Source organism: Pipistrellus kuhlii, unplaced genomic scaffold (assembly GCF_014108245.1).
Source record: "Pipistrellus kuhlii isolate mPipKuh1 unplaced genomic scaffold, mPipKuh1.p scaffold_m20_p_4, whole genome shotgun sequence".
In the NCBI taxonomy this organism is placed as follows: domain Eukaryota; kingdom Metazoa; phylum Chordata; class Mammalia; order Chiroptera; family Vespertilionidae; genus Pipistrellus; species Pipistrellus kuhlii.
In genome coordinates, this window is record NW_023425540.1 from 78,356,250 (window position 1) to 78,627,361 (window position 271,112).

The 271,112-nt window shown below is 46.9% G+C and overlaps 4 protein-coding genes and 2 pseudogenes across 19 annotated transcripts; all 6 read left to right on the plus strand.

The window, feature by feature from the left end:
• Window positions 1-5,146: 5,146 nt before the first annotated feature.
• Window positions 5,147-57,486, plus strand: TMC7 (transmembrane channel like 7). Of its 4 annotated transcripts, XM_036410331.2 has the most exons (16): window positions 5,147-5,276; window positions 19,945-20,185; window positions 21,733-21,881; window positions 26,384-26,551; window positions 29,767-29,849; window positions 34,704-34,849; window positions 36,588-36,735; window positions 37,666-37,839; window positions 39,570-39,727; window positions 42,770-42,887; window positions 43,202-43,299; window positions 45,635-45,821; window positions 48,978-49,108; window positions 51,405-51,560; window positions 54,536-54,614; window positions 55,419-57,486. In XM_036410331.2, the coding sequence occupies exons 1-16, from the start codon at window positions 5,210-5,212 to the stop codon at window positions 55,482-55,484; spliced, it is 2,169 nt and encodes a 722-aa protein (XP_036266224.1). In that variant the 5' UTR covers window positions 5,147-5,209; the 3' UTR covers window positions 55,485-57,486. The 4 variants fall into 4 exon arrangements, with proteins under 4 accessions (XP_036266224.1, XP_036266225.1, XP_036266226.1 ...); XM_036410332.2 differs by lacking the exon at window positions 54,536-54,614; XM_036410333.2 differs by lacking the exon at window positions 26,384-26,551.
• On the plus strand, window positions 52,035-52,132 carry LOC118703977 (annotated as a pseudogene).
• A 6,408-nt stretch (window positions 57,487-63,894) lies between the features above and the next one.
• Window positions 63,895-139,489, plus strand: COQ7 (coenzyme Q7, hydroxylase). 4 transcript variants are annotated; one of them, XM_036409253.1, is made up of 7 exons: window positions 63,895-64,055; window positions 68,253-68,431; window positions 70,408-70,522; window positions 71,188-71,327; window positions 72,494-72,562; window positions 73,143-73,221; window positions 138,852-139,489. In XM_036409253.1, the coding sequence occupies exons 1-6, from the start codon at window positions 63,983-63,985 to the stop codon at window positions 73,218-73,220; spliced, it is 654 nt and encodes a 217-aa protein (XP_036265146.1). In that variant the 5' UTR covers window positions 63,895-63,982; the 3' UTR covers window position 73,221; window positions 138,852-139,489. The 4 variants fall into 4 exon arrangements, with proteins under 4 accessions (XP_036265146.1, XP_036265142.1, XP_036265143.1 ...); XM_036409249.1 differs by lacking the exon at window positions 138,852-139,489 and adding an exon at window positions 88,225-88,506; XM_036409250.1 differs by lacking the exon at window positions 138,852-139,489 and adding an exon at window positions 88,262-88,506.
• Window positions 101,110-107,726, plus strand: ITPRIPL2 (ITPRIP like 2). Its single transcript, XM_036409248.2, has one exon. It carries the CDS (start codon window positions 101,677-101,679, stop codon window positions 103,282-103,284), a length of 1,608 nt encoding a protein of 535 aa, XP_036265141.1. The 5' UTR covers window positions 101,110-101,676; the 3' UTR covers window positions 103,285-107,726.
• Window positions 125,434-126,294, plus strand: LOC118702822 (annotated as a pseudogene). The gene is made up of 2 exons (XR_004982854.1): window positions 125,434-125,957; window positions 126,199-126,294. The product of XR_004982854.1 is annotated as a 60S ribosomal protein L13a-like (transcript).
• Window positions 139,490-148,608: 9,119 nt separating the features above from the next.
• SYT17 (synaptotagmin 17) lies at window positions 148,609-219,462 on the plus strand. Of its 9 annotated transcripts, none has more exons than XM_036410432.2 (8): window positions 148,609-148,988; window positions 152,729-152,751; window positions 153,406-153,554; window positions 160,571-160,719; window positions 162,135-162,754; window positions 188,732-188,852; window positions 190,638-190,793; window positions 218,135-219,462. In XM_036410432.2, exons 4-8 carry the CDS (start codon window positions 160,572-160,574, stop codon window positions 218,329-218,331), a joined length of 1,242 nt encoding a protein of 413 aa, XP_036266325.1. In that variant the 5' UTR covers window positions 148,609-148,988; window positions 152,729-152,751; window positions 153,406-153,554; window position 160,571; the 3' UTR covers window positions 218,332-219,462. The 9 variants fall into 9 exon arrangements, with proteins under 9 accessions (XP_036266325.1, XP_036266322.1, XP_036266324.1 ...); XM_036410429.2 differs by having other exon boundaries at window positions 148,830-148,988; window positions 152,734-152,751; XM_045571257.1 differs by having other exon boundaries at window positions 148,867-148,988; window positions 152,734-152,751; window positions 153,444-153,554.
• Window positions 219,463-271,112: the final 51,650 nt, after the last annotated feature.

Consider the following 271,112-nt stretch of genomic DNA (forward strand, 5'->3'; position numbering starts at 1 on the left):
GAGATCTTGGATATCACAATTAGCTCGTTTAAATTTTTTAATGCAATCATGTTTCTGTGTATTCAATCACTTTTTTGAATGGACTCCTAACTCTGCCAAAATTTCTTCAGCTACCGGTAGGGACTGGAAAGTGTGAAGCCGTTTACTTTAAAGATGTTGAAACCAAGGCTTTGGTCACAAAAGAATTTTAGTCAACACTTTTGGGAAGAAAGTGGCTGTGGAACACCCATAGCAACCGGAAGGCAAGGCTCCCCAGAGGCAGAGCGGAGCGGCTGTCACCCCCTGGAGCGCTCATTATGTCCAAGACGCAATTTTATCCTGCCATCCCCCCGAGAGGATGGTGTTTACATGCTGGGATGTATGTAGCCGCTCAGTCTCTGCTGATTGGGTCTGTGCTCAGTCCCAAGCCTGCAATAGACTCACACGCGCTCACCTGCGCCCCCTTGTGGGAAGTCCCGAAGTCTGTTCAGAAGGTGAGGTTGCAGGAAAGGGAGTCCACCTAGGTCCTAAGCTAAGTACCTGAGACTAGGAGCCTAAGGATGTTACCTTCTATTCTTATTTCTGTGTTATTGGAAACAAGCATATGTTACCCATATTCCTGTAAAGTTGAACAAGCATTATTATTTTCATAAATTCAAAAGCCATTTAAAATAGTTTTAAGGTACCGCAGGAGTGGCTCAGTTGGCTGAGCATCAACCCATGCACCAAAAGATTGCAGGTTTGATTCCTGGTCGGGGAACATGCCCGAGTTGGGGGCTCGATCCCCTGTAGGGGGCATGCAGGAAGCAGTTGATGGATGTTTCTCTCTCCCTTCCTCTCTTGCAAAAAAAAAAAAAAAAATCTATAAAGAAACATATTGTAAAAAGGTAATATTGATCTGAAAACTCTATAGGTGATTCTGAGGGGCATCCTAGATTAAAGATTGAGATACTCTTATCTTATAAATTGTGACAGTGGTATGTAGCTGAAGAAAGTGAACTTGTTGCCCTGTGGGCCAATAATCACAAAAGCTAACATTTGTGAGCACTTCCTGTAAATGCATTTAATTCTCACAACATCCCTGTGAGGTAGGTACTGTGGGAGCCAGCCTCCAAGATGGTCATCCACAATTTTCGCCCCGTGGTGTTCCAGCCCCTATGCATTGTCCTCACAAACTAGGAAGGGCTGATCTGTGAGACCAATGGGGATATTGTAGAAATTACAGTATGTTCCAAGACCAGTTTGGCTCAATGGATAGAGCGTCAGCTTGGGGACTGAAGGGTCCTGGGTTCGATTCTGGTCAAGGGCATGTACCTTGGTTGTGGGCATATCCCCAATAGGGGGTGTGCAAGAGGCAGCTGATCGATGACTCTCTCTCATCGATGTTTAATTCTCTATCTTTCTCCTTTCCTCTCTGTACAAAATCAGTAAAATATATTTTAAAAAAATAAAATAAAATATATTAAAAAAAAAAGAAATTACAGTATGTGATCTCCGTGGTTAGGTCATAAAAGACACTGCTGCTACTACCTTTTACTCTCTCTCTTGAAGCACGTGCTGGGAGAAACCAAGTGCCATGTTGGGAGGACACTCAAGAAGCCCTGTGGAAAGACCCACATGGGCAGGAACGAAGGCCAGAATCCAATCCAGGATCATGAATTGCATTTAGTTTCATGCCTCTTTATTCTCCCCTTTTTTGTTAATCCTCACCTGAGGATATTTTCCCACTGAGATTTAGGGAGAGTGGAAGAGAGAGAGAAAGAGAGAGAAGCATCGATGTGAGAGAAACACATTGATAGGTTGCCTTCTGCATGAACCCTGACCAGGGCCTGGTCTGGGGAGGAACCTGCAGCCCAGGAATCAAACTCAGGGCCCTTTGGTCTGCAGGCTGACACTCTATCCACTGAACCAAACTGGCTAAGACTCTTTATTCTTCTTTAATCATTTAATCTTTAATTTGTTCCTGTTTTGGTTTTGTCATTCAAATCATTGGCATTTTTGAACCATCCAGGCCAGCTGCCTTGAAGGAAGTTCCATAGTCAGGATTTGCCTTTTTCCTCTTGAATCCATTCAGTTACTAGCTGAGTTTGTGTCACATTAAAAGTTTATCTCAGTGGTGTTGCTTACAAGTTTCTCTAATGTACAGATACTGTTTACTTCATGATGATGATCACAAGTCACTGTGATATTTAATTTTTTTTTATTGCAAAGATTCAGTAGACCCAAATGTTGACCCTGAGAAAGGATCCTAAAGAAGAATCATAAATGTTAACAAAAAGGAACATCTTTTACAGATATAACTGGAATGTTAACAAGTCAGAATGTTCCAAACTTGGTGCTTTAAACTTCTCAAATTCACCACCCCAGCAAGGGAAACAAACTTAATGTCACCCACAGAGGGGTCATCTGACAACTTGTGCCTCCTGATGATGGAATATGAAGTACATAAAGCAATCAAATTTCTGCCATAAACTTCAGGAACTAATTTAGGGTCATCATTTTTTTTTTTTTTTTTTTTTTTTTTTTTTTTTTTACCATGGCCAACACCAGGTACAGTTACATAAAAAGAAGAAAAAACATTACCATTTACTAACACAAACATTTAATGAAAAAATGTAGTGTATTTAACAAACATTTTTTTATACCACTTACTATGGGCGAGGCACTAAGTGCTTTACAAAGATAACCTAATTATGTCATCTTCCAACAACTTTAAGAGCTGGGCTGGGGTGCGGAGTGGGGGGGGGGGTGGCTGGAAGGGAGGGCCAGAGACACTAGCGCAGGTACCAACACTACCTTTGCAAAACCCTGAGTATCTCCTTAAGTGTTGTCCAGACTCCCTGCCTATCTGACTCTAGTCCCGGGCCTGTGCTGGTGGTGGGTAGTGTTATTGGAATCATTTGGTAGATGAGAAAACGGGAGTCCAGAGAAGGTTAGCAACTCGCCCCAGATCGCACAGCTAGTGAGCCGCAGAGCTAGCTGTGAAACCCAGGCTGTGTAGCTCCAGAATCCATGCTTTTAACCTCTCTCTTTCTCAATATCTCCCTCTCTCTCTCTCTCTCTCTCTCTCTCTCTCTCTCTCTCTCTCTCTCTCTCTCTCTCTCTCTCTCTCTCCCCCTCCTCCCCCCAGTAGGACATTTCAATGTGCAAAAGGAGGATTACAGACCAGAACACAACAGTCTTTCCCAAAGAGAGGGCTTTGCAACTTGACACATTCAGACACACAGATAAATGTGCTTGCAGGGGATTGCAATAAACATTTAATGCTGCCATGTTCTGTGTGCCACCGCTTGGTGGTAAGTGCAGAATAGAGCTGATGGAGAGTTTCCCTGGCTGGTCGCAGATGGGGGCCTTGGTTTTAGGCTGTGAGCAGCCCCCTGGGAATCCTATCTGGGTTTTTGTTAGGATTCGGCCTTGGAGAGAAGGGGATTAAAACTAGCTTGTCCCTGAAGAGGGCGCATGCTCTGTGCTTGGTGAGAAGAGGGTGTGGGTTAGGGCTGTGGTAGATGCAGGGACTGGGAAGCAGGAAGGAAGTGCCTCCCAGGTGGACCCCCTGGGAAAGGACAGGCCTGTGAGGGAGCCTGGCCATCAGCACTGAGGTCCTACAGGGCTAGCTGAGCTCTCTCCAGCAGCAAGAGCACCTCTCTGTGGACGGGCCCTTTGCTGGCAGCCAAGAGCCTGGACAACGAAAAGTGGACCGGCCTCTCCTGACCTCAGAGGTGCCTCACCTTTTCTGAATTCCTCTGCAGTTTGCCTTAAGATTGCCTCTCCTGACCCCAAATAAAGAGATGATGCATTTAAACATATAATATTATTATTATTATTATCCCTCCTTTGATAAAAGAGAGCCCTCACCAAGCTTATTTATACTCTTAGTGTAGCAAATAATGCAGACAAAAGTTGTACCAAAAAAGTGTTAGAAATGAGAATGCTCCAAAGGGTGCTGTGGCAAGATGTGGCTCCCCTTGGCACTTGCCATCCTCGGTCGGAGTATGTCTGGCATTTGGCCTTCTTCTTCCTCTTCTAGATCCCTCACACAAGAGGTTTTTGTGGCATTTTCCCAAAGAGTGAGCCCGTTTCTATGGGTGAGAAAAACCTCCCTCGGTAAAGGGCCATTCTCATGACTTCGCATTCAGAGTGCCTCCCATCCACATGACTCAGGACCGCTGATGCTGGGCCGGTGTCATCCTGGCACAGTTACTCGTGTGTCCCACCCTCCCCTTCCCACACTGTCCTCTTCGGAAGGAAGTCACCTTCGGAAGGAAGCTCACACTTACAGGGTGGGGAGTTGTGCTCCGCCTCCTTGAACTATCCATGTACCCATTCGTCTTATTTGGAATTCTTCAGCAGAGGGCACTTCCCCGTTGCTTATCTAACTTGGCAATTCCTTGTAATTCCATGTTTTAAACTGCCCGTGAGTAGAGGCATACAGGCAGAAATGAAACGTGGATGCGGTGTAAAATTTAACAGACACACACGGCATGGAGGGAAAACCCTCTCGGACACCTTTCTCACCCAGCCATCCAACTCCCCGCTCCAGAGGCATCTTATGCCCTTACAAACATATCCAAATAGATTCTTAAATAAAATAAAATAAAATAAAATATATATATATATATATATATATATATATATATAAAATTGATTTTTTACAGAGAGGAAGGGAGAGGGATAGAGAGCTAGAAACATTGACCAGCTGCCTCCAGCACACCCCCCACCGGGGATGTGCCCGCAACCAATGTACATGCCCTTGACCGGAATCGAACCTGGGACCCTTCAGCCCGAAGACCGACGCTCTATCCACTGAGCCAAACCGGTTTCGACCCAAATAGATTCTTAACCCTCCACCCCCTTTTGCACTCAAATGGTAACTTATACGAACACTAGTTTTACAGTTTGGTTATTTTTATTATCCTGTAACATTTGGAGTGAGACCTCCGGGAGGTCGCCCCTTATCGGGCCGCTGGATGGAGCGGTCTCGGATGGATCCCCAGCCCAGGCCCCCGTCCCTGAGCGGGGCTCCCATCACACGGCCCCCGCGGGCACAGCCCGGCGCCCCCGCCCCAGTGGTCCCCGCGGCGGGCGTGGGAGCGGGCTCCGCGCCCCGCCCCGGCCTCTGTGACGTCCCGGAACCTGGAATCCCGCTGCGGAGGGAGGCCCGGCGGCCCCGGAGGGAGGGCTCGGAGGCGCGGCGGGCGGCCGGAGCGGGGCGCGCGGAGCCGGCGCAGCCATGAGCGAGGCCAGTGCCAGCGCGCTCCCGCCCGGCAGGCCCCGGAGGCAGCCCTTCGCCCACCCAGGTAGGAGCTCCCCGCGGCGGGACGGGCTCCCAGCGGGGGAGGCTCCCGGCGAGGTGCCTGGGACTTGTGGAGAGCCCAGGTTCCGCCCTCCCTCCCTTCCTCTCAAGTATTTGTGGGGTCGGAGCGGGGAGAAGGGGAGGGCAGCGGTCTTTCTTACTCCCCTTCTCCTTCCTCTACCCATCCTCACCCGGTTAAGAGGGCGCCTGCCTCACCAGAGGAAGCGTGAGATAGGGAGTCCAGAGCGAGGGGGCTTTGTCTTCCAGTTGCTGGCGGAGGGATCCTGGGCTGGTCTCCAAATAGCCTTATCGGTTAAATGAAAAGATGTGTTAAATGAAAAGATTGTGTTAAATGAAAAGATTTTGAGATTCCCCACCAGTTCTAACATTCTGGTAGGAGGCGCCCGCCCCCAAACGTTTCAGGGTTTACAATGTGATGAACTTGGAACCGAATTCTGCCTCAGCTTGTTTATGGCTGTGTGATCTTTGGTAAGTGGCTTGCCTTCTCTGAGCCTTAGATTTTTATTTAAGCAATAAAGTGGGAATAGGATGTTGGTGGGACTAGGATGTTGGTGGGTTTAGAGCTGAGAGAAAAGCGTGCGAAATGCCTGGTACAGGGAAAGCACAATAAATGGTAACCAAGCAAGCATTATAATGGGGTGGTTGTTTTTCCCCCCTTGGGTGAAAGTTGTGTCTTGCTCTGTGAACTTTTACAAAATTATGGACAACCACCACCCAGTCAAGATAGAAAAGTTGCCAGCACCCAGGCAGGCGTCCTTGTAGCATTTGTATCTTATATTTTCCCTTAACAAAACACAAGCCTGTTAGACTTTGAGTTTTATCTGCAGAGCTTTATCTAATTCAGTTTGAGAAGAGTATGTTTGTTACAAGGATTTACAGTAAAATGTGAGTGTAGATCTGGGCATTAGACCCTTAGGACTGGCTTGTCCTCAACGCGTAGAAGGAAAAGAAAAGGCACCCAGGAGGGACCCAAACCCGGGGAACCTGCTCAGGAACCAGAACCCAGACGGGGCTTGATGGTAATTCTTTTTTAGCTCCTTATTCATCCTGTGGCATCAGCTTTAACCTCTCAATAATGGCCACTCAAGGATTATTTTAGTCGGTTTCTATTTATCTTCCTCTTATTTTAGCACAACCAATCACATCTAAGATGCCATGGTTTCCTATACAGAAAAGGCATGAGATTCATCTTTTTTGGATCTTTCCTGGGTGTTTAAGGGGACGCTAAGCATTTTTTTGTGAGTATGACCGGCCCTTTTAAAGTCTTCCCATCCCTTGGACAGATGGTATTTTTGACCTTTTACCCACTAGTGTGGGTGGAAGGCTCAGAAGGGACATGTTTATAACTTTGTAGCACTTTGTAAACGGTTATCGTTATTTGGGCGTCATGGGAGGACAGTTGGAGGTGGGCAGGAAACAGAGGGGATCTGGTTTATGGAATGGAGCTTGTGCCTCCTTCCATCAGGGGTGGGGAGTGTCTGGCCCCCGGGGTGTATAAGGCCAGAGAAATCATTTGGTCTGGCCCTGCCAAGGCATTAGGGGTGAGTTAATTAAATGTTTGGACAAATATAGCAGGCTAATTTTTAGGTTGCTAATTTCGTATGGCCCATGAATGATGTTATAAATATCCAAATGGTCCTTGGCAGAAAAAAAGGTTCCCCACCCCTGTATCTAAGTGATAAAACAGATCACACCACTCCCCTTGGTAATTAAACTTTCAGGTGGCTTCCCACTGCTCTGACTATAAAATCCAGATTTTCTCTGGTGGCCAACAAGGCCTGGTGATTTGACCCCAGCCTCCTCTCCAGGCCTTCATCACCCTTATTTCGCTCTGCTACACTGGCTGCCTTCCAGTTCCTCCAACATACCAAGGTGGTTTCTGCCTCAGGGCCTTTGCATCTGCTGTTCCCTTTGCCTCAACTACATTTCCCTTTGCTCTTCTTCTCCCTCCTTCTGTCAGGTCTGCTCAAATATCATTCCAGAGAGCCAGACCGCTAGAGTCATCTTGTCTGAAGAAGTCACAGAGTAGATGCTAAATTGTGACAAATAAAGGAAAAGAAGGGAGGGAAGGAGGGAAAAGGAGAGAGGAAGGGAGGAGACCACAGCTATACCGAAGTGATTGTAAGTCTAGACTCCCAGATACAAACCCTCATTTTCCCATTTACTGGATTTGTCTCTGGACAAGGCACTTAACTGCTTGGTGCCTTAGTTTCCTTATGTATTAAGTGGAGATAAGAATAGTACCTACTTCAAGGTGTCATTAGAATTAAGAGAGTTGATTTATATAAAGAACTTAATGTTTGTATTAGTTATCTGTGCTGTTACATGTCACCCCAAAACTTAGTGGCTTAGAACAGTGATACTCACTATCTTACAATTTCTGATGGTCAGGACTTGAGGAATGCCTTGTCTAGGTGGTCTGGCTCATGGTTGCTCATGGGGTTTCAGTCATGGTGTCATCTGAAGGCTTGCCTGTGGCTGGAAGATCCCTCCGGAGATTACATACTTGCTCACACAGATGGCGAACTCACACTGGCTGTTGGCAGGAGGCCTCAGTTCCTTTCCACAGGATCTCCCAGAGGGCTGCTGAGTGTCCTCATGACCTGGCGGCTGGCTTCCCCAGAGCAGATGATCTGAGAGAGCAAAGCGAAAGCTGTAATGCCTTTATGATCTGGTGTCAGAAATCACTGTGGTATTTCTGCAATATTTTTTAAAAATGTATTTTAACTGATTTCAGAGCGGAAGGGAGAGGGAGAGAGAATAATGATGAGAGAGAATCATTGATTGGCTGCCTCCTGCATTCCCCACACTGGGGATTGGGCCCACAATCCAGGCATGTGTCCTGACTGGGAATCAAACCGTGACCTCCTGTTTCATAGGTCGATGTTCAACCACTGAGCCACACTGGCTTGGCTCTGCAATATTTTATTGGCCCCGTGCAGTGTGGAAGGAGCCTATATAAAGTTATGAGGGTCAGGATATTGGGGGAGAAGATGCATCCTTGGGGTCCATCCTGGAGACTGGCTGCTATGGGAGTGTTAACTGTTGTTAATATCTGCCTCCTCTACTAGTGATAAACTCCAGGAGGGCAGGGGCTGGGCCTGTTTGGCTCACCATTGCATTCTCATGCTTAGCGCAGTGTTTGGTGCACAGTGGGCCTTTGGTAAATGTTAGTTGAGGGATGCCCTTTGTGGTTTGGGCCCTGTCTTAGCTCCCATATCCTTCCCACACCTGCTGTGTGCTTGTTGCTTCTTGAGCTGAGAAGCTCCTTCTGTTCCCTCACCCCTGGGGGTCATTACCATGCTTCTTTATAAGTCATACTGCTCTTCTCTTCTTTCAGTCTGCTATCACTTCCCTATGGAGGTCTTCCCTGATCACCTCTTCTCCCACAGGCTGGACTCCGTGTCCCTTCTCTGTAATCTACACTGACCCTGGCCTCGCCCTTTCAGAGTATCCACTGAACTGTATTCTCAATTATCTTGAGTTGTATTGTTCTTAAGAGTAGGGTTGGGATTAAGACACTGACTTAGCCTCTTATAAGCTCTGTCTGTGGCCAAGTGGAATTGTGGCCAGTGACACAAAGTTTTCTGTGGCCAACCTTGCAGCTCTGGTTGTCTTGGAGACTGCCCCCTGATACCTATATTATATGGAATTCCAAATCATGAAAACAGTCAAGATTCTACAATATATAATGTCCAGAATAGGTAAATCCATAGGGACAGAAAGCAGATGTTTCATATAAATGGAATCATAGAATACGTGACCTTTTATGGTGATTGTTTTTTTCACTTAAAATAAGTTTTGTTTTTTTTTTAATTGATCTTAGATGGAGAAGGAGAGGGGGAAAGAGAGAAAGAAGCATCTATGTGAGAGAGAAACATTGGTCGGTTGTCACTTGGATGCACCCCCACCGGGGACCGAACCCACAACCTTTTGGCATATGGGACAACACTTCACCCCACTGAACAATACTGTCCAAGGCAATAAGGATGTTTTTGAGCTTCATCCCTGTGGTAGCGTGTATCAGTACTGGATTCCACTTCTGGCCGGATATCATTCCATTGTGTGGCTATAGCACAGTTTATCCTGCACCCATTGATGTGCATTTGGATTGTTTCCATATTTGGGCTGTTGGGGAAAATGCCGCTGTGAACATTTATGTCCAAGTTTCTGCTTTAACACCTGTTTCCAGTTGTTTGGAGCGTACACCTAGGAGTAGAATTGCTGGATAATATGGTAATTCTGTTTTTAACTTTTAAAAAATATTTTAAATTGACTTTTAGAGAGAAAAGAAGGGAGAGGAATATAGAGAGAGAAACATCAGAAAGAAGCATCATTGATTGACTGCCTCCTGAATGCCCCCTATTAGGGATCAAGCCCAAAACGCAGGCATGTGCCTTGACCGGGAATTGAACCAGTGACCTCTTGGTTTATGGGTTGACACTCACCCACTGCACCACAAAGGCCTGACTCTGTAACTTTTGTGAGGAAGGGCCAAGCTCAGAGACTCCTCACACTTCTGTGGGGAGTGACTATGACCATTATCTCAGTGTTTAGTGGGGAACCAAAGTGACTCACCCAAGATGACCAGATCCCCAAGACGTGGTGGCTGGATGGAAATAAAACCTGTGTAATGGCTCCGGGGCCACGGACCACTCCTCTCTCCTCCTCAAGGGCACCGCTCTCAGGAGGGCCCTGGAGGGCCCTGCTGGCACTGTTTGGATGGACCCCACCTGTCTGGGCCTCTGAAGCAGGGAACCCAAGGGATAAAACTGAATAGGCCCTTTAGACGCCTCCTGTGAGGGGAGGTGGAACTTGTTTGTTTTTTGTGTGTGTGTTTTTTAATTAATTTTCCACAGAGAGGAAGGGAGAGGGACAGAGAGCTAGAAACATTGATGAGAGAGAAACATCGATCAGCTGTCTCCTGCACACCCACCACTGGGGATGTGCCCGCAACCAAGGTACATACCCTTGATCGGAATTGAACTTGGGACCTTTCAGTCCGCAGGCCGACGCTCTATCCTCTAAGCAAAACCGGTTTTGGCACTTGTTTGTTTTTTTAAGATAAATAAGAGAACCTCTGGTGGTAGTTTTTATGGAACCGCTTGGCTTAGATGTGAACCCTAACTTGGCCAGTTACCAGCCGTGTGACCTCGAGCAAGTCCTGCTGCCTCCCTGAGCCTCAGTTTTCTTATCTGTGAAGCAGAGATCATCATCCCCCTCTGCGAGGGTCACCGGGAGGCTATAACAGAGACAAACAGGCATGTCAGGAACCCAGCACCACACCGATTCTGTGCACTTGAATGGCCGCTGTTGGCATTATTATTATTATTATTATTATTATTATTATTCTGGCCTTCTTAGCTCTCACGCTATAAGATTTATGACTGCGTGTGCTGTGTGTCTGTACCTTCTGGAGACACACTATTAGATATTTATGGAATTAAACCACTATTCTTTGGGCTGTTTTATTCCAACAGAGTGTATGAAAGTGGAAGTAACCATGCAACCTGCAGTGTTTAGTGTTCTCCCTCCCTCCCTCCCCCATTTATCTGCTAAGCCCATTCATCGGGTCACTCATCACCCCTACAGGTGTCCCAGGGGGAGGGATCTTCTGCCGGCCTGGGACAGCTGGAGGCTGCACGGCCATCTCCAGGCTGCAGGGGTTCTCTGGTGAGCCAGCCATCTGGCTTATTCTCTCCCCCTCTGTCTGCAACAGTCTGCATTCTGCCCAGCAACTCAGGCCCAGATTAGGCCCAGAGCCCCCCCAGTGGCTTTGGTGTGTGTTTGTTTCTTTTAGGAAGTGAAGAATTTAGAGGGATAAAAGGGGGAAATGGCTTTGCAGTGTCGTAACCTTTGTTGTAGTCTGGTTGCTTTTTACAGCAGCATTGTTTGGGTGTGGGACCCACCCAGAGCTCCCGTGGGCCTTCCCCTCCCCCTGCAGGAGGAGGAGGAGGGAGGGAACGGACCTTGAGCCTGAAGCGTGCTCCAGGCGTGGGCCTAGTGGTGAAAGAGGCAGGCCTGGGACATGCTTTCAAGAAGCAGGAAAAACACTGACCAGATAGAGGCAAAAATCGGGTAGTGACAGTTCACCAGAACGGCTGAGAAGGAAATAAACAGGTGATGGCCTAGGGAGGAGGGAGGACCTGCCTGGATGGGTGGTCGGGAAGGCTCACTGAGGAGGGGACTTGGGAGCTGAGGCTGAGGGTGTCCAGGAGTCGGTGCAGGTGGCTCTCTGAAATGCAGGTGAAAGAGTGTGCGGAGGGAGGCACAGCAAGAGCAAAAGCTTGGAGTGGCAATGACCCTGGTGTGTTGGAGGAGGCTCCCAGCTGGAACTGAGAGGAGGGGATGGCGTGAGGTCAGGCACACAGGGACCAGTTCCCGAGGCGCTGCTAAGCCGGGTCATCTGCTTGATTTTGGTTTCTAAGATGTAGCTTTCCTGAATTCCTCACAGCAGCCCAGTGAAGTAGGTGCTATTTGTCCTTGTTACCCTGAGAAGTTACGTGACAAGCTCCTGAAACAGAAGGACATTATGGTGTGAACCGAGAGCCAGCATGCCCATGTTTCCACTTGACACATGTTTATTTGAGCATCTGCTGGGTGCCAGGCCCCATGCTGATCACCCGGGGTGTCAGGGGGAGGAAGACTTGCTGGCCTCTTTGCCCTGAGGGTTCAGTCAGACCTTTGCTCAACCTGCGCCAAGTTCTTGTCTTCTCTGAACTTTCCATATTGCAGGACCAGTGACACAGGAGGTCATTGTGGGAATCACAGGAGGTAAGCATGTAGCGTTTGGTGTACTCATGGCACATGATAAATACTAGCTGTCATGCATGTCACCGCCGGGAAAATCTCTTTTGGGGAAATCCTGGCCAAGGAGGATAAACCAGCCATCCAAGGGGTAGCGTGGTCCATAGCAAGAAGATCTCCTGCTTCAGATATAATTCTTCCTGTTCTTTAAGTTCATCAGTACATATGTCAGCCCATGGTCTTTGGCACCAGTTCCACACTAACAGGAATCCTCTCTGTGGGGTGCGGTGAAGAGGGAAACGTTATCCCGTGGAAAATAGCTCGATTGTGATACGGTGCAGCTGTGAAAACAGCACGGCTGGGAGGCAGTCCGAGGGCCAGGTGGGCCCGAGGCCAGGCCCTTATCTGCTCTGCTCCTTGCTGGTCTGCTCTGCACTGAGCTGGTCTGCTCCGCTGTGCTGCGGTCTGTTCTGGCCTGTGCCGGTCCTCCCAGCTCTGCTCCAGTGAGGTATCTTCAGTGCTTTCACTCAGCCAGGGAAACCCACTCTTTTGTCTTCAACGGAAAGGGAAAATGTGCTCTCAGAGCCAGAGGGGAGGCTGGCTTATAGGGACAGAAGTCCCCACCCCTGTCCTCTTGCAAATTAGTCTGTCCTATTGCAAATGAGGACTCCAAATCCTTGAAGTTTGATTGGCCCAAAAGGCCCTGTCCTGATTGGTCAGAATAGAGGCTCTCTGGTTGGCTAGAGCCACATATCTCCAATTGGATGGGGAAAGCGTTAGGCCTTTTGGTTGAAATAAGATTCAAGTAAGGGCTGGCTCAGAGGGCACACACACAGTACAGGTGGGCAGTTCAGTGCAGAGGCAGGTAGTTCAGAGCAGGCTTCTCCTTGAGGTGCAGCTTGCGTGAGAGATCCCTGTGTAGAGATGGCTGCTAGGCTCTGTTTTGTTGTTGTTGTTGTTGTTGTTGTTGTATTATTATTTTTTAATTTGAGCCGAGTTAGCCACCAGGAGTCACCTTCAGTAAGTATCTTCTTTCTCAAGGCTCATAATAACTGTGTCAGCTCCTCAGTAAGTAACTGCCCGCGTATAGCACGATTTTCCAGGCACTGCGCAAAGCCAGAGGTCTGCAAGCACAACCTGCAGGCCGAATCCAGGCCGCTGCCTATATTTATGATTTAAATTTTCCTAGGACACAGTTGTGCCCATTTATTTATGGCTTCTGTAGCTTTCCTGCTACAGCATCAGTGCTGAGTAGTTTTTACCATCTGGCCCTTCACAAAAAAGGGCCTGTTTTCTAACTACTTTATACAGCCTAGCTGTTCAGCCCTTAGGATGGCTGTGCGAGGTGGAAACCTCTCTCCCTATTTAACACGTGGGAAATAGGGATCAGATTGGTTAAGAAACTTGCCAGGGTGCATGGGTGTCAAGCGGAGCCGGATCTGAATCCAGGCAGCGGACTTCGGAGGCTACCAGTGTGCCCGTAACCACCAGGGGATGTGACCTCCTCCAACAGATGGAATCCAAGCAACTGCTCCACGGACAGCCCACGGGGTGCTCCACTGGCTTGAAAACCGGGAGACCTGGGTCCTGGGCCCAGCCTGGCTCTGATTACCCCGTTAGTCACAGCTCCCGTAGGCCGTTTGCTCATCGTTTATAAAGCCTTGGACCCAGCCTGCCCCAGGCCCCACCCTGGTGCCCGGCGCCAGGTGCCATGATTCATGCAGGTCCGCCCAGCCCCCGAGTTCTGAAGTCAGGCAGGTATGGGAGGGTCCCAGCGCTCCTGGCTCTCAGGTTAGGCTCTGGGATCCTGTGAATGAGGCCCCTCTACATTCTTCAATACACGTGTGGCTGTGGAGAAGGAAATGTAATGAACTCTGATCAAATTAAAAACTCACATAGCCGTTTCCTCAGTCTCACCAGCCACGTTTCTGTCGCTCAGGAGCCACGCGTGGCTAATACTCACCCTATTTAGACAGCGCAGATATAGAACATGTCTGCCATTGCGGAGGGACAGTGCAGCCTGACCCACGATGCCCTGGCGTGACTCACAGCCATGCCAAACTGCGCAGCCCAAGGACAGACCTGGCCACGGGACTGGCTGGGAGATCCTGTTAAGTCTGGGTTAGATCATGTCTTTCCTCTGCCATAGTCTCATCATGGCCCTTAGGCCCTGGTGGCCTTGACTCCTACCCTAAAACCGTCCTCCGTGCTAACTCTTCTCCAGTCCTGTTCCTCAACCTGGCTGCACATGGTCCTGCCTCAGGGCCTTTGCACCTGCTCTTCCACCTAGCTCTGTGGTTCTTTCTCTCCCTTTAAGCTGTGCTCAAAGCCACCCTTGCCTTATTTTTCTCCACATATTACCTGACATATATTGTTCTTGCTTGTTTACTGTCTGTCTCCTCTAGCTAGAATGTAAGTCCCATAAAGGTCGGGGAATGTGTGAGTCATATTCAGGGCTGTGTTCCAGGCCTAGGACAGTGCATGGCGCATAGCAGTTGCTCAGTAAATGCTTTCGTGTACGTGAGTGAATGAACAGGTGGATGAGTGGGTGGCCTTTCCAGGGGTAGAGCAGTGGTGAGTCTCTGGCCTTGGAGGTTTTTGAGCACTTGGTGGAGATTCCAGAAACTTTAACTAGATTCCCTGAACTGCGAGCCCCTGGTTAAGACCCTTTGGTGGCTGTGAGCACAAATTAGTCAGGGACCCCCACCTCTGGTTAGCATTCCAAATAAAAACAATGTCAAACCATAGGATCCTATCTAAAAAAGAGGGAATATGCAAACTGACTGTCACACCATCACAAAGATGGTGGCGCCCAGTCCCTCAGCCCCATCAGAGTCCCCAGTCCTTTCAGCCAGGGGAATGAGGGAGGGCAGCAGGGGAATGAGGGAGGGCAGCAGGCACAAGGTGCAGCCAGACCTGCCCTCAGCCTCCCAGCTGCCCAGGGCCAGCCTGAGGCACAGGCAAGCCTTGGATGGCAGCTGCCCAGCCGCCCAGGGCCGCCTGAGGCTCAGGTAACCAGGGCCGACAAGACTTGTGCTGCTGGCAGTGGCAGCAGCAGAGGTGGGATGGGGGCGTTGCCTTCCCTTGGTCACTGGGTCACCTCCCGTCCCTGAGGACTCTTGGACTGTGAGAGGCGGCAGGCTGGGCTGAGGGACCCCCCTCCAGTGCATGAATTTTCATCCACTGGGCCTCTAGTATAAGTATAAAGAAATCCAGAAAGTTCTGAAATTGATGTCCACATTCCTTTAGTAGTAATACCAAACTGGGTGAGCATGTGTAATTTGATTATTTCTGAGCGGTAATGGCAAAGCATGTTCCTAACTGGGTTGGTTTGTGTCAAGTACCTAAAATAGGAAAAATGTAATATATGGTCAACATCTCAATATTTTTTTGCCAGCTCCCCCCGCCCCCCAACTTAAAATTTTTTTTTAAAATTGTGAAAAATACCATCCATATAGAAAAGAATAATGTTAAAAGCTTAAGTTCTTTAAATACTTATCTTATGTTTTGGTGCCTCTACTTTGTCTGTTTGATGGGTGATCCAATGTTGCCTGTATCCCCAACCCTAAATTAATTCACTCATGATTCATTCGTTCAGTGGTGAAGGAGAGAGATGGGGTCTCTGGCCTCTTAGAGGTTACAGAATAATGGGGGAGGGAGAAGACCAGAGACAACACACAAGTAAACAGTTAGAGCGGGGGTGGAATAATGGCAGGGGTGTGTGCACTGGGCTGGGGGGTGGAATAATGGCAGGGCTGTGTGCGATGGGCCGGGCGCTTTGGGAGGCAGGAAGCAGGTGTGCAAACCTTCATCCTCTCAGATCACAGCGCCCAGCTCAGAGTCCCTGCCCCGAGGGGCTCGGTGCAGCCAGACGAATTCCCTCAGCAGCTGGCGAGGGGCCAGGACTAGGTGACCCTGAAGGCCCCATCTTATTCGGAGTTTCCATGATTCTGCGAGTGGGAAGAAAACCCCTGAAGTGAACCCAGCGCCAAATATGGTTGGGCTCAGTTCTTGGCAAGCACTGGAGGGAGGCTGGTGGCGATTTCGGTACCATTCAGCTCACCGCCGGCCTGTGCCCACGTCCTGGGAGTGATGGTGCCCGTTGGTGGGATTTGGTGTCTTGTGGAAAGAGCTGTGAAGAAAAGCTGGGACCAAAAGATGCTCTCCCGATGCGCCTGCACCTGTCCATTCATTCATTTATTCGTTCTTCAGATGGAGGCCTTTCTATGAGCAAGACTGTGCTCTAAGCCTCGGACAGACTAACTTTGTCCTTAACCTGACACCACAGAAAGTACTAATGCTGCCTCTGTCCACAACTCTCCTGTAATTGTCACCCACTCACCCGCCTACCCCGTCACCATCTAATTGCTGAAATCTGGCTTTGATGACAAACAGATTCTATATATTCCTCAACATCTGAAATACATCCCTTCCCTCATCCCTTTGCAAATGGTCAACAAACAGCCCACACACTGATCCTAGGACTTGAGTGGCCACACGGATGACACGATCAGCTGGACCAACTCAGGAGAACATCGGGCAGTGACTGTGAAGAGACATTCTTCTGATTTCCGGGGATGAGAAAACAGAGGCTTGGAGAGGGGACGTGCCTGTCTCTGCAAGAAGCGGTGGAGCCAGGAGTCTGCTGGGCCTCAGAGCCTGGGGCGGCTGCCAGCGCTCTGGCATCAGCCTCCCTGCCACAAAGCCAGGGCCCTTCGCTGCCTGCCCCTGCAGGTTGGCGTGAGGGGCCAGGTGCTGTCATGCTCTGAAGAGTGCGGCCCTGTGTGAGAACGAGAGGAGGCCGACATAGTTATAAAAATAACCATGCCTGTGCTCAAAGGTATGGCTGTGATTTTTTTTTTGAAGATCAAGAACTTCCCAAGAATGTCCGAAAAGGAAAAATCATTCCTCTTCAATGAAGGCCATGTCGAAAATAATGGTTTTCCACCAGCAACGGTCATCATGAAATGTAAATAGGATGTATCTTTCCTGTGGAACATTTGCAAGAGCAATCAAGCCATTGATCAGTATGGCATTGTAGTGATTAAGAAACACTTTCAAATCCAGGGCCCATTGAATCATTCCATGGAGAGGACCCCAGCTTTGGCATCTGACAAACCTGTGATTGGGTCCCGGTTCCAATAGTAACAGCTGTGTGAATGGGAAAGGCCACTTGACCTCTCCCAGCCTCAGTTTCTCCATCTGCAAAATGGGATCATTCCATTCAAAGGCAGCTCAGAGTATCAAATGTGGTGACTTGTACTGAGTACCGCGAATAGCCTATTGCAGTCGGGGCTCGATGTATCCTAGCCAGTAACTCTGTCCTCACGATCACGCCGATGAGGTCCGATGAGGTCACATCCCCAGTTCCGGGGATGAGAAACGTATGAGTCAGAGACGCTCATTTTCTTGCCTGGGTTGGCCTGGCCAGTGGCTGACAAGCCAGCTCCGGCTCCAGCTCCAGCGCTCGGCCCCTGACCCACAGCTGCTGAATAGCCAGTAGGTCGGTGCTGCTCCACATTGAAAGACCTTTGTTTGTGCTTCATAACCGCTCTTTGTTGCTGTCCAGAGGGAGGAGTAGCCTCCAGCCTGGATGTGGACCCTCTCGCCTCTAGGACCCACCCGCCACGCCCTGGTTTGCTTTAGGAAGCCAGCGTTGCCAACTGGAAGGGTGACAGATGCCCGCGTGTGCGGGGCAGGGAAGTGGGAGGTTGAGGGAGACCGGCAGGCTTGCCCTTGGTGACTGGCCGTGCTCCAGACACGTGGCTGTGTGTCATCGGCTGTGGGACAGCTGCTCCATTGTGTCTCACGGGCCCGTCAGCGAGGCACAGATCACAGCCCTGCCCCGTCAGACTCCCACTCAGAGCGAGGCCTTGGCTGTGTCCCCGTCCCTCCCCCGCAGCTCTCCCTCGGTCCCTTGTCCTGCTATCTACATGGACGTTTATGGAGTCCACTGCCTGCCGGGCACTGGACTGAGCGCGTCTGTCTATATGATCACCTTTAATGCTTGTAAGTGGGCCCTGGTGCTGGGTCCTGTCTTGAGCTTTGCAGCCTCCAAAGTGATCCTTTTTTATTTATTTTTATTGACTTAGAGGAAGGGAGAGGGAGAGAGAGAAACATCAATGATGAGTGAGAATCATTGATTGGCTGCCTCCTGCGCGCCTACTGGGGATGGAGCCTGCAACCCCCGGGCATGTGGTCTTGATCAGAATCGAATCCGAGGACCCTTCAGTTTGCAGGCCAATGCTCTATCCACTGAGCCAAACTGGCTAGGGCCCGAAGTGATCCTTCAAAATCAGTCAGATGATGACATGCTTCTGCCCAGAGCCCTCAGTGGCTTCCCGTCGGTCACATCCCAGGATCACAGCATGACTAGGTTTGGCCCCACCACCTCTCTGACCCCCGCTTTCCCCACCTCCCTGCCCCAGTTACCGGCTGTTGCTAATAAACTGCTCCAAACATGACGGCTAAAGCTTTTTTATTGTTCCTGGTGATGTTGTGCATCAGGAATCAGCAGAGTGTGGCTTGCTCTGCTGCATGTCATGTCTGCTGGGGCCGCGTCCAGGTGGCCTCTTCACACGCCTGGTGGTGCCTGGCGAGGGTGACTCTGGGCCTGGGGGCTGGTTGTAGTGGCTGCTGCTTGGTTCTCCTCCTTTCTTTTTCTTTTTCTGTCTTTTTTTTTTTTTTTTTTTAATATATTTTATTGATTTTTTACAGAGAGGAAGGAAGAGGGTTAGAGAGTATCTGTGGTCTGCTGGGCATCAGCTGGCTGAAGGCTGGTCTGGGTTGTCTCAGCAGGGTGATCATCTGTGATCCACATGGCCTCATCCTCTAGCAGGTTAGCTCAGCTAGTTCATATGGCAGTAGCTGGGGTCCGGAGAGCAGCAGAAATTCACAAGCTTAGAATTGGCACTGCATCGTTTCCACTCTTGGTCCAGATCAGAGGGCCAGTCCCGACCCCATGAGTGTATGGGAAGCTCTTAACACAGTGCCTGGTTCATAGGAATTGTTCTGGAAACATTATTGTCATTACTCTGCAAGGCACTGTATCCTTTTCACGTTTTACTCCATACGTCATTCTACCCTACCCTGTGTGAGGATAATTGGGGCAAAGGTTACGAGCCCCAATAACTGCCCAAGTTCACCCATTTAGCTAGTGGCCACAGCCAAACTCTAGCTCTCAGATATCATGTAATCCCGTGGTTGGCAAACTGCAGCTCTCAAGCCACATGCGGCTCTTGGCCCGTAGAGTGTGGCTCTTCCACAAAATATCATGGCCTGGGCGAGTCTATGCTGAAGAAGTGGCGTTAGAAAAAGTTTAAGTTTAAAAATTTTGACTCTCTGCCGAAACCGGTTTGGCTCAGAGGATAGAGCGTCGGCTTGCGGACTGAAAGGTCCCAGGTTCGATTCTGGTCAAGGGCATGTACGCTGGTTGCAGGCCCATCTCCAGTAGGGGGTGTGCAGGAGGCAGCTGGTCGGTGTTTCTCTTTCATCGATGTTTCTAGCTCTCTATCTCTCTCCCTTCCTCTCTGTAAAAAATCAATAAAATATATTTAATAAAATAAAATAAAATAAAAAATTAGGCTCTCCAAAGAAATTTCAGTCGTTGTACTGATGACATTTGGCTCTGCTGGCTAGAGTTTGCCGAGCACTGAGGTAACCTAAAGCGTATTTGCAAACGCATCTGTTGAAAGGGAACCCGTTTGCAGATGATCCCATTGTCCTGGTGAAGAAGCTAATTAAGAGACAGACGCTTTTGTCAGTGGCCCAGGCCAGTGGCTGTCGGCAAGGTTTCGCTATGGTCTCTGAGGTCCAGGTCTCCGACACGACTTCTGTTTGTTGGCTCCCAACAAGAGTGGTTGGCTCACCGGAAGTGAGTGATGCTTTTCTTCTTTCCTCCCCAGAGAGCCTCTCTTTGGAATCCGATTTCTGTTCTTCGCCTGTGAATTTCCTCCAAGAACTGCCGAGCTACCGGTCCATTGCACGCAAGAGGACGAACATCCCTTCCCGAGACAAGCAGAGTGGCACTTTGCTGAAGCCGACAGACTCTTACACCTCCCAGCGGGAGGGAGAAATCGCGGAAAACCTCAACAGCCAGTCCATTCGGAAGTATGCGCTGAACATCTCTGAGAAGCGGAGACTAAGGTGCGTTCCGTAGCCACCTGGAAGGCATCTGGTGTAGGTTTTGGGCAGAGGTGCGTTGTATGCATGGCATGCATTTCTTTCCTCAAGAGCTCACATAATCAAAATTATTTGTTAGGGTAAGCTAAGCTGCTGTGACAAAGATACCCAAACACGTCAAAGGTCAGCCTATTAGAAATGTAATACTTTTTTCTTTAAAAAATATATATATTTTATTAATGTTTTTACAGAGCGGGAGGGAGAAGGATAGAGGGTTAGAAACATCGATGAGAGAGAAACATCGACCAGCTGCCTCTTGCACATCCCTTGCTGGGGATGTGCTCACAACCAAGGTACATGCCCCTGACCGGAATCGAACCTGGGACCTTTCAGCCCGCAGGCCAACGCTCTAGCCACTGAGCCAAACCAGTTTCGGCTAGAAATGTATTTCTTGCTCACTTAAAAGTCTTGGGTCAGGGCAGTGGAGGACTTTGCAGACATTTAGGGACCAGGCTCTTTCCATCTTGTGGCTCTGCAGCCCGCCCAAAGCTTAACTATTGTCTGCATCTACCCTGTTTCCCCGAAAATAAGACAGTGTCTTATATTAGTTTTTTCTCCCAAAGTTGCGCTAGGTCTTATTTTCAGGGGATGTCTTATCTTTCCATGCGCTAGGTCTTATTTTCGGAGGATGTCTTATTTTCGGAAAAGCACGGTAGCCAATGCAAAGGGAAAGAGTGTGGCGTAAGAGTGCACCAGTTAGCTGTGCTGTGTAGTACGTCACCGCACAACTTTGTAGTTAAAACAACAACTTTCTCGAGTCTAACAAGTCGGCGCTGGGCAATTCTTCTAGTTCCATTTAGGATCACTGTGTATGTATCTGTGGCCGGCTGTGGTCAGAGAGGTGGCTCTGCTCATCGAGGCTCAGGCTCAGCTGGCCGTAGGCCGGACTGGAACGGCCTCACCCTGCAGCAGGTTAGCTCACGAGGCTTGTTTGCATGGCAGCAGCTGGTATCCAAGAGAAGAGCAGAATCCTGCAAGTCTTCTGGGAGCCGGGGCTCAGAACTGGCACAGCATCACTTCTGCTGCATCCTGTGATCTGAACAGGTCACAAGGCCAGTCCAGAATATAATGTTTTGGAGAGTCATCCATGTTGTAGCAGGCACCAGTACTTCCTCCTTTTTTTATGGCTACGTAATACTCCACTGTGTAGAAATAGCTCATTTTGTTTATATAGTCATCTGTTGATAGACATTTGGTTTGTCTCCACCTTTTGACTATTGTGAATAGTGCTGCTAGGAACATCCAGGTACAAGTTTTGGGTTGAGACCCTGCTTTCCGTTCTTTTGGGATATCTATCTCCCTAGGAGTAGAATTACCGGGTCATACGTTATTTTTCGGTTTAACTTTTCAAGGAATGGCCACTCTGCTTTCCCTAGGGGCCACGCCATTTTACATTCCCACCAGCAATGTATGAGGGCTCCAGGTTTCCACAGCCTCTCTGCTGGGGTTTTATTTGATGCTAAGGCTTGGCAGCGGTGCCATAGTTATTGTCATGCTCGTTTTTAATGCAGGGAAATTCAGGAGACCCAAATGAAGTATTTATCCGAGTGGGACCAGTGGAAACGGTATAGCAGCAAGTCCTGGACGAGGTTCCTGGAGAAAGCTCGTGAGATGACGACCCACCTGGAGCTGTGGCGGGAGGACATTCGCAGCATAGGAGGTACCACCCCTGCACTCTGCACGTGCTCCTTCGCAGTGGTGCCCGCGGGGAAAATCAGCCTCGTTTTCATGGGCTTTCAGCTGAACTCTGGCATTTCCTTCCGTGATGAATGTGAGCAATACCACCGTGAGGATTAGCAGAACCTGTGTCTTTGTCACCAGGAAAAATCACAGATCGCTCTCTATTCCTTCCAGTTGTAGTTATCTTGGGAAACCATTTATGCTCATCACTACTGTGGAGTCATAGCAGTTTTCAGATCTACCACTAGGTCTTATTATTTAGTGTGCTAATGAAGATGCTCATGTGCTATTCCATCACAAATTTGGTTGTTTGTATTTTGTGCATTTAAAACATTATTCCGAGATGAAGTTCATTAGGCTTCTCTACCCAGCCACAGATACCCATGACCCTGAAGATACTTGGAATCCTTTCTTTCCCATAATAGTGACAGTGGAGTGCAGTATTGCACTAGGCAGGTTGGGCTGCCATGACAAAGTAACATAGACTAGGGAACTTAGGCTACAGACATTCATTTTTTTTATAGTTCTGAGACTGCAAGTTCAAGATCAGGTCACCTTCTCACTATGTCCTCACATGATCTCTTTTTGTGCACACTCCAGGAGAGAGTTTTAAGAAGAGGGAGGAAGAGAAGACTCGAACTGGCATCTCTTATATGGGCACTGATCCCATCATGAGGGCCTGACCTTCATGACCTCATCGAAACCTCATTATTTCCCAGAGGCCCCACCTCCAAATACCATCACCTTGGCTCCAACATGTGAATTGGAGGGGGACACACAATTCATTCTATACAAAAATTGGAAGTTGTGCCAAAGTATAAAATTAGAAGGAAAAAAAACATTTCAATATTTGGTTGATATAGCAGAGCAAGAGGGGAAAATACCTTCTAAGATTACATAGTTTCTACCATAAAGCAAAATTATTTATTTATTTATTTATTTATTTTTTAAATATATTTTATTGATTTTGTACAGAGAGGAATGGAGAGAGATAGAGTTAGAAACATTGATGAGAGAGAGTCATCGATCAGCTGCCTCTTGCACACCCCCTACTGGGGATATGCCCGCAACCAAGGTACATGCCCTTGACCAGAATCGAACCTGGGACCCTTCAGTCCCCAAGCCGACGCTCTATCCATTGAGCCAAACCGGTCTTGGCTAAAGCAAAATTATTTACAAGCATCTCCTCAAAACTACTAGAAGGGAAATTTTGTTACATTTGTAAGGGACGATGTAGGAGAAATGGAAGAAATTATTGTTCCCATTATTACTATTACAAGACTTCTAAAATACCATTGGTAATCTATTTAAAGAACTATCTCTTTTGGTTTTATTGAGAGAATGTAAACATATTTCTAAGGAGTTTCACTTGAACCATTCATTTTTGAAAGCTAAGTGAACATCATGTTTGGAGTAACATCCTAGCTAATAAAGAGGGAATATGTAAATTGACCATCATTCCATCACAAAAGATGGTGGCACCCATAGCCACAAGGTGGCAGCACCCAGTCCCCTTAGCCCTGCCGGAGTCCCCCAGTCCTGGGGGGTGGCAAGCAGGCCCTGCAGAGAGCAGACGGCAAGCCCTGCTTGCCCTTTGCCACGGTGTGGAGCAGGCAGGCCCCGCAGACAGCAGTGAGCCATGGGGAGCGGGCCTGGGCCATCAGTAGGACATCCCCTGAGGGCTCCCGGATTGGAGAGGGTACAGGTCGGGTTGAGGGACCCTCCTGTGTATGAATTTTGTGTACCAGGCCTCTAGTTTAGTGATAAAAGTTAACCTTTGTTGAGCTTTTCCTATGAATCAGGCCTTGTGTAAACGTTTACTCAAATTATTTCACTTTAGCTCTCACAAGATCCTCCCATACAGATATTTATCACTTACATGGCTCAGAGATGTTAAAACACTTGCACAAGTTCACTGGCTAGGACAAGGCAGATACAGGGTTTGAACCCAGGCAGTCAGCTTTAGAGGCTAAGGTTTTATCCACCACCTCTCTCTTGTTAAATGGTGGCTTTTCCGGAGATTTTCATTCAAAAAGTGGCTTGTGGATTGGAGGGTAGTTTTTTCCTGGGGAGCTGGGGCTTTGATTTTCTCTTCAGTGCTTCACTCCTATGACTTCTTTGCTTGCTAGGTACTCATCTGGCAGGAAATAAAGGTGTGATAGTCAAGCTCCTCGCCCTGGCAGGGTTGCTGGGTTTAAAGAGAAGCAAAGATTATGGGTCTTTTATATCTTCTGTCTCAAAGATAAATTCTTTGCCCTCACAAAGAACAAACAGACACTCTCACTCTTCAAGTGCTTTCTGACTGTCCTTAATAATTTGATCATTATGTGGTGGAAACTTTATTTTCTTAAAAAAACAAACAAACCAATGAATATAATTCTTAACAGAATAAGGAGAAAATTATATGCTTATCCCATCAATTCTCATTCTTAGCAAATAAGAAATAGATGAGAATTTTCTTAATCTGCAAGTATAACTACAGAAATTCTGCAGCAAGCATCATACTTAATGGTAAAATATTGAAAGCTTCCCCCAAGATTGAGAATGAGAAAAGGGTGTTAATTATTATTGATTCAAACCTGCATCATCCTGGAAATTCTGGCCCATGTACAACCATGGAGGGAAAGGCATAGGGAGTGGAAAGGCAGAAACAAAATGCCTTTTAAAAAACATAATTTTAGCTCTGACCGGTTTGGCTCAGTGGATAGACGTAGGGGTGTCGAACTCAATCAGAGGAGGGGCCAAAATCTAAAATCCAGCCTAAATCGCGGGCCGAATGGTTTACTGAACAGTCATAAACTGTCATTGTGATGGCAACGCAACGGAGTGCAGTGATGACAGCGCGGTTCGGGCCACATTGCAAGGCCTGGCGGGACGGATTTGGCCCGCGGGCCTTGTGTTTGACACATGTGGGATAGAGCATTGGCTTGTGGATTGAAGGGTCCCAGGTTCGATTCTGGTCCAGGGCATGTACCTTGGTTGCAGGCACATTCCCAGTGGGGGGTGCAGGAGGCAGCTGACCGATGTTTCTCTCTCATTGATATTTCTAACTCTTTAACCCTCTCCCTTCCTCTCTGTAAAAAATCAATAAAATATATTTAAAAACAAACAAACATAATTTTAAGTTTATTTCAAAAGAATGGAGAGGGAGAGACAGAAACATCAATGAAGAGAGAGAATCATTGATTGGCTGTCTCCTGCACATCCCTTACTGGGGATCGAGCCTGCAACCTGGTATGTGCCCTAACTGGGAATCCAACTGTGGCCTCTTGGTTCAGAGGTTGATGCTCAACCACTGGGCCACACCGCCTGAGCAGAGGCCTTTTTAAAAAAAAATGAAAGTTGCTACATACAAGATCTCTATATAAAGCCAATTGTATTTCTATATACCAGCAACAAACACTTGGAAAATGAATATTTAAAAAAGATCCAATTTACAGTAGCATAAAAAAATTAAATACCTAGGAATATAGATATATATAAAAAAAAGATATGAATCATCCTGCACATAAAAATGTACAACATTGAAATTAAAGAACCTAAATATCTCATGTTCATGGACCAGAGATTCAATATTATAATCACATCACTTGTCCTCAAATTGACCTATGCATATTCCATGTAATCCTAATCAGAATCTCAGCAGATTCTGTGTATATGTGTGTATATGTATCCATGTGAAAATTAACACGCTGATTCTAAAATTTACTATATAGAAATGCAGAGGATCAAGCAGACCTGAGGAAGAAAAAAGCTGAGACTTATAGCATTCTATATCAAGTATTATCATACATCTAAGATAATTAACCTGGTATTGGTGCAAGGATAGATAAATAGACCATTAGAATACAATAGAGAATTCAGAAACAGCTTCATATATTATGGTCCATTACAGACGCACTACTGCAATTCATTGGGGAAAAGTTTACTCTTTCAATAAATGGTGCTGAAGTTAAATTGATTTTTATGTGAGAAAAGGAACTATTGAGTCCTCCCATATACCATTCTCAAATAGTTAGTTCAAGACCCAGAGACAAGGAGCCATGGGTCAGACTGTTGGACCTCAGAGGGAGGGTGGGGATAAAAGGGAGAGATCAACCAAAGGACTTGTGTGCATACATATGAACCTAACCAGTGGTCAAGGACAATAAGGGGGTGGGGGCATGAGTGGGGAGAGGCAGGGGATTGGAATGGGGGGATGAGGACAAATATGTGATACCTTAATCAATAAAGAAATTTTAAAAACAAGAAAAGATTGAATGTACATTTACAAGTCAAAGTTTAAACCATTAGAAGTAGAACCTTAAAGTCAACAATAGAAAAAATAAAATGTGTGTGTGTGTGTGTGTGTGTGTGTGTGTGTGTGTGTTTTATCCTTCCCCTCCACCAAGATTCCTCCAACTTCAGCCCAATGTGGCTGATTAAATCTATAACGGTTAGTGGACCAATACTCCTGCTCAATGATATCTTTTTTTTTTCCAGGGAAATTTGGCACTGGGATTCAGTCCTATTTCTCTTTCCTGCGATTTCTGGTATTGCTGAATTTGGTCATATTTCTGATCATCTTCATGTTGGTTTTGCTCCCAAAATTGCTCACGGAATACAAGGTCACCAACAGCAGCTTCGTGCTCATTCCAGCCAAAGACATAGGTGAGTCCATGGCCCAGTTTTCCCTGAAGAGTGTTGTCTGATTACAATGCTTCCTTCTTTAGAAATCTTTATATTCGTAATCTCGGTTACTGTATTCAAGGTGGGCTAAGTCAGTGGTCAGCAAACTCATTCGCCAACAGAGCTGCAAACAGAGGCTCGCGAGCTGCATGTGGCTTGCAAGCCAGTTTGCCAAACTGGGCTAGGTTATGCCATGGAAACAAATGAACCTGTAACTCTCTGCACCTGATATCCATAAAGGTTTCTATCTTGCTCACAGACATGTCCATCACTGTTTGGTGGTGGCTTTTTTCCGTGTTGTCTTCCGTGTTGGAGCCATGACAGATGTGCTGACTCCTAAAGCGTATGTCTGAAGACGACGCGTGTCATTTCTGCCACATCTCATTAACCAAAGCAAGCCGCTCAGCCACTCCTGAGTTCATCAAGGCATTAGGGAGGAGAATCTCAGGGTCAGAAAGTGGAATATTTAGTAAGCATAATACAATTAAGGCTTTCGTCTCTGACAATGGCGATGCTCGGGGCTACCATTTATTAAACACCAATCATGTGCCAATGGCAAGCGCTGGACCTGTGGTTTTTTTTTGTTTTTTTGTTGTTTGTTTTTTTAATTCTTAACGTAGTCAGATCTTCTGGACACTTTGTTTATTCAAATGGGGAGAGTTTTAGTCAATCTGCAGACATTTGATTGGGTTCTGTGACCAGGTTTTGTGTTGGGGCTAGAATTGGATCCTCATGCTTCTCAGATCATAGAACTCCTTTCCCCAGTCCCGTGGTCGGCAAACTGTGGCTCGTGAGCCACGTGCAGCTCTTCGGCTCCTAGAGTGTGGCTCTTCCACAAAATACCACGGCCTGGGCGAGTCTATTTTGAAAAAGTAGCGTTAGAAGAAGTTTAAGTTTAAAAATGTGGCTCTCAAAAGAAATTTCAATCATTGTACTGTTGGTATTTGGCTCTGTTGACTAATGAGTTTGCCAATCACTGCCCTAGAAGAACCCTTCTCTAAAATCACTTCTGTGGCCCTAACATTCCTCCTCATGTTTGTTTCTGTCTTAATTCTATTACACTTCAAAATAAAATGAGGATAATGTGGAAACTCAAACTTAATTCAGGACTTTGGCACTCATATTGAGTACCTACTGTATGCCAGATATTACACTCTCATTTTCGCATAAGTCCATTTTACAGAAAATATTACTGCTGCTATGTGAGAGCCCTGGGCTCTGTTTCAAGGCCTTGCTCTGCTAGCTGATTAGACTTTCTGAACCTCAGTTTCCTTATCCACACAATGGTGGTGATAATTTAAATAATGAGATGGTTACTTTCATTATTCAAATAACACCTCACTATTTCATACTTTGCTCATTAAAAAATAATAAGTACTTATCCTATATAATAAAAGGCTGATATGCAAATTGTCCCCTTGGGAGTTCGACCAACCAGGAGTTTGACTGCTTGCTATGATGTGCACTGACCATCAGGGGGCAGTGCAGAACAAAGGAAGGCCCCAGCCAGCTGCTGGGGGAAGGAAGGCCCAGGCCGGCAGCCAGAGGTCCTGATCAGCTCTGATCACTGGCCAGTCCTAGGGACCATACCTGTGCACGAATTTCATGCACCAGGTCTCTAGTTTAAGTTAGAAATAATTGAAAGCAATAATATAAATTCTATATTACTTTTTAAAGAAAATAAAAATGTTTAAATCATTAAGCAATACTCATAATTTAAAAATGAGTATTAAATAAGATAGTACAACACTCAGCACCTTCCTTCCCCTATTCATTCCTTCCAAAAGTGTTTACTGGGCACCTACGGCGTGCTGGGCCCTGAGCCCGGCACTGAGGCTACAACAGGGAACAGCACACCTGCATCCACAGGGTTAACACGTTCTAGTGGAAGGTGGGCTTTGAGGAGTGAGCCACACGAAGTATACAAGGTATGGATTGGGCCCTTTGAAAGGAAAGGGATAAAGTCCTGAGCACCAAAGACACTGGAGGCTGAGAGGTTTCCAAAGCCCTCTGTGAAGGCAGGGTGTTTAATCCAAATCCAGGAGGGATAGGAGAGGGCAGTGGGAAGAGAGAGCTCAGGGAAGCATCTTCATGCAGAGGAACAGCATCTGTGAAGGTCCAGAGCTGGCAAGTAACTAATAAAGAAACTGAGGATCAGTTGGTGTGTTAGAGAAATGAAAAGCCTGGCTTGGCTTTTCCTATAAAAGGCCAGGTAGTAAATACGTTGGGCTTTGCACATCATATAGTCTCAATTGCCCTATGTAACATTACCATTACGGCACAAACGTGGCCACACACAGATACCGTGAATGGGCGTGGCTGTGTTCCCATAGCTCGTGTTAACTAAAACAAGGCAGCTGGCCTGATTTGGCCCATGGGCCATAGCTTGCCGACCTCTAGGCTGGAGCACAGTGAGGGAGGAGCAGAATGGCAGTGCATCTCCTTCCATCTTCCTGACTCCTCTCCAAATAGAATGGTTGTCTCCTTTGTCTGCTTATAATGGGGAGCAGTCCTGAGCCCAAGTGGAAGCCTGGAGTCCATCCTGGTTTAGCATAAATCACCTGAATTAACCCCAACTGCAGACCCATAAATGAGAAAATAAATGGTTGGCATGTAAAGTCACTGAAACTTTGAGGTTATTTGTTACACAGTAATAGCTGACTGATACAGAGGAAGTGAATTAATTCAAGGATAAGGTAGTGCTACTAAGATTATTATTCAAATTATTTCTTGGTTAATTAAATGTATGTAAATATATGTATTTTTTCAAATAAAACTGCATATTTATTCCCACATACATAGATAGCTTTTACAATTGGATGTGGTTAAAATGGAATAACAATTATATCAATCACAAATTCTAAAACATGTTTAAATATGAACCCCAAAACACAAAATACCAATACAATTAAAAAACATTACTATAAGTGGACCCTCATGCAAAATTTACAGAAAAAAAACACACAACACATCCCAAAATGTTTAGGAAAACGAAAGGGGAAATGCTACTGTACCTGGTGCATTGAGGTTTGGTTTGCAAATAGAAAGTCACACACATATCCCTACACAAATATATAATGCCATCTATTAAATGTGTATACATATTCGTATGTGCATTTCTATACAGAGTGTGATAGACAAGGTATAGAGACTGTAAAGCTATTTCCACTGACCTTGATTCTGTTTTTTTTTTACAGATATTCAATGCACAGTATATCCAATAAGTAGTTCTGGACTCATCTATTTTTACAGTTATATCATAGACCTGCTCTCTGGCACTGTAAGTATTTAACATAATTCTGTATTTCAAGCTCCTGAAAAATAGGTTAATTTAAACATCAGTTTCCTGAGTGTCATCAATGTTGACACAAGTACCAGTAACAGGAACTGGATTTGCAGTGACCTTGTGCGCAAGGATAATGTTCCCCCACCCTCTGCTAGAATGTACAGAAACCCCCTGATAGAATGTTCAGGAACTATGCTTTGTCACTTTCAGCCAGTGTCCTTTTCCATCGCCCCTGCCTCCTGCAGATGGAACTGCAGCAAAACGCTGAGTTCCTCCGCAGAAAAGTCAGTGACATTGAACCCCTGTAAGATTTGGGGATTCTAGACCCCCTGGATGAAAGCTGTGGCTCTTCTCTGCAGAAATTACACACGCGCGCACGCACGTGTTGCACAAGTGCCCACACATGCCCAGATGTGTGTGCCTACATACACATTTCCTGAAATCCCATCAAAGTCTACCAATCCCAGATTAACACCCCCTTTTCTAAAGTGGAATTAATCTCATCCTTACTAATGTTCAAAAGGGTTTTTTAACATTCCTCTAAAATATGAGTTATTGTGAGCTTTCCTTTTTTGTTTTTTGTGAGCTATTGTCAAGTGGCCATCTGCCCTCTAGACCAGGGTTTCTCAACTCAGCGCTGTTGACCTCTCAGGCCCGATAATGCTTTGCCTCGGGGGCCTGTCCTGTGCATGCTAGGCTGTTAGCAGCTTCCCTGGTCCCCACCCACCAGATGCCAGTAGCAGTTCTGCAAGTTGTACAACCCAAAATGTCTCCAGCCACTGCTGGCTGTTTCCTGGGGGACAAATGGCCCCTCATCTTAATGCCCACTTCATTCTATATTTGTAAAAATACATTTTTGAAAGTAATTGGTATTAAAATACTGCATTGAACTGCCAGTTTTTGGAATAGATAAATAGGAAGTATTGAATTTGTCCATTGTGCTTAGTTCTGAAAAAGTGTTTTTTCCGTCTCTGATGTGTTTCTCAAAATAGCTGAGAGGAGTTACCAGGCGCGTGTTGAAATGCCCACTGTGCAAGGAGAAAAGAAGTTCAGTGATTCACCCAAGTTCACCCAGCTAGTGAGAGCAAAGGAGAACCAAATCCCAGAACTGCTGTTAACCCCGTTTCTTTAGATTACAACCCAAAAGAGAAAGCTGTCGATTTCCACACATCATCATCTTCTTCCTTATAGGAAATTGTTTTTTTAAATCTGTGCCCGAAGATAAGTTTTCATTGCTTTTGAGAGAGAGAACCATGGATGTGAGTGAGAAATATTGATTGCTAAGTAGCCTGTATGCACCCTGACCTGGATTCAAACCTGCAACCTTTTTGTGTGTGTGTGTGTGTGTGTGTGTGTGTGTGTGTGTGTGTACATTTGACGCTCCAACCAACTGAGCCACCTGGCCAGGGCCTTTTAGGAAATATTCTGTAGGAAACTTAGATGCCCCTGATTATCAGTATTCAATAAAGTGTGCATGACGAAGAACAGGCATGTCCAAAATAAGAATGTTCTGGAACTGTGCTGTAAAATCTGATAGCCACTAACTCTTGAGCCCTTGAGATGTGGCTAGTGTGACCGAGAGACTGAATTTTAATTTTATTAAAAATTTAAGTTTAAATTGCCCTTAAGAGCTAGAGAGATCCAAGAGTGGTTTGTCTTTGCTGAAAACAATTAAGCCAAGCTCATTATGAAATCAAATTATTTTCCTGGCCCAGTGAACCTTTACCCTGTAATGTTACATAATTCTGAGGGAGGATTAATGATAACCCCGATATCAACCTCAGGGAATATAAACAAGTCTCCTGCCGTTGGGCAAGTTTTTCCGGCCTGTGTGCCCTGCCTTTGGGAGAATTACTAAGAAGATGGAATCTTCTGTTTCTACAATTTTTTTTTTCTGTTAAAAATTTTACTTAATATAAGAAGACATGGTTGTCATAAAAAAACAAACATAGAATGTATAGAGTAAAGCATGACAGGACCCCTCCCTGTAGGTCACCGAACCTTGAACACCGTGGTTCATAGCCTTTTTGCCTTTTCTCGGGCACTTACAAGGTCTTACTGTTTTAGAACACGGGTTTCCCACAGTCTAGCCGGACCCCTGCTGCTGGACATTCAGATCGCCTCCTTTTCCTTCTTTACAAACAGCGCTGTGGCGAATGTCACTGTGTTATCTGTACTGCTGCTTCCGTGTATGTCCTCTTCTCACTCTCCTGGAATCTTCTTGCCATCCAAGGAGGAATTTGAGGTGGTCATAAGAAGTCAGGGACTGTTCTGTGCTATAGTTTCACAGAGGTCACTTCATTATTATTGTTTTTTTGTTCATAGTTTTATTGAGGTGTAATTGACTGATCATGCAATTCCCCCATTGATAGTGCTCGATTCAGTGGTTTTTAGTATATTCACTGCATTATGCAGTCATTACTACAATCAATTTTAGGATATTTTTATCACCTAAAAAAGGAATTTTATACCCACTAGCTATCACTTCCCAATCTCCGTTATTGGCCCTAAGCAATTGTTAATCTGTTTTATTAATGATTTATGTCTCTGAAATACTTAGTATATTCCAGATGAATAGAGTCATATGATATGTGGTCTTCTGTCTCTGGCTTCTTTTATTAGACGTGTTTTTAAGGTTCACCTGTGTTGTAGCAGCTATCAATTTTTCATCCCATGTTATGGCCAAATAAGATTCCATTGCATGGAAATACCACATTTTGTTTATTCACTCATGATGGGCATTTGGGTTGTTCCCACCTTTTGGCTATTATGAATAATGCTGCGAGGAACATTCACGTGAGAGTTTTTGTGTGGAGATACGTTTTCACTTCTGTGGGAGTATATACTTAAGAGGGGAATCACTGGGTCAAATGGTAACCCTAGCTTTAACTTTTTGAGGAAATGCCAGACTTTTCCAAAGTGGCTGCAACATTTTATATTCTCACCAGCTCTTTAGGAGTGTTCTGATGTCTCCAAACCTGGTCAACACTTGCTATTACCTGACTTTTTTATATAGCCACACTGGTTTGTGTGCAGTGGTCTGTCTTTGTGTGTGTTTTTAATTAAACTTTTAGAGAGAGAAAGGGAGATAGAGAAACATCAATTTGTTGTTCCACTTATTTATGCATTCGTTGGTTGATTCTTACGTGGACCTTGACCTGGAACCAAAACCACGACCTTTTGGTGAATGCGATGATGCTCCAACTAACTGAGCCACCTAGGCAGGACCTCTTTCCATTTTTAGTTGGATTCTATGTCTTTTTATTGTTGAGTTATCAGAGTTCTTTATATATATTCTAGATACAGTACTGTATCAGATATATCATTTGCAAGTACTTTTTCCTATTCTCTGAATTGTCTTTTCACTTTTTTGATAGTGTCCTTTGAAGCACAAAAGTTTAAATTCTGATAAAGTCCAATTTATTTTTTTCTTTATTGCTATTATTTCTTTTGGTGTCATAGCTAAGAATCCATTGCCAAAAATCAAGGTCATGAAGATTTAGCCCTCTATTTCCGCCCCCTTATTTTTAAAAATATTTTTTGTTGGTTTCAGAGAGAAAAGGAGAGGGAGAGAGAGATAGAAACATCAATGATGAGAGAATCATTGATCTGCTGCCTCTTGCACATCCTCTATTTGGGATTGAGTCTGCAACCCAGGCATGTGATCTGACCAGGGATTGAACTGTGACCTCCTGGTTTCATAGTTTAACCATGGAGCCACACTGGCTGGGTTAGCCCTGTATTTTCTTTCTTTAGAGTTTTATAGTTTTGACTCTTCCTTTTAGGTCATTTATTCATTTTAAGTTAGTTTTATATATGGTTTATATATATTTTCTTGCATGTGGCTATCCAGTTGTCTCAGCATCATTTCTTCACAAGACTGTTCTTTTCCCATATCAAAAACCAATGAGCCGCTGGGACTGGTTTGGCTCAATGGATAGAGCGTCGGCTTGGGGACTGAAGGATCCCGGGTTTGATTCCCGTCAAGGGCATGTACCTCAGTTGCGGGCACATCCCCAGTAGGGGGTGTGCAAGAGGCAGCTGATCGATGACTCTCTCTCATCGATGTTTCTAGTTCTCTATCTCTCTCCCTTCCTCTCTGTACAAAATCAATAAAATATATTTAAAACAAAAACAAAAACAAAAAAACACAATGAGCCAGAACTGTATAGGCTTAATTTTGAACTCAATTCTTTGTCATTGATCTATATTCTATTCTTATGTTACTATCTCACTGTCTTGATTACTATTGTTTTTTCAACAAATTTTGAAATTGGGATGTGTGAGTCCTCCAACTTTGTTCTTATTTTTTCTTTTCAATATTGTTTTGGCTGTTCTGGGTTACTTTCAATTCTATATGAACTTTAGGATTACTTTGTAATTTTCTACAAAGAAGCCGGCTGGGTTTCTGATAGGGATGTGTTGAATATATAGATCAGTTGGGGCATATTACCAGGGATTTCCTGATCCATAAACATGGGATGTTTTCCCATCTATTTAGGTCTTTTTTAATTTTTAAACAATGTTTTATAGCTTTAAGAATATACATTTCCAGTGTTAAATCTATTCCTAAGTTTTTTGTTTTTTGCTGTTACTGTACATGGAATTGTTTTTTTTTTTTAATTTTTTTTAATTTCATTTTTGGATCCCAGACCTGTGTATTTTTAATGTTCACGTTTTATCCATGCTCTACCCCAAACATTAAGGGACCTTTATACCTTTAAGATGGTTTCAGAACCTGGGAATTCAGGGATGAGCAATGGCATTGGAATGTGAATTCTTGAGATAGAGACTGGCTTCTTGCAGTGAACTTACTAGTCTGACCTCATGTCTGTGACTTTGTTTTAGGGCTTCTTGGAAGAGACCTGCCTCTTTTATGGACATTACACTATTGACGGGGTGAAATTTCAGAATTTCACCTATGATTTGCCTCTGGCCTATTTGTTAAGCACAATTGCCTACCTGGCCCTGAGCCTTCTTTGGATAGTGAAAAGGTAAAGTTTACGTATCATTGTGTTCTCTTTGTATTACCCTGATGGCTGGAGTCTTTTGGAGGCCATGGACTCTGGGAGCCATTGCCCGGAGGATGAGCAGAGTCCAGGGGTGGGCTTAGCGGGGGAAAGATGTATGTGTTCTGGAGGCTGTGAAGATGTGAAGGCAGTGGAGGAGGATTTGAGAGCTGGAGGAGCAGCCTGGAGATCTTCACTCAATCATTATTGCACACATGTCAGTGCCATGTCCCCAACCTTATCTTCAGTCCGGTGTGTCTATTAACCAGGTCTCTCATAGATTTCAAATGGCAGAAACCCAGATATGACTAACTGGGGGCAAAGGACAGTTGAGTGGCTCAGAGAACCAAGGAAGGGAGGAAAGTAATTACAGAACGGACAACGATAAAGATGTGACTTTGAAATATCCCAAAGCAAGAGCTCCTTCATATCTGATTCTCCTGGTGGCTGTTTCCTCACGTGGGCCTCTCTGGGTCACGGGTGCAGAAATCCTTTAAGGTGATTTGTCGGCTCTGCTTCGCTCAGGTACCCAGCCTTGACCCTCAGCTGTGGCCAGTGGATTAGGATCACAGGAGAACCTGGCATTTCCCCAGTGGGCACGCGGCTTAGTGTCAATTTCCAGGAAAAGGAAAGTGAGGAATATTAATTACTTTAATATTAATGAATAACTTCCCCCCAAAAGTACAATGTAGACGTTGTATACCTTTCTTACATAAAGTTCTGAGTGGGACACAGGTTAGTGTGGTAGGGGCATCTTCTTAGTCACTGTGGGACTCAGGTGGGCCGAAGTTCAGCCTTCTTCAGCACGCAGCTTTGACGTTCCCTTTGAGAGCTGGAAGGGAGAACCAGCCGTGGGGGAGTATCCCGTGGAAGGTGTTTCCATAAAAACTAGGCCTGAGTGATACTCCTCACTCACTCTCCATCGACTCTAGCTGCAAGGGAGGCTAGGAAATGTTATCCCTGGCTGGCAACCACTTCCCAGCACTGACACTATACTATGGAAGGGGAACCACAAATTTCTGACGAACGGCTTTCTGTCTCTGCCCCAAGGAGGGCAGACAGGATCATGATGGTCACCTCTCTTACTCACATCATTGTCCATGTGAGAGTGGGAGCAGTGCTGTAAGCCAGGGGGCTGTGAAGCTCCTTGTCACAGGAGTAGAAGAGACCAAGATGCTGGGAGTGAGTTTCCCTCCCTGAAGCCTCGAGTTCACCACCACACAGCCCCAGAGCCCAGCGGGCACTCCTGACCTGAGGCGGAAGCTAGCAGATGAAAATTGCCTGCGGTGTGTCCATTCCCCAACCCAAATGGGCAGCGTATGGACAAGAGGGAGCGGTGGCTCCCTTGGAGGGACAGAGAGATTCTTGTAAAGAAATATTGGTTGGCTCGGGTTCTGGCTTTGTTGCTTGGTGATGGTGGCAGGGAAGATCGAGTTTTACAGACCTGCAGTTTAGACCCGTGGTCGGCAAACTGCGGCTCGCGAGCCACATGCGGCTCTTTGGCCCCTTGAGTGTGGCTCTTCCACAAAATACCATGGCATGGGCGAGTCTGTTTTGAGGAAGTGGCGTTAGAAGAAGTTTAAGTTTAAAAATTTGGCTCTCAAAAGAAATTTTGGTTCTGTTGACAAATGAGTTTGCCGACCACTGTTCTAGGCAAAGTCAGTCCATGGGCTTGTCTTTTGCTGCTGTTCTTATAAGAAGCATAACCGTGTTTTGGGGTCAGGTCGGTGGAAGGGTTCAAAATCAACCTGATCCGGAGTGAGGAGCACTTCCAGAGTTACTGCAACAAGATCTTTGCCGGCTGGGACTTCTGCATCACCAGCCAGAGCATGGCGGACCTCAAGCACGGCAGCCTGCGGTACGAGCTCCGAGTGAGTGCCGCGGGTTTTCTCTTGGTGGCTGCTTTGCCAGCAAGGTGGCGCCTTGGGCGGCGGCCCTGCAGCTTGCAGAGGAGCTGGGAGGGGTCCAGGCTTTCCCAGTGCTCAGCAAGTACTTTGTCATTCTCGAGAGCTTTTAGCAGAGAACAGCGTCCTGGGGTCGATCTCCTTCTACCCCTGTCCCTCCTCGAAGTGAGCTTGTAAACAAGGGCTGGGAGGGAAGTGGGGACTGGGCAGTGAGTGGAAGGAAGTGGTCCCTTTCCTCCTCCCCCTGCCACCCTGTTATCTTTCAACTTCGTGAGGAGGCATCATAAACATCACTTACACCAGGAAAAACAGGACAAAAGACAGAATGCTACAATGATACGGTAGAGTGGAGTGATATGAAAAAGTATGAGAATTTCTCAATAAGGAGAGAAGGAGTAAAAAATAGCATTGTGATCAAACCTACTCCCCCTCTTTTCCCCCGACGGAGGGGGAGCCAATTGTATCAAATTTTAATCAAGTAAGATGGAAGAAATAAAATTAAATGTGTTATTTGTTATACTAAACATAAACAGACTGAAATTTATTTTAAAAGCAGAGGCCAAGCTGAATTAAAAACAAAACACAAAAATATGCCCACCTTACATACTGTTCCAAGAAATAATGCATGTAACATGTAAGTAATATCATAAATAGGTTAATAGTTCTGTTTTCCCATTTATTGCAGTCTTAATTGCTATCATAAATAGCGGGTTCTAGCTTGGCTTTGGTCCTTAAACACAAACACTAGTTGGGCTCTATCTGGGACGGTATCTTGGGAAAGGTGAATATTTAAGGAAAGTCTTGAAGAGGGATGGGGTCTGAAGATAAAGTCAGACGTTCCACCCCTGAGGGCCCTTCACCCCCCATGCTCACAGATGAGTCTTCTTTGCTCCTCAGGCAGACCTGGAGGAAGAAAGAATCCGGCAGAAAATAGCGGAAAGGACCTCTCAAGAAACGATACGGATTTACTCTCTGAGACTGTTCTTGAACTGTATTGTTCTGGCTGTGTTAGCGGCATGCTTTTATGCAATCTATAGAGCAACTATATTCTCACAAGAACACATGAAAAAAGTAAGGACTCCTTGAATGTTCTTAACTTATACCCTGGTTGGGACATTAGGCTAAATGCCTCGTAAACCTATGAGGCAGATACCATTATCATCTGTTTTACATGTCAGTCATTCGGCTGACATGACAGAGAACCAGAGATCAGTGTGACCAATTTCCACTTCTAATAGAAAGAAAAAGCATCCAAGATAGGATATTTGCAATACTGCTCTCCCTGGAACTCACAATATTTAAATCCAGCTGGATTGCCTGATTTAACCCCCAGCTCCTCTACTTATTAGTAGGGGCTCAATGTACCTAAAATAACAGTGCTTTTAAAAACTCAATTTGGGCCCAAACCGGTTTGGCTCAGTGGTAGAGCATCGGTCTACGGACTGAAAGGTCCCGGGTTCGATTCCGGTCAAGGGCATGTACATTGGTTGTGGGCACATCTCCGGTAGGGAGGTGTGCAAGAGGCAGCTGGTCGATGTGTCTCTCTCCCTTCCTCTCTGTGAAAAATCAATAAAATATATTTAAAAAAATAAATAAATAAAAACTCAGTTTGGTCTAGTGGCTCTGCTTCATGAAATCAATCATCAGGGCATCCTGTGTCTCTGCCACCCTTAAAGTGTGGCCCTCTTCTGTATGTACTTGATAGCCTACCATATAGCCAATGGGAAGGAGATGAGAAGGGCACACCCCTTCCCTTTAAGGTTGTGACCTGAGGTTGCACTTAAAAGTTCCACTTATATCCTTTTGGTCAGATAGCTGGACCTAACTACAGGGAGGCTGGGAAATGTAGTTTTATCCCATATATCCCTATATGTGGTTCAATAGTTTATTATTATTAAAGAAGGAAAAAATGGCTTTTATAAGTAACTAGAGGCCTTCTGTGCACGAAGATTTATGCAAGAATGGGCCTGCCTTCCCCTGGCTGCCAGCACTGCCGTTGCTCCGGCCTGGATCACTTTTCTGACTTCCCACGCTGCCCAGAGGCTGAAGTAGCTGGGGTGGTGCAGAATGCCTGTGTTGTCCGCATGGCAATGACTCAAGTGCCTCACTCCAGACTGCTTGGTGCCTGTATATGCAAATTAACCCAACATCTTTGTTGGGTTAATTTGCATATCCACTCCTGATTGGCTGGTGGGTGATGTGAAGGTATGGTCAATTAGCATGTTACTCTTTTATTAGGTAGATTATTACAACCTTGAAAATACATTGCCCACTGATACAGAAACATGGATTGTTTTTCTTATATCTCACCTAAACAAATCCAGTAGAGCTCATTTTCCTTCTAGTATGTTCGGGAAGAATTTGGTGGGGGTACATGTTGCACCGGAGTTTGGTGGGGATATGCACTGCACCATGCTTAGCTGCGCCTAATTCTACATTCTCATAAGTACGAGGGGTACTCAGCATTACGAAAATTGTAGAAGGGGTACACATATGTCAAAAGTTTGGGAAACACTGGCTAGATCATGTTTGTTTGTTTTTTATTTGAACACCCAAGGAAGGAGAATGGCTTATGTTTAAAGGCCTTGTTGAATGACATGTATGTTTTATTTTGTTTTGTTTGCTAATAAACATGTACAGTATAGGTTTTCCCCCAGTTTTATTGAAGTATAATCAATATACAACACTGTGTAAGGTGAAAGTGTACAGCCTAAAACATATAGTTGAGTTCTTTTAAGATCAATTCATGTGTGATGCAACTTTCCTTATTATTCTCCTGATCAGTTTTGTTATCTTCACAGGAAATTGACAAGATGATTTTCGGAGAGAACCTCTTGATATTGTACCTGCCTTCTATTGTGATCACTCTGGCCAATTTTATCACCCCAGTGATCTTCGCCAGGATCATCCACTATGAAGATTACTCCCCAGGCTTCGAGATCAGGCTGACAATCCTTAGGTAATGTCTAGACACGCCAATCAGATCACCACTTGCCCCATCCCTTGCCTCTAGCAGACATTGCTAATCAATTGTGGCACATTTTCCTGTTAAGCCAGTAATCCTCCTCAATGTTCATACAGCTCCCACGAATGAATCAGAGTATGCACATTCAGTGAAATCTCTGACTCAAGAATCTACTCATCAATTTTATATTTTTGGTTCATGTTTTAGTGCATTCACATCCAAGGGCTTAGGGTGGGGCCCTGTGAGGAGATGTTGCTCTGAAGATGTTAGAAATGACAAGGGGGGTAAGGAAGTGAGAGGGAAGGAAAGGCAGCTGATAAATGGTGTGCTATTGGGCAAGTTACTGCTGTTGGTTACGGGGGCTCAGTCCTCCTGGGTAACTACAGAGTGCGTGTGGGAAACAGCTTGGCCTTTCCAACCAGACCAGATATTCTGCCTCTGCTGCCTAAGAGTGGCTGGCTCCCAGAGGCCTCGACTCACCACACTTCCACCCACCACTTCATGGGTGGGCCTTGGGTAGAGAGTTGCAAGTCCTTGCAGGAGGAACTTGAAGCATTTGTTGGAATGGTGAGTGCTGAGAAAAGGTGGCCAGGTCACCCACAGTGTGTGCTACAGTTGACTTTCTGTAAGTTGTTGGAATACCTCTTCTCATTTTAAATAAATACTCAGTCTCGTTTTAAAAAGTGGCAGGTATGAAGCAGGGCGCAGGAACTTAACACAAATGATTTAGAGAGGACCAGGTGGGGATCATGTGATGTGAACATTTTTTGCTGCTTCTCAAATGCCTCAGATTACATTTGCATCTTTTTTACCTCGCCCAAGAATATGTTTTTATTGATTTGAGTGTGTGTGTGTGTGTGTGTGTGTGTGTATGAGAGAAAGAGAGAGAGAGAGAGAGAGAGAGAGAGAGAGAGAGAGAGAGAAAAACAGAGAGAGAGAGAGAGAGAGAGAGAGAGAGAGATTGATGAGAGAAAGAAAAACAGAGAGAGAGAGAGAGAGAGAGAGAGAGAGAGAGAGAGAGAGAGAGGAGAGAAAAAAACATCTATCGGCTGCCTTCTATACCTGGGGATTGAACCTGAGAAATCTAGGTATGTGCTCCTGACTGGGAGGCAAACCTGCAACCTTTTGGTATACAGGAACGATGCTTCAACCAACCAAACCACCCAACCAGGACCATTTGCATATTTTTAAAAAATATTTTTATTTTGAAAAATTTTAAGCAGAACGAATGGTATAATGAACACCCCATGCACCTGTCACTTAGTTTCCTTTACCAACGTATTGTCAGTCTCGTTTCATCTCCCTCTACCCCACCCTCCCCTCTGTCTCTTCACTTCTTTTGTTTGATTGTTTAAAGCAGATCTCAGGCGACATGTCATTTCACCTGTGAACACTTCGGTATATCTCTTTTTCTTTAAAAAAAAAAAAAAATATATATATATATATATATTTTATTGATTTTCCACAGAGAGGAAGGGAGAGGGATAGAGAGCTAGAAACGTCGATGAGAGAGAAACATCGACCAGCTGCCTCCTGCACACCCCCTACTGGGGATGTGTCCGCAACCAATGTACATGCCCTTGACTGGAATCGAACCTGGGACCTTTCAATCCGCAGACCAACGCTCTATCCACTGAGCCAAACCGGTTTCGGCTGGTATATCTCTTAAGTGACAAGGATCATGACTCCTAATAAAATTGTCAGTTCCCTGAAGGAATTGCAGATGGCTCTGTATGATTGATTTGTTCAAACCAGGGCGTAGGGTGGGGCCCTGGTTTGAACAACATGGTGATTACTAAAGGGAAAGGAAGGTGTGGGAGGTAGGCGAGGGCATGAGGGAGATAAGTGGTGATGGAAGGGGACTTGACTTGGGTGATGAACACACACTACAATATACAGGTGATGTAGCATAGAATTGTATGCCCCTTTTATTCTTTAGAGAATCCTTCTGGGGGAAACTAGAGCATTTGTCCTGTAGAATGTCCTATAGACAGCATTTAGTTCATTGTTTTTTCACAGTGTATTTTTTTTTCCTGTGCCATAGTCATGGTAAACTACTGGGTAGGTTCACACTTTTTATTATCTTCTGCTTTAGTTTTTCGTTATAGAAACCTCCTCGGTGATTCTGGTTCTCATCTCACCACCAGGCACGTAGTGTCAGGCGGCACACTGTCCACTGCGAAGAGTGAGCCAATGGTGTGGATGTGATTTTTCCTACCGCCCACCTTTTAATGTCTGTTAAAAAAAATTACAAATCACGTAATAGAAAGCATCTTTAAAAAAAACGATAGTACTCTCTGCACTCCTTTATTGAATCCAGCTACCCCAGGCAGCCCTCATCTGCTTATGCCAACATCCACATTAAAAAAATAAATAAATAAATAAAAAGAAGTAGATTTGTATCTATACGAAACTCTGCAATGTGCTTTTTTCACTTCTCAATATATTACATATCTCTCAAAGTTGATGTTTATAAGATTCAATTAGTATTTCTCCCCCTCCCCCCCAGAAATGTACAGTGTTCTCTACTATGGCTAAAACATCATAGATTAAGAGGTCTTAGTTTTCTTATCCTTTTTTTTTCTGCCATTTAAAAAATTGTGGTATCATATTAGCATAAAATCTGCCGTTTTAAAACATGATTTTATTTATTTCAGAGAGGAAGGGAGAGGGAGAGATAGAAACATCAGTGGGAGAGAATCATTGATTCCTGCACACCCCCTATTGGGGATGGAGCCACAATCTGGGCCTGTGCTCTGACCAGGAATCTAACCGTGACCTGGTTCATGGGTCAAGGCTCAGCCTCTTAGCCACACCGGATGAACAAAATTTGCCATTTTTAAGTGTACAACTCGGTGGCATTAAGTGTTGAGCCACCATCACCACTACCTACTTCCAAAGCTTGCTCATCGTCCGTCCCAAACAGAAAGTCTCCCCATTTGTGAGTTTGCTTTTAAGAAAGGCGGCTTCTCTGCGCACTAGCTCTTGTGCAAGGGCCCAGCCTGCCACAGGCCTCCTCTTCCTCTCTTCCTGCAGGTGTGTCTTCATGCGGCTGGCGACCATCTGTGTGCTGGTGTTCACCCTGGGCTCCAAGATTACATCCTGTGATAACAACTCCTGTGAGCTCTGTGGCTACAACCAGAAACTCTACCCGGTGAGGCTGTGGGGCGGGAGCGTCCTGCGGAGTGGGTCCTTTCGGAGAAACAGTCTCAGGGCTGAGAGAAGAATCTTGAAGGCATGGGTTTGAATTCCCGTTGATCCGCTTTCTCGCTGTGTAGCAGAGTCTGGCACACCAGGCCCTTCTAAGGGCTTGGAAACCGGTGTGTGCCGGAGCTCAGGGGAGCATCAGCTGACAGCCTCCAGAGGCGACAGGGTTTGGGAAGAGGATGGGCACTGGGCGGAGTCTGAGAAGCTGGCTTTCTCTGCCCTGAGTCGTGTCTCATTGTCTCTCCCCTTGTCTGGTTTTAGTGCTGGGAAACCCAAGTTGGGCAGGAAATGTACAAGCTGATGATCTTCGACTTCATCATCATCTTGGCTGGGACACTTTTTGTGGATTTTCCCAGAAAGTAAGTGTGAGGGATACTCCCCCCGCCCCCCCTTACTACCCCACTCCTGCCGCCCCTACCCCTACTGGAGGATCCTCTCACAGCTGCTCTCCAGAAAGTGCTGGGTGAGTTCACAGTGCCTGGAAACCACTGACATCCATCCGGTGACTTTCAAACAGCTCCAGGCCATCAATCCCTTAGTCCCGTGGTCCGCAAACTGCGGCTTGCGAGCCCCATGTGGCTCTTTGGCCCCTTGAGTGTGGCTCTTCCACGAAATACCACGGCCTGGGAGAGAGTATTTTGAAGAAGTGGTGTTAGAAGAAGTTTAAGTTTAAAAAATTTGGCTCTCGAAAGAAATTCCAATCGTCGTACTGTTGGTATTTGGCTCTGTTGACAATGAGTTTGCCGACCACTGCCTTAGTCCATTAAGTTCCCCCGAAAGGCGGTGTGAGGAGTGGAAATGTTGTTTTTCATGAGGTTTCCATGGGGATGACTTCCTGCCATCAGCATAGCCACAGCCCTGTCAGGGAAGGCCCTCCAACCTCAGTGGACACCCCATTTCCTGACCCAGTTCAAGCACCAGCATTGCCACTTGCTAGTCATGTGACCTTGGGCAGGCACTTTAAGGAAGGTCTGAGCTTATTTTCCCACCTGTGAAATGGGGCAGTAGCAGTGCCCACCTCACAGCACCATGGTGAGGATGAAATGAGAAAACGCAGAGAAAAGTACTAAGAACACTCCATGCTTCGAAGCTCAGCAAAATATTAACTCATTATTATGATTATCATTACTATTCTGTCACCTTTTAAATTATTCTCGGCATCTCCCTGAGTCTTAAGTGAAACACTGCTCACTTAATAAGACTTTTTACCCAGAAGTACAACTTCTGTGAGCATGTCAGAAAGTCCAGTAAGACCTTAAAATAAACATTAAAAAAGAAACTGTCCTTGACCACCATTGTATAATAGCTCAGGGGTTGAGTGTCTGTCTACCCATGCACCAGAGGTCACCTGTTCGATTCCTGGCCAGGGCACATGCCCGTGTTGTGGGCTCAAATCTCTAGCACGGGGTGTGCATGAGGCAGCCGATCAATGTTGATGTTTCTCTCAACAGTGTTTCTGTCTCTTCCTCTCTCTCTCAAAATCAATAAGAACATACTTTAATAAGTTACAAAAAAGAAACTGCCCTTTAAAAATTATACAGCTCAGCCAGCATGGCTCAATGGTTGAGTGTCAACCTATGAACTAAGAGATCATGGTTCAATTCCCGATCAGAGCACAAGCCCAGGTTGCAGGTGTGGTCCGTGGTGGGGAGCATGCAGGAGGCAGCCAATCACCAATTCTCTCTCATCATTGACGTTTCTGTCTTTCTCTCCCTCTCCCTTCCTCTCTGAAATCAAGAAAAATATTTTTAAAAATAAACATCATACAAATATGACATGAATATGTCCTTGTTAAAATTTTGTGAATATTTAGAATTTAAATAAATACAGGAATCTGAAGAATATTGAGAGTTCTTATTTGTTACCAAACCTCTAACTCCCCAAACCCATCCCACTCCTCAGAGATGGCCATTGTTAATAATTTGGGGAAGACCCAGCAGTCCTTCAAAGTAAAAAGTCATTTGCATAAATACATGTGTACATAGACTTAGTTCTTACTAGAAGTGTGCATTTCCCCCCTTAAATGGGATCACGGTGCATTGATTGGTTGGCAGCTTGCTTTTTTCCTCGCATACAAACAAAGCATCAAGAATTTTCCATGGGAGGACACATGGATTTCCCTCATTTAAGGACTGTATAATATACTACTGTATCCATGGCTTATAATTTGTCAACCCAGGCCCAAATTGTGGGCACGTAGGTTGTCCGGAGTATCTTTGGGAATACATGGCAATGCTATAGTGAACGATGGTGTGTGTTTGTCTCAGGCCCCTGGCCTGAGGGTGTCTGTAGGAAGCTCTAGGACTTCAGCATGCGAGGTGGTAGGGTCTCCATAAGCCATTTGCTGCGTGGATGCACATGACTTTGTGGGCTGAGTGGCAAGCCAGAGCACAGGTCCTGCCCATGCTGTTTATCGTCACCTCAACCCCGTGAACTAAGTTGTGTCATAAACCCACACCATGTTCCAGATGAGAAAAACGAGCCTTCTCTAAATTTATTCGGCTGGTCAGTTGTAGATCTGAGACTCAGACCCTGGTTTTATGGTTCCAGAATTCACTGTCCTTTGCATCTTCTAGACTTGTGACTAACGGGTTCCCAGATCTGTGAGGAAATGGCCCTCGTTTTGTGGACGTGGTTCTGTGGCTTTGGCGGACGCTGGTGGTGCGAATGAGAAATTGTCCCCTTTGTCTCCAGGCTCCTGGGGACGTACTGCTCCTCCTGGAAGCTGATGCAGTGCTGGGGGCAGCAGGAGTTTGCCATTCCGGATAATGTTCTGGGCATCGTGTATGGGCAAACCATTTGCTGGATCGGAGCCTTTTTCTCGCCCCTCCTCCCTGCCATTGCAACTGTGAAATTCATCATCATCTTCTACGTGAAAGAGGTGAGGAGAAGGTGGGGATGGCAGACTGATACCCGGCATCATTCTTGACCTTGCACGGCATTCGGTACCCGTGTTTGGAGCTCACCCACATTCTGTCAGATACCTCGAAATTACATCCCTTATTTGATACATGCTTCTATTCTGGAAAAAAAGATGTTCACATTTTATAATTTTGAGAGTTCTGGTAAATGTTGTTTTGCTTCTGTAATTTAACTGTCATTTTTACATGCAGCTGTCTAAGTGTTGAGTTGCGATTATTGACCAGTTGACAGTGGGACACTTTGGCAATGTTTAATGCAGTGGTTTTTAATTTAAATTGTGTAATTTTCTGTTTGGATTTTGGAGCCCGTGAATTGATGTTCAGGCCTCAGTTATTTGTGTGGGTTCTCCAATAGCTGGCAGGCCCAAGGCACTGTGTCTGAAATAAGTGCTGAATGGGTAATGTGGCCTGCAGATGACTAGCCTACCTGGGCTTAGTAACCAAACTTCTTTTTCTTTGTTATAGAGGCAGGGTATGCTCAATATTAAACATTTAAACAGTAGAGATATGTATACAGTGACTCTCATCCCTTCTTCCAGAGGTATCCTTTGTTAACAAGCCAAACATTCATCGATTACCTCTAATACCAAGGCCTGAGGATTCAGAAACGGAAATAATAATAGTATTAATAGTAATAGCAGATGATTGTAATGCCATGTGCTCCTCCTCTGCTGAACACTTAGGAAGCTGAAGTTCAGAGAGGTTAAGTAACTGGTCCATGGTCACACTGCTTATAAGTGACTCCTCAGATTTGAATCTGGATTTCTCTCACTCCAGAGCCACTTAACCTGGTGAGCAGGACCTTGAATTAGGCCAAACATTCTACCTGGATGTTTTGGCCTTTGAAGAATGTTCTGATGCTTTCTTTGGGAATCTTCATTTGGCTGAAGTCGCCAAAGAAGAAATAGAGCCCTAGCTGGTTTGGCTCGGTGGATAGAGCATCGGCTTGCGGACTGAAGGGTCCCAGGTTCGATTCCGGTCAAGGGCACATGTCCGGGTTGTGGGCTAGATCCCCAGTGGGGGGTGTGCAGGAGGCAGCCGATCAATGATTCTTTCTCATCATTTGGTGTTTCTATCTTTCCCTCCCTGTTCCTTCCTCTCTGAAATAAATAAAAATATACTTTTTTTAAAAAAGAAGAGAGAAGAAAAAGCTCATAGGAACTTTTTCCCTTTCCCGAAAATATTGGTTGGCCAGTGACTTTTCAGCCTGCAGCTCAGTGCAGACAGCGTGGGATGGCCTGGGTCAGGGGCACTGGGCTAAGTCCTGACACTCAGTCCAGGCCTGACTGACCGACTGCCCCACACAGGGTACCAAGTGTCCTTGGAACTCAGTGTGCTCTGCTCACAAGATGTTCTGGCTGCTGCTGAAATGAGAAGAGCTCAGAGTCTACTCCCAATAATAGCATTTAAAAATATTAAAGAGAAATATTATGCCTGTTAGTGTACCTCTTTCCCCCTCCCCATTTGATATGTCTTTCAAGTCTTTTCTCCCCTCAATGGAAATACTTACTTTAAAATATAGGGAAAATTTCCCTGGCCAGTTAGGCTCAGGGATTACAGCATTGGCCTGCAGACCAAATTCCCTGCCCCCCCCAATGGGAGTTCAAGTGGGAGGCAATCAATCAATCTGTTGCTCTCACATTGATGTTTCTCTTTCTCTCTCTCTTCCCCCATTCCTCACCCTTCCTTCCACTCTCTTTAAAAGAAATCAATGGAAAAAATATCTCATGTGAGAATTAAAAGCAAATAAATAAAATATAGGAAAAGTAAATATGCTTATAAGAATTCAAATAAAATACATTTTTATAGAGTATTATAGATCAATTTATTTTATTTATTGGTAAGAGAGAGAGAGAGAGATTTGTTGTTCCACTTATTTATGGGTTCATTGGTTAGTTCTTGTATGTTTTCTGACTGGGGATCAAATCTGACAACATTCTCACCAACTGAGCTGCCTGGCCAGGGCTATAGATCCATTTAATACATATTTAAACCCCTATCTGAAAAAATAAAAGTGTAATATGCTAATTAGACTGGACAGCCAAACGACCTTCCGGATGTCATTCTGGATGTCCTCTCTGATGAAGCCGTGGTGGCGGGGAGGAGGCAGGCAGTTAGGGGCGATCAAGCAGGCAGGCAGAGTGGTTACAGCAAGCAGGCAGGCGAGTGGTTGGGGCGACCAGGCAGGCAGACAAGTGGTTAGGGGTGGTCAGACAGGCAGGAAGGCAGTTGAGTGGTTAGGAGCCAGTGGTCCCAGATTGCGAGAGGGATATCTGACTGATTTAGGCTCGATACCGAACTGCCAGTTTAGGCCCATCCCTTGGGGACATCCCCCGAGGGGTCCCAGATTGCGAGAGTATACAGGCCAGGCTGAGGGACACCCCCCTTACCCCGTGCATGAATTTCATGCACCAGGCCTCTGGTTAAAGAATACTAAAAAAACAAAGCAAAACCTAAAACAAACTTAAATGAAGTCATACAGGACAGAGTGGTGAAATCTATCCTTTTCATTTCATAGCACCACATAGGATGTAAAGCTCGCTTTCTCCTCCTTTCTGGGGGCTACATGGTATTCTGTTGTGTGGGTGTAACTTTTTGTTAAAAAAAAGCAACATATTTTTCTTAATTTCATAGAGAAAGGGCGAGGGGAGGGAGATAGAAACATCTACGAGGAGAGGGAATCATTGATCAGTTGCTTCCTGCACGTTCCCTACTGGGAATTGAGCCTGTAACCAGGGCAGATGCTCTTGACTGGAATCGAACCTGAGACCCTTCAGTCCACAGGCCGATGCTCTATCCACTGAGCCAAACCTAGCTAGGGCTAGGTGTAACTTTTTAACCTTTAAGGACTATCCCCACCTCCTTGATAGCTATTTTGGTTGTTCTGGTTTAGTTGTTCCTTGATAACAACAACAATAGCAGTAAACATCCACATACATGTATTTTGGCCCAGTGTTGGGGTCTGGATTAAACATTTTTCATTTTGATTTAGATTGCTCACTGCCCTGTAGAAAGATTAGACCAATTTACATTTCCACTGCAATGCTTGACCTTGCTCACTTATCCTCAAGGAAGCTGTACTCTGAATGCTTCCTCTCTTTTTTCTCTCCCCGTAGGTGAGCCTTCTTCACACCTGCAGACCGTCCCCAAGGCAGTTCAGAGCATCCAATTCTAATTTCTTCTTCCTGCTGGTGTTGTTGATCGGCCTGTGCTTGGCAGTAATACCGCTGACAATCAGCATGGCACAGTAAGTACCACTCGGTTTTCTAAAACAGTTCCCTGCCTCCTGACAGGATCCCCTTTTGCTGAAGGGTCCCTAGCGTTTCCTATGGGCTTTGCTCACAGGGTGCCACCCTCAGAGCTCTGGTCAGGAAGTTGCTCCAGGTTTAGCCAGGCCCGTCCTTGCTTTGGAAGCTCCCTCTGGTGGCTGGATTGTCCGGGTCCACTTCCAGAACTTGAGCTTGCTGGGTGGCCATCACTTTTGAGAGTGCCAGTTGGGGGTCTGTCCTATCCAGTTCCCTTCTCCTGAGACTTCTCTTCCAGTCCCCATTTGGATTGTGTCTGATTATAAAAAAGAGCAGGAAGTCACCTATATTCCTGCCACTTCAGTGGAGGATTTGCACTTAGCAAACATTTATTTAACACTTTCTATGTGCCATAGAAGACATTTAACATATGAATATAGAGTCTGGTTTAGAATTTGGAAAAGAGCAGAGATGCTCTGTTCTGGACTGAGGAGCAGAAGTTGAGGTTTCAAACCCCGGTCATGCCACTCCCTCGGTGTGTAATCACTCATACCAGAGGCCAGCAAACTTTCTCTGTAAAGGTAAGATAGTAAATAATTTAGGCTCTGAGGGTCATGTGGTGTCCATAGGCAGCCACAGACAATATATAAACTAATGACATGACTGTGTTCCAATAAAACTTTACTTATAAAAAACAGGTGGGGGGCCAGATTTGGTCCATGGTCTCTAGTTTGCTGACTTACACTCTCATAGAATTTAATTTCTTTAAGTTAAAATACTTCAATTTGGAATCTGTCTCTTATACTTTATTTTTTAACTAACTTGAATATATATTTTATTGTTTGTTACAGTAATATATTATACATAAAATTTTCAAATAGTACAGAAGGGTGTAAATTAAAGAGGAAAAATTACTCTTTTTCTTCACCTCATAATCCCACTCTTAGGTAACCACTGTTAACATTTTGTGAATACTTATAGAAATTCATAAACAATATATTTCTTTTAAAATATTACCTGTGGAATAATGCTATAATACTGTTTGGCAGCTTATCTCCCCCCCCCCCTTAATTTTATATTGTGCCATTGTCCATGACAGTACATAAAGAATTCTCTTTTAAAATATTTTTAGCTTTGATTTTTAAAATATAATACATATATTGACATGGCACATAATCCATATTTATACATTTATTTCTCCCTTCATCTATCTCCCTAATCAATCAATAAATTAAAAATAAGTAAATTGTGAATCCATTTCCTTAGACAACACTTAGGTGGTTTTTAGGAATTTATTTTTACCCATAAAAATAGGGCTGCAGTGGAAAACTTTCTACACAGAACTTTTTGATGTGAATGTGGGCAGTTCTTTGCAGAATTTCCTTTTTTCCAATCAGAGTTTTACTTTTTCCCTACTTTGTACTTTGAACAATTTCAAACCTATGGAAAAGTTGGAGAAATAGCCACAATAAAAGCTTATATACCCTTCAACTGGATGCCCCAATTATTGACATTTTGATATAGTTATTTCCTCTCTATGGGTACCTTTTTGTGTGTGTGATGAACCATTTGAAATTAAGTTGTAGGCACCATGAGTTTATCCCTAAATACTTGAGGATGCAGCTCCTAAAAATAAGGCCATTCTCCTTCCTGTGCATCCACAATAACATTGTCACACCTAAGAAAATGAATACTAACATCACAGTCCTGCCATTTTCAAATTTCTCCAGTTGTCCCCAAATAGCCTTTCATAGCTTTATTTTAGAATTAGAGGCCCAGTGCACAAATTCGTGCACTGGAGGGGTCCAGCCAGCCTGCCCAGTGAGGGCCATCAGGGGTGGGCTAGCTGGGGCAAGGGGCTGCGGGTGTTCTGGTCATTCCGCCATTCGGTCAATTTGCATATTACCCTTTTATTATATAGGATGAGGATCTTTCCAGCTTTACCCATTGCTTTCGGGTATGTCTCTTTTAACCTTTGCTTTTTGGAAGAGTCCAGACCAGTTTCCTCACCCCTAAATCAGAGCCTGGAGAACGGAATCCTCACGTTGTGCATTTGTCTGATTATTTTCTCATGGTGTCATTAAACTTGTTCTGCCCTGAATTTCCTGTAAATTGGAAGTCAGGTCTCGTGATTTGATGAAATTCCAGGGTAAGCACTTTTGACCAGAACATTCCAGAAGGCCGTGAGGTCAGGCAGTTGTTCGAAGGTTACCGGTAACAAAGCCTGGTAGGCGTGTGGAGGAGGAGCACTCAGCCTGGGAGCCCGCCTCACCTGAGCTCCGTGGTCTGTGTCTGCAGCATCCCTTCCTCCAAAGCCTGTGGGCCGTTCACCAACTCCAACACCACCTGGGAGGTGGTCCCCAAGACGGTGAGCACCTTCCCCAGCTCGCTCCAGTCCCTGGTCTACGGCGTCACGTCGGAAGCCTTTGCGGTGCCTTTCTTCATGATCATCTGGTGAGTGGGGACCTCCTGGACCGCTGTGAGTCACTCCCAGGGAAGCACGTGGGCCTCTCGCCAGGGGGAAGTGGGAACTCGCCTGCTACACGTTAGATGTGCCTGAGCCTCGCTTTCCCATCTCTAATGTGGGCATAAGAATAGTAACTCTTTCAGAGGGCCGTTGAGCAAGTTCAGTAAGATCCTACACATAAGGCACTTAACCCGATGCCTGACTTATAAACAACCTAATAAATACTGCCTCTGATTATTACTGATTATTTATAAAACCACTGCTTTTTGAAAAGGAAACTGATTATCGAGCAGGGAAAAGAGCACAAACTTGGACCTTGGCTCTACCAGTTATAAGCCGTGTGGCCTAGGGTCATTATATATATATATATATATATATATATATATATATATATATATATATATATATATATAGAAGGAGATGTGGTAACACATGTAAAGTGCTTAGCAGAGTGCTCGCTTCTGTGGCACGTATCGATATACTAAAATTGGAACAATACAAAGATTAGCATGGCCCCTGAGCAAGGATGACAGAAATTCGTGAAGCATTCTATATTAAAAAAAAAAAAAAATGCTCAGCAGAGGACCTGGCCGTTAAAGGCTCAGTAAATGACAGGTGTTATATGCAAGGGTTACGAGGATCTTGCTACACAGTGATTCATATTGAGTGTTAACATAATTCTAATCCCAAATGTGTACTGAGAGTTTACTGCGTGCTACGCATTGTTCTAATCACAGTGGGTCCTCATTATTCATGGAGTCTGTATGTTTTATTCCTGTGATGTCCCTGTGTCCACTCACTAAAAGCTTTTTGAAATCTCAGAATTGGTATTCGCAGCAGTCTTCTCGGTCATTTGAGTCTCTTGCCGTGCACTGCCTTGTTTGTTCAAGCTGCTATAATAAAATGGCACACAGACGAGGTGGCTTATAAACAATAGGAATTTCTCACAGTTCTGGAGCCTGGGAGCCCCAAATCAGGGTGCCAGATGGCTGCATGAGGACCTTCTTCCAGTTCACAGACTTCTCCCTGTGTCCTCCCAGGACAGAAGGGGCCACTGGGCTTTTAGTCCCTTTTATCAGGGCACTAATCCAGATCCTGAGGGCTCCACCCTCATGACATAATCACCTCCCAAAGGCCCCACCTGCTAACACTGTCGCATTGGGCATTAGGATTCCAACATGTAAATTTAGGGGGGACACAAATATTCAGACCATTGCATGCACCTTCCCAGCTGAGGTGAAACAAGACCTTACGTACACTGTCGTCTGATTCCAGTTCTCACACCATAAGCAAGTGCCCTTTCTGCAATCTAGTTAGTGCTGTGTTTCTATCATTTTAAAAAAAAATATATTTTATTGATTTTGTACAGAGAGGAAAGGAGAGAGATAGAGAGTTAGAAACATCGATGAGAGAGTCATCAATCAGCTGCCTCTTGCACACCCCCTACTAGGGATATGCCCGCAACCAAGGTACATGCCCTTGATCGGAATCAAACCGGGACCTTTCAGTCCCCAAGCCGACGCTCTATCCATTGAGCCAAACCGGTTTTGGCTGTGTTTCTATCATTTTATGCTTTTGGTTGGTGATTTCACTGTTTGAAGACCCCAACTGTAATGCTGACGTGCCGTCTAGTGTTCCTACGTGCAAGAAGCTGTGATGTGCTTTGCAGAGATAATCCGTATATTAGATAAGCTTCGTTCAGTCATGAGTTACAGTGCTGTTGGCTGTAAGTTCAGTGCTAATGAATATTAAATGTCTTTAAACAGAAACAAGGTTATGTATGGATAACCTTTCTCAACAAACAAAAAACATAAGACAAAGTGGTTTGTTTTTAATGTATTTCTTTATTGATTTCAGAGAGGAAGAGAGAGGGAGAAATAGAAACATCAATGATAAGAATCATTGATTGGCTCGCCCCTTACTGGGGATGGAGCCTACAACCCCGGCATATGCCCTTAGCCAGAATGGAATCTGGGACCCTTCAGTCCGCAGGCCAAAGCTCTATCTACTGAGCCAAACCAGCTAAAGTATTGATCAGTTGAGAAAAATCTTGTGACCATCAAAACCTAAGCCTATAGTTCCTCTAAGGGCATTGGTCCAGAATTCACTAATTCAGTGTTCCTGGAGACTCTAGAGATGGCCAGATAACTGGAATTGATTGTAGCTTACGTGTATTAACACATGAAAGCATCACAGTTACCCTGTGATGTGAACATTGTACAGTAAAACCCCACCACGATGCAAGAAGTGGCCCCAAAGTTATCTGTGAAAGGCAGGATCCTTTGATGAGATGAATAAAATGGCCTGGGGAGCTGGGCAGCCATCCAGCCTGCATCCGAGGATCCTGGGATGGAGCTCCTCCATCCTAATTCGTTCACCCCAGCTGGGGTTTGGCTGGCACCGTCTGGTGGTGGTTACCTGATCTGGCTTCAACATCTTTGGGACTTTTCCTGTCCTTGGCCGTGGGGACTTCCAGGAGAGGATCGATCATAACAGTGATTCCAGTGGCCCTCATTTCCTCAGCAGTATCTGGGGAGAATGGACAGGAAACCACCCTCCCTTCATGTAATGAGTTTGCCTGCTGCTTTCCTCCACACCCCTTGCCCCACTCCCCAAAGATACTAACTTCAATGACTGCCCCCTCTCCCCCTCATTTGAGATTTAGGGCTGCACAGAAAACAGGAGCCTGTTGCCAGTTGCTTTTATTCAAAATTGTATTATCTTAGGCTTGATATCCCTGGGTTTTACTGTATTATCCCCATTTTACAGATGAAAAAACTGAGGCCAGAGGGATCGCACAGTGATCCTTCACCCCTCCGACTGTTTCTGTGCCCCGTTTGGAAGAGGTGTGGGTTGTCTTTTCTTTTTCTAATGAGTAAATCTACTGCAGGTGAAAGTTGTTTTTCTAAGTGGCCTTTAAATGGTACAGACACCCTAGTGACCACTTCCCCTTGTGTTGCAGCCTCGTTATGTTTTACTTCATTGCCCTGGCCGGAGCGCATAAGCGGGTGGTCGTCCAGCTCCGAGAGCAGCTGTCCCTGGTAAGGAAACATGCAGGCCCAGGGGGCCACGGCTGGGGGACATTTCCCCGGGACATCTAGTGGAAAATAGCCCTTTTCCCAGGAATGCTGCTGTCCCTCCCTCCCCACCACTCCCCCAAACTCTGCCTTCAAGCCAGCCCTCCGCCAGCTTCATTCATTCACCGACACATTCATTCCATCAGCATATACAGTAAGCACTATCTGTGCCTCATGGTATTCAGTGGTGAAGAAGAAAAGATTGCTAAGTAGTTAAAGAAAAAATAAATTTTGATAGCAGTAACTGCTGAGAAGAAAATACGAGCGAGGCAAAGTGACAAGTGGGCCATTTGCTGCTGAAGCTGGTAATGACTTTGTATCAATAGTTCAGACCTGAGTGAGGAGGAGCTGATTGTGGGAGGCCTCAGGGATGAGAGGAGCAGGCAGAGGCCACAGTGCGGAAATGAGCTGGGAACTCCTGGGGGCGGGGAGGGAGGTGGTGGGTCTGGGAGGCGAGATGAGGGTGATTTGCAGCTGGGTCACAGCATAGCCTGATGGCTCTGGTCGGTCGGAAGCTTAGGTAGAATTGACTGTGATAGGAAGCCACTGGGGGGTGTGAAGTAGAAGTCTGATGGACATTTCTTAAAGGTCACTGTCCATTCTTTGGACAAGGGGCTGTGGTGGGGGCCAGAGTGAAAGAGACAGACCCGCCTGGAGGCCATTACAATCGTCCAGTGTTTAGCATCTTTGGCCTCGTGTCTGGTAGGACATTTAGTAGGTTGAAGTCATGATATTGAATGGACTCTGGCACCGATTTCTTTTTCTCAGGAAAGTCGTGACAAGCGTTACCTCATCCAGAAACTAACCGAAGCCCAGAGGGACATGAGGAACTGACTAGCCTGTTGAGAAGATGCTGCTGCGAGTTGATAAGCTGGCGTGGCGACCTGCCGAGCCTGCAGCGTGCAGCTGGCTTTTTCGGCGGATGTTTTAAGGCGTGTTTTCCTGGAGTCCAGGCCTTTCCTGAAGGTGGCTTCACGTGTGCGGCTGTGGTGGCCGAGTGTACGTGGCCCGGCTCCTGCGGAGGGCTTTAGGGACTTAGAAAAGCAGGTTCCAGCCACTCGGTGACTGCCAAAACCTGATGTATGACGCCTCTAAGCTTTTATACAAAAAACGGGGAGGAGAGACCTTCTATATTTCTAAGGGCTTCTTTGCTTTGTCCTTTAAAGATAACGGTAGGGGTCACCTGTTCGCGAGGCTGGGGTCATTCTTGTGAACCGGGTCCTAGGGGTTGACACTGAGAAGCGTTCCTTAGGAAGCAGTGACCCTTTTGGACAGTTCTGTGGACTTAAAATGAAACCTGATTTTTTAAAAATTATTATTATTATTATTTTAATGAAGAGAAAGCCTTGAATCATGATTTGGGAACACGCGGTGGGAACATGGAGAGGACAGCTATGTCATTTCGGCCACACAGGGTGGTCCGGTGAGAAAAGCCGGGCCAGCTGTGCGAGTCACGGCCTCTGGATGGACCGAGGAAGCCTTCCGAGGGGATCGCTGCAGGCGGCAGTGATTTCTTAGCTGCAGCCTTATTACTCAGGGGACAGTGCCTTTACGGGGCTCGATACCCACAAGCCCTCGGCTCCCTTCCAGTCCTGAGTTTGGAGGCTTGGGAGAGGGCCCCGTGCCACCAACATGAAAAGGGATAGTCCTCCAGATGCCACTTCCTTTCCTGCACGGAGGTCGCTGTTTCTGAAGGACACTGTCCACCTCAGAGCCAGGCTAGAAAGACTGTTGAGTGTTTGAGTTGTGGGTTTATGGGCATACGTGTCTTTGGGGATATGGGTTATAGCTCTGCCTGTTAATCAGACCAGCCTGTGCCAGTGTAGCAAATCAGACAATATCCAAATCGTTCAGGGCTCCTGTTGGTTTTCTTGTGCTTAGAATTTCAAACACAAGTGCCTTTGTGTTACAGCACAGGCAGCGTACCTCTGAAGGTAATTTCAATTACAGTAAAAACTGTATGCCATCGATATCTCAGCATAAGCTTTCTGAAATGGATAGGTCTGAACTTTTTTTAGCGTAAGTCTAAGTTATTGGTTGATGTGACAATGGCTTTGTTTTTACATCTTCAGATCATTTGTTTTGTCATGTACTGTTTGCGGCAGCCTGCCTGTCACGGACTGAACCTTTCCTGGGGGTAGCTGGAATTTCACTTGGATGCAGGTTTCAGAACGCTGCTGCCGTTAAGAATATTTCCCCCTCCCCCCGCCATTAGAAAAAGATGACTGCTCCGAGAAGCCAGCCAGCTGACAGGCCTGCCCGTTGCTGTAGGCTTGTCCCTTTCCTCCAGGTCAGTTACTTTCCTTCCACACAGTGAGGGCGAACATGGGATATTTTTGTACCCGTGAGACCAGTGAGCCTCTCAAGCCTTTTCTCTCTCTTTAAGGTTTATGTTTTCTATGTCTATAAACTAGGATCATGGAATTTTGAGTAAACAAAAGTTCATGCAACCCTCACTTTTAAAAAATTCCAATTTGGGGCATTTCTATCTAATATATATATATATATATATATATATATATATATATATATATATTCTCGCCTTTACCATACTTCTGAGGATAGCCAAGTTTTCTGTGTGTGTGTGTGTGTGTGTATGTGTGTGTGTGATAGAGATAGAGAGAAAAGAGAAATGAAAGCTCTGTTTTCTTTCCCTATTATAAAAATGATACTGAAATATGCTAATATATTTGTTTTAAATGCTAATTTACATACCTCTTGAATGTTTTGATATATGTATTTTGATAACTTGAAGTGATGTCTGTATAATCATTCAAAGTGCAGCTCCCACTAACAAATGTGCATGAAAACTACTGATTAAACCATCTTGAAGGTTTTTCAATGTGATGGTGTATATTTGAATTCACAGAGGTTTCTTGTCAGTAATCAAGTGAGCACGGTCAATTATAAATTCATAAAGTCATTCGTTGTCTTTCCCTAGAATCAGAGAGAAAAAAAGAAGTGCTTAATTGTAGATTATCCGATGAGTGTTTTGATGACTCCTTGGCTCTGCTGATGCTGTGTGTGGCAGGGTGTATGTGTATGGTTTAAACCTAAAAGATAAAATTATTTCAAGTGCTCTCCCTGATAGTGGACACTAAACAGGTCTGAGACTGCCTGTCACTACTTGAGCCAAATTCAGCAGAGACAGAGTTGAATCATATATGGACGTTTATTCCAATAATGCCCACAGTATGGGGAGAGCAGCAGGTCATCCTGGAGATTCTGCTCTAACCCCACCCTCACCCCTTTGCCAGCTGGCTGATTATACCCCAGTGAGGAAGAAAGGTCGACCTGCGGCTAACAGTGTAACAGGGAAAAGGGGAGGGTCACGTCTGCAGTCTAGCTTTCGGGACCTTGAAGTCCAACAAGCTGACTAATCTCTGATGTTACAAACAGCTCAGCCCATTCCTGGGACTGGAGAATGGTCAGCATTCCTGAGGCAAAGCCCCGGAGGGGGTCATGGTCTAGGCAGAGCAACCAAGTCAAAGCGTGTCCTGTCTTTAATCGGCTTTTATTTCTTATTTTATAAATATATTTTATTGATTTCAGAGAAGAAGGGAGAGATAGAAACATCAATGATGAGAGAGAATCACTGATTGGCTGCCTCCTGCACGCCCCACACTGGGGATTGAGCCTGCAACCCTGACATGTGCCCTGACCAGGAATTAAACTGTGACCTCCTGGTTCATAGGTTGATGCTCATCCACTGAGCCATGCCAGCCAGGCCTTGATCTGCTTTTAAAAATGTGTTTTCTTTTTGCAACATGTCCTTCAGTTTCTCAGGGTTTGTAAGAAAACCTCATTTTATCTATAGTTAATGCTAGGTCTCATCGAAGAATTGAATTGATACCCATCCCCCGTAAAACAGACCCTTAGACCATTTCACAACGGACATTCCACTTGCTAAGATGGTTATCTTTCCCCGCCGGACTCTCCTAGGATCTGGGTCTGCCCAGAGTCCTGCCAGGAAAGCCTGCCTAGAGCCCCTTAAAACTTCTGATTCCATGTCCCTGGGTGCTGGCACCATTTCGGGGCTCCATGCAACTGGTTTCCAGATGACCTAATAAATTTATTATTCTTTACCACTTTTGGCCTTGTGCTTTTCTCCTTCGGCACCCCTAAGGGTTGGTAAGGTAAATAATCATTAAACAACTGTGGTACAATCTTTTTTTTTTTTTTAATAATATATTTTATTGATTTTTTACAGAGAGGGAGAGGGATAGTTAGAAACATCGATGAGAGAGAATCATCAATCAGCTGCCTCCTGCACACCCCCCCCCACTGGGCATGTGCCCGCAACCACGGTACATGCCCTTGACCGGAATTGAACCTGGGACCTTTCAGTCTTCAGGCTGACGCTCTATCCACTGAGCCAAACCAGTTTTGGCTGTGGTACAATTCTTATTACGTGTCCTTCCCCCTGTCACCCTACCCCTCTGCTCCCCACAGAGGTAATCACCATTAATGATGTTTATTTTATTCTCCCAGAAAAATTATAATACATATTCAGGCAGATATATTATGTGAATGTATGAAATACAAATTTCTGAGCTTCTCCCTTTTTTCTCAATAACATCTTAAAGATCTTTTCATATAAGCAACGGCCACATTCTTTTTAAAGGCATCCCATTATATATGTGCTACCGAACTCAAGGACTACACTACTTGGGTGTTCTATTGTGGCCCTGGCTGAGTAGCTCAGTTGCTTAGAGCATCCTCCTGATAGGCCAAGAGGAAGGGTTAAAGAGAATAAAACAGGGCAGAGAAAGACTTATTGTGCTTAGCAGATATCTTGCAGAAAGCTTGCAGCCTTGAGCACAGCACAGCTCAGATAACCAGAAGACACCTAGCATAAGAGGAACCAAGGACTTACCAGATCCTTACGTCAGCAGAGTGGCTTACAGCCAGCAAGGATTAACAAAAAAATATCTCCCCCTGCTCTTTTTGCTGATGCCTTTCCCGGTCTCAGCCCACCTGCACCCAGGTGGTCGGAATATTTTTTACGTTATGGCCTCATGTCATAGGTGCGTGACCCTGGCCCACTGAACCTGTCACCGAGGTTTCAGGCTTGATCCCTCCCTGGTCAGAGCGCATATTAAGACTCAACCAATGAATGCATAAATAAGTGGAAAAACAAATCAATATTTCTATCTCCCTTTTCCTTTCTATCTCAAAATATCAATTAAAAAAAATTAAAGATTAACAACAACATGTGGTGGTCAGGTGTGGTTGTTTTATTTACTTGCAGCAAGTTTAGGGCACAGGAGATTCACATTCAAAGCTCTGTCTCCCCAGGGGAGCCTTAGCCATTCCTTACACATACACTGGTTAATTACTCATTGATTTTTCCTTTTGGCTACATGTACCCATTGAGTGCCTGTCAGGCTCATCCTGTTTACAGCTGTATCTGCAAAATACTGGACTATATTTTAATGTTAACAAGAACATTTATTAAGAACCACCCTAACTTTAATCCTAATTTCGGGACCCTTGTACTATCTAACAAATGACTACTTCCATAAGGATTTGCTCTCTTCTGGACAATTAGATTGTTTTTAGCTCTCAACCCACACTCCTTAAAACACTAGGAGCTGGAATTTTAAAAGTGCCCCCCCCCCCCAACATTTCTCTTATTTCTTTGTTCTGCTTCATTCTGCTACAGACTCTTTTGGAAGGATGCTTTGCACGTTCTCACAATCACAAGATATTCTCTTTTTAAAAAATATATTTTATTGATTTTTTACAGAGAGGGAAGTTTAGCCTGGGGGGGGGGGGCTTATTTTCGGAGGATGCCTTATATTTCACTCAGAAGGAAACCTGTAAGTAGGTCTTATTTTCGGAGGATGTCTTATTTTCGGGGAAACACGGTAGGTGACAAGAAAGGGAGGAGGATTTGGGGGGCTGAAATTAAACAGACATTGGGCAGGTGTTGCAGTTTAGTTTTTTTGAGGAGATAGGGCATATGTCCTAGGGGGTGTTTTATCAGTATTTTCCCCAAGCCTATAAAACATGCTTAGAATAAAAGTTATGAAGAGTTCCAAAGAGACTTGTTTGAAGGGGAGAGGGAAAGGGAACTTTCTACTAACTAGAGCAGGGGTGGGGAAAATCTAGCCCTTGGGGCCATTATAAGGCCCGAGAAATCATTTGGTCTGGTCTGCCAAGGCATTAGGGCTGAATTATTAAATGTTTGGCCAAATCAGACTAATTTTTTGAAAAAAAATATATTTTATCGATTTTTTACAGAGAGGAAGAGAGAGGGATAGATTGTCTGAAACATGGATGAGAATCATCCATCAGCTGCCTCTTGCACACCCCCTACTGGGGATGTGCCCACAACCAAGGTGCATGCCCTTGACCGGAATCGAACCCGGAACCTTTCAGTGTGCAGGCCGACGCTCTATTATTGAGCCAAACTGGTTTCAGCCAAATCAGACTAATATTTAAGTTGATAATTTTGAATGGCCCTCTAATGATGTTATAAATATCCAAATGGCCCTTGGCAGAAAAAAGTTTCCCTGTCCCTGAACTAGAGATGCCTTGGTGAGAATTATCTCTGAGTTATAAAAACAGTAGGGAGTATGGGTATGCAAGAATGTTGCCATGAGAGTAGCTTATCTTGTCCAGCCATTTGAACAGAGAGGCTGTTTGAATCAGAGCAGCTAACAATCTTGAGTTTTACTTACCAGGTACTTCTCATAAATTGTGGAAGGCTACAGCAAGGAAAAAAAGAGGCCTTTTTCTTGTTCTAACACTTATCTTTAAATAGAAAAATAAGATACAATCATTTTTGTTTTTGAGGATTGAATTAGGGATAAATATGCCTTTTCTTTTTGAAATTTTGTACCTTGTTATAAAAATATTTGTTTATTATAGAAAATATAGAGACCATTGAAAGCTGCAGAGGGGGGGGGGAAGGAAAAATCATGCATAAGCAATATTTATGGATAGCCACTGTTAAACTTGACAAAATTCCTTTTAAGATAAAGTACAAAGGGATGGAAGGAAGATGAGAAGGAAAAAAAATGTTATTTCTTTTTCACTTAACGTGTTTTCTTTTATCAAAAGTTCTTTATAAACATTTCAGTGGACTGCATAATATTAACATCATACAGATAATTCTTTAAAACATTCTCTTGCTACTTAACATTTTGTTTCCAAATTTTTCTGATAATAAGTAACTGGGTCATCCATAAATCTTTGTCAACATTTTTCCTTCTTAGAGATAGAAACCTAGAAATGGGATTACAACAAACGTCAGAACATTTTAATGCTTTTGAGAGCCAGATTTACACTCTTAGGAGCTCTAGATGAAAATGTTATATCACTCTCACTATCATTAAGTATTTGGGTTTAAAAACTATTCATCATAAGTTTAAATGACTGCAATGTATTAAAGTGATTTGAAAACAACTAGCAACTTCAATTATTTTACAAGAGCAGTGTTCCTTACATGTTTTATAGTTATTTGGATAAAAGATTATATATATTATCCTTTTACTATATACATATATAGTAAAAGCATATATATTGGATACTTATAATATATAGTAAAAGCATAATATGCTAATTAGACGGGATGTCCTTTTGGACATCCTTCTGGACAAAGCCAGGATTTCGAGGGAAGCCTGGGTTGCAGGCTCAATTCCTAGTGTAGAGCGTGCAGGAGGCAGCTGATAAATGATTCTCATCATTGATGTTTCTTTCTCTCTCTCACCTCCTTCCTTCTCTCAAATCAATGAAAACACATCTTTTAAAAAAAGAAAAATGTAATTTATTTAAGGAAAGGGGATAGAGGATGGGATAGCCAAAGGGAGGGGCTGCACAGCACTGAGCCAAAAGGACATTGGGTTGATGATGGTAGCACCCAGGAGCTGGAGTTTCATCCTTACAGGCAGTCACTGGCAGGAAACTTTTGTCATCAGTGGGTTTGGGGGCCGAGGTGGTGGGCATGGAACGCAGGTGTGCGGTCAGGTGTCTTTAGAATAGTTTCGATTCCCTATATGGTCTGACTCGCGGTGTCCAGCAAGTTTCCCTGGTCTTTTGTTCTCCTGTGGTGGGAAGCTTACAATGGCCGTTAAGGATCATATTGCACTACAATCCTAACAGGATTACTTTATCAGTGGATATGCATTTTTAAACATTTCCAACTGTTTTTTTTTCCTAAACACTTAATTTCTTAGAGCAGTTTTAGATTCAAAGCAAAATGGGGAGCAAGGTACAAAGATTTCCCGTATACCCCCTTCCCCCACACATGCATAGCCTCCCCATTATCAACATCTCCTACCAGAGTGGTACATTGCTTACCGGTCCATCCCCTTCCTTAAATTAATTTTTCTTTATTTAAAAGACATGTTTTCATTGATTTCAGAGAGGAAGGGAGGAGAGAAACATGAATGCACTTTGGGATGCACTTTTAAAAGTATTTGTTGCTAAATCTCCTCTCCCCATCCCAAACCCCAGTAAACCAACTGGCACTCATTTGTTTACCAACAGGAAACTGGACATAAAAATAATATGTGCTCTCTACAAAAAATCTAAAGTTGAGAAAATAAATAGAACTTTTAAATAGCCCCAATACCTACAGAGAACACTTTTGGCCATGTGGTAAAGTTAATTTCAGCATATAATTTCTACTATTTTGAAGTGGATGTAGGATAAAAATAGAGAAAATTATTTTTCCCTGTTAGTGAAGCACAAAATACAATGCTATGCCAATAAATTAATTCACTCATAGTTCTCTTTTCCAGGAGTTTAGTTGAGAAATCTTTACCCTGTCAGAGATGGGAACGGGATTGGGGGTGAAAAAGGTGAAGGGACTTATAAGTACAAATTGGTAGTTATATAATAGGGGGATATAAAGTACAACATGACAAAATACAGTCAGTATTGTAATAACTTCATATGGTATCAGATGAGTACTAGATTTATCAAGGTGATCACTTCAGAAGTCAAATATCTAATCACGGGGTTTTACACCTGAAATTAATATAATGTTGTATTCAACTGTAATTTAAAAAATTTAAAAAAATATGTAATTTAAAGAATGTACCCTGTCAGATCTTTGGAGGAGCAATTTAGCCTTCTCACCTCCACGGCAACCCAAGGTTCCTTCGCCACGCCCCCCTAAGTGATTGATAGCGACTGCATCCAATAGGATATTTTAATGTGCGATTTCCAACCAATCGAATGGAAGCAGCGGCCTTGGGGCGTTACCACCGATGCAGATGCGGACAGCGTCCTCCCTACGTCGGTCTTGCGTCATCCGCCTGCGCCAAGGGCACGCTTGGCCCGCTTCGCCCCAGGGAGTCGTTGCTTTGTTGTCGCCGACAATGAGCTGCGCCGCGTTGATGGCGTCTGGCTCCCTGTGGCGGCTGTGCTTCGGTGCCCCACGACCCCTCTCAGGTAAAGGGGGAGCGCGGCCGCGGCCCCGCGCTGGGCGGGACTCCCGCCCGGGAGTGTTCGCCTGGGGTTTGGACCGGCGAGGTCACGGGGGAGACGTTTACGGTAACGTCACAGGACTGCGACGGAGCGCCACTGCGAGGCTTGAACCTCGGGGTGCCGACGGCTAGGGGGCGCTGTTGTGCGCCGCGGGGATGCGGGCGTGGTTTTCCACGAGGACTCCCAGGGGCGGCCTCTCGGGGGTTCCGGGCCGACAACAGTTGCGGGTTTTGAAAGTTCAGGGCCCCGGGGTGTCCTCGTTGCCTCCGCTCAGGGCCTTGTCACGCGACCGGCGTCTGCTGCCCCCACCCCCACCCCGAGATTGTTAGAAATGCAGATTCCCAGGTCACTCCACTGACCTGCTGGGTGCTCTACCAGTCTGTGGTATTTTTTTTTATTAATTTTATTATTTTTAAAATATATTTTATTGATTTTTTACAGAGAGGAAGGGAGAGGGAAAGAGAAACATCGATGAGAGAGAATCATCCGTCAGCTGCCTCTTGCATACCCCCTACTGGGGATGTGCCAGCAACCAATGTATTGTACATGCCCTTGACCGGAATCGAACCGGGACCTTTCGGTCCGCTGGCTGACTATCCACGGAGCCAAACCGGTTTCGGCAGTCTGTGGTATTTTAACACGCTCTTGGAATGGTCTGTGTACATTAGAAAGTTTGAGAAGCACCAGGGTAGTTGAAGGAGCATCGAATTTGCAGAAGGGAGACTTGGGTTTGTGTCCTGGCTTCTTTTCTTGGTTCATTTGAGCGGCTTCAGAAAATGGTGAGGACGTTTTCTGCAAGTGAAGTTGTTCGTGTACCACCTTTAGGATTTTGCCTAATAGCAATATCACTTGTACTTTTGATTATTAAATATATTTTATAACCGAATTCCATTTTTTAAATTAAATAATTTCAGGGAAAGTAAATCCTTATGATAAACAGAAGACCTATATTGCCTGCTCCAAATCAAGTAATCATCAAATAATCAAACCAAAAAGTGAAACCAAAAAGTTATTAAATGTATACGATGCTGTGGCCTGCTATTTCCTGGTAAAATAGGGAGATTAGCCTTAGCCAGTTTTGCTCATGGGTAGAGCATAGGCTTGCAGACCAAAGGGTCCTGGGTTCAATTCTGGTCAAAGACATGAACTTCAGATGCATGAAGCAACCAATCGATGTGTTTCTCTTACATTGATATTTCAGTCTTTTCAACTCTAAAAATGAATAAAAAAATATCCCCAGGTGAGGATTTAAAAATTTGTTTTGAAAGGGAGATTACCAAGTGTTAGGATTTGTCAGCCATAAATAGACCATTGCCCTTGGTTAAATCAAAAGGGCTGGAAGAGAATTTAACAGAGAATAATAACTTACCACACGGACAATATTTAATGTACAGATTATAAGCCATGTAAGATCTTCCTATATACCACTTACAATCTTCTGGGTAACATTGGTATATGTTTCACACTTTGGAAAACACAAATATAAAAACGATGCATTTGAGAGCTTCTACAACAGGCCCTCAAGTTTGTTTGTTTGTTTTTTAAGTGTGTGACCATACAGGCAAAACTCAGGATTGTTAAACATGAATTGTAACGTTTCTTTGTTGAGCCAGTGGGCATAACAGAATAAAAACCTTTTTTCATTTATAAAGTTATCTTGCTTTCTATAACTCATTTTATCTTCATGGTAACTCAGTAAGAAAGGTTTTGTTATTGTATGTTTCCCTTAAAAGGGAAATAACCTGATTATTACCAATTTGTATGTAAGAAATGGTAATTCTGATTTGTCCAAAGTTAGTGATCGAGACAAAACATATTTTCTGGCCCTACCTCTGTGCCTTTTCTAAGGTCCCTTCATGCTTACTAAAGACACCTTGCAGAGGTTGTGAAAAGATAGAAATGGCAAATGTTATGATACTCAATTCTCCACGTTACCTCTCACTATGGATCATTTATTAGCTCCCTGAATCTGGAAATATAGTACAGGCCTAGGGAACAATCTAGTATGTTTAAAAAACAAAACAAAACATTTTATTGATTTTTTTACAGAGAGGAAGGGAAAGAGATAGAGAGCTAGAAACATTGATGAGAGAGAAACATCGATCAGCTGCCTCCTGCACACCCGCGACTGGTGATGTGCCTGCAACCAAGGTACATGCCCTTGACCGGAATCAAACCTGGGATCTTTCAGTCCGAAGGCCGATGCTCTATCCACTGAGCCAAACCGGTTTCGACGATCTAGTATGTTTTTAGTCTAAATATAATGCTCCTCAGAAAAAATCAGCTGTGTGTTGGAATTCATCCTATGTATTTTTTAAAAAGTGTGTTGGTTTGTGTTTTTTTAAATGAGTTGTCTGTAAACTTCTTTCCCATTGACATGTTATGGGGGGGGGGGGTGGGGAGGTAACAAAAGAAAGAACAAGCAAACAACATTAATTTGAGAAGTAGAGCCAGCTCATCATTTTCAGTGTCGATTCCTGGATAAATATTTTGTCCCATCTTCTATAATAAAGAGCTAATGTTCTAATTAGACCAGACAGCAGAATGACCTTCCCCAAGGAGCAGTGGGCAGGCAGTGGGGCTGTGAGGCAGCGGGGCTGCGAGGGCTGCGCCCTTTGCACGAATCCCGTGCGTGGGCCTCTAATCTTTCTAGAAGAAGGCCAGCTTGATGAGAGCGCCAGTCTTTGGACTAGGAGGCAGAAACTTGCAAGAGGCTAACCTTGACTTTATCAAATGTCTCAAATTGTTCTCCACATAAAAATATGGCCACAGTTAACATTGACCCATTGTCAGAAGGCACAGAACTGGGCAGTACATTATACCTGGCAGAATTTGGAGTGCAGGAACTAGAGTCTAGTTTCTTGAGTCAAATATGCTCAGTGAGGTGGAGCGAGTTGTGCAGTGGAGTAGACCAAAGCTGGGTCACCATGCTTCAGACCTCCATGCCCTCCCTCACTTGTGTTTAGTGAGGCATTTAAAACTCCACCTGGCCAAAAAGTTCAAATGCAGAATAGTTCAAATTGACCCTAAATCCCACCAGGCCTACCCCATCACCTTATGTCCAAAGCACTCAAGCTTTTTAATGAAAAAACTACTAATGTACCCCAAATGGAAAATTTTTTTTTTCCAACACATTTTCTGGGTGTTGAAGTTAAACTAAATGAAAAAACTAAAAGAAAAATATCTGTTAAAGACAGAAAGACATGGTTGACATACATAAGGCTTGGAATACATCTCAAGGTGATTCCAATGCCGGTTAAAGTTCACTTTACAAACTAAATATTTTCTCTGGGTCTCCATTTCCATGTCTGCAAAATGGACTGATGACAACGTACATACCTAAACACATTACAAAACTGTTCCCTCAGGGGAAAGCCTTTTGGGATACCACCATATGAGGCTGAGAATACAAACCCAGGTGTCACTATTAGCAAATTTTTAAACACAATATCTAATCTGTCCTGAAGAATTTACATTTTGAAGGCAAGAATAATTCAGTTGAGTTGGATCTATACCATAATGAGATGAAACCTAAGTTCTAAAGCTTATTTATCAAAATCAGATGCTCATGGGTATAGGTATTTTAAGAGAATTTAAATCTATGGTTCTCAACCTTAGCTGCAGAGAAGATTCCTGTACAGAGCTTTTTTAAAATACTAGTGTCCCCTTCCAGAAGTCAATTGGGGAGGAGCATTCATGGTTTTGAAAGCTCCCTAGAAGGTTCTGTGTAGCCAGGGTTGGGAACGAAGTGGGCCCTGAGGGGTGAGTGAACTAGAGTGGTGGTCGCCAACCTTCCGGACCTCACGGATCAACAGTGGTCCTCAGACCACCGGTTTGAGACCAATGAACTAGGTCACCATGCCTATCTAGAGCCAGCTGCCACATTGACTGCCTTAGGAGAAGTTAGACTCAGCATTTCCATATCTTCATACACTTAAACCAGAAATCCAGATGTTTAGGTGAAGTCTTTTGATTTAAGTGTAGGTAACAGTCACTTCTTTTAAAAACCAATACTGCAGGATAAACAATACACTTAAGGGCATGTCAACTAAGGGGAACTCATTTGTTACCTTTGTTCTAAGGTACTGCTTCCTTCCGTCTGTAAAAAGAAACATCTCAATTTTACTTGAGAGTAATGAAGAATAAACACTTGCATTGCAGCTTATGGAAGAAGAATTAGTGTCAGATTTTGCAGCTCAAGAATGACTTTAGACAATATCAATCGGGCAGCTGTGGATCGAATTATCCGTGTGGATCATGCAGGTGAATATGGAGCAAACCGCATCTATGCAGGGCAGATGGCCGTCCTGGGTCGCACAAGTGTCGGGCCAGTCATTCAGGTAAGTGCTGCTTTATGTCTCTCAGCCTGGTCCACTGAACAGGGCTTACTGGGGTGGGGACCCAAAGGCCTTCAAGTAGTGAATCATATCAGGTCATGTATTCCTAGGGGACGTACTCTTTATCCCCAAATGAGTAAAAATTGGATATTGGGGAGAGAAGAGTGGAAAGAATATTATTCTTTCTACGTATAGATTACAGATGGACATCCTATATAATAAAAGCCTAATATTGCTAAGTGTCTGACCGTTTGTTTGACTGTTTGACCAGTCGCTATGATGTGCACTGACCACAAGGGGGCAGACACTCTGACTGGTAGGTTAGCTTGCTGCTGGATTGGAACTGGGGGAGACGGACCATACATGCCCTGGATGAATCTGTGCACCAGGCTTCTAGCTTAGTACATAAACAGATAATACAGTATATCTGTAGTAGTAAATTTTTATAGTGGGGGTGGGTGATAATGAAAAAGGGGTCAAGCCCTAGCCTGTTTGACTCAATGGATAGAGCATTGGCCTGCAGACTGGAGGGTCTCAGGGGTTTTTTTGTGTGTGTGTTTTTAAAAAATATATTTTATTGATTTTTTTTTTTTTTTTTTTTACAGAGAAGAGGGAGAGGGAGAGAGAGTTAGAAACACTGATGAGAGAGAATTTGATCAGCTGCCTTCTGCACACCCTCTATTGGGGATGTGCCTGCAACCAAGGTACATGCCCTTGGCTGGAATCGAACCTGGGACCCTTGAGTCCGCAGGCCGATGCTCTATCCATTGAGCCAAATCGGTTTAGGGCAAGGGATTCTCGAGTTTGATTCCAGTCAAGGACACATGCCCAGGTTTTGGGCTCAATTCCTAGTAGGGGCCATGCAGGAGGCAGCTGATCAACGATTCTCTCTCATCAATGATGTTTCTATCTCTCCCTCTCTCTTCCTGTCTGAAATCAATAAAAAAAATATTAAAAAAAAAAAAAGAAAGAAAGAAAGAAAAAGGATCGATTCCGATCAAGGGCATATACATTGGTTGCAGGCACATCCCCGGTGGGGGGTGTGCAGGAAGCAGCTGGTCGATGTTTCTCTCTCATCGACGTTTCTAGCTCTCTCTCTCTCTCCCTTCCTCTCTGTAAAAAAATCAATAAAATATATTAAAAAAAAAAAAAAAGAAGAAAGAAAGAAAGGAAGGAAGAAAGAAAAGAAAAAGGGGTTGAGAAACAGCTTTAGGTAAAAGTACCAGTTGTGAGAGGTTGCACTCCTGCCCCCAGTGGAGAGCTGCGGAGATATTAAATATTTTATATTGAGAAGCAGAAGGAGAGACCTCACTTTGTACTCACACAGACCCAGCTTCACAGTCAACTCTCCCACCCGCTACTGTGTGTCCTTGGGGAAGTCACATAACCTCTAGGTCTTCAGTTCCATATTTGCAAAATGGGCTGATGACACCTACCTCATTGGGTTTTGGTGAGGACTATATGGCTGGTATGGAGCAGCTTGATACCATGCCTGGCATGTAACAGACACTCAGCATGAGTTAAATTGCCTTTTCTGAATCCTCAGGCAAGTTTCTTCACCTCTCTGTGCCTCACTTTCCTCGTCTGTATAATGGGAATAATAATGGTTTGTCCTTCACAAAGTGGTTGTGCAGCTTAAATGAGTTGCCTACATTAAACTATTTGACCGTGCCCGGCAGTTAGGAAGTGCTGTGTGTTAGCTGTTATTATCATCCACCCTTTCTTCTCTGATGTACGTGATACTTTTATGCTAGCAATCTGGAAGGAAATTATGTGATACCCGATATTCTGCCCTCCTAATTTTAAATGAGCTAATAAACAGCTCATGTAAGTATGGCTCCACCTTTTCTAATAGGCACTTTGTGGGTCTGAGGGCTTCTGCTAGAATCGTGGTCATGGATAGGACATGTAGCTTCCTTGGGATGCAGCGGAGGCCTGCATGGGAGGCCTACATGTTCTTATTGTTATGTTTCTTACAGAAAATGTGGGATCAAGAAAAGGAACACTTGAAAAAGTTCAGCGAACTGATGGTTGCATTCAGGGTCCGGCCGACGGTTCTGATGCCCTTCTGGAACGTGGTGGGGTTTGCGCTAGGTGCGTGCCTGTCCAGAGAGCTTATGGGAGCTGGAAGGTCTGGGATGAACATATCCTTTAAGTGCCGCTTCACAGTTCTTGCTGTGTTCTTTTATGGTCTTTTTTTAACTTAATTTTTTTCTGAAGTTAAATTGGCTGACTTTTTTTCCTCTTAAATTTATTTAAGATAAAACCTTAAAATCAGCAGTTTTATAAATAAGAGATACAGTAAAAATAGATACAACACAGGGGAAAACAAAACTTGTAGCCAGATAATGTTTCCTGACAAAGTTGCTCGCTCTTAAAAAGGGAGAAAAGTAAATGGTATAGGAGGATCAAAGGCATATCCCAAAGGACAACTTTCTCCTTGCCACAGTCAGTTAGGGAGAACATTGAAAAGAGAATAGCCTTCTTATCGCACTGTGACCTGGTACCACCTAAAACAGTGGTTTTCATGGGGTCACATTGCTCTTGAGGACACTTGGCAATATCTAAAGACATTTGGGTGTCATATCTGGGAATGCCACCAGCATCTCATGGGTAGAGGCCAGGGATGGTGCTAAACATACTACGATGCATGGGACAGCCCTCACAACAAGGGACTGATTATCCAGCCCCAACGTTTGTACTGCTCTACTTTAACGGTGTCAGTCCCCTCCTTTACTGCCTGGCTTTGACAATTCCAGGCGCAGGAACTGCCCTGCTTGGGAGGGAAGGAGCGATGGCCTGCACTGTGGCCGTGGAAGAGTCCATAGCACATCACTACAACAACCAGATCAGGACACTGATGGACGAGGATCCTGAAAAATACAAGGAGCTTCTTCAGGTATTTGACTACACTCTGAAAAGGGCTGATAAAGGGGGAAAGGGGCAGACATGCAATTTAGTAAGAAGGAGGAAAAATAGAACATTAGGAAATTGTGGGACCTTACAATCTAGGTCAGCACCTCATTTTAAAGGCAAGCAAACCAAGTACTGAGAGCTGAAGCTGTGTGCCCTGGTCACATGCTGGGCAGATATCAGAACCCCATCTCTTCTGAGCCTGGACCTGTATTCTCTCCACTTCTGGATTATTGGTAGGTCCTGAGCAATGCTGTTAGCACAAACCCTTCAGATTAAATGACCTAAAAGATACCCTCAGATTGTGAAAAACAAATAAATAATCCTTTAAAATTTTTACAAAAAATAAAAGATACTCTCAGATAATTTCCCACAGCATGTAAGGGAGCAGATTCAGATCTGGCTTTTTAAATTTATTTTCTTTTTTAAAATATTTTTATTGATTTCAGTGAGGAAGGAGAGGGAGAGAGAAATATCAGTGATGAGAGAGAATCATTGATCAGCTGCCTCCTGCATGCCCCCTACTGGGGATTGAGCCTGCAACCCAGGCATGTACCTTTGACCGGAATCGAACCTGGGACCCTTTAGTCCACAGGCCAACACTATCCATTTAGCCAAACTAACTAGGGCAGGCCTGGCCTTTTTTTTTTTTTTTTTTTAACTATATTTTATTGATTTTTTACAGAGAGAAAGGGAGAGGGATAGAGAGTTAGAAACATCGATCAGCTGCCTCCTGTACACTCCCTACTGGGTATGAGCCTGCAAGCAAGGTACTTGCCCTTGACTGGAATCGAACCTGGGACCCTTGAGTCCACAGGCTGACGCTCTATCCACTGAGCCAAACCGATTAAGGCATGGCCTGGCTTTTTTTAAAGCCTGGGTTGGTAAACTATGGCCTGTGACTGACCACCTGTTTATGTAAATAAAGTTTTGTTGGAACACAGCTATACCCACTTGTTCAAATGTCCATGGCTGCTGTCCCCTCTACAATGGCAGAGTTGAGTAGATATGGTAGGGACCATACAAAGCTAAATATTGCTTCTGTCTCTTTATAGGAAAAGTTTACTTACCCCTATCTTAGATGATAATATGAGTTTTTAGTCTCTCTCGGAGAGTTGGAATGCTGACTTCTATTTCTTTTTATTTAACCAGGTGATAAAGAAATTTAGGGATGAAGAGCTGGAGCACCATGACATAGGCCTTGAACATGATGCAGAACTGGTGAGGACCTACCTTTACTGTTGCTTGTGGTGCTTTGGGTACCTTATTTGGAAGGCTGCGGGGTGGGAAGGTATCTGTTCCCACAAAAATGGATTTCAAAGTGACCGCCAAAGAAAGAAAACCAATGCACTGCTTTGACAAAGAGCAAGCTCCCAATTGGGAAACTTCTTACTTCCTCCTTATTTTCCCTGGCAGCTCCTTTTCCCTTTCCAGTGAGAAACTAGATGACTCAATGCTTTGGCAGCAGCGGAGGCATTCTAATCTTTTGACTAGTTCACCCCCCCAAATTAAAGCATATTATCTCTTAGATCTTCTTTCTTCTCCAGAGAAGACCCAGTCCTGCCAGGCACATCTCACAAGTAAAAATGAACATAGTCTGGCCGGTGTGGTGCAGTGGTTGAACATCGACCTGTAAACCAGGAGTTCACAGTTCGATTTCCAGTCAGGGCACTTGCCTGGGCTATGGACTCAGTCCCCAGTATGGGGCAGGCACTTCCTCTCTGAAACTGATTAATATATATATATTTTTAAAAAGTGAACATAGAACGTGTTTCTTTTGCTTGCTTATGGTCTTTAACAGGCTCCAGCATATGCTGTTTTGAAGAAGGCTATCCAGGCTGGGTGCAGTGCAGCGATATATTTATCAGAAAGATTTTAAGGTATGTCCACTTTTCCCTGTCTGTAAAAGATGATAGTAATTTAACAAGTGATGGTGGCGGAAAAGTAAATGCAGTTATTGTTACTGAGCAAGAGCTTACTGTCCCACACGCATGGGAGCCAATGCTGTGACGTCATCGTTTGAGAAAAGAAAAGGCTTTAATTGTGAGGTCCACTGGCAATGAGACTGGAGGCGAGGCTCAAATCTGTCTCCCTGGTGAGGGTTTCGGGCTACGGTTAAAGGAAGGAGCAGTGGATTTTTGTGTATTTATAGGGTTACATTGACTCCACATAATAAGAGCCTAGTATGCAGATGCTTGGGAATCACAGCTTTTCATTCATTGAATGTTTGAATTTAGAGGGAGGGGTTTGTAGTCCACAGTGGATTTTGACCTGGTGTCTTTGAAAAGTTATTTTAGGGTAAATTTTTTCTCTAGTGTGTTGTCCTACTATTCCAGTACATAGTTTGCAGTCTTATTCTGCTAACTCTGAAAAACAAGTTAGTATTTCTTTTTTTTAAATATATATATTTTATTGATTTTTCACAGAGAGGAAGGGAGAGAGATAGAGAGCTAGAAAGGTCGATGAGAGAGAAGCATCGACCAGCTACCTCTTGCACAGCCCCTACTGGGGATGTGCCCGCAACCAAGGTACATGCCTTGACCAGAATCAAACTCGAGACCCTTCAGTCCGCAGACCGACGCTCTGCCACTGAGCCAAACCGGTTTCGGCAGAGGTTTGTTTTTTAATAAAACTCCGGTGGTGATTTTTGTGTATGCCATAAGGCTGACAGTTCAGGTGCATTCAAATTTTAGCAAACAAAGCTGGTCAATGTTTGGGCCATAGCTAATTTTTCCCTAAAGCATCAAGAATAAATTATTAAGAAAGTTATAGGAGCCGAAGCCGGTTTGGCTCAGTGGTAGAGCATCGGTCTGCGGACTGAAAGGTCCCAGGTTCGATTCCGGTCAAGGGCATGTACATTGGTTGCGGGCACATCCCCGGTAGGGGGTGTGCAAGAGGCAGCTGGTTGATGTTTCTAACTCTATCTCTCTCTCCTTTCCTCTCTGTAAAAAAAAAAAAAAAAAAAAAAAAGAAAGTTATAGGAATATAAAGGAAAAATTGTAGCTTATTGGTAATAAAAGGAAATTGAAAACACAAGGGTATTTATGTTTGACACAAAGCAAGACTGTCAAGTTCATCAGGTAAGTGGAAGACTCATTGTTTCTTTTTTAAATTGTGGATTCTTCTTTTGGAGAATATATTAAATTTTGGATTATTTGCGAATTTGCGTTATAATAATTTTCTTTAGGGCTGTTACCAAAATATGGACCAAAATGGACTAAACTTTTCATACTGTGTCTTTTGTGATTTGCACATTTTTAAGTAATTGTGAAAAACCTAGATCAGTGATTCTCCTCTCAATTCGAATGTCCTGAGGAGCTTTTTCCAGATGGCAAACCAAAGATTCAGGATTAGAGAGGGGCCCAGGATCAGAATGGTTTCCAAAGCTCCTAGGTGATTCTAATGTGAGTCAGGACTAGGGACTCCTGGCCTGGCCTCTTAAGCTTCTTGTGGAGAAGAATTACAGCATTAAGGCTTTTGCCTTTCTGGGTTTAATCAGCACTGCCTGATGGGGGATGACTTGCCTCCTAGGGGTCCAGTTTTGAAGAATAGTGGACACTGGGATAGTTTGGTTTAGTCAACTTCTCTTTTCCTAAAGCAAGAGTGAGTTTAATTTATGTGATAAGTAAATCAGTCTTCTGATGATAATTGCAATAAGTTAAACATGGGAGAGAAAGGTTAAAGATAATTTAGATCTTCAGCTCTTCAGTGCTAGGTTACAAACAGACACCTGCAGTGTAGTTTAGTATAATTATTTAACAACTGAAAAGCCAAATTTCTACACAGTGACTGCTTCATGCCTACATTGTTTTATAAATGTTCATTTTATGTCTTTTCTATATAAGACAAAGAGGGCAAATAATCTTTTCCACTCCCTGACACATTGTAGGTGCCCATTTAAAGGAAGGAAGACAGGAAGGAATGAAGGAGAAGGAAAAAGGAAAAGAGGAGAAAGGAGTAGGTGAGGGAAGGGTCAGGATGTTACTAAGGCCCGGCCAGTGTTGCTCAGTAATTGAGCTCAGTCAGGGCACATGCCCAGGTTGCAGGCAGCTATGGATCATTCTCTCATCTTTGATGTTTCCATCCCCCTCTCCTTTCCTCTCTGAATTCAATAAAAACATATTTTAAGAAAAAGATCTTAAGCAGTTGCAAAACTGCTATGAAAATGGCCTCCTATGCTGTTCCCCCTCTCCTTTGGATCTCGATGCTGGTGGTATTTGTTCTTTAATCTTTGAAGTGCTGGTAGTATTTGTTGCCCTCATGTCAAGGCTAATTTTGTAAGGATTGCAGTCAGGAATCTTAGGCATATGAAGGCATTTTGCACAATCCTTATTAAAAGCCCAGATTTGTTGCTGTTTGTTTAACATCCCCTTCAGAATTGATGGCTGATGCTTTATGCTTGAGAGCTTCCAAAACAAGACCAGAGAGATTTTATGGATTTCCCTTTGGTTGTTTTTTATTTCATTACAGCTTGTCCTCATGTATTAACAGGGTAATCTTGTCTTTCCCTTACTTTACTGCTCTGACCTTTCAGGGAAAATGAGATTTTAAAATTGGACATCATCCAAAGGATGGCAACATGACAAAGGATGTTATTCTTGCCAGCAGTATTGTTCCAAAGACATGATCTGAGCTATCATTCTTTGCATAGGTGATTTTCTCTCGACTCAAAGTGTGGTCCAAGACCAACAGCAGTGCTATCAACTGTGAGCATGTTCGAAATGCCAAACTTTGGGCTCCTCCCCAGACGTACTCAATCAGAATGTGCATTTTAATATTGTGTACTCCAAACCCAGTGGTGGTTTTAAAGTATGTCCACAAATTCCTCAAAACTCCTCTGCTCATCCGAACCTAATTCCCCTTGCCTTGAGATGGGCTGTCCTTAGTGGCTTGTTTCTAGCAAACAGAATATAGTGGAAATGATGAAGTATGACTTCAGGGCTGGTAGGTCATAAAAGACACTGCAGCGTCTACTTTTCTCTCCAGGATCACTCACCCTGGGGGAACCAGAGGCCATGTGATGAGGACATTCAGGCAGGTACTCTGTGAGAGGGCCACATGTCCAAGGACTGAGGCCCTCTGCCAACAGTCATATTTGTGCAATATCTTGTGGTGAGCCCCTCAGCCCCATTGAGAGGGGGCAGGCTGCAACCAACATCTTGACTGCAACCTCAGGAGAGACCCAGAGCCAGAATCACCTGGTTAAGTCAGTTTTGAATTCCTGACTCAGCAACCATATTAGATAATAACTTTGTTTTCAGCTGCAGAGTTCTGGGCTGATTTGCTAAACAGTAGATAACCAATATGTAACATTTGCAGGTGATTGGAAGCACAATAAAGTTTGAGAAGCACTGAACTAGACCATGAACTAGCAGGCAGAGACTGTCTTAGTCCTTTCCATGTCTCCAGAACTTAGCACGATGTCTGACGCTCAGTAAATCTTTCTTAGACTAAATACAAAGCTAAATTGCCTCTGGGTGTTTTGTGTTGTTTTTTATTTATTGATTGATTTTAGAGGAAGGGAGGGAGAAACATCAGTTTGTTTTCACTTATTTATTCATTCATCGGTTGTTTCTTTGTATGTGCCCTGAGCAGAGATCGAACCCACAACCTTGGTGTATGGGGACGATGTTCTAACCTGAGCTACCGGACCAGGGCTAAATTGCCCTGTTTTAAAAGATTAAAACTTTTTTTGTAATAATGCATGTGTGAACATGGTAAAATTCTCCATATGTGCAGTGACAGGTAAATCTCCATGTAGATTGCTTGTTGGCAGGTAACCGACCACTTGCCTTACTTTGTAGTTAACTATTAGCAATCTGCCATATAGGACAGCACATTTTTTTCTTTCTTTTTTTCCCTTCCAAAAGTAATGCTTGCCGCAAAATCAAACAGTGTAAACTACATATAACTAAAAAGAAAGCACCCCTTAGAAGAAACCACTGTTGATAATTCATTGTGTGCCTTTCCAGATGAAAAACCCCAACACGACCTTCTATCCACACATGGACATGTTTGGGTTTGTGTTGTTCCTCAAATGAAGTGATACTGTGCATCTAGATCTGCAATTTGCCTTTTTCATTCAGTGACCTACTTGGCCATCTTTCCAAGTCAATATGTATAGATCTACCTCATTCTTTTAATTGGCAGCAGTACTTTTCTTCCCTTTTACAGCTGAGCCACTGTGGCATCGTGCCAGCTCCTTACCTGCTCAGACTATGTACTGTTTTAACTGCTTTACCCCTGAACTCTCAGGACCACCCTATGGGACCCGCACTCTCCTGGTCCCCCTATTTACAGAGTGTGCTAGGGGCTGAAGAGCTTGCACTTAACCCGGAAGCTATCCGGCCTCTTCCTGTTCCCTCTCTTACCCTATCCGTGGACCTTGTGGTTATTAAAAACAAACTTTGGGGACCTCTAATGTCAAGGGGACCACATTTGAACATAGCTTCCATGAAATTTCAGGAGGAGGGACCCCTGTAGTTCTTAATCCTTTTGGAGATCCCATACTTCCTTGAGAATATAATAAAATCTCTGGACCCCCCCACCCAGACTCCTAAAGGCCCTCCTTAGGACCCTGGGATCTGAGTGATTTGTGGAGAAGAAAACATGACCTTTCCCTACAGGAGGGAGAACAAAAAACCTTTTCTCAAAACCACCTTTTTTGGCTCTGCCAGAGCACAAAGCACTTTTCTATTGAATATGTTTTCAACTGTTTAAAAGGCCCCTCTTGCCTTTGGGATGTATTTCCTTCCACTCCTGCCTCCTGAAATGGCAGCCCTACAGGACTGTGACTGAACAGGAGGGGCCCTTTGATCCTGGTTCAAGAAGAAAGATCTGCTGCTGGGCACGCCAAGGGCAAGGAAGGTCTAGGGCTTCCCAGCGCCCCTCTATGGCCACCAGAGGGCGCCATTGTCCCTAATTTCCGAGTCCAGTGGCCCGTAACAGCTCTGTCATTTCCAGAATGTCAAAGGGATGATAATCCCTGAAGAGCATAGACAGGCAATTGCTACATGTGATATTCTGGCCCCAATAATCCCACCTCCTGATTTTTGCCATTAGGTGAGAGTGGACTGTCACATTTGCACACTGCAAGGTACGGAGGACTTGCTCAGCTGGGCAACTAACTTGAAAGTCCTTATCAGGGAGAAGACATTTTCCTTTTCAGAAAAGGGAGAGAGAAAAACACAGAGGAGGTCGATTAGTCTCTGTCTGGAGGGTACCACATGTGGAGATACCCACATTAAACACCATGTAGTGTCCAAGGGGCTGCACTGAATGAGTATCCATTAGTTGGCACTGCTCCCTGGACCCACTTTGCTCACCCCCACCTTCCTGCAATCTGCATGCTCTGCCCTTCTATTGATTAAGGTGAAATCTCCAGTACCCTCTCTCCTATCCCTGCATATTCTAGCTTCTGTGTTGGTATTGCATTCTATAATTGTGTGGTTGTCACCTGCTTTCCTAGCATTTCTCCAGCCTGGCAGCAAGCTTCTCAAAGGCAAGGGCTGTGGCCAGTTCCTGGAGCTTAGCAGGCCCTCAGCCAACTTTTGGTAAACGAATCTAAGCTGAAAACAAATCACGTGGGCTCATGGAATGGAACAAAAGTAATTGAAACAAGTAATGACTATCACCTGATCTCGATATGAGCCCACCTAAAACTTCTGGGTCAGAGTATGATGTGGGGAAGGAGGCTGAGACTTCTGGGTGCCCTTCAGTCCTCTGTCCATCTGTACTCCAAACCCAGCGGAAGCCTGACAAACATTCACCCGCCACTGTGTCTCAACTCCTCCCTCCATGCTTTTTATTTATAGCTGCTGTGCGTGTGTTTTGAGAATTTCTCCTCATGATACTTTAGTTCCATTTTTAAAAAATCTCAATTACATTTCCAGTTATATAGAATTTTCTAATGTTTAATTTTAGAATTCTTAATTAGGCCTGCAAATCAAACTAAACTCTTGAGATTAAAAAAATTGACTGATGCCCCTGCTTCCCCCAGTCCTCCTGAAGCAGGTGCTGCAGAGCTGGCCGAAGGGATGGATCTAGTTTAAGAGCTCACACAAGGACTCGATGTGCACCCTGGTTAAGAATCGGTGGTTTAATTCTGCAGGGCTTTATTTTAAATCTGCCCCAAAATTGATGCTTTTCCCTGACGGCTGATTCAAGATTTTCATTCTGTCCCACTGAGATGTGACTTTCCACTGAGATGTGACTTGCTGTTCCAATTTTCTCCAGTCCACTTGGTGCTGTGACAGCTGGAAATATGTCCCAGATCAAGTTGTCTTCTTCAGGGGTAAACAGTGGTGACAGCAGTGCTCCTCGTTCCACGGAGGGTGGATGAGGGGGGTGCCTTTGTGTAGTATTTTCCATGCCTAGCTTCCAAGCGGCTTTATTGAAACAATAAAAAATTGCATGGAGATGCCACCTGTTGCACTCACTTGCTGATGCTCTTTGTGTTTAAGACAGCATGAGATTAATTATCTCAGTTGTTTATTTGACTGCTTCAAGGGACCATATTCTAAGTGCTGTATAAGAAAAAATTAAAACATGAAATTATTTCATATCATTTAGAAGAGTCACAAAACATTTCTCATTTCTTCTAATAAGAAGAATGAAAAATTCAAAGGTCATTTTCTTCAGGTATGGCTTGACCCAGGAGCTCAAACCAAACACTTGGCTTCTCTTTCTCCTCTTTCTGCTTTTCATAGTGTTGAAATTGGGCTCACAATGGCTCCCAGTGGCCCTCCTCATACATGGCAGCAGAATTGCTGAGCCCCTTCATCACCTCTTACTACTCCTTCAGCCACATAGAGGGCCTCTTCCTCTAGCTTCTACAGAAGCAAGAGAAAACTTCGCTTTCCCAGAGCCCACAACAATGCCTTGCCCCACACCCAGGACCCAGGAGTCCCTCCTCCAACTGGTCGCAGGCACCTGGGACCTGGGCTTCCCTCCCTCTGGCCAGGTGCAGGTACTGGGACCAAGGGGCAGGTGGCTTGTCCCCCCCACCCCAGTCTCATTTTTCTCCAATCAGGTCACATTTCTTTCCCTCAACCAATCACTGTGGCCTAGGGAATTGTGATGCTTTCATTGGCCAGGCCTGGTCACATGGTTGCTCCTGAACCTGGTGGAGTGAAACAACTCCACTCCAGCTACATGGCCTAGAGTTGGTAGGGAAGGTTCCCACAAAGGAAGCCAGAGTCCCCTCACCAGGAGAAGGGAGAACAGACATTGGAAAGGTAAAAAGGCCTGATGTCCCCTGAGCCCAGGAAGTCATGGTGGAGACAGAACTTGAGTTGATATAAATGGGGCAGTAGGTTCAGGATGGACTGGGTCGGGGAGGAAGCGATCAGGGGGATATTACATAGTGCTCCCCTTGATGGTGGGTGAGGACTCTTGTGACAGCCTAGCATAATGATTTAAAATACCTAGATGTGAATTCTTGCTCTACCACTTATCAGGTGTTACCTATCTTTCCATGCCTTAATTTATCCACTTGTAAAATGGTTACACCTGGGTTGTCATGGATGAACCTGAAAAAGTATGCTACGTGGAAGAAACCAGTCACAAAGGACCATGTATTATATGACCCCACTTACATGAAATGTCCACAACAGGGAAATCCATAGAGACAGAAAGATTAGTGGTTATCTAGGGCTGGGAGGGAATGGGGTGTTGGAGGGTGATAGCTAAGGAGTTCAGGGTTTATTTTCAGAATAATGTTCTAAATTTGACTGTGGTGATGGTTACAGGATGCCTTGCATATACTAAAAGCCATTGAAGTGTACATCTTAAATCAGTGACTTGTCTGGTATGTGAGTTATCCTATATAATAAAGAGCTAATATGCAAATGGTTGTAATGCCCTCACGCCATCACACCATAACAGCTCAGACACTCAACACTGGGGAGAGAGGAATTGGGGCCTGCCAAGCTGCAGCCCAGGAGAGGGACAAGCCACCTGCCCCTTGGTCCCTGTACCTGCACCTGGCCAGAGGGAGGGAAGCCCAGGTCCCAGGTGCCTGCGACCAGTTGGAGGAGGGACTCCTGGGTCCTGGGTGTGGGGCAAGGCAGAGACGGTTAGGGTGATAAGGCCAGCAGGGAAGCAGTTAGGGGCCACCAGGCAGGCAGGCAGGCAGAGGTGGTTAGGGGCAATCAGGCAGGTGAGCAGTTAGGAGCCAGTGGTCCCAGATTGCAAGAGGCAGTTGGACATCCCCTGAGGGGTCCCGGATTGGAGAGGGTGCAGACTGGGCTGAGGGACATCCCCTACCACATGCACAAATTTTGTGCACTGAGCTTTTAGTGTGTCAAAACTTTTTTTAAAGGTAATCTGTGTAGCCTTGGCTGGTATGACTCAGTTTGTTGAGCACCATCCCATCCATAGAGAGGTCCCAGTTCCATTCCTGGTCAAGGCACATGCCTGGATTGTGGCTCAATCCCCAGTAGGGATGTGCAGGAGGCAGCTGATCAATGTTTCTCTCTCTAAGGTCAATAAAAAAAAGTGTATTTTTAAAGGTAATATGAGTCAAGTGCTTTGAACATGGTTGGCACATTCCCTCTATCTGCCCCATCAGACCCGGGAGTCATAAAAGCTTCCAGCTGTCTCAGGACCTTGGAGGTTTCACCATCCCTCAACTTTAAGTTCCCTTCATCCTGCCCTCACCTTTCTGAATAAGTCTCATCCATAAACTTCACTCAGTTCTCCCTTTTGAGTGCCTCTCATTTCTGTCAAGACCCTGACTGCATAGAAAACCCTTCTCCAGAAGAAGAGCAGGACTTGTTGGCTAATCAGTCAGGTGCATTCATAAAATTAACTAGTGATGGTTAGTTTTCTGTGTCCACTTGACTGGATTATGGATTTTCCAGACACGATTTTGGGTGTTTTGGGGGGTGTTTTTGATTGAGATTAACAGTTGAAATTGGTAGACTGAGTAAGCAGATTGCCCTCCCTTATGCGAGTGGGCCTCATCTAATCAGTTGAAAATCTAATATAATAAAAAGGCTGACCTTCCTGAAAATAAAGGAAATCCCTCCTGCCTGGCTGCGGAGCTGGGGTATTGGTCCTTCTCTGCCTTCAGGCTTGAACTGAAACATTGGCTCTTCTTGGGTCTGGAACTCACCCACCATCTGCTCTGCTGAGTCTCCAGCTTGCCGAAGGATTATCTTGAGACTTGTCAGCCTCTGTAATCACATGAGCCAATTCCTTTTACATACACCACCTCCAACCCCCATTGGTTCTGTTTTTCTCGAGAATCCTGACTAATACAGGACATAGAGGAAACATGAATCAGTGGTAAGTTTTAGGCTGAATAGGAAAATAATAAAAATATAGGACAGAAATAAGGAAATAATGTCAAGGGAAGTGACTAGTTTTGAAAGGTGTTTTTTTTTATTTTTTATTTTTATGTGTGTGTTTTTCATTCACAAAATTTATTTAGCATCAGCCCTATGCCAGATAAAGGGCCAGCCACTGGGGATTAAAAGATCTACCCAGCTGTGTAAACTAGAGCCCAAAATCCAGCCTTCTGACTCCCTTCAGCCTCATCATCCACATCGAATTAATCTTAAAATCTGTAATTTTTCCTCCTCAAACTGATTTCACTAGGATTCAGGAGGAGCCAGGAACCTGTTTGAGCTGTTGGAAGAGTTACTGGATGTGGAATTGGGAAATGGAAAGGCAGGGGTATTGGCTAAAGTATATATGCACAAAGTATATTTCCCTTTCACTATTACTTACGGTGATAAGGAAGGGTGCTGCTAACAGTGTTAAGAGTTTATTAGGGGAAGAGATTGTGTCTGAAGAAAAATTATCTGCAGTTTTTCTATGAGATGCCATTAGTTAAAACAGACTAAAGTAGAGGAAAGATAGGAGGAGAGGGCATCTCCGGATAGGGAGAAAAAGATACCCACGGTGACGGCGAAGGCTGAAAGTCTGGCCTCCTGACTTTATCTCCATACTTTATCCCCATCTGAGGAGAGGGAACCTTAAGAAAGCCACAGTAAGATGGGACAGCTTGGACCACGCTCACCGCCTTGGAGTCCTGTGGACATGATGCTTATCCATCCATTTCCACGAGAGCCCAGGGGAGGCCCTCGACTTCTCTCTCCACCCTGCAGCTGGAGGTGCCCCTGGGTCTGTGTTTGGGTCAGGGATACATACACAGAAGCTCTTAGGTGGGATTTCCAGGGAAGGGTCAGACAACTAGAAGCTGCTTTTCTTGCCTTCTCCAAACTGTTCCACGCAGCCTGCAATATGGAGATCAAGGCCGGAACTCCAGCAGCCATTCTGAAAATACACTACAGTTCAAGATGCGCAAAATGCCGTGTGTGCAGGTAATTGCTGCAGCATTATTTATGATAGCAAACTATTGTAGCTGACTTCAGTACCAGCTAAGGAAGTCACCGTTCAGCTACAACAGGGATGACTCTGTAGCCATTAAGAAAAACGAGGTGTCTCTGTGGTGATATGGAAAAATCTCTGACAATGACTGCAGCGAGGGGTAAACCCGGACACAGAACTGTGTGCGGAGGTGTAGCTCAGATCCCAGCTAAGCCACTTCACTCGCCTGCGGAGCTTGAGTTCGGCTTCACCCCTCTAGGCCAGGAGTCAGCAGACAGTGCTGGAGCCAAATCCAGCTGTTGTAAGTCAAGTTTCATTGAAACTCACCCTTCATTTACCTATTTTGGCTGCTTTCCTGCTTCATGCTACCTTCAAAAACTTGAAAAGTTGAAACAATATGCTTGTGGCCTGCAAAACCTAAAATACTTACTGGCCCTTACAGAGAACATTTGCTGATCTAGGCCTTATTCTCATCTTTAAAATGGGTTGTAAAACATTACTTGATTTGTAGAGATTGTAGGAACACAGTTAATGTAAAAAGCTTCTTAGCACTTATAGTAAACTCAATAATATAGTAATGATTATGATTTTTTCATTGGTTTTATTCTGCTATTGCAGTAGAAACTTTTCCTATAACTATTTAACCAATATAAGTTTATTTGCTAATCTAGTAGATTGCTTTAGATATTAAAGGGTAGTTTCCAAATCTAGTAAGTGTGTGTGTGGGGGGTGGGGGGGGGTGGGAGGGGGTCAGGGTGTTGACATTGAGTTGGGGGATGAGAAACCAATGGTTGTTAAACCTCTACAGCAGGTCCTTGAATGGCATCGTTTTGTTATAACATTGATAAGATGCTGTAGGAGCTTAACTCTTGTTTATATCAGTTGGCCTATAGTAAAATTGGTTTCATTATATGTCACTTTGCTTAAAGTCACAGAACCTGTCTACAGTGTTAAGTGCCATGTGTGGTCTTCCCAGGTGTTACTTCATGTAATCCATACTGCTAGGAAACCTGAACATCAGAGAAGGGATGAGTAGTTGATGCCACTCAGTAAGTCTTTGATTTGAGACTCAAACCCAGCACTGCTTACCTCCAAAGCACATTGCTCTTTCTGCTCTAGAAGCACCTGATTACTGAGCAGTGTCCACTACCAGCAAAGCCTTGGGCTGCTGCACACCTCCCCTGTGGTTTGCCCAGGATGGTTCTGGTCTGTGCCTGTCTTCCAACTTAATAGTCCTCGGCAATCAGTTTCCTTCTCCAGTGTCTGAGTTTGGGCAGTAAATTCTATGGCCCCACTATAATGGACAAGGCTTTCAATGCCAGCTCAGTGAGGGCTGAGATCTTGTTTTGTTCACTGAATATATTCCAAACACCTAGAACAGTATGGCACGGAGTAGGTGTTGAGTAAGTATGAGTTGAATCAATCAATGCTGAGTGAATTATCGATAATCCACACAGGTGCCTTTCAGGTGAACAAAAGTCACTCAGAGGGATGAGGATGAGGATTGTTCTATTAAAATAGCTCTGAACATATAGATGGATGCCTGGCTCTTGGTCCCTCCCTGTGGTTACAGCAAGCTGTGCCTAGTTTGAGTCTTGTGTTTTTACTCGTGCAAATCGAACACTGCTTCATTCCGGATAGTCCAGGTTGGTTATCGAAGGTGAGGAAGGAAGTGAGCATTATTCAAGGCCTCCTGCAGGATAGACTGTTTGGGTGGATCCCTCATGCAGGGCCAGAAATAAAACACATCAAACTGAGCCCCGGGTGGCTTTGTGGAAGAAAAGGGAGGTGAATTATGTGCTTAGCACAGCCCTGATGTACAGCTGAGGCTGATAATCTGTCCCTTTTATACACACAGTGTGTCGAGGGCCACTTGCAGCCGCAGGAGAAAGCCTGACCTTTGGAGAGGCAATAAAAGGTCACGTCTGTCTTCCCAGTGTGCCTTTCTCAAAGGGGAAAGTGAAGGGTACACACAGGCAACTCAGCATCCTGTCAAGCTGATGGCCAGATGCTGCGTAGGTCCTGGGCAGCCTGATGTGGCCGGAGAGCCCGGCAGTGTGGCAGTCAGCACACTGCCCTCGGGAGCCTTCAGGACGGGGGCAGGGAGGCAGCTTGGGGAGATTGCCAGTTTAAAGAAAAAAATATTTCTTTGTCAATGCGCGCCTTCCATCCTGACCGACTTTGGAACCTCCTCTATCTCATTTCCACACTGGAACAAGTCAGTTTACTGGCAGTGCTGGCTTTTGGAGTCTTAGAAATCACATCTGCATTAGTGATTGGCTCAAGTGGTCCAATGTAGGGTGTCACATCCTCCAGTGAAAGGCTCCAAAGCTACAATCGACAAAGACATTACAAAGGATGAGTGGCAGGCTTCAGAGAATGTGGGTGACTTGTTCCAGTGTGGAAATGAGATAGAGGAGGTTCCAAAGTCGGTCAGGATGGAAGGCGCGCATTGACAAAGAAATATTTTTTTCTTTCTATGAAATAATTTTTTTTCTTTTTAAAATCGTTATTGTTGAAAGTATTACATATGTGTGTAGTCCCCTCCCCATCGACCCCCTGCTTACCCCCACCCCAGGCCCTTACCACCCCATTGTCTGCCTCCACTGGTTATGCATATATGCATACAAGGACTTTGGTTGATCCCCTCCCACCCACCAACTGTCCCCCACTCTGAGATTCTGCACTCCAAGATTCTGTTTCATGCTTCCATGTCTCTGGAGCCACTCCGTTCATCAGTTTGTTTTGTTAATTAGATTCCACATATGAGTGAGATCATGTGATACTTGTCTTTTTCTGACTGACTGATTTCACTTAGCATGATACTCTCCAGGTGAAACCATCTCTTAAACTCCCTAGACAACACAGCATTGTGCTGTCTCCCAGAAACTTCCTACACCTAGTAGATTTTTTCCCAGGGCTGGAACCCATCACTGTGTTTTGCTAGTTGAGCACTATAGAAGGTGTTTCTTAGGACCTTGTTGAAGGGAAATAGCCATTTTTAAATACTACTTGCACCCAGCAGGTGGGAACTGGGATGGAGTGAAAGAACAAGAGCAGATATACAGTTTCTATCTGCCCACCAAAAGGTGTGCTCATAGACAAAAACAGGAGGTAGATGGGTAGGTCCCCCACAACGTTTACATGGTGATCCCTCTCCCTCTCCCTCCCCCTCTCCCCCTCTCCTCCTCTCCCCCTCTCCCCCTCTCCCCCTCTCCCCCTTTTCCCCTTCCCCCTCCCCTCCCCCCTCCCCTCCCCTCCCCTCCCCTCTCCCTCTCCCTCTCCTTCTCCATTTTTATTCCTACCTCTTCCTGCCACATACTATGATTGAATTCACATAAACTAGAAAGGATGGTTTCTCTATTTGACCCTAACAGGAAAACCATAAATGGTAGAGGTTTGAATGCTGTGGATAGATTCAGATACCACCAAAAAGTGACCAGTGTCCAAAACCAGGCACCTTTTCCAGGTGCCTGTTCGTCATTAAATTAGTATGTTACCGTATTCCTGACATCTTTTCTGAAAAATCCTTGCAGACTTACCCTGTCTCTGTTTAAATCAAAGCAGACACTTCTGTGAAACTCACCACACCTGTCTTCCTTACCAGCCTGTCCCTCCCATTTCCATGGAAATCATTTATTTCAGTAGAAGGATACCAAAAGTTAGGCCATGAGCTCAAGTGGAATTCAAAGCTGAATGTCTGTGTACCCCCAAATTTATATGTTGAAATCCAGACTCGAAGTGATGGTATTAGGAGATGGGGCTTTGAGAGGTGATTAAGGAGGGTGGGCCCTCACATTTGGAATGTGTCTTTATAAAAGGGACCCCAGAGAGCTCCCTTGCCCCTCTGCCATGTGAGGACACAGTGAAAAGACAACTGTCTGAACCAGGAAGTGGGATCTCACCAGACACTGAATCTGCTGGTGTCTTGACCTGGCATTTTCCAGTTTCCAGAACTGTGAGAGAAATTTTTGTTGTTTATAAGCCCCCAGTCTATGATACTCTGTTATAGCATCTCACACTGACTGAGAATGACAGCATTCGATTATGGAGGACAGCTGTTGCCACCACTTAAGAAGTGGGCTATGAGATGCTTTGGGAATCTGAGGGAGGTACTCAGAAGGAAAGAAACCCTCTTTTCTCTCACTTCCAACCTCAGAGGAGAGACTCAAATCAACTTAAATATAGGCATGAGTGGAGCTCAAATGAAACCATCAGTAGTTTCTATCTCTAGTCTTGGTAGTCGTTTCCTCTCCAACAAGCCTTTCCCCCGTGTTGGCAAAGCTGCCCGCCAGCATCTCGGGGCTTACAGCCTAATGGATCAGCAATTCTGATAGAAAAAAGGACTTCTCTTTCTCAATCTCCCAGTGAAAATGGACTCTAGAGTAAATTGCAAATGGCCTCAATTCTTTGCAGCTTCTTTCACCAAGAGGTGGAATTTATTGCACCATTTATTGCTGGATGATCTTATACTTGTGTTGACCAATGGAGTGTAATAAAAGTGACAGTATATGAGTTCCACACCTAAGTCTCAATCTGCTTTTCAGTCTTTGCTCTGGATTTCTTTGAATGCTGCTCCCACAGCAACAAGCCTGGAATAGCCTACCAGAGGATGAGGAATTACACGGAGCAGAAGCATGCTGTTTCACATGTCCTTAGACAAACCAGTCTACCAACCACGGGACACTGAGAAGGCCATCCTAGACCATTCAGCTCCAGGCAAGCCACCAAGAGACCACTGCAATCAACTGTGCTGGCCTAGAGCAGATGAACCACCCTGCCTACCCACAGAATTGTGAAAAATAATAAAAGTTTGCTATTTAAGTCTTTAAGGTTTGGGATGTTTGTTATGTAGCAAAAGCTAACTAAAACTTATGGATCAACTTGGGTCACCTCTTCACTCTGAATCACATAGTGAGCAAGGGAATACTGTACTCTCAACAGACTGGCCTCGGTCATGTGTCTATTCCTCGAGCTGGGGGTTGTGACCAGTGACATCCAAATCAAACAAACAGAGCTGAGGGAGGGGAAGTTACCAAGAAAAATCAAGCTGTTACCACCAGGTGGATACCAAGAAAGCAGAAACAAGAGATAGCTACTGGAATGATCTAACCCAGACTGATAATCTAGGGAGCCTGCATTAATGGTCTTAGTTCTAGTTCTCATTTACAGCATAGCCCTAAGGACAACACTGCCTTTTTGGCATTCAATTCAAAGAGCTGTCATGGTAAGGGCATTGGGGTGGAAGTTCAATGGAATTGAGTTTGATCGTTGGTTTTATCTGCTCTTGGCTGGATGGTTTTGTAATCCCTTTGAATTTTAGTTTCCTCCCCAGTAAAGTAGGAGATGACATTAATACCCACCTGTTACATACAAGTTGGCTATGAGCATTAGTGATTACACATATGAAAGCACAGTGCTTGACACATAGCAGGGGCGTAGGAACAGTTGTGAGTTTGTAGATGCACTCAGGTGCTGAGAAGCCAGTCTCATGAGTAAGTGGCAGAACTCCCAGAGTGCAGGGAAATATGGTCCCCCATGGTGGTCATGGGTTCTTTTCTGCTGTGCCTCCTCCTCTGAAAGAGATGCAAATCCCAAGTGATCAAAAAACAAGGATCCTCTGGGCTTTTGAGGCACATAAAAGAGTAATATTTTCCCTCCTTGAGAGAAAGTCGTCCCAAGTGGAAGGTGTGGAGTATGAGTTACGCTGGGAGGATCCTGGACAGGCTGTGGTTCTTTCTGTTCTTGCTGGTTGGAATGCCTTGACAACTGTGTCCTTAGATGATCACAGGATGTCTGTATCTGTCTATCTGTCCGGAGGTTTAGTAATGACTTCCTGCATCCAGGTGCAGGCTATTTTTCTCCCCAACCCTTTCAATTTCACAGGCTGGTGAAATAAATTCAACAAATATTTATTTATGGAATGACACTTGTGCCAAGCCCTGGTGAGATAAGGGGCCACAAAGCAGGTAGACAGAGCCCTGCCCACATACAAGTGGCGGATGAAGTGATTTATTGACCTAGGATTGCAACTTTTCTTTTTGCTGTTAGGACTCAAGGAGAAAAACCAATTTCCCATGATTGTTATTATCATTTTTTTTTCTTAGAAGAAAATGGCTTGTTTGTTTGTTTTTGTTAATCCTCACCCTAGGATATTTTTCCATTAATTTTTAACAAGAGTGGAGCTGAGGAGGGAAGACTGAGAGAAACATCAGTGTAAGAGAGACACATCGATTGCCTCTCACACATGCCCTGATTGGGCTGGGGATTGAGCCTGCAACCTAGATATATGCCCTTATATGGAATGGAACCCAGGACCTTCAGGCTGATGCTCTGTCCATTAAGCCAAAATGGCCAGGGCAGAAATGGTTATTTATTTATTTTTAAATATATATTTTATTGATTTTTTTACAGAGAGGAAGGGAGAGGGATAGAGAGCTAGAAACATCAATGAGAGAGAAACACTGACTGGCTGCCTCCTGCACACGCCCTACCGGGGATGTGCCGGCAACCAAGGTACATGCCCTTGAATCGAACCCGGGACCTTTCAGTCTGCAGGCTGATGCTCTATCCACTGAGCCAAACCGGTTTCAGCAGAAAATGGTTATTTTAACCTTCAACAAAGTGGAAGGGCATGCTCTGGATTGATTTTTTAAATGACTGTATTAGAACCAAATCATTTGCAAATTTAAATTGTTATGGCTTAGCTACATAAACAAAAATGCTTCGGGCCAAAACCGGTTTGGCTCAGTTAGAGCGTCAGTCTGCAGACTGAAAGGTCCTGGGTTCGATTCCGGTCAAGGGTATGTACGTTGGTTGCGGGCACATCCCCAGTGGAGGGTGTGCAGGAGGCGGCTGGTCGATGTTTCTCTCTCATCGACGTTTCTGGTTCCCTGTCTTTCTCTCTTCCTCTCTGTAAAAAATCAATAAAATATATATATTTTTAAAAATGCTTCGGGTGTGTGAGAAAGCACTTTAAATAGTATGGACAATACTGACTACTTAAAGAGCTAATCTCGTCTCCCATTGTCCATTTCTTACAATGGCTCATTCACCATGCTGAGTGGTTAAAGATACATATTAATTCACATAACTTGGCCCATGAACTCAAACCTGTTCCTTCATTGGGTGCTCAACTGATGAAACTGATTTTGATGCTGGAAAAACATCTGACTGTGATGGCTAATAAGAGACAGGATATCAGCTTCCAAACTAGCAACATCTTAACAGATTTTAAATGTTTGTTTTTTTCCTTCTCAATATTATATTAAAACTAGTGGCCTGGTGCATGAAATTCATACACGGTTTGGGGGGGTGGCCCTCAGCTGGCCTGTACCCTCTCCAATATGGAACCCTGTGGAATCGGGTCTAAACCAGCAGTCAGTCGGATATCCCTCTCACAATCTGGGACCGCTGGCTCCTAACCACTCACCTGCCTGCCTGCCTGATAGCCCCTAACCACTCTGCCTGCTGGCCTGATCAATCCCAGCTGTCCCCCCTTCTGTGGCCAGATCACCCCTAACTGCCCACCACCGCTGGCCTGCTCACCCCCAACTTCGTGTGTCTTCCCTCCTCCCCCACCCCCCACTGGCCTGCCTGCCCCCAAATGCCACCCTGCAGCCTGCTCATCCTCAACTGTGTCCCCTGTCGGCCTGATCACCCCCACCTGCCCTCCTGTGCTAACCTTTGCCCCCACCTACCCCCCTGCAAGCCTGCTTGCCCCTGCTGGCCTGCTCACCCCAAACTTCCCTCCCCTGCCGGCCTGATTGCCCCTAACCAGATCTGCCTCAGCCCTACCACCATGGCTTTGTCCGGAAGGACATCCAGAAGGTCTCCTGGTCTAATTAGCCTGTTACCCTTTTATTAGTATAGATATTTTTTCAAGCAAACAGGGAATTCAAAAGACCTGTAACAGAGAACATTCATACATCAACCACTGAGATTCTACCATTAATGTTTAACTTTACTGCCTGTATCACATGTCTTTCTACTTATCCATCCCTCTCTCCACCTGTCAGTTCCTCTGATTTTCTTATATATTTCAAAGGCAATTGCTGAGACCAGTTCACTTCACCCCTAAACACTTCTGCATGCATTTTACTCACTAGAATCCAATATGTGTTTGTGGTATTTTTGAGATGAAATTTAGATACAGTGAAATGTGTAAGTTGGAAGTGGACCATTAAATGTTATGACAAATGTGTAATCCTAGCCCCTATGCCAATCTGGCAAGGGAAGTTTGAACTAAATGCAATTTTATTTTGCTACATGCTGATTTTGAAGTGTCCCTACCCTGTAAGAGGAGACTCGACTGTAAATTGGGCATTATGAAAAATTCCCTTTATATGTCTTACTCTGGTCTTTTCCCCCACGTCCTGGAAAACATTATCTGATGTCCATTTGGAAAATGACTGACTCAAGATAGTGTGTAGGATTGTTAAAGGTATCATCATGGGAGGCATGGGTTCAAATCCCAGCTTTTCCACTTTCTGGCTATATGACCTGGGACAAAGTGTGTATTCTGCCTATGCCTCAGTTTTTGCATCTACAGAATGGAGATAAAATAGAACCCACCTCATAAGGTTGTTCTGTGTGGTGAGGGCTGAATGAGTGAAAACCATGTAAATTGCTTAATTAGGACATTGCTTGTGGAACAGGAAACACTCAGGAATTGCTGATTCTTACCTCCATGCTGGTAGCCGGAGGCAGGGAAGAAGGGGCCTTGTATGTGACTCTTAACTTTGCAGAGAGTGGTTTTCTGAACTCAGCGATTCTGTGTTCCACTCAGATCTGAGTCTCTTTTGGCCCCATTGGTCCTACAACCAGAAACTAAATGACTGTCAAAATTCTCATCGTGATATCACCAGACAATGGCAGTGGGAAATCTATGTCCATAAAATGACTCAAACTAGAAGAACTGGAGCAGGTGGGGAAGTGGGTTCTTACTCTCTAATTGTGTTGGGTTTACAGTGTAAATCTCATGGCCTTGAATTTAATATCGCACCATTTTATTGGCAAAAAATTGCATTACAGACTTATTAGCTCTCTCTTGGCCCTTCATCTCTGCTGGACCAAAGCTTCCCTTTGACTGATGCTGGTTTCATTATTCATGACTCATAAACAGTGGTTTTCTAAATACAGATCAGGGAAGAATATTCTCTAATGAAAAGCTCTTTATGGGACTACTTTGCTGGACTTCTGAAATAAGGATTCGTTCATTCTTTCATTTAGTTGGTCATTCAACAGTTAGTGATTAAATGTATAAAGGACAGATAAGGTCACTATTCATAAGAAGAGATTACAGTATATTTAGAAATACAAACATTTAATTAGTAATCACACAAGTAATGAATCACATTTAGGATAGAACTGATCCCATAGCAGCCCCTGGAATAGATACTGTTGGTTGACAACCGTTAGCAAAGGCTAGTTGTCCCCTAATATTCATTCTCTTTCTTTCCCATAATAATAAAACACATTTTTTAGCAGAATACATGCTCTAAGATAATGACTACATTTCTCAGTGTTCTTTGATTTTACATGTGGTTGTATATGTTACTGGAACCAATTCCAGTGTGTGGAAGGACATATTCCCACATCACCAAGCAATTCTTGGATGCCAGCTGGGTGCCCTACAATTGAACTCAATTTTTACACTGTCTACTTAGGTAGCATTAGGTAGCACTGTCTACTTAGGTAGCATCTACTTAGATCCCACAGATTAAGGGCTCAGGCTTGTAAGACTGCCCCTACCCCCCATTTCAAACGCCAATTGCAAGTCCAGCTTGTCCCCTGTGCTTCTGACAGGCAATGAACCCTCTTCCCCTTGGATTTGATTAATTTGCTATAATGGCTCACAGAACTCAGAGAAACATTTTACTTACTAGATCCCTGGTTTATTATGAAAGGATAGGACTCGGGAACAGCCGGATGGAAGGATGCATAGGGGAAGGGCACCCAGCATTGTGCCCACTCCAGGCACACCACTCTCCCCCCATCTCCACGTGATCACCAACCCAGAAGCTCTCCAAACTCATCCTTTTGGGGTTTTATGGAGATTTCATTATTAATTAAGTCACTGGATATTGGTGTTGGAGATCAATCTCTAGCCATTTTCTCCTCGCTGGAGATGAAGGTGGAAGGGGGAGTGGGGAGGAGGAACTGGAGAGGTCTGAAAGTTCCAACCTCCTAATCACCTGGTTGGTTCTCCTGGAAAACAGTGCCCATCCTCAGATGCTGGTGAAAAATGTCACCTCAGTAACATAACAAAAAACACCTTGACACTCTGGTCACTTAGGAAATCCCAAAGGTTTTAGGAGATCTGTACCAAAAATAGGGACAAAGACCAAATTTATGTTTCTTATTAAAGATCACAGTACCAAACCATGTGCCTAAGTTCTGGTCAATGTAATGTGCAGTGTGCAGTTAATTCCACGTCACGCCCTTCCTTTGTCCTTTACTCCTTCCCATGGGCTGGAATGCCATCTCGCACTATAGATGTCAGGGCAGCACCTAGGCAGGTGGAGCAAGAAGATGGAAGGAGCCCGAGTTCCCAACACCATAATTGTTTCATGAGAGACAAGAAAAGCATCTCTGTAACAACAGAACTTATGTTTTAATTAATATTTTCATTGATATTGTAATCCTTCCTTACTAAGAGAACCCCAAATTTATTCGGGTACCTACTCTTAACGAAGGTGACTATAGCCCTAGCTCAGGGGTAAGTCCTCATTAATGTAAGCCAATCAGGGCAACTCCCTTCCTCTGGCCAGTGATCGGTTTGGGCCTGGACATGATGCAGCTGTAGTCCATGAAACTTGCAGGCAGTTCTGCGGGGGAATTCCTGTGAAATATTTCCTTGCTCTAAAACAGAGATCCATAGAAGACAGCCACCTCTATAAAGTACCAGACATGGTGCTAGTCCATCTTCTGATGGATGTTTGTGTGTGTGGATGCGATGTTGGACCCATGGCAGCCATAGTGGAACCAGAAGGAGAGCTAGTCTGGAAGGTAGAGCAGAAAGATGGAAGGAACCTGGTGATGTGGGTGCGTGGAGCCACTTCACCTCCAGACTTCCGTTTGGTGAGGTGGTAACGTGTTACTGTTATTTAAATCAACTGAGTTGGGGTCTTTTATTACTAGTAACCAAGAGTTTCCTAACCAAACAATATGGTACACAGGTTGTGACCAGATCTCCATTCTCATCTCGCAACATTTCTCCCTCCAGCCTCAAACGTCAGACCTACTGAAATCCAGACCATGCTCTCTCATCTGTCCAGGGTTCCATACACAAAGGGACTTCTGCACGTTCTATCCTTCTCTGTCTCCTTTGTCTGGCAATGACCAGTTCATCTTCCAGAATCAATTCAGCAGACATCTCCCCAGGAAGCATTCTGCACCAGACCCAGTTGATGGGCCACCATTTGGCATTGTCTACTGGCCTTGCTTCTTGCCCAGGGCAGCTCTAGTGACAACTTGCTCCATTATCAGTCACAATTGGAAAGAGCACTGCCATCACTGTCACCAAGCAAGGTCTTCCTTTGCATGGAGCCAACCAAGGAAGTAGAGACTGACCGCATGTGTACAGATTAAGCTAGACCTGCAGAGACTCTGGCTTCTCCATCGACCTGGAGACACAGCCAGGAAGTGCTGGCATTTCATGCCTAGTGGGCATACTTTGACAGATGAGGGAGAGGAAATGGCTGCCCACTGAATTGGCTGCCCTTTTTTTCCAATAGCTGATTAGAGATAAAGGGGCTCTGTGCAGCATCTATGGTGATGGTGGAGCCAGCTGTGTTTGCCGCAGAGCTGTGGCCAGCTTGGTAATGCACCACATGTATACACCCTTCTTCTCCCTGCTTTACTTCCCCTCTGGTTTTGGCTTTGTACTCCCCAGAACACATTCACATGCAAGCTGTCTCCTTAGGTCCTGTTTTCTAGAGGACTGAGCGAAAATGCCTCCCAACTCATGCCACAACCACCCCTGAGTCTAGCAGGGGTTGTTATAAGGATCCACAGGGAACCGAGGCAGCAGCTGCTTGCTCTGATGGGACAGTCTAGCTTGTCACACAGGCGCACAGCAGCCCTTGTTCCCAAACACCAGCTCTGATGCCCACCATTCTCAGATCAGCTGCTTGCTGTCCTCGCTCCTTCCTCCCCTCCCCTCATCTGCTATGGTTTTTACTTTCTCAAAGCCTTTGTCTGTTCCATGCCTGCTGCTTAATTCTGAGTTCCGCTTCCTCGTGGTTTCTGTGTCCCATTCAAACCAGGGAGCCAGCTATGTCTGCTGCAAAGCTGTGGCCAGCTTCGTAAGGCACCGGAATATATGCACCCTCCTTCCTCCCGTCTCTGCCCACACTCTTGCTTAGATAGGTTTAGGTCACTTGGTCACCATCCAGTACTGGGTGGCATTGTTGGCAGAGCTGTGTGTCAGGCCCCCTTGTTACTGGCTGCTCTGCTCCTGTCACTTTAGAGTAAGTGTTGAGAGACATCTGCATCAACTTAGTATTGCTCTGACAACCACAAAAGCGTGATTGATGGTCTCGTCTCTCTGAACAGAGGGTAGGCCATGTGGGTGTTCTGAGTAGCATGTGCCATGTGCTGTGTAATAGTCATGCATAGTAGAACCAACTGGACATTTTTAAGAAACAGCGACAGATCGTTTATTACAGTTAGTTTGAGAAGCTGTGGGAAAGCTGCAGGAAAGGACTCTGGGACTTCCAGAAAGGATTCCTAAGTTACACAGCAGACTGGGCCACTGAGGGAGCTGCTGCCTCCACCCACCAGGGAGCTGCCTGTGGACTCAGGGCCCAGCTGTGGGCTTCAAAACCACCCACCTCTGCTGCCAGCTGCACTAGCAAAGCAGGTGTCCCGGGCAGCTCCTGTCCCCGTGCCAGGGAATGTGGGAATGCGTTTCGCTTTCCAGCCCCGGCTTGCAGAAGTTGGCTGGAATGGATGGTCACTGAATGCCACAGTATCCACTCACCAACTCCAGACTTCTACAACAATAGGACCGATGCCCTGTCTCCCCCAGTCCACAACTATCACATGCTCCTGGACCTGAGCACTTACACATTTTGTTCCCATTACCTGGAATGGCCATTCTGAATTTCTGCTGGTAGAAGCATCATTCATTCATTCATTATTTCAGAAAATCCCCATAATGTTCCAGGCCCGGTATTGGGTGCTTCTGATACCAAGATGACTATAGCAAAGTTCCAAGAACCTAATCCGCTGGTTAATGAGATAGATACAAACATACATTAACCCGCCTTCCCAGAATGCTCTCTTTCTGTGCAATAAGACCCTTTACAATGTAAAAGGGAAAAAAGCACCAGGAATAAGAGCCCAGCTCTGAAGTAGCCTTGCCAGCTATGTGATTCATCCTCTCTTAGCCTCACTTTCCCCTTGAAAAGGCATTGATGACAGCACCTCTCTCACTGGGCTTGTTCTGAGCATTTTAAGAGAAACTGCACAGGAAGGGCTGTGTCCAGGAGGCACATGGTACATGTGATACACAGGGTTGTCTTTTCCCATCCTTCACAGCCTAGTCATGTGTCTCCTCCCGAGAGCCTTCCGGGCCTCCATGGGAAATGAGTCACCTCCTCTTTCACTTTTCCTCTCGTCAGTGTTGGGAGACACACCTCTGGGATATCAGAAATGTTGGGAGGGCTGTGTGTATATATTTGCTAAGCTGTTAAAAAAAACAACAGGAGTGGCCTTTGTCAAGTATTACACATTAAAGGAAATTTTTAATGAAATAATTATCAAAAGTCTACAAAACCATTTTCCGAATCCACCCATATTGTGCGGTGTTTTAATCTGTCAGCTGGGAGCGCCCTGTTTTCCTTCAGGTTCCCCTCTGCCTGGCATACAGTAAGAACCCACAAAAGGGGGTTTGTATTTGCTCTGACACATAGAGTAGATTTTCCGAGGCCTGTACCTGGCTCTTTGGAGGAAGTAAGCTATGGGAACCAATTACAGCTGGGAAAGCAGTACCAGAAACACTGACTCAGTGCGGTGGGGTGAAGTGTCCCGTGGGAATTTAAAGACACAGGAGGGAAAAGTGAGCTTTCTCAGTATGCCTCCAAAAAGCTATGTCCACATCCCAACACTTGGAACCTGTGAATGTTACCTTATTGGAAAAAGGGTCTTTGCAGAAATAATCACGTTAAGGATCTCTGCATGAGACCACTGGGATTACCCAGGTGGGCTCTAAATTCCCTATATGAAAGAAAAGAAAAAAATACAGACACAGGTCCTGTCTGGGTAGTTCAGTTGGTCCAATACACCATAGTTGCAGGTTCAAACCCTGGTCACATACAAGAATCAACTAATGAATATAGAAATAAATGGAACACAAATCAATGTTTCTCTCTCTCACTTTTCCTCCCTTTCTCTCTCTCTCAAACCCAATTTTAAAAAAAGATACAGACACATGTGAAGATGAAGGCAGAGGTTAATGTGATGCAGCCACAAGCCAAGGAATGCCTGGAGTCATCAGAAACTGGACAAGGCTGCCGGCCGGTGTGGCTCAGTGGTTGAACATCGACCTATGAACCAGGAGTTCATGGTTCAAGTCCCAGTCAGGGCACATGCTTGGGTTGTACGCTCAGTCCCTAGTGTGGGGTGTGCAGGAGACAGCCGATCAATGATTCTCTCTCATCATGGATGTTTCTATCTCTCTCCCTCTCCCTCTGAAGTTAATAAAAAATATATTTTAAAAAAGAAAAAGGAAAAAAAAAAAGCTGGTCAAGGCAAGGAAGGATCCTCCCCTACAAACTTCAGAAGTAGTACAGCACTGTTGCCCTTAAGAACTGTGAGAGAGCCCTAACCGGTTTGGCTCAGTGAATAGAGCATCGGCCTTCAGACTGAAAGGTCCCCGGTTCGATTCCGGTCAAGGGCATGTAACTTGGTTGCAGGCACATCCCCAGTAGGGGGTGTGCAGGAGGCAGTTGATTGATGTTTCTAACTCTCTATTCCTCTCCTTTCCTCTCTGTAAAAAAAAAAAAAAAAAAAAAAAAAAAAAAAAATATATATATATATATATATATATATATATATATATATATATATATATTTTTTTTTTTTTTTTTTTTTTTCTTTAAGAACTATGAGAGGATAAATTCCAGTTCTAAGCCACCCAGTTTCTGGTGCTTTGTTACAGCAGCCCCAGAAAATAAATGTAGCTGCTTTCAACTACAGCAGCCCATCCCGGTAGTTGTAGCAGAGATTGTTTGGCCCACAAGCCTAATGTATTTACATAGAATGTTTACTGACCTCTGATCTAGAGCATCGCCCTTTTTGAATGGTTGATGACAGCATGCCACCAAATCTACTCAGGGAAAAACAAGTCACTCTGTTAGTATTACTCCTGATTTATAGAGGGGGAAATTAAAGCAAAGTGAGATTAAGGGGTTTATCAAAATATGGTGGCCTCCTGTTGCTTTTGAATGCCAAAACACCCCCTCCCTCTTCTCCAGCAAAACATACTGACTTCTTTGGGGAACACCCCACCATAGTCCCCATGGTCTGGGCAAGGCTCACCTCATCTCCTGGTTTCAGGGTTGGGTATCCAACTGCCTTGGTCAGCTGGGGCTGGATATACAACAAATGCCACAGACTGGGTGGCTTAAATTTATTTTCTCACAGTTCTGGAGGCTGGAAGTCCAAGGTCAAGGTTCAGCAAGGTCAGGCTTCTGGTGGAGGCTCTCCTGGCCAGCAGACAGTCACCTACCTGTGTCCTCGCAAGGCCTTTCCTTGGTGTGAGGGAACGAGAGACCTTTCTCTCTCTTCTTATAATGATATGGGTCCTATTGGATTAGGGCTCATCATTCTGACCTTATGTAACCTTAACTACCTCCTAAAGTCCTTGTTTCCAAATACGGTTATGTTGGGGATAAGGGTTCCAACCTATGAATTTTGAAAGGACACAATTCAGTCCATACCACCACCACAGGCCAGGCTAATCAGTGCATTCTCTAACTTGGATGCTGGTAGCATATGACCCCAGGGTATCCCTAGGCATAGCATTTGCTGCAACTTTCAGGCAAGCAAAACTTTTTCTTCGCAGTGAGGATAAATGAGGCTAAAGTGAAGCTAGAGCAGCCAGGGCATATGGAGAGGACCTGGGCTGTGGGCTCGGTCCCCAGTGTGGGGTGTGCAGCCAACTTGGAAGAAAACAGAGCTAAGAAGCGTATGGAGAGGAATTAAATCCAGCCTTTCTGAAGTAGGATCCCCTAAATGTCTGTTAACATGATACCATCAATTCTGTTTGAGCTGTGTTTCTCTCACAACCCAAAGCATCCTGACTGACAGACTGCTGTCTAATAGCTAATAGTAGTGGAGATGGGATCTGAAAAAGCAGGTTTGCTTAGCTCTACCAGGCTTAGCTTAGGATTTCCTTGGAGTAATCTTGGTGTTTAACCCAGGAGCCATCCTCAGTCTTGATTCCCAGGTGGCAGCTGGATTCTGGACATTTTTATTGCCTTCATCCTGCTGTCCTTAATTGATAGTGAGAACAGGGAAGATGGAATGAGTGTTAACTAAATAAAGATGATTATTTAAATTTAGATAAATTCAGGGAGTGCTCCTTGATTATACAATAATCAAAGCTCCCCTGACTGAGGTCTTAGTGTAGTTGTGACAACAGATACAAATTCCCAGCAGTTGAGGAAGGGGAATTCTGGTCCCCTCCCTGAGTCCTGAACCTGGTTTCCCTGAGCAGCACCCTAGTAGGGACCCTGGTGCCTGTGTTCACATAGCTCTGCTAAAGCTGTGTGACCTTGGGCAAGCAGCTGCCGCTGCCTGTGCCCCTGGTTCCTCATCTGAAAAATGGGAATAATGCCCACTTCATAGGATTAACATGAGAAGTGAGTGAATATAGCACACAGTAAGTTCTTTGTAATGGCTGTTATTGTTCTGGAGGCTGGCTGCTCCTCATGCAGTTCTCAGACCAAATGTCACCTCCAGCTGCCATGCAACAACCCATCCCACTCCCTCCTACAATTTTGTTTCATCCAGAGCATTTTCTTCTATGAGACCCCTTCTCTTTTGATTCTTTCTTTCTTTTAATCTTTCTTTTAATCTCTCTCTCTCTCTCTCTCTCTCTCTCTCTCTCTCTCTCTCTCTCTCTCTCTGCTGCAGGCTTTATGAAGGACAGAAACTATATTTTGTCAGCTGCTATTTTCCCAGCACCTACCCTCCTACTTGGCACATAGTAGGTGCTCAGTAAATACTGGTTTGAATAAAGACAGCGCCACTCTGGAAGGGACTGCTTTCTTTGGGGGCCACGCCAAATACCACGCCATCACGACTTGCTGCGCTTGAGCTCTTTTCTCCTTTTAACTTCCCAGTGTAACTTCATGTGAGCGCACCCCAGAAGTTCCCCTGGACCAGGCCACCGCCCCGGAATCTGGGCCTTCCCAGTTCTGCCTTAGGGGAGGGAGAATGGGGGTGGCCCGCCAAGACCAGTTCCCAGCGCGTCCTTAAGTTCCGCGTCGCTTTAAGGCGGAGGCCCGGGAGGGGGCCGACCCCGCCCGCCGGCCGGGCGCACTGGTCCAGACTCCGGCATTTCCTCCCCGCTCGCTGGCGCGGCCTCGCCTCCCCTCGGAAGAGGAAACTCCCGGCCCGAGTAACGGAACGAGCGCGGAGGAGAGCGGCGGGGAGCCCGGCGTCCGGAGGGCTGCCCGGGTAGGCGGCGAGCCGGGCGGGCAGAAGCTGGCCGCGGGCAGCGCGCCGGGGCGCTGGGAGGGGAGGGCCGCCCGGCCGGACGCGGAGCGCCGCCGGCGCAGGGCGCGGCCCGGAGCCTGGGAGCCGAGGGCGGGCCGCAGCTGGAAGGAGAACTTGAGCTGGGAGAGGAGGCCGAGCCGGGAGACGGCTTCCCCCGGCCCTGCGTGGGGGGAGCCGCCGCCGCGAAGGCGAAGGAGCCCGGGACCGCGGAGCTGCTGGGGTGCTGCGCGCATGCTGGGACCGGGGCACCGCCGGGGCTGGCGCCCGGCATGTCGGTGCATTATACCCTCAACCTGCGCGTCTTCTGGCCCCTGGTGACCGGCCTGTGCACCGCCTTCGTGTGCCTATACCATGTCCTGCGAGGGAGCGGGGGCGCCCGGGCCGAGCCCCCCGACGGCGCGGACGGCGGCTTTCCGCTGCTCAAGATCTCCGTCCTGCTCCTCCTTGGCTACGTCCTCCTCCGCTGTCGCCACGCCATCCGGCAGCGCTTCCTGCCCGGCTCTCCCCGCCTGGGGGGTCACTCCACCTTCTCCCCGAGACACTTCCAGGAGCCCAGCCTCGACATCTTGCTGGAGAGTTACTACGAGCACGAGGTGCGCCTGTCACCGCACGTGCTGGGCCACAGCAAAGCGCACGTGAGCCGGATCGTGGGCGAACTGGTGCGGGCTGGCCGCGCTCGGGGGTCCCCAGGCCCTATTCCCGGGGGCACGCTGGCCTTGGCCTTCCGCGGAGACTTCATCCAGGTGGGCAGCGCCTACGAGCAGCATAAAATCCGCCGGCCAGACGCCTTCGACGTGCTGGTGCCACTGCGCCTGCCGCCGCTGGTGGCGCTGGAGCCGCGGGGCCTGGGCGCGCAGCCCGCGGTGGGCCCGGCCTTGCACGGCTGCTTCGTGTGCGCGCTCAGGGCGCCGCCGGGGGCCTCGGGAGGCCACTGGCTCCGGGACTGCAAACCCTTCGCTGAAGGCTTCTGCGTGGACGTGCGCGGGCGGCGCCTCCTCTCGGCCGCCCTGGTGCTGCGCTGGTTCCAGGCGCATCTGCAGCGGTCCCTGGCCACCGTGCGCTACAGCCTGGAGGAGCGCTGCCGGGTCACCCTGACTCCGGGCGGCCTGGAGCAGCCCCCCACCCTGCACATCCTGCCCTGCCGCACCGACTACGGCTGCTGCAGACTTTCCATGGCCGTGCGGCTCATTCCCGCCGTCCACGTGGGCGATGGTGTCTTCCTCGTGGCTCCACCGCCGCTCTCCTTACCCGCTGGGCCCCCGTCCGAGCTCCCGGAAGGCCTGCGTGCAGATGCGCTTTGGGGCGTGAACACAGCCCGGCAGGAGCAGAAGCTGCTGGGCTGGCTGCAGGAACGGGCCCCTCCAGGTGCCTGCTACCTCAAGTGCCTGCAGCTGCTGAAAGCCCTCCGAGACCTGGGCGCCCGCGGGCTGGACCCAAAGGCGGCCGCCCAGTGGGGACGCGTCCTGTCCTCGTACGTGCTCAAGACGGTGCTGCTGGCGGTGCTGCTGTACGAGAGGGCGCCGGAGCAAGGCTGGGAGGAGGCCCACCTGGGCAAGCGCATGGACCAGCTGGTTCGCTTTCTTAGGGACTGCCTGTTGGGACGCCAGACACTCTTCCACTGTGTCCTGGGCCCCGGCGGGGCAGCAGCTGAAGTGGGCCCGCTGCCCAAGGTACTTCGTGAAGCCGCCCCTGTTGACCTCCTGGCTGCTTTCGACGGTCACGCCCGGGAACTCGTGGCTGCACGGTTGCTGTCCACATGGCGAAGGCTGCCCCAGCTTCTGCGGGCCTATGGGGGTCCCCGCTACCTTGCCAGGTGCTCTCCACCCCGGAGTCAGCGCCCCCAGCACACCCAGGGCTTCCCCAAAGATGAACCGTAGACCCTGATGGCCCAATGCTTTTAACGCCTCTCCCACCAGGAGGGGGTGGGGATGGCCATGAAGCCAGTTCAACTCCAGAAAGATGAGCTGCAGAAGGTGTTGGAAAATTCGGAAGATGACATTTGGTGGCTTCAATGACACCCTTGGGTCCACAGTCCACTATAGTTACTGCAACTTCTTCACACCCACCAGAGTGTCCTAGGCAGGCTCCAGAAAAACATCCTGCAGCAGCAGCTCAGAGTTGTTCCAAATGTTGGTTTGTGTGGGATGATTCTGAGGAAGAATCTGCGGATTTTAGGAAGGTCCCGGGAAGGAAGAGAGAAAGAGAGAACGAGCAGCAGGGAGACTTCTCTCTCTTGGTTGTCACAGATCTCTCTGGCCCTCACATTTAAAGAAGTTATTATTATTACTATTATTTTTTGGCATGACTACTTGCTAGGTCTTGGGTTTCTGATTGATTGTTTAAAAAAAAAAATATCTACACCTGGAATTGGAGTTCTAGTCTAGGGGCTACTGTTCTGAGGAACATAGTTTCCACTCTTCAAATGAAAGTTAATGTATTTTTTTTAAATGGTGCAATTATTCGTGTTTGCTGGGATTGTGAAGAAGTGAGTCACACAGGTTGAGAGGCAGTCAGGAATTGATTAGAGAAACTTCCAGAGCAAATAGCACTTTATTTTAATCCATCATTTTGTGGTTATCGCTAGTGCCAAGTGTTGCATCTGAAAGGGAGACTAGGTGCGTTGACTGTTAAGGAAGGTGCGGTCTTGAAAAGCTGGCTGCTTTATTTACATCCCTCCAGGCACGTGCCCAAATGTGGAGCAGTCATCACCCAGTCATTGAGCCCATGCTGTGATCCAGGCAAAACAGTAGCAAAGTGGCGAGGGTGGAAAACATGTTGGGTCTTGAGAAAGATGTATTTTAGGCTTTGCTTATCCAGGAGTCTCATTGGAACTTGCTGCTGGCTGGAGACAAACACCTTTTTTTAAGGCTTTTAAGCAAACTCCTTTGCATGAGATTTCTTTCGGAGTTTAACGAGACAACGAGGAGGAAATGCCTGCCTTGTAGTTAGTGCTCTCGATGCTCAGTAATGGTAAGTGGTTGAAAGTTATTCTCCCATTGCCCAAGTTGCCTGTACGGGGTCCTAAGAGCAGTTGTCAGCACAGGTCTTGCAAAGCATTTCATTATACATAGTTCAGTATCTGGGGTTCTTTATTTGAAGATCCACGACTCCCTAGTCCATCAGCAGAGGAGAAATACAGAAGAGAGCCTGAAGAGATGGGTGAAGGGAGATAGCCCTTGTCAGCTTATTCCCCCCAACCCCGTCTTTGGACAGAAATATCACCAGGTTGGGTGTGTCTTGCTCCTGAAATCCCTCTTTGTCCTCCCAAATTTCTAACAGCCCACAATTCCAAGTTTAAAATGGTCCAGCCTATGCTCTCCTATTAGAAGCTGCAGCCAGTCCCAGTGTTATACTTTGGGATTTTTTTTTTTTAAACAAAGACATGTACTCTCTTAGGCTCTTAAAGGGTGAAACTTGGAAGACAGAAATAGCCACCTGAATAGGGCCATTGTTTAATTCCTGAGTTATTTTGAGGGAACTCTAAACTTTCTTTAAGGGACCTAGCTGGCCACTGCAGGAAATCATTGTGAATAAATGATTTATAGGAAATCCTCATCAGAACTGCAAGAGAAACAGTTGCGGATGCTCTGCTTTCCTTTGAGGTTGTTTTGAGGAGAGTTCCCCTCAAAACCTTTTGAGGTCAGTGTTAGGTTATAAGGTACTGCTTTTAGCAAAGGGATCAGTCTATCGACTTTCTGCAAAGATGTAAACTGTCCAGGGTGCAGTGGCCCCTGTAGTCATTGAAGTCTACCGGAGTGGGGGACATTGGCTCTGGAGGGATTTATAAAGCTTTAAAAGCTGAATTTTCCAAATATTTCTAGCTAAGTTGATAGGTTCTTTTTTTTTTTTTTATCTTAGTAGTGTTTTGAAGTTTAAGTCTGGTAATATACTGTTCTTATAGTTGTAATTTTTTTTTCAGGTTAATTACCCAAAGCCTCATCCATCCTCAAGATTTTAAATTTTTATTATTTTTTTAAATTAATGGGCATTGTGTTTGTTAATTTTTTTAAATATTAATGTTTTATTTAAATGCCATGCTGAGCAATTGTTCTCTGGACATGGTAACCAAAACTTGAGAATTTTCGATCGATTTTGATCAATGTTTAGTAATCCCAAACATGTACTATGTACAAATGAAATAATATGGCATATTAGCCAGGCATGATGGCTGCCCGAGGCACTTAAATAAAGCTCAGTTCTGAGCCTTAAATTAGGGCTCCATCATGATCTTGATCAGAAAAGTACACATTTTTGGTGTACACCTGGTACTGGAGACTCATATTTGCAAATATTCTTATACAGGAAGGCTCAGAATTGCTCATGTTAAAAAAAAAAAATTAATTGTCCAGCCAGTGCCCAAAGCAAATGGAGTTTGGAGAAAATGACTCAGCCATTTTGCCACGAGACACCCTTCAGTAACTCTGCTGAGCGGTCTGGGAGCCATCCTGGAACGCTCCAGGGCTGAGAGTAGGAGGAGGGGTTGGCAAAATGAAACTGAAGTGAAAGAAGGGAGAATGTGAGTGAACCAAGAGAAATCTGAAGGACTCGGGAAGTAGGATCTAAGATGGAAGTGAAAGGAAGGAGAGCTGGGGTGGAAATCGTGAGCATGGGAGAGAGGTTTGGGTTAGGTAACATAATTTTAGGTATGTGCTATATCAAAATCAGGGGTCACAAACTCAGCAGCCTGCAGAAGCAAGGTAGAGAAGGGGTGGGTGGGCAGTGGGGACCCCCTGTCTTAAGGGGAAACAGCTATTACTCTGCCCCATGCAGGGGAACGGGGTAGAGAGGGTCTGGAAATCGGGATTTTTTTTAAAGTGAAATTTTCAGATTTTTAAACTAAGTCATTTTAAAATTTCCAAAGCACCGTGTGGGCCAAACAAAACTTGGTTAAGTCTGCAGGCCACCAGTTTGCGACCCCTGACTTACACAGTTAACCCCCCAAGTATGTATAAGGTTATATTTATTGTTATGGATATGATGTTGTTATACTTAGTTGGGGGAGTGATAGTTCAGTATTCTTTATCTCTCAGAGCTAAGCTTTATTGTAGAAACAAACCAAAAATATTAACATGGCCACATATGACACTTAACTTACAATTCCCAGAAGGACCCTCTCTCCTGGAGCTGTTCTTTGTAGCCAGATTCTCCAGCAAACCACGGGGCCGTTCTTGGCATTTCCTTCCTGGTGAGTCCAGGCTAAATGCCTAGGCTGTGTTGGAGTTTGAAGATGAGTCATCAGGAAGGATTGCAGAATAACTTGTTTCTTTTTATTTGCATTTTATTCTTATTTTAAAATTTATTATTATTATTATTATTATTATTATTATTGTTATTTTTTATTTTTTTATTTTTAGTAGCATCCTTGCCTGTGCCTTAGCAAGGATAGCTGGTGGCCTTGAACACCAGAAAAACAGTGCTGGCTTTTTGGGCCAAGCTTGTTACCATTCCCATTGCCAAGAACACTGTCCTGATCAGATGTGTCCATCCCTTTCTGACTCAGTGGCTCCCACCAAAATTAACCTCCCAAAGGAATGAACCTAACAGCTTCCAGAGCGTCTCTTTTATCCTCATGGAATAAGTCACCTTTTCTCTAAAATGTGGCTTTTGCTTGAGGCTGAAGGTTTAATTTTCCCCACCCACCTATGAAGAGGAAAAAATTGTGTCCCAGTGGTGGAAAAAATGAATCTCATGAACATTTCCAGTGTCCCTTGAGAGGGAAGGAAGTTCAGTGTTATCATGTGGCATTTGTTAATTTCTTTAAATTCTCATGTCTGTTACTAAGACACTACTGTTTATTTTTCTATGCCTATACAGCACATGATTTGGTGGGGATAAAGCAAGTATAAATTGGGAGCAGGTGAAGATACATGTGATCATATGTACAGAGAGAACTGACTAAAATGTGCAGCTAAATTATATGTAATATGGGTTTTGAAGTATTAGATATTCAGGAATATTTTGAGCATCTTTTGCCTTTAAAAAAAAAAGTGCCTTGATTTAGTCACTTGACTTTAAACATTCCTCTTATTTTATTGTGATTTTTAATGTGTGTTCTGACCCCAAACTGTGTATTATGATGCAGCGTGTCAGCTGCAGTCAGAGCATATGTTTTGTTCCAGTAACAGAGACTAAAGAGTTAATAAATATGGTTCAGCTGCTACACTTGTGTGATTAAAAGGCGTTTTAATCACACCAAGTTTCTGTGGCCCCAATAGCTGAGGCCTGCCATTTGTGCTGGAGTAAATTTGCACTTTTAACCACATGGATCGTTTGGGGGCCTTGTCCTTTTATACTTTGCTTTGTTAATAAAGGAACTTGTGGAAACCTCTGGCCTGGACGTCGGATTTGGGGAGGGGTCTCCTGTTCCCTGTGGCTGTTCCCTGCGGCTGCCCTGGCCTATGACTCCTTCCTGGAGCCTTACCTGCCCTCAGCGTCTGGGCGCATGGGAGGCTTTCCCACGCAGCAAAGCTGGGATTGTCATTTGTACAGAACGGGCTCCGTCCACAGGCGGGAAAGGCCAGTTCATAGCTCTGCAGGCTTACAGGCCGGAGTCCTGCCTTCCAGGCTTCGTTTTCCTTGCCTAGTACCTTCTGCCCATGCCCTTCTCCTACCCTCCTCTCCCCCCACTTCCACACACACTCCTAAATGCAGTTCAAGTCTTGGCCTGTGGCTAATTCACAGCTCAAGAATTTTACCCAGAAACCTCTCAGGCCCTCAGGCTCTCTGCAAATGGTAAACATTTACTAATAGGAAAAACCACCGGTTTAGTGAGAGATGGCAGCTGGGAGGCCAGGTTGGACTCTTCAGAGCCTTGGAGCCAGTGGGAGTTCGGGAAAACTTGGTTATTTAGTAGCTATTGCCCGGGGCATGGGGGACACACACAGTGATGACCAGGACAGACGAGGTCTCTTTCTCAGGAGCACACAGACAGTTACGAGAGGCGGGCAGGTAAGATGTCCGCACACAGTGGTGGGTGGTGGGTGGGGGGAGGTTTATGGAAGCGCGGAAGAGGGCACCTCGTGCAGTTCCGGTTCAGGGAGGGCTTCTTGGAACAAGTGATGTCTAAGTCTAGATCCAAAGGTTAGTAGCTCGGCTGGAGGAGAATGCATCTAGCACAGAGGTGAAAGGAGCATTTGGCTGGAAAGTGGGGATGGGGTGTGAGCATGCTTCAGAGACCAAGGATGAGGTGGGAGAGTTAGTGAGGCATCGGGACACCAGGGGTAATGAGGCCAGAGCTGTTCAAACTGGAGTGTGCAAATCACCCGGGAGTCTGTTAGGATGCAAGTTCTGATTTATCCATGGTGAGAGAGAATCATTGATCAGCTGCCTCCTGCACACCCCTTACTTGGGGATTGAGCCTGAAACACAAGTATGTGCCCTGACCGGGAATTGAACTGTGACCTCCTGAGTCATGGGTCAGCCTTCAACCACTGAGACACACTGGCCGGGCGAGATTGCTTTTCTAACAAACTTCCGGCTGAGAGTGCTACTGCTGGTTCAGGAGCCGTGCTTTGATTGCAAGGCTGTAAACCACACTGCAAGTTGGGACTAATCAGAAGGTACTGGATAGGCAAGAAATGGCAGGGTCAACATTTGAGTTTGGCTCACTCTGGCTGAGAGGAGGAGACCGGATTAAGCAGGGGTTGGCAAATGACTTATTTATTTTATTGATTTTTGTGTGTGTAAGTAAAAGTTTTATGGGAACACAGCCACACCCATTCAGTTACATACTGTCTCTGGTTGCTCTCACCCTGTGGGTAGAGTTGAGTAATTAGGACCCAACACTGAAAATACTTAACTCTCTGGCTCCCTACAGAAAAAGATTGCTAGGAGTAATCAAACTTGAAGTCGTCAGAGGCTGCAGTGGGCTGGGCCTGGATGGGGCGGGTTGAGTGGGATTGAAATAGGAACAGGGAGACCAGTTACCGAAGAGACAGAACAGTGTCAGAAGGAGGGCCAGAGCTTTAATACCAAGAGACCAGTCATCAAGTCTTGCTTCCTGCACTTACGTGTCTCTCTCTCTCTGCAAATTACCGAATCCTCTCTGAATCTCAAGTCCCTCCTCTGTAAATGGGATTCATAATAGAACCTCCCTCATAGGAGTAGGGGATTAGGTGAGCTCGTGCCTGCCATATATTAAGCACCCAGTGCAAATCAGTGTAGAAATAATGATCAGAATGGGATTGTCCTTTAGTCTGTGTCTCCAGCCTCTTCCTCTGCTCCCTTTCCAACTCATTGTTTCTCCACGGCAGGATTGTTTCCATTTTGTCCATCCAGCCATCTCTCTGCTACCTAGATTTTGTTTCCCTCTTTCCTTGATGCCCATGATGAGAAGCTCTATGAGAAGCTCTCACTCGGAGTACTGTAGTGGGATGATTATAAAAACAGTCCCTGTTCCCCAACCCTTCCTATACCCATGCCCTTTGCAAGTGACTTTGCAGTCTCGCCCATCAAAAAGGGGAGGGGCCTTCTGCATACCACTTGAAACTACAATAGAATGGCTTTGTGACTTATCCTTAGTCAATAGAGTGTGGTGCTGCACATTCCTTTAGAGCACGATTTAATATGATATCACAATAGGCATTGTGCTAGTTCCGGGCCTAGGCCTCAAGACATCTTGCCTGCTTCTCACAGTTTTCTTGGAAGCCTGCCGCCGCCACCAAGTTAGGATGAGAGACCCTGTGACCCAGCCAGCCCTCTCATCAGAGCTGATAGCCAGCACCTGTGAGACAGGTGGTGAGGCCATCCCAGACCAGCCCCACGGCCCGCTTTTCCCCAGCTGACATGACCACAGACTGACTGAAACACTTGCCCAGGTCAGCAGAACCACTCAGCTGGCCCGTAGCAGTAATCGACATTGTTTTAAGCCACTGAGTTAGTGGTTGATTCTTGCTCTGCAGCAGCCAACTGATATGGACGCTAACTGATATAGATGCTAGCTAGGGCTGCACTGGAGTAAATACAGGCTGTCCTTGACTTCTGTGCTTCTGGCTTTCAAACAGCCAGACTGATACCAGCACTGAAATGACAGTGACCCACCTTCCCCACAGCGAACCCAGGCTCCCTCATCAGCTGGAGCCCAGAGGGCGGCTGGCCTCCCATCCAGTGGTCAGGAGTGGCAGCACTGCCACCTCTGAGCAGTGTGTTTACACAGCTGTCGCACTACGTTCCTGTATTTGCCCTTATCTTGTAAAAACAAACGGACGCTGGGAAAACTAAGGGCTGACTCAGGTGACAAAATGCCACAGGTCTCAAAGGTAATGCAGTTATGACACTGATTCCCTACCCCCAACATGGCTCAGCTTTGGCTTCCATCAGATGCTGGCTGGTGGTAAGCTGGTGGGCATCGCGTTCAATTGTAAAGGACTGAAATAGCAGTGGTGAAGGGCATTTAGGAAACAATGTCATTTGGGAATACATTTGGCCACAATTTATAAAAACCCAACCTACAGTGATAAACAAATAGAGGCTCATATTTTCTCATCAGCCAGAAGCCTACAGGTAGGCAGCTAGCAGTACAGGGGTGAAGCTGGGATCCAGGCATCGTTTTGCTCTGCCATTTTCATTTTTATTCTTATGCTTGTCGTGTCAAGATCCCACAGTGGCTAGGACAGGCATGGAGAAGAGAAAATGGATTAGAGAACACCGTAGGCTTCCTCTTACATCTCATTGGCCAGAATGGTGGCACATGATAATTCTTAGCAGCAAGGGAAGCTGGGAAAGAGAGCCTGGTACCTGTCACACAGCAGCTCTGCACAAAATAAGCAGGAAGAATGGTGTTTGTGGATAAATAAGATTCTGCCTCATAAGTGCCAGAAACAAATAGAAGATTATGTCAAAGTAGTGAGAAGTAATTAGAGAATTTATAATTCCATAATTATATAATGTATCCTTGCCTAAATCCTAGAATATGATAAATGCTTCAAAAATGTTAGGGTTGACATCTCAGCTCTGCCATTCACTGGCCATAATATTTTGGGCAAGTCAGTTAATTTGTCTGGGCATCAGTTTTCTGATTTGCAAAATGGGAGTGATAGCATTTCCTTTTATATAGGTTTGTTGTTTGAATCAAAGAGTAATGCATGTGAAATTGAGAAGTGCTATCCAAATTCTATCAATAGTTGTGGTCTCTCAGGATTGTGTCCCAGCAGCTTTGGGACAACAGAAAGGGGAATCCATTTCTTAAGAGGGAGTCACCCTCAGGCACTCTGCCCCATGCCTCCCCGTCCCCAAGCCTCCCTTCCTACAGGACTGCGAGTGAGCCTGCAGTTGTGAATATTTGTTGCGCGTGTCCCCAGAAGGGAAGGACATTCACTGAGAGGACTGACTGCCCCCATATCTCCTTTTAAATTGTGTCATCTTCTTATAAGCTCTCTCCCCATTTCATTTCTCAAATGAAATTTGATTTGCATTGCTTGAGTCCCGGCGAAAAGCTCGAGCTAGAGGTTCTCAGTTCTGGAGCTATAATAATAACCTGGGGCTTTATAAGATTATCCATGCTCAGAGCTCCACCCTGGCCCCAGGAGGTCAGAAGCTCAGGAGGTGCAGCCAGGCATGGGCACTGCCCACAGGTCCCCAGGTCATTCTCCTAGTAGAATGGAGCCAGGGTTGAGAACCACCGACTTCGGTGAGATGGCCCTTCTGGCGCCTGTCAGTGGAGAACCTGCGATTTCCCCACCAGGTGTTGTGGAAACACCAGCTGGCGGGCGTGAAGTCTGCTTGGTGGTAGAGACAGACGGCTGAACGGGGGTGGTGCTGGAATAAAGTCCGAGGACGGAACTCTTTAGCTGAGAGACACAAGGCAACATATCACTGCTAAGCAGGCACAGGGTTTGCTCCCATTGGCAGTTCCCCTTTTCTTCAACCCCAGGGAGATGGAAACGATGAAAAATATTTGGGGGGGGGGGAAAAAAGTCATTAGAGTCATCCTGATATTTCTCAGCTAAGAAAGGCCGCTATATTTAAAGGGACAGTGACCTCAATCTAGTGTGGAGGGAACATATATCCGATCCAGCCTGTCTTCACAAAATGCTGGCTCTTTTCACGAAAATTCAGTGGTTTTGCCCATATTTTGTCCCAGTCTCCGCCCCCAAGGTCCTCAGATGCTGGGACTTAGAGCTAGCACTTAAAAAAATGAAAGTCCATCAATACAAGAGGCCTTCCACTGAAGTTGGAGTGAGGGAAAGGCCGGGGGCGGGTTAGGAATCCCACTGTGTGCCAGACTCAAGCGAAAAGCTTTTAGGGACCTTGTCTCATGAAAAGATTTTTATCTTCATGGTTTATTTAATCATTGGTCTCCCAGAATTAGGGGCCGTGTCTCTGACGAGCAACTGTGGCTCCTTGCCGAAAGGAAAGGATGAAAACATTTCAACCTCGTAGGAAAACGGTGTGGCATTTGGAGATGAGGGCCCCTCAGGTTCTTGATTTTCTCAGGGAAATCACTTCACTGCTGAAAGGTTCCAGAGGCCGCACCGACAACACTGCTGCATATTTTAAGCAGAGGGTTTGTGAGGATTATTTTTCTTCTGATAAATACCAGGTTTTTCAAAAGCAGTCTCGTTACTAGGAGTCTCACTCGCCAAGTCTTCAAAACGCATCTGCATATCTTCTCACTAAACCTGGCCCCCTGAGACCAGCTGAGAAGTCCGAGCCCTTCCCACACGTGGCACAGCTTGCTTCGTATTCCTGAGGAACCCCAAACTGCCCAGCCCCCCTACAGGTAGGAGGGCCAGGTGGCTGGTTCTGACCAATGGGCAGGGAACAGGAGGGACTTCTGTGTGACCTTGGAGGTGATAAAGGCCAAGTATGAAGATGGCAGCATCACCAGATGGAACCGAGTCACTACGAAGAAACAGCTGCCCTTGGCAGTCACGTGATTCATACTGGACTTCCCATGAGTGACAGACAAACCTTTGTGATGTTAGGCCTGTGAAACATTGGGGCTCTTTGTTACTGCAGCCTAGCCCCACCTAACCTAACTAATACGACAGGAGGCTGAAGAGGGCTCCTATTGTCACCGTATTCTGGAAGACCCCATTGGAAGGTCCTCAAGGGGATGTGTTGATTAAAAAACGGGAGAAGATGCTCTTCTCTAGGGCCCCAGAGAATTCCAAATTATGAAGCGCTCCATCTCCATTCACTCACTCAGCAAATAATCATTGCATGCCTACTATGTGCCAGGCCCTGTGCTGGCACCTGGGATGGAGTGGTTAGCAAAATGCATTTGTCTGCAGTGTCCAGTCTGCTGGAGGAGACAGATGCTTGTCAAACAAGCATGCCAGTGATTGCTGAGTCACACAGGTGAATGCTCTGAAGGAAAGAAACAGGTTTCTGTGACACTAAATCAGAAGAGACCTTGCGGAAGCCCAGAGGCATTAAGACAGGCTGCCCTGAAACCTGGAAGCCCAGCACACTGCCCCATGCGGGTTTGTCTCAGAGGGTCACCTCGCAGGGCACTTACTCCATGCCAGATGCTGGGCACATATCATCTTCAGTTAATCACTGCGATATTCCTAGAAAGTGGTACTAACATCATCCCCATTTTGCAGGTGAGGAAACTGAGGCCCAGCAAAAGGAAGCCACCTGCCCCAAGGCCACTGAGCAAAGCAAGTGCAGATAGGGATTTGAATCTGCCACCCTCCGCTGCTCCCTAAAGGAGCCCTTGCTGCCCTACTGGCCCTTGCAAACCCAGCCAGGAAGTTAGTCATTCAGGAAGTAGTCTCTCATGAGTCCCGCAGCGGGAGATCAAAATGAAACCAGCAGGCAGATGTTTATAAGTTGCCTAAAAAAGCCACCCACCCAAGAAAGGGATGGGGGCTAGCTTTCTCCCCTCCCCCACCCCAAGCCCTTCCTTAAAAGCTCCAGAGTTCCTTTTTCAGTTTTACAGGGTCCCCTCCCCCTCTCCCTTCCCTTCCCCCCCAAGAGAGGTGACCTCATCCTCCTTTCTGCAGAAGGAAAGGCTGGGCCGCTGACTCTGCAGTAGCCCAGCCACCAGCGATGGCTTCCCTCCAAACTTAACCCAGATGGACAGGGGCATAGCAGCTCTTTCTTCTCTCGGCTTTCTAAGATGCTTCCCTTTCTCCCCAGAATAGAAGCAGGAAGGCCTGGGGTAGCTGCCTTGATATGTGGGCTGGTACAGCTAATTGCTTTGTTTTTACAGGACTGAACAGATTAGGCACATAGACACATTTACACTTATTCAGACACATGCTCCCCACACAGATATGCATGCACATATATGCATGCATACACATCAGTGCTCTTGAACTCACACATACACATGGATAGCTAACACTAGGCAACACTTTTACAGCACTGGGTTCCAGGCAGTTTTCCAGGTGTGGGCAAATGCCTGCCGGAGGGCCAACATCTAGCCTGCCTCCTGTTTGCGTAAATAAAGTTTTGCTGGAATGCAATCGTGCATTTTTATCGACTCAAACCATGAGTCATTGCAACAGTCCTAGTCATTATCTGTAACTGCTTTTGCAAAACCTGAAATATTTACCACCTGGCCTTTTTAAGGAAAAGTTTACCAACTCCTAAGTGCTTAAAAACTCCACAAAGCATTATATATTTTGACTCTAAGGAGGAATATACCTGTCAAAAAGGACTCCTGTGGTTAACGAGGCCCAAATTTATGATCAGTCTAGCAGTGCTGTTTATAGGGGACCTCTTATGGCGATGCATTTCAGGGGAGAGCCACAGACTGAACTGCCAAGTCTCCTGCACTGTGTTCCTACCAGCTCTGCTGACCCTTATAAAGGAATTCCTTGTATATATTTCAATCAGTGGGCTGAGGCAAGTCCCATCAAATTGGAGCTGCAGAGTTCTATCCTTATTTGCATCTTTATTTGGTGCCATAATGGCCAACCAATTAGGACATGTTATTCTGACTAATCCAGTGCAATTTGGACCAATCAAACTCTGCAAATTTAGATCCTATATAAAAACGGACCAATCAAGGACCAGAGTGCCCCTTCTTGGTATAAATAGGCCTCCTCTTTGTCTGGAGGAATGTACTCTTGGTACTTTTTTTTTTTTACCCATTTTATTATATAAACTATTTACCTGAATAAAGTCTCGCCTTTTACTGTACCCCAGATTGGGGCAGAGGATTGGTGGCAGTGCCCTTTTGATGGCAATTTGCTGCATAACTAACCATCTGAAAATGGCTTTAAACCAACCACCACCATTCTCCCACAATTCTGTGTGTTAACTGAGATCTGCTGAGGATTTTGCTCAGCTGGGACCACAGTCTTCTGAGGATCCACTGAGATGGATTATCCTGTCCAAGAGGGCTCGCTTGATGGCAGGCAGTTGGTACTGTGGTGGGTTGTGAGCTCAGCTGCCACTGAGGACCAGCATGCCTCAGTTTCCCTCCCTGTGGCCTCACCTTTTGACTCTAGCTTCTCATCGCTTGGTCCGTGGGTTCTGAGAGGGAGCGTTTCGAGTGTGCAAATGCAGAACTGCGATCTTTCAAGGCCCAGATTCTACTGGTCAGAATGAGTCACAAGTCCAGCCCAGATTCAAGGGGAACTGACATGGACTCCCCCCCACACACCTATCACTCCATGGGGAGAATGGCAAAGAATTTGTGATCTCCTTTAATCCACCATGGTAAATACTTGCCTTCATTTTAGACAGGGAAACTGAGGCACAGAAATGTTAATTAATTTGCCCACCAATATCCAGCTAGTAACAAACACCCTCGTACACACACAAATATGCACATGCTTACATGGTGACACATTATACATATATCCCTCGCATACACATCCACAATTTACATACCTATGTACACATACTTAGTCATTTGTTCACATTCTCATATAGACAGATCCTCATGCAAAGTCACATACACATGCATTTATATTTGCACATAAGCATTCACAGACTCACTCCACTGCGGTAACACACACATACACACACACACACACACACACACACACACACACACGTTTTTGACATTCACACACTCAGAGACACCCCGTCCAATCTCACATACATAATCACATGAATACTATTATGAGTACATGAATACACATATGTCCACACTGTTTCCTCCCTCTCCACTGACCACAGTAATTTGCTGCATGGATGCAGGAGACCTTTTTCTTTCCCTATTACACAAGGTGTTCTCTTGGTGCCAGAAAACCCTCCTGCCTTCCCACTAAGTGCAGCTTCCCTCTACCACAGAGAGGCCCATAGGCTCAGGACCCTGAATCCCCAGCCCTACTTGCAATGGCCATGGCACTTAAAGCCCAGGCACCTCAGTCCATTTGGATGTGGAGGAAAATAAAGCACAAAGTTAAGTTGCCATGTTCCCCAGCAGGAGCTGAGAGCGCGCACTGGCCTCCCAGTGTTCAGCTGGGCCAGGTCTAATGAATGAACAAATGATTTGAAGCCCTTGTTCAAAATAGAGTTTAAAAAAAACAACTTTATTTTAGGAGCAGTTTTAGGTTCACAGCAAAATTGAGAAGAAGGCACAGAGATTTCCCATATCCCCTCTGCCCCCCACACATGCACAGCCTCCCTCATTATCACCGTCGCCCACCAGAATGGTACACTTGTTACAATCGCTAAACCTACATAGACACATCATAATCACCCAAAGTTCACAGCTTACATTAGGGTTCACTCTGGCCTCGTACATTCTATGGATTCGGACAAATGTGTAATGACGTGTATCCATTATTATAGTATCATACAGAGTAATTTCACTGCCCTAAAAACCCGCTATGCTCCATCTATTCATTCCCCCCAACTCCTGATCCTTTTAATGTCTCCATAGTTTAGCGTTTTCTAGAATGTCGTATAGTTGGAATCATACAGTGTGTAGCCTTTCTAGAGCAGTTCCTTCCACTGAGTCATATGCATTTAAGGTTCTTCTGTGTCTTGTCGTAGCTTCTTCCTTTTCGGTTCTGAATAATATTCCACCATCTGGAAGTTCCACAGTTCATTTATCCATTCATGTACTGAAAGACATATTGGTTGCTTCAGGATTGCTTTTTTGTTAGTAGTTGTAGAGCTCAGGTGGGACAGAAATGCTCCCCAAGCCTTATGAGCCAGACACCAGGGATGTCAGAAAGAGACACAAGATGTAGAGAAGAAACATCCACCTGTACTCCTTCATTGGGGGACCATCTATCACAGCCATCTTTAGCCCTAGCCAGTCATTATGGTGACCTAAAAATTTAAAAATACCAGCACCTGGGCCTCACTACAGAGACTGTGATTCACTTGGGTGCAGCCGGGGAACAGGACTTTTGAAAGCTCCCCAGATCATTCTCATGGGAAGGCAGGGTCAAAGGGCCCAAAGCAAGGCCAGAGCAACTCGGCTAATGGCGGGACCCCTCAGGGAAGTGACATCAGACTGAATTCAGACTTGGGAAAAGGACTTGCCAGGCAGAAGATGCAATGTGGTTTGATTTCAGAACTTTGGGAAATCTTTTTGTAACCGGACAATCAGTGGGTCCAGGCTGCCTGTCACTACTTGAGCCAATTCAGCAGAGACAGGTGTTGAATCATATATGAGCGTTTATTCCAACACTGCCGACAATATGGGAGAGCAGCAGGTCATCCACAAACATCTGCTCTGCCCCCTATCAAAAGCTAGCTGCTTATATTGGAACAAGGATTACAGGGGGAAGTAGGCAAAAGGGTATGCTAGATGGGCAGTTTACAGGTGATGCGGGCTGGGGGTTTGCAAAGGCCTGTGGGTATGCAAAGGACTGGGGGTCTTCAAAGGGGTGGCACTCTGGTTTCTGCAACAGGTTGTTAATCTTTCTATGATAATAGGCAGCTCCCTGATGTGGAGGATGGATGCCTTTCCAGGTCCCACATGCAATTCCCAGCCAGGTTAGAATGTGCATTCTTTAATCAGAACACCTCAGTCAAGGTTAATAGAGCTTGATTAATATTTCATACAATTATAGCTGATCCCCGATATTCTATTTCTGCCCCTATCATGTTTGCCTCTCTGACTCACAGTTTCCTCAACTGTAAAATGGGAACCAGCCTCTTGGGCCCTGTGCAGATTAAATAAAATAAAGCATGCAAGATATTTGGCATAGAACATAATGAACACTCATGAATAATTTTAAAAAAGGTGCCATTTGTTGATTGCTCGTTATGTGCTTGGCACCTTGCTAAAAAGTGAGTGGCTCCTTTGGGCCTGGGCTGTGCCTGCAGAAGCAAGTGAGAAAAACGGAAAGGTCTTTGGACACCCCTAGATCTTCTGGGCCAAGCTTCCTGGGGGAGCAAGCTGGAAAGAAAAGGGCTGCCCTCACAAGGCCCCTCCCACTTGCCTTGCCCATCCTTTCAGGACAAAAGCAGGTTCCCCTGACATCATGTTTCTGCCTGGAGGCTATGGTGTTAGGGACAATGTCAGGATGTGGGCTTCTAACTTCAAATTCTGACATCAGCCTGATTGGAAAGGGCCTGGCCTGGAGCTGGGACTTCCCTAGCCAGGGCCTCCAGGAGGACTGTTCATCTTGCCTCCAGTTCTGTTCCCAGAGTGACTCTCACAATACACCCGGCATCACTCAAAAGGTGAATTAACTCCTTGGATCCTCTGAGGCGACCACCCTAGCAGCCAGATACTGTGGACAAAAAAGGGCCACAGACTAAACCCGACAAGCTCCGGGGAAGCCTTACAAACTCAGAGACCAAAAGTAACCACATAGGATGAACTGAAATGAAAACTTCCTAACTAAGTGATTCATGACAGGCAGTCACATCCTAAGCCAGCGTCTTCCTTAACAAAGGTCAGCCTTTACCTTAGCTGAGCTTGGCTATGGTCATTTTGTGTCTATGATAACATACCTTTGAAATGTCAGAGTAATCTCCTTTTCCCGACCCCTCAGGGCCCCCATGGCACCAGAGCGCAGACCACACAACCCTTATTGTTATCTTGTTTCCCAAATGCCATATCTCTATGCGCTGTAAATGTTAACTATTAATTATCCTGTACCCACCAATATAAAATATCTTCTCCGTTTCACTTTAGCCAGCCCCAGATATTTTCCCACTTTGCTTTCTTCTGCCCCTTAATATACCAGCAATGGATTTCATATAACTCTCCTTATGCCTGTCTCCTCCTCTGATTCTAATGTATAGAATAACCTGGAAAACTGCCATTCTCCACAGCATTTTCTCAACCTGTTGAGATTTTGCTTCCTAGCAATTGCCATCCATTTGGGTCAAATAAACTCATAAAAATTCTCTGCGGGTTTAGACATTTCTTAAGTCAGCAGTGCCATTGTGCCCTTCTTGTAGAACAGTGTTTCCCAAACTTTTGACATATGTGTACCCCTTCTATAATTTCCATAACACTGAGTACCCCTCGTACTCATGTAGAATTAGGCGCAGCTAAGCACTGTGCAGTGCATATCCCCACCAAACTCTTCCCGTACCCCTGGGGGTACGCGTACCACACTTTGGGAAACACTGTTGTAGAAGAAGCAAGCTCAGAGAGGTAAAGATATTTCCCCAAGGTCACACAGCTGTTGAGCATCAGAGCCAGGATTGGTGCTGGTTCCCAGCTTTGAGCTCTTCCTCACAAGCCTTGTGTAACGTTCAGAAGAGCCAGATGTGGGCTCCTGTATTTAGAATCCTCATTAGCTACATTAGGAAATCAGGGCTTTGAATGGCTGAATGGCTTGCCAAGGAGAGAGCCAAAAAAGAAGTTTAAGTTCTTGGTATGGAGAGCCAGCTCTTGGTACTGAGTTTCCCCAGCTCCAGTCCTTCAGGTACCACCTTCATAGTCTTTGCTACATCAGCGTACCTTATGTAGTTATTTTTTTCTTTTTCTAAAAATATATTTTTTTAATTGATTTCAGAGAGAAAGAGAGAGGGAGAGAGAGATAGAAGCATCAATGACAAGAGAGAATCATTGATCGGCTGCCTCCTGCATGCCTCACATTGAGGATTGAGCTCACAACCCGGTTATGTGCCCTGACTGGGAATCGAACCGTGACCTCCTGGTTCATAGGTCGACACTCAACTACTGAGCTATGCTGGCCGAGCAATCTTTTTTCTTAATGTTGCTGTTTTTCTTCTGGTCTCATTCCAAACAATATCTGTAAAATATTGACTGCACTCTCACAATACACCCGGCATCAGGGAGAGGGAGAGGGGAGCTATGACGGGGGGGTGGGGAGGAGAAAAGAAACAACTGTAATAATCTGAACAATGAAGGTTTAATTAAAAAAAGAATATATGCACCCCTATGTTTATTACAGCATTATTTACAATAGCCCATTAGTAGATGAATGGATAAAAAAGCTGTGGTACATTTACATGTGGAATACTACTTGGCCATAAAAAGAAGGAGGAAATTCTACCTTTGCAACATCATGGATGGACCTGGAGAGTATTATGCTAAGTGAGAGAAAGACAAGTACCCTAGGATTTTATTTATATGTGGAATCTAATGAACAAAATAAACTAACAAACAAAATAGAAACAGACTCATAGATACAGAGAACAGACTGACAGATGTCAGAGAAGAGAGGGTAGGGGGATTAGGTGAAAAAGGTGAAGAGGTTAAGAAAAACAAAACAGACACAGGCTGTATGGTGATTGCCAGAGGGAAAGGGGAGTGGGGGAGGTGGAAGAGGACAAAGGGAGAAATGGTAGCAGAAATAGACTTGACTTTGGGTAGTGAGCACACAGTGCAGTATGCGGATGATGGGTTATAGAGTTGCACACTTGATACCTGTATGGTTTTATTAACCAACTAAAGGCTCAGTGCACAAAATTTGTGCACTTGGGGGTGGGGAGGTCCCTCAGCCTGGCCTGAGCCCTCTCACAGTGCGGGAGCCCTCGGAGGGATGTCTGACTGATGGCTTAGGCCCACTCCGGGAGGGGAGCCAGCAGTTAGACATCCTTAGTGCTGCCACGGAGGCGGGAGAGGCTCCTGCCACTGCCACTACACTCGCCAGCCACGAGCCTGTGGGAATGCACTGACCACCAGGGGCAGCTCCTGTGTTGAATGTCTGCCCCCCTGGTGGTCAATGTGCATCATAGTGACCAGTCATCCCGTCATCTGGTCAATTTGCATATTAGCCTTTTATATATAGGATGTCACCCCAATAAATTAAAGAAACCTCAAGAGTTTCTCTGACTAGACATGAATTCCACCTTTACTGAGCTTGTAGTTGAGTTAGATTGTTTCTCCTCACCCCCCCCACCCCCCAATTCATGTGTTGAAATTATAACTCCCAGTGCTCAGAATGGACCTGTGTTTGGAATGTTGATTTTCCAACTCCTTTTTTTTTTTTTATGTGAGAGAGAAATAAACTTTTATCTCAGCCTTGTTATTTTCAATTTTTTGTTATAGGAAAGGGAATCTAATCCTAACTGATTTAGCTGCTTACAAAAATAAAAAGATGTTACATTCAAATCCAAATTTCTGTCTTCACTTGAAAAATAAGCTCACTTGAAAAATAAACTCTGGCCACTCTGGGCCCACATTTCTCTGTGGCTCATTGGGGTTGGGGGTGAGGAGAGCCCCTTTATTCTGGGCGTGAACTCCCGCCTCCAGTTCATAGGGTTCTCGCTGATCTCAATTGATATCTTACATCTCCCAACTTCCACATTTATACTGCCTGCCTGCCTCTGCAGGCATTTCCGTTTGTGACCTCTGACCCATCTCCTCTGAGCCTCAGTTTCCTCCATGGTGAAACGGGGCTAATAGGACCTCCCTTTTAGGCTACTGGAAAGTGGGAAGATTAAATGAGTTACTATTGGGGATAGATGTAAAATACCGAAGTGACATTCACAAGTCTCACTGTTATTGTTACCATCATCGTCTTCATCTATATGGGAAAGAATGTGACTTTTTTGGTGGATGATCTAAAATCAGACGCAAAAGCAGGGGAACAGCTCAGACTCTGGTAAGCGTTTCCAGCATGTGATCACGCCTGGAACAACTTCTCTTTTCAGCCCAGGGACAGTTTCCCTCCCAATGTTTATGTCATCTCTCCCTTTAAAAGTGTTAGCAGCTTCTTGCATCTGTAAAGGATGGAGCTGCTTTTGATCTTTCCATCAGCTCCCAGCTTCTCCCTTCCGAAAGGCAGGGGCCACCCTTGGCTTCTGTCCTCAGCCCCAGATCTGTCCAGCCCAGGCCCGTCTGCCATCACTCCTCTGTGGGGCTGGAGCTGAGGGCAGAGCCCACTGAGGAGGGGGCTTCCGGGTGAATCCACAGAATGAGGGAGAGGAGGCTTTTCCTTTGTGTCTCATTTCCCTGAGGCCGGGACCTCCCGAGGGAGAGGCAGTAAAAGGAGGACATTGTGTGGCCTAACTCAAGGTGGAAGGAGGCAGACACACATAGTATAGGGAGGTCTGGGGTTATGCTGTAGAAGTCACCCTCAGCGTGTGCAGTCTTGCTGTGCTGACCTCCTCTCTGCGAAGGCTGCCTTCTGTGAGCACCTGCACCTCCAGACTTGGGGGTGGGGGGTTCTTAACTGGCTGCAGCAGGTCGCTCCATTGTGTGCAGGACCAGAGGCGTGCTGGAGAGTCAGGCCCTGGAGCAGCCGTCAACTGATGACGCTGGGACTGGTGGAGAGACACCCAGCTCCCTCGCCTTGCAAATAAGAGAGCTCGGGATGCGAGGGGTGTGGGAGAAAGGGTCTGGTAGAGACCAGGAAGGAGGCCCATGCTAAGAGAGTGAGCTGACTGGACGAGGGAAGCCCCTCCCGCCTCGCCCATGCACTTCCTGTTGAAGTGGAGAACTCGTGGGCCTGTCCTCGGGCTGCAATCCGAGCCTGCTTGGTAGGCCGACAACCAGGTCATGCTGTCCCTGATGCACCGGGGTGCCATGGGGACCGGGGGGAGGACAGCGGTCAGGAGCTCAAGCTCTGGGATCAGATCTTGTTTTTCTGACTCACAAGCTGTGTTGATCGTCAGCAAGTCTTTTAAGCCCTCTGAGCCTCAGTCTGCCCTCCCGGTATCCCTGTGGTGAGCATCCCTGCCCCCATCTCCGTGGACAATGGACAGGAGTTTCTCCAGAGCACATCCCTGCGGTCCGGAGAAGCTGGGTGGTAGGAAGTGGGCGCCTTCAGTGTAATTAATGAAGGCCAGGGGCGCTCTGCAGCGATGAGCGGTTACACTCCCACCCGGGTGTGTGCTTCCTCTGCTCCTGGGCGTCTTTATGCAGCACAAGATGCACGTTCCTCAGCTTGCTTTGTTTTCCCCTTACTATGTGCGCTGCAGATATTTTTATACTGTATCAGCCATCTAAATATGCCTCGTTTTTAAAACAACAACAACAAAGTTTTATTGAGTTTTAACATAATTATAGAAAAGTGCACAGTGGGATGAATTTCCAGTGAAAACCACATGAGTAATCAATGACTACATAATGCTCCCCTCACCCCAAAAGCCCCCTGCCTTCCCCTTCGCGCTCCCTGCCAAAACGCCTTTGTAAACAATTTGTAGTGTGTGTGTGTGTGTGTGTGTGTGTGTGTGTGTGTGTTTCCTTTGGATAAACAGTATGTGTCAGACTATCTGTGTTGTTGCCTGTAGCGACATTTGGCAATGTCTGGAGACGTTTGTGGTTGTCACAGCTTGCAGAGGGGATGCTGCTGGTATGTAGTGGGTGGGGTCCAGGGATCTGGCTACACAGCCTGCAACTCCCAGGACAACCTCACGGCAGAGAACACCAAACCCCAGTGTCAGCGGTGCCAACACTGAGAAAGCTGTTGTAGACCAGGCTGAGAACTTTGGATTAGATGTATGTTCAGATTAACTAGATCCCGCCAAACTATTTTCCAAAGTGGTGCACCTTCCTTCTTGATTAATGCTTGCATCCTTTTCCATTCCATGGGCATCATTTTACCAGTTCCCATTGATTAACTTTATAGAGTTTACCACAATCTTTCGACCTTTTCACCAGTGTCAAAATGCGAACCCTGGTCACAGTGTATTTAGAGAGAATATCGTGTGTATATATAAACACACAAACTCTCTCTCACACACACAGTCTCTCTCTGGAGACGCCCGACAATGCAAACAGGACCAGAATTAATGTAAGCGGAATTTCCTTCACCCCAGCATGTCGAACATGGAACTGACTTACAGAAATAGCTCCTGTCATCTTGGCTTCTGCTGCGGGTCCTCATCGAGTGCAAGCGGACACACGATCTGGAAAGATAAACAGGAAATGCCTGGCTGCCTGGGAAGATGGGGCAGGCCTCTGTTCCACCCAGAGCTGGGACCCGAAAACGCGCCGTGTCAGCCCAGTGGCCCCAGAAGACCCGAGCTGACCTGCCTCCGCCCACAGGCAGGACTGACCAGCTCCGAGGATGATTTACAGGCTTTGCTCTGACTGCTTCATGTGAGCTAACTCCGCTTTGAAACGACTCTCTGGCCTACAGGCATCTCCATGCCTTTTATCTTTATCTAAAATGCAAACAATGAGCAATGCTTTGATTTCAACTGCACTGCTTTAAACTATAACGACATAATATGTCCTTATCGTTTTATCAGGCCTAGTTTTTCAAGCAGCTGGCATAACAATTTAAAAGAATAAACTCTAAACAAATATTACAGGAACAATAAAGTCAATAGAACAGAAATTTTAAAATTTGCATCATATAAAGGAAGACAAAGCCCAGACTCATCCAGTTACTTTAAAATTTTTTAAAAATATGTTTTATTGATTTTTAGAGTGAAAGGAAGGGAGAGGGCGAGAGAGAGAGAGAGAGAGAGAGAGAGAGAGAGAGAAGAGAGACAGAGAAAGAGAGAGAGAGAAACATTGATCAGTTGCTTCCCCTTTACACCCTGGCTGGAGACCAAACCTGAAAGCTGGGTATATGCCCTCACCAGGAATTGAACCAGCAACCTTTCAGTGCATGGGATAATGCCTAAGCCACACCAGCCAGGGCAGATGCAACAGGGACCAGAGCATTCTGAGTCCATAAAGATGTCAAAAAATAAAAAGATAAATACTGGTAAGTGATTGTCTTACTCTGTAAATTTAAACTGAATGTAATCAGCCATATAAAAGAGCATGGACCTTTTTTTTTCCCAGGCGGCTGCCGAAGATGGCAGAGGGGCAGGTCCTGGTGCTAGATGGTGGAGGCCATCTCCTGGGCCGCCTGGCTGGTGGTTGTGCGTTGTGAGGGCATCAGCATTTCTGGCAATTTCTACAGAAACAGGTTGAAGTACCTGGCCTTTCTCCGCCAACGAATGAACACCAGCCCATCCCGCGGCCCTTACCACTTCTGAGCCCCCAGCCGCACCTTCTGGCGGCCGGTGCGAGGCAAGCTGCCCACAGACTGAGCGCAGCAGGCCGCCTTGGGCCGCCTCAAGGTGTTTGACGGGATCCCGCCGCCCTACGACAAGAAAAAGCGAATGGTGGTTCCCGCCGCCCTCAAGATTGTGCGTCTGAAGCCTGCCGGGAAGTTTGCCTACCTCAGGAGCCTGGCTCATGAGGTTGGCTGGAAGTACCAGGCCGTCACAGCCACGCTGGAGGAGAAGAGGAAGGAGAAGGCCCAGATCCACTACTGCAAGAAAAAGCAGCTCATGAGGCTACGGAAACAGGCCGAAAAGAACGTCGAGCCAAAACCGGTTTAGCTCAGTGGATAGAGCGTCAGCCTGTGGACTGAAAGGTTCTAGGTTTGATTCCGGTCAAGGGCATGTACCTTGGTTGCGGGCACATCCTCAGTAGGGGGTGTGCAAAGAGGCAGCTAATTGATGATTCTCTCTCATCAATGTTTCTAACTATCCCTCTCTCTTCCTCTCTGTAAAAAAATAAAATAAAATATATATATATATATTTTTTTTTAAAAAGAACGTCGAGAAGAAAATTGACAAATTCACAGAGGTCCTCAAGACCCATGGACTCCTGGTCTGAGCCCAATAAAATTGACTGTTATTCCTCATGCTTGGCCTGGCCTGCCCTTCCTCATCGCTGCCCTAGGATGTGGGGAGCCCCAGGGGTTGTTCCGGGGCCACGGGCACCTTACCCTGGGCCTTAGAAGGCTGGGGACACAGAAGGCTCCTTAGTCACTGCTATTTAAAGAAAGGCCTTTCGAAAGTTTTACGTGGCCCTGTCAGTTGGGCATACTTTGCCTGTGACCTACTCAGAGTTTTAGGAAATCAGCAGCTGGAACAGCTACCGTATTTTTCGGACCATAAGATGCTCCGGACCATAAGACGCACCAGTTTTTAGAGAAGGGAAATGAAGAAAAAAAGATTCTGAAACAAATAGTGTCCTAAAATATTTTATGTTCATTAAAACCCAACATCACAGTCATAAACACATGTAATCAACCCTGTAAAGTAAACAGCAGCATTTAGAACCATTTTAGAGCCGGGCAAGCACACAGAGACCACACAGAGTCGGGCAAGTAAAAAAACTTTTTTTAAAAAGTATATGTGTAGGCTATATTTGGACCATAAGACGCAGGGACTTTTCCCCCCCACTTCTGGGGGGGAAAAAGTGCGTCTTATGGTCTGAAAAATACGGTAGTTGCCTTCAGCGTTTCTAAGCTGGAAAACTAAACTTCCCACAAGATACTAGCTGTTAGGATGTAGCAAATGCTCGGGGGCAGGATGGACCTGGGATTGTGCAGAGGGATTGACAGATGCACCAGCAGGATGGCGATCACAGTCTCCGGCATCGCACTTGCACGTTCCTTTACCTTGTGATCAGAAAATGAATAAATTATTTTTAAAGGAAAAAAAAAAAGCATGGAAATAGAGCTGCAGAGAGACAATTTCGATCTCCTCCCACTGAGTGTAGGATCAGACAGTAGAGAAAACAGGACAAACAATTCCTTCCTCAAGATGCCATAAAAAGAAGGATGCCTTAAGAGGAAAACCAGAAAAATGTTTAAAATACGAATTTCTTAATTTTTGGGTTGGAAAAGTGGGGCGTCTTATGCATGGGGGTGTCTTATAACAGAGAAATATGGTACTTATTTATTTTTAATATATTTTTATTGATTTTAGAAAGGAAGGGAGAGGGAGACAGAAACATCAATGATGAGAGAGAATCATTGATTGGCTGCCTCCCACACATCCCTCACTAGGGATTGAGTCTGAAACCCGGCATGTGCCCTTGAATCAAACCCAGAGCCCTTCAGTCTGCAGGCCTACACTGCCCACTGAGCCAAACTAGCTAGGGCGGACACCTTAAATTTCTTTAGCAACTACCAAGTGCCAGGCTCATCGTAGGGCATTTTGCGTAATTGTGAGGGGGTCTAGGTTGAAGTTAAGAGAGTGGCTGATTTGAGCTCGCCCTGCTTCTTACTAGTCATATGACTTTAGGCAATTATTTAACTCCTTTGAGCCTCAGTTTCCTCACCTGGAAAAATGGGCAGATAATGGTGCCAACCTCAGGGGGTGCTGTGGGGGACTCAGCAAATTGATGCCTGGGGAGGACTTAGCACAGAATCTGGCCAGGAGGGTGCCCATTGATGTGTTCTTAGTATCAAGAACCCTTGGTGATAAAAAATATGTAGTATAGCCTGGCCAGCATGATTCAGTAGTTAAGTGTTGACTTATGAACCAGAGGATCATGATTTGATTCCAGGTCTGGGCACATGGCCACTCTCAGTTCCTAGTAGGGGACATGCAGGAGGCAGCCAATCAATGATTCTCATCATTGATGTTTCTATCTCTCTCTCTCCCTCTCCCTTCCTCTCTGAAATCAATCAATCAATCAATCTATCTATCTATCTATCTATCTATCAATCATCTATCTATATATTTTAAACAATATGTGGTATATACATAGGAGGAAAGCTTATTCATCCTTTTTTAAAAAAATATATTTTTATTGATTTTGTCCAGAGAGGAAGGGAGAGAGATAGAGAGTTAGAAACATCAATGAGAGAGAGTCATCGATCAGCTGCCTCTTGCATACCCTCCACTGGGGATATGCCCACAACCAAGGTACATGCCCTTGACCGGAATCGAACCTGGGACCCTTCAGTCCCCAAGCCGACGCTCTATCCATTGAGCCAAACCAGTCTCGGCCTTATTCATCCTTGATAAAGAAGAAAATCCTGCCATTTGTAACAACAAGAATGGAACTAGAGGACATTAAACTAAGTGAAATAAGCCAGACACAGAAGTCAAAAATTACATGATCTCATTTATGGTGGAAGCTGACATAGCCAGATCCGTGGAACAGTGGTTGCCAGGGGGCTGGAGGGAAGGACAAAGGGGAGATGTTGGTCAAAGGGTACAGAATTTCAGTTGTGCACAGTATGTTCTGGAGCTTTTCTGTATAGAACAACATAAGGCCTGTGCCTAAAAATACTGTATTATTACTTAAAATTTTGCTAAGAAGGTAGATCTCATGTTAAGTGCTCTTATCACAAAAGAGAAAAAACGCAAAGAGGGTAGAAGGAAATGAGGTGATGGATAACGTTATGGCATTGATAGTGATAGTTTCATGGGTGTATATTTGTCTCCCGATGCATCATATTGTGTACATTAAATCTCCATATAGATATAGATTTAAAAATCCTCAGTGAGACCAGAATGGCTAGCTCTGAGCCTCAGGTGGGACCACTCTCTCTTCCCCCCTTTATAAGCCTTTCTTCTCCCCAGCCCTGCACTTCCCCAGATCTCTAGTTGCCCTGTGGTGATGTGTGTGTGTGTGTGTGTGCGTGTGTGTGTGTGTGTGTGTGCGTGTGTGTGTGCGTGTGTGTGTGTGTGTGTGTGGTGGGAGCAGGGGGTGGGAAGAGGAAGGTAAGAGGAAATAACCAGGACAGTGGCTGGAGTTCAGTAAACAAGCTTCTGTGAAGTGGGCAGAAGGGCCCCGCTATGAGCTGTCTACTTGGTTTTCACTGCAAGCTTCATAATAATCCTTCCATTTTTATTTATAACATGTTCCCCTGTCCACGAAGCTCACATCTGCCTGCTAATTGCCACACTCCACTCCTCTAGCAATTCTGTGAAGGGACAGGATTCTCATCGCCATTTTATAAATTAAGCAAAAGAGGCTAAAGGTCACCCAGCAGAGCAGACACAGAACCCAGCTCGTCTGGCACAAGTTCAGGGCTTTCCTCTCCCACATCCTGCTGCAGACCAGCAGCTGATAAAGCTGTTTCTGAAATAGTTTAAGACCTAGAGCTGGAAGCAAACAAACAAACAAACAAACAAACATTTTTGGCCAAGAGAGGTTTTGAAAAATAACATGTCAAATCCTTGGCTTTTCTCCTGATGTGGCTGCTTGTCCCTCATCCACTATTATCTTCACCCTGCTATCCAGAAACAAAGCAGTGGACTAGTTAACTCATTCATTCATTCATTCATTCATTCATTCATATAGTTCCTATTATAGATGGAACTAGAGGCCTCATGCATGAAATTCATGCACTGGAAGGGGGTCCTCAGCCTGGCCTACGTTCTCTAGCAATCGGGGACCCCTCAGGGAATGTTGGGCCTAAGCCTGCAGTCAGAAATCCCTCTCCCAATCCAGGACGCTGCAAGCACCAGTGACCATACTTTTCATACAGGTGAAAGGCTTCTTGCTGCTGTATGGGCAGTTACATTTTTTTTGCCCTGATTATAAAAAGTAATACATAACATGATCCCTCTGAGGCAGTCGTACCATTTTCCCCATCTTATGGATGGAAAAATTGAAGCAGAGAGAAGTTAATTGGCTTTGTTACACACTTATATGTCAGAATCAGGGCTGACCACATGCCAGAGTCCATGCATGTCATTGCTGCATCATCCTGTTTTTCCAGTGTTTGAGTAGCCTTGCCAGGTTTTAATTTTTAAATCTAAGAGACTGTTCCCAATATATAAGGTAGAGACCCTAGGCCTGGTTGGTGATTAGGGCCGATCTGTGGGGTGACTAGCAGGTAGGGGTTTGGGAGGTGGGGGGTACCCCTGCTGGCACCCGCTTTGGTTGGTGACCTGGTGCTGCCTGCTGGGGTGGCGCACTCAATGCAACTCCTGCATTGAGTGTCTGCCTCCTGGTGGTCAGTGCATGTCATAGCAACCGGTTGTTCAGCCAGTTGTTCCACCGTTTGGTCGATTTGCATATTAGGGTTTTATTATAAAGAATCGTATCTGCCCTTCTCTCCCCAGTTCATATGCTGGAAGTCCTAATCCCCAATACTCCGGAATGTGACTGTATAGGGAGGGACAAAAGTAGGTTTCTAGTGGTTTGCATGGAAAACAATAAAATAATTATTAAATAATAATATAAGAACCAACTCTGTATTTTTCGTACTCACAACTATAAACCTACTTTTCTCCCCGTATTTGGAGATAGGGCCTTTAAAAAGAGATATTTAAGGTAAAATGAGGTCATATTGGTGAGACCTAAACCAATATAATGGGTGTCCTCACAACGAGAGGAGAGTAGGACACAGACACATAAATGGAGAGGCAACCATGTGAGGAAAGAGCAAGAAGGTGGCCATCTGCAAACTAAGGAGAGAGGCCTCAGGAGAAACCAGACCTGCTGACACCTTGACCTTGGACTTTCAGCACTTTGAGAAAGAAATTTTGTGTTTAAGATTCCCAGGCTATGGTATTTTGCTGTGGCAGCCCCAGGTGACTAATCCACTCAGACATTCCTTCATTCCCACTTTTATATACACCTTTCTTCCTGCAGGCCTTTACTTAACTGTCACCCAGCAAGGCTTCCGTAGCACCCCTAGTCCCTTCTCTGCTTCATTTTTCTCTAGCATTTATCACTATCTGGAAATCCATATATTTGCATGTTTATTGCCACACAACAAGGGGAGGGATGTTTGTCTGTTTTGTTCACTGCTGCATTTTCAATGCCAAGGGCACAGTAGATGTTCAGTAAGTGTATATTGAATGAATGAGGTCATGCACCCACTCTACCAATCAACAGCATCTAAGCTATGCTTTAGCAGCAGTACTATGTCAGGGGCTGGGATATACCCGGGGGCCTAAGAATCTGTTTCCTATACTGGATGAGAGATACCACGTAGTATTCATTTCTGTAACCTCCACATCCACCGTGGGGTTGGCCTGGAGGCAGAGCTGGACCAATGGTTGTGGAATGACTGTGTGTTGGGAGAAGGACCTGACATACCCTCACACCTTGCTCATGAGGGTGAATGGCCTCACTGTGGGGTCATGATGTGGTAGGTAATTTATTACTTATTTCTAATGAAGTGCCAAAGTCGGCAAACAGGAATAGAGGATGTAGCCTCCTCCTCCATTACTTGATTCAACTGCATGCTCCTGAGCATGAGTGATGCTTTGCAAGGAGAGACATGCCCAGAATTCCTAGAGTGATCCACACTGCCCACCCTCCTGGCTTCCTTCCATCCAGGGCTTGGGGGACGTTGAGCTGTTGTTTTAGAACTACATACATTTGCCTTTAATTTTACCCACGGAGATACGTTTACTGAGGTGGAAGACCAGCAGGGATGGAAAAAGCATGAGCACGAGGACACTTTCTGGGGTGATGATGATGACCCGTGTCTTCATAGGGGTTTGGATGGCACAGCTGTGTGCCTTTGGATAGGGTGCTTAAGATTTGTGCAAAGCACTCTATGTAATTTTACTTGTAAACAAATACGTACTCTAGGGAGTGATAACCTTGGTGAAGTGTTTTTTTGTAAATATGTTTTTATTGATTTCAGGGAGGAAGGGTGAGGGAGGGAGAGATAGAAACATCAATGATAAGAGAGAATCATTGATCAGCTGCCTCCTGCACGCCCAACCCTGGTGAAGTATTTAGAAGGAAGCCAACAATATCTGCAACTTCCTTTGGAATGCATCAAAACTTAGATGGATTAACAGATGGAAATTGGGATGGGCAGATTCGTGATAAAGGATGAAGTAAAATATTAGTGATAGAGCCTACGTAGTCACCGTAAAATTCTTTAAACTCTTTGGCATGTCTGGAAATTTTTATGACCAGACATTGGGGGTGGAAAGCATGAGCAGAGCACTCCTTTCTGGGAGGGGGGGACACACAGGTCTGTTGGACACGGTAGTAAGGGAGCCGGACAGGGAGTGAGACTGAAGTGCCATTTTCAGAGTAGGTTCCACCTGCTCCTGATTTGCTGCTCCTTGATTAGAGAGTTGCAATGGTGATGGCGTCTTAAACAGACAGACCTGTGATACCCAATTTATTCCAATGCGTCTCAATTTATACAGTGGGTTGCAGGTACTTTAGCAAGCCTTACAGTATTTCTAATATTTAATAGAATCATTATCAATATTAATAGAAATTAACAGTCTTTCTTGGAATTCGGGAACACTTATTCACTTATTCATTTTTCACCCACTCATCTCCTCTTTCCTTCTTTCTTCCTTCTCAATCTTTCTTTCATTAACTCCTTTAAGCGCTCATTCATGTAGAAGCAATTCTATGATTGACATCATAGAATTAGTATCAGACAAGTGAAATGTGCAGTAGTGTTTTTATATTAATAATGTGTTAAAATCCACACAGCCTATGTGCTGTCCTTTAAAATAATAAAGTTTATTTATGCTTCTTAATCAGTGACACATCTGGACAGGGTTGCCAGATATAGGAAATACAAATACAGAACCCTAGGTACATTTGAATTTCAGATGAACAGTAAATACTTTTTAGTTTAAATATACTCATGAAATATTTGGGATATATTTATACTAAACATAATCATCATTTTTCAGAAATTCTATTGTAAATGGACTTCCTGAATTTTTATTTGGCAACCCTACATGCAGACTCATCTCATGTATATTCCTTGTAAAGTAGTAACCTGGAAAACATTAACATTGATTTTTTTAAAATCTTTTTACTTTGCAATAATTTTGTATTTACAGAAAAGTTGCAGTGATAGGCCAGGCAGTTCCAGCAGGCCCTTCACCTCGTTCTCCAACGTTAACATTTGACAAAACCCTGGTGCATTTCACAAGACTGAGAAATCCATCGGTTACAGGAGGATTCACCAAGATCCACACTTTATTCGGACTTATCCTACTCCTCCACTGGTGTCCTTTTTCTGTCCCAGGGTCCAATCCACACCGCATTTAATAACTGACTTTCTTTTAAAGTGCCATAATTTTGGAAGTGAGGTCGGGTATGTTTATTCGCCTTTCCTTTAAAAAAGGCAACTTTTTGAGATTTTTTTAAATGACTGTTGTAAATTTTCATAGGCTAGCAAATGTTAGTAGGAGAACCATCGCGAAAAGAATTCAATCTTGAAGCACTGATTACTTCCTAAAAGGTTTTTGGTTTTGTTACAGCCTGGATGTGCTATGGGAGTGAATTGTATGCGTGAATGTCTCATGTAGCTGAGCCGCAATTATAGCAGCATTATTTATTGAGCAATTACGATGTGCCAAACATTGTGATGTTATTATTATCAGATCAAGAGCCCAGTGAGGGCAGAGACAATCCTTTACTCGTGTTGGCAACCCCCGCATAGTGTAAACATTTACCAAATAAATGAGGTATATAATTGTTTGCCCCAAGTCCATCACAACCAGTTTAACTGGTTTAGACGTTTAGATTTTTCATTAGTCAGATGAAGCTAAGTTATACTGTGGTAATAAATGAATTCCTGAATCTCCTTGGCTTACCAAATGTTTGTTTCTCATTTCTGCTACCTGTCTAACTTAGGATAGTGGGGGCAGAGACTCAGGCTGACAAATGCCCATATACCCCAACCTCTGCATTCTTGGTCCCCAAAATAGAGTAGGAAAGAACTGAAGGCTGCACCCTACTTTTTTTTTTTTTTTAATCCTCACCCGAGGATATGGAGAGAGAGAGAGAGAGAGAGAGAGAGAGAGAGAGAGAGAGAGAGAGAGAGAGAGAAAGAAAGAGAAAGAAAGAAAGAAAGAAAGAAAGAAAGAAAGAAAGAAAGAAAGAAAGAAAGAAAGAAAGACTGATCACCTGCCCTCCCATAGTCGCCCCAACTGGGGATTGAAGCTGCACCCTAAGCATGTGCCCTAACCGGGAAATGAACCAGCGACCCTTTGGTGCACAGGACAATGCTCAACCAACTGAGCCACTCCGGCCGGGCTGCACCCTTCCTCCTAAAGACATTGGTCGCTTGTGCCACAGCCCTTTGGTTAGATAGAGTTAAATGGCCTCAGCTAGCTGCAAGGGGGCTGCGACTCCACGAAAGGGAGAAACGAAAGGGGCTGGCTTGGTGCTCACATGGCATCGTGTGCCATGTGTTAATTACTCTGGTTTAAGTGGAGCATACCGGTGATGTGCGATAACCTTCTCCAAGGCGGAGAGAAATCCATTTCTGTCCACTTGCCAGCAGGGGTTGGCACCAAAAAGGTGCGCTGTCAGGACCTGTGGACTGAATAAATCAGACGAACGATCGCCTAGCTTTGGGAGGCACACGCTCTGAGTCACGTTTAATTCCCTTACTCCCAGGCAGAACCCTTTCAAAGACCCTAATTAGATTCTTAGAAGAAATAATACCCATCAGGCAAACAAATGACAGGAGGTTGCCTGTGGAGCAAAACTCGGGCTGGGAAAATGCAATAGGAGGGTCCATTCCCCGGGGGACTAGACAGATATGAGGGGGAAAGGTCATCCACTCACAGCGGGCACAATGCCCACAGACAGTGCCCTTCAAGGACCAGCGCCCTGCTCGCTGTTCGTCTGACAGGGAAGAGAGGACATGCTTATGGAACTGCAAGGACACTCTGTTTCTGATCAATTAAGCCTCAGAGATAAATTAAGTTCTGATCAATGAAGCTCCACATTGTTGGCAAGGGCTGTGTTATGCGAAATACGGGGAATTCCAGAACCATCTCTATGCTGCACTTTGGCAAAGCACCAGCCGTTCACCTTGGTGCTCTGGCCCGTTCATCATCCCCTTGTGTGGATGCACACGGGTTGTCACAGTATCACAGGGTGTCACCTGGGACCTCAGAATCATTTGAGAACAGCCAGCTCAATTTGCAGACGAGGACAATGGAGACCAGACAGGTTACACCCAGCACAGTTTAATGTCTGTCGATAAGCAGGCTGTGCACGCGGAACTGAGAGGGTACCGTTAACACAGGCTCCGTGTGAGTGACGCCTCCGGGGATAGTCCTGTTTCTTCCTCGGTGAACACAGAATGACCTCTTGTTGATTTGAATGAAGAATGTGTGTACATTTCAAGTATCATTCAACTGAGATGATTTGAAGAAGGTTAGCATAGTTTTGTAAATTGTAATTCTCAGAATCCTGACGAGTCCCATATTTTTATTTCCTTTTTAAAAAGTCAGGATTTTATTGCAGCTACAAGTAAGAGCTCCGACTCTGGAATCAGACAGAAATGTGATCTGACTCCTAATTAGCTACGACCTTAGGCAAATCACTTTAGCTCTCTAACATCAGGCTCTTCGTTTGTAATATGAACATAGTATTATGCCTGGGTGGGACAATGTTACCTACAAATTACCCATTTTCCCCACTCCAACCTGGCTTCTTTACCTACTCTGGATTTGTTGTAGGCAGGAATGGGCTTGCCTTAGACTATGGATCATGATTGGGTACAGGGCAATCAATCTTGCAATCCCATTCCCTGCTTTCTGAGACTCCTTTGCAGCTAGGGATAGCCATGTGATCTGTTCTGACCAATGGGAGTATTGCTTTCACTTTCAGGAGATTCAATTACACTTGGGTTCCATTTCATTCTTTAAAGAATTAGATAGGTCTTGAAGGTGGAGTCCAGTTGGTAAGAGAATCCATCTGTGCCAGTGGCTCTCTTATATGACCTGGGGCTAGACACTTGCCTTTGGGATCTTGGTTTTCTCATGTAAAGTGAGGAGGGTTGGATAGTGCCTGGCAGATTATTTATTTATTCGTATGTAGTATAGGCAGAGAGTACTCTTCAGACCTCAAGCCTGGCCACTCACTGCCCAACACCCTTTTAGCTTCTCTCCAAGGGGAAGGTACTAATGGGCTCCCTCAGAGTCTGGGACACTCCTAGGGCCATGTGTCTTAGTGTGAGGGGGCCACTGTGTGGCAATGGCTGTAGCTCTGCTCTGCCTCCTCCCCCACTTCTCAAGGCAGGGTAGGACCATGGTCTAACACCTGCATGAAATTTTGTACATTCCTTTAAACATTGGCTACAGGATTGGGTTATATATTAAAGTTGATAAGACTCTAAGACTAAGTTCATGGTTGGGTTGGGGGATTAGGAAAACTGCTTGAGTCTGGAGTTTAAACCAAGTGCTCTAATTTAATATTTTTCTAGAGAGTTCTGCATTTGGTGATTATTAGGCCCAGGGTCAACTTTTAATAAGCGTCCAACCTACTATTCCTTTAATATGGTTCCCTGAGGAGTGGGGTGAATGGGAGGGAAAGTATAAGGAGATTGACAGGGGCAAGATACAGGCATCCCTGGATCCTAGTTTCAATAGCATCAACAATATTAGCAAAATCTCAATGCAAACTAATTCCTATTAAACTTTTAACAAATATTTCACAAACAGCCATTTTATGCTATGCCAGCCATCTCTGATGTTCTAAGATGCTAAAATTTTCTACCCCATTGATCAGGATCGACATTGAACCCCAAATTCCCATCTTCCCAGTGGTTTGTGATTTCTACTCCTGAGACTGAATACCAGTGGTGACTCCAATGAACAGTGTTTTAGGAGGGCTGGGAAATCCCCATATGTCAGCACAGCCTCCTCTCCAGTGCTCAAAGCCATCTCCAGCCCTTCCTTTCTCTGCAGAATAGTTTGCACTTTCAGACCTCCCATTTGGTTTATTTAGGAAAATTTGTGTCTTGAGCTTCAGATCTTAACTCTGAACCCACTAATATCTAGAACAATGGGTAGTTACATCCATTTGACATTGGTCCTCACTGAAACCACTTAGGTTGGTGTATCTTTGATTACCCTCCCCATGATAATCTTCAAGTTGATTAATTTTAATGGAATTTGAGCCTGCAAAAGGCATTAAAATGCACTTTAAGATAAGAATGCTTTCATTCACTCTATGTCCAGCATCCAAGACTCTGTGGGGTCGGAAATGGGATGATCAAACTTTATTTGGTGTAGCAGAAAGGGCAGGAACTGTGCTCACTGTTACACCTGGATTCAGATCCCAGCTCTGCCACTTATGAGCTGTCTGATCTGGGACAATATCTCTTGGCCTCAATTTTTTCTTGAAAAGTGGGTATTGTATTAAAGGGCAGTGTTTGGGCACAGAGTACGTACTCATAAAATGAAAATGTTATTATTAAACACTATCAAGTGGCAGCAGCCATGGTGATTGGGGCTCCATTCAGAAAGCCACTCATCATCTTCAACAAAAACTGCTGGACAAAGATTAAGGTATACATTACAAGACATACTTTAAGAATAACACTCTTAAATTGTATATCTCCTTTTCCTCACAGAGCCTCTAGACTCAGAGATATTCGGATTTCAGCTTGCAGGAGGAGGTGCTTTTTAAAGTTTCTAATAATGGATAAGAGTGGGGCTGGGGTGAAGGGAGAAGGGTGCAGGAGTGACTCAGGGAAGGAGATGAAGTACTGGAGTCCTCTAGGTGGGATAAGGAAGAATAATTTATATCATGAAGACAATGCCCATTTAATAGCCATGACACAGAAACCTCTTTTCAGAAAGATCTCATGCTTGGTTCGATGTGCTGTCATTATCATCTTGAAATTATTAATAATTTTAATTAAGGGCCCTGAATTTTCATTTTGCACTGAGCTCTGAAAATGTGTTTATGAGGCCAGTCCTGCATAAGGATAAGGGTGAGGAATGGAAGGGGCTAGAGGTATCCCAGAATCAGCACTTTTTGATCCTCTTGAGAGGAAGGAGGACTTGGATATGTATGGGAGTCTAAGAATGGGGAATCTTGTTGCCCCTGACTGAGGTGGATCTGATATGACCAGGAAGGCTGTTGGGGAGTACATGAGATTTGGTTGGAAAGTTTGTGAGGAGAACATTCTGAGAAAAGGGAAGTGTGTGGAAAGCTGCCTGCCCTGTTTATTGGAATTACAACTTAGGGGAGTGTTGAAGGTGGCACCTCTAATTATGCCTTGACTTTTCCAAACAGTCCTGTGCATATGCAGACCCGCAGGTGCCTATTGGAATCTTTATGCCTCATCTTTGGGTGCTCTTGCCTAGAGAACAATGCAAACACATGTTCCCCCAAGATTACTCATCCCACTGATTGTATCTAAAGATAATAACTTCAATGAAAGCCTAAGGAGGCAGGCAATGGGGGCTGTCTGGTTGCTATAGCCAGGCAGTCCCTTAGCTTCTGTTTCACAGAAAACGTTCTTTCAGAGTAATCCATTCATCTGTGGCTCAGGGTCTGCTAGTCAACCCTGGAAGAAGGCATTTCCCTATGAGCAACTGTTAGACTGGCACCTATGGCAGATTTATGCCATCAGAAGTCTGCACTGGCTGCCCTCACTCATAGGACATTTTGCTCTATTATGATTTTTTCCTGCACATTGGAATAATATAATAACTATATACTGCTTCTGCCTTCTCAGCATCCTTATTTCCTTTGCAGGAACTCTCCTTCTCTTTTCCATGTGTTTCCAGGGGAATTGTTATTCATGGTGTGCCGTCCTCAGCCCATGGACAGGTGACCCATGCTGGGCCAATCACAGGGCTACATCCCCCCTCAGGTCTGTGAGGGAAGCAGGGTGGCAGTTTAGGGGCTAGCAAAGTTGAAATCATCTCCATCCTCTGATTGCATTGATATGGAAATTGTAGGTCACTGAAAGACAGACTAATCAGAGTAGTTCATTCTTCCTTAATTCTCCGTGATCACAATGCAACTGTTCCTGTTGCTGCCTGAATGTGGGAATCATCAATTGCTCTGATGGGCACAGATCCCTGCAGCTGTGCAGCTCACTCAGGGAGGGGGTCAGACAACACAGAGCCTGAAAACATAACCAAGAAACCACTGCAAAAGTCCAGGATAGCATCACCCCTTTTACTGCTATAGGAAAGAAATAGGCCTATTTGTTTTGTTTATATAGTTAGTTAGTTCATTGATATTATTTGGGAACCAATAGGTGCTTTTCTTTGGACTTCCATGGAAACAGCTATCTAAAAAGTAAGGAAGCATAATTCTTAGAGAATTTAAGAGAAGATCCTTAAGACATGGAACCATGCAAGGGCTTTTAATTTAATTTTATTTTATTTAAAAAATCAGCTTTGTAGACATATAACTTGCATACCTTAAAAGCCACTCATTTTAGGTGTACTATTTAATGATTTACCATCACAATTTTAGAACATTTTCATCTCCCTCCCTCAAATTTCTTGTGCCTATCTGCATACATGCCCCATCCCCACTCCCAGCCCCTGGCAACGACTAATCTACTTTTTCTCTCTATAGATTTGCCTTTTTTGGATATATCTTATAAGCAGAATAATATAATACGTGTTTGGTTTTTGTCTGGCTTCTTTCATTTAGTAAAATGTGTTTGAGGTTCATCTATGTTGTGGTTATATGAGTAGTTGATAGTTCCTTTCTTTTTATTGCTGTAAATTACCCCATTGTATGCCAACACCACATTTTGTTTTATCCATTCATCCATGTGAGCATTTGGGTTGTTTCCACTTTGGGGCAATTATGAAAAATGCAACTCTGAATGTTCCCATACAAATCCTCACATAGAGCGATGGCTCTTTAGACAATGCTGGATTCTTCTTTCTCATCACAGTGAGGCAAGCTCTTTCTTAGGAGAACTTTTGTGAACCTTGCTTGAGAATAATGGATGAGTAACACTCATCTGCTACTCTTGAGAAGCCACAATTGTTATAGAGAGTGTCAGAAGGTCTTAGTCCCCAAATAAGGGATTTTCCCATATTTCCCTTAGCAAGGCAGGACTAACACCCAAAATGAGCCAATGAGTCCTTTGATTGATCCGTATATGGATATATGGAAAGATCTCTTTTCTCATCGGGGTTGCTGTGCTGAGAAAATGTAAATTTGGTGTTCACTAGTGCCACTTGTTCTCTATGTGGAAGGAGACTGTCAGCAGAATTTATTCAATAATATAATACTTCTAGGTGCGAGGCACTGTCTATGTATAATAATAATAGCTGTGCAAGAATTGGGCAAAAATACCTAGAGCTTATCTCTGGTTGGGGAGACCAGGAAAAATATAAGATGTGTTTGTTACATGGTGATACATATATTATGGAGAAAAATGGAGCAGGGGAGGGAAGCAGGGAGTTCCTGGGACATTGTAGAGGCTGCTATTTTGAAGAGGGGAGAGCTGGGGAAGATCAGATTGAGAAGGTGATGTTTCGGCAAACCCTAAGGAAGCTACCTAACAAATTACCACAGATTTAGCTGCTTAAAACAACACACATTTATTGTCTCACAGCTTATGAGGGTTAGGAGTCTGGGTGTGGCTTAGCTGGATACTCTGTCTCCCACAGTCAGCTTTAATTCGGTCAGCTTGGGTTGGGGTCCTACCCAAAGGCTCAACTGGGATAGGATCTGCTTCCAAGCTATCCTATCTAATAAAGATGGAATATGCAAATTGACTGTAACCCCATGACAAAGATGGCAGCGCCCACAGCCAATAAGGAGGGAATATGCAAATTGACATGATAAGGCGAGAGGCGGAAAGGTGGCTCCAGCCGGAGTGAAGGAAGTGCCGGCAGCCAGGGGAAGGAAGGCCTATCCTTGCACAAATCTTCGTGCATCGGGCCTCTAGTACGTTATAAGAGTCTCAGTTCCTCAAGGGCTTTTGGCCTGAGGGTCTCAATTCCCAGCTAAGCATTCTCATTTCCTTGCTGCATGTGTCTCTCCACAGTAACTTGTATCATCAAAGCCAGCAAGGGAAAGAGTTTGCCACCAATAAAGAAAACCACAAAAGTGACATTCCAACAACAGCTGTGATAGGTCTTGCCTAGACTCAGTGGGAGGAGATTTTTCAGGGGTGTCAGTACCAGGAAGCAGGGTCATTATGGGCCTTCTTAGAAGCCGCCTGTTAGTGAGTCATGGGGGACCTCGGGAAGGGAGGTGTAAGAGGCAGAAGGAACAAGTGCAGAGACCCTGGGGTTGGTAGGGAGGGTGGAGAACTTGTCTGAGTGTTCAAGGAATAGAGAGGAGGCAAGTGTGGCTGGTGTGCACTGAGCAAGGGGTAAGGGAGTGGAGACAGGGACAGAGGGATAGATAACGGGGCCCAGGTTATGTGGGACCCTTTTGACTTTTACTTTATTGAGATGGGAATCACTGGAGGGCTTTGAGCAGAGGAGTGACATGAGCTGACATTATTCTAGATCCTTGATACTCAAACTGGTCTGTGGACCCGCAGCATTGCCATCACTTAAAGCTGGTTAGAAATGCAGCATCTCAGGCCCCACCCAGACCTACAGAATCCAAATCTGCATTTAATGAGATTCCCCAGGTAAGTGACTGCACAGGCAGGTCGGAACCTTAGTGGCATCGGAATCATCTGGAGGGGTTGTTGAAACACAGCCTTCCCAAGGCTGGTAAAAGGTAAGGCAGATTAGAAAAATGCATGTGAAGCACTAGTGCATCACAGTTCCGAACCCCGGGTTTCTGAGTCAGCAGGTGCATTTCTAGCAAGGTCCCAGATGAGCCTGATGCTGCTGGTCCAGGGACCATACTTTGAGAACCACTGGTCTACAGTGTGCCTGGTGCCGGGGCTGAGGCCTGAGAAAGACAAAACCCTGTCTTCAAGGTCCTCACCGTATCGGGCCTTTCTTCCAGCCTCTGAGGAAGAACAACCTGTCAGAGCCAAAGCTCTTCCCTTGTCATAAATCCTAGGAAGGCAGGTTTCGTATGCTGCCCCTGGAATCCCATCAGTGCCCTCACGCTCAGGCCCACGCTGGTGTTGCTCTCTTTCTGCAGTCAGTCCCAACTCTGTGTCTCCCAGCCGCGCAGAGAGCGGGAACAGGTGGTCACCAGCTCCCTGCTGTTCACTCTTCATATGTGTGCAGCCCGTTATTAAATCGCCCTCAAATTTTCCTTCTCGAAGACTAAATAATTAGCTACCCTTTTCTGAATCATGGGGTGGAGAGGGATTGGCTGACTGTAGCTACCAGCCTCTGATAGGATCATATGTGGTGGAAATTCGTGAACCAGTGTGGGGGCTGGGGGTAAGATGAGGTGGAGGCTTCCAAGGTTAGACCACTAGACTCCTTCATCTAAGCAAGATCCTTAGAAGAGATGCTGGCAGACAGCATGCAAAACCAGGAGATGTCCGGTGGGACGCAGGAATCAGCTGGAGGTCAGCCGTCACGGGTGAGTCAGACATCTTCAGGGACTACGGGCACCATCAGGCTTACCCCCGCTTCAGGGTGGTCTCCCACCCTGACCCATTCTAATTGATGGGGCAGCCCGGCTGGTGGTGATCAGCCTCCTAGGAGGAAGTGTCTGAACATCACAAAGATGATGTCCATCCTGGCATGCCCAAGGTCAAGGTCAAACTTTGGACTACCTGTGTCAGCATCTTCTGGGAGGCTTGTTGGGAAGCAGATCTTCAGACCCTACTCCTAAACCTACTGCATCAGAGTCTTCTGGTGAGGAGTCTGACGATAGGGAGTTTAACAAGGCAGGCCCCGCCCCACTCCCCCTACTCCTACTTAGACGCACAATCAAGTTTGAGAAGGGCTGTCCTAGTGTGATATGGCTCTTTCAATTCTCAATCTTGGCCACCAACAAAAAAGGAAAACTGTTCAGAGTAAATAAAGTGCCGAGTACAGCTACTAGTAAAATATGGACTTGTCTGTGTGGTGTGTTTATATTTTGAAAATAAAAATTAGTAATAGCGAGCATTTCTTGAGTGCCTCCTTGGTGGCAGGCCCTGTGCTAAGGGAAGAATGCAGACTGGCCTCTGGAATCCTCACCTCCATGGAATTTGTAGATGTTAATATCCCACTCACTTGAGGAGGGACTGAGTCGCACAGAGGCATGCCCAAAGTCATACAGTTGGTAAGTGGCAGGCAACATGACTTAGACCCACGCCTGGCTGACACTGGCCAAGATTTTAATCTCCACATTATCCCTTCTCCTCCCTCACACACATTTCCTTTCCAATTATGAGACAGGATAAGAGGCACCGTGGCCACAGATCAAATATATGCTGGGGAAAGAGAGGGACGGCCACTAATTCTGAACTAGGCACTACTGCTTCACATGCATTTTCCAACTTGCCTTATCTAACGTCAGCCTTGGGAAGGGATATTATACCCATTCTGCAGGTGAGGAAAACTGAGGTTACCAGGGATTAAGTGGCTTGCCTGAGGCCACACAGCTGTTCTGGAGGTGAAGCTGGCATAGAAGCCAGATCTCTTCCTCCAGAATCACACAGCCCCTGGAAAGGATGGAGATGGAAGGGTCAGTCCGGAGGGTTATACTTAGCAGGTAGCCGCCCTTCCTACTTAAACCAGCGGTTTGGTTAGCCTGGAGACTTCTTACTTCCTGACTGTTCCGACACACTGCCCAGGTTTGCAGCTAAAACAGGCTCTAAATGGCATGTTTGGGAAGCTGTATACTTAAAATGGACCTGCATGGCAGAAATAGTCACTTAACCAAACGTGTGCTGCCCAGATGGATGTCAGTGACTGCTTTCGCCAGTCTGGCGCTTTTTAACTATAATGGGTATCCTGGGATTTGTGGTTTGCTTTGCCACCTTAAGAGGCCTGCAGAGAAAACCATTATTATGTGCCTGCGTCTGCTTATCCCGAGCGGGGCTTGGAGGGGAGAAGGTGAGAGGCGAGGTTTCGCATAGCCGCTTAGCCGCTGAGGACTGATGAGCCCAGGAGTGCCACCAGGATGTAACTGCATCCTTGTCTCCTGGTCATCAGCGCTGTCATTCTGCGTTAGGGGGGGCTGAACTCCAGAGCTCTCTAATCTGCCCATCAGCATGGATGTGTCATTTTTGTCTGCCAGAATCTCTCTCTCTCTCTTTTTTTTTTTTTTAGAGAACCTGCACCTCCCCCTCTCTATGTGGTCCTTGTGGGATCATGGCTCATGACGCCCACATATCTGTGGTCACCTGGTCCAGGCAGACCCAAGCAGAGTGCCCAGTCCTCAGAGCTTGGTCCCAGGACAAATGAGAGTTGTTCCTTAAGATTTCATAAAAGGTCTCTTTTATTTTTGGAGCATAACGTGTTCAAATATAAGCTGAAGGCCATTGGTGGCCATTTTTCTAATGTTCACAGAGAAGCTGTGAGAAGGTGAGACACAGAGAGAGAGCGAGCTTGAGTCCTCATGACGTCAGCAGCACCCCTAATTGGCTGTGCCTATAGGATTTGCCCTGGAACTCCCAGGTAATGAGTCCCACACGTTCTTCTTTGCTTGAGCTGGATTGAACTGGGTTTTTGCAGGAACCCTGCATAATATATACCTGAGATTCACAGTATCCAAACACAAAACCCCGACTCCTCTCCCAGCAAACTGCTTTCTTCTAGCTTCCCCTGCCTTCCACAGCCTCGTTACTGCTCATTCAGTTACAGCCACTATTCACTGCCGTGGCCTTAGTTCAGATGCACATCACTTCTTACCTGGGTTGTGGCAATGGCCTCCTGCCTCCAAGTATGTCTACTCCTAGCCCACAAACAAACTCCCTGCCCCAGCCAAGATCTTTCTTTCTGAGCCTGATCCTTCCTGCTGTTGTGTGGGGTCATTCATGAGGCTGTTGGACTTCGGGCCCCTCCCACCTGTAAACCTCACCTGGCACCAGCCTCTCCTGGCTCCAGCAGAACTGCTTGTAGTTCCCTCACTCACTTCTAAGCTAACATACATGCTACTTTCAGTGGTTCTCAGTCCTTTCTGTGCCAAGGACCCCTTGCCAGTCCGTTGAAGCCTATAGAGCCTCTCAAAATAATGTTTTTAAAATCATAGACTAGGATACACAAGGTTATAATGAAATTATAATTATATTAGTATCTAGTTATCAAAATATTCAAATTAATTTATATGGTAATGTAGGTGCTTCATCATTAATGCATTGAATAGAAAAGCTAGTGGTGGCCTAATAACTGTTTTACTTTTCAAGCAGTAAAGAGTATAAAAGAAATTTCAATGTATTTGCAACAACTATAATGTGATATGAATAAATATGACTTCTATTGGTGACACAGTCCCATATTGCTGCCTACATTCACAATGAAAGGAAATACTGAATTTCAGGTAGAGGTTAGGGACAAATGGAGATGTAACTTCCATGGACTCTCCAGAATTCTATCCATGGACACCACTGCTGGGGTTTTTGTCCCAACATTACAAAGGGTTCAGCAATCTGGAGGAAGGTTGTGCATAAATGATTAAGTAGGAATCCAAAGATGAAAGATAGTTTGAAAGGCATTGGGGGACACAGGAGCTTCAGCTAAAGGAGCTAAAGACTACCCCTTGACTCAGGACCCAGTGCTTTTTATTAACACAATTTGTCCTAAGTCAAGATGGAGACATACAATTCAAAATGTAGATTTCAAAGGGTAGGGTTTATAGAAGCATTGTCAGATTGGGGAATAGCCTACAGCTGTCCAGGTGTTTGGCCAACAGGAGGCAATAACATGTAGATGAAGATGCCCTGAGCTGTCTGGCAGCAAATGATTATTCTATTCAGGTTTGCAGGAGATGTTTTTAGCCATTCCAACAGATGATTACATAGGTGGCTCAGCCCTTGTTGAGCATCCAAGCTTCATCAACCTTTTGATGAAATTCTTGTAATTATGACATGCTTGGAATTGGTTCCTGGCACACCACCACCCTCCCTAGACAAGCAACACTGGGCTCTACAGGTGGCAAGTAATCGCCCCATTTTTTGTTCTTTGGGACTCAGCTTAATGTCAACCCCTCCAGAAAGCCTTCTCGACCTTAAATACACTAGGTTGGATTCCCTCCTATGCATTCCTAAACAAGCCCTCTTTATCATACCACAGGCCCCATGCAATTCCACACATTTGTCAGTCCCCTGGTCTGGGGGCTTCTCCTCCGAGGCCTGTGAAAGTGCCAGCTGCCTTGTCCAGACAGGTACAGCCTTGGTCTGAGTCCAGGTTACAACTCAAAGCCAGACTGCGGGTCCCTGAGAGGGGCAGGGAGAGGATCGACGAGCTGGAGGTGCTGAAATCGTCTTGGAATGACAGCTGACACTTTTGATGAATGGCTTAGGGCTGACATCACATTCATTCTTACATCTGAGGCAGATGGTGCAGCTGTGAAGAGCTGGTCCTTTAGAGCTAAACCTATCTGCACTTTCACCCTGTCCCTGTCTCTTTTCCCTGGGGACTCACTTCCTCTCAGAGCTTCCTCGCCTGTAAAATGGATTAGACAGTAATTGTGCCCACCTTGTAGGCTATGGTGAGGCTTTAACAAGAATGCACATGTAGTGCACAGTCCTAATAATGACCTGAGTTAGACGCACCCATATAAGCTACTATTGCCATCCATTTGCTCTTTCAGCAAACATTTATTAAACCTCTATTGCATGCCAGGTGCTTTACAGACATGAAAGCATTTGATACCCTCAGAAATAGGTTCTCTTATCCCCATTTTAAATAACCTCCCCATAGGTAGAGGGGAGCTTGGTATTCTCAGACACTTATAAGTCATTAGGGAGTAAGATCCCAAACTAACCCTAAAGGTATCATCCCACTCCTTCCCTCAAAGATTCTGCGCTGTGAGGCAGCCAAGTGCAATAGTTAGGGGAAGGTTCCAGCTTAGGGTATCTTTGAACCCTAACTCTTGGATGGTGCTTAACGGCACCATCCAAGCTCATCTGAGGAGTGGGATAGTATTAATACCCAACTCATGGTTATCAGAGAATGAAAGATGGAATTTTTGTAAAAGGTTTAAAACATTCTTTCAGACACGCAGTCTCCACAACGTTAGCTCTCTTCATGGGAACACCTGGCAGATTCCTCCACCTCTGGCCAGTCCCCTTGAGGAGCACCCACCCCAGCAGGCACCCGTCCTGTGTGAGGCCCACTTCCCACAATCAAATCCCCGCTTCCCATCGGTGCTGAAGAACCACTGTGGATAAATGCCACACGCTGGGGAGGTGTTTGAACCTTGTGGGCTCAAACGCCAGCGGGGCCAGCTGTCACACCTGGGTAGAGTGGCTTTCCCTCTCTGCACCTCAGTTTCCTCATCTGTAAATTGGGGATAATTGCCGCCCCTCCCTCATAACATTGAGAATAATCAAGTCAACAGCAACAACAAAAACACTGAACGAGTGTCTACTAGTACTCTGGTTAGGGACTGTGCCAGCTGAATAGGAGTGAGCAAGTAGGATGAAATGAAATAATGCTTGTGAAGTGTTGAGCACAGTGCCCGCTGAATTATACACGTTCAAAACGTGTTCCATGCCAGGTGCTCCAAATGATGTAGTATATCACACTCAAAATGTGTACGCATGCTAGATTTTAACACAAAATATATAAACACGTGTAGCACATCTTTCATTACTTCCACATTCATTTTCTTATTCATTCCCACAAAGCAGCCCTGAAAGATAGGCAGGGTAGAGATTTTATCGATATGCCATTTTTTACCATGAAAAAACAGAGGCGCTGGGAGGTGAAAAGGCTGATGAACTGGTGGTGACTGGCAACTGGAGAGAGAAGGCTGGCCCTTTAGAAAGAGAGCCGGCGAGGGGCCATGTTCCACCTCACATCCCTCCGTGGAGAGCCAGGCCCCAGCTCTGCGGCCTTGGGGTGGGAGGACCAGCTTGGAGGAGGATTCCAGGCCCAGGGCGCCCCGACCACATGGGGGAGCTGCGGGTGGACACGCCCTGGGGCGCAGGACCAGCGGCGCGGAGCTTCCCGCGGGCAGAGGCGCTCACCACTCCGGGCCCGACGCTGGGTGGCGCTGCCGGCCGCCCCGCGCCAGACCTGTTGCGCGGAGGGCGCTTCTCCGCCAGGTTAGGGTGAAGGGGTGCTCCCCTCTCTCCCCGAGCCCCCCCCCCCCCCCGCGTCCTCAGCCGCATCTCCCTTGGGGGGCCAACGCCCCATCTTAACGTGAGACTCTGCTTCATCTGCCTCTGTACCCCTCACTGCAACAGTGCTAGGCGCGGCGGGAGCGGTGGGAATAAAGTTTGTCCAAGCTGGTGTGAGAGAGGGCTGGGCTGGGGAGGACCCTCCCAGCCACAGGCTCCGTGGCTGGACCGTGCCCTCTGCCACCGCGGCGGCTCCGCTCTGGGCAGGTGCCAGCCCCGGCGCCGACCGCTGGCTGACCCTGCGCGCCCTCTCCCACCCGCTCCCCATCCCCATCCCCGTCCGCATCCCCGTCCCCTCCCTCCCCCGCCTCCCGCGCTCCGGCCGGCGTCTCCGCCCTCCCGCGCCGGGGTCGCCGCAGTCCCCGCTGCCCCCGGCTCCCTCCTCGGGCGCCCCGGCCTCACTCCCGCCTCGGAGCGCTTCGGGGGGGCCGCGGGGGGCCGAGGTGGGGGCCCCGGGCACCTCAGCCCTCCGGACCCGCAGGCGGCCCCGACTCCGGAGCCGGAGCGCAGGGGAAGGCGAGGACCGACCGGGCGGCCGGCGGAGGGGCGGGCGCCGCTCATCAGCCACGCCAGGCACGTCTGGGCCGCCCGGCCGCCTTTTCCTCCTCTCCCCCTCTGCTTCCCCCCTCTCCCCTCGGCGAGGGCAGAGTGGCCGCGGCGGCGCCATGCCCGGGCCGGAGTGAGTGGCGCGGGCGAAGATGGCGTACATCCAGGTAGGGCTGAGCTGGGGGCCGGGGCCGCGGGGTGGGTGGGTGGGAGGGGAGGCCGGGCCCCCTCCGGCCGGGAGCGCGCGGGAGGGAGGGAGGGCCGGCGGCTGCGCTCCCGCAAACTTGCCCGGGGAAAAGGGGTGTCCGAGCGCAGCAACCTGTGCGCCCCGGGAGCAGAGGCTGGGCACCCCCACACCCCCTAACACAGGGCCCCGTGCGGACTCTGCACGCGCGCCTTCGCCTCCTGGGGAAGGAAGGGGGGCGGTGGTGAGGCAGACTTTTCTTCCCGCGCCCCCCTCCCCCTCCCTGGGCACCCCACCCCAGGGAGGGGCCGCGGCGGGCGGCCCAGGGCACCCCGCCACCCGGCCCGCCAGCTGTGGTTGCCGTGGTGACGGCCGGCTAATTGGCAGGCGGAGTGCGCCGGAGGCAGCTGTTCTGGCCGAGAGGGACAAGGACGTGGTCTCTCCCGGGCGCTGGGTGCCAGGGGTGGGGGACACACCGGGGGCGAGCTGGTGCTGGTGCTGGTGGTGGTGATGGAGGTGCTGCTGGTGGGGCAGCCGATTCCTTAGGCCATTGTCTTGGGGCTGGGAGTTGTCCCGTGTCATTTTGGGGGAACTCCCCTAAGAATTCTCGCCGAAATAATTTCCAAGCGTGATTTTTTTGGAGGGGGATGGAAAGTGGGGGTGAACTGCTTGACTAAGAGACCTTTCTCCTTAATACAAGGCTGGAAGCGGAGACAGGTCAGCGCCAAGGTCATGCAGTCAGACCCTTTGCTTGCTTCTGGGACTGGCTCCTCTGAGCCGGGCAGAGAAGCCCACAGGCTCCCACATCCAGGGTGCATCTGGGCTTCCTTCTCATCTCCTCCGCCACAGATGGGGGGCTGCTGGTCCCTGAGTTTCTCCTCTGGCTCACACATGCCCTCAGTTTGTCCTTAGACATGTCATTTGACCTGGAACTCTGTTCTGTCATCTGGCTAGCTACCCTCCTCGTCTCTCTCCTGGTTCAGGTGAGCTCCATTGGCTCCCCTTTCATGAAATCCCTAGGTCATCTTTTCAAGTTCATTGTAGGTCACGCCTACACCCACTGTGTGCTGGATGTTGTTAGGAGGACTATTCAATAGTTGCTCAACAAACAGTTGGGTGACCGCCTATTATGTGTGTGCACTGGAGCACAGCTGTGAATGCAGCATGGTCCCTGCCTCTCAGAATGCAAATCTAGGGAGACATGAAGAACATCTGAACAGGCTTCTACGTTCTTAGTGGCCACCTTCAGCACCGAGGCGACACAGCTGCTTCGGGGGTCATGGTGAGGTCTAAACGTGGGGATGGATCAGTGAGGATGGCCTGGTGACGCTGGCTTAACTTCCAGAAGGAGTTGTTAAACTTTTTCTGTAAAGGGCCACATAGTAAATATTTGTTTCTTTGAAGGCTGCAAGGTCTGTGTCTCAACTATTCTGCTCTGAAATGTGGTGCTGAATGGCAATAGACAATAGTCCGTGAATGGGCGTGGCTGTGTTCCAATAAAACTTTATTTGTGAACACTGACATTTGAATTTCATATATTTTGCATGAGTCAAGGAGTATTAATCTCCTTCTGACTTTTTTTTTTCTCCCCAAACATTTGAAAGTGTACAAACCGTTCTTAGCTGAAGTGCCACACGGAAATAGACTGGCTGCAGGCTGGATTTCTCACCCCTGTTATAGAATGTCTGCCTTTCCTTTCATCCTGTTTCTTTCTGGCTTGAATCAGTTCTCCTTCATTGGATCAAACACGTGAACCCAGGAGACCCAGGGTGAGGAAAGGCTCACAAAGCATGCTGATCGCATCAGAGCACCTTCTCTTTCCTCCTTCTTCATCTTCCTTGGTTTTGCTTTGCTCCCTGACACCTTGCACCTGGGACTTGAGAAGGCTGGATGGTTGTTCCTCAGCAGAGACCCTGGGGTGGCCTTATCTCTGCTCATCACGGTTTTATTATAAAGGACTCTCTGAACACCAGGTACCGAGGAAAGGCTTCCCCCAATGAAGATAATGGGCATGGATTGTGAAAAAGCAGCCCTTTGTCCTTGTACTTCGTTGGAAGCTTTTTAAAGCACTTGCTCTTGTAAGCCCAGCAAGGACATCGCTTTTTGCTGATTTGCTCACCAAGGTAGTCAGTTCCTGGTGCCCGGCTGGTTCCAGCTGGTCTTGAGAAGCCACCCTGTTCTCATGAACCACAGAGAGGGGGCAGGTACATTGCAGCTGGGCCACACACAAGCATTTTCACAGCGTCCTAGGTTAGTCTTCCCACAGAGGAAAGAGGTCACTGAGGCTCAGAGTGGCCCCTTCACTTGCCCAAGTCACATGATTGGCGAGTGGGAAGGACAGGACTAGCACTTCTCTATTCGGCTCTTTGCGTGCCCACGTTCCCCCCCCTCCGCCCCTCATGTACTCCCCCACCCCCCCATCCCCTCCCGCCCGCCGCCACCCAGCAGGTCTTGTTCTGGTTTGAGCTTTGCTTTTGGAAGAGTTTGTGATTAGTGCCCAGACTTTGTTTTCCAAGCTGCAGCCATAGCCTTACCACTTCAAGGATTTTGAATTGTTCACGAGCTATGTACCACCTGTACCGTTATTTACTTAATATTTTTTTTCTATAATGGATTCACACTTTCTTTAGTTTAAAAACTCGTATGAAAGGGAAACTTTATGTCAAAACCATAATAGAAAACCAGGATGACTTGATATAAGCAGAAGGCAATTGGACCAAAGAAACACGATTAGAATAATGCCACATTCTTAGATGCTGGCTGGCAAGGGCTCCCTGCCAGGCTCTGAGAGGGGGTGGGGGGTGGAGGCTTCTATCTGTTGAAAAAGGAAGGGGTGGGGAAGATTTGCACGTGTTAGGAAGATGTTATTGAATCTTTCTCCTCCTTGCAAGAGAATTGAAAAGAATAATAATAACTTTCTCCCTCTTGGTTCCAAGTTCTGAGTTCGAGTCTTGCCTCAGTTCACCTCTGGGACACGTCCCAGGCAGGCTAGGATATGGGACTCCTCCTAACCTACCTTCTTTTCTTGGCCACATAGTAAATTTTGGAAACCCATCAAGAGGGAGGGAGCTTGTGTCTTAGGAACCTGTGAGAAGAAGATGGGATGTGGCGGGGGTGCGGGGGGAGGGAAGGGGGGTTGGGGGGGCGCGGCACAGGAGGGGGGCAGCCGGTCCCTCCTCCAAGGACCAGATTCTGGCGTCCTTTTTGGCTCCCTCTATTTGTGGGTGGTCTTACGAAGCTTCCCACCATCTCCATTGGAGCAGAATGAGAAGGTAGGGCCTCCAGGAGGGCTGGGGAGCCGAGTCACAGCCACTCAGCGCCTGCCTGCATGTGGGCAAATCATGTCTTTTGGGGTTGGCTTCGCGGTTATTTCTGTATAGGAAGGTTTGCTCTTCTGAAGTGTGGCTGCATTGGCTAGCATGACTATCTATCCACCCGCACTGATTCATAACAGCATATGGTGCAAATCAGACCGAAATGCTGAAGTTTCCCATTTATTATTCGGTGTTGGCTAGCCAGGAGGCTACCCGCAGCCCTGAAGATAGCAACACCTAGGTAGGAAGTCAGCTTCCTTCCCAGGATGGTAAGTGGAAAGATCCAGGGCTTTTTCTTTCTCTTTTCTGAGTTGCTGAAATATTGCTAAACTGGTCTTGTCTCTCTCTCTCTCTCTTTTTGTCGCCCCCACCCCCTCCACCCCGTGGCTTCGTCTTGGATCTCTAAAAGGGCAGTTGGAACCTTTGAACGAGGTGGGTTAATTCAATGATTCGCTTGGTCTGGCTTCTCATCAGGAAACGCTTGCTTTTCGTTTTGGAGTCTTCTGTGAGGCTGTGGGGAATATTGAATATTAAACAGTCACCGGATGTCGATAAGGGCACTGTTTCCATGCCTCTCTGTGGCAGGGAGATCCCAGTGAACAGACACGAGATGACAAGATAGGTCTCCCTCCCCCTCCCCCCCCCTACTTATTCCATTTGATTATCTCTGTTTGCTTTCATGTCACTGAGATTATCTTTTCTAAAAAGACCATTTTTTGCTCTGCTCTCAAAATGACAGACTAATATTCATTGTGTCTCGGAACATATTGTGTAACCCTCACCACGGTGGGTAGGCCGCCCACACATCAAGGAAGACATTCCCATAAACTACAAAAGAAACTACCTGCAAATGTCTCGCCGGCTATTAATGGCTCCAGCGAGGTGGTGTTTGCCATCTTTGCGCCTGCGATTGGTAAACAGAAACGGAAAACATTTTGTTCCAAGTGTTGACAGACCTCCTGCATGTCGTTATGTCTCACCAGGGATGGGCTGCTTGTAATTCGGGTGTTTTTCCTCTTCCTCCTTTCCACCCTTTCCCGCGCCTCCTCTCACCCCCTCCCCGCCCCCCTCTCCCAATGGCCTCAGGGTTTTCTTTCTAGAATCTCTGATCTGCTGCTGTGCAGATGGACCTGCCGGCACTGCTGTCAGAAGTGTTACGAGTCCAGCTGTTGCCAGTCGAGTGAGGATGAAGTTGAAATTCTGGGACCTTTTCCTGCCCAGACTCCTCCCTGGCTGTAAGTAACACTGCTCCCAACTCCCTTGAAAGCAATCTCAAGATCTCTTTTCATCCTGTCTCTGAGAGTGGGTGGGGCCAGGGGAAGGAGGATTTGAGGGATGAAAGCAGGGAAGAAAGGCAGGGTGCCCACTGACCTCTTCGCTCTCATTTTTTTTTTTTTTTTGGCAAGCTGGTGAGACCAGCTGGTGGTGGGACTTCTGTTCAGCTAGTTTCACATCTTCTGAGATGTGAACTGTGTAATGCTAAACACGTGGGCACTTTTAATCACGTTGGGTGTCATTCCAAGCGGAAAAAAGGTCTGTGAGCATCGATGGCCTTCAAGGCATGTTGGTTCTAACGGTGTCCGTCCAAGTCAGTGCTTGGCAATTGGCCAGGCATCTGACCCAGGGCCTTGGCACATGGTAGATGCTTATAAATGTCTGTTGCCTGGTGGGATAGATGGCATGAACAAACAAGTGTATCTTCGCTAATCTGACCGAGAGCTTCAGAAATAGGGAAGCCGAAAAGCACCTCCGAGCTTCATCCTGTCCTCCAACGCTGTTTATGTTCTCCCTGGCGTCTTTCATTTTATTTCCAATTCGTTCTCCTCCCGCGCCTGCATGCAACATCTCCATCTGCCAGTCCCTCAGATATTTTGGGAACGCAGTTTTGAAGCTTTTGAGCCACGTGGCTGGTCCATCTCTCTGTGGCTGGGAGAGGGACGTGGCCAGAGAGTCTGGGTTGAGTCTAGAGGGTCTGGGAATCATCGAATACAACTTCTTATGATACAGACGGGGAGGCCCAGAGAGGAGAGAGACAGTGCAGGTGCCCACAGTTGGAGCCTCTGTGGGGAGCCAGTGCTATCTCAGCTAAATCCTTGGACTGAAGTTACAGAAGCTTCTGGTGCCCCAGCTTTCCCTCCATACTGGGGGGAGGGCAGGGGGCAGGGTGTGTGATGGGTCATGCCTCAGTTCTTCCTCTCATTTTCTGTTTTTAGAGGCAAGTATTGCATATTTCCATAACCAAGTGATTCTATGTCAGGCTCTGTGAGTTAATATCCTATTTTTTCTACTTTTTCCTAGTTCTGTGACCTTGAGCAAATTGCTTGATCTCTCTCTCTCTGCCTTGATTTCCCCATCTGTAAAATGGGGATGATAAAAATAATAGTACCTATATCATAGGGTTGTTGTGGTGATTGCATGAATTAGTGTATGGAAAAGGACTTAAAAACACTTGACCCCTGGTTGGCAATCCTAGATGAGAGTCTTTTTTACCCTGTTTTTGTCTCAGTTTTCTCATCTGTAAAGTGTGAACAGTAATATGACTTATTTTATACTAGAGGCCCAATGCACGAATTTGTGCACAGGTGGGTCCCTTGGCCTGGCTCATGATAGAGGCCTATTGGAGGGGACGGGAGAGAGGGGGCGGGTGGGGAGAGAGACCGGGAGCGATCAAGAGAAGTTGGCCGGATGGAAGGAGGGGCAGTGGAAGGTTGGCTATGGGAGTGCACTGACCACCAGAGGGCAGCTCCTGCATTGAGTGTCTGACCCCTGGTGGTCAGTGTGTGCCATAGGGACTGGTCATTCTGGTTGTTCAGTTGTAATGGTCGCTTATGCATTTACATATATATTGATGGCTGTTATTCAGAGTAATGAGATATGCACATACTATGCTTATCACGTAGTAAGTATTCATTTCTATCGTTATTTTGATAGGGATTCTTTAAACTGATTTAAAGGCGATGTTAAGGCACTCTTCCATTATTCATAGGTAGTGACCTGAATCCCGCAGATGTGTGTAGAGTTGGAATGTTTGGTGAAATCAACTCATTGATCAGGAGCTCAGTCCCATTTTCCAGTGCCTGTGTGACAGAGATTGGCTTAACCCTATGGACGGCAAACTGTGGCTTTCAAGCCACATGTGGCTCTTTGGCCTCTTGAGTGTGGCTCTTCCACAAAATACCACAGCCTGGGCAAGTCTGTGAAGAAGAGGCATTAGAAGAAGTTTAAGTTTAAAAAAATTTGGCCAGGACCGGTTTGGCTCAGTGGATAGAGCTTCGGCCTGCGGACTGGGGGGTCCCGGGTTCGATTCCGGTCAAGGGCATGTATTATACCTTGGTTGCAGGCACGTCCCCAGTAGGGGGTGTGCAAGAGGCGGCTGATCGATGATTCTCTCTCATCGATGTTTCTAACTCTCTGTCCCTCTCAATTCCTCTCTGTGTAAAATCAATAAAATATATATTAAAAAAAAATTTGGCTCTCAAATTTCAGTCGTTGTTCTGTTGATATTTGGCTCTTTTGACTGGCTTAGCCCATCTGGTATCTTTTCTTTAAAGAATGCCAGCTCTGTGAGGGCAGGGTTTCTATCTGTCTAACTCAAAAAAAATAGTTGTTGACCAACTGACTAACGTACAGGCAGAAATTGAATCCTGAAAGCATCAGCCATCCAATTGAGCCCAGCCGATGGCTCAGTGGTTGAATGTCGACCCGTGAACTAATAGGTCGCTGGTTCTATTCCTGGTCAGGCACATGCCCTGGTGTGCAGGAGGCAGCCGACCGATGTTTCTATCTCTCTATCCCTCTATTTTCCTCTTTAAAAAAAAAATGTTAATCTCCATTTCTTTGGTAATTATTTCTTGAGTATACCCTGCAGACACTCTATAGAGTCCTATTACTGTACTCAGGGGATTTAAAATCTAGTATAGGGACCCCAGTTGGGTGGCTTAGTTGGTTGGAGCGTTGTGCTGTTCACTGAAAGGTTGTGGGTTCAATTCTCAGTCAGGGCACCATGCCTAGGTTTTGGGTTCGATCCCCTGTTGGTGTGAGTACGGGAGACAACCAATTGATATTTCTCTCTATCTCCTTTCCTGTCTCTAGAAAATCAATTTAAAAAAAACATATCCTAGGGTGAAGATTAAAACAAAAACAACTGGTATAGGAGATGAGGCAAGTACATAAGTATGCATTCACACCCTGCCCACCCTGCATAGAGTTGTCAATGGAAAAATCCAGGAAGAATGGCTTCATTCAGGCATAGCTGGATCCAGAGGCTTAAAAAAAGGGTGTGCATGTGTGTGCTCTCTTTGTCTTTGTTTCGTTTGTATTGGCCTCATTCTTAAGCTTGCCTCTTCTTTGCCCCATTCTTAACAGCAGCAAAGCACCAGGAAGGGCTGTCTTTGCCCTGGTTTGGTGTAAATGTGCCCAATCACTTTTGCTTGGAGGAGATGGTGCTGGGGTCATCCCTGGGTTGCCATCCTGGACCCAGGGGCATTCCACTTGAAACACTTGAACTAAGCTAGTAGAGGAGGGTTGGCACACTTTTCCTGTAAAGGGCCCGATAGTAAACATTTCAGCCTCATGGGCTTATTCTGTGTTGTAACTAGTCAACTCTGTCATTGCCGTGCGGAAGCAACCAGACTCAGTACATTAATGAATGGCATGGCTGTGTTCCAGCAACACTTCGTTTACAAAATCAGGCTGTGGATTTGGCCCTGTGGTTCGCTGACCTTTGTCATAGACAGTTTGGATGCTGTGACTGGACCCAGGGCAGGCAAACACGAGACATGGACTCTATCTCTTGGAAGAGTTGTGAGGATTGTAAGAAAATGAGCCTGCAAACTCTGATGGTGCAGGGTCATGAATGCCAGATGAAGGAATTTGGATTTTCTTTTGAACCAGTAGAGAACCTGATAGACATTGAAAATCACAATCTGTTAGCCCCCAGATACCCGGCTGGAGCGTGACAGATGTCCTGCCTCTGAGTTGGATGACAGTTGCGCTTTGACCAGGCTACTGGCCCTCTGGGCATGCCGAGGATTCTTTTGGGGGTAGGGGGTGGGATCCCCTGGGAAGACAGTTCTTTTGGTTTTGCCGCCAGCAGGGAAGTGGGCTGGGAACTTCCCATAAGAGCCAGCACACCACAGCTTCTGAACGCTCCGCTCACTGGTGGTTATTATGAATGGCACCACATAGAGTCCTGCAGCCTGCAGCCCGGACACTGTACGTGACCTCCAAGCTTCCCGGGATGAACCAGGTCTTCCTGGAGTCCTGGCATCACTGAGTGCACTTTTGGCGCCAACACAGGGCAAAACGTTAAGAGAAATGTAGAAAGGGGAAGCGGGTTCAGTCATTCAGAGGGCGAGTTTACAGCTTGTGCTTTCCACAGCTTTATTTACCAAGTAGGCCGTTGCATGTTATCAAACAGGCAGGGAATAGAAATGTCAAGTGCACAGGCTTTGCGGTGCTGTTCCTGCTGTGATATTTGAGCCCAGAACCACAGGGCTGGCAGAGGAGCTGGCTCTGTGTGTGGGGGACACATCATTCACTGTCTCATGTGCTCCTGTCATGTGGGCCCCCCGCTTTCCTTGGCTGGGCTGGCCCAGTGAGGGTCAGGAAACTGTACCGTCCAGCTGGCTCCTTGGGGCAGTGCCAGAAAGACCCTCCTTGAAGAGTGAATTAAAGTCAGGTTATTTGTTGAGTACCTACTGTGTTGAGTACCTACTGTGTATGTGTTGAGTACCTATTCCAGAGGCCTTGCAAGGGGTGCCCAGCTCAGAAGTGTGACCCCGAGCCTGGCATTGCATGACTCAGTTGAGCTTCTACCATTTAACAGTGATGCCAATTACTTATGCATCCCTCTCCCTACCCTACCCTGATGCCTACCTTTCCTCACCTGTAAAAGGGGCATGGTTATTAATAACAACTAACTCCCAGGTTTTTTTAAGGGTGAAATCAGATGGTTCATACAGAGCATTTAGCCCAGGGCCCAGCACATGGTGGGCATTCAGCACCTGGTACCTTTGAGCATAGTAGGTACATGTCTCACCACTAAGCAGTGTGTCCTGTTACAGGAGGGTTGACAAGACATGGACTCGGATCATTGGGACACAAGATAAATGGGATAAGAACCACAGGAAGGGTGTATTCACTCACTCGCTGAGAAAATAAATGTGGAACACCCCAGATGCGCCAGGTTGTAAGGCATGGTTGGCAGTGGTGACAGGTTAAGACAGATACTATCGCTGCCCATATGGAGCTGAAGCTTGGTGTCAGATGCAGAGGAGAAACAAGCACGCAAGCCACAACCAAAGATAAATGATGTGCAATGTCAAAGAGACAAAAGCAGGTGCAGGGGTAAGGGTTGAAAGGGGTGGGAAGAGGAGACGGGGACAGGACGGGGCCTCTCTGAGGAGATGCTGTCGAAGCTGAGACCTGAGTGAAGATAAGGAGCCAAACAGATGATGGGGCCTGGAAGAGCATTGGGGGCAGAGGGAACAGTTGGCACTGGGTGTGGGAGGAAGGCAGGGAGGCCTGGCGGTTGCAGAGGAGGCAGGAGTGGCTCAGCATACACTGGTACTGTGTCAGAGGACTCAGCCGAGGCCCTGAGAGGCTGAGTCCTGGGAGGCTGGACGGGACTTCACAGGTGGAGTGACCGCCGCAGAGGTGTGGCCACGGGGACACAGGCTGTGCAGGTGGAGGTGCCCCAGTGACTCCTTCTGTGGGAGATGCTGCAGCTTTCATTTAAGGGAGAGCAAGAAGAATGATGGGTACAGTGTGACCCATCTCTGTGACCTCCCCTGCTCTGCACCCCCCACATTTCATCTGCTATCTTCTCCTAGAGACCAGGAGCCGGGGCAGGCGAGGCCAGTGCACGTCCCGGCCTTATCACAGCCCCGGCCTTGTCCTCGCCGTGACCCTTATATCACTTTGGAAGAACATCAGATCCATCTCATTTCATGCACAGGATGCATCGGAAGACCTTGGAGAATTGGAAACTTGCATCTTTCAGGACTAGTTTCCCTGCAGGCTTAAATGTCAAGCTGGGGGATGCGGGCTTAAACATATCAATCCGCAGCTGGGAGCTTGGGGCGTGTTATTAGCAGCATCCATCTCGCGGCCACTTTGCCAGCTTTTGTCCCCCCCATTTCCCTTCCCGCAGCATCCTAACCTCGCAGCCTTGTGAATATTGGGGGGATCTTAAAGACACCAGTAATACTAGCTGAAATGGACTGAGCATCTTCCTGCAGCATGCCAAGCACTGTTCTAGACATTTTTTGTGTGTGAATGCGCTCAGTGTTGACAGCAGCCAGGCAAGGTGGGCACCGTTATTCTCGTTTTACGGATAGGGAGATGGAGACACAGAGAGAGGAGGGGACTCGCCCAAAGTCACCCAGCCAGGGTTCAAACCGAGAGGTCCTGCTCTTTAATTACTACTCTGTATTGCCCCACCCTCCGACCCAAGGCTCTTCATCATTCCATTGGGAGCGCGTTGAGTCCCACCTGCTACTAATTCATAGCTGTTTCTTTACATCAAACTGTTGTTCTTCAGTCACTGATTCTCAGGGCTGTTTTGTAGCCATAGCCCTACCCCTCAAAGAACCCTTGAGTGACATGGTTATGGGTGTTTTTTATTTATTTTTTTATTAAATATATTTTTATTGATTTTTTACAGAGAGGAAGGGAGAGAGAAAGAGTTAGAAACATCAATGAGAGAGAATCATCGATCAGCTGCCAACCAAGGTACATGCCCTTGACCGGAATCGAACCTGGGACCTTTCAGTCCGCAGACTGAAGCTCTACCACTGAGCCAAACCAGCTTCGGCCGGGTGTTTTTAAAAGATGTTAAACTGTAGGCCGAGGGGCTGTTGGAAAAGCAGAGTGTTTCTCACCAAGAGCCACCTGCAAAAGTTGGGGTGCACACGGACAGCCACACGGTTCCTTCCTGACTGAAGATTGACAGGTCTCGTGACCAGTCACAGTGGGGCCGCATCCCGAGTAAGTTCCCCTATCTCTCCCTTCGGCCCCAGCTTTGACTGATGGCTCTAAATTGGGGAAATATGCATTCATATCATTTCACATTTTGTGCAGAAAGCAAGACGTTACTGAGAGTTTAGGGCCACCACGCTATTTCAAATTTGCATTATCCCCAGCTGCATAAACGGCAGGAGAGCTGTCTCCTGGTGGTCTGCTCTCCAAGGGCAGAGATGCCTGTCCTGGGGATTCTCTGACGACCATCGAGACCTCTCCCCTCCCACAGGATGGCCAGCAGGAGCAGCGACAAGGACGGGGGCTCCGTCCACACAGCCAGTGACGTCCCGCTGGCCCCGCGCACCAACTCCCCAGATCGAAGATGCTCGTCCTCAGACACGTCCAAGTCTACATACAGCCTGACCCGGAGGATTTCAAGTAAGCGTCTGCCGCGGCAGAGCGTCCGGCCCGGGCAGTCTTGTGCCGCTCACCTCCCTTCCGAGTCCATGAACGAATCCCAGCAGCTGGGTCCCAGGACAGAGGAGGGGGCTGGCTTTCCCACACACTCAGCAGCAGCCCCAGGGAAAGATGTGCAGGACACGGGGGACCCTGGGGAGGGGCAGAGTGGGGTGATGGGAGACAGGATGAGGTAGCGATAATGACAACGTGACAGAAGTGCATTGCCGTGATCATTTTGACTGATTTTTGTTTTTGCTGATGGCTTTTCATCGAATTGGCTCCGCTGATTGACATTGTCAACATATGTCATTTCAGCCCCCAAAGGCAAGTGTCGCCATGTTACACTGCAGGGCTTGCATATTCTAGCGACTCCAGGGTCCAGGAGGGTTGTGTCAGCAACTGAGTGAAGAGGGTTGGATGGAGATAAATATCACCCTAATGCAATGACACATCTCCCGACTCTCAGCCTTGGGAGGTGCGAGGGCAGGCCGGGGACTGTGGCCAGTTGGGAAGCTGATGCCCTGCTGCAAAGGGCAGCTGCTACTCGGCTGTGGCTATGGGGGATGGTGGGCCCACTATTGCCGGATTTGTAAAAAAAGAGGAACTGGCAACCTGGGTCTTCATATGAAACGTTCTTACTTTTAAACCCAAATAAAATGTGTCTGTGGGTTGAATCTGTCTCGCAGGCCACCAGCTTTCCCCCTCTGATGTATAACGTATGTGTTTGGCCATCTGGCGTGATTTGAGTGGGGAGGAGGAAGGAGGGAAAAGCCTAGGGACTCCCTGAATAGAACCGTTGAAGAAGTATGATATACGTTGAGGTAAGCGTCATTGGCTCCGATGGGGAAACTGAGTCCCAGAGAGTCTAAAAAGTGTGCCGGAGTCACACGGCTCATTCGCCGTGAGTCATATGGTTCACTAAGTAAGCAGTGGAGGTGGAACTTGACCCAGATGCTCCAGCCCCAAAGCCCACTCTGAAAGTGGAGGGAGTGTAGGGTAATGGTTAGACTTGAGCCAGGTCTCTGGGGCCACCCAGGCCAGGCAGGACCCCGGCTCCTCCTCTTACTAGTTGTGTGACCTTTGGTGAGTAGAGTACTCCAGGGTTCCGTTTGCTCGTCTGTGAAATGGCCGGGGGCGGTGGGCATAGTCCTTAGCGAATACCTCGTGGAGGTTGGATGACCCGCTACATGCAGAGCGTTTAGAACAGGACCTGGTGCTTCCTGCGGGGATTATGGCGACGGGGCCCATGCTGCCTCTCAGAATGAAAGAGAGGCTTTCGGGTGTGGAGGGCAGAGGGTGAAGGGCGTTAGGAAGCAGCGTGGACGATGTGAGAAGCTGGGAAACGTTGCCCACCTCAGTGATGGTGTTCATTGTCATTTCTGGCGGCTGTTTAGGTCTGGAGTCCAGGCGGCCCAGCTCCCCGCTCATCGACATTAAACCCATCGAGTTTGGCGTCTTCAGCGCCAAGAAGGAGCCCGTCCAGCCCTCGGTGCTCCGGCGGACCTACACCCCCGACGACTACTTCAGGAAGTTCGAGCCGCACCTATACTCCCTCGACTCCAACAGCGACGACGTGGACTTCCTGACGGACGAGGAGATCCTGTCCAAGTACCAGCTGGGCATGCTGCACTTCAGCACCCAGTACGACCTGCTGCACAACCACCTGACGGTGCGCGTCATCGAGGCGCGGGACCTGCCGCCACCCATGGCCCAGGACGGCGCGCGCCAGGACATGGCCCACTCCAACCCCTACGTCAAGGTCTGCCTGCTGCCCGACCAGAAGAACTCCAAGCAGACCGGGGTCAAGCGCAAGACCCAGAGGCCCGTGTTCGAGGAGCGCTACACCTTTGAGATCCCCTTCCTGGAGGCGCAGAGGAGGACGCTGCTGCTCACCGTGCTGGACTTCGACAAGTTCTCCCGCCACTGCGTCATCGGGAAGGTGTCCGTGCCCCTGTGCGAGGTGGACCTGGTCAAAGGCGGGCACTGGTGGAAGGCGCTGATCCCCAGCTCCCAGGTGAGGAGGTGGGGGTGATGGTGGGGTGCCGTGTCTTCTCCTGGGAGTTTGTGGTTTATTTTTTATGAGGACTGTTATTTTAAAAAATTGTTTTGTACCACAAAACATTCTATTTTGAAATAATTCTCTACTTACAAGAAATTGCAAAGACCGAACAGCAATTTCTTGTTAACAGTTCCCATGCACCCTTCCCCCGGCAGCCCCCATGATAAATCTCACACGACCAGAGTAGAGGACGTTAGCACTGGCAAGTAATGGTGGCAGCTAAACTGCAGGCCTTACTCAGTTTGCACCCGTTTTTACATGCACTGCTGTGTGTGTGTGTGTGTGTGTAGGTCTATGAAATTGTGTCACATGTATAGGTTCATGTAACCACCACCACCCTGGGACTCTCTAGTCATGGAGATGGGTTATTTAATGAGAGTGATTATCCTGGGTAGGAAGCTATCAGTCATTCTGACTTTCTGAAATTGATTTGGGAAGAATAAAATGAGGGCTGAAGAACAGGATGATAGATGGATGTTTTACAGGCAAATTGTGAGATCCCAGCCCAGGAACGTGCAATTGGCTGTTTCAGAAGCCACTCATGGACCAGGCTCTGTGCCCAGTGGTGGTTAGAGTCCCCCACCCCGCCCCCTTTGGGCACTCTGTGGGCTGAAGGATGACAGTGCACCCGCTGGGGGTGCAGCATGTGGTGGGAGCCCCTGGAGGCCGGCCAGCCCACCTGTGCTGTAGAGAGCAGGCCGGTACAACAGGCGGGTTATTTTGCATCAAACACACCAACGCGCTTCTCAAAGCTGAGCTCTCCTGGCCAGCTCTCCTACCACATGTATAGGGCACACATGTTAAACACGAAGACTGGAGGGGCTGCCCCACTGCCAGAGTGTCCCTGTCTGTGCACATCCTCAAAGGTAGGAGCTTTGTTCATCTCTTAGTTTGGATTCCTCAAGAAGAAGACTCTGAGGCAAGGGTGTGGCACTGGAGGGAACACAAGGAAAAACTGGAGAGGTCACATAAGGGTGCATTTGGGGGCTGGTACCACTGTGGGTGACTAGAATGGAAACTTGCTGGGAAAAATGGGAGCCAGCATCGGACATGCCTGAGGGTCTTTCTACCTGACTGGCAAGGGAGCTAACGATTTTATACACTAACTATTATCAGCTACTAGAGGCCCGGTGCATGAAATTCGTGCACCAGTGGGGGGGGGGGGTGATGGTGGTCTCCCTTAGCCCAGCCTGTACCCTCTCCAATCTGGGACCCTCAAGGGATGTCCTGTTTAGTCTGACATCCCTCTCACAATCCAGGACTGCTGGCTCCCAACTGCTCGCCTACCTGCCTTCCTGATTGCCCCTAATCACTTCTGCCTGCTAGCCTGATCACCCCTTAACCACTCCCATGCCAGCCTGATTGATGTCTAACTGCTGCCCTGCCAGCCTCTTTGCCCCCAACTTCCTTCCTCTACTGGCCTGGTCACCCCTAACTGCTCTCCCTTGCAGGCCTGGTGCCTCCCAACTGCCCTCCCCTGCTGGCCATCTTGTAGTGGCCATCTTGTGTCCACATGGGGGCAGGATCTTTGACCACATGGGAGCAGCTATCTTGGTCTTGTGGGTTGGAGTGATGGTCAATCTGCATATTATTCTTTTATTAGATAGGATAAAGGCCTGGTGCATGGGTCACGGCCAGCTGGTTCACTCTGAAGGGTGTTCCGGATCAGGGTGGGGGTTCCTTTGGGACATGGGGCAGCCTGGGTGAGGGGCCTGTGGTGGTATGCAGGCCAGCCACACACCCCCAGCGACCCAAGTGGAGGCCCTGGTATCTGGAATTTATTTATCTTTTACAATTGAAACTTTGTAGCCTGGAGCAGAGCCAGGCCTCCTCCTTACTCCCTGGCTGCAGCCATTTCTGTTTGGATATGTTTACCTTCCATAATTGAAACTTTGTAGCCTTGAGTGGAGGCTTAGGCCGGCCAAGGTAGGTGGAAAGCTTGGCTTCCTCCATTGCTGTGGGCAACCCTAGCCTATTTTCTCCAGCTCCGTGGCTGCCTGGCTGCCGCTGTTTTTCTTGGGATTTATCTTCTATAATTGAAACTTTGTATCCTTGAGTGGAGGCCTAAGCCGGCCAGGGAGTGTGGAAAGCTTGGCTTCCTCTCTTGCCAGGGAAACCCAAGCCTCTCAACTGCTCTCTGTGGCTGCAGCCATCTTGGTTGGGGTTAATTTGCATACTCGCTCTGATTGGCTGATGGGCGTGGCTGGTGGGCATGGCTTGTGGGATCCCTTATCACATCCCCCGTGGTTCAGGGTTCTTCTTCAGGGTTCCCTGTTCTGGAGAAGGCTGCACACAAATGAAGAGAGACTGGAAAAGCGTTAATTTGGGAAAATGGGGGCCCTGGCAGGAGTCCACCTCCAGGGGGAGGACTACTCTTCTCTGGCCTTTTGCCATCCCTTTTATTGAGGTTCTGATATACACCCATATCTTTAGGCAGGAAATTCCAACAATAGAAAATCAGCAAGAATTTACATACGATTAACAGATGAAAACTGCTTCAACTACCAATGTCTCAACTAAACAATGAGTTAATAGCTTCGACCATTCAGAGAGATTAAGGTTGACCAGCCTTCCGGATTCCCTTTTCACATTTAACTACTAGTGACAGTGTTTGGTTTCCGGCAGTGGCTTGTAGGTGTAGCAGAGTGATGGTTAATTTGCATATTACTCTTTTATTAGGTAGGATTGGATGCGGGCTTTTGGGAGATGAGGTTTATTTCCTGGCATTTCTGATGAAGAGACCTTTGACATCCACAGATGCTGGCCCCTATGCACTGACCTGGTCATAGCCAAGAAATGGTGGGCAAGGTGTTGATAGTGTCTGCTACAATCCTAAATTCTCCATGTCACGTGATCCGAATATATTGGGTGCTTTCCATGTATCCTCCTCAGTATTTGATATCCCTGGGTTTTCAACTGTCAAGAAAGTTACTATTGAAAGAGGGAAATCCCCCTCCACAAAATAATTTCTTTATGGCCAGGCTCCATTGTTGGCATCTGTGGAAGTCCCCGAGATGCAGAGAATCTTGCCTCCTTTTGGCCTTGGCTGAAATATCACCTTCTCAGCAAAGCCCTCCTGGCATGTCTGCCCTCGTTTGGTTCTCCTGAATGCTGAGGTCGAGGCAACGACTGGGGTACAGGCATATTTAGGAGGTGATCCCAGGAAGAAGGAGTGAGGGGCGAGCAGGACGCAGGAAGGAGAGGACGTCAGTAGTCAGCGGCGGTTTTTGAAGTCTCCATCCTGTCTGCTGGCGCGGGGACACTGGCCCGGTGGCCCCCTCAGAAGTGCTGGGCAGAAGAGGGAGGGACCAGGTGTGCCGGTGCCGGTCGGAGCTGAGACCACATGGAGCAGGACTATGGGAGCATCTGTAGTGACACCAGAGGCGTATCCTCTGCATCACCCTGTTCATGTGGCTGCCTCCACTGTGGGTCCATTACCCTCCCCTTGCTTTATTTTTCTCCACGGCACTTAGCATCATCCCACAGAGCATGCGATTTAGGGCCCGTCTCCCGTGCTGGTAGGTAAACCCCACGAGGGCAGAGGTCGTGTCTGTTTTGTACCCCTGCGCTGAGAGCAGTGCCTGGCGTGTGGTGGTGCTCAGTGGGATTTGTGGGTGAGTGAAGGATGGAAGGGAGAAAGGATTCCCCAGAGAGAATTTCTTCTTTTCCTTCTCCCTTCTTCCCTCTTGCATCCCTTCACCTCCCTCTGTCCCTTCCTTCTTCCCTTTTCCTTTTTTTTTCTTCCTTCTTTTCTTGTCACACGAAGAAAGGCTCATGGGAACTCGGAGGGAAGAAGGACTCAGGCTTGCTCGGCCTTTATGCTCTTGAGAGCACAGGCCAGTGTCTGTGGCGGGGTTTCCCTGAAGCAGTGCCCGAGACAGGAGTTTGGGTGTGGATTAGCTTCCGAGGGCTGCTGGGACCAAGCTCCACACATTGGGTGGCTGAAAACTCAGAACCGTATCTTCTCACAGAAGATGAAGGTGCTGGCAGGGCTATGCTCCGGGAAACCTGCAGGGAATCCTTTCTGCCTCCCTCTGGCTTCCGGTGGTGGCTGGCTCTCCGTGTTTGCTGGCTTGAAGCTGCATCAGTCGGATCTTGCCTCCGTCATCACATGATGTTCTCTGTGCGTGTCTGTCTCTTCTCATAAGGACACCAGTCCTATTGGATTAGAGACCCTCCCTGCTTTGCTATGACCTCATCTTAAATAATAATCACATCTTCAGTGACTCTATTTCCAAATAAGGTCACACTCTGAGGCACTGGGGGGGGGTAAGATGTCAATGTATCTTTGGGCACGGGGTGGCGGTGGTGGGGGGAGCAGGGGAGTGCGAGGGGAGGGGGGGTGGAATTCCACCCTAAACAGGATGCAGGAGAAAACCCTGCAGGGAGGGAGTGAAGCCATCAAGGTGAAGGGTGACAGCGGGGAGGGGAGGGGAGTGAGGGGGGGGGCGCAACAGGGTGGCAGCATAGCATCAAGTGAGGCCTGGCCTACGCCTGATCTGTGCTGGGGAGGGGACTCTGGACGGTGAGCGCTGCAGTGTTGTTCTTCCATCAGACAAGCAAGTGAGCCTGGCTGCGAACCAGACCAGGAAATAGGATTTTCAGCCGGGCGGCCATGAGCCTACCTAAAGCTCCTGCACTGTAAACGGTGTTTCTGAACCAGGAGCGCGTCTGTGACTCGGGACACCTGGCAGTGTTGGGGGACAGTCTGGGTTGGTGGATGGAGGTGCTACTGACACCTGCTGGGTGGAGACCAGGGATGCTGCCACCCATCCTGCAATGCACGGGGCAGCCCCAGGCACAGGCACAGAATGACGGAGCAGAAATGCTCCCAGAGCTGAGACAGGGTGAGGAAGCCTGCTGGGGAAGAACGGGGGACAGAGGTTGGGGGAGCAGCAGCGGGATCCGCCCGGACGGGCACGCTGAGAGCAGGGCTGGTCCCTGAGGGCGCGGAGGGTTTTTGAGGGAGAGACAGTTGTTGCGGGGAGAGACAAGGGTGGAGGGGTGAGGAGCAGATCTCCAGGCAGCTGCTTTGCTTTTCATTCCATAAGTGGGAAAGGAGATACTGGTTCTCGACAAAAATCCACATCAAGCAAAACAGGCCTGCACTGGAGACGGCAACCAGGATCCTCGCGCAGGGCGCTGAGGCCATGGCTGACTGTCATGGGAGGCCAGCATCTGCCTTCGCCAGCACACTTTGTTGGTCGGTGGAGTGGAAGGGGAGGATGCAGTTGTGTAGTGGGGTGGAAGCCAAAACTCTGCTGTTTCTCATTTCTAATCTGACTTCATGGTGCACAGGGTCAGAGTGCCTCTGAGGGCCTAGTTCTCATTCTATGCCGTGGAGAGCCCTGGTTGGGTGGCTGCTGGCTCTCACAGAGAGGCGCCCTCTGGCTCACGGGAGGGTGTCTCGGATGTCTTGTGCCTCTCAACATTGTGTAGTTGATCTTGGCATTCAAGAATTTAGCAGCTGCTGAAACCAGTTTGGCTCAGTGGATAGAGTGTGAGCCTGTGGACTGAAAGGTCCTGGGATTGATTTCGGTCAAGGGCATGTACCTGGGTTGTGGGCACATCCCCAGTAGGAGGTGTGCAAGAGGCAGCTGATCGATGACTCTCTCTCATCGATATTTCTAACTCTCTATCCCTCTCCTTTCCTCTCTGTAAAAAAATCAATAAAATATATATTTTTTAAAATAACTTAGTAACTAATGGAGCTACAGCATATCTTTTTGGCCTCACTCATAAGGTTTGGTTAAAAGATAATGAAACAATTATAATAATCTGAACAATAAAGATTTATTAAATTAAAAAAATAATGGAAATAAAGACAAAGAAACAGGAAGTGTGCTGGGTGATTGGCATAGGTGTCGGGTTACACAGGTCACTGAAAAAAATTCTGCTCATCCAAGTGGCCTGGAGTGAATAGATGCTTTGGCCATTTGGAGGTGGAATTCATGTAGGTGCAACTCTTTAAAAAAAATTAATAATTGTGGTAAAATGTACATAAAATTTACTGTTTTACCAATTTTTAAGTGCATAGTTTAGTGGTATTAAGTACATTCACATTGTTGTGCAACCATCGCCACCAGAATTGAACCCTATTCCTCTAGCCCCTTGCAAACAACATTCTACTTAGTGTCTCTATGAATTTGAGTCCTTTAGGTACCTCCTGTAAATGGAATCATACAATATTTGTCTTTTTGTTCCTGGCTTATTTTCCCTTGGTATGACGTCCCCAAGGTTGATCCATACTGTAACCTGTGGCAGGATCGCCTTCCTTTCAGAGGCTGAGTAATACCCCATGGTGTGTACGGACCACGTTTTTGATTGTCCAGTCATGTCCCCACTGATGGACTCGTGGGTTGTTGCCACCGTTTTGGTTATTGTGAGTAATGCTGCTCTGAGCATGTGTGTACAGGTATTTCTTCAATCAGTCAACTCTTTTTTTGAACCAGAAAAATATCCTGGAGGAAGGCAGCTCATTTTCTGTTGAGATTGTGGCAAGGGGGGCAGAGAGAGTAAATGTCCCGTGGCCATGCAGGAACCTCGAGGAGCGTTAGAAAGGACCACAGTGCTTGTTCCAGCCCTTTCACCGGTTCAGTTGCGACAGGAGTCACGCAGCTTTGTGAGCCATGGTTCACTCATGTCAGGTGGAGGCAGCACCCACTGTCTTCCCTCCCTTGCAGTGCATCTGTGGATATAACACAATCTTCTCTGGAGAAAGTAGCTTCTGGAAGTGAAAGTCCCTCAAATTGGAGATAATAATAAACATATTGTACATAATAAATATACAATAAAAACATGGTAGGTGTAAAAATACTGATTTATTTAGTCAATAAGTATTTGTTAGGTGCTTATTCTTAGTAGCTCCAAGGCCTGGGGCTACTAATATAGTGTACATTAGTGAGTGTCTTCTGTGAACCAAGCAGCGTTCTAAAGGATGTTTATGTGCTAACTCATTTATCCTCACGAGGACCCCTTTACAAAGTGGGCAATTGGACAGAGACAAGCTGAGTAACTTGTCCATGCTACTAGTGGTAGAACTGAGGCTCTTTGGCTTAAAAGATGATGTTCCGTAACCAAGACTTGATCAGTTCTGTACAGCAAGCAGAACAAAGCTTCCTGCCCTCGGGGAGCTTACGTTTTAGTAGAGGGAGCTCTGCAGCAAACAGATGTGTTAACACATAGTGCCGTGTTGTCCTTGTCTATGCCAAGAGGAAAAGAGAGCAGGAGAGATATGTTGGGTGGTGAGAAGGGGGAAACTATTTAGATGGGTGAGGAGATGACATTTTCAGAGAGCTGGATGGAATGAGGGAGTAAGCCTGGAGGATGTTAGGAGAAGACTATTCCAAACAGTGAGTAAAGCCGTGCAAAGGCCCTGAGGCAGGAGCTGGCGTAGTGTGTTGGCAGTGGGAGTAGAGTGAGTCAGGGGGAAAGCAGCAGGAGATGAGGTGGACTTGGTATAAAAGGTCATTTCTCATTCATCTTGTAGGCTGAGATAAAGACTTGAAATTTACTCTTAAGTGTGATAGGAAGCCTTGGAAAGTTTTGAAAAGGGGCATGCTGGAGAGAAGTCACTGGGGGACACATTCAGAGACAAAGAATTTATATCTAAAATGAATAAAGAACTCCAACACCACTGAACCACACTGGCCAGAGCCAACAACTCAAAGATAAAACACACACCCCGAATTAAAAAATGGACAACAGTTATGAACTGATGCTTCACAAACGAAGACACATAACAAGTTGTCTATAAGCACATGGAAAGGTGCTCAGCATCATTAGCTATCAGGGAAATGCAGATTAGGTAGTTAACTGCCACAATATTTAGAATTTAATTTAAAAAGGCCCGCCATGCCCTAGTTGGTTTTGCTCAGTGGATAGAGCGTCGGCCTGTGGACTCAAGGGTCCCCGTTCGATTCCAGTCAAGGGCATGTGCCTTGGTTGCGGTCACATCCCCGGTGGAAGGTGTGTAGGAAGCAGCTAATCGATGTTTCTCTCTCATCGATGTTTCTAACTCTCTATCCCTTTCCTTTCCTCTCTATAAAAAAATCAATAAAATATATTTTAGAAAAAATAAAAATGAATAAAAAGGCCCACCTATAGACGCTTAGGGTGTATAAATGATTAAAACCATAGTGATATACCACTTCACAGCCAACCCCCAGAATGTCCAAAATTACACAGATTGAAACACCAAATGCTGGTAAGGAGGTGGAGCAACTGGAACTCACATTGCTGTGCGGGTATAATGTGACATAACCACTTAGGAAGAACTTCTAGTAGTTTCTTGTAAAACTGAACATTTATCTACCCTATGATCTAGGTATTTATGTAAGAGAAATAAAAATGGTATCTCTGCACAAAGACTTGCACACAAATTTTCACAGCAACTTTACACATAATGGCCCCAAACTAGAAATTGCCAGGTGCCCATCAAAAGGATAAAGGCTAACAAACACGGGTTTGTTTGTATAATGGAATATTATTCAGCAATAAGAAGGAACAAAGTACTGATACACACGGCCTGGAGGACTGTCACAAACGATAGGATAAAGAGAAGCCAGCCACAAGAGAGCACGTATATACGATTGCATTTATATGAAGTTCAAAGCTAATCTATAGTGAAAAGAATCAGCACAGTGATTATGATATGGGGAGTGGGAAAGGGGATTGACTGGAAAGGGGCAAGAGGGACATTGCTGTTCTACCTCTCAATGGAGCTCTGGTTTATGCATTAGTCAAACTCTTCTACGATACTTAAGGTTCGTGTATTTCATTGTATATAAATTTTATCGGGGTGGGGGGGGGAGAGCCATACACCAATATTAAACTCTGGTTAAAGATATGCCTGCTAAAGGGGGAAGCATACTATGTTTGCAGATGACTTTAAAATGCATTCTAAAAAGAACATTAGATATGTGATAAAGCAAATAACAGTATATTTAACAAATATTTTAGGATTATTCATATGAATTGTTCATTGCAGAATCTTGGTGGTGTGTACAAAGGGATTCACTGTACAGTTCTTTCAGCTTCCCTGAATTTGACCATGCTCATGATAAAATGTTAGGGAGCAAAAGAGAGAAAGAGGCAGAGCCACCAGTTAGGAGCCATTTACTGTGGTCTCTAGGCGGGAGGTGGTAGCTGGACCCACGTGTCAGGTGCAGGTGCACAGGAGGTCAGCGTGGGAGACATTTTGAAGGCAAAACCTCTGATGCCTTAGACCCGTGGTCGGCAAACTCATTAGTCAACAGAGCCAAATATCAACAGTACAATTGCAATTTCTTTTGAGAGCCAAAATTTTTAAACTTAAACTTCTTCTAATGCCACTTCTTCAAAATAGACTCATCCAGGCCGTGGCATTTTGTGGAAGAGCCACACTCAAGGGGCCAAAGAGCCGCATGTGGCTCGAGAGCCGCAGTTTGCTGACCATTGAGTTCAAGCTTCAGGATCATCCAGGAGCTGTGACCATGGGCTTCCCAGACCCTAGTCTCGAAGATTACGATTTCCTAATGTTGACAGAGGGGGTTGAGTTGAAGGATTCACCAGCTCTCAGCCGGCACAGGTGGAAGGATGCTTCCAGAAGCCTTTCATTCCCTGGGCTCCTCCAGCTTGCCTCACGGACACCGGAAGAAAGGACTGATGGTCATAGAGACTCCACAAGATGAGAGATGCAGGGCTAGCAAAAGGGAGCTTGGGTGAACCTGCGCCTTAACTAATGTGCTGGCAGATTGTGATGCAGGTGAGCTGTGGACCTCATTCCGAGAAACACCAGGTGGCGGGCAGGAGGCAGAAAGGGTTTGGCTGTTTGAGCAGGACAGGTGCGTGGGAAACGTGACTCTCCCCTCCCGGTGGGCTGTTGTGATGGTGGAATGATGGCTGCCTGAGTGCCCAGGGTAGGCTGCCCTTAGGATTATGTTCGATGGAGCCATTCAGAAAAGGAGCAGTCTCAGGTTAAGTGCCCTTAGAAATTCTTTGGGGATAATTCTGAGTCACGTGGGTTATATCTTTGATGACCAAGCCAGATTTATCACTGGGGAGGAATATTGGATTTAAGCCCAGGAGAAGAAAATGTGTTTAGTCAAAAGTGATATTTGCACACTGGGATGCTGGATATTTATGTTTCTGGAAATTGCTTTAACCTGAGATTTGCTCAGTCCAAAGGCACGAACGCCTTTCAGGCCTTGGATGCTCAGAATGTAGAGCCCTGTGGCTTAGGAAGTGGAGCCTGTGCCTGCTGCCTTTCCACAGTTCTGAGATGGTCGCAATAAAGGTGTTCTGGCACTCACCACCTACCACCTGCTGGGCTGGGGCACTACTCACATTACCCTACCAGATGGATAGTAATGGCGCCTACGTACTATAAATCAGGACCCAAAGGCTCAGAGAGGTTAGGGGACTTACCCAGGATTGCACAGATAGAAGGGGGACTTGAATCTGAGGCTGACCCATACCTTCTATGAAATACTCCGCTTAGGAACAAGTCCTGCCAATGGGTGTGGGCTGCCCTGGTGCTGGGAGTGTGTCCCATGGCCTCTTATTATTAGGATCTCTTCGCCAGGGAAGTGGCCTTGAGGAGGGGCCCTGGTCAGATGGCCTAAGTTCAGCTGCCTTCCTTGGGCTTCACCGATCCGTGGGAAAGTCACCTGTTGTCCTAGGTTGGGCACCTCTAGAAACAGACCCTGAAACCAACTATTTTATTTATTTTATTTTTTTTGGCGGGGGAGGGTGATGCCAAGAAAAAGCAGGAAGGAGGAATGAGACCTATAATAGAAGGCGTGTTATCAGGCAAGTGAGCACTGTGGGCAGCTGCATGGTGATCCTCCTGGGCTGAGGGCACTGGGGTGTTTATTCACCAGCTCTCAGCAGGCACGGGTGGAAGGATGCTTCCAGAAGCTTTGCATTCCCTGGGCTCCTCTGGCTTGCTCACGGACACAGGAAGAAAGGACTCTGGTGGCCATAGAGACTCCTCAAGATGAGAGATGCAGGGCTAGCAAAAGGGAGCTTGTGGTCTCCGGCAGAGATGCAGTCAGGCTGGGGCGGGGGCAGGGGCCTCTTCGGCATCCCTACACTTACTCTTACTGTCTCCGGGCTCCAAGGGCAGGGTCTCACGTGCTCCCCCTTCTCTCTGCTGGCCAGCTCCTCTCCATTTTCCTTTCCTCTGGTCGGAAGGCGCTAAGCAGATGAGCAAACCCCTGGCTAAGCACAGAGAAAAGAGTGGCGGTCACTCCTGCCTGTAGAAGCATCTGACCTTTGAGTGACTTTTGCTGGATGGTCAGGGACCCTCCCCAATTCTCCCCGCCCATCCAGTGCCTCCCGTCTGCCTCCCTGTCTGCTTCTAGAGGCAGGGAGGGAATGAGGATGGCGTGAACACTGCAGGACCCAGTCTCTACCCCTTAAGAAATTGGACAGGGCTGCCCCAGTTGTTGCCGGCTCCTTGGTACCTCTCTCTGGTCCCCAGCTTTGGGGCCAGGCAGCCAGTTCTGGGGTCAGCAAGAAAAGTTCCCCCCTGCGTCCTGTCAACACACGGATACAGGCTTGGCCAGACACTCCATAACTTCAGCCTTTGTCTTTGTTTTTTCTCAGTAGCTTTGGCAAGCAACTTGGTAGATGGTTTAGGACTGAATAAACATCATTATATTAAAAATATTCTCTTTAAAGTTACACTGACCTGGTTAAGGTCCCAGCTTCACCATTTACTGGCTGTGGGAATTTGGGTCCAACTCCTCACCTGTAAATTAGGGATAATAATGCTTACTGCACGGGGTGTGGGGTAGTATACAAAGATAAAAATAATGATAAGCGGCCCTTGCATAACAACTCACTGTGTGCCAGGCACGATGGTTGGATGATGATGTTGTATTAACTATCAGCTTATTTGAATCATCACCACATTTTAATCATCATCCCATTTTATACATGGGGAAACTGAGGCACACGTTAACTAACATGTACAAGGCCGCAGGACTGGGATTTGAATCCAGGCTGTCCAACTCTAGACATCACCTCTTGATAAACCAAGGTTAGTTAAGCGGGCAAAGCACGTGGTATGTAATCATACATTGAGCCGAAACCGGTTTGGCTCAGCTGTAGAGCGTCGATCTGCAGACTGAAAGGTCCCGGGTTCGATTCCGGTCAAGGGCATGTACCTTGATTGTGGGTGCATCCCTGGTGTGGGGTGTGAAAGAGGCAGCTGGACGATGTTTCTCTCTCATCGACGTTTCTAGCTCTCTATCCCTCTCTCCTCCTCTCTGTAAAAAATCAATAAAATATATATTTTTTAAAAATCATACATTGAGTACAGGGTGCCTGGGAGCTGAGGCCCTGTGAGGTTGGGGAGGGGACTCAGGAAGGAGGACCAAAAGAGGAAGGTGAGGTTGGGAGCAATCGAGATGGAGGAATTGGCATTAGAATCCTATTTGCCTTTCAATATAGACTACTTTGGTCTTAACCATGCTCCAGGCAGATGAAGATAGAAGGGATTTTAGGATATATATTTTTAAATATATTTTATTGATTTTTTTACAGAGAGGAAGGGAGAGGAATAGAGAGCTAGAAACATTGATGAGAAACATTGATCAGCTGCCTCCTACACACCCCTTACTGGGTATGTGCCCACAACCAAGGTACATGCCCTTGACCGGAATCCAACCTGGGACCTTTGAGTCCACAGACCGACACTCTATCCACTGAGCCAAACCGGTTTCGGCTAGGATATTTTTTAAAAGGAAAAATTGTAGATGATTCTAGGTGCCCATGTCTGGTGCTGATTGGGCCTAGAACCTGGAAACTGCCTGAGTGACTCATGCTCATGGCCTCGCCTGACTGCGTTTTGTATTTTGAGGTCATTCACCACCTGCTACTATAGCAGGCCGGGCCCTTGACAAGGCAAACATCAGTGTTTTGTTTTCTGGGGGTTTTGTGCAGTGTTTTTGTTGTTTTGTTTTGTTTTTGTTTTTAATGAGAATCTCTCTTTAACTTGCCCTGAGCTGCTGCCAGCCTAACCCTCCTGGCAGAATCCCCATCTCTGTTAAAGGGTTCCCTGCCCGGGTTGTGATGAATGGCTGTGTTTGGGCAACACCGTGCAGTCGCCTGGGCTCGGGCCAGAACCTTGCAAGGCAGCGTTAGCTAGAAGTTTTATTTCGTGTGCTCCTTCTTGTTTTCCTTCTGAAATAGAAACAGAATTTACATTTCAGTCCTCAACGTGAGCTTTTAATTTCTAGTTATAATGTGAAGTAGAAGAGGAACCAGAAATGATTTGGACCAACCCTATTTTATAGATGAGAAAACTACAGCACAGAGAAGTTGAGTGACTTGTCCAACATTACACAGCTTTCAGGGACAGAAATGAGACTCCCAGGCAAGAGGCCTTGCCACTGTGCCACACAGCTTTCCCCCCAAGGGAGGGATCTATTGTGGCTAAGAGCACAAGCTCTGGAGTCAGACAGACCTGGGTTCAAGCCCCAGCTTTGCCCCCTCTAGAGATGGGGGCCCAGGAGAGTTAATTTCCATCTCTAAGCCTCACTTTCTTCCTCTGTAAAATGGGGGTTTTGTGCTAGAGCTAGCTTGGACTGGCGCATAGAGCCCATTTTTATTTTACTTTATTTTATATATTTTTTAGGATGAGTGGCAAATGTGGCACTAAGTCTCTTTATTTTAATATATTTTATTGATTTCAGAGAGTAAGGGAGAGGGAGGGAGAGAGATAGAAACATCAATGATGAGAGTGAATCATTGATCGGCTGCATCCTGCATGCCCCCTCCTGGGGATCGATCTGCAACCCAGGTATATGCCCTTTGACCGGAATTAAACCTGGGCCCCTTCAGTCCACAGGCCAAAGCTCTCTCCACTGAGCCAAATCAGCTAGGGGCATAGAGCCCATTTTAAAATTTTCAGGCATTTTCCAAGCTGCTGAGTTCACATTGCTAGCTTGAAATCAGCCATTGTGTATGAAATTGGCAAATGAGAGGCTTTTCCCCTGGAGAGTTATACACTTACCAGCATATCACTGATCATGGAAGTACTTCCTAGTACTTCAGAACGTTTTCCTGGGCCGCCAGAGGGCTAGTTCCCATGAGGCTCAAAGCACACAATCTGCCACCTGCAGACAGTGGTGCCCATGGAGGTCAAGAACAGGGTCCACATCCTCAAGCAACAGTCAGCCCAGCCACTTCATGAGGTTTGACCCAGGGCAGTTATTCAATGTGAGTACCCAGGGCCCCAGTCTTGGGGGTCATCCTAGAATTTGGCCTCCCTACCCCCCATGGGAGAGGACTCTGATTGGCTGATTTGGTCACATGGCCTTTTCTGAGCCAATCACCTGGCCAGGGAGGAGGAGGGCCATACTCCAGCCCCACCCAAATCACTCCAAAGAGATCTGATATCAGAAAAAAGAGGCAATGGTTTTGAAGAGACAAAAAGTGTGGTTTTTCCTAACAGGGATGGCTTCTTAGGGCAACAGATATAAGAATGGTAAGTAGCTACAGAGGATGCCCTGTGCTTTTCTTTCTTTCCTTCTAATCATCAGTTGTTATATTAGACTATATACCACATGCCAGTCCCTGGACTAGGTGAGAGAGTGGGCTTTGAAGTCTGACAGATCCTAGTTCGAATCCTTACTTGAACCTCACATTCATTCATTCAACAAATATTTACTGAGCACGTAGGCAGAGCAGTAGTATTGTCACAGGGGACAACTCACTGTGTGACCTTAGGAATGTTAGTTGACTTATCCAAGCCTCAGTTTACTGTGGGGGAAAGTGAGGACAAAAGACAAATAGCATAGTTGTCAAGAGTGCACAAAATGGAGTCAGCCTCCAAAAGTTCATACCCATAAACTGTTTTTACTCTTAACACTTCTGACACCAAATGTATGGGTTTTTTTTCTCCACACTAACAAATTCTCCATTTCTCCAGACACTCACTAGGTGTCCTGCAGTGCAGTTCAGTTCTAACACTAATGGCCTGGAGTTAGCTCACATCAACAGGGAGAGGGCTTAGTCCCAGAAGACTAACCCAGTTCATTTCCCAATTACAAGTCCCAGGTTGTCACTCATACTTACAATCAAATCAGGGTTTTTTTTGTCACCTCTTTCTCAGGGTCTGGAACTTGCTAGAATGGCTCACAGAACTCAGAAATGCACTTTATTTACTTCTGTCAGTTTATTATATGAGCTACAACTCAGGAACAGCCAAATGGAAGGATGAATAGGGCAGATTATTAGGGGGATGGGAGCAGACCTCCCCCTCTCCAGAAGCTCTCTAAGCCCTGTTTTAAAGGAATTTTTATAGAAGTTTCATTATGTAGGCATGGCTAATTAAATCATTGTTCATTGGTGATGACTTAGCCTTCAGCTTCTCTCTCTTCCAAGAAGATGGGGGTTGGGTCTGTGAGTTCCAACCCTCTATCATACCTTAGTCTTTCTGGTAGCCAGCCACCATCCTGACATTATCCATAAACCTCCAGCCACCAGTAATCTCATTAGCATACAGGAGACACTCGTACCTCTCCAGAGATTCCAAGGCTTTTAGGAGCTGTGTACCTGGAATTGAGGACATAGACCAAATATATATTTCTTGTTGTATCATCCTCTGACTCTGATACCTGGTTTCTGTGTGATGTCAGGCATATACCTTAAACTTCCGGTGTTTTATTTTTCTCATATGTACAATGAGTATAATAATAGTCCCTCTTTCAGTGGGTTGTAATGAAGATTAAATGGAAAAATAAAGGCAAGCACTCAGAACCCTGTGCCTGGCAGAATGCACTCTTAGTGATGTTGGTTGTCATCAACATTATCGTCATCATCATTATCACCATCAGCAACAGCAGCAGCAGCATTACTGTCGTCATAACAGCATCATCATTGGCAGCATCAGCATCATCAACATCATCATCAACATTATCAATGCCATCATCAACCAACATCATCATCAATATCACCATCATCATCATCAATGTTATCAATGCCATCATCATCAATATCACCATCATCATCATCAACATCATCATCAACGTTATCAATACCATCATCAACATCATCATCAATGTCACCATCATCATCATCAACATTATCAGTGCCATCATAATCATTAACACCATGATCATTGTCATCGACACTATCATCACCACCATCATCAGCAGCAGCACCATCATAATCATCATTAACATCATCATTAACATCATCACTAACATAATCAAAATCATTATCATCAACAAAACCATTATAATCATCATCAACATAATCATTAATACCATGATCATCATCACCAGCAGCAGCACCATCTAGTCATCATCAACATTATCATCATCAACATTATCATCATCACAATTATCAATGCCACCATGATCATCATCGTCAACATAGTCATTAACACCATGATCATCATCAACAGCAGCAGCAGCAACAACATAATCATCATCAACATCATCACAATCATTATCATCAATACCATCATGATCATTATAATCATTATCCTTATCATCATCACCATTATAATCATCAACATCTACAGCATCAGCATCATCAACACTATCATCATCATCAATACCATCATTGACGTCATCAATACCCAATAGTTCTCTTGAGAGTTGAATGGGATAATGCATGCCCTATGCTCATCTTCATGTGTGGTACAGAAGCACTCAGTGTTTCTGCTGTGGTTATTCATTTAGTTAGTGAATATGTTAGGGAGTTTCTCATGTGTCAGCCCTAGTGTGGGCTCAGTTTAGAAAGAAGGTGACAGTTAGAACCCAAAGTCCTAAGTCATGCCCTATCCTGACACCTCCCTGGGATGGGGTTCCTGAGGATATTATTTACTACTCTACACCCAGTGCTGTGCCAATACCTGGCTCAGAATAGAGCTTCTGTTGTGGAATTAATGGCCTGTTGGTAGCATTCACTTTAAGAGGTAGGTCTGAAACCTGTAGGAGCACAGGGGAGGGGCACCTCTGTCTCTAATTTTGAGTGTGGGACAGGAGTGGGAGGGAACTAGAGTGGTCTGGTATATTCCATTTGCCTGGCACATAATTTGGCCATGCAAGGAATGTCATGGCATTAGATTGAGGGGAACTGGAACTGGGGGTTGAAGAACCTCATAGATAGTGTTTATTGCGGGGCGGGGGGGGAGGAGGGGAAGCGGGCAGGAACCATTAAAAGACAAAAAGGGGAGAAACCTGGTTAGTTTTGCATTTTAGGTCATTCCTTCTGGGGCAATGCATGAGTTAGATTTAGATGAGGTGAGTCCAAGATAAATTATATCTCACCCTCTGCACTAGTGACACCTTGGGCCAGGTCACTCCCCTCTGAGGGGCTGTGCTGAGCACTGCAGGATATTCAACAGCACTGGCCTATATCCACTAGATGCCAGTAGTACCCCTCCCCCAGTGTTGACAACCAAAAATGTCTGCAGACTTTGCCAGATGTCCCCTGGTTGAGAACCATTGGTTTAGAGATGTGTAAGAATAGAGGCGATGACCTTTGATTGTGGTGGGTGAGGGGCTGAGGATGTTTAGGAGTTGAAAGTGACAGGAAGGAAGAGGGTGAGGGAGGCCTCCAGAATCTTAGTCAATTTGCCACATTGCTGGGTTTGCCAGCTGGGGGTGCTGGACAGTGAAGTGGCAGAAGCAGGTGAGATTGGGGTGGTGGTGGTGATGAGTAGTTTAGTTTGGGATATGGGGTGTTAAGCATGAACATGGTGCATCCATGTGGATATTTCTAGTGGACTAAATTAAATATCCCTAAGTGATCTTATCCCATACCTTGAATCACCCATGTTACCAGTATTTCTGGGTGCATATCTTGTGGGGTACTTGTTTAAAATACTATTTTCTAGGTCCTCTACATGATCTGCGACTCAGTTCTTTTGCTTAATTCCCACTGTATTTCCTGGGTCTGCCAGAACAAATCACCACAGACCAGGTGACTTAAAACAAGGGGAATTTATTCTCTCATAGTTGTAGACGAGGCTGGAAGTTCAAAATCAAGGTGTCAGCAGGGCTGGTTTTTTTCTGGAGGCTCTGAGGGAGATTCTGTTCCATGTCCTGCTCCTAACTTCTGGTGGTGTGGCCATTCTCAGCATTCCTTGCCCTATATATGTATCACCTCAATCTCTGCCTGTTGGATATGCTGTTCCTGCTCCCTCTCTGTGTCTCCTCCCATTAGGACACCAGTCATATTGGACTTAGGGCCATATATACTCCAATATGGCCCATCTTAACTTGATTACACCTGCAAAATCCTTATTCCCAAATAAGGTCACATTTGTAGATGCCAGGGGTTAGTACTTCAACATATTTTCTTGAGAGACAAAACTTAACCCGCACCAACCATGCTACTTTCAATTATTAGGGCACAAAGGAGAGATGGGTAGAACACAGAAGATGTGATCCTTCCCCACAGGAATTTGTACATGAAAATAGTACATGAAAAGTAAAGGTGCCTCCTAAAAGAGTTTATTATAAAAGAAACTCATAGAAGTGAATAATTGCAACATAAATGAAAGATGGCTGAAGAAGGAAGTAGGAAGAAGGTGCACCCAGAGGGATCTTTTAAAAATGCACATCTAATTAGGTGACTCTGCCTAAAGCCTTCAGTGCCTTCTTATTCCTTAAGATAAGTCCAAACTCCTTACCTGGCAAGAAGGCCTGAGCAGACCTGTCTTTCCCCAGCCCACCTGCCCTCACCCATCACTTGTCCATATTGTAATTCCTGCTCCTGCTTCTACAGGGGATGTCTTAGGAAGGTCAGTTCCCATAGCACCCACCACAGTGCTGAATAAATCACCCCACAATTAGTTATGCATAATAATTAATTAATGTTTACTCTCAGACACTGCATTACCAGGACCCTTGCCTGTTTTATCTGCTGCTTTGCCCTGTATGCCTGGTACAATCACCCAGTCAGTGGATCCTAATTGTGCATCTATTGTGTGCTAGGTGTGTGTGACATGTGGGAGGTACTCGGGAAATATCTGCTGGACCAGGTAGTTGGGCTGGATCTGAGTTAAGTGAGTAAGGGTTGATGAAACACAGAGAAACAGATGGGGTCTTATTATGCAGAAACGGAACAAGCAGATGTATAAGGGTCTGGGGGCTGGACTGTCCAAGCTCAAAAGTCCTCTCTTATCTGGCAGAGCTTCTCCCAGCTGGTGCTGCTGCTTCTGCTGCTGCTGCTTCTTCTTCTTCTTCTTCTTCTTCTTCTTCTTCTTCTTCTTCTTCTTCTTCTAATGAGAGAGAGAGAGAGAGAGAGAGAGAGAGAGAGAGAGAGAGAGAGAGAGAGATTTTCTACTTACCCATACACTCATTGGTTGATTTCCGTATGTGCCCTGACCAGGGATCAAACCTGCAACCCTGGCATATCAAGATGATGCTCTAACTAACTGAGTTACCCAGCCAGGGCTCCCTCCTGCTTCTCTGTAAGTGCCCTGGTCTGTCCTGTCTGCTACTGCTATTACTCCAGGGGGACTCGCCCTCGTATAATCTGTCCACTTTCCGTCCTTCATTGTAGGTAGCTGGAGGCTAGGCATGCCTGTCATCTAGTTTGGGCTAAAGCATTGCATGTTCTGGAGCAATCTCTGTTAAACAGCTGTCTCAGCCACACTGGGAGCCCAATTTAGGATGGAATCAATATCTCTTTCGAGAAGCTTGAGTGGTTCTGAAGTAGGTTGATCTAATTTGGATGGCCATTGAGCCCTAGACATAAACTCTCAGACATCAAAAGATCAGGCTTCTCTTGAACCTTCCCTGGAAGGTGTAGCTTCTTATGAAGGACGTAGACAAATGTTTCTCTTGGCCAGCATTCCCCAGGGGTGTGTTCTGTCCCTGGGGAAGCAATGTAAGATCACCACCTTCAATCAGTTCACAGCCTCCTGGGGCAGAAATACAGAGAAAAGAAGGTCACTATCTCAAAAATGAAAACAGGCCTTATTTCACACCACATGCCAAAATTAAGTCCAGGCAGTCCAGGGACTTGCATTTGGAAGGCCACACTTTAAGTCCTAGAGGGGTAAAAAGGAGCGTATCTTATGACTTTAGTGCAGCAAAGCATTTCTAGGAAGGCCAGAAGGTGTGACCCATGGAGGGAAAGGATGGATGCACTTGGCAATAAAAGTATGCACTCTGCTCACACCCACAAACTGGGAGACCGCATTTGTGCACACACATTAGTTTGCTGGTAACAAAGTACCACAGACTGAGGGGCTTAAACTGAAATGCACTGTCTCACGGTTCTGGAGACTTAGCAGTTCGAGATCGAGGTGTGGGCAGGGCCATGCTCCCTCTGAAGGTTCTTGGGAGGATCTGCTCCAGCCTCTCTCTCTGCTTCTGGTAGTTCCTTGGCTTGTGGCAGTGTAACTTCAGTCTTCTCCCTGGGTGTGTCTGTGTCCAAGTTTCCCCCTTTTATAAGGACACCAGTCATACTGGATTAAAGGCTCACCCTACTCCTGTAGGACCTCATCTAAACTGATTACATCTGCAAAGACCTTATTTTCAAATAAGCTCACATTTTGAGATATTGGAGCTTGGGACTTTAACGCAGGGAATTTGGTCAGACATGTTTCAACCCATAACAACACAAAACTGGTGAATAATTTAGTAGTATCCATAATATTTAAAAGCCTATTTATAAATTATCTAGATGCCTGGTGCACAAAATTGATGCATGGTGTTGAGAGGGGTCCCTCAGCCTGGCCTTGCACCCTCTCGTAATCTGGGACCCCTTGGGGGATGTCTGACTGCCAGTTTAGGCCCAAACTGGCAGTCGGACATCCCTCTCACAATCTGGGACTGCTGGCTCCTAACCGCTTGCCTGCCTCCCTGTCTGCTTGCCTGGTCACCCCTAATCCCTCTGCCTGCCTGCCTGATCGCCCCTAACCACTTGCCTGGCTGCCTGATGGCCCCTAACTGCCTCTGCCTTGGCCCTGCCGCTGCAGCTTCGTCTGGAAGGACGTCCGGACATTGGCTGTCTGGTCTAATTAGTGTATTACGCTTTTATTATTATAAATAAAAGACAAATACCCAATAAAAAAATAGGTAATCTGAAACAAGCAGGGTTTTCAAAGAAGAGAAAGCATGAATAGAGCTGATAAGCCTGAAAAGATGCTCAGCCTTTTAAGCAGTCAGGGACATACAAGCTAAATACACAATAAAATATCCAGTGGGCGGGAGTCATTAGAAAGCCTGACCATAACAGTCCACAAACCAGTGTGAAACGGACCTTGTAGCCACACCATGTACAGGTGAGGAGGGGCATTGAACTCACCAGAAATCAGAAAGTCAACGTTTCCGTGCAAAACAGGAAATGCAATTAATATTTTGAAATATACCTACAAATGCAAACAAAAAATAGCAATCACCCCGATCAGGACCATTTGTCAGATGTTACCACCCAGTGCTGGTTCTGTCCCCCCTCTGCTGGTGGCCCTGAGGTTAGTTTAGCCCTTTGGCCAGTGCTGTGTCAATCCATATTGAGTGGGAGGAAAAGAGCTGGGTGTTTTTATATATCTTGATATAGTCTTTGACCCAGTGATCTCACCCTGGGTTTTATTAGAATGATGTAATCTAAAAAAAATAAAAGATGTCAAAGTGCCAATTTTAGGTCATTAGAAATAACCTAACTTCCTAACAATAGGAAAAAGCTTAAAGTAAATTACAGTGTTTCAGCCTAATGGAATATTCTATGTAGATATTAAAAATTATACTTTCCATGTCTGAGTAGTAACATGGAAAATGAGTGTCTATTTAAGTTTAAGGGGGGCGGGGGAGGTATCAGAACTCGCCTGCGTTGTCAGTGCAGCTATGCAAATATAGATTGGTTGTATGACAAGGACTGGAACAGAACCTGAAGGGGGGCGGGCTGGAGAAAAGAAAGCATTTGATGAAATGTGTAAAGTTCTGAGATTATGGCTGGGTTTTGCTTTTTAAAAATACATTCCTATTCTAGCCGGTTTGGCTCAGTGGATAGAGCATTGGTCCCAGGTTCGATTCCGGGTCAAGGGCACATACCTTGGTTGCAGGCTCCTCCCCAGCCCAGTCTCTGATTGGGGCTCGGGAAGGAGGCAACCAGTCTATGTGTTTCTTTCACATTGATGTTTCTCTCTGTCTTTCACTCTCTCTAAAAATCAGTGGGAAAATATCCTCAGGTGAGGATTTTAAATAATAATAATAAATAAAAATAAATAAAATAATAAAAAATGCATTCCTGCCCAGCCAGTGTGGGTCAGTGGTTGAGCATTGACCTTTGAACCAGGAGGTAATGGTTCAATTCCTGGTCAGGGCACATGCCTGGGTGGCAGTCTCAATCTCCAGGATGGGGTGTGAAGGAGGCAGCTGATCTATGATTCTTTCTCATCATTGATGTTTCTCTCTCTTTCCCTCTTTCTTCCTCTCAGAAATCAAAAAGATATTTTTATTTATTTTTAATTTTTATTTTTTAAAATATATTTTATTGATTTTTTTTTTACAGAGAGGAAGAGAGAGGGATAGAGAGTTAGAAACATCGATGAGAGAGAATCATTGATCAGCTGCCTCTTGCACACCCCTTACTGGGGATGTGCCCACAACCAAGGTACATGTCCTTGACCGGAATTGAACCCGGGACCTTTCAGTCCACAGGCTGACGCTCTATCCACTGAGCCAAACCAGTTTCGGCAAAAAATATATTTTTAAAAAAGAAATAGATTTTAAGTAAGTAAATAAATAAAACGCATTCCTATTCTAATGTTATTTGTGAAGTAGAGACAAAGCGTTTCTCCCAGCCCACGGGAACAAAGGCAGGGCGCTCACTGCAGCGGCGTTCATTCGGGCGGCGAAGTGTGTGCACGGATCTGAAGCCCTCCGCTAGGTGAGAGAGCTAGGTGGCCCTTCAGAAGTACTTCCAAGGAAGCTCGGCGGGAGAGCCGGGCTGTTGTTTTCCCCAGAAAGTGCCTTTTGTCCCAGATGGTTTTCTTTGATTTCCTTTTTATTGATTAGAGCTTAGCTGCGTTCAGAGGCTGCCGGGAGAGAGAATGTTTGTCTGGGAAGAGAGGGAGCGTCTGCACGAGCCGGCTGCTGGGAGCTCGCAGGGGGCCTTCTGGATCCATTTTAGTAATTTACAGTCTATTTCGGGTCTCCCAAGCTACCCCACGTGGTCCAACCAAATTAAGCTCATCAGGATCTTAAAAAGGGAAACAACGCCTGTTTATTTGTGACATTGCCTGGAGAAGGGGGAAAGTAGAAGTGGCAGCCAGTTCCTTCTCCCACCTCAGCTCCCATTCTCTTGAGGACGGATCGGGCAGGGGACAGACACCATGCCCACGGCTCCGTTGGAACCGGCATGCAGCAGCAGAGCCGCCAGTCGGCTGCACAGCCCGTCCTCACCGTCATCTGTTGAAGCCGTTCAGGTGCTATGAGTGCAGTGGTGGTGAGATGGGCACTGTCCTTGCCTTATAGAGAATGAAAAGATATCCGGTAAGGACAAAGTGCCATGGAAGAAGTAAGCAAGGTGATGTGGTGGAGAGCGATGGGGGCAGGGGACTGTTTTCCACTGGATGCTGGTGGAAACCTAGATGAGGTGGTAGCATTTCTATTAGAGATGCCCAATTTGAGGGCACAGCAGGTGCAAACACAGAGCAATGTCTTGTGTTTTCAAGGAATAGGTGAGGTCTGAGATGCAGGCAGGACCAAATTATTTAGATCCTGCTAGACCCGTGGCTCTGAGATGGGCGATTTTCCTCTCAAGGGACGTTTGGTGATGTGCAGAGACATTTTGGATTGTTACAACGGGGGGCAGCAGGCTTTTGGCATCTAGTGGGTAGAGACCAGGGATGGCCAGGACAGCCCCCCCCCCCCACATGTTTTGGACCAAGATTGACACATCCTATTGCAGACCAGGCTAAGGATTTTGGATTTCATTCTAAGAGTGATGGTGGGTGGTAAGCAGGGAAGTGAGAAAATGGGCTGGTTCTGTTTTCCTTTAAAAGCCTAGAGTATTGGACCAAATTACTGCAGGTCTGACAGCCTTATCTGACTGCATTGGGCTAGGAGAAGGGAGACTTCAGAGTTGTAGATCCTCCCAGAATAAGCAATCCGTTCTCCTCGGGGCAGCTGAGCCTACTTCCGGGGGAGAGTTTTGTGTCTGGTGCTTGGGTTTCTGCTCATAGCAGAGGAAGCCCTGAAGAGGAGGCGAAAGGATGCAAATTGAAGCTTGATCTTTGGCTTGCAGCTGGTGCTCTGGCCTCTTCGTTTGGTTGCTGTTAACACTCGTTCAGGCTAGAACCATGCAAAGAGAAGAGTCTGATCAGCCCAAGGTTCATAGGTTCAGTTAACATTTTTCAGTCTCCGTACTGTTGACGTTTTGGGCGAGATCATTCTGTGTGGGGTTTCGGGGGGAAGGCAGAGTGTACTTCCACCACTAAATGACAGTAGCAACCCTCTCCCCAGTTGTGACAAACAAAAATATCTCCGGACATGGCCAAATGTCCCTGGAGGTGGAGGGGCAGGGGTCAAACTGCCCCAAGTTGTTGCAAGTCTCATATGCCAATACTTCATAGCACGAAATTCGCCATAAATTCCGTGATCCTTCAGGGCAGGGGCCAGGTTGGGGAGCTATTGGGGTAGGTGGTCCTGCTTTCTGTTCCACATCCTAAGTTTCTCACCAGCTGGCTGCTGTCAGTTTTTAAACGCAGTGTCTCCTGGGGAAGAGAGACTGAGAAGACACTGGCCTCAGGAACCCTCTGGAACAGTTTTGTCCTTGGGCTGTTTAGAGCTGCAGTGTTTGATGCCACATGGATGCTGTTGCTCAGAGATTTCACACATTCCGGGGCACAGGAAATGAGGACCCTCACTTCCTCCAGGGCTGGGTTAACTAAGATATGACCTTGATACTCCAAGCCCTGAAAATTATGGAGCTTCTCGTCTATGTCGATTAGGATAACTGTCAACTACAAGTCATTGCAATGGTCTACGTTTCCCACAATGATTACCTCAGTATTATTTCTGAAATACCAAATATTCCCTTCTTGTGAAGAAAATGGAATTTCTCTCTTTTTATGTGAAGTGGAGGTGGAGGGATAGACCCTGCTTTTGGGGGGCCCAGAACACACACCCGTCCTCCTAACAGGCAAGCCAACGTTGTCTTTCCCACTTAACAAACAAGCACATGATACCAAGAATGCGAATAAGGTCAATGATATTTGTAAGAGGGATCTTCATTACTCTTTTTTTTTTTTTAATATATTTTATTGATTTTTTACAGAGAGGAGGAGAGAGGGATAGAGAGCTACAATAGAAACGTCGATGAGAGAGAAACATCGACCAGCTGCCTCTTGCACACCCCCTACCAGGGATGTGCCAGCAACCAAGGTAGGGGGTGTGCAAGAGGCAGCTGACCGGAATCGAACCTGGGACCTTTCAGTCCGCAGACCGACGCTCTACCACTGAGCCAAACCTGTTTCGGCCATTACTCTTTTTAGAAATCCAAATTATTAGCCACAGTGGTCATACTATCTGGAATTAGTCTTCCTGTGTCCAAATGCCAGCATTGTCACTTTCCAGCTAAGTATTTAATTCCTCTGAGCCTCAGTTTCCTCATCTGTTTTATGGGAGTAACACTCATATCTCACAGACTTATTATGTAGATTTAACCAGTTATTAAATGTAAAGGGTTTAACACAGTCCTTAATTGGCCTGTAGCATTTATTTATTATCATTATTGATGCTTTTGGTATCATTATGTTGTTGCTGCTGTGAAGTGTTCTAAGAGCAGAAAAAAGCTTTCTGAGATAGAAAAAAATAATTGGGATCAGAGGCTAAAAGAAGTCAAAGAAAATGGTACCACTGTCAACTGATCCACCCACAGGAGCCCAGCTGTGAGCCTCTGGATCGATTTCCTGTGCAATAGGGGCAGAATAAAAGAGAAAAGCAACTTCCCGCCTCTTCCCTCTCTCTGCAGAATGAAGTGGAGCTGGGGGAGCTGCTTCTGTCGCTGAATTATCTCCCAAGTGCGGGGAGGCTAAATGTTGACGTCATTCGAGCCAAGCAACTTCTTCAGACAGATGTGAGCCAAGGTTCAGGTACAGTGCGACTCCCTCCTTCCCCCTTTTCTTCCACAGGGCACTGTGTTGGTTTGACACAAAGGACCCGATTTCTTTTTCTGACAGTCTGACAGCCCAACCACCTACCCATCCTTTCATCTATTTTTCCATCAATCCATCCATCTGCCCACCCACCCTTCCTTTCATTTGTTCATTTCTCTATCTATCTATCTATCTATCTATTTTTCATTCTTCCTTTTTTCCCTTCCTCTCTCCCTCTAGCCATCCAGTATTTATTGAGCTCCTCCCAGATGTCCGGCATTTTATAGGCAAAGAAACTGAAGACTCAAGATGAGAAATGATTTGCCTAAGATCTGGCTAGTGGAAAAAGAGCCAGACCCATCCTGGATACTATTAATAAGATAAGATTTTGTGAGGGTAGGCAGTATCCAGAACTAGGATGTTAGTTCAAAAGGAAAAATAAATAATCACATCTCTCTTAAAATGAGGCAGGTAAATGATGCCATCTCTTAATCTCTTAATCCCAGTTGAATTGGGAATTTGACTGAGAGCAGGTGTGATAACCACTGAAATTTAGATTCTCTTTCTACACATGCTGCCCTGAGGAAGTGATTTGCCTTTCCCCTTGCTATGCCTGCAATAAAGACACCATCCTCCAGGTGGCGTGAGTGTGCATTGGCCTTGCATCCTAATCCAGGAGAGTGGTGTACACACCCTCAGGTTTTTTCCCCCAGCTCATTTCAAATGTACCATAAATCTTTATAAATAAAAGCTCTGAATAGACTGTCATATTTAAAGTGTCTATTTTATAGCAAACCAATTCAAACATGACTTTTAATGAAATGGAACAGATTACATTCCATCTGTATGTCGCCTCTCCAGTGACATCAAGGATATTATCATGAAAGCAGCCATGGTCGCTGGGATCTCTTCAGCTCAGGGATGGAAATACTGTCTTCTCTAAATGCAATAGCTAAAATAAATTACTTTTGCTATAAGGTGACAGCTGAATTTAGAAGGCAGTTTGCATTCTCAAAAATCACATTACAAAAGCAGGTTTCAGAGGGGCCAATGGGAGGAATGGTTATTAAGGCTGGAGAGTCAGTATGATAAAATGATTAAAGGTTTCAGAGTCAAACTGCCTGGAACCAAATCCCATTTCTACTGCTTGCTAATAACATAGCCTTGGGGAAGTTATTTGACCTCTAAAAAGCCTCAATTTCTCCACCTGAAAAACTGACATAATAACAGTATTCTTCTCATTTGGGTTGTTTAAACAATATTCAGTTGTATAATGTACATGAATCTCTTTGTACACTGTAAAGTGATCTAAGAATGACAGTTATAATTCTGCCTTCTCTATTCTGTTTATGGGCTCCCTGACATGATAATGGGTTTCTAGGACAGAAGCCAGGACAGGCTCTGGGTCTGGTTCTTTCTCTACTAGCCAGATCTTAAGCAAATCATTTCTCATCTTGAGTCCTCAGTTTCTTCATCTGTAAAATACCCAAACACATAGGAGGAGCTCAATAAATATTGGATGGCTGGAGGAAGAGAGGAAGGGGAAAGGAGGAATGAAAGATAGATAGATAGATAGATAGATAGATAGATAGATAGATAGAAAAATGGATGAATGAAAGGAGGGGTAGGTAGATGGTTGGGTTCTCAGATAGATGGAAGATGGATGGAAAGAAGGAAGGAGTGAGTAACACAATGAATGGATGGGAAGTTGAGTGGATGAATGAATTGGTGGATTGGATTTCATGATCTCTGACATTCAGTGATGTTGTATCCAATTCTCAGACCCCTTTGTGAAAATCCAGCTGGTACATGGACTCAAACTTGTGAAAACAAAGAAGACATCCTTCTTACGAGGCACAATTGATCCTTTCTATAACGAGTCCTTCAGCTTCAAAGTTCCCCAAGAAGAACTGGAAAACGCCAGCCTAGTGTTTACAGGTAGGTAGACTTTGATGACTCCCCACATGAAGTGTGTTCAAGTCATTATCCTGGAGGTAGAAGGCACCTAGAAAGGGTAATATTTAAAAGCTTCATGTCTGGTGTTCAGCTACCTAGTTTTGAATCTACTTACCCTTTGTGAACTTAAGCAAGACTCTTAGGGCCACATAGCATAATTGTTACAAATATAAATTTTGGAACCATATTTCCTTATACTTCCTCATAGTAACTAACCCCTCTGAGCCTCCGTTTCTTCAGCTATCAGATGTGGGTAAAAATAGTATTTGCTTCTAGGTTTGTTGTAAAGATTAAGTGTCTTATAACTTTGGAATAGAATAAATGCTCACTATGTAAGTGTTAATGATAGCTTACTGCCTAATAGGGAAACATGAGAAAATAGGGGCCTCAGAAACCTCAGAGAGGAGGATTTTGAAAGGCTTCCCAGAGGACTTCGCGTTTAAGTAGAGGCTTCTCTGGTTGAATTGAATCTATTGTTTCTAGGGCATACTCATTATCCACTGCTGCATAACAAATCACTCTAAATGTAGTGGCTTAAAACAATGAACATATATTGTCTCATAGTTTCTTTGAGTCAGGAATCCGGGAGTACCTTTGCTGGATGCTTCTAACCAAAGTTCTCAGATAGGCTGCAGTCAAGGTATTGTCTGGGGCTGCACTGTCATCTGAAGGCTCCACTGAGGGAGGATCTGTTTTCAACTGACATAGTTGTTGGTAGAATGCAGTTTCTTGCAGCTGTTAGACTGGGGGCCTGATCCTTCCTGGGTGTTGGCCAGTTGACCTGCCTCAGTCCCTCACCACATGGGCTTCACCATAGGGCAGCTCACAGCATGGCAGATGCCTTCCATCAAAGTGAGGGAGCAAGAGAGGGTGAGCAGGATGGAAGCCAGAGCCTTTTTGTAACCTAATCTCAGAAATGACACCCTCGCCCTTTTATTCATTAGAAGCAACTCACCTGGTCCAGCTCACACTCAAGGGGATGGTATTGCACGAGGGCATGACTACTGGAAAGTAGGGCCTTTTGGGAGTTCTTTTAGAAGCTGCCCACCACAACCTGGTTAGAGTTCATAGTAGTAATTATTATTATTACATCCTGTGTTCTATTCATGCAGGGGCTTCACCGACATTACTGTTAAATTCATTAGATTCTACCTTGTCAAGTCAGCATCATCTCATCAATTTATAGGGCTGAGGACTGAGGCTTAAAACCTAAACAACCCACCCAGCATCTCAACGTTGGTAGAACTAGGATTCAAGTTCTGGTCTGGTTAACTGTTGTTAGATCGAAGGACCTGCATTTCCTCAAGCACAAGGTAGTGCTGGCATCGGGGATCTGACATTGTACTTTGAGGAATCCTGCTCTGGGGCAATTGGCAGCTCTCATCTGTTTAGATCTAGTCTAGAGTCCTTGGCTGCAGGTCTCCCAAGGAAGCAGGCCATGGCTGAAACTCCTGTGCATACGTGTTTCTCATCACCAAGATTGCAAGTGTTCTGTGCTCTAAGACCCCTCCAGGCAGGTTGATTCTGAGCTTTCTCAGGGCCCATCACTAGGAGAGTCTGCAGCCAATTAGGGGATGCCTGCCCTAAGCAGATAGTATACCGATTCTATCTGATCCAGCCCCTGTGGCTGCTGTCCAAGGACCCTGCTGTCCCTGAGATTTTAGGTCAAACACAAGACCTTCCATTGAATCTGTAAATGTTGGAGGGCAGGCAGTGGGAATTACAGTTAAATCTTACCGCCTACCTGGCTTGGCTCAGTGGATAGAACATCGGCCTGTGGACTGAAGGGTCCCAGGTTTGATTCCAGTCAAGGGCACATGCCCGGGTTGTAGGCTCAATCACCAGTGGGGTTGTGCAGGAGGCAGCCAATCAATGACTCTCTCTCATCATTGATGTTTCTATCTCTCTCTCCCTTTTCCTCTCTGAAATCAATAAAAATATATTCAGGGGGGCGGGGGGAGAGAAACACCTTACTTATTCAATAAATACTTGTTAATTTCAATAAGTATTTAGTATTTATACTTTATTCAGTAAGTATTTATTGGAAAAGTTGTATGTAAGTGAACCTATGCTGTTCAAACCTGTGTCATTAAGGGGGCAACTGTATTTTTCGATACACAGCTAGGAACCCACAGGTGTGAAGGGCTGACTAATTACCCATAGATTTTCGACAGCATGGAGGTAGGCACCTCTAACCCTGGCTTTGTTCAAGGGTCCACTCTGCATTGAACCAAAACCAGATCCAAGCATGGAACATCGATTCCTAAGTCCCCACCGAGAATCAAGGACTTAATGTTGCACTGGTCGCGGGAGTGGGGGCCAAGGTCATTAAGAGCCCATATGGAAGCCCTGACACTGTTGTATTTCATGAAGAAGGTAGCACGTGGGTATTATAATGAATGACATAACCCCAAGATGTGTAAGGACAAGGGATCAGAAGAGCAGAGGGGTGAAATGCATGGGCTATCTGTGGGGGATGAGGTAGGGGGAGGCACGCCTGGCCCCTGGGTTTGTGGCCTTGGACAAGATCTGTGTTTTTCTCATCTGTAAAATGGGGATCGCTGTACAACAGCATTTCAAAGGATTGTAGCATGAATTAAATGAGGGGGATGCTGACCACTGTGCCTAGAACCTAGCTTTTTTTAAAAATATATATATATTTTTATTGATTTTGAGAGGAAGGGAGAGGGAGAGAGATAGAAACATCAATGATGAAAGAAAATCATTGATTGGCTGCCTCTTGCACATCCCCAACTAGGGATCGAGCCCGCAACCCTGGCATGTGCCCTTGACCGAAATCAAACCCAGGACCCTTTCGTCCTCAGACCAACGCTCTCCAATGAGTCCAACTGGCCGGGGCTGTTAACTCTCACTAAAAGGAAATTTTACTGTCTTCATCATCCCCTTCTACGCCCTTTTCCCTGAAGTCAGCACCTTTAATGTCCACGCCTGAATCATTCCATACACTTCTCCCTGTTCACACAAACATCATCCACATATAGAGGATTCAGTTCTTTTAAAAAAGGTGATCATTATTCAAGAAGTGTGTATGAAGCACCTTTCCTGAGCTGGACACTGTCTCCAAGCCCTGGAATGGAGCAGTGAACAAAACAGTCCATCTCTGCTCTTGTGGGGCTTCCAGACCATTCTGTGGACGTCACTCTGAAACTTGCTTCTGTGTCATTACAGTGAGTGTGTTCAGTCCTTCCAGGTGAAGGTAAATGAGAAATATTTTCAATATCTGCGTCATATCCCACAAGTGGAATACTGTGGTAAAGCGGAGTTAACTCATTCCCAGGGGGTGGTGGGGAGGGGTGTGACAGCTTCAGAGAATGTGTTGTGAACTCTGGGTGACCCTCCTTAGAAAAATACAGAGGGGACAGAAAATGTTGCATGTAGTTCAGAGGTTTTTTGAAACCCATAAACCCCATAAGACAGAAGCCTCAAATTGTAACAGCACCCCCAACCCCTCACCCCCCATATCTCTCATTCGACCCACCCTACTTGGTGTGGCTGTCATCAGTCCCACCCATCAGACAGGGCCTATGCTCTCCATTCATGGGAGACCTGCTTCTCTCTCTTACACCCCGGCTCAGGGTTCCCTCTCCTCAGGTTAAAAGCCCGTTGAAGATGTTCTTTATAGACAAGGAAAGATTGCAGGCCTCCCTGTCCCCTTAGGTAAGGATTCTCAACCCTAGCTGCTCTTCAGAATCAGCTGGGAACTTTGAAATGCTATCAGGAGGCACCCCCTACCCCAGAGACTGATTCAGTTAGACTGTGCTGGGGGCCTGGGCTCGATATGTTTCTAAAGCACCCCAGATATTTCTAATGCTCAGCCAGGTTCAGAACCATGGCTCCGAGTGGAAACGCAGCTGGGTGACATTTTTCATAAAGGCTGGAATAATGAAAGAATGCAGACTTAGCTGATACATATCTACAATAGACAAAGCCACTGTTCTCCTGAATCCCAATTTGCAAGGTTCTACCTTGTTTTATTTATAACGAGAGGAAGAAGCTATTACCTCCAAGCCCATTAACTTGTTTCCAAACACTTCATAAGAAAAGTAAGGTTGATGTGCAACTTGAGCATTTGCCAAGAATCCTGATAAAAGAACCCTGTAATTAGCCGGAGGGCTGGGCTTGCGCAGCTCCTTTCCTGTGTGGGAGAGGGTTCTTCTGTAACCTTCAATCAGGTGATTTCTGCAGCTGAAGCTTAAAGAAAAGATGGAGGAAATTGCTTTTCAACTCCTGGGCTAGCAATATGCTATCTAGGAATGTGGTGTAGGGTTGGCCACTAAGGTTATTGGGCTGTAATTGGAAGTGGGGGCGGGGAGAGAAAAGAAACAGAAAAAGATATGTAGCTTGCTGATGGGTGCATGTTCGTAGCAGCATGTTTCGCAATAGCTAAAAGATGGGAGCAACCCAAGTGTCCCTCAATGGGTGGATAAATGGATAAGCAAAATGTGGTCTATAAATATGGTGGAATGTTGCTGGGACCAGTTTGGCTCAGTGGATAGAGCGTCGGCCTGCGGACTGAAAGGTCCTGGGTTCAATTCCAGTCAAGGGCATGTACCTTGGTTGCGGGCACATCCCCAGTGGGGGGGTGTGCAAGAGGCGGCTGGTCGATGTTTCTCTCTCATCGACGTTTCTAACTCTCTGTCCCTCTCAATTCCTCTCTGTGTAAAATCAATAAAATATACATTTAAAAAATAATAATAATAATAAATAAATAAATATGGTGGAATGTTACTCCGCCTTAGAAGGAACGAGATTCTGACACCTGCTCCAACATGGATGGGCCTTGAGGACATTAGGCTAAGTGAAATAAGCCAGAAATGAAAGCAGAAACACTGTATGATTCCATTGGTGTGAGGTACCTCATTAGTCAAATTGGTAGAGGCAGAAAGTAGAATAGAGGTTACAAGGACTGAGGGAGGAGTGAGAATGGGGAGTTACTGCTCAATGGGCACAGAGTTTTAGTTTGGGAAGATGAGAAGATTCTGGAGGTGGATGGCGGAGGTGATTGCACAACCAATGTGAATTGTCTTAATCCCACTGAATTGTTTATCTAAAAAGTAATTAAAATGGTAAATGTTATCTTACCACAATTTGGGGGGTGAAAGAAAGAGAAAAGAAATGTAGCGTAATGTCTATACAACCCAGACTCTCTCAGAGCAGTTCAGGGTAGTGCCTGATGCAGAGGCTGGCCCCCTGCAGACTTTCTCCCTGAGACCAGTCACCATTCTGTCACTGCCCCTCTGAGAGGGCAAGCACAGATGCCTGGGGTTCACTATGTGAACTTGGCACTTTTCTTGGCCACTCTGTACTCAGCTTCCTCGTCTGTCAAGTGGGGATAATGGTCCTTGCTTCAGTAGATTGTTGTCAGGTCCAAAATGGCTTAATATATGTAAAGGCTTAGAATGGTGTGGCTCAGAAAGTGCTCCATAATTATTAGCTACTAGAGGCCCTGTGCACAGATTTGTGCACTGATGGGGTCACTCAGCCTGGCCTGCACCCTCTTGCAATCCGGGCCCCCTCAGGAGATGTTGGATTGTCAGTTTCGGCCCAATCCTTGCAGGCCAGGCTGAGGCCAGCCCTCTAGTATGCAAGATCTTTGATTAATCTCTTCCTGCCCTCCTTCCCTCCTTCTTTCTGAGATTCATCAGTCTGTTCCATGTTTCCATGCCTATGTATTGAGTGTCTGCCCCTGGTGGTCAGTGCATATCATAGTTGAACGGTCAAATGGTCAAATGGTCTGTTAGTCTCTCAGGTATATATATATATATATATATATATATATATATATATATATATATATATATATATATAATTATTATTACTCAAAGGACACTAAATATATGCAGTCAGATGCCCCCGCAAGGCTTTTCTGGAACAACATGGGGCATAATTAAGTTATATGTTCTACCAACTTTGTCAACTTAGTATGAGATTCCACAGGAAAGCCCCAAAGGGAAGGAAACACTTATTTCACAGACTTACCTGGGAGGGATATTGTCTTCCTGTCCCCCTGCCTCCCAGCATCAGAGGAAGGCCCTCTGTCAGCTTACAGGTGACGTTTGGGGAAATCGTGAGGTTAGAAGCAGCTAAATGTCATGTCATGCTCCTCTAGCCTTGAATTTCCCTCGGTTTCCTTTAAGTACCCTGGCTTCCTGGCCTTCTAAAAAGCATCCAAAATCTTACCTATCTGGTGATCTTGGTCAAGAGGCTCTTGACTTCAGAAAGGCTCCTGGTGCTGGAAGAAGCAGGAGGGGGTCAGGCAGCCTCTGATGGTGCGCGTGGGAGAAGGGGAGGTAGGCTCCTTGCAGCAAGAAATGACCAGGTCTTTTCAGGCCCCACAGATTCCAGTTTGTGTGTGTGTGTGTGTGTGTGTGTGTGTGTGTGTGTGTGTGTGTTATTTCAGAGAGGCAGATAGAGGGAGAGGGAGCTAGAAACATCAATGATGATAAAGGATCATGGATCAGCTGCCTCTTCCATGTCTGACATCAGAAATCAAGCCCACAACCTGAGCATGTGCCCTGACTTGGAATTGAACCATGACCTTCTGGTTCATAAGTGGATGCTCAACCACTGAGCCACTCTGACCAGGCCCCATGGATTGAATTTTTTAAGCACCTACTATGTGCCTGGCACTGTCCACTAGATGCTGCATTTTCAATTAGGAACCAGACATTCATGACACTTGTTGTCATCGAGCTTAATTCTAGCAGGGGACAGACATTAGTCAAATGGCACTCCAATAATGACTTAATTGTGAATTGGCCTCAGGGTAATGAAGAAGAGAGGCATATTGCCCAGTGCCCAACCTAGCTGGGAGAGTGAGGTGACGTGAGCTGGGAACTGAAGTTGTAGGGGATGAGGAGAGATCAGGCAGGGCTCCAGCCCAGAAGAGAAACTGAGGTCTGGAGGAGAAATTGAAGCCGACTTCATGCTTCAACCTGGGAGCTAACTGTTGGGCCCTGCTGCCCACGTGTCCCGTTAAATTTCTCGAGGCAGCTGCTGCAGGATTTGATCTTGGCACAGGCCTAGGAGGGGCCCATCAGTGTCAGGCAGCTGCCGAGCACCCAAGAAGGGAAGCCAGGTAGTGACTGACACTCCTTGCTTCTGCCAACTTTTAGTTTCTCTAGCCAGCACCAGAGGACGTGACGCCTGAAATGTTGACATGCATAGTCATCTCCCAGGGGTTTGTTAAAATGCAGATTCTGGCTCAGTAGTTCTAGGGCCTGGGATTCTGTATTTCTAACAGCCGCCAAGTGATGTTGATGCTGCAGGTTACAAACCACACGGTGGAAAGCAAATAGAACCGGGAAGTGCAGCAGGGTGAGTGACAGTCACTTCCCTGTTAGAATCTGACTGTCGAGCAGTGATCCCTCCCTCTGCACATAATTATAGACTTCCTACCCTGTCTACATCCGTATTATGTGGGGTCTTTTAAAAATCCTGATGCCCAGGTCCCAGCCCAAAGCAACTGCATCAGCCAGGGCATCTGCATTGGGGGGAAGGGCTGTACTTTTCAAAGCTCCCAGCTGGTTCTCTTGTGCAGCCCGGGTTGGCAAGCATTTGCCTATACTGTCCTGCCTTCACCCCACCCCGCTGTCTGCTTGGAGGCCTCTCAGGCCCCTCTGTGTGAGTGAGTTCCAAGGCACCTGGTCTGTTTTCCATAATTGCTTGGCTTTCTGCAGCTGTAGCATCAAATTGGTTAATTGAATCTGCTGGTGGGATGAGCTGGGCGGGGAGGCATGGTGGAGAATGAGGTGGGAGGTCTGGGACTTGTGCTGCCACCCTCTTGCCTGGGACGACTCCAGATTGAATGGGCATCGGAGGACACGTTGAACGTGTCAGGGTTTGAGTAGTGGGACAGTGGAGAAGCAGGTTTTCCACCACAGGAAGCCAGTGTGAGAGGGGCACAGCCCCTCTCTGTGAGCCAGAAGCTCCCCTGAGATCGAGAGATGCTGTGGGTTTGTTCTGTGGCGCAGATGTTCTCCAGGATCTGGCCTCTGGCCTCAGCCCACCCATGCCACTCCTCCTCTCCGGAGCCTCCTGGCAGCCTATGGCTTCTGCCCTCCCAGCCCAATGTACTGGGCACCAGGCCCAGCTCTGCCTCCTAGAGAGACAGTTGAACAGCCATGCAAAGCATAGATTGGAGTGAGATACAGTTTGTTTCGAACGTCACACCACTTAGCAAGTGTATGTGACCTTGAGCAAACGATATCCCTTTTCTGAACTTCCGTATCCTCTGTTATAACCTTCTGATCTTTTTTGTTGTTGTTAATCCTCACCCGGGGATATTTTTCCATTGATTTTTAGGGAAAGTGGAAGAGAGAGGGAAAGACAGAGACATCGATGCAAGAGAAACACATCAGTTGGTTGCCTCCTGCATGAGCCCCAACCAGGGCCTGTGCTGGGGAGGAGCCTGCAACCAAAGGTGCATGCCCTTGACCGGAGTCCAACCTGGGATCCTTTGGTCTGCAGGCCTCTGCTCTATCCACTGAGCCAATCTGGCCGGGGCATAACCTTCCTATCTTGATATTTCATATCAAAAGGTTTAGACAGGGCCTTCCTCGTAGTTAGTGCTCAGTAAATACCAGATATGATGATATTGATGATTATGATGAGGATATTGATGGACCCTGCCATAGAAGAGCAGACCCTAGAGTTACACGTACTTGGGTTTGCATCTTGGCCCCGCTGTTAACTAGCTGTGTGACTTCAAGCAAATGGCTCCACCTCTCTGAGTTCCAACTTTCTCTTGTGTGAAATGTAGCAGATCATTCCTATTATGGGAACTAAAGGCAAATCAGCATGTGGACCCCCCCATCCTAGAAGTCACTTGAAAAATCATATCTGCTGTTTTAATAATCACAATGTGCCTGAGAGTTGAAACCCTGGCACTTTTGAGATGAATAGCTCAGCCTGTGGTTATCTCCCCCTCATCTCCCTCACCAAATCACCATCACCCCAAAGCTATCAGCTGGTACAGTCTAGGAGCCAGGGATTGACACTGAGGCTGTGCCAACCAGCCACAGAACCAGACCAATTTGTGCTCCCAGCAGTGCCCTGGGATTGGCAGTGTGTAAAAGGAGTTGGCAGCAGGCACTTGGCTCCAAGCCCAGCCCAGTCCTGGGAAGTGAGAGGCAGAGTGGGGACACTGAAGCTACTGCTTTCTAGCCAAAGGGCAGGAAAGAGAGCCCCTAAGAGCTGGAGTGTGGGGAAGATTGCAGAAAGGAGGCAGCTCCTCACTAAGGGTCTCATAAACGTATGTATAACCTTCCATTCCTGAGCTACATGTGAGTGGATATGACCCTCGATAGTGCACCAGAGACTGTGAGAACTGAACTACAGGGTAGACCACCACCTAGGTCCTGAGCTGAGTCCTGGGGGACTGATACAAGTAACCGGCAATGGCTTTGAAAACCAAACTGACATTGGAATAACAGCACACAGAAGGCTGGTGAGAACTTGTGGTCTGAACCTAATCTGGTCAATTGCCAGCTACAATTAAAAAAAATAAAAATTAAAAATCAACATATTAAATAGGATTTAAACAAGACCTAGAGTTTTGTAACATAATATTCAAAATGTCTGGAATACAATCCGAAATTACTTGATTTATGAAGAGCCAGAAAAAGCTGGCAAATTCTTAGAGGAAATATAATCAGTAGATACTAACTATAATATGACCCAGATGTTAGAATTATCAGACAAAGATTTTAAAGCTGTTACAATAACCATGCTTCAAGAAGTAAGGGTGAATCTCTAGAAAAGAATGGTAAGTTGGAGAATATCAGCAGATCAGTAGAGAAATAGAAGATATAAAAAAGATCCAAATGAAAACCCTAGAATAGAAAAGTATAGTAACTGAAACAAAATATTCACTGGATGGGCTCAAAAGCAGAATGGAGATGACAGAGGAAGGAGTTCATGAACCTGAAGACAGATCAAGATAAAGTATGCAGTCTAAGCAACAGAGTAAAAAAGACTGGGGAAAGCGGAACAGAAAGGGGGAAAAGAGAACTATAGTGTAATTTGAAAAAAGTTCAAATTCATGTCCTGTGGATCCCAGAAGCAGAAACCGTTGGAAGCATTGGGATGGGGATGAGTGACTCACCCCCCGGAGGATCCCTGAGTTCCTTAGCAGGTTCCTGGGCCCCCAGCTCAGGAGAGCCACTGCTGACCTTCCCTTCCCAGAAGCGTTAACCTGTCATGAGGAGGCAGTATTGCACTATGGGAAAGTCAGCCAAACCTGGCTTCAGACCCTGTGTGACGACGGGCAAATTGCTCTACCCTTCTGCACCTCAGTTTCCTCATCCGAACAACAGGGACAGTAGTGCTTACTAGTACATGTGTCATGAACCTCTTATGTGTTCATTGTCTCACTTAATCTTTCAACAAGCATTTAAAGTCTCATGTATTTCATGCCTACTTTTCAGTTGGGGAAACAAGTTCAGAGAAAGGAAGCGCAATGAATTGAACCAACTTCAAAGCCTGAGAGAACAATCCCCACAAAACTGGCCTCACTGCAGACATTAGCTATAGACTCAGGGCTTCCCAGAAACACCCTCACTTCAGTTCACTTCAAATTTGGGGTCCATGTGGCCACCCTGGGGAACAACAGTTACTCGGACAAGTGAGGTCAGCACTGCTTATGACGACATTTTTATGACAGCGAAAGGGTACAAATTAAAATCAGCCCAGTAAAGAGACACACAGGACAAGGGTCCAGATGCGGAGGTTCTGATAATGGGCACATTACGTCCCCTGGCCACTAAGTGTGACCTTGTGCACAGAGTAAACGAACCAGGGAAGAGTACTGAGCCTTTGGTGCCCAGAGTTTTTACTGGGGCTCAGTCACTGTCCAGCGGCTGACCTTCAGTCTCCAGGGCCTCATCCTTAGTCATCAGTTTCTCCAGAGGTCCGAGCTGACTGCATGGCCCTAACGCTGCCATCATAGATCACATGTTAGACTGTCCAGTGGCCCAAGCCCCAGGCAAACAAAGGCACTTCTGCAGCGCATTCCGGAGGCCTGGAGGTCACCTCCCAGGAGCCAGGAGCCAAGACCGGACCTCTCTTCTAGTAAAATCGAGTTCACGCAGCCAAGTCATCCAGCGCGTGAGTGGCTGAGCTCAGCTTCAACGCAGGCCATTTGGCTTCAAAGCCTTCCTCCCTCTTAACCACTGCACCTGGCGTGCCTATGGGTCACCTGGGGATCTTGTTAAAATGCAGATTCTGGCCTGGCCAGTGTGGCTCAGTGGTTGAGAGTCAACCTATGAACCAGAAGGTCACGGTTCGATTCCCAGTCAGGACCCATGCCCAGATTGTGGGCTCAATCCCCATTGTAGGGTGTGCAGAAGGCAGCCAGTCAATGATTCTCTCTCATCATTGATATTTTTCTCTCTCAATCCCTCTCTCTTCCTCTCTGAAATCAACAGTGTGTGTGTGTGTGTGTGTGTGTGTGTGTGTATTTTTATTTCTTTTTTTTATTATTATTATTTTTAATGCAGATCTGAGTCTGTCAGTCTGGGGTGGGGCCTGAGCATCTGTATTTGTAATAACTCCAGGTGACACTGTTGTAGGTCTGAGGACCACAGAGTGAACAGGCAGCAGACCTTCCTCTGTTCTCCCTCTTTACCCCAGTGTGTCCAGCCTGGGTGTGCGTTTTCTCGGTACATAGAGAGGTCTTCGGAGGGTTTTGACCAGGGCAGTGATACGTTCTGGATAGTGTTTTAAAATATTCCAGCTGTTAAATGGGGAATGGATTGCAGAAGAGCAAGGGGGAAGCAGTGCCCATCTGGGAGGCCATAATACTGACCCAGACAGAGGTGATGGTGGCCTGGACCAGGCAGGTGGCTGGAGGGTTTCAGAGAAGCAACTCGTGGCTGTCGCACTGGAGGCAGAGTCAACAGAACACGCTGGTGAATCAGCTGTGAAGGATCTTCCCCGACGTGACAAGTGACTGAACTCCTCGGAGCCAGGATTCCTCGTCTGAGGTGTCAGTTGCCACCTTTCAGAGCGTTGTGGGAACAAAGGAAATGATGCGTGTAACATGCTAGCACAGTGCAGGCGTACAGGGAGGGCTCGGGGATTGCGGCATTGATCCTGGATGTGGGCAGAGGCAGAACTTGGCCACCTGGTCTGGGATAGAAGCAGAGACCTGTTCCCCTGGGGTTCTCTGGCAGAGCACAGAGCCCACAGTGGCACCCCCACCCCAGCCTCTCCCCCGGAGAGCTCCCTGAGGCTGCCGAGTCCAGCCGGGCGGTAAACCTTGGCTGGATCTTAAACATTCATCGGGTTCCAGTGACAGCCTTTGAAGACAGGCCAGCTGCCAGGACTTCTGAGGGTTTGTCCCATTTGCATGGCTGTTTAATGATTTGGGTGCCTTTGGATGGAGCCTCGTTCCAGGCAAATCCTCATGGGGGGAGGACATTAGGGGGTTGGGCACTTACCCAACCCCACGCGTCCCTGCAGAGCCTGAGGTCGGTAGCGTGGGAACCGAGCCAGCCTAGGCCCGGTGCAGCCTTGCCTGGTGCCTCAGCTGGCTCTGCAGCCAGGGCCAGCACCCAGGTGGGTGTTAAATGAAGGCTCGTGCTGGACCATCAGAGACCAAGAGCATCCTTTCTGTTCATCACCCCGTCCTGCCCTGCCCTCACCAGCCCAGAGCTGCCCGTGAGCGGGAGAGGGCTTAGCCTTTAAAGTGCCAGGGCCTGCAGGGTAGTGCCACCAGTCTCCATGCATTTCCAGGAAACGTTTTGCTGTAGTGAAGATAGCCGTGGCTTAGGAGTCAGAAAACCGGATTCCCAGAGCTTGGTTGCTGTACCAACTTGAGCAGGACCCATTTTCCATCTTTCAAATGCATATTTAGGGTTGTTCATTCAGTTTTTAACAATAAAGTAGCCAACACCTATATAGAGCTTCCTTCACGTCAGGCACTGCTCCAAGCATTTCATAGGAATTAGCTCATTTAATCCCCATAGCAACACTATGTTTGATGCAGGCATCATCATTTTATGAAAGAGGAAACTGAGGCAGCAATAGGGTAAGGAGCTTGCCTGAGATCCTGGAGCCAGGATTCAAACTCAGGTTGCCTGAACTCGGAATGTGGGCTCTCAATGTCTGGGTTACATAGTCTCAAATATTTATGAAGCCCCTACTCTATTGAGATGCTGGGCTCATTGCTGGAGAAATAGCAGAAAGACAGAAATAATTCATCTGTTGTTATGCTGGCATTCTAATTGGGGTGAGACAAACAAAAAAATAAACATCTAAATAATAATAGAGTAAGGCAGCAGAGAGGACCTGAGCTTTGCTTTAAACTGAGAAAGAGCCAGTTGTGCAGAGATAGAGGCTAGGAGCATTGTGCAAAGGCCCTGGGGCAAGAATTCGCTTATTTTGTTCAAAGAAGAGAAAGAAGGCCAGTGAGGTCAGAGCAATAAGTAGGAGTCATGGTAAGGAGCTTAGATGATAAGTATTATTGAGCACCTTCTATGAAGGCTGCTGGGTCCTGGGGAAACAGAAGGGAACAAGACAGATGTGCCTCCTGCCTTCATAAAGGATGCGGACACGTGTGTAAAGACACCCAGCACTTAGCACATGCTCAGTGGGTGTGATCTTCTGTTTTCTCCTGTTTGTAACTTGACATGAAAACTGCTTCCCTGGGTTCCTTCCTAACCCCCACCCCGGGATTAAAAGAGAACAGGGCATAGCGGATGATGGCAGTCTTTTCTAGAGACGGCCGTAGGCAAGAAGGGCATTATTTACCAGAAAAAAAATAAACCTTTGGGTGAAGAATAAGCAGAGTGAGTGAAAAGGTCAGTCTTCCCTCTGTCTTTAGAAGAAGGTGCCCCACTGGCCAGGGGAGGGAGGGTTTGGGGGGCTTAACTGCTGGCCACTCCCTTTAGGATCTTGAGTTACAGAGTAGGCCCAGGAATGGTGTCCACGGGCTTGGCGCCAAAGTCCCCATTATGGGTCTGCTTTCGGATTTTATCCTGCTTGATTTTCCTGGGGCTGGAGAAGCAAAGGAGAATTGGATGGGGTCCCCTTCCATCCTTGTTGAGGGTAACCTTGACCTCTCAGTGGCCTTTTTGGTAAGGAGGGGCCAGGACATTTAAGAGGTGCTTGGCCTTGGCCGGTTTGGCTCAGTGGATAGAGCGTCAGCCTGCGGACTGAAAGGTCCCAGGTTCGATTCTGGTCAGGGGCATGTACCTTGGTTGTGGGCACAACCCCAAAAGGGTGTGTGCAGGAGGCAGCTGATTGATGTTTCCCTCATCAATGTTTCTAACTCTCTCTCCCTTTCCCTGCCTCTCTGTAAAAAATCAATAAAATATATTTTTTAAAAAGAGAGAGAGAGAGAGAGAGAGAGAGAGAGAAAGAGAGAGAGAGAGAGAGAGAGAGAGAGAGAGAGATGCTTGAACAGCCATACAATAAAATGAGGTTTCTCTGCTTTAAGAAGTATCCCTAAAGTCCAATGTGTCCCCATGGATTGACAATGGGGCAAGTCATTCTTTTCTAAGTTCTCTGCTGTGGGCTGCCCTGTGCATGGCAGGATGCTGGGCAGAGAATGTCAGTGGTGCGGAGGTGGGGGCCCCTGAGCCAGAGCCTCCGGAGTTTGCAGGGACGGGGCGGTGACCTCGGCAGCTCTGAAAGGCAGGTTGGCTTGGCTCGGAGCCAGTGGCCTTTGTTATGTTCCTGTCTGAGGCTTGTTTATTCTCCTTGTGGCATTTTAACCGCTCATCATTCCCAGGGGTTCCTCTAGCTGCCTGAATGTGCGGAGCTTAGAGGCAGAGCCAGGAGTGAATTCCTGCTCATCGGGGACGATTTTTCAGAAGACTTCCCTGTTTCCGCCCATAAAAATGTGCGCGGACAGGAACATCTGGCTCTGCAAACAGGCCCCGTTTCCCAGGTGCAGTGGCCTGGGCGGGGAGCCGGTAGCCAGCTCAGCGGGAGATGGGGTGGGAGCCCTCTTGGGAAGAGGATGCAGTATTTTTAAGTCAGATCTCTACTTCTTCCCAACCTTGTGGCCTATGGGTGCATGTGGTGATATGAAGGGAATACAAGGGGGAAAGGGGGCTGATGGCCTTTAGTATTGTTATTATATGTATATGTGTTTGTGTGCTCTATCTAGGTATATATATTGTGTGTGTATGTATGTATATATCTTTATCCTTGTTGCTAGCATCATATATATACATATATATATATGTATATATGTATATATATATATATTTTTAAATTTTCCCTGCAAGTTCTTTTCACTGACTATATCTTGCCCATTTTTCCATATTAGCATATATATATTTGTTCTCCAATATTCATTGAGTGAACAGATTAGACGGAATCCTGGTTTCATCAGGCTCATACTTTAATGTAGGAAGATAGACAACAATAAACAAAGCAAATAACTGAATGTTAAATGCTAAGGAAAAACAGCAGCCGGGGAAGGGGAGTGTGAGGGGTGGGTAAGGGTTGCCAGTTTTTAAAAGGTGGCCGGGAAGGCCTCACAGAGAATGTGACGTTTGAACCGAGACGTGAGAGGTCAGGAATGTGCTCTGAGGGTTTCTGTGGGAAGTGTGTTGTAGCCACAGGGAATGGCCCCTCCTTGGGGGAGGCAGGAAGGAGGTCAGTGTGGCCGACATGGAGTGCAGATTCCCCTAAGTATTTTTTAAAATATGTTTTTATTGATTTCAGAGAGAGGAAAGGAGAGGGAGAGATAGAAACATCAGTAATGAGAGAGAATCATTGATCGGCTGCCTCCTGCACATCCCTCACTGGGGATCAGAGCCCAAAACCTGAGCATGTGCCCCGACCGATAATCGAACAATGATCTCCGGATTCATGGGTCAGTGCTCGACCTCTGAGCCACGCCAGCCGGGCCCTGTAAGTATTTTTAATGGTGCATGGTATTCCATTAAGCCCATGAGTTGAAGAACAATTTATCTAGTCAGTCTCCTGTTGGTAACATTGGGGTTAATCCCCGTTATTTGCAGTTATAAACACTAATGGACTGAGCATCCACCTCATGTCTCTCTGCTTATGTGCCCAGGTGCACATGGGCTAAAATCCTAGCAGAGGAACTGTTTGGTTAAAGCAGCTATGTTTGTAGATTTGGATAGCTATTATCAAAATTTGCAATTCCAAAAAGTGACACAGTTGTTTACTATTTTGTGTCTTCTTGAAGCATGCAATTGAAACCAATGACTTGGGCAAATGTTTTGGGCCTCCTGTGGCCCAGAGAGGCCCAACTCCTGTCCCTGTAAAAGGATTCTTGTAAGCTTTGAAAATCAAGTGCTCAACAACTACGAGGTGATTTTTTAATCATTCTTTTACCTTGAAATTTTTTTGAGTTTTAATTATGCATTATGTAATCCTTCAAACATATGGAAATGTACCAAAAAACAATAGATAGATAAGGGTATTTGTAAGTAATAAAGAAAAACAATCACAGTCAGCCATGGACCCTCTCTCTCCCTCTAATCTATCTCTCTCCTTTCCTCTCTCTGTCCCCCAACCCCCCAGATCTACTTCAGATTTTATTACAGTTTGTATTTCTTAGTTGGCATAGGCAAAGCAGCTCCACATTGGTTGCTGGCTTCCAAAACCTGGGTGTGAAATTTTTTTTTAACTAAAATGAGTGGAAAAGTAATAAAATGAGTGGGAATGCAAGATGCTGTAACCATTTTGGAAAATATGTCATTGTCTTACAAAGTGAAACACACATTTACCTTACAAACCAGCAACTCCAATCCAAGGTAAATACTCAAGAGGAATGAAAACATGTTTACAAAAAGTCATGTACACATATGTTTCAAGAAGCGTCATTTGTAATAGCCAAAAAGTGGAAACAATACCAATGTTTGCCAACTTGCGAATGGGTGAACAAATTGTGATAGAGCCATTCCTTAGAATACTACCCAGCAGTAAAAAAGAAGAAAATATTAATACACATACACATGGATAATCTAAAAAAGAATATCAAGGAATTGACTATATTCTGTATGATTCTATTTTTATGGAATTCTAGAAAAGGCAAAGAAGTATAGGACAGAAAGCAGATCTGTGGCTGCCTGGGGGAGGGCCTGCTTGAATGGGAGGGGTGGAGGAGTAAGGGGCGGGAGGAATTCTTTTAGGGGGAGAACTATATCTTGAGTGTGGTGGTGTTTACACATGTGTATAAAATGATTATAACTCATCCAGCTGTATACTTCAAGTGGATGGATTTTATTCTATGCAAATAATCTAATAATATGTCAAACACAAGGCCCGCGGGCCAAATCCGTCCCGCCAGGCCTTGCAATGTGGCCCGCACCGCGCTGTCATCACTGCACTCCACTGCGTTTCTATCACAATGACAGTTTATGACTGTTCAGTAAACCATTCGGCCCGCGATTTAGGCTGGATTTTAGATTTTGGCCCCTTCTCTGATTGAGTTTGACACCCCTAATCTAGATAACAAAATCTCAGCAGCCTTGGGCCAGCCTGTGGACTGCGTGGCCACACAGACCCGGACGTTTATGTTTCTGTGGCACAAAGAAGCAAAGGAAGGCTATGGAAGTAGGAAATTGAGTCTATTGTGTGCTTGGGTTTTTTTAATCCCAACATTTTAAAAAGAAACTTTTTTTAAAAACCTGAAAGAATTGTTCAGTCGACACCTATGTTCCTACCACCTAGATTTTGCAATAAAATGGTGCCGTTTTCGTATTACACATCTCTCTATCTATCCCTCTGTTTACCTCTCAATTCATTTTTTTCATGCATTTCAAGGTCAGTTGCAGATATAAGTCCCATTTGTTTGTTTTTTAAAGTTGACTTTTTTGTTGAAGTATAACATACATATGTACAGAAAATCATCCCACAGGCATGATGGATAAAGGCATTGACCACTAGTGTTTAAGTCAATCTCCTGCCTTCTCCTTTTTCTCAAGGTTGGGGGTTGGAGCTGAAAGTGCCAACCGACTCATCACCTTTTGGTCTTTCTGGCAACCAGTCTCCATCCTGAAACTACCTGGAGAACACAACCACCAGCATCTCATTAGCATACCGAAGATAGTTGTATTCCTCCTAAGATTCCCTGGGTCCTGGAAGCTCTCGTGCCATGAACAAGGGACTAAGACCAAATATAACAGAAGATGCTCCTCTCATCCCTATCACTCAGGAAATTACAAGGCTTTTAGGAGCTCTGTTGTCAGAAAGTGGGGGTAAATACCAGATATTTATATTTTCACTAGAAGCCCGGTGCACGAATTTGTGCACAGGTGGTGGTGGTCCCTCAGCCTGGCCGGCAATAAAGGCCTATTGGGGAGACAGCTGCCTAGGGGGAGGGACTACAGGAGGTTGGCCAAGGGGGGGAGGGGCCGCGGGAGGTTGACTGTGGGAGTGCACTGACCACTAGGGGGCAGCCCCTGCATTGAGCATCTGCCCCTAGTGGTCAGTGCACATCATAGCAACTGGTTGATCAGTTGTTCTAATCATTCAAGTCAAAACGGTCACTTAGGTTTATATATAGAGAGAGAGATTATGTCACATAGCCATGCCCACTCATTTACATATTACCTGTGGCTGTTTTCTGTTACTCTGGCAGAGTAGTTGTGACTGAGACTGTAGCCTATATTTACTATTTGACCCTTTATGGAAAAAGGCTGCCTACCCATGCCCTAAAGTAACACCTCTGGGCTCTCTCTTATTATTTAATTGATTCTCTTCCAAACTGACTTACCTGATTGGGCACCTGGTGAGTTTGTATGTACAGGACCGTGGACCTCTGCTGGATGAGATTAAGGTGTTAAAGGTCTCCCGGGATCCTCCTCTCTCTGGGACCAACCTGCACACTAAAAGCAGCATTCTCTGTCACTCCTTTAGTGAGCCTGCTGGTCAGGCTTAACCCTGCAGGTCAGAGAAGTTTAATTCAAGGAGAGCACATAGTGGGGTCAGGCCCCTTTCTACAATCCAACGAAACCAGCAAAATCCAACTGATTTTTTTCCCCATTGATTTTTTGAGAGAGGGAGGGAGGGAAGGAAGAAGGGAGGGAGGGAGGGAGGGAGAGAGTGAGGGAGGGAGAGAGAGAGAAAGAAAGAGAGAGAAAAACATTGATGGATTGCCCCTACGCACGCCTACAGGATCAAACCTGCATCCTAGATAAGTGCCCTGACCGGGAATTGAACGTATGACCTTTTGGTGCACAGAATGGAGCTCAAACCAAACTGTGCCACACCAGCCAGGGCCCAAATGATATTTTGATTTGTGTCTAACATAGTGTATCTAACCTGACTGCACCTGAGAATCACCGAGGGAATATTTGAAAAACATCCAGTCACTCACCCCTAAATCAATCAACAGAATCTCCTGGGGTAAGATCCCAGCACTGGTATTTTTAAAAAGTCTTCTAAGTCTCAACCAAAAAAATCTAGGAAGTAAAAATCGAACAAAAAGCATTTGTTTGGGATCAAAGGAATTGCAATTCTTGGGACACCAATTCAGACAGAAGCCCAAATAGTCTTCTCTCCTGCAGGAGAGGGGCCCAGGGTTTTTATGAGAGAAAAAGAGGAGAAAATGAGGTAAGTTGTTTAAAGGAAGAGTTCATTGGTACAAGATAAGGTAAAGTCAGATTCCTTCTTCACAGGTTGGCTTGAGATTCAGTCATCAGGAAAGGGGCTAGATTTATACTTCATTGATTGTTGGCGATTTGGTCATCACAAGGTCTGATTTCACCAGTCCTTAAAAACAGGGTATTTTCTCCCTAGCTGGTCTGGCTCAGTAGACAGAGCATTGGCCAGTGGACTGAAGGGTTGTGGGTTTGATTCCAGGTCAGGGTGTATGCTGGAGGCATCCAGTCGATGTGACTCTCTTGCATTGATGTTTCTTTCTATCTTCCTCCCTTCCCCTCTCCCTAAAAATGGGTGGGAAAATATCGTTGGGTGAGGATTAACAAACAAACAAAAAAAACAGGATGTTTTCATTCTAACTGACTTCTTGGAATGAGTGGTTTAGTCAAGCTCAGAAGATAAAGAAAATAAGATGAAGGGCAGTTTCTCTGAACTGGCTACTCTGGCTCTGTTTTAATATGACTTCACTCAACGTCACCTTTCACACAGTGATTTTCACGTTCATGATATTTTTACTTTATATTCTCAGTTATTTTGCAGTTATTTTAGAAGGTGGAAGGGGAAGATTTGGCTATCCCCGTAAAGCTTCAATAGGTATCTTGTAACCAGTTCTGGAGAGAACATCTCCCCCAAGCAACACCGGCATCTCTAAAACAAATGTACAAAGACGATCCTCACCCAGATGTATCCATTCTGGCTGTTCTTGTAAAAACAAGCACATTACTTTAAAGCCACACTTTAAATGCATCCTCCAAGACAGCGTGATTCACACACAGATCTGGAGTGATTCTTCAAACCATATGTCCGCTTCCTCCGTGCAGGTTCCGCCTGGCTCAGTCCCCACACACTGGCATGCAGCAGTGGTTCAGCCGTGGTCCGAAGGAGCCTTCAAAGAATTCTCAACCTTGACTTCTGTGTCTTGAGGAAGGAGACAGGTTTAATTCCTTTCTAGAGACTCCTTCCCTCCACTTCCCAGTTTTCTCTTACCCTGAATTTGTTCTGGAATTTTATCTCCTCATTTTGGCCCAAGGAGATAATGGCACTTCTTCTTTTTTTTTTAAATAAATACCGTCACTGTGTAGGTTAAACACATAAGTGCCATCCAAGTGTTAGGTACTGTTACTATTTTGTTCATATCGATAGTCCCTAAACATAAGACAGCTTCCTTGTCTGCTGCTTGCTTGGAAAAAGCAGTCATCTATTTAGACACGGGAGGCAAACTGACCATCCCCGGCCCTCGAGAGACGGTGTGAGGGTGTCCATGGCACCTGCATGAGGGCCTTTGACTGTTGGCACCTCTCGTCAAATGTGATGGCTTGAGGATCAAACTCCCTCTCAGTGCACATGACACAATACATATCTACTCCTAACCTCGTCCTGCTCACATGGCAGGGACAGGGAAGAGGGGCGTGGGTAAGACTTCTTTCCGAGGTGGGAGAAGGGAAAATGATGCTGACCTTTGAGTTTCTTTCCTTCAGTGCCACACATTGACCGGGAGCCCTTAATATCTGAACCCTTTAAGCCTCTAAACTGGGGATGTAAATACTACCTCCCCTAGCAGGATGGTAGTTTGTATTAAGTAAAAAAAATATATACTTAAAGTACTTTGCTCAGTGCCTCGTTTACAGAACTCAGGATTCACTATGGCTGCTCTTTCATTATTATAATACTGTTATCTAGATTGTCATTTGTACTCTAGGAAGGAAAAACATAAGAGAAAAAAGTTCTGTCCAAGCAGCTGCTATGAATCAGAGAATGAGCCAAAAGAGCTTAAAAAAACACATGACCCTGAAGTCATGGATGAGATTTCTTAGAGCCAAAGAAATGTCATAGTTAAAAGGGGCCTTCAAACCTCCAGGCACTCACCTGTGTTACAGATGGGGAAACGGAGGCTCCGGGGCGGATCTGACCTTCCTTGTTTTGAAGAAAAACCTGACATAGCTTCTAGGTTTCAGAGAAGAAGGAAAAAGAGGGAGTGTTGTTGTTAGGGGAAGTTTGGTAGAAGTGGAAGAAGAATGGGTACCATCTTTGTTGGGGTGTGTCCGAGGTGGCCTGTGGGGAGGGGAGGACAGGAAATGGGGATGTGCAGACTGCTTGGGGCTCCTCCAAGGGCTGAGATAACCAATGAACATCCTGATGAGTGTGGGGATCCCTCTGCGGTGAGGAGTCAGGGAGACTGAACCAGCCCAGGATGGGTTTTGCTGGCTTAAGGCATCCAGCGCCCAAGAGGTGGATTATTATGGGGGACAGCCATGACCTGGGGGCGCCCTGCACTGTGCTGTCAGGCTCAGAGCTGCAGATGGGACCTCACCTTGTGAACCAAACATGCAAAACAGGGAGCTGTCACATGGGCTCCCATGGGTAAAGTTTTTTCCCCCCTTTTAATTTGCAGTGTTTATCACACCCACACGCTAAGTCATCCAGCTTCCCTTCCAGAATCATCTTGGCAAACTAAATTAGCAAGCCGAAGAGTTTAGCTCTGAGAGGGAAGAACAAATTCATTTTTTGCGGCAAATATCAACATGTGAAAGACTCAACTTGCCTCTGACTCACTCGGGGCAACTGGATCTGGCCTGGAGCAGTGGATGCTCTCCCTGCACCCGGCTGTCCTGTGCTCTCGCCTGATAGCAGCCCCCTAGAGCAGTGTCTCTCATTGGAGGGGGTGGGGGGAGCCGGGGGTAATAACTCCCTGGGGACACTGGGCAGAGTCTGGAGATACAATTGGTTGTTGTATGGGGAGGGCTGTTAATGGTATCTGGTGGGCAGAGCCAGATGTGCCGCTAAACTTCCCGCAATGCTCAGAACAGCCCCTCACGCCCAGCACGGTCTGGCCCAGAATGTCAGTAGTGCTGAGGATGGGAAAGTCCATGCTAGAGGGTGGACGTGAAGATTAAGTTAATCTACGTGGCCTGCTTAGCCCTGGGCCGGGCCCATAGTAGGTGCTTAACAAAGCAGTGTCCCTCTCCATGCCTCCTCAGAGCCCGGTCACATGTGAGTCTCCCTGGGCTCTGTGAGGAGTAAAGCATGTTTGCCTTCACCACGTGGCTCCGTCCTACTGTCCTCTCTGAAGTTCTCGTATCTGTCAGGTAGCCACAGTCCACTGAGTTCATGTAAATGACCGCGGGAGGGGAAACCAGGTGGCCACATTCAGTCGAAGGACGTCTAAATCCACGGATAGGATGTAGGATGTAGGGTCTTAGAGAATGTGTGAGGAGCCCCCTTACTGGGATGTGTGCCTGACTCTGTGACATCTGTTCTGACTGTTCAGACGCCTGTTGCCACTCTCTGGTTGTACACACTGCTGGGAAGGCGCTTCCAGATGACTAAGGTACATTGGAGCAGATACATTGTCATATACTCAGTGACTACAGTAAAAGGAGTCCCCTGTCACAGCCAGTGGGGACATTTGGGGGCCTTACAACAAAAGGTCTGGGTGTGATTGCTTCTGAAGAGGATTGTAGGGACCTAGGTGTGAGGAACGTGCTTCCTTTGCAGGTTACTTGCTGCAAATACTGCGAGTTTTAGTACCAGCCAGCTCGGTGGCTTGGTTTCCTTACGGACAAAGTGGAGGGGGCAGGGTGTCTGGCCCACGGCTGCTGGGCCCCTTTCTGTCTTCTACAAGCAGCCAGTCCCCAGAATGTTCAGTGACGGCAAGCCTTGATATTCTCCCGTTGGCTTTTATCATAGATGTCATTGATTTTATTCAGCTTCACGTATTATAATTTGAATTTTGAATGTTTGCTTTCTCCAAGACTTTCAAAGTCGCCAACTGATTTGCCGTGACTTGACCGAGGGACTGGTGAGTGCGGAGCCTGCCGGTTAACTGGGACTGGGGCGGCCACCGCTGCTTCCCGGCAGAGAGGCTGACTCACCAGCTCCCCACTCTTCCCGGCCAAGTGCTCGCCACGCACTTTGCAAACGGGGACGCGGAGCGTAGGCTGCGACTTCCTTTCAGTCTTCTTCCCGCTCTGGCGACATAGATTGGATTCTCTAACAGCCGCTTACCGTATTTGTTTCCTGTTTCCTTCCCATCACAACATGCACTTGTGAGAAGTTTAAACGGTACATGCTAACCTAAGACAAAAGCGGAAGTTCCCTCTGTTTTTCCTCCCTAGAGAGAGCCACTCTGAGGAGTCTGGCGAACATCCCTCCAGACACTGCTTTCTATGTATTAGTATGTTTTTAGCAAAACGAGATTGTGTTGGCATACATTGCTTTGCAACTCGTTTTTGTCTCCTAGCAATAGGTCTTGGAAGATTTTGCCATTGGTATATATAGGTCTGTGTCATTTTTAACTGTGACATTGGTTTCCATGGTATTGTTACATCAGAAATTACCTAATTAGTCCCCGGCAGGCCTAGTCTGGGTGCCTCCCAAATTTAATCCTAAAACAATGACTCGGGTGCAGGCAAGCCACTAGGAAGGGGATCCCAGAAGCACCGGCAGGTGAGTGGACAGGGGAGGCGGGAAACGGAGGCAGTTCTTTTGAGCGAGTCACTGCAGCTCAGGGGACCCCAAGGCCTCCCTCAGGCTAGAAGATGGAAGGACTCACGAAACTCAGAAGAGTTATTATACTTGTGTTCACCATTTATTGCAGCAAAAGGGTCCGGACCAATATCAGTGAGGGCAGAGGCTGGAGGGCCCAGGCAGGAGCTTCCAGTGGCAGCACACTCGGAGTCCCTTCCACAGGCCCTGGTGGCCACATAGGCATGGCTGCCCTTCCAAGAGGCTTCCTCCAGTCTCCCACACCTTCCAAGGTCAAGTTGATATGGAGTGGCCCAAGCACACACACCCCCCCCCCCCCATAAATCACCTGTTAGCACAGACTGGGGGCCCCGGCAGAGAGCCATGGGGCTTGTGATAGGACACCGTCCACAGAAGCTGCAGCTGGCCTGCAGGGCGGGCTGAGAGGTGGGTTAGGGCACCAACAGCCCGGGCCACGCTTCCTCATGGACATTTTTGTTATTTCCGTTTTTCATTCTTCTAAACAATATTCTGGAGCAAGGATCAGCAAAGGTTTCGTGAAAGGCCAGGCAGTAACTGTTTTCCACTTCGGGCCACGTGGTCTCTGTTGAAGCTGCTCAGCTGTGGGCTGCAGTGCGGTGGCAGCCGGCGGACGGACATGAACAAGCGGGTTTGGCGGAGTCCCAACAAAGCTCACAGAAATCCGGTGGCAGCCAGATTTGCCTTGGAGGCTCTGGTTCGCCAGCCCCTGCCACAGACACGTGGTTGTGTATCTTCCTCCATTTTGGGCAGATCGTTCTGTGGGGTGAATCCCTAGAAGTAGAATTACTGGATCACAGGTTATGACATTTTTATTTTACACAGATACTGTGAACTTCCCTCCAAAGTTGAACCAACTTCCTCTCTCACCAACAATGCGTGATTAGTGTTAGAGGTTTCCTTTCTTAAAACCCTTACCCCAGGGAAGCAGAGGCCATACTGATTTGCTAAGATGCTTCTGCATTTTCATGTGAACGTTGGGGAGGCAGAGGAAGAGGGAACATTTTGCCCCAAAGGGAGAAAACCAAAAGGAGCCTGGAATGGTCTCCTATATCTTGCTAAAACCATAATAATATCTTGCTTTAGATTTGAGGTCCACAGAAAAGGGGACTCTGATAACTTCTTCTTATTTGGTGAAATCAAACCTTGCACTGCCCACCAGGTGTGGTTCAAGATGGTCCTGAGTGTTACCTATTCAAAAACAATTTTTTTTCAAATGCATCCCAAAAAGCTCCTTAGCAAAAGATTCCATTCCTAGCTTTTATGAAAATGAAGTCCGCCGATGCATACTGAGCATTTTACCTAAAGTACAGAAAGTATGCATGGTTTAATTTTTGTCTGTGGAGCGGACAGGTACCGGACACTCTTGACTGAGGTGTGTAGCTTTTCACTTAGCCTCGTTCACGCAGCTTACTTCACTCCAGGTCTTTCGGTTTTTAGACAATGGATGAGGTTTTTGTTCTTGTTTCCCCTTCTCTTCCCCCCACCCCTCTTTTTTTTATCATTTGGAATTTCTGATGTGAACCCCACAGGGGAGAACAGAGGCTCGTTAGCATCCAAGCTCTGTTTGGGGCTGCATATTTTAGCCGGCTTATTTGATAATGGCTTCCCTCCTGGGATGCAGCCTGCCTTTGCTGGGCTCACGCTGGGTGAATCTGTGATATTTCCTGTTCTGGAGTCCCTCGTTTATAACAGACGCGCGGCCTGCTTTCCCGGGAGCGAGATGGCACGCCTGGACTACCCACATGCGGAGAAAGAATTAGGCGGAACTTGGCTGGGAAGATAAATCAAGCTAACTATCTCATTAGGCTTGAAAGACACAAATTAAGCTTGCTTCGGAATTAACGGGAGAACTTTCCAAAGAGACATCCAGTACAGCCAGGGAGGAAGGCGCTGCCACAGCCGTTTCTCTCAGGAAACGGGCCTCTGCTGCCTCGAACAGAGCGAACGCCAAGTCTCTTTCCACAAAGGTCCAGAGGCGGAGACGGATGCAGAATTGTGCACGGAAACCCGTGTCATTTCCGTTAGCCAGTGTCACCCCAATCAACTCAATAAAAAGGGAGGGGAATAAATAATAAATATTGCCGGGACCGGTTTGGCTCAATGGGTAGAGCGTCGGCTTGGGGACTGAAGGGTCCCGGGTTCGATTCTGGTCAAGGGCATGCACCTTGGTTGCGGGCATATCCCCGGTAGGGGGTGTGCAAGAGGCAGCTGATCGATGACTCTCTCTCATCGATGTTTCTAGCTCTCTATCTCTCTCCCTTCCTCTCTGTATAAAATCAATAAAAAATATATTTTAAAAAATAAATAAATAATAAAGATTAAAAAGGATCAACAGAAAATGTGGACGTGAAATAGCAGTGCATTAGATGAGTGCTTACTGGGTGCCAGGAAGGCACTGCATGCTGAGAGTTGTACATGCGTTATCTCATCGAAACCTCGAAAGGTAAGGCACTATGAAGGTTGCGATTGAACCAACAGGAAACTGAGTTTCAGAGCGGTTCCCTCGCGTGCCTCGGGGTCCCAGAGCTGGTCCGATGATGGCCAGGGTTCCTGTGGGCTGCCTGGCCCCTGGCCCACAGCTAAGCCTGGTGGTTCTCACTGGAATGCCTGACCCCCCGCCCCCAGGGGATGTTGGCCACGGCTGGAGTCATTTTGGGTTGTGGGAGGGATACTGGCATCTAGCAGGTAGGGGCCTGAGGTGCCGCCACCCCTCCCGTGCACAGGTCAGTCCCACAGCCAAGAGTCACCAGCCCCAACGTCATCAGTGCTGTGGCTGAGAAACCCAGTGTCACGGCTCAGCTGGACTCTGTGACCGTCCACCAGGACTGTCCGGTACTCCAGCTCTGCAGGCAGCGTGGCAACAGGACAGAGTTCCAAGCTGCGTATGGCAGGGGCAGCTGTCCAGCAGCCAGTGCGAGGCTGGGGGGTAGGGGGGAGGGAAGGGGGGAGGAGGACATGCCTGGCTTGGGGGGGAGAAGCAGGAAGCCCTTGCCAAGCCCAGTCCCCTGCAGCAGAGCCCTGGGAGAAGAGCTGAGGGAATCGGGAGTTCTCACCATTCAAAGACACAGACAGTGTCCTGGAGGCCAGGACGCGGGGTCTGCCTTTGAGGAACGTGTGGACTGATGGCCTGTCTTGTTCCTGCCTCCTGTTCTGCCCCCTCCTCCTCTTGTCTCCCCCTCCCCCACCCCATCCCTGTGGCTCTCTAGTGTTCGGGCACAACATGAAGAGCAGCAACGACTTCATCGGGAGGATTGTCATCGGCCAGTACTCGTCCGGCCCCTCGGAATCCAACCACTGGCGGCGGATGCTCAACACGCACCGCACGGCCGTGGAGCAGTGGCACAGCCTGCGGTCCCGGGCCGAGTGTGACCGCGTGTCCCCGGCCTCGCTGGAGGTGACCTGAGGCCGCAGGGAAGGCACTGGTCAAATGTAAAAAGGAAAAAAAAAAAAAAAAGAAAAAGAAAATTTAAGACAAAAAAATGTGTCATCATGTCATCTACCTATTCACACACACACACACACACACACACACACACACCAAACCCTCTCGGACCTGAGAGGATGCTGACTATTGATCACGAAATGGCCATCCTCGGTGAGCGAGGCCCGAGAACTTTCCGGAAGCCCCATCCGTGTGCAGTGAGTAAGTGTGCGCTGCTATGAGGCAAACTGGCAGTGCTTGCTCTTGCTGACCCCGCCCCCCCCCGAAAAATGCACTTTCAACCATCAAGCCGGAGCAAGGGGGAGCAGCCCCAAGAGGAACTCTAAGGAGAATGGGCCAGTGTGGGCGAGGCCAGACCCCCACGCCCAAAACACCCACACCCACCGCTGCCTGGAGCGGCTGCCGTGCCCCGGTGCTCCCAGCCCGGCACCTTCCCCCCAGAGCGGAAGCCCTTTGTCTTTCTATTTCGGGGGCGTGGTGGAGAGATTAGACCCTTTGGAGACCCAGTCAGCAGCAAACAGCAAACAGACTGCAGCGAGAGGAGCCTCTCCCACTTCACTGAACGGCTCCTGTGTTCGCTGACCCCGCCCGGGCACTCCCTGTGGGTGTGCCCCCGCCAGTGACCCTGTGTGCCCTTGTGTCCTCTCGGCGAGAAATGGAGTGGCCGGGACCTCCGCCCTGAGCCTTCCCACTCTGCCTCTCCCCTCAGTGCAATTTCACCTCGTGTCCTGTCGGTCAAGACCCCGCCTTCACTAATAGTAGCGTGTACGTTTGTCAGGAAAATAGAACACGGTAGAGCAAAAGCAGCATTTTTTTTTTTTCCGACCAAATCCTGGTGGCGTAGACCCCAGAGGACAGCGACCTGGGTTAGAACGGCCCCGGCCCCGTACCCTCATCCAGGATCGCTCCTTCCTGTCCTAGCTGAGGATCTCCCGTATCTGTGTGAACCAAAGTTCTTTCTCTCGTGCTGAGGAGCTAGCGTAGTTAGAGTAGGAATCTCTGTTGGATGCTTCTGTATCTTTTCCCACAGCATATCGTCCGGGATGCTGGGGAGCCGTTTGTTGAAATTAAAGATTATTTATTTGTGCCATGCATTCGCGTTACCTTTTTCTTCAGGGACACGGTGCATAGCCGGGGGTGGGGGGGTGGGGGGGTGGTACCATTCTGAGTCAAGAACTGAGACCAGACACATCAGGGTTGGCTAATCTCTGCTCCATGGTACCTGGGCCCCCAGCTGGGAGATTCAAGGGGCAGAATAGACAGCCAGCCGTGCGAGGCATTGTTGGTAATATTAGTGTGGTCTTAAAAGGAGGAACCGTTGAAACATTAGAGTATATTAATCTGACGACTGATAAGAGAAACCTTACACAGAGAAGACAAGGATTTAACACCAACTAGTTTGGGACGAAAGAAGTTGCACCTTCAGGCAGAGCTGGATCCAGGTGCTCCATGAAGCAATCAGGCTTTGTTTACCCCTCCGTGTCCTGGGCGGCAGGCGAGGCTGCATCAGCGTCCAGTGCGGGCAGCTGGGCTCAGGCACGCTGGCCCCATGTGAGACCCACTAAGGAACGATCCTTCTGGGAAGCCGGAGTGTTTCACTGCTGACCCTGTCCCTCCAGGCTTAGGGTTGCCACTGGGGGCGCTAAGTGTTTGGTGCTTTACGACTCGACTGTCCGGTTTGGGCTGAGCGAGCCGCGGGAGCACCGAGAAACCCCCGGCAGAGAACGAGGCGCCGTGCTGAGTCAGGTAAGCGCTCTGCGCGGCCGGTCCCCGCGGCCACAGGGGCGCTCAGGTGGGCTGGGGGCTCTGCAGGGGCCATGCCCAGCACCTACCGCCCTCGGTAACAGGAGGGCTGGCCAGCCCCAGAGGAAGCGCCAGGTATCTCATTTAGCCCTCACGCGGCAACCCACGAGGGAGGCAGTGTTCCCCTTTAGCGAAGGAGGGAACCAGGGTTTAGTGGGGGAGAGTGGCTGGTCAGGGATAGAGCCAGACAGCCTGTTACAGGCTGCATGGTGTCCCCCTCACAAAAGAGATGTAGGTGTCCTCACCCCCAGACTTAAATCGGTGCTCTTATTTGACGACAGGATCTTTTCGTTTTGTTTTATTCATCCTCAACCGAGAATATATTCCCCATTGTTTTTAGAGAGAACGGAAAGGAGAGGGGGAAAAGAGAGAGAGAGAGAAACATCTATAGATGTGAGAGAGACACACCAATTGCGGGGACCGAACCTGCAATCCAGGTACGTGCCCTGGACCGGGGATCAAACCCATGATCCTACAGTGTGTGGGCTGGCGCTTTAACCACTGAGCCACACAGGCCAGGGCTGGAGACAGGGGCAATCACGTTAAAGTCAGGTCATTAGGGTGGGCCCTAATCCAACATGGCTGGTGCCCTTATAAAGGGGGGACGTTAGGACACAGACACTGACAGACACACAGGAAGAGGGTGGGAAGAGGCACAGGGGAAGGCGGCTGTCTGCAAGCCCAGCAGAGAAGCCTGCGACAGCTCCTTCCCCTCGGCCCTCTGCCAACATCCTGATTTCGGACATCTGCCCCCCAGAACAGTGAGAATGAAGTCCCGCTGTTTAAGCCGCCTCGCCTGCGGCACTGTTAGGGGAGCCCTCAGTCACTAATCCAGGGCTGATGTGGCTGTCTCAGCTGAAAACAGGGTGACAGTGCTTACCCTCCATGCTTTACGTGAGGATTAGCCGAGGTAGTGCCTGCACAGTCTCAGCACACCGTCCCCCATGGCTGCTCCTGCTCAGCACCCATCAGGCAGTGCTTGCTGTGGACTGATGGGAAGGGGAGTAGATGCCAGAGCCGTCCACGTCTCCGAGGATAGTTTGTCAGGAGACGGGGAAATGTGTTGAAAGGGGAAGGAGTGACTTGGTTTCTATAGAAACCAGGGCCCAAGGTGCCCTGTGGTGGGCCACCCACTCGTCTTAATGAGCATCCTCCGGCAGGAGATGGGAACGGAGAGGCACAGACCATCTGCGTACCATCTTTGGGGTGTAGGACCCCAGTTCAAAGGAGGAGGTGGGGGAGCAGTTTTAAAGCCCTGTATGTATTCCCAGGGCCGTTTAAAGCAACTCAGGAATGATCACTGCTGTGCCAAAACTAAAACCATCTGCCTAGAAAAAACGTCTGGAAGGCATTGTCCCAAAGGCCGGCAGGGTTATCTTTCGGGACGCTGTTTTGCTACTCGATTCTCTACCTTCCTGTGCAGTGATTTCCGGGTCGCAGAGTGGTCTAAAAGTTGCTAACACACACTGAGTGCTTGTCGTGTATCAGGCAAGTATTGATTTGTTCCCATTTTGCAGATGAGGGAACTGAGGTTTAATGGGATTAAATGATCAGCGTGTGGTCACACAGAAACAGGTCTGGAATTTGAGCACAGATCTGCTGGAGTTGAAAGCCATGAATGAACTAGCCTTTGTTGTCCCTTTTCTAATGGTGCTGAGGGGCCAGGAGACTTTTTTTTTTTTATTGGTAAATAAACAACATTTTTAAAAACCTAGAACATTAAAGGAGATGATAGATGATAGATAGATAGATAGATAGATAGATCGATCTTCACTGAACCCCCAGGCCACCATGAGCACAGTGCATGTATGACGGTGTATGTGTGTGTGTACTGGTAGAGGGGGGAGGACTGGAAATGCCATCACATGATAAAGACAACTTTAGAAAGCCAGAGAATATATACTGAGGGAATTGCCTACTTAATGGCCAGTAAACTTGAGGTCAAAAGCAGGGGTTGGCAAACTATGGCCCACGGGCCAAATCCTGCCCTCTGCTTGTTTTCGTAAGTAAAGTTTAGTTGGACCCCAACCAAGCCACTCCTATAGTCTCTGGCCATGTTGAATAGTTGTGACTGAGACCGTATGGCCCACAAAGCCTAGAATATTTACTGTCTGGCTTTTTACAGAAGGCTAGTTTCAGTTGTGTAGGATGAGTACGTTCTACAGAGCAAAAGCACAGCCAGTGACTGCAGTTAATCGCACTGCACTGAAGACTGGAAATTTGCTAAGAATAGACTTCAGGTGCTCTCATCACAAACGAGAGGTAGCCACAGGAGGAGATGATAATTAATTGGTTTGACTGTCGTATCATTTCACCATGTGTATGTACATCAAATCCTGTCATACACCTTAAATATATTCAATTTTATTTAAAAATATAATAATAGCCCAGCTGGTAAAGCTCAGTGGTTGAGCATTGACCTATGAACCAGGAGGTCAAGGTTCAATTCCTGGTCAGGGCACATGCCTGGGTTGCAAGTTCAATCCCCAGCGTAGGGAATGTGGGAGGCAGCTGATCAATGATTCTCTCTCATGATGTTTCTCTCTTTCTCTCTTCCTCCTTCCCTCCCTCCCTCCCCTTTCCTCTCTGAAATCAGTAAAAATATTGTTAATATATAATTTTTTAAAAGCTTGCCTACCCCTGTCTAGAGCAATGCTTCATAAACATTAATGTACATATGATACACACACACACACACACACACACACACACACACACACTCCACCTCCACCCTGGGAGCTAGTGACAAAGCAGGTTTGATTGGGCTGGGCTGGTTTGGGGCCGGGGCATCTGCATTTTGAACATGCTCTCTGGTGAAGCTGAGGGTCCGGAGACACTCAGGATTGAGCCTGTAACAAACACTTTGTGTTTCCATCCAGAGACAGGCACCTTCAGCCATCACACACCCACACACTGTCAACATCATTAGGAGGTTTATTTGCCAAATCAAAGGATCCTTCGCTTCTCAGTGGCCTGTGTCTGACTCCCCCTTCTCCCCGCCTGCTAGGTTCTCACTCAGAGAGGGATTCCCATGGCAGCAGGGGCCCCCACAGGAGAGTGCACCAGGTGATGGGGAGTGGGGAGAAACTATCCAAACCTTCTAGATTTACATTTTGTGCCAACTTTTTAAAATGTCAATTTGGGGGAAAGATGTGTTATAACAGACACAGTGTACCAGTACAGTAGGCAGCACATGCACATCACTTATAGAAGAAATGTTTATCATCTATACTACTAAAAGGGTAATATGCTAATTAGAGCGGATGTCTTCTGGACGTCATCCAGACAAAGCCGCAGCGGCTGCGGGGCCTGGGGCTCAGGCAGCCATGAGCCCTGGCAGCTGTGAGGCCCCGGGCTCAGGCCTCGCAGCTGCAGTGGCAGCAGCAGCGGGGTGATGGGGGTGCTGTCCCCTGATTGGCCTGGTCACCTCCAGCAGAGGGAGGCCAGAGGCAGCAGCAGTGACGGGGTGATGGGGGTGGCACCTTCCCCTGACCAGCCCAGTCGCCTCCTGCAGAGGAGCGGGCATAGGCCATCAGTAGGACATCCCCTGAGGGCTCCCAGGCTGTGAGAGGGGGCAGGCCAGGCTGAGGGACCCCCTCCCAGGGCACACATTTTTGTGCACCGGGCCTCTAGAGGCAACTGGCGACGTGAGGCATACTGCCTGCTGAAACGGGGCCTGGGCCGCGCTGTGGGCCTGAGTCAGGCCTTGGCACAAGCTGTTTCTCGCAGGCACACCAGTGAGTGTTCCAGGGAGAAAGGGAGTGAATGCCAGTTGTACAGAGTGTCAGGGCACCCGGCTGAGGTTTGGGGAAAGAAAGGGGGCTGTGCAATGCCAGAAAAAGGCTTGCACAAGGTCGGTGATAATCACAGCGAAGATTGCTACCGCTCATTGAACACCTACTACTTGCCAGCATCTATTCTGTTTTATAAGCAGATTGTTTCACTTAATCTTAGTGAGGTTGGTACAGTTACTAACTTCTCCTTTATAAAGGAGGAAAGTGAGGCTCAGAGAGGCAAAGTGGCTTGCCTGAGGGGACACGGAGTGCGGGAAGACTGGATTTTAGCAATAATAATTCTCCATGAATGCTATGAAATCCCCATGAAACACCAGCAAATTTAAAAACATGTCCATCTGAGCACACCACGCACTGGAACCATTTATTAACAATAACATTCGCTTCTCTTTGTTGAGCAAGAACCTTTCACCCAAGCCTTCTTTAACCGCCAAGAGACTCTGAAGGAAGCCTGCACGCTTCCCCTTTCTTTCTACTGCTCCCCCAGATCTCCGGTGCTTTGGGGACCAGGTGGGCAGGGTGGGGACCAGCCGAGCGGAAGTCCATCGGCCCCACCTGAAGGGGGCGCCCGTCCCCAGCTCTGACCAATGGTTCCCGTGGCTCAGTGTAAATGAGGGCTCTCGGACCAGATCTTCAGATTTTCAACAGAAAGCAGAAATCTGGACTTATTCCTAAAATTTCCTAATACGATACCCTGACAACAATTTAAAATTTTTTTAAAACACAGTATGGACCAAACAACTCACTGCCCTGGGTGAGCTGGCTTTGGCCGAGAGACCGCTGCACTCAGTGGTAACTTGCATTTTCACCTTCTGGCTCCTATTTCCTCTGAGGGGCCGAAATGCTGCATCTCCTGAACCAGCTGGGCCATGAGCTCTGTTATCATTCGTCTGACGCGGGGGAAACTGAGTCTCAGCAGGAAGTGCACGCCCAGGACCACGGGGGCTCAGAAGCAGGGCTGCTGCTTCTCTCGGCGCCCCTGAGGGGCCGGCCCAGGGCAGTGTTCACACTGTCACTGTGCGCTGTCTCCTGTGGAGAGAGGAGGAGAGAAGGGCAGGGAGGAGGAGGAGACGGGGGTCTGTCCTGTTCCTTCCCGCTCTGGCGGTCCCCACCTGTGCCCGGGAGAGCAATCGGACCCAAGCTCCCCCGGAGGGCCTCCCTCCTCCACCGGGGCTTCTTGGGGCCCAGGACGCAGAGGTGGGAGCTGTGGTCCTCGGCCGCCCTGGCCTCTCTGCACAGGGCTCTCTAAGGCTGGCATCAGGATCAGCCCAGTGAGCACACGTGCCAGGGCCAGGGGCAGGTGGAGAGGAGGACGCCCTGTGGACACTGAGGTGCTGGCAGTGAGGCCCAGCTGCCTGGGTGAAAGATGAAATAGAGAGGGCCAGAGTCCAGAATGCCAGGACACGGGCTTTATTGAAGAGAAGAGTACCACTGCCGACTGCTTCCAGAGAGAGCGGAAGAGGGCTGGGGTACAAGCACCTTTAAGGGGAGGATAGGGGACGGGGCTTAGGGCACTCAGCACACGCTGATTGGTGGTTCCATGTAAGGCCTATGATTAGGGACCTAGGGACTTAGGAATCAGGACCTTAGGGTACTTGGCAGGTGCTGGTTGGTGGTTCAGTGCTCAGGAATGTCCAGCTGCAGGTGGAGTTTACATCTGTCCATCAGTTGGAGGAAGGGAGGATCTATCACTGGGCTGCAGGCCGCCTGACCTGGGGAATGCTGGGGCCAGGCTGAGCCTCCTGACAGCCCTCCAGCTCCCTCCCCGCTTCATGGGTGCTGTTCTCTGTATCGTGTGGCCACTACAGCAGCCCCGAGGAGGGAGAGCAGAGCTCCGGCATGCGCAGTGGGGCACCCAGTTCTGTTCCCCGGAGCCAGGACTCGCCGGGAAGGAGGACGGGCTGGCAGTGGGACACACGGACCAGAGAGGCAGCAGGAAGCGAAGGTGATGAGAGTGACTGAGCCCTCCTACGGGCCAGCTTCTGGACACTGAGAGACACTTCCTCCCGACCCTCTGGGCACCTGGGCTCCGGGAGTGTGGGTGAATGGGGGGGGGGGGGGGCTCACAAAGATGGTCCCAGAGCCTCCCTCCCCCTCCCGGGCTGGCTCCCAACGCTGATCCGGGCAGGAGGCAGCAGGGTGGTGAGTTTGTGGGTGGCTGGATTGGGGCCAGCGGAGCGAGCAGCCAGCTTGAGTGGGAAGGTGACAATTTATTCTTTTAAAACGAGAATGTGGGGAAGAAAACGAGCCCGGAGCTCCACTGGTGTGTTCTTTCCTGAATAAGCTCAGGGGTCCCACAGGCTTCGACTCCCTGCCCTGCCAGAGGGCCTCGGGGGCCTTTGGTGCTGCTGATTGAAGCAGAAGGCCTTGCCGTTTGGCAGCTTGGTTTCCAGAGCAACAAGCTCCTTTGTGCATCCTTTTCCCACCCTCCCCCTGTCACCTCCTGGGCCTCTCTCTTAACCCCTCTTTCCCCCGCTCACCCCGAATGCTTCTTTCTCTTTCATACCTTTGCACACTCCTGGGACACTCTTTCTCTGGTTCTTTTTTTTTTATTTTTTATTTTTTATTTTTTATTGATTTTCTACAGAGAGGAAGAGAGAGAGATAGAGAGTTAGAAACATCAATGAGAGAGAAACATCAATCAGCTGCCTCCTGCATGCCCGCCACTGGGGATGTGCCCACAACCAAGGCACATACCCTTGACTGGAATCGAACCCAGGACCCTTCAGTCCGCAAGCCGACGCTCTATCCACTGAGCCAAACCAGTTTCTGCTCTTTCTCTGGTTCTTATTCAACTCCCAGGGAGCCTCCTTGTCGGCCACATGGAGGTGGTGGGTCCCTTTTAGGTGCCCCCGTGACAGTTTCCTCCGTCTGGGAAGGGGCTCTGGCGCCTGTTACAGTCGCCTCTTTGAAGACAGGGGCCAGACAGCCACCTGCCCACCTGTCCGAAGAGAAAAAGAGGCAAACAGATGATCAGCTGCCACAATCCCGTGGGGGCTGCTCCCTCACGTTTCTGCCTGCACAACACACGTCCACACATGACCTGTTAGTGACCTCTTGATGTGGGTGCTTGTTTTTCTTTATATCGGTGGCCACAGGCACGCAGGCAGAGCCACCGCTGTGCTGTTTGCCTCACAGTAAGTCCCTCCAGCGGGCAACCGGCCGCCTGAGACCAAGGACTTACTCGCATGGGACGTGCTGAATGAATAAGGGAGTGGACGAAGGTCCAGCCGGTCACACCTGAGACCAAAGGAAGAGGGTAGGAACGTAGCTGAAACCTCTAAATTAGATCTGGAGCCAGGCAGCCCGGCTTCCTCACTTAGCTCCACCCCTTCGGAGCTGTGTGCTCTTAGGCAAGTGACTCAGCCTCTCTGTGACTTTGGTTCCTCAGTCTGTGGGCTGGGGGTGACCTACGTCATCGGCTGTGTGGAGTCTCCTGGCTCCGATGGAAACTCTGCTGGCCTAGTGATCCTGTTGCCGTTACTGCCTGTCAAGCTATAAAACTGTAGAAATCCCTTCACGAGAGAAAGACCTTAGCAAAGGCTGCTTTGGGTTTTATGAAAGATGTCCCTGGGATCCTTCTATTCCAAGTTTCTGAAACCCCAGAGGAAAAGTGAGTTTGGGAGGGGTGGAGGGAAGAGGTGGATACCAGGCAGAGTGGAGTTCATTACCATCCCCCTGCAAGCACCAGGCTCCTATTGCCTCCCGGTCCTCCCAGTGGAAGGCCTGCTCATGTGGAAAGGGGAGTAATTGAGCACTGACCCGTCACAGCCTCATTTTCTGGTATGTTTCACCCCAGGAATCCATCACCATCATTTTCTTGGGGGAGAAAATCGAAAGGATCAGGAGTGAGGAGTGGGGAGGGGACGTTAATAGCTCTGGGGGGCCACACCTGGGGAGGGAGTGTTCCGCAGGAGGGCTCGCTCTTAAAACAGTCTTCAGGCAGCTGGAGAAGTCTCTGGAGCTGGGATCTTCCCCTCCCCTCCCAGCTGCCCCCAGAGCATTCAACCATCCAGTCCTCCAGGCCAAGCTTGACTCAGCGAGCGAGTGAACGAGTGAGCGATTCTACAGGCTCTGACCTTCGGCCTGGCACACGGCAGACCTACCATGCACGCGAACACTGGGAGCCTGGTTAAAACGCAGATTCAGACTTGGTGAGCCTGGGGCAGGGGTGCTGGAGGCGACCGTTCTGTTTTCTTTTTCTTTTCTTTTTTAACCCTCAATCGAGGATATTTTCCCATTGAATTTAGGGAGAGCGGAAGAGAGAGGGAAAGACAGAAACATCGACGTGAGAGAAAAACATGAAATGATTGCCTCCTGCACGTGTCCTGACCAGGGACCGGGCCTGGGAAGAGCCTGCAACTAAGGTACGTGCCCCTGACCGGAAATTGTACCCGGGACTCTTCGGTCCGCAGGCTGATGCTCTGTTCACTGAGCCAAACTGGCTAGGGCAGTGGTCGGCAATGGTCGGCAGACCGCAGCTCTTGAGCCACATGGGGCTCTTTGGCCCCTTGAGTGTGGCTCTTCCACAAAATACCACGTGCGGGCATGCATGTACGGTGCAATTGAAACTTCGTGGCCCGTGCGCAGAAGTAGGTTTTCAGCTCTCCAAAGAAATTTCAATCGTTGCTCTGTTGACTAATGAGTTTGCCAACCACTGGGCTAGGGCAAGGTTCTGCATCTCTAACAAGCTCCCTGATGGTGCTGATGCTGCCCTTCCCAGCTGTTGTGCTAAATAATCTGGAAAACCAAGCGTCAGCCTGCCTTCAGTGCTCAGTGAGAAAAGCCATCCCAGGTCAGGACACATGGATGGGGCACACGCCCTTCCTTCCACTGTCCCCCCAAGGGGGCAGTGTCCCAAAAGAAACAGCGTGTATTTAGTCATTGAGAATTCGTTATTCTGTGCCTGTATGTGCCAGGCACCGGGAGAGAGATGACTCCGTAGTCGCTGACCTGAGTGGGGCAGCGGGACCAGCTCTGAACGTGTGAAAGGAGCCGGGAATGAGACGGGGGCCTCACAGAGCAGAGCCCCTGACGGTCCACCTTCTGGGAAAGGGACTCAAGGAGGGAAACCCAACACAGAAAACTCCTCCCACCGTCAGAGAGAGATGACAAAAGTTCGTTTCATCCCAAACTCAGGGAGGAAAGAAAGCTCTCCTTTCCCCAGCATCCTTTGGTGAGGTCTGTACCATTAGATGGAAACACAGTGTTCTAGTAACATCTCCAGTGCTTTTAAGCCTGTAGTGTATCATAATAATATGTTTTAACTCTGAAATCAGAGAAATAACCCAAACTCTACTTTTAATCAGTTGTGTGGCCTGTGGCTTAATTTTTGTTAAAATAAGCTGAGAGACGTGGATATCTGCTGTGACGTTTTGTGTTCCTGCGTGGTGGGGTTGTTTTACATTTTTGGAGTTCTGCCTTCCATTCAGGGCTGGGTTTCTGCTGACATTCAGGATTGGAAAGTTCTTTGTGATGCGGGCGAGGGCGGTCCTGTTCATTGTAGGATGTTCAGCAGCATTCCTGGCCTCTGCCAATTGGATACCTGTAGCTCCCCATTTTAAAAAACGTATGTTATTGATTTTAGAGGGAGAGAGAGAAACATCAATGAGAGAGAAATATCCATCAGCTGCCTCCTGCATGCTCTCTACTGGGGATTGAGTCAAAAGTGGGGCATGTGCCTTGACCGGGAATTGAACCGGTGACCTCTTGGTGCATGGGATAACACGCAACCATATGAGTTACACCAGCTTTGCACTCCCCCAGTTTTTAACAACCAAAAATGTCTCTAGACATTGTTCCGTGTCCCTGGGGTTGAAAATTGCCCCTAAACCATCGCTCCAGGGTGAACCACGAGGGAGGCCTGGGATGTGGAACTTCCACTTTCAAGCCTGGGACTGCCCCAGCGAACTGGGAAGATCTGGCCGCCCTCCGTCCACCTCTCACGGGAACAGGTCCAGCGGGCGGTGGGCTAGCACCAGACATGCCATCCTCTCTGCCCATCAGTCCAGCCGACGCCTGGACAAACCAATGTGGTTACGGCGATGGTGGGAGGGAGACGGAATGGGTTTGCTGCTTCCATCCACGTGAGGGGGAACTGCTCCCAAGCAGCCGAGCCTCCCTGGGTAGAAGGCAGCGCCTGCGAGTGCCCACGAAGAGCTCATAACTCACAGGGTCCCGAGGGGCCCTCCAGCCTCCTGGCCAGCCCCGTGCAAAGGCAGTGCAGCCATGGCCTCCTGCACCCGTGCCCTCAGCTGAGAAAGTGGGAGACCAAGCCCTGAGGGGCCGGGACCTGAGCACACTGAGCCCGCTGGACTCTCACGCACAGTTCTCTCCTGTGCCACGTGGAGGAGAATCAAGGGGGCAAAGTGTGCATCTGCTTAGAGAACAGCACTCACGGAAAGACAGTTGGCAAGGACCAACCAGCGGGTGGGACACACCAGGGCTGGCCCTGGTCAGATGAACAGGCCCAGTGGCTCTGACAGGAAGCACGACTCGGAACCTGCCAGCTTAGTGTAGCTCCATTGATTCATGCAACCGTCCCCTTCTTCACACACACACACACACACACACGCTGTCAATTTTGCATTTAATTTCCGGGGATTCCCTCGACTCCTGAAGCGGCACCAGCCTGATTATGAAACCCTAAGCTAGTCATTAATAATCATAACTATTACAGAGTGATCCATATATGCCAAGTGTTCCATAAATTCATTTGGCCCAGCTAGCAACTTTGATGAGGTCTGCACATTAAATTTAAATACAGTGTTCTAGCCATGTCCCCAGTGAAGTGGGTGCTAAAAGCCCATTAACCATTCTCAGCCCTGCTGATTTCCCCCTGAGGAAGCATCATGGGTGTGGGCTTTAAGATCAAAGACTTTGGTGTCAGGAGGCCCCGGTTCAAGTCCCTACTCTGCCACTTGCTAGCAGGATAATCTTGGGCAGGTCAACTTGTCTAAGCCACAGTTTCCGTAATATGAGCTTGGCACATCATAAATGCTCAATAACTGTCTACTACCTTTTTGATTCCGCTGTTATAGTAGCTTAAAAGGCAGAGACTCTACACCCCTGAGCACTGCAAAAGGAACCCCAAAGATCAGCCAATTTGAACGCTGAGCAGGGAAGGAGTGTGGGCATCACACAGCTCCTCAGGTGGAGAGCTGGTGGCTGGGACCTGGGCATCAACTGTCACCTCTGGCCACTGCCTGGCCTCACAGATTAGCCACTCAACCTGGTTCAAAGATGGTTCTCAGCATGCCTTCCTCCCACCAGCCATGGTTTAAAAACCGACAACACACATTATCCAAGGGGCTGCCAGAGGGGCTGGAGTTCGGGAGAACTTTATTGTCTCAAATGTCGGTTTTCCTCTAAGCTTCTTCAGAATTTTGGCTCAGTGGATAGAGAGCATCGGCCTGCGGACTCAAGGGTCCCAGGTTTGATGTGCAGGGGGCAGCTGATCAATGTTTCTAACTCTCTATCCCTCTCCCTTCCTCTCTGTAAAAAATCAATAATATATATATATATATATATATATATATATATATATATATAGTTTTTAAAGAGAACAAATTCCAGCAGTTCGATAAGCTAACACTATACTGTTGACTGTAGTTTGTCAATAAGCACATGGAAGAGATCTCCACCCTTACAAGAGAGCCCAGACCTGCGAAGGGAGACAAGATACCAGGCTTCGCTTATGAACCGGGCGAAGATTGCCCGGAAAGTGGTAGCTCTGTGAGATGGGCACTCAGACATGAACATGGCAGCGCAAATTGCTTTCAGGAGGCAATTTAGCAAATTGTATCAAACCTTCAAAATCTCTCCTCAGAAAATCATGAGAAATGCTGAAAAGGCTTTATGCCCACGGCTGTTCATCTCCTGCATAATGGGTAATTGTTGTTTAAAAGGGGAAACAATCTAATTACCCTCAAATAGGGGAATGATCGCATAAACTCTAGAGGGGCCACTCAGCGAGTCTTCAAGAGCTATTTAAAACAATGTTTACTACAACTTACCATGAGTGGGGGATGCTCAGACTCTAATTTTTAGAAATCAGAATATTAACTGGTGTGTATAATACAATAGAATCACAATTGTATTTTTTTTAAATCATCACCCGAGGATATTTTCCCATTGATTTTTAGGGAGGAGAGGAGAGAGAGAAACATTGATGTGAGAGAGACACATCGATGGTTGACTACTACACAAGCCCTGACCCCGGACGGGAATGGAAGCTACATCTGAGGTACATGCCCTTGACCAGAATCAAACCCAAGACCCTTCTGTCCATAGGCTAACTCTCTAACCACTGAACAAACTGGCCAGAGCCACCATTGTATTTTTTTTTAATATATTTTATTGATTTTGTACAGAGAGGAAGGGAGAGATAGAGAGTTAGAAACATCGATGAGAGAGAGAGTCATCAATCAGCTGCCTCTTGCACACCCCCTACTGGGGATATGCCCGCAACCAAGGTACATGCCCTTGACCGGAATCGAACCCGGGACCCTTCAGTCCCCAAGTCGACGCTCTATCCATTGAGCCAAACCGGTCTCAGCACCATTGTATTTTTTAAAATATATTTTTATTGACTCAGAGAGGAAGAAAGCGGGAGAGAGAGATAGAAACATCAATGATGGGAGAGAATCATTGATCAGCTGCCTCCTGCAAGCCCTGGGATCCACAGGCTGACGCTCTATCCACTGACTGAGCAAAACCGGCTAGGGCCACAATTATATTTTTAAAAAATCACTTCATTCAAGCATGGCATGAAGAAAAATGGACCAAAGCAGTGACATTTTCCTGGTGTTCTATAATGAGTGTATATTACTTTGATTACTAATTTATAAATGCTGGTATGCCTGTGTTCTTTGGACCTCGGGGAGAATTGCATTAATCATAACGGACATGTTTTACTTTCATTCTTGAAAATATGTCGGGCACTGTAGAAACAGCATTGGCAGTGCCCGCCTTCCTCTCTGCCCCCAGCCGTGCCAGTGCCGCCCCAGGCTTCCCTGGGCCCACTTTCCGTGTGGAGTTCAGAGGCCGCGGCTACGGCTTTCTCCCTCTCAGGCAGGCCTGGGCCAGGCTGACTTGTGCTGTTCTGAGTTCTCCGCCACCAGGACGTCCACCAAACTGGCCTCCATCCAAGGTGAGTAGATGCCTTGGTCCTCCACAGCCCAACCAGGCACCCACTTTGGAAAGGGGAGTGGAATGGCATTTGCCACTGCCACTTCTCTTTAGTAATTGAAACTGACTTTTTAAAGGTTTGTTTTTTTTTATTGTTATTAATTTCAGAGAGGAAGGGAGAGAAATGTAAGTGATGAGAGAGATCATTGATTGGCTGTCTCCTGAATGCTCCCTACTGGGGATGGAGTCTACAACCTGGGCATGTGCCCTGACTGCGAATTGAACTGTGACCTCCTGGTTCATAGGTCAACAACCACTGAGCCATGGCTACTAGGCGAAACTGAACTTTATCCAGCTCAGTTGCTTATCAAAACTGCTGTTGGCTATCGAAGGCAAAGCATTTAGTAAGAGGAACAAAGAGTGTACTGGATGATCCATCTTTGTAAGTGTCAATCTTACTCTGTGGCCCGCTATTTGTTGAATTTCAACGACACCCTGTGAGCAGAGGCAACAAGTGACACAAGGCTGCGGTTTCTTACCTTCACAGCTGGGATCGTGTTTTTGGGATCCCAGCTGACCCCTGGACGGGCCTTCCCGGCCATAGACAGGTGAGGAAGCGATGGCCAGAGCTCTGGCCAAGAGTCCATTCCCATTTAACCACCCTTTCATGCGGAACGTGTGTACCAGGTCGTGCTAGGTGCCCAGCAGACAGAGAGAAATCAGATACCAAGGTGCCCCAGTCAGAATTCAACAAACACTGTGGCAGAGGATATGGTGGGAACATATAGCATGGTCAGGGAAGGCCTGTTTGGCGTGGGTGCTCCAAAAAGCAGACATAGGGAGTGTCTTCAGATGGTGATGTGGGTGGGTCTGAGACCCGTGAGAGGAGAGGGGAGGGAGGCCCGGGCAGGAAGAGTCTCAGACCACAGCACATGGTGAGAAGGTCTTGGCTAGGCCCCGGGGAGCCCCCGGCGAAGGATGCCCATGACGGAACTGGGCCAGTGCTCGTACCTCTGACATACTGAGTGAGCGACAGGTTATGGCACAGCCTGGAGGAAGCCAGGTCTGGCTGTGAATGCCATGGTGGACCCAAAGGGGCTGGGAGCTGAGGCTGTCAGTCAACCAAGCTCCCTGCAGCTGGTTCTCCAGCTCTAAGCAGGGCCGGCCGTGGCTGCCACAGTCTCCCTGCATAAGAGACATGTAAACCAAAGACTAATGGACAAACAGGAGTCAGCCGGAGGACTAGCATTCCAGTTAGAGGGAACAGCGTGGGCGGAGGTCCTGAGGTGAGAGAGATCATGGCGCTTTCAAGGACACTAAAGACCAGTGTGCCTGGGACACACAATGGGGCGGGGGGGGGGGGGGGGAGCGGTAATGGTGGAGAATAAGGTTGCAGAAGATGGCTGGGGCTGGATCTCAGACCTGGCAAGACCACAGCAGACTCCACCCAGAGATCTGGTCCCCAGACTTGCCCTGGGCAAGCTGCAAACCGTCTCTATTTTGCATGCATGCTCCTGGCTCTGCCTCAGAGCAACTGCAGGGGACAGGGTTCCAGTTCCAGCTCCTAATCTACCACTTAGTGGCGGCCAGGTGACTTTGAGCAATATTTATTTATTTATTTATTTATTTATTTATTTATTTTTACCTCTCTGAGCTCCAGTTCCCTCAGCTATAAAATCAGGGTGATAATAATGGTGGTGCCTTATTGTAAAAACGTTAAAAAGCTGATGTATGTAAAGGGCTTAGCCTGGCATCGTATAAGAGCTCATGGGAGGGTACAAATTGCTTGCAAAGTAGCAGAAGTAACAGTAGTGGCCAAACTCAGTAGAGATAGGTGTTTTTAATCAAAGGATTCATGTGGCAAGAACCCATATGAAAGTTGTAATTTAAAAATTTCCATTTATAACAGTAACTTTAAAATTGGATTAAGCTTTTTTAGAGTTTAAGGAACTTGTATTACAAGATCTAAAAATAATAATTTTTAGATATTGTAATGCGGCCCAGTGACTATTTAATTAGCATCTCCCCTTACAGAACCAACCAGGCACCCAGCAAACTCCCCCTCTGCAGGAGCCTGTGCTTCTCCCACGCCCTCTGCGTTACTGCTCTTTGCCTCACAATAGGAAGACTGCAACAGTAGCACCGGCCTGTCAGAGCCAAGTCTTGCAGGGAGCACCGGTGCGTGTTGATGACGCCGTATATCCACAGCTGTGCGGCCGGCACAGGCACAGGGGAGAGACGAGGAGAGGCCCCTCGTGCCGGCTCTCCTCCACGTGGGCCCTGACAGCCTGGCATTCACTGGTACCTCCTTGCCAAGCCCCACAGTGCGTTAGCTCCCACCAGTGTCATTAACTCATTGCCTTTCAGCCACGCGGGCCAGCCCACTGCCAGCCCCAGCCACGGGCTTTACGGAGAAGAGTGTTGTTGCAAAAGGGGCCTCCTAGTACTAACAGAGCGGTAGAGGTGAAATTGTAGGCATCAGAATTTCAATTAGGGACAGGCTTGCCCTTATTAGGACAACTTCTTCTTCCTCTTCTTTTTTTTTCCTCAATGAAAGCACACTGTTTTTGGCACGTATTGTGTAGTACCTCAGACACCGCCAGCACTCCACCTTCTGCTGTCTGCCCCTGGTGGCCTGTGGGTCTGGGTGCAAGGCTCAGGCAAGACAGCAAGGCCCTCTACCTCCAGATCTTTGGTGGCAAACCTCCCCTTGTCCCTCAGGGCCTCATCTCCTGGAGGCAGCAGATGAGGAAAAGTTGGAGGGTTCCTTTTCAGAGCTGCTAGAATGGACTCTGAGGATGAGTGAGCAGAGAGCAAGCACAGAGCCCACCGCTCCCTGACCCCGCTCCGAGGTCGGGCAGCTGCGAGAGGACCACACCACAGGCGGGTTTCAGCAGCTGATGCGAGCTGTTGGCAGTTGGTACTAAACTATATAAGAACAAAGTTTTTCAAAGGCAAGTGGGAAGGTTTCATGGAGCACCTGATGCTTCTCAGGCAGACAGGCCAGAGTTAGATCTTCATCAGCACTTCCACAGAGGGTTGGGAGAGGGGACCCGTGAGGACTGACTCTGTACCCTCCCCAGTCTTACGCTGGTGAGGACAACATCTCAGTCCAACACTTGGCGGGGAGGGGAGCCAAAGTAACGAAAGAGATGGTCAAACTATTCCCGATTCAAAATGAATTGGAGGGCTAAGAGCGGAGGCGGCGCCACCGGCCGAGGGACCGGCGCTGAGGCCGGATCTCCGCCTCAGGGATGCGAGCGGCGGAGCGGGCGGCGGGAGAGGACCGCGAGGTAGAGGAGGTTCGGCTTCAGGCAAGTGAAGGGCAGGTGGCCCAGCCGCAATGCCTTCAGAGCTTCCCGGCCCAGGTTTTCAAATGTAAATATTACCTCAGATGTGGTAGTTGCACGTCGTATATTCCCTCCCCTCCCCTCATGTTGGCTGTTAAAAAAAAAAAGTCATGCCGACCCCCGGGATAGCCAGGCCTCACGTTAATGGCACAGACAAGGCTTGGTTCTGGGGTCATCTCGGGTTTTAAGTGGCTGCTACACTTTGTGGATAGGAAGAGTGAGACTTGAGCCCTGAAAAGACGGTTCCCTGGAGGGTTCCCTGAGGCTCAGGGAACATCCTGAGGAGCCCTCGGAGCCGGCGTCTGTCCGGGTTTGAGAACGGGAAGCGACCGCGTTCGGACAGGGCCGCTGTGCAGCCTCCTCCTCCTCGCGACTGTCTCGAGGCTGTTCCGTGGAAGCCACTCTTTCCTCAGCCGGTAGCTGTAAAGTAGCGCACACGAAGAGAAATCGTTTATTGTGTTAAAAAGTAAAAAAATAAATTTTAAAAAAATAGGAAAAGAAAAAAAAAAAAACCCAAAATGAATTGGAAATCTATTGCTATCAGGTGTCAGAGATTTATTTAATTCATCCATGAAGGAACCAGCAGGATGGGAAGAAACTGGGTCAAAGGATAGGATAAACAAATATACACACACACCATCATATATACATTTAGGGGGGAAGAATACTAGAGAAAATTTCCAAGCTAAATACAAAACAAGTTAATGATCAACAGCTCAATAAAACCTATAGGCCAGTGTTCGGCAAACTGCGGCTCGAGAGCCACATGCGGCTTTTGAGCTGCCGTTTGCCGCTCTGTTGACTGAGTTTGCCAACCACTGACCTAGACTCTCGATTCCAATAATTATAGGTTGTAGTTGTTCCTTGTGATTAAGCCCCTATCCCAGTGGTCAGCAAACTCATTAATCTACGGAGCCGCCGTTTGCCGACCACTGCTATAGGCCAAGAATTAGCAAATGATGACCTGCTCATCGAATCAGATGCACCCCCCATTTTTGTATGCCCATGAGCTAAAAGAATGGTTTGGGGTTTTGGAGGATTTTTTTTTTTTTTTACATTTTTAAACAGTTGGAAAAAGAAAGGATAATATTTCATAACATGTGAAAATGATATGAAATTCAGATTTTATTGGAGCTCAGCCATGCACATCCGTCGCAGTCTGGCTGCTTCCACATGCGATGGCAGAGCTGAAGGCTTGCAACGGAGGTTGTATGGCCCGCAAAGCCTACACTATCCATCATCCAGCCCTTCGCCTGCTGCAGGGGGGTGACATGCCAGTACTCTCTGAGATGAGGTTCTCTCCTGGACAAAAATCATTTGCAACTTAATTTTCTACAAGATCACATCTAACTCTATATCTATAGCATCTGGACCTAATCAATAACCAAGTCAAACTCACATCCCCTGGAAAATCAGATAACCTTTAAGCAGACAGGGTTCCAATCTGATTTCGAAAGATTATACAGCCATCTTTTTACTTTATTTTCAACTTTCAGATAATTGTTCTTAACACTTGGAACCAAAAGGTTATTAAGTGTTATGGACTCGGTGATCTATTATGATGTACAATTCATAGTCCAGCAGGTCACTGCTGCCTCAGGAGTAGGTACAAAAGTCAGAACAAGTCTATGAATCGGGCCAGTGGTTCTCAAATTCTAAGGTGCATGAGAAGAAGGGGATCCTCTTACCATGCACATCCTGCTTCGGTAGGCCTGGTGCGGGGTCTGTGATTCTGTGTTTCTAACAAGATCCCAGGGGCCACACTCTGAGCGGCAGGAGGTCATTGAGGTTTACACTGCTTATTGAGTTCTCCCTGCATATCATGCACCATGCTCAGCACTCAGCCTGTGACGGGGAAGCCACTGCTCGAATGCAGAGCTCTCTGATCCCAGACTCCTCTCTCAGAGTGAGAGTTCTGAAATGACCCGCAATGAGCCTTGTCATTTTATAATCTCTTCCCCTTAAGTTGGTGGACTCTGTGATTATGATAAACTATCACACCCATGATTTTGATATGTTATCTAGCAGAATGGACTTAGCCGATCTAACTAAGGTTACTAATCAGTTGACATAAAAAGGGAGATCATCCAAGTGGGTCTCATATGGTCACATGAGCCCTATACAAGCAGAACGTTTTCTCTAGCTGGTAGCAGAAGAGGCGATCAAAGAGACACCAAGTGTGAGAACTATTTGATAGCTCTGAAGAAGGAGGAGATGCTAGGAAGTGAGAGTAGCCCCCACCTGACAGCCAATAGGAGACTGAGATGGCAGTCCTACAACCACAAAGAACTGAATTATGCCAATAATTGGAGCTTGGAAATAGATTCTTCCCCAGGAACTCCAGAAAAAAACTCAGCTCAGCTGGCATCTTGATTTCAACTTGGGAGACCCCAAGCAATGAGCCCAGCTAAACCTGCCCACACTTCTTTGACCTGCAGAATTGTGAGATAATAAATGGGTGTTTTTTTATTTTTGCTATCTTTGATATTATTTTATTTTTTTAATACATACATATTTTATTGATTCTTTACAGAGAGGAAGAGAGAGGGATAGAGAGTTAGAAACATTGATGAGAGAGAATAATCGATCATCTGCCTCTTGCACACCCCCCACTGGGGATGTGCCCACAACCAAAGTACATGCCCTTGACTGGAATCGAACCTGGGACCTTTCAGTCTGCAGGCCAACGCTCTATCCACTGAGCCAAACCAGTTTCGGCTTTGATATTATTTTAAATTTCATATTATTATTACGCTAGAGGCCCGATGCACAAAATTCTTGCAAGGGGCTCAGCCCTCGAAGCCTGGCTGCCCCACAGCCCTGCCCAATGGTCATTCCAGAAGGTCATTCTGCCATCCAGTCTAATTAGCATATTAGCTCTTTATTATATAGAATATTTATTACAGTGTTTATAAGCACAATTTGAAAAACCAGAGTAACTGTTTTCTATGCTGCATGACAAATTATCACAAACATATCATAGTTGCTTACACCAACACAAATTTAGTAGTATTTCAGTTTTTGTGGGTCAGAAGTCCTGGTATGGCTCTGGGTTCACCTGTCTGAAATCAAAGTGTAAGCTGGGGCTGGGGTCTCACCTAAGGCTGGGTCCTCTCCCAAGATTTATTGGTTGAGCTCAGCTACTTCTAAAAAAAAAAAAAAAGTACTTTTTATTGCTTTCAGAGAGGTAGGGAGAGAGAGAGAGAAACATCAATGATGAGAAATGATGGGAAAGAATCATTGATCGGCTGCCTCCTGCACACCCCCTATTGCGGATTGATCCTAAAACCCTGGCATGTGCCCTGACCAGGAATTGAACTGTGACCTCCTGGTTCATAGGTCGATGCTCAACCACTGAGCCACGCTGGCTGAACTTTCAGAGTGTAGTTTTAAGGCTCTGAAGGGATTTGGGCTTGTAAATCCCAATGTTATTAAATGCTCATGACTACTAAGCACTTACCATGCACTGTGCTAGGCTGAGCACTTTGTATCCCTCATCCTACATCCTCACAGCAACCCCAGTGGCCATTAGTATACCCAGTTGAATGACCAGGAGTTGGGGGCTCAGAGAAATTAAGCTACTTGCCCAAGATCACACAGCAAGTGACCGGTAAAGGGATGCCCACTCATGTTAGTGCAGCCAACGGCTAGCTTTCCCCTGAACCTCAAGGCCTCTCCTCAGACCCCCTGGCTCCTCTGCCTTCAGGGTGAGCAGCTGAGGCAGCCCTGCCTCCCAAAACCCTCAGCTCGCCTAGAACGGGAGCAGGAAACGGGCGGCAGGCCCCGGCGCCCCGGCGCTCCCTGCCTCCCAGCCCTCAGCTCTCTCCTCTGCTTTGCATGCACGACAACATCAATCTCGTTCAAACCCCGGAGCCCGTGAGCCCTGCCCGGCTGGCAGCTGTGAGTCACCGCTCCCTGTCAGACGGTGCTAAACTAATTTCCCTGCGTCTTGGGGAAGGATTTGGTTGCTGTCTTCCTGGCTCGGAGCCACGCAGATGGTGACAGGAGGACAGCAGGACCCAGGGGCACCCAGCCTGGCCCGGGAGAGCCCAGACTGAGACGTGATAAGATCCTGATTAGCAAAGTGGCTGCAGCTTGGCGAGGGTCCAGGCTGCAGCCGGAACTGGATTAAGGGGTGGGACAGCAGGTGCCCCGCCAGAGGACTGGGGCTAACACATCCCTGGAAATGTCACCAGGTGGAGGAAACGGCCATTGTTAACAAGGACGTACAGGCTCTTACTGCGCACACAGGTGATTTGATCCTCACCACCACCCTACAAGGGAGAAGCTGTCTGCTGATGCCTTTTGCAGACGAGGAAACGGAGGCACAGAGCTCCAGAAACTCGCTCAGCGTCACAAACCCAGTAGGGGGTGGAGCCAGGTTTTTAACCCTGACCACCTGACCCACAGAAGGAAGAACAGTCCATGGTCATCTTCCTCTCCCTGGAACTGGTTCTGCATTGGTCCCAGGTGGCAGTGATGTGTATTTCCAACCAGGCTCTTCTTGGTGCCCGTCTTCCTGCTTCCCTTTCAGAGCTGCCGATGCCAATCCCGTCACAGAGGCCGCCTGTGGTGCTGGGAGGAGCGGGGACAGAGGAGCCAAGTCCAGATCCTGAGTCGGCCACTGCCTGTGGCCTGGGGCACCCACCACGTCTGGAAAAAAGGCGCTGATGCTGCTGCCTTGCTGAGCCGTCAGAGTGAGCAGACCCCTGTGGCTCTCCGGAAGGGCTCACAGCCAGCCCTCCGTGGCAGCGGCAGAGGTGACCCCGGCATTGTAGCAGGTTAGCCTATTGGTTAGCACAGACTCCACAGCCCACAGCTGCGAGTCCTCAGGGCTCTCGTCCGTGCAGTGGGGTACGAACAACACCCACTTTTAATTAGTTAAAATGTGTGAAGTTCTAGCACCCCAGTGCACACTAAGCACTCAGAATGATTTTCAAAAGCATGATAGCAGAGAGGCTGCATGTCCCATGTCCACCTCTGCCTTGGCTTTGGCAGATGGATATTAAGATTCTGCTAAGTGGCCTGACCGGTGGGCTCAGTGGCTGAGTATTGACCTGTGAACCAGGAGGTCGAAGTTCAAATCCCGGTCAGGGCACATACCCAGGTTTCAGGTTTGATCCCCGGTTGGGCCATGTACAATGCATCCATGTCTCTCTCTTTCTCACTCTCTCTCTCTCTCTCTCACTCTCTCTCTCTCTCTCTCTCACACACACACACACACACACACACACACACTCTTTTTCCATCTCTTCCCCTCTCTCTAAAAATCAATGAACATATCCTCTGACGATGATATTTTTTTTTTAAGTATTTTACCCACTCATTTTTCATCCTAGAAGTGTCACAAAGTCTGGACTCTTCTGGACAGAGGTTGAGTGATTGATCTGTGGTTACACATTTATGATTTTATATGGAGGATATTGCTGGCCTGTCAGTGGTATTTGAACAAGCAAACTGCTCCCCTGCTTTCAGAGCAGTTTCCCCAGGCTGCCGTCTCCTGCGCACGCTGTTGGCTAACAGCGGAACCATCAGCCTGCACCGCCAGGCAGAGCCCAGCTCTGCTCAGACCCAGGCCCAGGGAGAGGGTGTGACCGCGCACAGCCCCACCGGTGACCCGCGTCAGCAGCCGGGGGAGTGGCCTTTGGAGGCCTCCGGAGTCCATTTTTTAAATCATTTCTCTGCGGCCCACAATGCACCCTGCGTTTGTAAAGCGAGGCACGCCTCCTCCAAAATATCAGGCTGGGAAGGATGTGACAGGCTCCCCCATTTTAAAACCCCGTTATCCAAAGCGACTGAAACGAGGGCTTTGGAGGCCTGCCACTTCCCTCCGGGTTCCCAGCTGCCGTGTGGCTGTGAGAGCCGAAAACCCGAAGCCTGGGGGTTAGGGCGGTGGCCGCTGCAGGTAGAAGCCAAGAGTCCTCTTCTCAGAGGATTGGCCTCGGCCACGTCTGGCAAGGCTTCTGGGCGGCTGCCCAGAGGGGCCCTGGTAGTCCGTGTGTCTCCTTGGCATTCGTGTGGTAGCAGGTGGGCATCGAGGGTGCCCGCCAGCACCACCTGACATCCCCAGAGCCTTTGCAGGAGCACATATGGCGCGCAGGTGTTTTGAATGTGACGCTGGGTTTCAGTGTGAAAGCTGGAGTCTGGGATCCATACGGGAAAATCTTAACATTTGTTTTTTTATTTAAAAAAAAAATTTTTTTTAAGCTTAGAGATAACAGAAAACGGTGTCTGTAAATTGTCTGACTGCGCTTAGCGTTTAGCTTCAGAGCCGATTGAAGACATTCTTCCTTCTGCTTGGAAAAGGCCAAATCCCAGTGAGTCCCGCTGATCCTTACCTTGCTTCTCGATCACATCCTCTTTGGGTAATTGGCATCCGTGAGCTCAGCAAATTCCAGCCTTCCTCCTGGGAGACAGGGGGCGAGGAGGGGAGGGAGTCCGTCTCAGAGACACGTGGCGGTGAACGTACTTTCCTGATTTTGTGGCTCCTGATGCGACCAGGCTCCTGTGTCTCCAGGAGACACGGGTCAGGCCAGCCCACGTCAAACCTCCGTCCGCAGCACCACTGAGAACAGCGTGTCTGCGGAGCCGGGAGGCTGTGTTCTCACACGGAGCCCACAGACTGCGGTTAGGAGCGCCTGCAGATGTTACTGTTTTATCAGTTATAACAAGACACTCCTCTGCTTTTTGTCTGGTCCCGCTCTCTGGGACCCTGGCTGCGAAACCCACCTCTCAGCCCGTAAGACCTCCCTCCCTGTCCGGTGGAGACATCGTGTGCCTTCTTGTCCATCTTTCACATGTCGCCCTTAAACTAAGCCGGGAGCCTGGACTTCAGCACATCTGGCATCTTTCTTTCTTTCTTTCTTTCTTTCTTTCTTTCTTTCTTTCTTTCTTTCTTTCTTTCTTTTTTTCTTTTTTAAAAATATATTTTATTGATTTTTTTACAGAGAGGAAGGAAAGAGATAGAGAGTCATCGATCAGCTGCCTCTTGCACGTCCCTTACTGGGGATGTGCCCACAACCAAGGTACATGCCCTTGACTGGAATCGAACCTGAGACCCTTCAGTTCGCAGGCTGACGCTCTATCCACTGAGCCAAACTGGTTTCGACACATCTGGCATTTCTATGGAAGGTGGGGGTGAGGCGGAGGGCAGGTTGGGGTGAGCAAAGGGGGGGTGGGGGTGATAAAAACGTCTCTCCCGCTCTCTATTGGAAATTCACTGCCCCCTTCCCCATCCCCCTCCTTAACTGCTCTCCCACCCCTGACTCTCTCGTTAGCCAGTCACACATGACCGTCCCCAAACAGACCAGAGGCCAGGCCACGGTGGCACCACTTTTTAAAGAACACTTCCTATCCTCAATTTCATTAAAAGGGATAATAGGAAAACATTACCCCACCTGTATAGTCTCCTATCTCTGCAGCACAATTTGAATTGAATTTTGCTAGGAGACAATGAAGAACTCTCACTATCCCTCTCCCAGCCTCCGATTTCATTATAAATTGTGAAGATTAAAGTGGCATAATTATATCATTTAGGGGAGGTTTTTAGGAAATGGACATTAAAAGGGAACTGAAGGAAAAAGGAACCCTGTCCATTTTTTCATCTGCTCCGTGAACTTCGGGGAGAATAATCCTTTGTATCCAGACTTGCCTGTTACCTCCCGTAGATTCTTTTCAACGCCATTGCGAGAACAAAAGGCCTCCATGTGACAGCGGAAACGTGTACCACAGAAACGTCCTTGCTGTTCCAATCAAAAGGAAGAGAGTTCAGCAAGAAGTTTTGGCCGTGAAGGCAAATGGATGGCTTCAGGCTGGGTGTGGTTCGGAGACACAGTCTGTTCGATGGAACTTTTAAAAAGCCGGTTGCTGCTGAAACCAGTTTGGCTCAGTGGATAGATCATTGGTCTGACTGAAAGGTCCCAGGTTCGATTCCAGTCAAGGGCATGTACCTTGGTTGCGGGCACATCCCCAGTAGCGGGTGGGCAAGAGGCAGCTGATCGATGGTTCTCTCTTATCGATGTTTCTAACTCTCTATTTCTCTCTCTTCCTCTCTGTAAAAAAATCAATTATATATATATATATATATATATATATATATATATATATATATATATATATTTAAAATAAATAAATAATAAGCCAGTTGCTGTGGTCGGTTACCCTGCTGGCCATTCCCAGCTCCCTTCTCTCTTGCCCACAGTACAGAGATTGGTCCACTATAGAGATTGAAACACACACACACACACACACACACACACACGAACTGATGTGTCATTTCCTGACTTTGATTATTCTACCATGGTTATATGGAAGAATAAACTAGTGCTTGGGCAATATACTTTGAAATGTGTACAGGTAAAGAGCATTCTGTTTGCAATTTTTAAAAATGTTTTTTGTTGTTTTTCCCCCCCCACAAAAATCTTTATTGTTTCATTTGGTGCAATGCATGGGAAGGGCTTCAGGGTGGCTAAAAGGATGGTTAGTCGTCTGGGGAGAGGCTCAGGCAAAAGCCAGACACCAGGGCGATGCAGAGGGCCCCTCAGAGGCCTGTGGGCTCCAGAGGCTCCTGGTCATGCTTGAGGGTGAGCCTTTTGGAGAGAGACTCGCCCACCAGCCGGCGGCAGCCTGCGGGGTGAGTCAGGTGTCACCCATCTTCTCCATGAGTCTCACCTGCTCCCGGAAGTGGTTCTCAGGAGGTCACGGGGCTGAGGGTCTGCGCTGAGGAACCAGGGCCGGCAGCTCCACCAGGGCCTGGCTCAGGTTCCTCTCCAGGCCAGGGCGGCCTCCATGGTCCTGAGTTCCCCCCTCTCCTTGGGGGGCTCAGCACGTCCTGGTCCTGGAGGAGAATGCGGCCTGCCCGCGGGCTATGCAACTTTAAGAGACGCCCAGAGCCCGTGCTCCTTCTCCCAGGCCCTGGAGAGCCACGTGGATGCGGGAGCAGAAGCCTAGAGAGAGGTAGGTGTGGGTGTGGGAGGCCCGCGGATGACCGCAGCCTCCACCTCGGAGGGGTAATTCTGACCAATCTGGGGGCCCATAGTTGCTGGCAATGAGGAGCCCGTGGTTGCTGGCAATGAGGAGTTATGGTGGAAAAGACAAACGGTGTTGGCTGGTCTCGGAGGTGGTTTGAAGGTGGTGACTGGATGAGAGGCAGGAGCGAGGCCGGAGGCTGGAAGAAGGGGGTCCCTGGGTCTGTTCATCCAAACACAGTTGAAGCAAGAGACAGATCCTGGACTGTCTAGGGCACTGCCTACAATTTATTTTAAATTTAGACAAAATAAAGAATTATTAAGCAAATAGGGCAAAAAGTTAATTGGGGAACATGGGTGAAGGATGTGTGAAAGTGCTTTATATTATTCCTGCCTCTTTGCTATAAGTCTGAAATTATTTCAAAATAAACTTACTAAGAAATAATGGGAGGAAAATTAAAAAAAAACAAAACATTTTTATTGACTTCAAAAAGGAGAGAAGGACAGAGAGTTAGAAACATCAGTGATGAGAGAGACGCATTGATTGGTTGTCTCCTGCACACCCCCCAACTGGGCATTGAGCCCACAACCCAGGCATGAGCCCTGACCGGAATCGAACCATGACCTCCTGGTTCATTGACCAATGCTCAATCACTGAGCCACGCTGGCCGGGCTTTTTCCTTCCTCTTTAGAGAATTTCCCTTCTGTCCATCTGTGGTGGCTCAGTGGTTGAATGGTTTGCCACGACTTGCAGCTGAAAGCATTCCTAATACAGTTGCTGTACTCAACTTTCTTTAAACCTCCCAGCTTGTCAAGACACAAAATAGGAATTCCAAAATAGCTTCTTTTCTCATTTTAATGTCAAAAGGGACACCTATATCCTTTCTCAGTTTCCTGAAAGCCAGGTGCAGGGCCATGTGACCCAGGTGGTTCCAGCTGAAGTGCACACTCAGCATTTTAGCGGGGTGGGGAGGCGGGGTGTCTTAAGTATATTTTTATTGATTTTCACAGAGGAAGGGAGAGGGAGAAATAGAAATATCAATGATGAGAGAGAATCATTGATTGGCTACTCCCTACACACCCCAACCCCTACTGGGGATCGAGCCCACAACCCAAGCATGTGCCCTTGAGCAGAACTGAACCCAAGACCCTTCAGTCCACAGGCTGACGCTCTATCCATTGAGCCAACCCAGCGAGGGCCACACCCAGCATTTTGAACACAGCGGGTCGTTGGAAGATGTCAAAGGCGGTGCGAGGGAGGGGGGAGGGAGGCACTACTCCATGTCCTGTGCAGCACTGCCATGTTAGCTTTTTACCAGCCTGTTCCTTTGGCAAGATCCAGCTGTGTTCCCAGCTGCTGGGCCTTGCGTGGTTCTTGCCTGCTTCCTGAGTCCATTTCTGCACTGTTCATTCTACCTGACATACTTTTCCCATAAACCTTTTTTCTGCTTAAGCCAACCACAGAGGGTCTGTTAGCAGTTGATACCCCTGACTGGGATAATTGCACATATCTGAAAATTGGAAAATTCACATTAAAGTCTACATTTCTGACACATCTTGAAAAATGAGAATGTTGTGCAATAGTGGAGCTTACTCTCCATATGGGGACCATAGGCTGGGCTGAACAGCAGCCACCACGTCACTTTAAATGGTATATTTTGGTTACCTGGCACGTGGGCTTATGTCTTTCAGTCCCAGCTAGCCATGTTAAAACCTTCATTTATATCTTATCAAAAGTACTCAGAATTAGCCTGGCCAGTGTGGCTCAGTGGGTGAGCATTTACCTATGAACCAGGAAGTCATGGTTTGATTCCCAGACAGGGCACATGCCCGGGTTAGGGGCTCAGTCCCCAGTGTGGGGCATGCTGGAGGCAGCCAATCGATGATTCTCTCTCATCATCGATGTTTCTATCTCCCTTCCTCTCTATGAAATAAATAAAAACATATGGGGTGGGGGGAAGTCCTCAGACCTCAATTCCTGTATGGCTGCTCCTGGAAGGTGCAGTCACGTGGAACCTCTCAGCCTCAGCGTTCTGAGCTCCAGGAGGGAGAGTTGCGGGTCAGATAGAATTATACACATACTAGAGGCCCAATGCATGAAATTTGTGCAAGAGGAGGCCTTCCTAACCAATGGACACAAGACACTGGGGCGGGGTGGGGGGTGGTAAGGGCATGTGCCAGGGGGTAAGGGAGGCCAGGAGAAGGTCAATGGGGGGAAAAAAGGAGACATATGTATTACTATTTGTAATACTTTAAACAATAAAATAAATTTTTTTAAAAAATTACAACTAAAAAAAAAGGTGGGCCTTCTTTACCCCGGCTGCTGGCACCGGCTTCCCTCTGGCACCCGGGACCCTGGCCTCCCTCACAGCCCGGGCTTTGTCCAGAAGGTTGTCTGGAAGGACATCCAGTCTGATTAGCATATTACACTTTTATTATTATAGATTGTTTCTTTGAAGCCTTCCTCATACAACATCCAGTTGCGTCCAGGTCCCAGCATCGTGCATGATTGATCTCAGTCCTCATTCCACTGCTTTCGGAGCTGCCTGTTGCTGAAGCAGCAGTCAGAGGTGCAGCCACCCTCTTGTTAGGCGTGGTTCTTAGCATCACACACATCCGGAGGCACAGGCATGGAGAGAAATGGAGAGGAGTGACTTGAAGGATCTCCTGAATCAAACCTTGCCCTGAAAATATTTGTGCTATTGATATTAAAACTGAGCTTTGGTGTCTTCACTGATCCCAAGAAACAGTAAATAGGGTAATCCTACATTCCTCGTTTCCCCATAAGTGAGAATAAATTGATATATGTTGAATGGGAAAAAAACTTTTTTTAATAACAAATAATGCCCTGAAAAATGCACTCTGGCCCTAGCTGGTTTGGTTCAGTGGATAGAGCTTGGCCTGAGGACTGAAAGATCTCAGGTTCAATTGGTCACAGGCTCCTCCCCAGCCCAGGTCCTGGTTGGAGCGCATGCAGGAGGCAACCAATCGATGTGTTTCTCTCACATCAATATTTCTCTCTGTCTTGTCTTCTCTCTTCCACTCTCTCTAAAAATCAATGGAAAAATATACTTAGGTGAGGATTAAAAAATAATAATGTAATAAAATATTTTTAAATGCACTATGTAATTTGTATTTGCTGGTTAGAAAAAGGATCGGAGAAGTAAGATGGTTGAAACTTGCATAAAAATATCTAAGAGTCTCAATATTCTTGGATATGAAATTGGAAGAAGGAAACTTTCTCAGAGTCTGAGGAAGTCACCTCTGTTCAGCTCTGGTCACTGCTTCCTGCATCGTTCAAGAGTCTTTTCTCCATCTTTTTATTAGATTTTTGTTTTATCTTCTGAGTTAATATTGTACTTAGATATTAGATATCAAGTACAGTCAGTCGAGACTTAAAATTTTCATATCTTTTGGGGGTAAAGGTTAAAAATGTATTCAGTGTATCTAACATTGAAATGGAGAACAGATTTAATGTAAAAAATACTTTGTTTTGACATTAAAAGAGAGAAGAGATTTAATGTTTTTAAAAAATCCTTTATGTTAGCTGAGTAAAACCCCCAATGGTGTTTATATTAAATATAAACCCATTATATCGTAAAAAATAAATACAATGGTAATGTCCAGTTAGCCCATTTTAACTGTCAACATGTTTCTAAATAGGTCAAGTTCAGTGACTGGATATAGTCAGTACCAATAAATATATACTAAGTGGGTGAATAAATGAATATTAAGGATGACTATAGCATCTGGAGGTATTCAGCCTGGAGATAAGGGTGCTAAGTCTGTAAATAACCAGAGATATTAGCTGAAAGAAGAATGTGTGTGCTTTGGATTGGCCCAAGGTCAGAACTAGACCCGGAGTGTGGAATTTATGCAAAAGCAAATTTCCACTGAGACTAAGAAAAAACAAACAATTTGCACTGCTCATCATGAAGGGGCTGGCTGCTGAAGCACGAGACAGGTCCCCAGGACTGAGGTGTTCATGCAAAGACCAAATGGGGGTTGGGCCGGAATACAGGATTTGCTGTACTCCACAGAGGGCAAGGGAAGACTTCTCAGAGTGACCAGGCAGAGGAGTCACCTGGGATCCTGTGAGTGGGCAGAGTGCGATCAGTAGGTCTGGGGTGGGGCCTGAGGTTCTGCATTTCTGACAGGACAGGTTCTCAAGGGATGCTGGTGACCCTGTCCCACAGACCACACTTTGAGTAACTATGGTTAGATGATCTCTGGGCCCCCAAGGACTCTAACATTCTGTGAATCTATGGTGGATGTCTTCAAGCTCTAACCAATAAGAACCATATCTGCCCTATCTTTTGTTGCATCTTCAATACCTAGCACAATGCCTGACACATAGTAGGTGCTCAAAAAATGTTATTGAGGAATAGTAATCAGCAATAACAAACAAACAGAGTAATATATGATCACATCTGTATGACATTCTAGAGAAGATAAAGCTATAGTACACAGATCCTACCAGTGTTTGCCAGGAGTTAGGGGTGGGGGGAGAATCCTACCTAATAAAAGAGTAATATGCAAATTAACCATCACTCCACTATACCCACAAGCCACGCCCACCAGTCACGCCCACCAGCCAGTCAGAGCAAGTATGCAAATTAACCCCAACTAAGATGGCTGCAACCACAGAGAGCAGTTGAGAGGCTTGGGTTTCCCTGGCAATAGAGAAAGCCAAGCTTTCTACCTTCCCTGGCTGGCCTAGGCCTCCACTCAAGGATACAAAATTTCAATTATAGAGGTAAACAAATCCAAACAGAAATGGCTGCAGCCATGGAGCAAGCAGGAAACTTGGCTCCCCTCCAGGCTACAAAGTTTCAATTGTAGAAGGTAAATAAATTCCAGATACCAGGGGGCGTGGCCAGCCTGCAAACCACCACAGTCCCCTAGCCCAGGCCACCCCACACCCCAAGGGAATCCCCAACCCTGATCCCGGACACCCTTCAGGGCAAACCAGCTGGCCCCCACCCATGCACCAGGCCTCTATCCTACCTAATAAAAGAGTAATATGCATATTGACCATCACTCCAACACACAAGATGGCTGCCTTCATGTGGTAAAAGATCCTGCTCCTATGTGGACACAAGATGGCCACCACAAGATGGCCAGCAGGGGAGGGCAGTTGGGAGGCACCAGGCCTGCAAGAGAGGGCAGTTGAGAGGGACCAGGTCTGCAAGGAAGGGCAGGAGGCGATCAACCCTGTAGAGGAGGGGTCACCCCACATTGGCAGTTAGGGGTGACCAGGCCGGCAGAGGAGGGAAGTTGGGGGCAAACAGAAAGGCAGGGGAGCAGTTAGACATCAATCAGGCTGGCATGGGAGTGTTTAGGGGGTGATCAGGCTGGCAGGCAGAAGTGGTTAGGGGCAATCAGGGAGGCAGGCAGGCGAGCAGTTGGAAGCCAGCAGTCCTGGATTGTGAGAGGGATGTCTGACTGCCCATTTAGACCCGATCCCACCGGGTTTAGGTGTAAACGGGCAGTTGGACATCCCTCGAGGGATGCAGATTGGAGAGGGTGCAGGCTGGGCTGAGGGACAACCCCCCCCCCCATGCACGAATTTCGTGCACCAGGCCTCTAATGTAATTATAAAGGGAAAGTGCAATGCGGTTTCTTGGGGGTGATGCAACTGTTCTTCATTCTGATTATAGTGGTGGTTATAGAATCTATACATGTGCTAGAATTCATAGATCTGCACACACACACAAAAAAAAATGAGGCCAGTTTTACTGTAGGATCATTTTAAAAGTAAAATAAATATTTTTATTTTTTGTTAATCCTCACCCAAGGATATTTTTCTATTGATTTTTAGAGTGAGTAGAAAAGAAGGGGAGAGAAACATCAGTGTGAGAGAAACACATTGATTGGTTGCCTCCTGCATGCACCCTGACCAGGGCTGGGATCAAGCCTACAATTGAGCTCCATGCCCTTGACCAAAATTGAACCTGGGACCCTTTAGTCCTCAGGCCAATGTTCTATCCACTGAGCCAAACCAGCTAGGGCTAAATATCTTTAAAGTGATCATTATTACTTAAAACAGACCTTTTCTGAATCCCATTATTTGAATACGTACCCTAGGCCAAGGCAGAAGCAGGTACTGAGGATTCAAAGATGAGTCAGGCCCCCCCCGCTCCCAGCCAGTTTCCGCACTGGCTGGTGTTGAAGCTGCTCTATGGAAACAGTGGTCCTGGAGTCATCGCGACAAATGGAGGCGCAGAGACCGCCTCAGTCTTCATCAGTTTGTAATCATCGTTGTTTACGCTGGGAATTGAGATGACTGCTAATTATATTCTGCGCTTTTGTGGGCTTGGAAAAAAACCACACAGGAATGCTGCTTAAATTGCCTTATTTATTAGCCTGTCCCCACTTAACCAATCCACGAGTTCACCTCCAGACTTAACCTTGTCAGTTGTTAAAGCCATCCAAGGGAAAAGCCAATTTGCATAACCCAGTCTAGCTGCCAGCTGACAGATGAAACAGACCCACCAGGCCAAAGGGAATCTTGACTCAGATTTTGTGAAAATGGAAACAGCACAGAAATCTGATGGAGAGCTTGTTGCTGCCGCCAGTGCTGTGTCTTCCTCTAGTGGCCTCTTCCCATGCACATGTCAACATGTACATAAACTCTTTTGTTTTGCAATAATGGATAAACAGTTCTACCGCTTGCTTTTTTAAAAATATGTTTTTATTTCTTTTTAGAGAGAGAGAAAGGAAGAGGGAGAGAGAGAGGGAGAGGGAGAGGGAGGACGGAAGGAGGGGGAGAGAGAAACATCGATGTGAGATTGGCTGCCTCCAGCATGGCCCCCCACTGAGGATCAAGCAGGTTTGTGCTCTGACTGCTGACCGGGAATTGAACCAGTGACCTTCTGGTGAATGTGACAAAGCTCAACCAACTGAGCCACACTGTCCAATGCCACAGCTTGCTCTTTTTTTTTTTTTTTTTTTTTTTTTTTTCCCTTTCTTAACAATATGGACAGTTTTCTATCTCAGTAACAGAGGTGGACAGCTGGGGGGTGGCGTGCACTAATAGACTGTTGAAATGTACTATAATGTATTAACTTAGTCCCCTATGGTAGATTTACTTTCCAGTTTTCACTGTTACAAACTCCATCCGTCTGCATGGGCGAGGTTAGGCTGCTGTCATGAATATTTCAAGTCTTAGGTGAAAACAAGAAAGGTTTATTTATTTTTGCTTATTTTATTTCCTCTGCCGGTCTCCTGGGCTCTGCCCCATGTCCTCCTCACTCCAGGAACCAGGCTGATGGAGCAGCCATTCTCTGCAATTAGCAGGACAGGGTGACATAGAGAAAAGAGAGGGTGACAAAGCTCACACGGCTTACAGCCCCAGCTGACCCAAGTCACCTGCTCACATTTACTTTCCCTGACAAGTCACATGACCTTGCCTGAGCTGAGATGGAAAAAAAAAAAAAAAAAAGAAGGGGGAGAGCCAAATATCGGCAGAGTCAGTCTAGGGATGGACATCTTGCCACGTGTATCCTTACAATCCTAGAGGAGTTAGGATAGACTCCTGCCAGGCTCCCCTCGTGTCCCATATGGGCCAGGTCAGGACCAAATCCCCATTGCCAAGCCTGGCGCCACCCAGAGGGGCTGGAACCAATCAGGGGTAATTCCGGAGTCTCATGGGGAGGAGTACACAGGACAAAAACCAGGACTCAGGCTGCAGGAGGGCAAACCAGGTCTTCTCCAGTGGGATCTTTTGAAAGAAGCAAGGGTTGAAAGAACTCTTCCTTTCGTGTGCAATTAGAAAAGCAAGCTAATAATCATTATCTCAGCCCTATTCCTCACACCCCCAAAGCTAGAGTTTTCTCTGTAAACTGTGTTATGTAGTAAGGTCCTACCAAATGCGGAGAGATGGGAAAGATTGCGATTACAAGACACCTCCAGTCTACGGGGGACTAAGAGCCTAAGGCCCCATCTGGCTGCATGACCTCGGACAAGTCACTGCCTTCCCTCTGAGCTCCAATGTCTTTGGTCATAAAATAAATATGGTCTTAGGTCTAACTCCCCAGTCTGCTGCACTCACTGCTTACCAATAGTTCTTTTAAATATACAAACGTGATGATCTTTTAATTAATATTCTGTCATCAGTATTATTACATTTATTTAAGAGGTATTATAGCCAATTGATTACACAGACTGTCTGAACATACATCTCAAATTTATTAACCCACTATTAATGCCAGTGTGGCATTAAGCAGGTTAATAAGCCACTGTGGGCTTCAGTTTCCTGGATGTAAAACAGCATTTACCTCCCAGAAGAACTATATGAGATGAGGCTTGTGATGTACTTCAAATCCATCTGGCACACAAATGCTCCGTAAATCTAAACTCTTATATTCATATTAGAATCAATACTGCTCTCATATCATCATCTTCTCTTCTGCTAAGGTGTGGGGATACATTAGAATGGCCAGGTGAGGGCCACAGGGGGCCTTTGGTGGGTGGGATAATAGACTCCCCAAAGATGCCCCTGCCTTAATTCCCCAGGACTTACTTGGGAAGGTGTCACTTTATGTGGCGAATTTAACCCCTTGTACCCTGTAAGCATCTCTAGATGCTGTAAGATAATTTTTTTCGTAAGAATTTTCAAACTGAAAATATTCAAGGACACCCGATTGTAATACATTTATTTTTATAATATTCATTGCAAATTGATTTTTTTATATTCAAAATATTGTGGCGTGAGGTGATGGTTTCTGTCTTGGATGTGTGGCAGTTAGCTGGTTAAGTTATAGATCTTGAAATGGACTATCCAGGCGGGCTCAATCTAATCACACGAGTCCTAAAAATGGAAGAGGAAGGGACAAGAAGGGGTCGGAGAGATTCAACAGGAGAAAGATTCCACTCATCATTGCTGGCTTCGAAGGGAGAGTGAGGGGACCAAGGAACATGGCAGCATCCAGAAGCAAAAACAGCTGACAGCCAGCCAGAAAACGGGGGCTGCGGCCCCAGAATCACAAGAGCTAAGTTCTGCCGACAACGCAAATGTGCAGAGACTGACTCTCCCTTGGAACTTCCAGAAAGGAATGCATCCAGGCCAACACTTTGGTTATAGCCCAGGGAAATCCATTTGGGACTTCTGACCTAAAGATCCAGAAGATAAGTTGGGGGAGGGGAGTTATTGCGGTAAAAAAAAAAAAAAAAAAAAAAAAAGGAACATAAAATGTACCATCTTAACCATCTTTAATCATACAGTATAATAGCGTTAACTGCATGCACATTGTTGTGCAATGAATCTCTAGTACTTTTCCACTTTGCAAAACTAAAACTTTATACCATTGCAAACCACCTCTCCATTTTCCCCTCCCTCTCAACTCCAGGCAACCTCCATTCTACTCTCTTTCTAAGAGTTTGACTACTTTAGATTAGTCATGTAAGTGGAAGCATGCAGTGTTTGGCATAATGTCCCAGGTTCATCCATGTCGAGGCATGTGACAGGATTCCCTTCCTTTATAAGGCTGAGTAATATTCCTTTGCATGTAGGTACCACATTTTATTTACTCATTCATTGGTTAATAGATATTTAGGTTGCTTCCACCTCTTGGCACTTGTGAGCAATGCTGCAGTGAACACCAGTGTGCAAATATGTCTTGGAGATCTTGTTTTGCATTATTTTGGATATATACCCAGTAGTGGGATTGCGGGATCACAGGGTACTTCTATTTACTTTTGTGAGGAATCTACACAATGTTTTACATAGCAACTGCACCATAAGTGTCTGTTGTCTTTAAGCCACTAGATGTGTGGCTGTTTGTAACGGCAGCAGAAGGAAACTATTATTGGGCCTTTATTGATTTTTTTTTTTTGTATAACATTTTGAAGTATAACATACACACAGAAAAAATGCACCTATTGTAAGTATACAGCTTTAGACATTTTCATAATCTGAGCATAACCAGCCCCCAGATTGAGAAAGATAATTTTTCTACTCCAACCCACGGCCCCCAGAACCGCCCTGCGTGCCTGGATGGGACCTTGAAAACCATCTTTTCTGACTCCGTTTTGCAGAGAGAAGAATCAAAGCCCGGGAAGTGCAAGCAGTGCCCCCTTTTCCCCAACGTACTTTTAAACGATGCACGTTTCAAACACCAGACACTCTGAAAATATTGTACCTTATAGATGAAATGGTTGGAGGGGAGAACATCAGTCCTCTTCTAGAGAAATTCATTTGGCATTTCCTTTTTAAAATGGGTTTCAAAAGGATCCCCCAAAGAGCTTTCAATATGCCATAAATAGAAACCATTCCTTAAATTTGTGGGCTTGTTCGTAAGAAACATTTTTAAAACCGTAAACCCACTTCTTAGGAAGAATGAGACCAGTTTATGTTTAGTTCTCAGCTGTGGCCTGGCCTCTTGTGCCACCTGCTGGCTGGTTGTGGGAACCTCATCACCGCATCCTGTTGTAGTCATTCGTTCATTTCAGCACACACATACTAAATGCATTATATGTGCCGGACACACACCATCTTGCGTCTGTGAGGTTCAGGATCTTGCATAGGAGGCAGACATTCACCCATATATAATCAATGAAAAATTGCAAATGTGATAAATTCAACAGTGAGATGTTGATTCCCTAACCTGGCTGGGAATCAGATCCTGTGTGAGAATCTTATTAGAATAACCTTTACCAAACATTCCTCTCCCAGAGGCTTGAGTCCATCTGCCTGGATTGGGGCCAGGGAACCTGTATTCTCTACCAGCACTCAGTAAGACTTTTGGTGCACAGATCGGTGTGGACAGGGTAGGTTGGTTTTGGAAGAGTTATTACAAAGGGAACTTGGAAAGTTGGGTTTTATTTTAAAGGCACTATGAATAGAAATCTGATTAAAGCAAATATGTCAGGAGGAAATCATCAGGGTAAGAGGGCAGTTAAAAGTTGAGTATTTTGCGAGAGACAGAGAAGTAAGCAGAGAGACAGAGCACAAGGCAGAGAATCAAGTTTGATGTGGGGAAAAGGAAGGAGAGAAAAAACAAGGGAGAGGGAGGAATCGGGTCTTTAAAAAAACATCGCACCGTGTATATTTTAAAGGCCCAAGAGGATCGAAGCAGTAGCTGTGACTTTAGCACCACCTGGCACAGGGCCATGAATCTAGGATTACATATTTTGTCATGCCACAAAACTATAAAAATAAATCCATTTGTAATTTCTTTTTTCAAATTGATTTTGGAGAGATAGAAATACCGATTTGTTGTTCCACTTATTCATTCATTCATTGGTTGATAGTTGTATGTGCCCTGACTGGGGATCAAACCTGCAACCTTGGCTTATTGGAATGACACTCTAACCAATCGAGCTTTAACCAAATGAGGTACCCAGCTAGGGCTCCATACTTAATTCTATCATTTTAGGACAATTGTTTGTTAAGTAATTATATGCTAAGCAATATGCTACATGCATTATCTCTTAACAACCTTACAAGATAGATCTTTTTTTTACTTCATTTTTTCAAATGAAGAAACCAAGATTTGCCAAAACCAGTTTGGCTCAGTAGATAGAGTGTCAGCCTGAGGACTGAAAGGTCCCGGGTTCGATTCCGGTCAAGGGCATGTACATTGGTTGCAGGCACATCCCCAGTAGGGGGTGTGAAAGAAGCAGCTGATCAATGATTCTCTCTCATCAATGTTTCTCTCTATCCCTCTCTCTTCCTCTCTGTATAAACTCAATAAAATATATTTAAAAAAAGAAGAAGAAGAAGAAGAAGAAGAAGAAGAAGAAGAAGAAGAAAAGAAACCAAGATTTACCAGAAATTAAGCAATTTTCCCAAGGTCAAACAGCTAGGAAACTTGGAATCAAGCTTTGATTTCTTTGAATTCAGAATTCAAGCTCTTATTAATGTCTAAATGATTCTCATCCACATGATTATGCACTAAACACATCCCCAGTGCATTACGATTTCTTTAAAAAAACCCCACAAAAACACACATTTCTAGTGGCTATATTATTTCACCTTGTGGATGTAATACAGTTTAAATAATTTCCAATTATTAATAGTTAGGATATTTTCAACATATGCCATTATGAATGACATTTTGTCCTAAATATAAATGGCCCACAGTTTTGTGGGCCCAAACGGGCCCTCAGCCTGTGTTTATAAATAAAGTTTTACTGGAATACAGACAGCCACACACATTCATTTATATATAACCTATGGCTTCTCTCACTGCCAAGTTGAGTTGTTGTAAAAAGAGACCATATGTCCCACAAAGCCTCAACTCCTTATGATCTGGCTCTTTATAGAAAGGTCTGCTGACCCCTGTTCTAAATATTTGTCAGCATCACTGATGATATCCTTAGGATAAGCATGGAAAAGAGAGTCAAGCCAAATTGGTTTTCCAGAAAGTTGATTCTGGACAACATTGCCACCAGCTGTTTGTTTGAAGGATTCATTTCCCTTACCTTCCAGCTTTGCTACGCTGGCCCTTATGCAAATGGATGGCAAGGTGTCCCACGACTCAAGGCACTGGGGACACAGCAGAGACCAGAACACACAAGTTGCTGCCCTCATGATCACATCATCTACCGAAGGGGTGAGGACATATAATAACCTACTTGGCAAGTAAATCTATCACTTGTCAGCTGGTGATAGGTGCTATGAAGTCAACTAAAGCAGCAAAGGGGACGGTGGCGAGGAGCGTAGAGTGGGGTGCTAGTTTACGCGGGGCAGTCACCCCTGTGGCTAATACGGTGAAATCTGAGCAAAGACCTGAAGAAAGAGTACCCCAGATGGAGGAAAAAGCAAACATAATGAGAATGGTATTGTCAGAGTTCAGGGGGGTGAAATATCATTTTTAACCCCACAGTAGGGTTGCGCTATGGCGTAGATGACCCCAGAGAGCCAATAAGTCAGAACCCGTTTCTATTTGGCTCTGAAGTCCCTGGTACTTGTGTGATGGCGGCAGCAGCTGATTTGCTCAGAGACTGGGTCTTGCTAAAGCTAACTCTAAAATTAGTTTTTACTTCCTAAGTAAACAGCAGCTGGCAGTACACTTGGGGGTGGAGAGCAGCCAGAATGAGCTGGGTACAAGAGAACACTCATCGGGAGGGTTAGTGTTTTCTGGGGAAGGAGAGCCACATGTCTCTGTAAGGACATGCTCAGGACCCCGGGGCAAGGTGTCTTCTACACCATGAGTTATATGAGATCCCTTTTTCTCCCCACCCCCCTCATTCATCCAGTCACCAAATCCTGTAATATCTCCCTCAGCAAGAGCACTTAATTCGGTTTCATAGATCATAAGGGGGAGGCCCTGTGGTTAGCTTGCAAAATGGGATGATGGGAAGAGCCTGTGTCCCCAACCCCATCATCTCACAATTATTTACCACCTGGCCCTTTACAGAAATGGTTTGCTGATCCATAAGAGAGCCTTTACTAATTAGCCTGTTTGACTGGCTAGTTGACACGTTGGGAAAATCCAGCTTTTTATAATGGGATTTTGATGAACAACCCACAGTTGATCAAACGCAGTCCTTTCACTGTCCTGTAAGATTGTGATATGACTTTACAGCTCAGGAACAAAGTTAACTCCAAACATGATTTTTGAGTTTTGACTTGTAGAAAATTAACCAGTCTTACCTAACTTAATCTAAGTTGTTTCATTCTTTTTCTGACTGATAGATAAACCTTGCCTCTCAAAATACTCTTCAAAACAGTTTTTGTTTTTGTTTTGTTTGTCTTGTTTCGCTTCTGGCTGTTTCTCTCATTAGTAAGAAACAACCAAACCAAGTAAGAATTTTTATGAGTTCATTTGAGCTAAATGGATGACAATGCCAGTAGGTGAAATCTCAATGGGTTGAGAAAATGCTCCAGAGAAAGGCTGTTTTGCAGTTTATTTTATACATTAGAATCAAAAGAGATGGCATAAGGAGGGTTACATGAAATTCACTGGTGATTGTTAGGGTTTGCCGTGGGTGGTGAAAGAATTCACAATTAAGAGATGCAGCAAGGAAGTTTATTTTGCTTCCCAAGAGAGGAAAGGGCCAAGTACTGCTAGTCAATGGGCAAGGAAGGAAGGGTAGCCTGTCTTCTAATGCAGTGGCTGTTGCTAAGCAAAAAGGATGGGAGGAGAATTTTGTTGAAGTTGAACAGATACCAGGAGTTGTCTTGAAAAGTTAAGTTTGTTTGCTTTCCAGGAAACAGCCTAGCAGATGTCCTAGGAAGGTGTCTTATCAGAATACTTTTCTCAGCCTTGTAAAACATGCTTAGAGTAGAAGTTATGAAGAATTTGAAAGAGGCTTATTTGAAGGGAAGGGAGAAAGGAGTTATCCCTGAGTTGTGAAAACAGAAGGGAGGAGGGGGTTGCAAGAATGTAGCCTTGAGAGTAGCTTATCTTGTCCTGCGGCTTGAATAGAGGAGCTGTTTCAATCAGAGGAGCCAACAATCTTGGGGCTTACTTACCATGTGTCTCATAAATTGTGGAAGACCTCAGCAAAGAAAAGGAAAGGCCTTTTCCCTGTCCTTACAGTGGTAGATTAGGGAAGCAGGAGAGAAAGCAAAGCAGGGAAATCTATGGGATTAGATAAAGAGTAAATGGAGGACACATGCTTCTTTTACACCGGTGGGTACAGGATAGTTAACAGTTAACATGCTCAGCACATGGAGATGGTATGCAGAAGAACAAGACAACAATGACAGTTCAGGGTCCTGTGGTCTTGTGTCCTGAAGGGTCTGGAAAAAGGGGATTACTCTGTTGTTACAAAGGTGTGTTATCGATGCAGAAAGACCAGGGGCAGGCTCAGTTCAGGTAAAGAAAGGTATCAGCCTAGGATGTGACTACCCCCCATGACTCACTTTTAGTTGGGAATTTTTATGTTCACACCATCCTAAGTGGTTACTGTTGGTCTCTGAGTTTGTAAGGCTCACCATGCAGTCCTCCCCTGAGCTTGTGGGGTTTAGCATGTGGCCCCCTTTTCATCCATGTAACCTAAGTCAACAATGACGCCTGGTAATGTGCAATTACACATTTACAGTTGCCCACAGTAGGGTCCTCAGGCTTTAGTGAACCTAAAAATAGCCAAAGGCATTTGATTTTAAAAATACAGAATCCAACGCTCCGACTCCAGAGAGTATGCTTTGGTAGATCTGGGTGAGTCCCTGTGTGGTAGATGGTGGGAACAGCACCAAGTGTTAGGCCTGTGGAGTCAGACCGGACCTGGGTTCAGCAACCTCAGGGCTCAAATTCTGGCCAGGAAAGAATTCAGAGCCAAGATTAAGTATAAGAGAAATTCATGCAGCGGGGGAAAGGTTGTCCCTTAGCCTGGCCTGCACCCTCTCCAATCTCAGACCCCTCAGGGTATGTCCAACTGCTGGCAATCGGACATCCCTCTCACAATTCGGGATTGCTGGCTCCTAACTGCTCACCTGCCTGCCTGCCTGATTCCCCCTAAACACTCTGCCTGTTGTCCTGCTTACCCCCAATGGCTACCCCTCGCCAGCCTGCTTGCCCCCAACTGCCCCCACGCCAGCCTGCTCGCCCCCAATTTACCCACACTGATGACCTGCTCGCCCCCAACTGACCCCCCTTCCAGCCTGCTTGCCCCCAACTGCACCCCCCCTGCTGGTATGATCACCCCCAACTGACCCCCACTGATGGCCTGCTCACACCCAACTATACCCCCTGCCAACCTGCTCCCACCCAACTACCTCCTCCCCTGCTGGCCTGATCACCCCCAATGGCCCATCCCACTGACCTGATCACCCACAACTGCCCTCCCCTCTTGGCTCCTAACTGCCTCTACCTCGGCCCCACCACCATGGCTTTGTCCAGAAGAGCATCCGGAAGGTCTCCTGGAAGGTCTCCCAGTCTAATTCGCATATTACCCTTTTATTAGTATAGTTAGAGGCCTGGTACATGGGTGGGGGCTGGCTGGTTTGCCCTGAAAGGTGTTTCAGATCAGGGTGGGGGTTGTCTTGGGGGGTAGGGCAGCCTGGGCAAGGGGCCTGCAGTGGTTTGCAGGCTGGACACACCCCCACGGGATGGAGGTCCCTGGTGCGGGGCGGTGGCCAGCCTGGGTGAGGGGCTGATGGCTGTTTGCAGGCTGACCATGTCCCTCAGCGATGACCCTCACCCCAGGGGGCGTGGCCAGCCTGGGTGAGGGACTGAGGGCTGTTTGCAGGCTGACCATGTCCCTCAGCGATGACCCTCACCCCAGGGGGCGTGGCCAGCCTGGGTGAGGGGCTGATGGCTGTTTGCAGGCTGACCATGTCCCTCAGCGATGACCCTCACCCCAGGGGGCGTGGCCAGCCTGGGTGAGGGACTGATGGCTGTTTGCAGGCTGACCATGTCCCTCAGCGATGACCCTCACCCCAGGGGGCGTGGCCAGCCTGGGTGAGGGGCTGATGGCTGTTTGCAGGCTGACCATGTCCCTCAGCGATGACCCTCACCCCAGGGGGCGTGGCCAGCCTGGGTGAGGGGCTGATGGCTGTTTGCAGGCTGACCATGTCCCTCAGCGATGACCCTCACCCCAGGGGGCGTGGCCAGCCTGGGTGAGGGGCTGAGGGCCGTTTGCAGGCTGACCATGTCCCTCAGCGATGACCCTCACCCCAGGGGGCGTGGCCAGCCTGGGTGAGGGACTGAGGGCCGTTTGCAGGCTGACCATGTCCCTCAGCGATGACCCTCACCCCAGGGGGCGTGGCCAGCCTGGGTGAGGGACTGAGGGCCGTTTGCAGGCCCCTGCCTCTGTGGCCGTCCCAGGTGACCTAAGCTTCCTGCTTGTTTCAGACTGCCAGTGGCTGCTGCCCACAGGCCCCTTCCTTCAGCGGCCAGCCCAGGGAGGCAGGAAGCTTGGCTTTCTCCATTGCCAGGGGCAACTCAAACCTCCTGCTCACTCCAGCTGGTGCCATGGTCACCGTTAGCTTCGTTCTGCTAATTTACATATTCCCTCCTGATTGGCTATGAGTGTCACGGAGTGATGGACAATTACAATATTTCTCTCTTATTATTATAGCTATAAGACCCTAAAATGCAAGTAGACTGAACAACTGAACAACTGAACAACCAGTCACTATGACATGTGCTGGCCAACAGGAGGCGCATGTGGAACATGGCGGGCATTGGCAGCAGCAGGATGGTGGAGCAGGTGAGTAGGGGTGCCAGAACAAGGCAGAGCGCTGGTCACTGTCATCAGGGCGAGCCTCTGGAGGTTACTGAAAATTCTTTGCTCCCATATGCCGTGGTCCCACGGGGTGCTAGCGCTTGGCACCAGTCCTGATCACGGGTGTGAGCAGCAGCTGCCAGCCCCAATTGCCCCTGAGGGCTTCTCCACCAGCCCAAATCATCCCTCAGGGGTCATTGGGGCAGCAGCCTCTGCTCACACCTGCTGCTGGCACCGGCCCCAATCACTCCTCATCGTCAGCGGGTGCAAGCCGGTCCAATGCATCAGCGCCTGGAAGCAGCGGTGGTTGGAGCAGGGTTGCAGCAGATGGGACCTGGGCCATGGCAGGAGGGGCCAGGCCAGGGCACAGAGGATGGGCCAAGACCTGTCCCTGTGCACACTGCAGCCTCACGGCCCACAGATCCTTTCGAGGTGCATGGATCCGTGCACTGGGCCCCTAGTTTATTTATAAAATCACAGAGAAAGAGTAAGTAATTCCTGGAAGAAATGAGCTTAGGAAACAAGTTATAGAGGCAAAGGAGGGGCCCTTGAAGCTTGGCAGTGAGGAAGGTGATGGTAAGTGGCTGGGGAGTTGGCGTGGGGGGAGGTGAAGAAGGGAAAGGCGGAGGAAGCACTCTGGATCCCCTGGCCAAAGGGTTTTAAAGCAGGAGATTTTAGGGGAGGTCGCAGGGGAAGATCTCAGAATACTCAGCAGCTTTCCAGAGGTGTCCTCTCAGGGTCCAGGTCCCCACTGACTGATTGGTCCACGTCAGCGCAGGGGTTATTATTCCACAGCAGCTGGTCCTGAGGTCAGCCCAGGCTGGTTTTGTTGCTTTTCTGGGCCTGGAGCTGAAATACAACTGAGACCTAGACGTTAACTCCAGGGAGGAAAGGCCAGGGAGTCCAAACCATTTGGTCAGCAATAAGGCCACCCTGGAGGCAAGGTAACACCTACATTTGTCCTTTGCTCGCCACTCCAGGCTTTCCAGCCTGGTGACCTTCTGTACCCGGCCCGTCGTCCCTGATCTCGTGTCTGTCTAACTGCCTACCACAGTTGGACTCTCCATTTTAAAATAAAGACATCCTTCTCCCCTAGGGAACTCTGAAGAGATGGTCTCCGGAGGATCACAAGATGAGGCCCACGCTCCCTGGAATGATTGACAAGGCCCCTGGTTATATGGCCCCGCCCTTTCTTGCCTCATCCCTCCCATCCCATTCCTCTTGCCACATTGAATTATGGCTCCACCAGGGCATGGGCAAAGGATGTTACCCCTCCCATCTCAGAGAGTTCTTCGGCCATCTAAAATGTGTTGCTTCCTCCGAGATGCCTTCCTGATTCGCCCAGGTCCTCACAGTGCATTCTATTCTCCCTCGTACGTAGACCAGGTTGCACTGCAGGTGTTGGTTTGCGGAAGGGTCCATCTGCCCACATACACTGGGCACCTTAGGGTGGGGGCCTCAGCTTACGGACCTCCCTGTCCTCAGTCCCCAGCCCGACAACCAGGAGGTTCTCAGTGATTGCCGTGACAAGAAGGGGGGGAGGGGAGAGGCACTCACAGTGTCACCAGTGGCCTCTTGGCTTTATCATTTCTGCGGTAATGTGCCTGTCCCACTGCCAGGAATATGAGCAAAGATAGAAGGGTAGCTATGGCGCTGTTGTAACTGAGAAGACGGGAAAGGAGGAAAAGGACAAGGGGGAAGGGGTGAGGGGGGCTGAAGGCGGAGGAAGAGGAAGAAGAAAAAGGAGGATATGCATAGGAAAACTGGAATTTTCTGAAATAAACAATTGATCAGTCCCATTTGGAATGGGAGAAAGCTGGTCCAGGAAGCTAACTTTTCCTTTTATGATCTTCAAAACTACTTGAAATTTGAATCATAATTAACTTTATAATTACAATTTTTAAAGCCTGTTGACCTGGATAGCCGTTCCTGCACCCTGAGGGGCACATGCTGAGACTTTCTTAAGTTCGAATTGATTTGTGGTTGCCTGTGACGGGAAACCAAAAGCAATGGACGTATCTTCCACCTGTGGCCACGAGAGGGCGCGCCGAAGCAGCCAAACCCGCTAAGGACCAGGGCGGTCCCCAGGGAACCATTCGGAACAAAGAGCCTTCTTATTTTCAAAAGGCTGATAGGGGTCCCCACAGGGTGTTCACACTCCTTCTCTTCATAAGTAAACGAACATAATTGCAATTTAATTTCTTCCAAATTGCATCCACAATTAAAGAGAAATTACTCCCTCGCCCTTTCTATTTTTTTCTGCACTAGGCTCCTTGGTAATTTCAGCAATGTGATGAAGTCCTCTGTGGCGAAGCAATTGGATTGCAGTGGCCTGCTCCCTGGAGCTCGCCCACAGGTAGGCTCTGCCTTCTCCGCCTCCTTTTGATGTATTGTGACGCTCCCAACATCTTAATGCATCGTGTTGCCTTTGCTGTCTGATGATAGATGACCTCCTTCTTCAGAACTGGGTCTATAAATATGTCTGTCTGTTCCCATCATGATTCACTTTTTCAGGTTCAAAGGGAGAAAATAGAAAGCTTTTCTCCCAATCCCCACCCCCAACCCCCCACCTTCTCCCTTCCCCTGAAGTGGGTTCTGCTGTTATTGCCTCTCTGATCACTTATTCTTTGGGTCTCAGATCTACAAGTCTTTTTTTAAAAATATATTTTTTATTGATTTTTTTACAGAGAGGGAGAGGGATGAAGAGTGAGAAACATGGATGAGAGAGAAACATTGATCAGTTGCTTTCTGCACACCCCCTACTGGGGATGTGCCCACAACCAAGGTACATACCCTTGTCCTGAATCGAACCTGGGACCCTTCAGCCCGCAGGCCGATGCTCTATCCACCGAGCCAGTGAGGGCAGATCTACAAGCCTTTTGATAGTGCTTGTGATGTACCAGAAATGAGTAATGTCTGGCCTGTCCTTCATTCCTCAGTCTAGGCGCTGGGGAAAGCAAGTGGACAAAAAAAAAAAAAAAAAATAGAAATAAAAATCCTACCCTGTTCACAGTCACCAAAAGACAGAAACACCCAAATGCCCGTAATAAATGACTACCGTATTTTCCGGTGTATAAGACGACCCCCTAATTTTACAGTTAAAACATAGGTTTATGCCTATATTCGCTGTATAAGACTACTCCCCACTTCCGAGGCAACACCAGTTCTTTTTTTAATAGACCGCCTCTCTGTGTTCTAGTAAAAAGCCTGCTCAGATTGGCCAGAGTCAGAGAGGCGGTCTATTAAAAAAAGAACTGGTGTTGCCTCGGAAGTGGGGAGTAGTCTTATACAGCGAATATAGGCATAAACCTAGGTTTTAACTGTAAAATTAGGAGGTTGTCTTATAAGCCCGGTCGTCTTATACGCTGGAAAATACAGTAGATAAATAAAGGGTTGTTTATGTAATAAATAAGCAATGGAATATTATTCAGCCATAAAAAGGAATAACATACTGATGATACATACTACATCATGAGTAAATCTCAAAAACAGAATGCTCAGTGAAAGAAGCCAGACATCTACTGTCTGACTTCATTTCTGTGAAATGCCCAGAAGAGGCAGGTGCATAGACAGCGGAAGTAGATGATGGCTGCCAGGGCTGGAGGGAAGGGGGGATCGAGAGGGACTGCTTCATTGGTCCCGGGTCTCCTTTAGGGCAATGGAAATGTTTTGGAACCAGGTCGAGGTGATGGCTGCACAGCGTTGTGAACGTACTTAGTGCCACTGAATTAATGTACACTTTACAATGGCTAAGTGTATGTTATGTGTGTTTCACATCAACTGAAAGGGGGAAAGCCCTGCCTTTATAGAGTGTGCATCCTAATGGGAGTAGATTGAAAGTAACCCATAGGTAAATAGCTAATGTGTCACATGAGCTCGGAGCCATATGGGGAAGATAGACAAGTGACAAGTCATTTCATTCTAGTGTGGGCAATGCCTTGGCAGACACATGCTCACAGAAGAAGGAAATTCCAGATGACTATACTATACTTTAGGAGTTTCCAGCAGCCGTGGCTGCAGCCCTGGGTTGAGCTCCAGCCCCTGGCTAACTGGCTTTGTGACCTTGAGCAAGTCATGTGTCTTTATTCATTTACTAGAGGCCTGTTGTATAAAGATTCATGCAATAGGCTTTCTTTCCTCTGGCTGTCGGCACCTGTTTTCTTCCAGCACCCAGGACCCGAGCTGCAGCAGAGCCAAGCCTTCAGCCTTCACTCCAAGCTTATGTATGCAGATTAACCTGCCATGTTGTTGGGTTAATTTGCATACTCATTCCTGATGGCTGGTGGGCATCACAGAGGTATGGTCAATTTGCATCTTTCTCTTTTATTAGTGTAGATTCACAGGAGATAACCTTGAATCTGAGAAATGGTGGGTGTTCCCAATTCCTGCTTTTTCTGGATGCATCTGTCTTTTCTGTCTTCCCATTTTCAAAGTCTTAAATCTTGATGGTGGGTGTGTGTGTGTGTGTGTGTGTGTGTTGTGTGCGTGTTTTAAAATATTTTTATTTATTTCAGAGAGGAATAGAGAGAGAGAGAGAGAGAGAGAGAGAGAGAGAGAGAGAGAGAGAGAGAGAGAGAGAAACATAAATGATGAGAATCACTGATCGGCTGCCTCCTGCCCATCCCCCACTGGGGACCGAGCCTGCAACCTTGGCATGTGCCCTTGACCAGAATCAAACCCGGGACACTTGAGTCCACAGGCCAGGGCTCTATCCACTGAGCCAAACTGGCTAGGGCTTAAATCCTGTTTTAACTACTCTCAATTTGACAACTCTGTCATGTGATGCTACACAGGGGTTTTCAAGAAGCAGTAGGGCCTTTTTACCTTCAGAGTGAAGAGAGGGAGAAAACAGGGGGAGCTCCCCGGATTTCCCTAAGAATTCCTGCCTTCCTGGGTGCTGCTTCTTAGGGTACTCGGGGGAGTTTGGGTGACCTGACCATGAATCTCAAGTAGCTGTTCCAAAGCCAATGAAGACCTTTGGGCAGGACGCACTGGAGAGCAATCTCCCAGTTGGTAGAGACACTGAAGATGGGCAAGGCTGACCCTCCCTGTGATGCTCATCCCTGGTTCATTCCAGGGGATTCGGGTGACAAAGGGAACAGTGGCTGTTCCTGTGGAAACTTTGTGGCTATTGGAGGCCACAAGGAGGCTGAGAAGTCTAAGATTTGCAGTGGGCAAGCCAGAGACCCCGGAGAGCTGACGAGGAAAGTCCCAGTCTCTGTCTGAGTTTCGGAGGCAGGAGAAGACCGGTGTCCCAACTTGAGGACAGTCAAGTAGAGAGAGGATTATTCCTTACTTGGGCTTTTTTTAAAGTATGGTGAATTTTTGTCGGTTTTTTTTGTTTGTTTGTTTGTTTTTTAGAGAGAAGAAGGGCGAGGGAGAGAGAAACATCAATGATTAAGAGAGAATCGTTGATTGGCTGCTTTCTACACACCCCTCATTGGGGATCAAGCCCACAACCTGGGCATGAGCCCTGGCAGTGAATCAAACCAGTTACCTCCTGGTTCATGGGTTTATGCTCAACCACTGAGCAACACTGGCCAGGCCCTTACTTAGGCTTTTATTCTATCCCTGTCTTCAGTCAATGGGTTGAGGTCCACCCACGTTCAGGAGGTCAATCTGCTTTGCTCAGTCTACTGATTCCAGTGTTCATCTCAACCGACACACCCAGAACAATGTTTGACCAAATATCTGCATTCTTCATGGCCCAGTCAGGTTGACACATATAACTAACCATCACGGGTAGATAACCTGGGCCTAGGAGATTCAATCTTGATTCTGCTTCAGCCACCTGAACTCTCCTGTTGGATTAACATGGTCCTAGATCATAAGGACAGTGAGCCCTGCTCACTGAGTCCCCCTGAAGCAGAGCCATAATGGTTCTCCGTAAGTTTTATTGCAATGCCCCTGTCCTTGCACCAACCTTTCAGACAGGAGGGCAGGGCATGCACAAGGGATGAAGGGAAAAGGTGAGGTTATAGCTACTGGAATGGACACACTGAGGCAGTGAAGGCAGCAAGATCCAAGCACCTAGGGAGGGAGCACCCTGGCCTCCAGGCTCCAGGAGGTATGGAGAAGGAAAGGACATTAACAATCCTGTCTTTTCAGAGCCACCTCTAGAGCTTTCTTTTCAAAAGAAAATGCTTTGGTTCCCAAGATGCTTCAAGTGCCTTAAAGTCTGTCTCCTGGTCTGCTATCTCCCTGCCCCCATTAGACAACTTAGATCACGGTTTGATCACTATCTACTGAGCCTTAGGGAGAAGTGTGTTGAGAACAGCTGGGGCTGGCTCCAGCTCTTTTACCTTCCTTCCATCAACCTCTCCTCCTTCCTCATTCCCATAGGCACTGCTCCGTCCTGTAGAATGGACAAAGGCCCCAGCTGGTGGCATAGACAAACAGGACAGGCTGGATTGACTGCCCTCAGGCAATTTCTCAATTGTTCAAAGTCTCCTGGAGTCTTTAGGCTGACCAGCTAGCCAGGAGGACATGTTTGAGATATTATCACCTTATCCCTTCTGGATTCGATGATGTAGGTTCCACATGGGAGACCCCAACCATTGTAAGCAACACCCCCTTTCCAGGAGCATCATGTGCACCCCTGAGGCTATGCTTCCTGTGTGCAAGCCAGGCATGAGCTTATCTCCCTCCTAAAACCGGTGACTTGCACCTATCCTGTGGGGGTGGTCATAAAAGATCTCCAGGTGTTTAAGAGAAAGTCACAAATAGACCCTATAGCCTGCAGATGACCTAGAGTTCATGGCTCCAAAATGAGGCTTCCCTAATATTCCCACAATGGTACCTAACTTTATTTTTTGCACCTTGTGGGCAGTTATCCCTATTTCAGAAGTCCTCCAGTGGAATAGGTGGTGTGAAACTTGTCCCTGATTTCAGCTAAAGCGATCAGTGCTACCACTTGGTCCCTAGAGGATGCTTAGCTCAGCCTCACTTGTTAACCTCCAAGTAGAGTAAGATCTCAGACCCTTCAAAGTGCTTGGCAAACCCAACCTAGCATATGTTTGTTGAAAACCTACTGTTTTCTAAGTACTATTATAAATATTGGGTCTATAGAAATAAACAAAACAAAGTCTCTGTCTTCGTGAAGCTCAAATCTGACAAAACGTGGGAGAGTTCATTGGGGCATCCTTCATGCAACGCAGCTTGGCAGGTAATATTTAAAACCTTAGAAATGCAGCTACCTCTCAAGCAATTATAAAAATTCATCTCGAGGATAACATCGAATGAGTATATAAATATATGTGCCTAAGAATATTTTTCATAGCATTGTTTATGGAAGTGTTTTCTAAAATTCTCCATTCAGGCACTAAGTTCATGGTCTTTGTTATATCCACCCGCCACCATACTGTTTTCTTAGTCTTTTCCCCAAAGACCTTGACTTTGGTCTTGGTCATGTGACTTGCATTGGCTATGGAATATTGGCTGATGAAATGTAAGCAGAGCCTTAAAATAAAAATGCTCATGCAGCTGAGCTTGCCCTCTGTGCCTCTGCCATCTCCATGAGAAGAACGTACCTTAAGAAACTTGCTGGTCTCAGAAAGGATGTGGGAAGCAGGACTTAACCAGACTCAAGCCCTGGTGCTAAGCCCAACCTAACACAGTCAACTCCTGTCCATCCACAGTTATGTGAGCAAGAAAAGAAAATGTTTGCTGTCAATGCTACTGAGTTTGATACATTGTTCATTACCCAGCAATAGCTGATGAAGACATCCACGATAGTCAAGTATTCTGTTACTTGTACCCAGCAGCATTCTTAATAAACATAAACAAGGAACACAGGAAGAGTTTCTAAAACCTATTCGATGTTCAATAAATATCAACTGCTTGTTTTGTTGTTGTTATTCATTCTCACCTGAGGATATTTTTCCCATTGATTTTTAAGGGAGAGAGGGAGAGGGAGAGAGAGAGAAGAAAAAACAAACAAACATGGATGGGAGAGAGACACATGGATTGGTTGCCTCCAACTAGGGTTTGGGATCCAACCTGCAACCAGGTACGTGCCCTTGACCAGGAATCAAACCCACGACCCTTCAGTGTGCGGGCCGAAGCGCTAACCACTTAAACACACTAGCCAGGGCTCAACCACTCCCTTTTCATTCTCCCACACATTATCATTTCAGGAAAAGGAAGGCATTTATTTGAATGTTAGTTGGCCCTTGAGTCTGGTCTGTGGTCCTTTCAATGGGTTTTCACCTGGAGTTTCAATCACTCCCATTGTGCCTATTTTTCTAATATCACATTAATCCAGACTCCAAGAAAGAAAACAAGCCCTCAGCAACACAGGTTATGGACTTCAAATGCAACGAGCTGGGATTTCTGACATGGAATTAGTAACTAGAGCCAAGAGTGTTACAGAAAGCGTCAACATACTGACTTTTTGCCCAGCCCTAATAAATAGTAAATTAAATCCGTTTGTGAACTTTCCCTTGATTTGTTTTATTTGTACCTTTCGTGTGTGTGTGTGTGTGTGTGTGTGTGTGTGTGTGTACTGAGGCTGTGATACAAGGCGACGCTGTGTACTGGTCGTCTGCTGCTGGTAAACACCCAGGCCAGGCCACAGAGATTGT

Excerpts from the sequence above, each read along its gene's own strand:
- ITPRIPL2 (XM_036409248.2), top strand. The coding sequence starts at position 101,677 with ATGTCGGTGCATTATACCCTCAACCTGCGCGTCTTCTGGCCCCTGGTG.
- SYT17 (XM_036410429.2), top strand. Across the intron at positions 160,720-162,134 it reads CCTGACCCGGAGGATTTCAA|GTCTGGAGTCCAGGCGGCCC; the intron begins GTAAGCGTCTGC and ends GCGGCTGTTTAG. Across the intron at positions 190,794-218,134 it reads CGCCAGCCTAGTGTTTACAG|TGTTCGGGCACAACATGAAG; the intron begins GTAGGTAGACTT and ends GTGGCTCTCTAG.
- TMC7 (XM_036410331.2), top strand. The coding sequence starts at position 5,210 with ATGAGCGAGGCCAGTGCCAGCGCGCTCCCGCCCGGCAGGCCCCGGAGG. Across the intron at positions 29,850-34,703 it reads TAGACCTGCTCTCTGGCACT|GGCTTCTTGGAAGAGACCTG; the intron begins GTAAGTATTTAA and ends ACTTTGTTTTAG. Across the intron at positions 49,109-51,404 it reads CTGACAATCAGCATGGCACA|CATCCCTTCCTCCAAAGCCT; the intron begins GTAAGTACCACT and ends CTGTGTCTGCAG.
- COQ7 (XM_036409253.1), top strand. The coding sequence starts at position 63,983 with ATGAGCTGCGCCGCGTTGATGGCGTCTGGCTCCCTGTGGCGGCTGTGC. Across the intron at positions 64,056-68,252 it reads TGCCCCACGACCCCTCTCAG|CTTATGGAAGAAGAATTAGT; the intron begins GTAAAGGGGGAG and ends CTTGCATTGCAG. Across the intron at positions 70,523-71,187 it reads CGTGGTGGGGTTTGCGCTAG|GCGCAGGAACTGCCCTGCTT; the intron begins GTGCGTGCCTGT and ends TGACAATTCCAG.